Source organism: Echeneis naucrates, chromosome 7 (assembly GCF_900963305.1).
Source record: "Echeneis naucrates chromosome 7, fEcheNa1.1, whole genome shotgun sequence".
In the NCBI taxonomy this organism is placed as follows: domain Eukaryota; kingdom Metazoa; phylum Chordata; class Actinopteri; order Carangiformes; family Echeneidae; genus Echeneis; species Echeneis naucrates.
Window position 1 is genome coordinate 6,974,581 of NC_042517.1, and position 288,358 is coordinate 7,262,938.

The 288,358-nt window shown below is 40.7% G+C and overlaps 12 protein-coding genes and 1 non-coding gene across 21 annotated transcripts; 4 read left to right on the forward strand and 9 right to left on the reverse strand.

Annotated features, from left to right (window-relative positions):
- Positions 1-7,679: 7,679 nt before the first annotated feature.
- epha2b (eph receptor A2 b) lies at positions 7,680-29,332 on the reverse strand. Of its 2 annotated transcripts, none has more exons than XM_029507508.1 (17): positions 29,206-29,332; positions 28,504-28,583; positions 26,279-26,927; positions 16,016-16,171; positions 15,356-15,715; positions 15,021-15,151; positions 14,693-14,864; positions 14,510-14,609; positions 13,741-13,796; positions 13,510-13,635; positions 12,607-12,804; positions 12,432-12,493; positions 12,056-12,265; positions 11,728-11,877; positions 11,446-11,639; positions 10,190-10,345; positions 7,680-8,786 (listed from the first exon to the last, which is right to left on the reverse strand). In XM_029507508.1, the coding sequence occupies exons 1-17, from the start codon at positions 29,288-29,290 to the stop codon at positions 8,678-8,680; spliced, it is 2,994 nt and encodes a 997-aa protein (XP_029363368.1). In that variant the 5' UTR covers positions 29,291-29,332; the 3' UTR covers positions 7,680-8,677. The 2 variants fall into 2 exon arrangements, with proteins under 2 accessions (XP_029363368.1, XP_029363369.1); XM_029507509.1 differs by having other exon boundaries at positions 8,678-8,786; positions 12,619-12,804; positions 29,206-29,290.
- A 15,342-nt stretch (positions 29,333-44,674) lies between these two features.
- spen (spen family transcriptional repressor) lies at positions 44,675-71,525 on the reverse strand. Of its 2 annotated transcripts, none has more exons than XM_029505889.1 (15): positions 71,143-71,525; positions 67,995-68,315; positions 60,810-61,424; positions 57,613-57,770; positions 57,236-57,436; positions 56,986-57,137; positions 56,757-56,882; positions 56,508-56,621; positions 56,306-56,419; positions 56,116-56,216; positions 48,151-55,988; positions 47,633-47,973; positions 47,330-47,524; positions 46,874-47,032; positions 44,675-46,758 (listed from the first exon to the last, which is right to left on the reverse strand). In XM_029505889.1, exons 1-15 carry the CDS (start codon positions 71,223-71,225, stop codon positions 46,627-46,629), a joined length of 10,650 nt encoding a protein of 3,549 aa, XP_029361749.1. In that variant the 5' UTR covers positions 71,226-71,525; the 3' UTR covers positions 44,675-46,626. The 2 variants fall into 2 exon arrangements, with proteins under 2 accessions (XP_029361749.1, XP_029361748.1); XM_029505888.1 differs by having other exon boundaries at positions 47,633-47,968; positions 48,155-55,988; positions 71,143-71,524.
- Positions 71,526-75,674: 4,149 nt separating this feature from the next.
- tmem82 (transmembrane protein 82) lies at positions 75,675-78,154 on the reverse strand. The gene is made up of 6 exons (XM_029506967.1): positions 78,046-78,154; positions 77,872-77,944; positions 77,519-77,717; positions 76,911-77,322; positions 76,467-76,654; positions 75,675-75,942 (listed from the first exon to the last, which is right to left on the reverse strand). The coding sequence occupies exons 1-6, from the start codon at positions 78,137-78,139 to the stop codon at positions 75,862-75,864; spliced, it is 1,047 nt and encodes a 348-aa protein (XP_029362827.1). The 5' UTR covers positions 78,140-78,154; the 3' UTR covers positions 75,675-75,861.
- Positions 78,155-81,819: 3,665 nt separating this feature from the next.
- Positions 81,820-85,200, reverse strand: mad2l2 (mitotic arrest deficient 2 like 2). Its single transcript, XM_029506680.1, has 8 exons — positions 84,890-85,200; positions 84,477-84,595; positions 84,312-84,383; positions 84,131-84,231; positions 83,908-84,002; positions 83,499-83,572; positions 83,250-83,342; positions 81,820-82,365 (listed from the first exon to the last, which is right to left on the reverse strand). The coding sequence occupies exons 1-8, from the start codon at positions 84,927-84,929 to the stop codon at positions 82,327-82,329; spliced, it is 633 nt and encodes a 210-aa protein (XP_029362540.1). The 5' UTR covers positions 84,930-85,200; the 3' UTR covers positions 81,820-82,326.
- Positions 85,201-85,721: 521 nt separating this feature from the next.
- slc25a45 (solute carrier family 25 member 45) lies at positions 85,722-97,274 on the forward strand. 4 transcript variants are annotated; one of them, XM_029506401.1, is made up of 10 exons: positions 85,722-85,763; positions 86,290-86,425; positions 86,844-86,876; positions 87,963-88,058; positions 89,320-89,376; positions 89,495-89,538; positions 89,622-89,693; positions 89,804-89,992; positions 94,531-94,765; positions 95,505-97,274. In XM_029506401.1, the coding sequence occupies exons 5-10, from the start codon at positions 89,340-89,342 to the stop codon at positions 95,783-95,785; spliced, it is 858 nt and encodes a 285-aa protein (XP_029362261.1). In that variant the 5' UTR covers positions 85,722-85,763; positions 86,290-86,425; positions 86,844-86,876; positions 87,963-88,058; positions 89,320-89,339; the 3' UTR covers positions 95,786-97,274. The 4 variants fall into 4 exon arrangements, with proteins under 4 accessions (XP_029362261.1, XP_029362265.1, XP_029362262.1 ...); XM_029506405.1 differs by lacking the exon at positions 87,963-88,058; XM_029506402.1 differs by lacking the exon at positions 85,722-85,763 and having other exon boundaries at positions 86,277-86,425.
- Positions 97,275-97,289: 15 nt separating this feature from the next.
- LOC115046191 (solute carrier family 35 member E2A) lies at positions 97,290-103,741 on the reverse strand. Its single transcript, XM_029506400.1, has 10 exons — positions 103,488-103,741; positions 103,238-103,263; positions 102,658-103,085; positions 101,693-101,828; positions 101,396-101,523; positions 100,693-100,813; positions 100,569-100,622; positions 100,404-100,476; positions 100,003-100,148; positions 97,290-98,621 (listed from the first exon to the last, which is right to left on the reverse strand). Exons 3-10 carry the CDS (start codon positions 102,947-102,949, stop codon positions 98,366-98,368), a joined length of 1,206 nt encoding a protein of 401 aa, XP_029362260.1. The 5' UTR covers positions 102,950-103,085; positions 103,238-103,263; positions 103,488-103,741; the 3' UTR covers positions 97,290-98,365.
- A 1,194-nt stretch (positions 103,742-104,935) lies between these two features.
- LOC115046275 (uncharacterized) lies at positions 104,936-112,581 on the forward strand. The gene is made up of 9 exons (XM_029506545.1): positions 104,936-105,099; positions 107,096-107,192; positions 107,556-107,730; positions 108,965-109,110; positions 110,019-110,195; positions 110,832-110,948; positions 111,082-111,168; positions 111,583-111,730; positions 111,993-112,581. Exons 1-9 carry the CDS (start codon positions 105,086-105,088, stop codon positions 112,010-112,012), a joined length of 981 nt encoding a protein of 326 aa, XP_029362405.1. The 5' UTR covers positions 104,936-105,085; the 3' UTR covers positions 112,013-112,581.
- A 152-nt stretch (positions 112,582-112,733) lies between these two features.
- On the reverse strand, positions 112,734-127,953 carry nadka (NAD kinase a). Of its 3 annotated transcripts, none has more exons than XM_029506711.1 (12): positions 127,817-127,953; positions 127,069-127,237; positions 124,963-125,046; positions 119,092-119,221; positions 118,620-118,728; positions 118,435-118,520; positions 118,221-118,323; positions 117,971-118,113; positions 116,787-116,886; positions 115,952-116,109; positions 115,666-115,748; positions 112,734-115,258 (listed from the first exon to the last, which is right to left on the reverse strand). In XM_029506711.1, exons 2-12 carry the CDS (start codon positions 127,221-127,223, stop codon positions 115,111-115,113), a joined length of 1,299 nt encoding a protein of 432 aa, XP_029362571.1. In that variant the 5' UTR covers positions 127,224-127,237; positions 127,817-127,953; the 3' UTR covers positions 112,734-115,110. The 3 variants fall into 3 exon arrangements, with proteins under 3 accessions (XP_029362571.1, XP_029362572.1, XP_029362573.1); XM_029506712.1 differs by having other exon boundaries at positions 127,919-127,939; XM_029506713.1 differs by lacking the exons at positions 124,963-125,046; positions 127,069-127,237; positions 127,817-127,953 and adding an exon at positions 121,431-121,851.
- Positions 127,954-130,590: 2,637 nt separating this feature from the next.
- On the reverse strand, positions 130,591-163,444 carry LOC115045896 (guanine nucleotide-binding protein G(I)/G(S)/G(T) subunit beta-1). Its single transcript, XM_029505860.1, has 11 exons — positions 163,032-163,444; positions 142,201-142,307; positions 141,336-141,374; positions 141,044-141,150; positions 137,788-137,851; positions 136,884-137,046; positions 135,677-135,743; positions 135,114-135,315; positions 134,333-134,549; positions 132,306-132,421; positions 130,591-131,906 (listed from the first exon to the last, which is right to left on the reverse strand). The coding sequence occupies exons 2-10, from the start codon at positions 142,255-142,257 to the stop codon at positions 132,315-132,317; spliced, it is 1,023 nt and encodes a 340-aa protein (XP_029361720.1). The 5' UTR covers positions 142,258-142,307; positions 163,032-163,444; the 3' UTR covers positions 130,591-131,906; positions 132,306-132,314.
- Positions 163,445-167,908: 4,464 nt separating this feature from the next.
- Positions 167,909-209,443, reverse strand: cfap74 (cilia and flagella associated protein 74). 2 transcript variants are annotated; one of them, XM_029506840.1, is made up of 40 exons: positions 209,375-209,443; positions 209,197-209,277; positions 209,018-209,117; positions 208,805-208,871; positions 208,339-208,491; positions 207,427-207,525; positions 207,231-207,335; positions 206,572-206,745; positions 206,134-206,244; positions 205,642-205,744; positions 205,411-205,568; positions 205,005-205,218; positions 204,747-204,899; positions 202,930-203,085; positions 202,612-202,730; positions 196,737-196,803; positions 195,606-195,695; positions 195,081-195,266; positions 194,793-194,919; positions 193,671-193,786; positions 192,322-192,444; positions 192,058-192,179; positions 185,478-185,606; positions 180,123-180,210; positions 178,461-178,634; positions 177,962-178,095; positions 177,502-177,775; positions 175,903-176,037; positions 175,663-175,793; positions 175,106-175,240; positions 173,035-173,144; positions 172,897-172,952; positions 171,438-171,557; positions 171,060-171,215; positions 170,741-170,879; positions 170,175-170,329; positions 169,814-169,946; positions 168,871-169,007; positions 168,500-168,634; positions 167,909-168,242 (listed from the first exon to the last, which is right to left on the reverse strand). In XM_029506840.1, the coding sequence occupies exons 3-40, from the start codon at positions 209,106-209,108 to the stop codon at positions 168,078-168,080; spliced, it is 5,040 nt and encodes a 1,679-aa protein (XP_029362700.1). In that variant the 5' UTR covers positions 209,109-209,117; positions 209,197-209,277; positions 209,375-209,443; the 3' UTR covers positions 167,909-168,077. The 2 variants fall into 2 exon arrangements, with proteins under 2 accessions (XP_029362700.1, XP_029362699.1); XM_029506839.1 differs by having other exon boundaries at positions 204,747-204,902.
- Positions 171,935-172,005, reverse strand: trnag-gcc (transfer RNA glycine (anticodon GCC)). The gene has a single exon. It is a non-coding gene; the product is annotated as a tRNA-Gly (tRNA).
- Positions 209,444-213,177: 3,734 nt separating the features above from the next.
- Positions 213,178-229,382, forward strand: gabrd (gamma-aminobutyric acid type A receptor subunit delta). Its single transcript, XM_029506293.1, has 9 exons — positions 213,178-213,254; positions 221,749-221,864; positions 223,877-223,944; positions 224,491-224,711; positions 225,616-225,698; positions 225,870-226,007; positions 226,362-226,517; positions 227,321-227,532; positions 228,416-229,382. The coding sequence occupies exons 1-9, from the start codon at positions 213,187-213,189 to the stop codon at positions 228,737-228,739; spliced, it is 1,386 nt and encodes a 461-aa protein (XP_029362153.1). The 5' UTR covers positions 213,178-213,186; the 3' UTR covers positions 228,740-229,382.
- Positions 229,383-233,714: 4,332 nt separating this feature from the next.
- LOC115046857 (transmembrane protein 26) lies at positions 233,715-243,652 on the forward strand. Its single transcript, XM_029507491.1, has 4 exons — positions 233,715-233,908; positions 234,798-234,942; positions 235,549-236,283; positions 243,524-243,652. The coding sequence occupies exons 1-4, from the start codon at positions 233,715-233,717 to the stop codon at positions 243,650-243,652; spliced, it is 1,203 nt and encodes a 400-aa protein (XP_029363351.1).
- Positions 243,653-288,358: the final 44,706 nt, after the last annotated feature.

Consider the following 288,358-nt stretch of genomic DNA (forward strand, 5'->3'; position numbering starts at 1 on the left):
GTCAGCAGAGAAAACCTGCATAGAGCTGCTTGTTCTTCGCTGGCTCTCCCTTTTGCTTTTTTTTGCAGAATCCAAAGACGCACATGCCAAGCACAACATGAAGACTGCTGGGAAACACCAAAAACAGTGGAGGACAGTTTGTTGCCCAACATCACTAACCATGTGAGACTTTTAAAGAGAGTGTGAGGGACTTTCTGTGGCTTGTCTGCACATGTGCAGTTTTGCTACCATTTTTATCAATACATTATATATGTTGTATCTCATGGCTTCATTCTATCAGAACTCCCACCATGCAAGGCACAACAAAACCATAATATTAGCTCTATAGTCACATGATAGACCAGGCATGTTGGAAACCGCTGTCTGCAGATTGACCACTCTTCCCTCCCTTTCCTGCCACTTCTCATTTCTTCTTTTTGCATTTTGCCACAGAGACACCAAAATAGCACCTTTGAGTTCTGAGGAAAACATATTTTGATCACACCACCCTACATGGTTGCTTCATCTGCAAAAAAAAAAAAAAAAAGATGTGAAAATGGGAAAGACTTATACTGGCTAATGGCCCTCGTTACTTGGCCTGCTGCAAAGTTGGCAAGGTCTCTGAAGGCTACACCAACAGGAAATTGTTTTAATCCAGAGCTTGGCTGAAGTAATTCACTCCTCTCTCTTTTTTTTAAAGCTTTGCCAGAGTTTTCAGCAGACCACCTTGACCGTCCTGGAAGAGAAGAAGAGGAGGGGGAGGCTTCAGGGTCTGACTGAAACCTCTCCATGTGCTCCCTAATTGGTTTAATGAGGGTAATTATTTGCTGGGGTGCATGTTGTGCAGGGGACGATTAATGGCCTCTAAAACATTTGCAGACAGGCGGAAATGAAGAGGGGGGGGGGGGGGGGGGGGGGGACAAAGAATTGCTCTATAGAAAAAAAGAGCCATAAGGTTACAGAGATAGACACATCCTGCTGGGTGAGAGAAACAGAATAATGACACAGCGCTTTAGTCTGTTTTTTTCCTCCCATTGTTGGTGTTACATTAATTTCTGGGACTTGGTTGCGCTTTTGAAGAAAATAAAAAAAATCAGGTGTATGGCACACACACATAAATGCTCATATATGCACAACTGCTCCAAAAAGTATTTTTACATCTTTCATTTTCAAATACTTATCCGTCCAGGTGCTGGAGCCAATCCCAGCTGGCATCTCAGGCGAGGGTGGAGTACACCCTGAACCTTGGTCAACACAAAGAAATATACGCAGACAAACACTAAATAACTCATTCGTAACTGTTACTGTGAACTGTGAGGAACAATGAATAATTGTTCACTGAGTTAACCTCAATCTAGGGCTGGAAGTAATCATTTTTAAACACTTTGATTATTGAATATTCTGCTAATTATTTTTCACTAGTTAATCATCATTCATCCATTCATTCATTCATTCATCTTTTACCACTTATCCGTTTCCGGGTCGCAAGATGTGCTGGAGCCAATCCCAGCTCACTCTGGGTGAGGGCGGGGTCACCCTGGACAGGTCAGCAGTCCATCACAGGGCCAACACACAGAGACAGACAGAGACCAACAACCACTCACACTCACACTCAGACCTACGGACAGTTTAGAGTCACCAGTTAACCCAAACATGATGTGTTTGGACGGAGGGAGGAAACCGGAGTACCTGGAGGAAACCCACACAGGCACAGGGAGAACATGTGGCTAAAGCACTAATCACTATGCCACCATGATGCCCTCTACAGTAGTTCGTTATCATTAATTATTAACCGCTTGGTGTATAAAATGACACATAATGGCTACAAATGTCCATCATGATTTTAATTGGTTATTTTTCCCGCCTAGCAGTTCAGAACCAGGTTTGTGAGTTTGTTTGCTTAAAAAATTGTATCTCCAAGGTAAATATAAGACAAAGCAGACAGTGTATGCTGAACATGCTTTACTATTGAATATCTAGTTTTCTCTGCACTGCTTTGTAGAAGTATAGTACAACGATCAGACCACAGTCCTGTTTATACAATATACGTTCCAGACATTTCTTTTTCCTGCCGTTGTTTGGCATTATTGTCACATCTACACTACTATGCTACCACTTTCCCATTAAAATGAATAGGAAAGTGTGTCCAAGTGTGTGGTGTATGTTCCTATAATAGCTCTGTGTTTGTGTTAGCTTATCTGTGTTTACCTGTTTTGTGTGTTTTTGCAGCTTCCTGGATGTTTTCTTTCAGCTCTCTGTATGTTGAGAGCAACTGTTCTGAGACCTCTTTGTATGTCCACATACTTGACTGCAGGCCTATCAGAGTGGGGTTTCCTCCCCTTTAATTGAATGTGGCTTTTGTGGTTGGAGCGGCAGCCAACGATGATACCGAGCAGCACATCCAAAGCCAGGCCTGAATACATCCCTTCAGAAACCTGCGGTTGACATCAGACACTACAGCCACATCTTTGTGAATCTGTCTCCTTGTAGAACAACACAAAATCCACCAACATGCTCTGTGATAGAAGTTGTAAAATAACAGCTTTTATGTTTGATGAGTTGGGGAATTTGATCATTTTTGGCACGTAATTTTGTGACCAATGTTCATTTTCACCAGCCCATCAGTCAGCTATAAGCTAAACCCATAATGATGTATTCAAATATCTACCCGGTTCTCCAAATGGACTCACTTTACGAGCAAAGGAAACCCCAAACGTGTAAACAGTTGAGCAGCTCGGACCAGAGAAACAATCATCAAGCATCTTGTTTTGATCGAATAGTTGATTAAAATCAAACAAATGTTGCAGCTCTCCTTGTTTGGAAATCCTTTTTCTGCTTTTAAGACACCACACAATAGGCTCTTATAAATAGAACAAACTTTGTGCTGGTCCAGAAGTACAGATAGAATCTTTTACTCTTTTAACTGAACGTTTGATATTGATAGGAACAGATAATTATTTGCTACCTGATTTACTTTTACATTTTCTCTTCTGGCTGACATTTTCATTGAAAGCCAGAGAGTGCAGTAGGAGACCTGTGAGTTAGTACGAAGTTCTTTATCGATTTATTAAGTGTAAGGAGATGAGGTAAAGAGATGCTCTGAAAGTGCATAGTTGGCTAAGTGTTTGTTCACTAGCTTATTCCATTATCATTCATACACACAAAGTGGCGTTGCTAACAGTGGCAGTAGCTCCTCTTTATGCACACTCATCGGACATACTGCAAAAACTTTTGCTCTTAGTGCTGAATTATTGGCATGGTGCCACCTCTGCTACTTTGATTCTTCATTTGAAGAATTAAAATTGAAATTCATTACATGTCGCTGAGACTTCATTTAAGGAATTTAACCTGAGAGACAACGACTGAAAGCCTGTAGTCTTGCCACCACAGTTCTGCTCCAGAGGTTTCAAACGAGCAGTCTTTAGAAAATGTCAGGTTAGATGCAGACAAAAATCAGGCACAGATGTTTTGTTTAAACTGTTTGATGGTTCTTCTCTTGTCAAAACCATCTTGAAAACTGCAGAGGCCTGGAAAGCTCCCTCCTAACAGCAGCAGCATGGTGTGTATGGGCTCTTGTAAAGATGGATCTGTGGGAATTTTTATGTGCTGAGGGACATCAGCAGTGTCATTAGCAGAAATATGGAGTGAATTAGGCCGGCGGTGCAAAATATACAAAGAGTCTGCAGAAAGACGTGGCTTATGTCAACAGCAGCTTGTGTTTTTGCTTTCTTCACCCACTCATGTCGTCTCAGGCTGACATCAAGACCTCAGAAACACAGTTTGGGAAATGTAAAAATCCCGGTAATAATGTTTCGCTCCTCGCCATGTAAATTCATTTTATCACCAACATTATAGCCAAGCTATGTTTGCTTGTACATGGAGATAATCTCAAGAGGAGCTCAGGGAGCAGAGTGTAATCTTGGATCAGGACACATGAAATCTGTGAGCTGAGAATGCAGTGAATATAGGAAAATTGAGGGCTTGCAAGAAGAAGAATAATCTGCGACAGCCCTGGACTACTGCTGAGAGAATCAGCAACGGAAAGACGCAGGAAGACCAATATAGACAGAAATTGGAGGATGTGTTTTCTGGTCAGGAACCCATTGCTAAAATTAGCGAGGATGTAAATTCCTGAGCGTGGCCGTTTCGTCAAATCCGTGCATGACACTGAGAGCTGCCAGGAGAACATAAAAAAAATAAAATAAAAGAAATGGAAGGGCGGCGGTATAGGGAGAGGTCATACATAAACAGGGCCATAGTAATGTTTTTTCTTCCTTACTTCTTTTTAAATCGACCTTCGCCCTGAGAACAAAGACATTTAACAAGCCACAAGAGGGAGGGTAAAAGCGCTGGAAGCCACGGCCCCTGTGCACAACAGTCCACGGGGGGAGGCTCGGACGCCAAGCCTTCAACACAATCACCACACATGCTATTGTGGCCTGCAGTAAAGCACTGGTGTGGCTCAAATCTCAAGCTAACCCCCTCCGCCCCCACCCTTGCCACCAGGCCTCCCTCTCCCCCCTGCTCTTTCCCTGTCTCTGTATGCATCCCTGTCATTTACAGTCCTAATGACAAGACACAAACTTCCACACATTCAACCCCCACGGAGCGAGGATAATCACATTACAGCCGACGACATAAACCCGAGCTCCTCCGGCAGTCAGTTTGGATGCATTCAGACGTGGATTTGCATAAATCCAAACAGTACAATCAGCAGCTAAACGCTGTGGCTCCGCTCCTCTTTTTCCATCGTGGAAGAAAGCGAGAGGGCAGAGTATCGTCCACGCTGTAAAACACTGGGGAAATGGATGGATGGACATGGAAAATAGTAGAAGACTTTCTCAGTTCACAGTCGCCAAGCCAGGACTGTTTCTCAGCACACTTTTGGTTTGACAAAGGCAGGAACACACAGTGAGCTGCAAGTCAAGGACAAAGACTCATGAGGGACTTAGTGTCTGATCCAAGTTCCCATGATCTATTTGCACTGGGCTTTTTCTTACTATTTCGATGTTGATCCACAGATTAATTCAATAGCCAAATATTGACATTCCCTTTTTGAGTGTGTGGGTCTTATCTGAGGAATGTGTTTCAGGCTTTGTCACTTGTATCAATCAACCAAAGCTGATAATTTTGGAAACAGAAGGTGCCAGGGACTTCCTCGTCTCCGCAAGGTCGTGGGGGAGATAAGGCAAAGTTGATCAGTCAAGGTGAAGTTCCAAGTGAGCGTGTGGTGCGTTCAGATGAGCTACTCCAGCTCACAGGGTCACATTTTATAAATGTTTTCTTCCCCAGCAGGTGTGGGTTATGAAATGTGAGAAGGTAAACTGATGCAACACGCCAACAGAACATTTGACACGGACATTTACCCCCTCTCCTTCCTGCCCGAGGCTTTTCTGAGATCGCCCTACCCTCAGTCAGGCATACAGGGGCCATGAGTGCCCAGTTTATGCGATATAAGGAAACACATAAAAATAGACAACCCACAAACTAATTTGTAAAATAATATCAATTTGACGATTTGTAAATACACACAGCACAAGCAAACACACAAACAGAGCTGGCTCCAGAGAAAACGAAGTAGTGCTGAATCCAGCTGTGCTCCTTGTTAATTACCATGTTTTCTGAATTTCCTTGTGGTTTGTATGTTTGTATATGTAACATTAAGGGGGGTTACATTGAGTTTACGGGTGTTACAGTGCGTTCATTACGTTTTATTTTATATGACATGAACCATACTTCAGTGAAAAAAACTGGCTTTGAAAGGTAATTCCTGTTTTTTTCAAATTATGTCTGGTTTGCATACTTCGGGCAGCTGGTTCTTTCAATCATGAACACAAACAGAAGTCAGTCATGCAGGTTGTCAATAAGCCAACAGAGATTATCTAACAGCCTTCATTGACAAGTGTTTAATCTCTCATTGTGTGCAAAAAGCTTTGTGGACAATTAGGAGATGACCTGGGAAAAAACTGTGTTGGTTGGATAACTTGGATAAAAACTATTACTGTACCTTGTAGATGAGATCAAAGTTCTTATTACTGATTTGCTTTTTGTTTTTTTTTAATGAAAAAAAATATTTCGGCTAAATTCTGGTGAAATGTCCTTTCAGGGTGTTGTGCGTGTCTGCGTATTGTCAAGCAGGTGTCACCAGTAAAACCTATGATCTTCAAACTACGAGTTATATTGCGTATAATTATGAGCCACACTGTTTTCTGTAAACAAGTAAGTAAACAAGTGCCAGTCTGCAAATCATGTTTAACCAATATTCACCGCATGGATTTGTAGTCATGCGGGAGGTCAGGCATATGACACCATAATGAAGAAATGTCTTTAACAAACTTTATGTTTATTGTCTCCCAGCCCAGTTCAAAGGACAGTCTCAGTCTCCAAAGAGGAAGAGAGAAAGTCTGACCTTCACTTCAGATGAGATCGTGGGAGAAGAACATCTGATATCACACTGGAGGTTATTGCCAAGGCTACGCACCTCAAACAGCAGGCCAAAGTGAGAGCTCTGTTTAATAAATACAAACATCAGAGCTGAATTTCAGACTTTTAAGTTTTCTTTTAAGCCAATGTTTAATGTCAGGTTTAATTATCAAATCTAAATCTAATTATTTAAAACCCCAAATAAATGATAAAAAGTACTTTTTACAATGTCTCTGTGTGTGTGTGTGTGTGTGTCTGTCACATATTTATTACAGGTTCCAACTGAGGAATTAAAGCATTCAGCAGCATTATAAGGATCTCCAGGTGGAAGTATAAACATCCTGGCACCGTCTAAAACAAACAAAAGCATTCCTTTGCTGTTTTGTGTCAATCACACAGAATGCTTTGCCAAAACTTTAAGACTTTATTGCTCCACAAATGCAATGAAGACAATCTCATGTGAACAATTCAGGAATAAAAGAGGAACAGAGAACACATTTTTTTTTTATTATTATTATTATTAAGAATGAGAGAGCAACCTTCAGTTATAATCCCAGCTCAGTGTTTATCAGGATAAATAAATAAAAGTACAAAATAAATAGACTATTAAATACAATATAAAACAACAGGCAAAAGGGAAGGAATTTGCTCTTTGAAGAAACTTCCAAAATGTTTGGAAAGGCAGCAGAAGCAGTAGATATTGCTTTGGAAGAAAGTGGTGGAAACTTAAGAAAATAATCATTGGTGATATGGCAAATAGTGAAATCATACAACAAATACAAAGTGGAATTACAACCAGTAAACCAGAGTAATAACAAAACAAAATCCCTTTTCCAAAGATGGGTCTATCAGCTACATTAGAATTAGAAACACAACACAGGAAAAATTCAAGTAAAGGAAGGTGCACATCAGTAACACAATGATTTGCAGTCATCAATTAAGAGAAGAGCACTGAGGAAAAACTGTCCACTCATCACTTCCCATTAAACCGGAGAGTCGCTTCATTAAAACAAAACCAAAGCGAACTCCCGATCCCGCAAACAGGCACTTCAAGATGTCTTTCAATGTCAAGCGCTGAATTGTCAAAGCTTAGTTTCATGTACAGTTTATTCCCATCAGCATGTTACTCAATCCACCAGCAGTGAATAATTGCATAACTTCTACAAAACATTGAAATTGCAAACCACATGAAATTTCAAACCACAACAAATATGCGTTATTTTTTATTTTTTTTATTTTTAGGGGTTGGGGGCAGTATGTCTAACTTCAACATCTCCCTCTTCATTACTGGCACACAGATGCACTGCACTGTATATGAAACTAGTTTAATTGACTTTTAATTGATTTGACACCTTTCTTTCTTTTCTTTTCTTTTCTTTTTTTTTTCCAATTCAGAAGTTTGCATGTGGAAAATCTGAGACAAACCAAGACCACGTAATTCTTGATCCAAGTGCTACATTATATAAATTCAATATTTTTGGTAATCGTCCAAACACACAAGAAAAAAAAAAAAAAAAAAAAAAAAAAAAAAGACAAGTGAATCTGTACACAAGGAGTACCTCATATATGTTCTAACACCACTTCATGATTATAGCTTAATTTCAGCATGGAGCCAGTAGAAGGCTAAGAACAACACATGAACAGTCTGTGTTTACACACCTTGGCAACACCATCTCTAAAACTTTGGGCCAGCTCAAGCTCTTTCTGCGCTCCATCCTCATTGGTCTGACAGGAAATGGTCCCAAGTGCCAATTAAAGGGAGACGTCGTGACATCAGCACCAACCGCAAACTGAGTTTGGGCTAAATTCCTCTGCTCCCACACTGTCACACTTAACTGTGCTTCCCTTTGGTTGTTTGACAATGGATACAACAAGCAAAGGGTGCACATTTGTAGTCAAGGATCTTTCCAGAACTGGCTTGATTGTTGATTTTTATGAAGCAGGAATGTAATATGAAGAAAAAAAAAATTATAAAAGCATGAGAAATCAATTTTCTCTGTACAGAAGACACGAGTAATAAAAATAGATATCTAAATATACAGAATCTAACTGATATATCTACTGTTGTATATTCATTCCGTTCCCATGTGGATAAGATGAGGAAATCAAAAATGTACAGGAAGTCAGTCTGATTCAGTTGGCCCCAAAGGATGGCACGACGTTTCTCTCGGTTCTGCCAGTCGGACGACGTCCCTGCAGTCTCACTCCAGCTCAGCATTGAGTTCAAAGGGCTGCCTGCTTCAGTGCCCAATTTTAATTCCTTGTGTTGTCAGGATCACACAGCAAACACACTCAGAGTGCTGGTCTGGTCCTTTAAACCCAAGATGCTGTAGGCAATTCTTTTCAAATGACCAGGGAGCCTCACCCCAATGTTCTTAATATCCCTGTAAGAAAAAGAAATGACAGTAAGAAGAGCCGCACATGGATTTACACTTTGGACTCCTTCCAACATTTTTCATGCACATCCTTCCTACCTCTTAAGCCTTGAAGCAATCATCAACTCATCCTATGTGAGCCTGGAGCTTACAGTATATAGCATGAACCAGTTCAACTAGTTGGGGCGTCTTCCAAGTTAGCAATCTGCCAACGTTTCAATTTATCTTCGCCATTTAAGGATAATACTGAGGGTTTTGCTCTTCACAAGCATATCATGCAAACCTGCACAGGGCCTGCAACACAGCAGTCCTAAGTCAAAGCCTTAATTACAGCCTTAATTACTTAACAAGGATTCTCCCTGTTGACCATGAATCACTTGACTGGCAAGCAGAGGGTGGGCTGTAAATAACTGCTGGTTTTCCAAAAGTGCTAACAGATGCCCTGAGATGGAAACATGGGACCATGAAATCACACCATTCTGTGTGACATCTACTTCAAAAGGGGTTTGTTGTTTGCTTTACCATCTGCCCATCTCCCCAAATCATGAGCTAGACCTACAAAGATACATATAAGATGGTGGAGAAGGAAAAGGGGGAGCAGGGTTTCCATTTGGCTGGTCATGCGGTTAGCAAGAGCTCTGGCCCTCATTGCCCGGAAACAACCTGATATGATGTGCTTCACTGAAACCTCTTTTTCCAAAAGGCTGAGTCCATTTTATCAAATTGTCCGCTTCGCACTCTTACATATCGGAGAAGATCAAATCGTCCTAAACTACCCTGTGATATGTTCAAGGTGTGAATTCTGAGTGCACCTCTTCAAGGGTTAGGGTTAGGGTTCCCACTGTCATCCATCCATTCCACTTTCCTTAATCTTCTCTCTTTGCTCAAGCTGCAGAGGCTATTCTCTCCTCGTCTCTTCCTCCTTTAATGTAAAGCCACAATAGGCCTTTGCCCTAAACAGGCAAAACTGGTGGTTTTCAAGGCTCAAGGAAAAGTGCTGCCCGGGGCAGGCAGGCAGTGTGTGTGGGTGAAAGAATAGAGAGGAAAGAAGAATAAGGATTGCAGAGACCACAAGCCACCGCCACCAGCCTCCCACAAATGAGCCCACTCCTTCTCCTTCCCTCCATTACTTTTTCCATCTCAAATATTTCTCAAGTTGTTACTGAGGTTAGGGAGTATATTGTGCACAAACTATTCTACTGGCTGTTAAAAAGAAATAATTTTAGGAAAACAAATATATAAACTACTGGGAGGAGGAGTTCATAAAAGCCAACGTTTCAGCAGGAAAACATTGTTTGAATTAGTTTTAATTCAAGCCTGTTTCGGTCAACAAATGTGTAGCTCCTGGTTGCCAAAACCATACTCCAAAAGTACACTAAACTGAAAATAACCGCCTTAATGTGGACACTTACTCATTCTTCATCTGCAAGACCTGTTCCATAGTGACGATTCCAGCACATGTGAAGTTCTCACTGTACTGGCTCATTTTGATGGACTCGAGCCACTCGGACACCGACCTGAAGGGGGAACCGTCTGAGCCGCTGGTGCTGGGCAGGCGGATAGATACACTGCAAGCAAAGAGAAGTAGATCCAAATGATAATAGTCAACAGGCTTTTCCACAACAAAGGCAGAAGACTCAGGACTGTAATTACTATGCAGGAAACAAGATGGTAATTAAAACCAGTTGGAGCAGTCAGGGCAAGAACCGATTAAGACTTGAGCATGGCAGCCTTTTGTCCTTTCTCACCGGTTTTGGCTTTAATACTCTCTTACAAAAGGGAAATATGCATTCATGCATAAAGTCCCATACAAAGGAGCTTTAGTGCTCCTCCAGGACTGCACACACATTTTTTTCATTAGCCTAAGAGGCAAGGTGTCATTATATGCTTTTAATGGTTTAAGTAGACCTTCTGAAAGCTATTCACCATTTGCTTCAAAACTACCTTAGGTGCAACCTGTTCCTCCTCAAGATGCCAGAGCAACTTTTAAGTCCGTTTCCAAGTCAGTGATAAGTCCAAGTCAAACTTCAAATATATGAAGTCAGAGTCAGGCTGCCCAGTTAGAAGAATAAGTCCACATCAATTTTCCAGTAAATTGAGAAAAGTCCAAGCTAAGTCTGAAGTCAATTCAGACCCTTGGAACTCAAGTCCTGAGTCAATAGAGAAAAAGAATTAAGTTTTGGTTCAAATGAGACGAATTTATCTCATTTGAATCGAAACTTAATGCTTTGTGTGGCTTTTTGTGTAGGCCAAAGAACAACTGAACTTATGTGGTCTTTGGCTTGAACTTAAAAGGGCCAAATGAATCATGTCAGAACAGTCAAGACTGAGGTCTTAATTTGTTTTCGTGACTGAAGTCTGAATTTATTCTACGCTACAGCGCTGGAAGCAGAACTTCGAAATAACTGCTGTTTCTCTTTCAGCTTGATTAGTCCAGTTCCGCCAAAAATTTGGCTTCTTAATAATAGCAGTTTTTTGTTCTGCATGAAAACTCAAGGAGTGCAAAAGGAGAAATGAGACAGGAACTGAAATATATATTAAGTTGTAAAATCTGTGTTTACATGGCAGTATCCAAGAAGTGCTTGGTGATGGTGGCAACAAATATTGGGCTCAGTGCGTTAAAAATATGCAGTTCAAGGCCTCAATTTGGTATGTAAACAAATCTTACCGTGGGTCAAAGTCTGCGATCGTCTTCAGGGAGTCTGGGCTCCGCAGAAGTTTATCCAGCAGACTGACAATGTCTCCAAACCGTGGCCTCTTGGAGCGATCCTGAAGCCAGCACTGCAGCATTAGCTGGTAAACAGCTGATGGGCAGTCCATTGGTGCTGGTAGCCTGAAGGCCTCATTGATAGCCTTCATTACCTGCAAGCATCATATGACTATTAGATCTTTGGTCACTGATAAGTTAATAGGTTTGACTAACGATACAAATGTTAATATTGAAACCTACTTCGTGGTTACTCATGTCCCAGTAAGGTCTTTCACCAAAAGCCATGACCTCCCACATGACGATGCCAAAACTCCACACATCGCTAGCTGAGGTGAACTTCCTGTACGCTATTGCCTCTGGAGCCGTCCAACGAATGGGGATTTTACCTCCCTGTTAAAGAACAAATGCTTTAGGTTAGTTAAAAAAAAAAAACCCAACCAAACAAACAAACAAAAGTAAAACTCAACTGAAGCCACTAAAAGCATTTTTCAGCTTGCCATACTTGCTCTGAGGTCACTGAGGTAAATATGTTTGGTTTAAGCAAACCACGAGCATCATATCTACTTACACTTGTAGTGTATGTCCCCTCAGGATCGTCCTCTAGCACCCGTGAAAGGCCGAAGTCTGAGACTTTACACTCCAGGGTGTTATTGACAAGGATGTTGCGAGCAGCCAGGTCACGGTGGACGTAGCTCATATCGGAGAGGTATTTCATGCCGGCAGCTATGCCACGTAGCATCCCCACCAGTTGGAAGGAGGAAAGCTCACCGTCATGATCCTGATGGGAAAAAACAAAGACAGATTCATTTAAGACCAAAGCCAAAAGAAACATACACATAATATAATATATTGTGATCTGATCAAATTTTCGATTTTGAAAATTGGTTTATCATCACTGTGGAACGGACGTTTCCATGAACAAAAATGGTACGTGGTTAACTTACCCTCAGGTACCTGTCCAGTGCTCCATTCTCCATGTACTCAGTCACGATCATAGCATGTTTAACTGCAGACACACCAAAAGAAACTGAATTGATGCCCTCACTAGCCAAAAGAATTTGGAAAAAAAAAATATATATATATATATATGAAAAAACTAAAAAAAGCAGCAAAACTCACAGAAATCCTTACATTTGGTGACCACCCCCTCCAGCCGTATGATGTTCTGATGAGAGAACTGGCCCATGATGGAGGCTTCGCTCAGAAAGTCTTGCCTCTGTTTCTCTGTGTAGCCGGGTTTCAGTGTCTTGATGGCCACTGCCACCTCTTTCCTGCCCGGCACCCTCAGAATACCTCTGTACACCTCACCAAACTCCCCTGCAGGAAGAAGACATAAAAAGGGGTGACTAATTTAAGAAAAGGATGTTGGGTAAATGGGTGTTTGATTTGTGTTCTTAGATTTCAAAGCTGCAGGGGTTTGCTGTGCAGCAGAGTGAAGATAGAGGTTTTGCCTCAGGCTCGCTCACAGAGGTATGTGGAGGTTGGGTGTTGAGAGACACAGCCGATGTTGTCTAATTGGTGGATGGCCTGTAGTGTGGGAGCATGGGAATCAGCTGTCACTTGAATAGGAAGGGGGTGTAGTGACTACGGTCGTGGGAAAGGGGAAGGGGGGTGCATGCTGAAAAAAAAGGCTGTTGCTTCAAAGGGTAAAGGTGGCCATGCTTGAATAAACGTATCTTTGAATCAAAGATTTGGGCAGGGCTCACAGGGCAACTCTGATATCCTTCCAAAATACTGATTCCGCAACACTTTTGTTTTGTGTTTTGTGTAATTGTTCATGTCAACTTGAGCCAAAACACACGGATTGCACAGCCAAGAGTTGCCACACAACAAATGTCTCAACTTGTCGAGTGAGAGCCCAGCCAGATAGATGTTAATCTCGCTAAAGTAACCACTGTCAGTTGGCTTCTTAAGCTGTGGAAAATGCTCAGTATAAACAGCGAAGTTGGGGATTGGAAGAATCTTTCAACATCTCGTTGTTAAAGCCCCACAACAGATTGCCTCGGCAGGGTTATCACTCACCAGCTCCAATGACTTTCTGTTTGGTTATGTGGCTGGGGTGGATTTCAGTGGCAAACTTCAATACAGCGACGTTGGGGTCCTCATATGTATGTGGATCCACGTAAGTCTTCAGTGGCTTCAATTGCTCTGAGAAAAAAAAGGAAAAAGAAAATTGTTGTATGCATGGAGCAAATAAGAAAAATAGAGGGAAACGTGATAGTGGTTTTGTGTGCGTTGTTTGCTTTTGTCTACCTGGGCTGGAGAAGTAGGTATCCTCTGGTCCTTGCCTAGTGTGAGAATTTCTTTTCCTGAAGAGAGAAAAAAAAAAACCCAACTCATGTAAATTCTTTCATTTGATATTCCACTTTCAAACAGCAAATTGTCTTTTTTCCCCTCTTTGTCACCTGCCTGCTTTAATATCAATAGCACGTAGCAATCTTGTAACTTTTTTTTTTTTTGTCATTTTAAGGCTTTCAAAAAGATCCCAACACTGATGCAATACATCCATTCAGACAGAAGCGGCCCTTTGATAGCTGTGATAGACTTTGTTTGGCAAGCTGATTTATGGCTGAAAGACAGACAAGCTGGCGGGAGGGAGGTGGACAGCCGGGCTGCAGTCTACCATGGTACAAGCTCAGGTCACCTTTACAAAGTGCCTGCAGTCTGGTACAGAATGAACTAAGCGCCTCTTATCACCAACAATGTACCACTCCGGACCAATTTCCTTTCAAAGGCTCCAACACTCACTGGAAAATAACCACTGAGCAATGACAAGGTGCATTCAACGCAAATTCTTCCCTAGTGAGTGCTGGGACACAGATCCAGATAAAGAGAAAGAGAAAGGTGCCTAAAGGATGAGAGAAAGAGAGAGGTGAGGAGAGAGTGAATGCAAGGGCCCGTTTAGAGGCCCCACAAAGGAAAGGCAGAAGAATGAGAGAGGAAGCTGGTGAAGGAGGGTGTAGTCTAACTGATTAACAGGACAGAAGGACAGAGAGAGCAGCAGACGGCGGCGCCTACTGACCGCCTGTGCAGGAACAGGAACACGATCACTGCAAACAACAAGGCTGCTCCTCCAACTGCAGCACCAAGAACGACTGCTGTGTTGTTTTGAGTAAGGTGCCCTGTTAAAAAGAGGATTGACACATATCAGAGGGATCCCATTCTTAAAGAAGGCTAATTTTACTACAGCAGCTGTCTTCCATACCTTCAGAGGAGGTCTCATAATGTTCCTCCATGCTAGCGCCGCCGGTGCTGCCATCGTTTCCAAGGGCCTGCACTCTAAACAGGTACACTGTGCCTGGAAGCAGATCATTGATCTGGGCAGAATTCCTCTCCACTTTGACCACATTGTAGGTAGTGACGCCCTGATCGTTATTCTGGGGGTTGGAAAAGGGGAAGGTGGGGTGAGGGCCGGTTAAAAATTAAAATGCAGCTATTCCAGACAGGGTATACACATTGAATTTTAGCATGGCTTCTCGCAAAAGTTGAATAAAACATGATGCAAAACAGAAGTGTAAACAAGAGTGACGCACCTTCTTACGATAGACAACCTGATAGAGAATGGGCCTGTTTGGGGCCCATGGCTGGGGGGAGATGTCCCAAGAAAGTGACACACTGGTGGGCGTCCTCTCAACCAGTCGCATAGCAGTAATCTTGGGGGGATCTGGGGACAAAGGGGAGTGAATACCTTTATGGGACATGTAAAGGAAAAAAAAAAAAAAACAAAACCCTGAGCAACACAGCAGCAATAATATCTGACAGTTCATCGTCTTCCTGCGGCAGGATTTGACTTGCAGCACTACTGTCGCCTCACACATAGCATCTCTCATTTCTGCAAGACAGATAGAGTCACTCTGCCACCTCATACCTGTGTAGTGCAGAGACGTAGTCAGAAAACTGGTGGAAGGTGGTCTGTTAGCCTGCGGTGTTGCCTGGCTTGCAAACACCGACACACCACTGTGGGCCTCCACGCTGAAGGTGTAGTTGAGGTGAGCGTCCAGCTCACTCACGGAAACTTTGGTGTCAGTCAGGCCCGAGTTAGACGGGTCATAGCGGATTTTCTCTCCGCAGGGTTGGCATATGTTGCCCTCACAGCGCTGGCAGTCAACACTATAGGTGATGTCATCTCGGCCTCCAGTGTCCTCGGGTGGGCTCCAAGACAGGAGCACTTTTCCTGCTGAAAGCTGAGTGGTTGTGGCCACGAGGTCTCGCGGAGCAGAAGGGAGGCCTAATGAGCACAGATGAGGATGTTAAACAGGGAAGAGATAACCCACAGGAAGCAAACGTATCCATAACATAAGAAAGGTTTAAACCACCTGCTATTTGAAATATGTCACATCCTCCATCATTGGATCAAAAACCTTTGACTAATATTTGGTGGGAAAACCGGTGTGACAGGAAAATATTCAAACAAAAAAGTTGACATCTCATCAGGAAACTTGGAAGTGATGTTACTTAAAAGCTTACTGATGGCTACTATTTTTAACTTTTCTTAATGTAGGGTGCTCAAATCGAGCAGATTCGTTACCTGAACAGGGTCTAGTAGGATCATCTGTGGGGGCCCGGTAGAAGCCATCCATGCAGGGACAAAACAAAGCCCCAGAGTCCTGCCTCTGGGTATTGGCAGGGCACGGCATGCACTTGTCACCAGATGCTGCAGCTTTGAAGAAGCCAGGCTGACATTCTGCAAAACAAACAGACATTTGCATAAGCAGGTGAACAGTGACTCCAGGGGGTATCAAACATGACACAGTGTGTAGCCAGTTCCTCCAGATCATTCAAGCCTCTTTGAAAGATCAGCAATGCACTGACCTTTTCACCTTTACTTGTGGAAAAGCAAGGTTGAGAGGACATGTTATTATGTCAAGGCTAAAGGTCAGATGTGGGCAAGCGACATAGATATGAGCGAGAAAATAGAGGGAAGGTTCTGTACTCATTGAAACATTGTCGGTTACAGCCAAGATAGTTCTCGCATGAGCCCAACCCTGAAACAAAAACGCAGACTCCTGCTGAGCCGGCACTCCTGCTCTTTACTTTTTCAAACAACAACCCCCCTACTGCTGTCACTGTCTGACTCTCAGCAAACACAACCAGTCCTCCCACATTCCACTAAAGTCATCACTGTGCTGGGACAAGTGAAATAAAGGCAACAAAACTCAAGATTTAGAAGTGAAGCAGCTTTGTGAAGAGCAACCATTAGCAGTCAACAGCCTATTATGTTTTGGATTTTTTTTTTTTTTTTTTTTTTGGGGGGGGGTTGGTTTTTTTGTCTTCAAAAACCCCTGAATTCAGAAACTATATCACCAAGATAAGATGACGCCTAATTTCACACGTCCAACTCTGAAAAAAGAAATGCAGGTAGAGGTTCCTGCTGCGCTCAGCAGTGCTGAAATGTGAACTTAATATGGTGTGAAATTTCTGAGTGCACACCATAAAGGAGAGTGAAACCAAGACGGTCCTCCTTTAATGCTGCAGAAACGTTCCAAAGGCTGCTGCTCATGTCCTCACACCACGACACATTCATTCATCTATCCGCACACACACGTGCACATGTGTACGCACAACATACACATACATGTATGCAAAGCACGCTCTCACATCAGAAGACGGATTATGTCCACTGCCTGTCACCTGTTCCCATCCTTCCCTCGAGTCAATTCAGCCACATGCAAACATATACAGTGGACACACTTTTCCTCCCTTCCCTCCAAATTGTTTGCTCGGGGGGGTTTAAACAGCTTATGACAGATGTCATAAGATGTTTCCAATGCCAACATGTAGGCCAAAGGACAACGGGAGATAAAAAGATGGGTAAGTGAAAAAACGTGAGTGAAGAAGAAAGAGAGAGCAATCAGACACGGCAAACAGAGGACATGATAGCCATTTGAAATTCAGCAGAACGACAGAAGTTCATGCCACTGACCGTGGGGAAGCAGTCAGACACTAAATCAAAGGCAAATAGAGAATTTCAATGTCAGATTCCTACAGAGGAGACATGTGAGGCAGAGCCAAGGACAAAGATAATATCAGATTCAGTCATAGATACAGTCTGGGCCTGTGGCTGCCTTTCAGTGCGGTTCAGTTGAATGAAGTTCATTTTGGAACCCACAAGTGACCACACACAAAACAGAACTCATGCAGCTCCCGCTCCATTTCAGTCATATCAAGGGGATTTACTCAATTGACCATGAAGTTCACTTCGACTGCATTCTGCTTTTTTCTGGTCATTGTGGTTAGCCAAGTTGCGATTGAGCTAAGAGCTGTGTGTTAACTGAAGAGCATGACAATGATGGCAGAAAAACCATATTCAGCATTAGGAGGACTGCAGGTTTGTTTAATAGGCTTGTGCATTATTCAATTCCCCCCTCAAGGCAAGACTCTGTTGTGGCCAGCTGTTTCACCAACAACCGCTGCTACTCATTAACACGGATGGGGCAGAGGATGGGCAAGGCGGAGGAGAGGTGGTATGAAGGAACAGAAGGTTAAAGAAAGAAAGATGGGAATACTGTATCCTGCTGAAGCTGAAGAGAAAAAAAAAAGGAGAGAAAGAAAAGAGACAGGCCAGGGTGAACTCTTCCATTGAGAGAGGGGAACAGCTGCTGCCTCAAACCCCGATTCATACCCCTACCTCTCCTCCTCATAATCACCAAATTCCTTCCTCCCCTCCTTTCTCTCCTCCCAGCCCTCACTAAAAAGGCTCCCAGCTAACCCATTAACATTGCTATTCACCACTGACCAGCAGGCAAGGAGAATGCCATGCCATTCAAGTCCTGAAAGAAAACACACACACACACAAGAATTGCAGATGGGAATAGCCGAGATGCCACATGGCAACTGAATAGAGTGGGACTAGCCTCTTTTTGGTGCTACAGTGCAGGCTGCAATGGCTCGTGGTAAGGCCTGTGGAGATGATGGCCTTACACTGTAAGCTGCCTCTATAATCAAGATGCATTCCAGTGCACACCACCCAACAGGAGGCCTGAAGTGGAGCAGCTTCACTTAAGCAACTTCAGTTTCAGCTCTGTTACAAAGGGAGAACTGGGCTGAAAATGAACTTGCAGGGAAGCCTGTGGGATGAGCTTGTGTACCTTGAACATGTGCATCACAGTGACAGTAAATGAGACCAGACTGCTGAGGCATTTAACAATAAGATTCTTTGAAAAAAAAAAAAAAAAATGGACCAGTGAAAGGAAACTTCCAGACTCCACGGAGAAGGTGGAGGGGGACTTTGGATTGTTGCTGGACACAACAGGAAGCAGGAAGCGTGAGGCTGACGCAGCCTTCCTTCCTAGAGCAGCCAATCAAAGCATGGAAACACATGGGAGCGTGACCAAGAGAAGAACCAGCACCGAGACTACCAGAGTCCTGAGACAGAATAATAACCGATGAGGAAGCCAAAACGTGTTGATCCAACATGAACACAGGCACTAAAAAGGGGAGGGTGGGCAGGGGGATGAATGCTTTCCCTCTCATAAACAAAAGTCACTAAGGCTCTTCTAAGTTGAAACATCTGACAAAATGAGACCAGCCGCTTTTTTCCTTCGAGTTGCTGCGATGCAAGGAACTGTTTGTCATTCGAGAGGCCCTATGCACCTTGAGTGGCTCCGTATTTGTTTATTGAGAGTGGTGGCAGAGGCCTATTAATTCTGGGAGCCCGAATGGCTCTGGATTGGGAGCACCCTGAGGCCACCCCTTAGTTTGTCGACAAGAGTTAAGATGGATGGCATGGCGACAGTGATGAATGTATGGTCGGATAGATGGATGAATGGGTAACATGGTGGCTTGACAACAGAAATTGCCCTCAGGACTGGAGCGACCGCTGGTAGGGGGGCCCCCAACAATTGAGTCCAGCGCTGGGCTTCTTAAAGACAGAAAGGTCATGTCTGCCTCAGGGTAGTTGTGAGTTAAACTGTGCATAGCTTACAGGGAGTCAATGGCCAAGTAAAACAAACACATGCTCGCAGTGAGGAGGAGGAGGAGGAGGAGGAGGAAGAAAGAGCTGCAGCAGCAGGCCCATGGCTTGTCTCATGAGGAACAGGGTTAAATACAGAAGTATGGCCAGCGAACAAAAAAAACATCTTGGAAAAATAAATTTGTAAGAAATAAATACAAAGTCTTGATCTTTTTCAGTGTGGCTGTCCCAAATATATCTGGAGGCGAGTGACCCCCACCTCAGCCTTTTCATTCCGGAGTTGGTCAAACCCGTAATTGCAATATGTCATGTCATTTTGTTTGTATGCAGGGTGACAACATGTCATTAGCATTTTGGGGGGAGTCGGATGGTGGTAGAACAATGGGGGTCTCTGATGGGGGAGGTGAGCTGGAAACATGAGCCAGGGGTCACTGAGGTAGAGGAGGGGAGGGGTCGAACAGGGGGCAGTAAAGGTGTAAGGGCTGATGAAAGTGTGTGCAAGTGGGAGGGGGGAGAACATTAGTCAAAAGGATTGACTGAGTGTTGGAGCAGCTTTAAGGGCATTACATCTGTTTCACAATTGCTCTTAGGCTTTCATCTGGGGTTGTTAACAAACAATAAATTTCCAGATCCACCGTTCTCTTCTCACTCTCTCTGTCCACTCAGGCCAACAGAGCACAGCTACTGGGAGTGAAAAGTGGGTCAAGGTGGCACAGAGCATGCTCTACACGTTCTGAGGAACAAATCCTTTTCGAAATGAGTCACACACGGTTTCCAGACGCCTCAGCTGGATCACAGTCACAGTCATTTGGCCACATTTCCTAATGTTGCTGGTGAAATCCAGACAGCCAGGTGACAAGTAAAGCTCTACTTTACTGCACCACTCCGAGCCAACAGGTCAGACACGCTGATGGCCGAGAGGATTGTCTACTTCCTGGTTAGGGGAAGGGACCAAAATGGGACCAAATGCACCAATAAATGAAATGACTTATCAGGCAGCACACCAAAAAGGAAAGTGGCTGAGTGAGGCTGCCGAGTGCAGAGCGACAATGGAAAGCCCTGAGCCAACGGGTCGGGGAGTCACTGAGGGATTAGATGACCTCCGGTTTCCGCTGTGGGCTCGTCCTGTTAGCAGTGAAGGGGGTGTGGTGTTTTGTGTTGTGCTGGCAGGAGTCGGGGGGGATGACTGACTGGCATGGTGGAAGGATAGTGCTGACCTCACAAGCCAAAAGTACAATACAATGTGACAAACGCACACACACACACACTGTCTCCGGGCTCAGGAATGTCACCAGGAGGAAATATGTCCCTGCTTCCCCGACAGAACCAACACACACACACACACACACTCAATGGCAAAGAATCACTGAAGTTCAGTGATTTGACATTCTGAATCAACAATCAACTTCCTCTGAACATGCAAAAATGTAACTCCTTTAACTCTACCATCTAGATTATCTATTTCCAGGATAAGGCGGAGGTCAGAGCAGTGCTGGAAAAAAAGTGAATATTTAACTTCAGTACATCTTGGCGAGCTGAAGCAAAAATAATAATTTAGAACAAAAAAAACAAAACACATATGCTGCTTTGGGTCTTTTGGCCGCTAACGTTGCTGGCTCATATCATTCGATAGCAAAAATCTGTCGTGAAAAACAAACAAATAAATAGATCACTTGTATAATTTATGTATAACTTCTGTTTAATTATCTGCAAAAGGACTTAAAGATGATTAATGCTTTTTTTTTTTTTATTTCTTACAATAAGATAGCACGATCTGTCTTTGAGTCTGCATCTAAAAAAAAAAAAAAAAAAAAAGTACACTGAAAGCTAAAGCTATGTTATAAAGTTGACGATAAGTGATTTTAACACATTCTGACACCTTAAAGGTTGTTCACACTTACTGTCCACAACAGTATGATTTGCTCCAATTCACATTTAAGAGCCGCGGGGGCCACTAGATCACCTCTTTGCAACATTTCCTGTCATCTTCTTTGCAGTAATTTAAAGTGTTCTATTCTCTAAAACGTGACCCAACAAGACGGTGAATGATCCCCCCATTATCTATCCATCCAACGCCCCACTTTTTTTTTTTTTTGCCTGCTTGGCAGACACTACCTTGGCATAAGATCTGAGGAATCCACAAATTCAAAGTAATCACAGTGGCTCTCCAAAGCAGCAGAAGGAAAGGAGAAACCATATCCAGGCAGTACATCTAAATGCTCAGCGCTGTCGGATAAGTCGGTGACTTGTGCCTATCTTTTTTTTTCTGAGACCGACAACAAAGATCATGAGCAAAAAGGAATTTAGTGGGGTGGAAACTGTCAACGTGAGTATTACACTGCAGGATGACTCCATTATGTGAAATCTACTGTAAGCCAGTTAAATCAAATTCAACAGATCCTGAGGTGTGGGGCTACGCTCGTGTTTCCTTTTACGCTCATCAGATAAAAAGAAATTGTACAAGCCCTTAGTCTTCAAAAAGGTCTGGGGTGATTATGGTGAACTGTCGAGTAGATTCACAAACTATTCACTACGAAACATCTCTGATCTGCGTAGGATGTAATTCCAGGAGCAATCCAAATCCAAAAATTTGGCAGCATTTATGCATTAACCATTATATAGACAAAGGCAGTTGTTTTTACATCCTCCCCAATAAAAAAAAAAAAAAAAAAAACACTGATTGGCAGCATTGTTCAATTTTAGCCTCTATTTATCTTCACGAGTCAGTTGAGGAGAGATGTATTTATCAGAGCAAGAGGAGAAGTGTATACAGTCTAAATAGTTCCATCAGGGCCGTGTGAAACGGGATGTTTAAACTCTATTGGTGTCATATTCATGACTTGCACCAACAATCTGGCCAAAAATAACAGTCGCTGTGTGATTTCATGACTAACAAGAACGCGACGCATGACGGCCCTTTTTGTTAGTCTGTCGGTACCATACTTGGGAAGCCAGCACAACAGTGTGCGTCTCCTCAGTATGTTACGATGAGCACTGCAGGATAGTCATGGGAGCTGTGTGTTGAGATAATACACTATTAAATAAACATGTAAGAAGACATGGATAATTGAGGCTTAAACAGTAAGGCTCTTCAGGGACCAATATGGGGGGAGAGGTAGATGACGAGAGAGGTAACACAAAGGCAAAAAAGCAAGCAAAACCAGTAGTTACTTCGCTTAAAAAGCACAAACACACCCAAGTCAATTACTACCCATACAAATCACTCACCACAGTGTACAGTCACACAACTACAACTTAGTCACCAACTGTTTGTTACATCAGCTGTGGATGGGTTTAGAGACACAGACAGAAATGGAAGGAGGGGGAAACAAGAAAATGCTTTACTGGAAACGGCTTTGGCAAAAGGAATAATAACTTTACTGGAACTCAGTGGACAGTTGTTCCATCAGGACGCCATTTTCTCCAAGACACCGAAAACTGCCCTCGGCAGTCCAGATATTCTAATTGCGCCTCCCTCTAGAAATATAGCTTTGCAGAAACCATAATGTTGGATTAAGTCTTATTTGTTGAGGCTTTAGAGCAGGCTGATGAGGTATGGAGTTGGACCGTTAAACATAAATCCTGAGGACCAGCCAGGGCAGCCTGTGGTCCTTTGTGGGGTGACACAAGGTATGCCATTCTATTGTACCAGGGAGGATTATGGGTAAGGAAGGGCGGCGGAGGAAAACAGTGTCAGTGTCAACAGTGACTCACATCTGGAAACCCACAGTGATGCTGTCGGGGTTAAAAGCCAACCTCTTAATTACAAAAAGAAAGTTCAGATTTTTTTTTTCTTCCAGAATTCAAAAAAGGAATGTTTACTTTCTCACAGATTTTAAGTCTGGCGTCATTTTTTTTTTTGTTTTTTTTTTTTTAGTGCTGCACTATTAGTAGTATAATTACAAGGTCCTTAGTATTTTTGTGCTCCTTTGTACTGTGTATATTTTTTCAGTAAATACTGCACTTATTATTTATTACATTTCCTATACTTAGTATTGATATTAAATGATGTACACCTCAACCATTAAAATCCTGTTTACTGATTGATTTTCTTCAAAAACAATCTGGTAATATAATATACATGATATCACAATATGGATAGGAGCTATTAAGCACAATGATTAGTTTTACTTTACATTTAAATGAGTATTTAAGCCAAAGATTTTAATGCTTCTTCATTTCAACCATCAAAGTAATAGCACAAAGATCTATCTGGATAAGTTGCTAATGCCTGGGGCTGGAATAAATACGCAAATAAAAAGAGCAGTTGTCAATATGCTTATTCTATTTCTGGTTCATTTTATGAATTATGCTTGTGTGTTTTGACAGCGAAAATAATTCACCTTTATAGTGGTCGGTAATGCTTCGATAAAAAAAAGTCAAGGCCTAATTTGTGCTTTGCTGCAGTTGACTGAAATGATTTACGGCGAGTTCATAAAAGCTTTTACATTTGCTCCTCTAAACGCTCTGGTAGGTCTGGAAGCACAGGAAGGGATGTGTTTTATCTTTAGAGTTTGTTTGTCCAGAAGAAGGAGCCTGTATTTAGTATGAGCAATGGCGGCCACATGCCACCTACAGATACCTCAAAAAGTTTAAAAGGGGAAAATAGAGAGAGACCAGAAACACAGTTTGACGGACAAGTGATCTCAAAAACACCAAAGCAGTAAGTGAGTGCTGATGAAGAGCCGGAGACCAAAACCAGATAAAGTCACAGATTTCTATTTTAACAGGTCTTGTGGGGCCAAGGAGCTGTAAAACTGAATGATCACATCACTGAACATGGAAAGTTTCAAACCGAGTAAGAAAGAAAGAAAAAAAAAAAAAAACACCACCATTGAAGTTTTGTGGGTTTTCCCCCTAACAGCAGGCAGCACAGGAAAGAAGTGGGGCGAATGATTAACTGTGTGTCTGTATAAGAATCCATTTAAAGCCCTTTCAGCCATGCATCTTGAGCCCACACCGCAGCCCTGTGATTCATGTCCATTTCGGACTGCTCTCATGTGTCTTAGACCTCTCCTTTTTTCCTTTTTCTTTTTTTCATTTGGTGGGGGGGAGATTTTCTTTGTTTAGTCATTTTTATTTGAGGGCTTGACCCGGAGCTGCTCTTCCTCCCGTGGGCATTCCACAGGTCTGGAGTAATGTTGGGAGGCTCCTCCTCAGCAAACTGATCAGGAATGTACCAACCAAGCGCCAGAGGAGGTGGAGGTGGAGGTGGATGTGGAGGTGGAGGTGGGCTCCTCCAGCCTTGCAGAGAAACACAGCTCTTCATTGTTCTCCTACCTTTACATTCCAGTCCTCACCTCTCTCTGCGTTTAAAAAAAAAAAAATCACACCCCTCCACTAAACACAACCTCTCTATCATTTTTGGATGGCTTTTCTCTCATTCCTTCCTACCTCTCCTCCTCCACCTTCCTCCCTAATCATCCTGCTTGGCACTTTCCCGCAGCTAAAAATGATGCATTGACAGAAAACTTCATCACTTTTATCAGTCTGTTGCCAACGGGAGGGAAAGCAGAGGCAGCAAAAGAAGACGGCACCTCTGGGCCATAGTGTATGTCCCAGAGTTTTCATACCTGTACATACCTGTGTTTCAGGTCATGAGAAAGTGTGTGTGTGTGTGTGTGTGCGTGTTCAAACACAAATGGCAAAAAAAAAAAAAATGGCGATGGAGGAGGAACACTGTGGGAGTCTCCACGTGTTGAGAAGGAACAGATCTCAACAGGCCCTTGCATGCCAGCTTGTGTTGTATGTTAATATACACTGGTGGAGACACACCTACACACCCCATAGCTAAGGCTCAGCAAATTTGTGAAAACAGATGAGGGGGGGTTTGATGCAGTGACGGACAGGGGAGCATGTCGTCAGCATGCCTGATCACACACAGAGGGCCTCTTCTCTCTGTGATGCTTCAGACGAACAAAGTCTGTGAGGCCCCCCCGACCCCCTCTCCCCAAACCGGCCTTAAAGATGCTAATCCATCACAGTACAGTAGCCTCCCAGCGTCTTTCATCACTTTCAGTCACCCTGACAGCCTTCCCCACAATAATAAAAGCCTTCTTCTTTGCAAGACTTAAAACACAACTACGCCTGAACTACAAAGTCAGAGGACTGAGAGATGATTAGACTGCATAGCACGCCCATATCAAGATAAGAAGAGGGATGATAATGAGAGACCAGGAAATGACCTGATGCAACAGCCTGTAAGTTATGCACTATTCTTGTGATAGGTGAAGTGTTTGAACATGACTTTGACATCTATTAAGCAACTACTTTGATATGTGGTTTTGAAGTGAATTGTGACTGGGACCAAAATAAAACTCCATAAAAAGAGATTGCTGGCATTTTTCTGCAGCAAAATGTAGACCTGAAGAGTATTTTTCGAATAATTTGACTTTTAAACAGAAATGTGTTAGGTTTTTAAAGCAGTAGGTAACACCTGATTGTGAGCTATGAACTTTTTGCCGAAACCCAACTTGAGCCTTTGATGACACAGAGGGTGTGAGCTTTAACAGCACAAGCAATTTGTGCTTGTGAAAGCTTTTCCATGGGCCTGAATATGTTAAAAGTCAAAAGCACATTTCCTAATTTCATGGGTCAGGGACAATGCTGGGACATGTACAAGTAGGCCTAAGCATTCCTTCCATTGCAGAGAGGCCATGTTAGCCATGGGGAGAATTCCACTGAACAATGATGATAACACCTATGATCTGAAAGGACTGCCATACAGGCTTGTTTTACAACCGGCGGGGATTAAAACTGGGGTAAAAGGTGGCCAAAGCCAAACTGTCTCGTCAAAACTCTGTTCAGGGTTTACAGGGTGAAGCATCTGGAGAGAGCAAAAGATTTATGTGCACTCAAAATTCAACATTTTACTCTTACCTTTGCACGCATCTTCCACTTCTTCGTAGCCTGGCTTGCACTGACACTGCCCAACTGGCACCACCCACTTACCATCCACAGTGCAGTGGATGCGAGGCAACTCCTCACTGACAGCGTTATCCACGCATACCCCAGTCACTTCCCTAAGAGCCTGGTTTTCACCTCCGGCCACAGTCTCAGGAAACGATGCAAGGCTCTTCACTGTTGCAAGACAAGTTTTGTAGTAGACCCTGACAGAGAGAAGTGCAACGCATGCTCCAATGTCTTGAAAAGCCAAGTAGAAGCCTTTTCGAGACAGGTTTTCCACCACACGTGTCACTTCATTGATGCGCAGGTCCTTTTTGCTGGTGATCTCATCAGGCGCTATCGTGGCCACCTTCTTAAACTGGCCCTTGCGGAAGGTAGTCCCCACATCTGCATCCGACTCAGACGTGTAGAGGTTGAAAGTTTCTTTGCAGGTCAGCGAGGCGCCATCGAAAGAGTTGCAGTCACGCACGATGAACTGGAGTTCCACAAAAACCCGTGAGGCCGATGGACGTCGCTGGATGAAGGTGGTGCGCAGCCAGTTGTCCTGCTCACGTTCACCAACATTGCAGATGGAGTAGGTGTACAACTGTGAGCCATTCAGAGTCCTCTGGACAACCTCCCACTAAACAAAACCGCACAAGCCAACAAGGTTAGAGGTACAAACACTGACCCTGGAGAGCCCTGAAGCATGCTGGGCTAAACCAGAACTATAGGGGAGGCAAAAATAAAAAAAACATTAAACTTCCATTGAGGGTTAACCCACTGTAATCAAAACCTGGAAACAAAAACAGTGAGTGAAGGGACACCCAGGGCTCTACACGTGATTCATGACTCGCCTTCCATTAATTTGACGACCCCTCACACCCTAACACTTTTCTGCAACATGGGAAAAAAGAACTCAAAGAATTTGTGTGAGAACGCATTTCTGACATTGCAAAGATACCAAATTACTTCCAATACAGCCGTTCGCTTGCTGTTGTTACCACTGGCATCTTCCCCAAATAGTGTTGCAACTCGCATATGAAATGCTGCCACAAGTATTTCTGAAAAAAGTGACAGCATCTTTTAACATAACCTTGGCTCTTGAGGAGCAACTGGCCCCCACAGGGCCAGTGCCTGTGGTTGGCCCTGTATATGCAGCCACTGTGCTATTAATTAAAGGAATGTGCTTTGTCGGCTGAGTGTGTGGCTCTGGATATAAACTTGATGCGGAGCAGAAACGAAACCTCTATTAAACAGCTGGTGAACATTTTTTATGAGGCGCTTTTAAAACTTAAAATAATAATTGTCTTAAGTGCTGGTAGTTACATGAGAAAATGTGCAATAAAACCTATTTCCAACCGACCTGGAAAAAAAAAAAAAAAATATATATATATATATATGTAACGACACATGGTGCTCCTTGGTCCTAAAAGTAAAACTTAAGTGTCAAAGTGATTGTTTAAGCATTGAAATCTCTTTGAGAAAGTTGGGTGAGCCGTTTCGAACAACACATGTGCACATGCCTTTGAGTCATCAGCACATGAAATGAGGCAGTTTACAGCGAATTTGCATGGGCTTGACTGGTCAATTACTTTGAAACCACAATATGGGAGACGGCACATAAAGCTCTTGTGTACTGGCAGAGATAACCACAGTATTTGGGTGTAATGATGTAGATATTCTTCAGAAGCATCCTCGAAAAGAGATGCTTTTCCCCCCAGTTCAAGGAAAAGGTAGCTCTGGCTGATTAGTGCTATTTAAAACCCCTCCCCACTCTAAAAGAGGTACCACATGCTGCAAACTTAAAAACTTAATTGCTCTCTAACATACAATTCTGGAGCTGAAGCCTTAAAACCACAAGAAGCCACAAGTATTCCCAGCACAGAGCTAGCAGCTATTCTGTCTGCCTCGGCTCTGGTGCAGTCCAGACACGCTCTGTAGGCAACTCCTGTTAGGATCCTCCTGCTCCCACTATCCATACCCTTCCTAGCAGCCATTAGGCCCAAACTGCCACTTTTTTTTTTTTTTTTTTTAGAAAACTGACATGCACGCCTATGCGCATGAGGCCCATTGTACAACTAACCACACAAGTCAAATGGTCAAATATTTTTTCACCGAAGGATCTCAGTGGATCCAGGCTCCATGCAGGTTTATCACTAGGCAAATTCCAAGTGAAAAGGTAGGGGAGCTGGAGGACAGGATGGAGAAATACTCACCCCGGGCTTTTCTCCCTGATCCAAAGGCCATGTCAGCCAGCCCAGTTCACCTCCCGTTGCCTTCATATCCAAAAGAACCTCTGTGGAAACATGAGACTGTCAGAAGCTGAGAATAAACCCATCAAAAAGTCAAATATTTAAAAATTAAAAAATAAATAAATAAATAAATCAAGTACAGCGGAGGGGATGGAAATTATTTCACTTTGTTGATCATTTATAAAATTCAGGAAGCATTTCCAAATGAGACTGACTTACAAATTCCATCATGTAGGTTATTATTGTTACTTAATGTGAGGAAATAAAGAAATCAGCGTCTATATACTAAGTTCCTGAAAAATAGAAAATAAAAAAACCTTCCAGTCTGATGCACAACTTTCAGAAACAAGTTCAGTAAAACTAACTTTGTCCAGGATTCACCTGCTGGTGTCACGACGCTGAGAGGAGCTCACATGCAGGCTACACTCTCTAATCCACTGGTCATTAATAATCCAAGACAAAAACTCCGATGACAAAGTTTTCCACACAATTGCATCGATTTCATAAGACAAGACTTGGAGGCACTGTATCGCTCTCAGAGGAATGACAGAGGTTTCCTGCGTTAACAGGCTGAGGACGCTCCCCGCATGGCTAGCGTGTTTCGCTACAGAAAAAGTTTTAAAGTGACTAACTACTGAGGAAATGTTGTGCAAAAAGGGCACTCACCTTCTTTGGTCTGCAGCGTAATTAGTATACCATTAATGAGTACATATGAAAATAATAAAGGTCTGACTCCACCAGAGAAATCCATTTGGCAAACTTTTCCTGGCTGCCTGTCGCTGCTGGGCTTGGCTGTGACTTCTGCGAGCGGAGCGGAGCGCTGCTCTCATTCACAAACGACCCGGCGCGTCACCGACTCCGCCCGCTGGAATCTGTGCGTGCGCGTGCGTGCACGCGGGTGCGTGTGTTTGTTTGTGTGAGTTTGCGTAGTGTGTTATCAAGTGCGGGGGTGGTGCTGGTGGTGCTGCTGGTGGTGGTGGTGGTGGTGGCACACGAGAAACTTTTGCAGCCTCCAGGGACGGTCGGATTTTACGCACGGGCAATTTGGATAAAAAAAAAAAGTCTGTACTCAGCATTTCTTTTCTTTTTTTGCAAAGAAGTTAGTAACAATATCTTCGCCTGATATCAACAACACCGAATTACCCCAACGTGCCGATATATGAATATACGAATAAGCAAATTATAGCTCTATAAATCATCAGCAGTTTCAAGTTCCATGTAATCCATTTTCATTTAGTCATTTTCTTGTAGTTATCTTCTATTGTTTCATTGTAAGCCAAGCATGGAAAAAAACTGAACTCTGTGACTGCCAACTTAACTGATCCCTCCTATACTAGAAGGATGCATTAAAAGAGGACATGAAGGAAATTCTCCCTCCATATATATAGACATTTATAGACTAAAATAATAATTGGGTAAGCTAAAATGTAACTGACACTTTAACTGCCAATAATAATAACCATTCAGTGCATCTCTAATCTACTGTGCTGTCTTCCTAGTAAACGTTAAATACCAGCTCCTCAGATATTCAGATTGCAGTTTACACTGGGCTCCTGAAGGCACCATAGACGTTTTGCCTACCTGGCTAACAAGCAGCCTGCAGGGCACAAGGATAATTTGCATGGGAATATTGATTTAGAATTGTTTGGCTCATTGAATGGGGCTGAGGAGGGAAAAGGGAGCATTTGGCGTGTCTTTGTTCAGAGTATCCCCACACACAGAGGTGGAATCATTGTGACAGGCAGAGAGAGATGTATTCATAAAAGCATAATAGCAACGCTGAATACCAAAATTCACAAGTACAGCTGGCCTTCTGATAGCCAGTTATAATTTATGAGAAATATCCCAAAAATGTTGCACCCTGCCAACCCTGCAGATAGACAGTGGTCAAGTCATGAACAAAAAATGTTTAATCTTGTTTTTCACTCTCAGGAGGGTATGTGGGAGTAGGATTACAGGAGGTCACTGTGAATATGGGGAATTAAGAAAAGTCCTTTACCTAGCAACTGATGCCGACTGGAATTCACTGTCCAGCTTTATCTGACTTACTTTCTTTGTCTAACGTCCAGAGTTACGATGGCAAAACATTGAGCGACAGCCATGGAAACGATAAGGAGGTACTGCACTTTAAATCTTGCTTCCCACCCCCACAACTGCACCACCATCCTGTGTGCCATTGAATGCAGAGGTCTGGCCAGAGGGTTTTACCTGGTTCCTAAAAGTTTATTCCCAGTTGTGTTTACCTTTGAACACTGGCCTTGTCTCCACAATAGATGATTACAATACAGTGTGTCATTGATTTGACACGGGTCTCTCTCTCTCAAACACACACATGCATTGTCGTTCACACACCTGTGGCGCTGACACTGCGGGAAAGGAGTTGGGGCTTGTGCTGGCCAAGGCTGTGTTCCAGACCTCTGTCCCCTCCTTCCTCCCACACCTCTTCAACCCCCCCCCACAGAGCTTTCTAAGGGCTCCAGTTTCACAAAGACCCCCTCAAACCGCAGAAGAACGCCATGGATCCCTGTGAGCTTTTGAACCCCTAAAATCCAACTACTCACCCGCCCACTCTCGCCTGCACAGCTGCCCTAACACCCCCCACACCATCTCACTTCTCTTTCCTTGTCCTTATTTATGAGCGGGAGTTGGAGGGGAGGGCTATCCAGTTATGGGATCAAGTAATGATGGGATGTGTGGAGCTAGGAGGAGGGGGGGGGGGCCGAGCAGGGAACTGAGGAGTCCTTTGATATTGTGCCCTTGCCATGCTGATATGAAACAATAAGACGTGCGTTATCTGAGCTGGTAAGCCTGTTGAATATGCATCGGGCTTTGTGGTGCAGCATTAACGGCTAATGCAGGATGTAAGCTGAGAACTAAAGTGAGTTGGGGGTGCGTGGTTAAGGGCTGGAGGTGGTGGGGTTATGTTTAGGGTAATATGTTGGAAAGTGGCGGGGTGGTGTGTGGGCCGCCGAGCACAGGTGTAAGGCAACTACAGCAGGGTTAGGGTTAGGATGGATGGGCAAACAGCAGTGCCATTGTCTACACACACACTGACATACACCCACAGCAACAAGTGTGGCCCAGGGTCGCATGTGTGAGAACAGGATAAAGGCTCATCTGTTAGTCTGATTATCTGGATAGCCTGACACTTCCATCTCCTGCAAATAACCCCCTGCCCCCACCACCACCACCATGCCAAGACACACACACACACACACACACACACACACACACACAAAACAACACCTGATCTTGTTGATACAGCTATGTTCAGGCTTGAGAAAGTAGTTCCATATGCCTTGTCAGATTTACTACCCAACTGATAAGACTGGTGGCGAGGGAGAATTAAGAAGCAGGTTAAAAGCTGTTTGTGTGGATGAATTACAATTTACCGGAAAGCCACATTCAGCATAGGCAACCCACAATTAAAGGAATGATAATAATCGCTATGAATTTTCATTTATTCTACCTTGAACAACTCTTAGTCTTAAAAGCCTGAAACCACAGAGTGCTAAAAGGCCCCATCAGTCACCCTAGAAGGTGCTCACATGGCAGCTGGATTTCCCCAAATCAACATACAGAAGAGACATCTGCAAGTTGTATATGTTATACATACGAATGTGTATGGGGCAACGAGCAAATGTTGATGGGAACGTGGCCCTGATGTGTGTGTTGAGGTGAGAGGCTTGAAGAACTCGAGGGCATGTGTGACCTACGTGCTGAGTTGTAATGTGAATTAACCATTTGTGGTTGACTTCAGTGCGGTCAATTGCATTTCAAACAACTAAAGAAGCCAGCGCTAAGAGGAAGCTGATGCTGACTTGAGGCTGCCACTTTCCAAGTTTGTCCTGTGATCCCCTTTCATGGTCAACTTTTTACTTGTTGTTTGCCTTTTTTGGGCTGCATATGTTTTGTCAGATGTATTAAAAGAACAATGCGTATTGAGAAGTTTCCAACTAGCGAATGCATAATCCAAACAAACAGGGCGAACCGAATTACCAGAGAACTTGGGTGTCCACCCCCATCATAAGAAACAAGGAAATGTGCCCATTGGTTCCCACCTCCCCCCTCTGCCCAGATTTGCCTTAGTCGGACTGGCCATGAGGAGTAGTGGGATAAACCCCAGTTAGGTCACCCCACTTGGTGGACCAATGGATGATCAAAAGTTTTTTTTCATGGCCGCTCTTTGGACTTGTCGGTCAGCATGCACATGAGAGCTATAAATTGTCACTGAAAGGAGAGCAAGTTTTTCTTTAACCACTGCTCATTGTTAGCAAGGCTCCTGGTGGAAAGTGATTTACTGCATGTAATGGTTAATGGTTAATTGGTTAAGGTCTGATGGAAGGAAGCACAAACCTCCTCTTGACCAAATTATATCCGTTCATTCTAACCAAATCCTTGTTCAACTAACTTACATCAGATCTTTTTTTCTTTTTTTTTTTAAATCTTATTCTGGTCTTGAAAACATAACATTGGAGCCCAACCTTCACACTGTCCTGTCATGGTGTATTGGCATTTTCTCTTTGAGGTTACTCATGGATATCTCCATCAGCCACTGGCCCTGGAGGAGTCTGTCAGGCTGAGCTCTGTATAAGGACATCGGTGTATCGCACACTTCACAGAGGCCTGTCCGCATTGACATGAGTCAAACTGGAGCAGCAGATGTTCCCATTTGCTCACTCAAGTAGAATAACCTGCTCCTCTAGGCGCCTTGCTCCGCTCTTCCTTCCATATCGGGTGACTGCCAGCCCAAAGGTCATTGTGGATGCTTGAGGAAGCGCTGAGGAAGGAGCAAAAGGAAACAGAGCTTAGAATAAAGTTGTGTTGGATTGCTTGAGGGCTGAGGAGAGGCGTCCTCCGGGCTATGACTGGAAACCCCTCTGCTGCTCTGAGCCTCCACTGAAAGCCACCTGCTGATTCAGTTCCAGATGATCAGACAGGACGCACTGGAATCAGATGGATGAGAGAGGGAGAGGAGAGGAGAGGACAAAGACGCTTGTGAACACGAGTGTTGATGTTGTGTGTTCAGAACCTAAGTCATGCTAGCAGGCATGTTTTATAGGTGCAATGATTAATATATTCCTTATATTTGTTTACTCTGCAAACAGAATACAAGTTTGGCCCTTTAGTTTGAAAATAAATCAATTAAGGTTAATGCTAAACTCAAATTTTAGCATTTGATGCAATGGCTCACAAAGTATTATTTATCTTCTATGATCATTAAAGCAAACTCTGTTTTAGGGCCCCTTTCACCCCCCCTTGGTCTCACATCTGTCCCACTGTACTCTGACAGTGTATTCTGGCTTGTCCTTTCTAACTGTGTCTTCCAGCTCTTCCAGTGGGGGATCCCATTGTGTTCCCATTAGAGGGTTTACTGCTCCATCTGGTTCTGGTTTTCTGCAAGATGGACATGGATGGAGTACTTCCAGAAAGAGGTATCCAAGATGCATGTTAATGCCCAAACCACTTCAAATGGCACATCGCAGCCTGACCAAACAGAAAACTCCCTCCAAATGTCTGAGGTCGTTCCCCTACTTTGCCCAGGCCCCCTGTAAAGAAAACTAATGTTGGCCGCCTGTCACTTCAGTGTCACTCTTTCTTTCGGCCGTTATCCAAAGTTCATGACCAGAGATTGGATTGTAATTTGAGAGTCCTGAGTCTAATACTCACCCTGCCTTGAGCACGTCATCAACGAAGTAACATAACTCCAGCTCCAGCTAACAAATACTTAATGTGCCTTCAGTTAAAGAAAAGTTAAATGACTAAATCTAAAATTGCTTTTTTCCTGTCCAGCTGAGAAAGTATAATCTGCAGTCAGGAACCTGCTTTAAATGGCGCCTCAAATGTTAAAGTGGTGGTAAGGTAAGTTTAAAGATCAGCAGTAAGATAAACACTTGCAGTTTCCGTCCTCCTCCTCCCACCGTGCACCCTGCCAGTGGCAATTAGCAACAGGTGATTGACAGCCCAGAACAGAGCTTTCATGTTATGCTGATCCTATTTGTCAGGTGCCCAAATTACAAATTTACTTTTAAAACAAACAGAAAACTGACAGCTATGTCCACATACTGATAATGATTTAATCAAACTTGAGTACAAGAGATGTACTTTTTTGACGACATTAACCAGTAAAACCTTTCAGCATCTAACTTTTGCTAAAGTCACAGGCTGCTTAGATGACTAAAACAGTCGGGTAGCTATGAAGAATTATTAAAACGAACTCAGTCTTCAGTTGATGATTCATGTATCATTCCCTGCAACGCTGTGCCTCCCTCATAAATCTCTGCCATGGCTGCGGTTTATCTCTGCTGCTGTTGAAAGCTTAGCACTCGCATTTTTGGTCACTCTTTTTATTATTATACTGCCATTATCCCACAGTTGTAGCTGTCATCAGTGCTTGGCCCTGGATATGTGAGGCCTTTTCGTGCAGCACTCACCCACAATAGGCACTGATGTCACCTCAGCTGCACCTGTCCCAGCGGCTGAAGCCCACCTCCCCTCTGTGGTTTGTGGTTTGCTGAGGTAAGGCATGTCAGGCATGTCTAACCCTGACTCCAAGTAATGAAGGGCTATTATGCCAATGAAAGTGTTGGGACAGCTGCATGTGTGTGTGTTTCTACCATTAGTAATGGGCGTGCATCGAAGAGACTTGCATGTCTATAGCTAATAAATATAGCTACTGTACAACTTTGAGGTTCTTGTGCTTTATTAAGTATTAACATTTAATGCAAATTACACATCTGAGCTGCTCATTACCATTGTCACCTTTGAGTTCGCTCTTTCCAGTGGTTTTTCAACAGAATTGTCTTAATTAACCAACCAGCTCATTCATAAAGAATGTGTCCAGGGCTGTCAAAATGCCAACGCAATAGACAATGACAGCTATCATTGTCACCCAGCGTGATGGATGTTCTGCAGAAGCACTGACGGAAACCACACAACCAACAAGCAAAGGCCCCAGGTGACCTAACAGTAGGCCTATCCCTTTTTCAGCGTTCTAGGTTAATCACTGCAGTTTATCTTCATTTTTTTCAAGCTGCAGAGGCTGTCTGATTCATCCAGCTCCAGCAGATCAATACAGATACTGTAAGTTACCTTTGGACACTGCTCAAACTCTTACAGCTACAGAACCATTTTAATAAAGGTCAGAGTGGGCATGGAGAGTTAAAGTGGAGCATGACAGAAGAAAAACGATACAAATATACTTGGAGGTGGAATATTGTTCTATTTGATGCAAATACTTGCCTTGAAGTACTTCTCCAATTTGTTGGTTTATGTATTTACTGGATAATAGGTCTGATCATTGTACAGCTATAATCAGACATCACATAGTGTTAAAGAGCAGCAGGAGGAAGAGCAGCTGCACAGTAGTATGTCAGAGTGGTAGTAGTGCTGTTTTTGGTTCCAGTGCTGAGATGTTTTGTCTGGATGTGCTGACTGTTAGGGAGCAGTACTCCATTGGAAGCCCACCAATTACCGCCACTGGCAATTCACTTTGCGAGAACAAAATTCCTACGGTAAAAACACTCAGTGCTTGAGAATTTTTTTCTGTTTTACTTCTGTCGTGAAAATGGTGAGAAACTGAACAATGCCAGCAAATATTTGGAGGTAATATTGGAAAGTACCCACAACTAAACACTCCTTTGCTGTGCTAGGGAGAATGACAATCATCCTAAAACACACACACACACACACAAAAAAGAACTTGTGGTAGCAGATGAAATGATATTGCAAGGCGAGGCATGCATGTGTGTGGGCAGATCTAAAATGCCAGCATGAGCGATGGTATCACTTTTCTTCCTTGTTTATGCAGGAACTCTGGTGGTGCCATGCAACTGCTGGCTTTTCCAGAAAGGTATAAAACATTCAGTCTTTTCACCTTTTGCCACCATAAACACACCTAAAATGACCGTCCAGATGGCAAGTTACTATAAAAACATACACGCTCACTTTTACTCGCTGTGTTGTCCGAGAAGGCTGTTGCATTGCAGTGTTTAGACAGCCCTCCTGCAGCTGTTACACCCATACACGTAAGTGTGGGAATTCAGGGTGTGTGTGTGCAAACTCACAGTGAACACATACAGTACAGACGGATGGGTGCATGCATGTACATGCCTGCCTAGCCTAACCTTCCCTGTTAGAGGGCGACTGGACGTGAGAGGCGAGGTGGCTGGTGACTGTGGTGAAGGCGGCTCAGTGGGGCGTCGAGTATGATGACAGCTGTTTGGGGAATGGACTCCATTTCGGTGCCTGTCTGTCAGGACTGCTCTGCTGAGAGCCTGTTCTTGCTTGTTGATTTCTTTCAGCAAGCAGCAAATAGCGCAGGAAGTCTTTCTCTGCATCTGTGAGGCTGATGAGGTCTGTGTACTCGCATGTGGGCGTGAGACAGGAGTGAAACAGAAAATGAGCTTAATAATGGCTATGATTATTGAGGTGCATTTTTTTGTTCTCTGTACCTGCATCCTTAGGTGATCTCCTCAGTGTTTTCCATCATTTTGTCACCAGGCCAATGGCAGTCAACCAAAGTCAACCCGTAACATGATGAAAAGATAGATCTGATTACCTGCATAAATCGATGACTGTTCTTGAGTGCATCTAAACAGACTCTCCGATCACCATCTTTGGCCCTTAGACTGGAGAGCAGCTGCCGTCCCAATCCTTCCAGCACATGTTGAAATATGTTACCAAATAAATGAAAACTGTGACCGTCAGGAAAATCATTGGGATTCATCCTCCGGTAAATATGAATGGGAATTTCATGTCAGTCAAGCCAACAATTGTTCAATTTTGTATATCAGGAGCAAAGTGTTGGATTGGAGCCACAATGCTAGCAGAGCTAAAAACATGCCGAATCAGAGCAGACAGTAGTTATTTACAGTCACTCAAGTTAAAGTTTTAGGTATCTATAGTTTACATGAGTGTTCAACTTATGCTTCCGCCTTCCACCATGTAATATTGTATTGGTACATTTATTGGAAAAATACAAATAACAAAACATGTCAATGCTTTAGTGGCCTCTTGCCTTTTTTTTTCGAAATTTTAACAATCCATTAATAAGTAAACAAATAAAAATGACCAAAAAGGATAAATAAACTGATTGAAATGGCAGCACGGTGGAATAGTAGTTAGTGCTGTTTCACCACAATAAGAAGGTCGCGGGTTTGGTTCCCAGCCTGGGGCCTTTCTGTGTGTGTGTGTGTGTGTGTGTGTGTGTGTGTGGACATACAAAGAGGTCTCAGAACAGTTGCTCTCAACATACAGAGAGCTTAAAGAAAACATCCAGGAAGCTGCAAAAACACACAAAACAGGTAAACACAGATAAGCTAACACAAACATAGAGCTATTAGTGGAACATAGGTATGACAATAATGCTAAACAACAGCCGGAAAAAGGAACGTCTGGAACATATATTGTATAAACAGGACTTAGATCTTCGATAGTAAAGCAGGTTCAGTATATACTGTCTGCTTTGGCTTATACTTACCTTGGAGATACAATTTTGATCATCTAATTCTTTAAGCAAACAAACTCACAAACCTGGTTCTGAACTGCTAGGTGGGCATTTTTCGCCATTATGTGTCATTTTATACACCAAGCAATGGATACCTTGATATGCATAACTGAGCAGCATCACTCCATTAAAACTAAAGAAATCAGATTCCAATAAATTCAGATTCAGATACATTTATTTTAAAGTTTGATGATTGGATATCTTGTTCAGACAAAAGACATGCCTGTGGGAAATTTTGTGAAATTTTTCACAATCTTTCTACATATCATGAGACAAAAAATAAAAGGAATGAGAATTTAATAACCAATTTAAGCCTTTTATCATGATTATAAAACTGACCTTTAATTAACAATGAAGCACAACTGACTTTTGGTATCGTATTTCTGTTCTGGCATATGCTGATTTGATCACAGAGACTTAGTGGGAGCTACTTTGTACTTTGTTTTATGGACAAGCTGACTAAGGTGAAGCGAGTGAACCACAACAGCTTGCGAATTAACAAAGCAAAACTTAATTCTAAGTTAGCCTATAGCAGGTAAATCTAAGAGTTGGACTACTTACATTACATTATTTGAAGGAAATTTTGGACTTTTGGAACAGCTGTGAGAAACAAGAGCAACGGTGAGAAATGTTTTAGAGGCAGCATCTGCTAACCATTAGTGGTCCTGCACCTTGGGGCAGCTCTGCACTGACTTCAGATCTTAGCCCTGGTGGGGGCTGCTTGATTGGTTCAGATGCAATTCCTGTGTCAGGTATGATCAAGCTCTCCTCTGTCCAGAGGCGGCTCTGTGCACATATTTAGAAATTAGATCTTTAACCTCACTTGTCACTTTGGGTTGTTTTATATTATACATCAGTGTGGCTCTGTAAAAATGGGCATTCGGTTTACTGACGTCATTTCAAAGCAATTTTGAGTTTTTAGAAGTTCTAACTTTAGAAACCGGTTCCATCGTGGTACAGGATTTTTCATCAGGATTCCCAGCATCTGATAAATGGCCTCTTTGTAAAAACTAATGCATGCTTTAATGTGTCTTTGTTTACATAGGAAAAGAAACTGTAAAAGGCTCTTTTATACCTGTTTACGCAAAGTCACAAAAGTACATCTGAAAAATGGGGAGAGAGGTACAGCACGAACTTTCTGAGTGAGTGAGGCTGTTGTCCTGCTCTCTGTTCAAAAATACATACCCTCTGCAAAGATATTTAAAAGCAACGTCGTAAGAGAGAAATAAACTCAGTCTGGAAAAATGAGGAACCTTAACCAACATCCTCTAGGAATGCAAAATGGCCAAATATTACTATTGTCAGAGGAACAGTGTTCCAGCTTACACAACTTAAAAGGCTCTAGAGTCTCTCCCCAAGACATAAATCTATGTGAAACTAGAGTTTGGTAATTGCCTAAAACTCTGGTGAGACCGCAGCTTTCCATAAATCATAAGATGGCTGAAGTTTGAGGGCAGCAGTGATATTCATGTAAACAGCTCCTTTGCTTGTTAGTAGCGTTGATGCTGAGCAGAGGAGATTCAGGGGCCAGAAACGCAGAGAGAACAATTAGCCATTGAGCAAACACACACACCCTGGAAAAGAGGGCAGCAGAGGAATCCTGGCTGTCTTTGTTAAAAGGCTTCCTTGTGTTTTATCTCCTCCTTAATTCCACTTTAGTGTTTTCCAGTATTAAAAAAAATTCCAACCCCATAATTTTCCCCGCAAGTGTGCTCAAAGCTGCACGGGCAGAGCACACTGAACAATCATCACATCCTGAGAGGTATAATCAGTCTTTGTATTCCCCCCATCCCATAGTTGGAAAACTCTTACAGACTTACAGAATGAGTCAACGAACATGCACACGCACCGTTTCCAAACATGTGCCCAGACTCAAGACTCGAGTCACAATCTCACGTCTCTCACACTTGTTCGCACTGGCTGACGGATTGGGTTCTGGAGGCGGAGAGCGGTTAAGCCCAGAATAGACGGTGGATAGAAAAAAAAAAAAAAAAAGACAACACCATGCAGGCCTGTCTTTTATTTTCCCTGAAAAGTGAAAGAACCGCAAATCAACTTTCACATATCCCTGGAGCCAGATCACGACCCAAACCCTCCCGCCCCGGGGAGAAAGGAATGGAACAAGTCACACACAAAGTTCCACAGTAATATATGGACCATAGCACGGTAATTAACTGCAGCTTATTCCAATGCAACAGTGGCCAATGTTGGTTTAACATATTTCATGCCTACTGTACATATGTACTTGGGCTTGTTTCGTTTTAAGATGCATTTAACTACCATGAGAAATATTTGGGTTAAAACCAAAACCTACATTTGTGTGAAACAGAATATGAAAGCTCACGCATGACATGGGAGATATGAGATTGCATCTAGGGACATGGAGCCGTGACGTCACATGAAGGTGTTCTGTTCGCGAAGCTCGAGTACACCAGGGCGAGGCCGTACAGCCGCAGTGTTGCCTGTGACCCCCGTCAGCCACTCCATCTATTTCTGACTGATGCCTATTGTAACCTGCACTGATCACATCATTGTGTTTCATTCAGTGCTGTTTACCTGATGCTGACCTTTCATATTCAGCCCAGAGAGGTATTCTCACTTTACATTGCAGGTATTATAAATCAATACGTATTATAATGTTTGCATGGCTTGCAATGCAATTTTTGCAGGCTCACAAGATGGATTGTAAGTTAAAGTGCAATAAGGAGTGTTTCAGAATTTATACCTCAATGGAAAATTTTCAAAGAGAGCACATTGTAAATATTTTCTAAATGACTTGATACAGCCAGCTGTGCATTTATCCGCCTGACCTTTGCTTCTTGTTCTTCCTGGTTGTAATGCTGTGGATAACCCACTAAAACACTAAAACTGTATCTTATTGGACTTACTACAGCCTTTCTTTAAAGCTTGTGTTCACAGTCAACGCTTTCTTCTCTTCGATTAAAGCACATATCCTCAGGCTCCAGATAGTGTTTATCTCCCTCAAAGTGCCCAGATCATTTATTTTACCATTAGCAAACAGTTCGGTGAGCCAAAAAACAAATACCATATTCTGGATTGCCTTGAACGCAATCCAGATATGAATGCCTTATCACAGTAAAATGGAAATCAGCCACATTCACATCAGGTAAGAGGCTGCTCTATTAGGAAATGCTTTTCTTCCTGGTCCCACAATAGTGCCTGTTCCCCGACACACAGCAACTTTGCTTTGCTTTGTCACGTGGTAAAATAAAATAATAATAATAAAAAAGAAAACATTCAGACTAGGAAATATAATTGAACAACTAATCTGTTTCGCATCACAAACATCATCCTCCACAAGCCCAGGGCTTAAACATGTGAACATGTGTCGATGTAGAGTACAGTGATGGGCAGAGGTGTAGGGGGGAAAGATATCCTGAACAAGGCTGAAACAGTGCACTTCTGTGCTTAAAAACTGTAATTTTACACAGCTGACAAATTAGTGGCTCCTCGCTTTTACTTAAATCATGGAGGGTTCAAATTCTTAGCTGCGAGTAGTTGATTCTAATTTAAGAAAAGTAGTAAAATATACAGAGAAAATGAGGAGGTCAATTGGGTCAACACTTAAAATGATCATGCTGTAATGACAGGGAGTAGAAATGGGAGAGACATATTGTTCTCTCTCCAGTATGTTCTTAGAGAGAGAACACAACCAGAAGAAACTTGTCCCTTTTTATCCTCTTGATCACATTAAGCTATCAGTATTTCATTAGTATGCAAATGTCAGAATCAAATAAATTCAAAACAAAACAGAGTCATAAATAATAATAATAAAAAAAAAGAAGTCTGTCTTCACTGATGAAGAAAAAAATATTTGCACTTAATAATTTTGTTTTTTGTTTTTTATTAAGGGTTAAACCTTCAGAAATCATTTGAATTTGAATTCCAGACCAGAATTTCTACAAAATATTTCCAAAAGCATAACATTACGATGGTTTGCTTCACAATTCAGTGAAAACTGTTTTCATGGTAGAAATGAGACAAAATAAAAAATTTTACTGAAATCTGTTCCTGTTGTTATGATTACAGCTGATGAGCTGACGATGAAATGTCTCCTCTGGGGTTTAATGAAAGGCAAAAAAAGATTGGAAACATATTTCAACATAATTGCTATTGAAGACTTCACAGAAAATACTAAAATTCACTAATGCCTGATTTGATGTCCCTGCAGCAGACATGCGTAATTAACAGCCCAAATCAGAGTATCACATGTGGGCGTCGCTGTCCACAAAAGAGTCTCCACTGATACAAAAGCCTCCAAATGTCTGTGACTTGGAACAAATCACAACACTACTGGATCAAAGCTCTCCCACGCAGCTGCAGGGAGCGAGCAGCCAAACAAGCTTCAGACCCATAACGGCAGAAAATAAGCTGGTGAGGCACCTCAAGACTTCACCTTTTTAAAGTGATTGTTGAGCATGTTATTGTTACAGAGCTACCTTTGTGTTAGTCTCAACAGCTTGTTTTGTGTATATTTACCGACTGACTGGTTGGTAGTTATGCTAGTTTCAAAGTTCTAAACAAAAAAAAAAACTACAGCTGTGTTATTATCATCTTGCATTTATGTCCATTGAGCAGCAATGAAGCATCTAACTGTTGTGATTTGAACACCAGCGACTGGCACAGTTGGATTTAAATCCACCTTTAAAAAATTTTGATTGGACGCAGGTTGAAACAGATATGCACCAAAGTAATAATAGTTGCTCATTTCTTTTATAAAAGCTTCTCGCTTTAGTTGGTTCATTCTGTGCTCACATCTCAGCCCAAATTGCCCCAAAACAAGCATGGAATGCAGGAGGTTCGATGCCAGAGGAGCACAAATAACGAAACAAGCACTTATCAGTGTCTGAAAAACCAACCTCTGAATTTTGAACATTCCTTCCTTTTAGTAGCTAAAATTGGATTTTTCAAAATGTCATTTTGTGGCGAAGAATTTAAGAAGGAGAACAGCTCCGAAATATGAATGAGATCTGATTTAAGGGCACACGACTCCTCCTCGCCCCACGCTTCGTCGCTCAAAGGGCGAGGCTGTAATCTCAGACAAACTGTGAACGTAGAGAGGAACAGGGGAACAATGTGAGGGGAAGTTATCTTAAATTTCTTCTCAAGTATTCCATGTCTTGCCTTTTCACTGCTGCGTCCCAGTCTGATCTTCTTCCCACACTGTGAGAAGCGCATCAATTAACATTCCCGGCCTTTTTCTGCTAGGGCACTATAAATCATTACCTCTTCTTCATGGTCAGACTCCTTTCTTTCTACTGTAGGCATAATGACAGGAGAGGGGAAAAAAAGACCACGGGTGTGACTTTCTTTATCCTCTTTTGGATGCTCAATCACTCACTCATGCTGCTGCAGCTGCTTTTCCTCAGTGTCATCCCATTTTGTTGAACAGTTATCAGCAGTTGTTTTGTTACATAAACGAGATCACATGCTGTGGAGGTTTTCTGTAAAATAAGTTTTGGAGTTGAAGATATAGTGCCAAAAATAAAGAGAGCGGCTGAAGCCATGATGAGCAGACATTCCCAAGCAGAACTGTGATTGCCACTGAATCCCTGTAGGCCTCTCTCTGGGGAATCTGCCGGCGAGTGTACTCTTGAATTTGATGGGTGCAGCCGGAAACCCTAATGTTCAAGCCGCAGTCTTAAAATTCCCAAAACCATGGAGCTGTTCGCCTCAGGGATGAGTGTATAACTGCAGCGTTAACAGCCATGGTGCTCGTTTGTCTTTCCCCTTAGCCATTTAATGCTGCTCTAAAAACTGGGCCACTAAAATAGCTTTGTAATTTGTCCCTGACATTCACGTGTTGTCATTTCATGTGCGCTTCACACAGTTCCAGAGCGTAAGCCCAATTACAATCCGAAACACGCAGATGAATATTTGAATTCTAATGTGTTTCTCAATAATAAGAAAAACTATGATTATTGAATTGACAGTAGAGGAAGGGGACAGTGAGCAGGCCTATGTGTAGTATCTTTCCCGACCAAGATAGAGAATTTCAGAAATAAACGACCTCCCTCACTACCATTCTCTCTGTGGCACACCAGAAGTAAACCAGGTCTTGCTGCTTGCAAGAAAACAATAGAAGTGAATCAAATAAAGGTCTCCATTACTTCAGTGTATTCTTCTAAATCCAAGCAAAGAATGTTTGCTTGCTGAGTTGCATTTTCCATTGACAAATTAAAATTAAAAGAAGAAAAAACAAAAAAACAAAAAGCAAACCATGAACACTGCTTCATACGATAAAGTCAGAGCCAGCATTTCACAGGACAACCACAGCAAACTGAAAATAAAACACCCAACGTCTCAGATGGACTGACTCACTCAGCAGAACTGTGTCCTGGTCGTGTAGTTTAGCCATACACTGACATCTTCTGACTGCAGAATGGACTGCAGCACCGACTGTGATGAGCCACAGAGAAAACGTAGCAGGTAAAGTATTTCCACTATTTGTGGTGTAACCCCTGGAAAGTGTTGTAACATGTTGCAGATGCACAAAACTGACGTTTTCAGATATTGAACAGAAGAGATCACATGTAAATTGCAACAGTCTACATTAAAATAAGATTTAACAGAAAGAAAGAAAGAAAGAAAAAGAAAAACACAAAATCAGAGTGACTGACCATTTAATGATCTTCAGAAGTAAGTTAAACAACAATTTATTTTACAGTTTAAAATGTCCTCATGGAGGAACAGCAAAATACACTCAAAATGAAGATTGATCAAAAGACAGTTTTCATATTAATCACCGTTTTAAGTTTGTTTTTGTTTTTTTCTTCTCATTTGTTTATCAAAAATTATAAGTGCCTTCAACATAACCATGAGAGTATTCAGCTTGCAGTCATAGAAATATTTACACCACAAAACTGACAAACATGGTTTTACTTTCAGCATCGGTTTCACACACCTCATCTCCCGTCTCTTCCAGACTGCTTTGCTTTGTTGCACAAAACAAAAATAAGGACCCTGAAGAAAAACAGTTATAAAGGGGAAAATACACAAGAGCACAGATTAAGGACATTACTATTTACAGCTTGGCTCAAGGACACAGTTAAGGGTAAAGATGGAGACAGATGATCAGCACATCCATTAGCGGCATGATGTCAAGTTCAAGTCACATTCTTTGCCTTTATGATTTTACTTTACCCTTTAAGATTTGAGAATAAAGCATGCTATAGCAAATCGGTCATGAAGTCACAGCTTAAATGACCTCGGGGTGCAGAGAATGAGTTGTAGACAGCAGGGGGCAGCAGAGGACCACATCACGGAGAAGGAAAACGGGAATACAAATGGAAAAGGCAACCCCTACAATACAATACAGTGGTTCCTTCAAAATGAGGATACAATTTTAAAATGTTAAAGCACTGTAAAACAGAGTTGGATTGATGAACAATAAAAAAAAAAAGAAAAAAAAAAAGAATCAAGTCTGCCCTCTGAGTGGCAAAATACAAAGTCACATATGAAAATAGGTTCTGATCAAATTTCGTTTTAGATACATTGTGTGTTGAGCATTTGCAAAAGACATTTTGGCACAGAATCAATTTTAAAAATATTTTTTTGTGAATATCACTCCTGGATCCTGGACAGATCCTTCCCACCATCCCCCTTCATGCCCCTTGCCCAAAGAAAGAAACAAAGAGAAAGAACAAAAGAAACACTGAGATTTGATGATCTGTCTTGTAAAATAATTAACTTGGTCTCTCCACATTGCTTCAGTCTTTAAATATATATAATATTTACAGTTTCACAATTGTCCACAATACCCTTAGGCTTAAAGAAGATGCAAACAAAAATAAACAATGCAAATTAAATATTCTTTATATAGTCCCCTGTTGAGGCATTGAGTGTAAACTGTACAACTCTAAACGTCCCCTCACGAGTTCCTGGGGTAGGGAACACTTCGGGATGGAGAGTTGAGTCCGGAAATGAAGTAGAGGTTGGTTGATGGTGAAGGAGCAAAAGCAGTATGACTGATCAGGCTGAAATGATTCTCGATCATTTTCCAGGCAATGATTTTTTCTTTTATCTTGCGCAAGCATGGCTGATTAAGAGAGTATTTCCATAACATGTATCATATTGTAGTCAAATCTGTACAGAGTTCACAATTTTTTCCTTAACATAGTGCAATGACTTCTCACATCGTTTGTCTTTAAAAAAAAAAAGAAAAAGAAAAACACAATCACTTTTATGAAGGTAAAAAATATCCCATAGGAAGGTCTCAATCCATAGCTTTATGAATGCTATGAATTAGAAAAGGTTATGCACAACACCTCCAAAAAATGGCAAAAATGAAATGAGTAATCGAAAATGATCAAAATCCCAAACTGACCCTTCATATCCTCTTTGTGAAAGGTATAGTTTAAGGAATTCTCTGTCATTGGGCGATTAAGGACTCGGTGAGGTGAAAGAGAAAAGGTGAGTGCATGCTAAATTACTTTTTTTTTTTTTTTTTTTTAGAAAGTCAAACTCATAAAAATATGAGGCAATTCCAGTTTACAAAACTGGATGAGTCCAAAAGGGCTGGTGTTGGCTTTGTTCAGGGACAAAAAAAATGGAGGTAATTAAACAGAGGCTATGACAATCATGAGGTGAGGGGAAATGCTGGAGATGCTGTTGAGAAGATCAGGTGCCAGGCGCGAAAGGTGGCTCTCCGAGAACTCACACGGTGGGAAAATCTGCACCACGTAAGCTGGCTGTGAATCCAAAGATGAAAAATGACAATGATGAGAAAGGGACGAACGTACCCATGATGAAGAACTTCGGTATGACACAAAAAAGGAAAGTAGATCATTTTAAATGACAACAGACCTGATTGGAGCCAGGGTTGGGCACGTTGATGATTCCAGCTGCCTGTTTGGCTTGCAGGTAAGTGATGAAGCCACTTTTCAAGGCTTGGGTTTGACCAAGGACATCTTCTTGGTCTCGACCACAGGGTAGAGCCAGTAGCAAACAGTAGTCATTCTCCACCTGCCATAAACACGTCTTAATCATAAATGTAGCCCAAAATAAAATAATAATAAAAAAACAAACACACACATCCCTAGAGCACAGATTGATACATTGTTTTTCCTGTTTAGCAAATTCGCAGGGAGCATTGAGACATTCTTTATTTGTGTAAAATTTTGGGGGGCTTTTTATTCATTTTACAATTTAATTAGGAAGTGGCAAAGACGGCAACAGGAAACAGGCAGCACAGGTCCCAGAATCAAACCCGGTTCATATTCAGTGGTCTCAATACCAAACAGCAGCTGATGTAAGACTCACAGTCATTCTGCGTGCCACGCTGTCCAACTGAGAAGCCTCAAGCCTCATTCTCTGGACAATACGGAGAAGTGGACCTCCCTCTGGGGGCGGCAGAGAGCGCTGAGCCAGCATGGTGTTGCCAGACACAAAGTGCAACTGAACAGCAGCTTGGTCATTCTTCAGGGCCAACAGGCCTTGCCATACAATAGGATATTTCTACACAAAGAAAACAGAAACTGTTTTTACATTTGCTTTCCTCCTTGGTATGGTCTTAAAAAATGTTTACTTTGTGTATGACACTGCTGATTTATCTGGTCTTCCTACCGTCAAAAGCTGCACCATGTCAATGGAACGGTGTCCTGAATGTTCTAGCTTAGCATCAGGCCGTGGCTGCACTGAGCTCGATGAAGGTACTGCTGGTGGGGGTGTTGGCAGGAAGGCTGGAGGACCCTTCTGTAGTGATAGATCTGGCTTGTGAGTAAGACTCATGGGGGACGTCATGGGAGACTGGTATGAGGGGGAGACCGTATCCCCTGATATTCGGGAAATGTGCGAGAGGTCAGCAGAGGTCGCATGGCGAAGATGGGAACTCTCGGGCTTGGAATCACTTCCTCCCCCATGTGACTGAGATATTTTACCCCTGTGGCCCAGGTCAGATTCCTGAAGGACATGATAAAGAAAAATTGCTAAATGAATAGAGCTGTGCATATTTTGTCTGCATTTGATTTTTACAAACACACACAACTTTAGAAAGTATAACATTCAAACAAAAAAACATAATATACTACTACTACTACTACTACTAATAATAATAATAATAATAATAATAATAGTATATAAAGTGACCTGTGAAGATGCAATCCCTTGGTTAGCCAGGCTGTGTCCAGGCTGAAACTGAGATGGGAAGCCTCGCATATCCCGATATACTGGAAAGGAGCCTCCACCTCCTGGATGCATCAGCTGGACTCCGTGAGAGTGAGGAGACACCATGACAGGACTGGATGCGTGGACGCCCCGGATTCTACTTTCATTGGAGGGTGGATGTATCAGCTTGCCTTCTAGTGGTTTGAGAGACTCTTTTGCAGAAAGTTCAATGGCCTTTCCCACTATAGGACTTTTTGAAGGCCCAGAGATGTTGCTTGAAGTTGTTGTCCCAGTCTCTGTGGTACGTGACTGTCTTGTTTCCACAGCAGTCTGCTCGCCGAGTTGCTGGTGCATGAGCATGCGCTGGTGCAAGTCTCTGTACTGATCCATGCGTATGCTCGGGTGGAGACCTCTGTGATCGCTGTGAATCATCATTACATCCGATTGGAGCTGGGGCACTGATGGTCTACTAAGGGCTTGATTAAAGTGTCTGGGGTCTTCCTCATTTACACTGCTGCTGCCGCCACCACCTGACACAGACCCCTGGGGACTTGAATGAGACTGCAGTACCATATCTCGGATGACATTAGGCTGCGGTGTATTTGACCGTTGTGGAGCCCCTGGATGGGAAGAAGAAAGGGAATCACCTCGCCTTCCGTAGTTTATCCCAGACACCGGTGTCGTATTCATCCTGACTTCATGAGTCATTGCCTGGGTGACACTGTGAGGCTGGATTATGACGGATGACTGCTCTGAGTGCGGGTGATGCATACTGGAATGATATGTGGACATTGGTGGCATGCCATGGCCCAGAACGACAGAAGTTCCAATAGGAGAACTACTCGGAGGGCCGGATTTGACAAAGGGGGAGGGGGAGTGAACAGCTGTCCGTGGAGACTGGGGTTCTTGCTTGAGGTGTAGAGCTGACCGATCAGTTGGTATGCCAGGGCTGGGGCTCATGCGGGTTCCAGATAGCGATGGGTGGTGAGGACTCACGACTGGGCTGAGGTTCGACTGCTGAACAGCTTTGCCAACATCCATCTTTTTTGGTAGAGATTCTGCCCCCAGTCCTCTCTTGCATTGCTGCTGCTGAATCACAGCTTGGTTGTACATCAAGACTTGAGGAGAGCTGACGGGCTGTTGAAACATCTTCACCACTCCACCCTGGGTTGCTGTGTGATATGGAGCATCAGATTTGTCACAGCTAAGACTCTCTTGCTTGGTACTGGAAATGACAGGTTGAGAATTATACGGCTGACTGGTTAAGAGGACCCCTGTGTGCCCATAAACTGCAGGATTTGGAGCCGCTTTTGGGGTAGGCGACTGAGACGATGTGATGAGTGGCTCTTGCTTTATCTGAGATTTGGACACAGACTGCTGAAACTCGATATCACCAGCACTGGCTTGAGGGATCTGACTAATTTTGGCTCGCATTCGGTGAGGCCCTTCAGTTTTCTGTCCCGAATAACTAAGGACAACAACACCCTCGGATGTATTGACCCTAAGACCTGGACTGGAACCTGCACTGTAGGGAGTGGTCTCGACAACTGAACGCCCTCTAGCCCCATCCTCTACTAGATCCATGCCATGATAGCGATTATTCTCATTGGAATTTGATCTAAATTTTTGTTTGGGAATAGATAAGCCAATGTTTCTGTTGCTTAGAGAAATCCGTGGAGTTTCCTCCGTATCATAAGGCATGTGAAGTCGACTTATGACTGAGGTAGCAGGAGAAATAATTGTATGCTGGACCTTCTCTCCACAGTTCTGCTGGGACTCTGTCAGTGGTGATGGTTTGTGGTGTATTGCCTGGATGGGGAAAGGTGGTCTTTCTTCAGGATGTAACTGCCTTGCAGTCATTGTATCAGAGCGATTTTCATGCTCTGACAGCCGTGAAGGATCTGACAATGCAGATGTCACCATGGTGGTAGGTATCGAATTGCTGTTTGACGCCGACACATATTTGGGTTCCATTAAAATTTTCCTTAATGTGCTTGAACTAGGGTCAATATCTGAAGCCTTGGTGTCAGGGGGCATTGGGGGATTTGCTGAAGGGGTTCCAAGGGCAGTTGACGCTGGTACAGACGGAGTTACTACTGTGACGTGACATGAAGGCGCAACATAGATTCTGCTTTCTTCAGATCTCTGAGGCCAGTCAGGTGAAAGTGGCATCTTTGCTGGCCGCAGCAGGGGTACACTGAACTGGGATGGAGCCTGTGGGCGAGCAGGAGCAGGGGCAAGAGTAGGGGTTGATGGCTCTGCTGCTTGGGGATGCTTTTTACAGCTGGAGATGGTGTTTGTGCCTGTATGAAAGGCAGATTCTTTAGGCACTGGCTGCTCAACCTCAGGCTGCTCCGCCTCTTTGGGCGTGTCTACAGTGATGGCGCTAGTAACGTCGCGCCTACAAGTTGCAACAGCAGTGACCACAGAGGTTGCTGCTGTGGCCCCTGCTGCAACGGTGACTGCTTTAGAATTAAGGGTTTCTGGGTCTTCTGGGATGGACTCGGGCAACTTGACTGGAGAGGGTTCTGATTGTGACACCTCTTCAGCAGCATCACCTTTTTTATTAGCTGCACCTTTTCGACTTCTTGACTTCTTCGGGGTTTTCGCTTTAACTTTGCCTGTTTTCTTGGGAGTTTCAGGTAACACGGGTTGATCAGCTTCCTTAGCCTCTGTGACTGGACCCTTTGGACTAGGTGTTCGGGGATCGTCATCTGAGTCTGCTGCAAGAATATTGTTGATCATCATGTGCGTTTCAGGTTCCATGATCTCATTGGAGGAGGGGGATATTACAGAATCAGGGGTAGGAACAAGAGCAGTGTAAGTGGGAGGAGCTGTGAACCCATCTGCATCCCCACATGTTTCTTCAGCTGTAATGGAGTCAATGGCAGCAGCGAGTTCGGTTTCACTTGCAGGATTGGCTCTCTTTTCCTCCTCAACCTCAACTTCTGGCTCCACTACAACAGGTGGCAAAATGGTAGGCTGCCCAGGAGGTGGTTCTTTATATGGCCGAGAAGGTTGGTCAGCTGTAAGTTTGGCAATATTTTCAACTGCCTGCTCTAGTTCCATCTGCCGTGCTAATAGAGCAGCAGCTGGATCCAGTTCAGATTCTGACAGACTGTCTTCTTTTTCCTGTAAGCCTTGCTCTGATGAATCCTTTGGGAAGCCTGTCACCATCACCTTTTTCTCTTCGTCCTCTTGTATTACTGTCTTGGTTTTTGTGATAGAAGGAGCTTCAAATGACTCTGGCTCATCATCCTCTGGACGAAGTAAACCTTTTACGTCATCCACACTTACACGGATCTCAAGATTTTTTAAGCTATGCGATTTATCTTCAATTATCTGCTTGGTATTTCTTTTCAACCTTGGTGTTTTCATTTTAGCACTCTTTTCGGGCTGTCTTCTCTCAGCAGAGGATGCATTTATCTTTTCACCGTCACTAGATTTCTTTCCACCAGAATCTTTTAAGTCCTTGTCTTTTTTATGCACTGGTGAGCTCGTGTTTTCCATTTTTTCTGGTAAATTTGTAAATGGGACTGAATCAGCTTTAGGTTTAAGCTCTGACTCATCATGAGTTGCCAGATCAGCTTGTTCAGCTGATACTGCGGTGTTGCCAGATTGTTTGTCTATCTTACTTCCTTTCTTGTTAACTGGAGCAGCAGTTGGGTGGGTTTGTTGTAGTTTCTGTGTGCGGGGTGATCGCCATCCCTCAGACGCTCTCACAGCTTCTGCAGTACTTGAACTCTCTTTAACTTCTGTGTCTTCTTCCACCATTTTCTGCTGATCCACTTTTACTGGAGATGCATCCTCACTTCTCTTGATGCCTCTCTTAGGTGGACGTCCTCGTCTAGTAATGGTAGTTGGAATTGGAACATCTTGCTGAATCGGTTCTTTGTCAGCACCTCGTTTGCGCATGGACCGTGATGGCTCAACTACCTCTTTGCCAGCTTGGTCGTCTTCGTGTTGCGTGGCATAAACCGACCTTACATTCCTACGACGGGTTCTCCCATGAATCAAACTTGACTCAAGGTTTTGTTCAGAATCTGATGCATGAATCGGTGATTTGGATGTAGTTTTAGACTCAAATGATACTTTTGGTGCTTCTGCTCGAGGAGATGAGGCCCTTTTGAGTTTCTCTCTGTCAATCCGTTCACTCTTTCGTGTTGCAGGTTTCTCAGTGGCAGCATTTTGTGAAGGCTGTAAGGTGCGCATTACTGACAGCGGTTTTGCCCGTTTACTCTTGGGCTGTCTGCGGTTTGGTAATGGTTTTATTTCAGCCTCCAGTTCTGGCATACATGCCTCATTATCTGTCTCAGTCTTCTGAGATTCTTCAAAGTGTTTTGTTTCCTGATCTTCTATTTTAGATTCTGTCTCAATTTCACATTTTTCTTCAACCTTTGGATAGTCAGAATAAGGAAATTCTGTAGTCTCTCTTTCAAAAACACTTAGGGAACCCCCAGGAGTGGGAGGCTTATCTTCTGCAATAAGATTATTTCCCACTGCCAAACTATCACAAATTTTCACTTTGGAGTCGTTTAACTCATTTATTTTTGTTTCCACTTCATTGTCTGGCTGTGGAAGGGCAAGTGGGGGAGCCAAGGTTAGTTTAGGAGCAACTGATTTGAAGTCTTCCATAGGAAGCGAACGGGGTGGAGACACCTCAAGAACTGCCTCCACTTTTTCTTCTTTGACAGTTGATACAGGTTGATCCAAGGATGGAGTTGAAACGTCTTTCTTTTCCGGTGAAATTTCTTTAGGGGAAGGAACAATAGGTGAAACAGACAAGGTCAATGGGGGGCTGGCTGATTTGTCTTCAACCTTCGATACAGCCTCAGTTTCCTTATCAGACAGCACAGTATCACAGTTCTGCAGTTCATCTTTTTTAATCTCCACCACTACTGACTCATTCTCAGTATCAAGTGAGGGGTGATCCTTGTCCTTTTGTTGCTGAAGCTCCAAAAACCGACTATGGAAAAGCACTATGGGCTCTTGTGGAATGTCACCTCCCCCAGAATCAGGCTGTGACTCAGCAGCACCTTGCTTACCAAAAGCCCTTACAATTCCAGTTTCTAGATCTTGGTCTTTACGTTCAAGATGTTGCAAACGTCTGGAATCCTGTTCAAAAATTGAGCTGTGCAGGAAGCGAGATGCAAATAGCTCCTGACGCTCTTGGTCCTGCGGCTTTAGTTCCTCCTTTTTATCGTGTAGCTTATCCTCAGAGTCGGTACGAATCTTCTTCTTTTTCATATACCAAGAAGGAATAGGTCGAGGTGCCAACTCTACCTTGTCTTTGTCTGAACAACTGTGGGAGGCTGGAAATCGTGAGGGAAGGAAGGACCAATTATCTTCTCTGGAGGAATACAGTGTCTTGGCTCTTTCAAGGAGTGCTTTTGTATCAGGAGTTATAGTTTTATCCAGTGCAAAAGAATAAAACTTGTTCTTTTCCAAAGAGCCGGAAAGCTTCAGGTCTGTTATCCTTTCATCACGTTCCCTGAGAATATAAGACAAGGAACTGTTGGACTTGGGAGAGATGTGTTTGTTTTCTATATCATCATCTGAATCAGACTGAACTTCACCAGGCTCTAAATCCTGGCCCAGACGTTTGCAGATACTTTCACGTTTTGCAATATCACTTGGGAAAGTCATTTCCATTCTAAGTGAATCAGACTTGAGCCGTCTTTCCCAACGTTGCATTAAGTCCTCATCACATCCAAGCAAGCTTGTTTTAAGTTTTGGGAGCTCAGCATCAGAAGACTGAAAATGTCTGGCTGTCAAGCCCAGACTGGTTTTCATTGACTCTGTGTGCGCGTATTTATCCTCTGTTAGTGGAGAGGGTTTCCTTTCTTTGCTGATAAGTGGCACAGACAGCAGGGGAGTTTCATCTTCCTCACTTACAGAAAAGTGACCGGTGCCTATGGAGGATGCCATACTCTGATAGATGACCTCATTCAACTTTTGGGAACTTGCAAAGTTGCGCTCACTTTTTGTTGAGGGTATTTCAAAGTCAAAATTCTCAATTTTTTTTCTTTTACAGGAAGATAAGTCATCACTGTTCAAATCTGGAATTTCTTTTCCATCATCATGCATGACATAATCCTTTTCAAAGTCAGGAGTGTCATCATTCGGTGGGTTTTCAAATTTGACCAACTTGTCAGAATTGCCCAGCTTGGGTCGAAGCCATGGACTCTGTTCAATTTGTTTTGTTGAAAGATTGGTCTGATCCATGTGTACAAAGTGCTCATCTCCATCATCAGAGTCTCTGCACTTCCCTCTCCACTGTTCATTTTCAAACAAAACCTGTTTCTGTTCTTTTAATTCATCCAAATCGAGACTCCCATCATCTGACATTTTTGTGAAACTGGAACTGTTTTCACTTTTTGAGCACTCTAAATCCATTTTAAGGTAAGTAGAATCCAATTGATCGGTAGAATCTTCAGGTAGCTCCCCAAACCGTGACTGCCTCTCGAAGGAAAAGCCTAAAGAGTTGCTCTCAGAGTCTTGTCCCTCTTTTGGACTGTTAACCGAGACCATGCGGATACATTTATCCTTGTGTTGCTCCTTTTTATGCATCCCTTTCATCAAAAGGCTCTTATCCAAATCAGCGTCCTTAGCATTGTTCCATAGTTTATGAAGCCCAGATCTGCCAGGGTCATCCTCACTAGTTCTCTTTTGACGGTCAGTTTTACCAGAGTCTTCAAAGCGTCTTTTCCTTGCAGCTAAACGATCAATGTCCACAGAAAGTCCACCATCAAATCCTATTTCTGTTTTTCCATGTTTCTTGGATTTGATTTTAGTATCCTTGTCAATAACCTCCACCAAAGTATGCATATTTTTATCTCTTGGCACCTTTCCATGCTTGGCAATGTCACCTTTCAACGGTTCCGAGCGAAGCGGTGGACTCCTCTGGTCAGCCGAAGGTGATGCCAGCCGAGGACTGTCGCTGCAACTCCTCAGTACTTGTTTTTCGTGGACAGCCTGCCCAATCAATTTTCCTTCTTTTTCTTTCACACGCGTTAACTGCACAACACAAGGGAGAAGGTCTAACCTCCCTTTGCTTAAGCTTTCCTTTGGAATTTTACTGTTTTTGCTTCGCAGGACAGATTCAGGACTACCATCTCTTTCAAGCTCTGGTTCCGTCTCACACGCTTGGATAACTGGTGATGCAACTTTGAGCTTCTTAAGCCGCTGTTTCTCACTTTTGTCCTTGTCCCCTCGATCTTTACATCCAGCCCGTTTCTCCTTTTCAACCAGAGTCCCTCTATCTACATCAAAAAGTCGCTCTTTCTCCAGCTTGTCAGTTTTAACATACCTTTCAGAGCGCGCTTTTTCGAGTTTTTCAAATCTTGGTGGGGATACTGAACTGCAGCTCCCACTCCTGTCAGATGACCGACAACAAATGCGGCGATCTGAATCACTAGGTATCCTCTCAGAGAGTGAAGGTGATGCAGTGGGGCTAGCAGGACGCCGAGAAGGGATGTGAGATGGGCTTTGGCTTCGCTCAATGGTCCTCCTAGCATGATCACGCCCACGATCAGTTTCAAAACGCTCCCTTTCTCTTTCACGCTCCCGTTGCAAGTAGCTGTATTTGCGAATGTCCTGCTCATATGGATCGGCTCTATATTCCCGATACTCCCGGGGATCTTCGAAGTATTGTGGATCATAGTAATCTCCCTGATATGGGTCCCATTCAGTGTAGAACTCCCGACTTCTAGCAGGGTATTTGCGACGTGGGTCTTCTGTGTATGTTCCTGGTGTTCGTACATTTTCATAATATTGTCTTTCTGCTTGAAATTCATATTGAGTTCGTCGATCGTCCCTGGCAAGACAGAAGTCCAAAAGAACAAGTTGTAATTTTATCAGACTTGAGAATGTAACCTAAAAGCATTCATTCCAAAGAGCAATCGACAAAAATTATTAATATTCTTTAAGCAATCTACACAAACCTTCTTTCAGAGAGAATGTCATAAAAATCTCGAATATCCTGGCCAGATGCCTGCATTGAACGATAGAAAGCCATCTGACTTTCCTGATTGGCAAAGTCCACCTAAAAAAATTGAGAATGGTGAGCTGCATTTTTTTGACAGCACATTGACATTGGAACATTGTAATATCACGAAGCTATGTTTCACTTGCCTTGATTTTACTTCCCCCTATCTTCCACCCCTTTGTGTCTTTGACAGCGGCTTGGGCATATTCAATGTTGTTGTACAAGATGAGGGCCATTCCTTTCATTCTGTCAAATACAACCTGCAGTAGGCAAAGCAAAACGTGGTCACAAGGTATCCAAAAGTAAACAATGGGCAACATTTGAGCAGGGAAAAATAAACAGACTTACTTTGACAACATGTCCGTACCGGCAGAAATGACGAGTGAGAAACTGCTCAGTTGTATTTGATGCTAACCCATCCAGCCAAACACACGTCGTAGGCATACTCTTCCCAAAGCCCAGCTGAAAGGATAAAAGGATAAAATGTCAAATAACTTGATCTACCAAGCATGCTCATAAATAATTGTGGTCAAAGACAAGTATGTAGAAATAGCGTAAAGACATGACGTAAAATTAAATTAACATGAATATTCTCACCTTCAGTCTGTTGTTACCAAGGTACTCGCCATCCATCTTCTTTATGGCCTTGCAGACACTGGCAATGTCACAGTACTGCAGGAAGGCATACTGTGGGGCTCCATTCACCTTTTTAATGTCAATATCCTTAATTGAAACAGAAATATGTTGTCAGTAAGAGTGCTAATCTCAAACTGCAGGATGGTATGCAGCGGGGCAGCAATAGTCTGATTCTCCAACACTGACTTACCACTATTTCTCCAAAGCGCTGAAAGATGGTAAGCAGGTCATGGTAGGTGGTGGTTTTCTCCAGATTTCCAATGAATAACGTGCGTGTGGCCTTTGGATGAAACTCGTCTATCCTCTCATCCAAGGGCCGAAACTCGTTCTCACTTTCTGTCTCTGGGGGGAAAAAAAAATAAAAAAAATCTGATTGTAAAATTCTGCCGGCTTGCCATTCATTGTGCTCTGTTTCAGAGCAGTCTAAGATCAGAACGTACCGGGGCCATTCCATGCTGTAACGTCAATTTGCATGCCAAAAAATAGCTTCCCCTTTGATGCAACAAGTGCTTTTTCTTGGTCCTCTTGCTGGCGGAAAAATACAAGCCCATAGCGTTCCTCTGAAGCTCCATGTATTTGTACAGATGTGACCTTTCCATGTTTCTTAAATTCATGGAACAAACCATCCTTCAGGCTTGTATCTGTCGTAAATCAGAAATTAAATTAAGCACATGTTCTTTATAATCCTAAAAATTGAACAGAGATTTTTGACAGAAATGACACATTTCAGCTGTGTTGGGGGATAAATAGAAATACAATGCAGTTCAATTTCTGGATTTCTTTTTTTCAATATCCCAGGAAACACTCTGAAACCTACCTGTGGAGCGCACAGGAAGATTTTGGACCTTGATACCAAAGCTTTTACGTGGCTCATCCTTGTCAAGGGAGGACAAAGGAAGTGCTGAGGGTGCAGGAACAGCAGCAGACTGCACTGAACGTGCCGGGGAGTCATCACTTGAACTACTGCTAGAATCACTATGGCAAAAGACGAACATGAACAACAGTGAAAACCTGTAAAGCTCACAATATTACCTCAATGACTTATCGATAAGAAGCTGATTTATTTGTGTAACTGTATTAATTTTCAAAATAATTATGCATTTTTTTCACAACTATAAGATAGCAAATCAATAGTGTATTGCAAAGAAATATAAACAAACTTAGTGTTCTGCAATGTTTTATATTTTTAAACACAAAAAAACAGCAGTTAAAATAAAAGGTTAAGGAAAATAACAGATATTTCCTTATTCAGCATATTTTAGTTCAAATATATGCCGAAGCATTTGCATACAAGCTTATGAAATGCAGTGCCAATGTGTTTAAAATTTGTAGCATTCAAATCTGAAGAGGAGAAAAACAGCCCCTTTCCTCTCCTCACTTCCTATGTATAACTGCATCTGAATATCAGTAAAGAGATGGATGTGTCAGTGGAAAATTCATGGCTGCTTCATGCACCTTTTTTTCTCTAACCATTCCCATGCCTGTCTCAGCTTTCTAGGCCCTCTGCTGTTTGTTTCCTTCTCACTTTCTCCTCCTGTGCTCAGACACTCCCGGAAGTGCTGCTGACGGAGCCTGGCCTGTGGGAGTGGGCAGACAGCCAGCAGTGGCCAGAAATTTCCAGTTCCAACTGGATCTCACGGAGGGGGGGGAGCCATTACCCAAACAGAGAGGTGGGCAGTGAGAAAAACACGCCAGCCGTCTCCTGAAATTCCCCCCATAGCACTACCTCGTAAAGCCACGTGTGTCGCTGTGTGTCGGTCAAAACTGACCAAAGGGAAGGCAGTTTAACCAAAAAAAATAAATTAATTAAACAACAGGGCAGGCATGAGCAGAGCGGCTCTCATGGGCAGACCTCTCTTGTATTTTATTGTCCTAACAATGTGTTACTTATGTCTTTGTTGCTGCTCAAAGACAACCTGAATCAATCACTAAAAAGAAGTACGTTTCCAGGGATGCACAGAAACAACTAAACTAACATGTCAAATTTCAAAAGGAGCAAACACAAGACTGACTGGCGTAAAAGGGAGGGGTGGGGGGAATGCCACGGTTTCAGTTGACAGACATTTGGTTGCAAGTACAAAACTGAAACAGCATGCCATGAAAGCATCTCAATTACATATATAATATGGTAATAAAAGTAATATTTGTCACCATCGTAGTCACGTGACATATCCAAAGGTTAGTGTTAGGCTGTGTGCTATCTACGACAAGTGCTTTTCCCAAAGCATTTATAACTTCGGAGAACACCACAATAGATGAAATTTCCTGAACAACACACTAAAATGGTTTATTATGGCCAAGGTATTTAAAAACACAATGTGAATTTTTTTGGGGGGAAATCAGTTATTAATAGACTATATAAAGGAAAAGATAAAACAACAAAACGGACAAAGCAAACAGACTGGAGACTGCTTTGGTATTCACACATTCAGTGTTATATAACTGTATATGAACTGATCAAGCTACCGGAACTAATATGACAGTCCTTGTTAGTGAGGTCATCCTCCAAAAAAAAAAAAAAAGAGGGGGGGGGCCTTGTCCTTTTATCAGGCATTTTAAATTCTCAAGTTTCTTTGGGTTAAAATAAGGTTATACTTAAATTTTTCTTCATGAAATTTTACATGCAGACACGGGCACATCATTCGTCCACCTCCAAGATGGATCATCGGGGTGTTAAAAAGTTTAATACAACAAAAGCAAACCCGTCATCAAAGCAGTTCCAATGACGGTGAACCTTTGCAATGTGTAGCACTGTAGCTTCTACTTGTTGAATAATAATAATAAAAAAAAAAAAAAACGAAACATTTATATGTATTTAGTTAATAAGCCTTACTGAGTTGTCGCACTGAAGTGACATGCCCAGGCTGTGTCCACTGTAATGCGTGTCTATTGTAAAGTATTGTCCACCATTGATACTGTTTGTCAAATTGCTACAGTTTAAATCTAGTTCCTACTGCAGAAAGAGACATAATGACACAGCGTTAGGGGGTTCTGATGTCTTTCAATGGTTAATGCTAGAAACCACAGCTTCTGCATATAGGGATGTTTCACAATAAACACAACAAACGTCTTTGCAGCGAGCCTCTACTAAGCAATGATCGACATGCACCCAAGTCTTAGCTTGTGAAACACAATGGCTGCAGTGAAGTCACAGATATATGATAGGAAAACTGCTTGTGTTAATAAATTATTAGTGATAGATTTTAATCCCCAGGTCGACGTTTTACAAAAAGCTACTTTGTACCATTGTGGGTTTTGCTCATTATAAAAAATTTATAGCAGTGAAATTTGTTTAAAAAGGTTTCCTGATTTGCAAAATCTTGAACAATAAAGGCTTCATTAACTTGACCTCATGTTTTCTTTTGGAAATATTACTTGGAATTATGAATAATTCTAAATTATATTTATATAGTTTAATGGGGGCAGCACAGCGGCGTAGTGGTTAGCGCTGTGGCCCCATAATAAGAAGGGGTTCTGTTCCCGGTTCCTTTCTGTGTGGGTTTTCCTCCCACCGCCAAAACACATGCATGTTTAGGTGATTCTAAATTGTCCGTAGGTGTGAATGTGGTGAAACTATTTGTGTGTTGTTAGCCCTGCGATGGACTGGCGACCTGTCCAGGGTGTACCCCTCCCCTTGCCTGATGTGAGCTGGGATTGGCTCCAGCAGCCCCGCGACCCAGAAACGGAAAAAGCAATTGAAGATGAGTGAGTAAGTATAAAAGGGCACTGGAATAGTATCAGAAAGTCAATTTTTATCCTTATTAAATATAAATTTTAGACTACCGCTATGAAATGACTGAAATGTGGCATTATGGACTATGTGAACAGGTGCAGTGAATTAAAAATTTCCTGTTTGATATTGTAAAATATGTTTTTCAGTCAATTAAAGCAGCAGCATCCAGACTTCTGTCTCAAATTACCTACTTTGTCTTGATCTTGATCAAGACTGGCATGCACAAATACAAACAACAGAGAAAACAAAAAAAGATTGACAACGAGATTAAATTGATTTACCTGCCACTTGTACTGCTGCTGGTACTGCTGACCGAGTCTGAACTGGAGGAGCGACTCCGAGAGCCTGATCCACTGTGGGATCGTGGAGGACGGGTAGCCTGACTTGCTAGTCTCTGAGGAGAAGGATTTCGCGAATGTGTTGAGTGTGGAGACCGACTACGACTGTGGCGGTACGACCGCTCTCCACGTCGACCCCTGTCCTCCCGGTAAAGGTCCCTGTGAACCACACTTGCCAAAGTAAAGGGTTCCCTAGTGCGAGACTCATAGCGAGGCTCTGGTGTCTCAAAGTGACAAGGGCTCCTGCTGTGGGAGCGGTAAAAGCCGACGCCACTGGACGTAGATCCCCCACTTCCTCCCGTCGTGGCTCCTGCTGAACCACTTGTTCCTGCGTTGCCAGCAACAGCACTAACGATAGTTCCACCGACTCCTGACGACACAGTTGTACCGCTTCCACTGGAGGTACCAGACCCACTCCCTGCTGTGCTGAGAGTCCTCTCTCTTGCATCACGATAATAGTCTGTCTCATAGTGTCGCTGGCGGTCGAAACTGCTACCAGGGCGTTCATGATGTCCATAGGCAGTATGATCATATGCCCGCTCCCGACTTTCAGCGGTTCTAACAAACATGAAGAGGAAAAAAAACAAAACAAAAACAACAGTAAATTACATTTAAATTTAAACTTTGAAGAAAGCTGCAAACATAACACAACAGACAAACTAAAATGTCATTTGTTGTTGGTGGGGTTGTATTTTTTTTTTTTTAAAGATACACAAATGGGAAGACAGGACGATAAAGTTTTTTGAAGAGTAGTTTTTGAACATCTGAAAAGAATATTCATTATTCATTATTATCAGCAAACTGAACTAAATTGGGATTTAAATGATTTAGTATTTGAGCTGAACTGAGTTTCAAGCCTTGCATGTTTCCTCAACCCAACTATTTACAACCTGTAGATTAAATGTTTCAGTTCCTTGTGTCAACACACTGTTGGCCAACCATCTTTCACGCATTTCTATTTGTCTTTAAACTTACTTTTATTTTAATACTGCTGCATTTTCCTTTAGTTTCAACTTAAAACTCCTATTATAAAGCATAACATATTCATAGCATCAAACACAAACAGGCATCCACCAAGTGTTTAATAACAGAAATCTATATCTTATTTCTAAGCTTAATTGCAGGGTATGACAGACTGAAACACAGATCACCTGTAATAAAAGTGAATTAAATGAGAGATTACAACTTTAAAGACTGTCAATTTCTTTTCTTGGCCTTGCAACATCTGTAACAAAAGCTTCTTTTTGAATCATTCATTCGTTCATCTGAGAATGTGTCTTCAAGGTTTTTCAAGGTGACTTGTTTGTTACACAACCTGACACCAGTTGTTCCAACCATCTTTTATGAAGATGTACATTAGAAAGGGTTCATTTAAGGACAATCTGTTCAGGCCTTTGTACTCTATGTCTGAATAAAGCAATCAGACTTTAATTTGGCAATACAAGCACTGTGCCATTACAACAGTCATATTCCCAAACTCCCTATAATGAGCGGGACAGGACAGCAATTACCACTGTTTGAATTCAGATCAAATTATAATCAGAAAATTAGCCACCATGTTCCCCACTCAGGGTGGGATATGTTTTAACAAAACAACCATTACAAACCCTCATTATACTCAGAATTACAATAAAACGCTGCATTTTATTCTTTTGCCAGTTTAAACCTGGATAGTAAAACTTGGGACAGTGCTGGATTTTCTTGGAAACCAAACAAACCCTAACTAATAAAATTATAAGTATCATTATTTCTGAATTACACTGTAAAATATTAATGAGCACAGAGTACAGTTTTGAGTTTGGGGCAATCCAGTTCAAGAAAAAGCTCTACTATTATATAATATAGATACAAGTTCAGTTTCTGCAGAACCTACAGTCATAATGTTTCTTTGTAACTTTCAACCAAGAATGAATAGGTCAGCAGGTTACCTATACAATTACAGAAGCTAGATGCAAATTGAAACGCTAATGTATTGTTCCAGCCAAATCATGTGACGCGGTTGAGAAAATTAACCAAAGTACATGTTGTTTTGTTGGACTTGTGTTCTGCTGCTCAAACTGTGACACTGTTGGTTTGAGCCTGGACAGGGACAAGGGTCCAAAGTTTCCTGTTCCTCAATTTTTTTTATTCCAGGTCCTCCTCATCGTCTTCTCATCACCCTATAATATATTTTTTCCTAGTACGCATAGTGTCTATTAAGTGTGAAAAAAATACAAATAAATAAGAATCCAAACTTATTCATTGCATGGGATCTGGCTGATAATTGACAGAAGTATGAAATACTTTTGGATCTTTTATTGAATCAGACCACCAGAGATTACGTCTGTGTGAAAATGTGTCCAACTGAATTCTGCTTGTTTGCAGGCTTTCATGTTGCTAAACTGTCTACTCCGTCAAAGATGTGTTGGAACAAATCAAAGACATTTGCAACAAGGAGAAATCTCTCAAGGAGTTTATCTCATTAAGAGAAGCTGGCAGCAGCTTTTGGTAAGTATTTTCTTAATAGTAGTGCAAATGGGGGTGCAATGTGTTGCGTTTTGAATCTCAAGCAAATGTTGGTAATTAGTTCTTTTAACAACAAAGTGTACATTTTTACTCTTTTGTAGTTCTTCCAACATTCTTGCGATTCACAGGTGTGGATATGTAATGAAGTGCTTCCTTTAGAAATGATCCATTCTTATTGTTGTGGACATGCAAATTTGTCAAATGGTTGATAGTGAAAGTGGTCACACTGACTGATTTTAATATGCTTCAGTACATTTGTTAAATCTGGTCTGGGTCAAAGGACCCTTGGAGCTGACAAATGGCTGCTGCCATGTTTTCACAGACTTTCTAGTCAAGCCTGTATCTTTGACATTACTGATGTTTGGTAAAAGCACCCATAAATGGCCATCCTGAACTTTGTGTTTTGTTTTTTAAACATTTATGTATTTATTTTACACTAAGCAAAAATACTAATATTAACAATACATGTAAGGATTTGAAGGACAACTCCAATTTTTTCTTCCCAACTCAAAGTATTAACCAGCCTGAGAGGCTAGAAATACATAATGTGGACTCTACAGATAGGAATTGGAGGTATTTCATTAAGCCTTAACACCTAGCTCTTAAAATGCAGGGCACAAGAACAATAGACTGCATGGTATGTACATACTATTATAGATCCTGAGATAAATTGGTCTGGGGGTACTAGCCTTAGCGCTATGACTGCATTTCGGCATATGTGAAGTGCAGCAGGGCAGGGGAAAATTCTGTTTCAGTTTATTTGATTTAATCATCTGTGTGCAGGATTCATGAATAACAGCTCTGGCATAACGATGTCTGCTGTGAAATTGATGGATTACCTTGACCCCTAAATGCTCTCAAAATATGCTAATTTGGTGGCGCAGGCTCACTCCTCAATAGATAACCTTCAATTTCACTTTACACAAAACTGCTTTTACATTATTCATGGAGCTTAAAAATAATTCAGTTAGACTTTTTTTGCCTGAATTTCCATCAGTGTTTGATTATTAATTTGCTCTGGTGCATGCTAAGCACATCAACTGTGTTGGGATTATGTGAAGAGCATAATTATGAGAATGCATTCCAGCAGCATGCTAAAAAGGCATCTTGTGTTGAAGCTCAGTCATGTGGGAGCAAAACATGTGTTTCAATTTGATTTGAAATTTCTAAAAAGTTATGAGCAGTTTATTGTTAAATATCTTCCTGCCAACCAAACACACAGTTCAACTGCAGCTGTAGTGCATCATATTGTCCTCCCAGGCTCAAACCATTACAACCAATTTACCAATATGCATAAAACCTTCTATTACAGTGATTTACAATTTATATCACATCGTTGAAAGAGATTGTGACGTCCAACCTTTTTCCTAAAAACTCTACAGAAAATGTTCATGGGTCAAAGGTGTGTATTTATTTAATCTGCAGAATCAATGAAATGTCAAATCAAGGTAATCCATCAAACTGATGCTGCAATCCAGCATTTCCATGAATCACTCCTGTTCATTGATTTGCAACATTGCCTGCAGTAGCGTAATACAACCAGAAATTAAAGGGATAGCCACCAAATCAAACGGTTGGTTCAGAAAAATCTGACGAATTTCTACTGCCTCATAGTAATTATCTTACATTGGTCATTCCTAAAAGGACACTGCAGCATGCCGAGGATGAATCTGTAAAGGATTCATACTCAAGATTTTTTTTTTTTTTAAATACATCTCAGATATATTTGCTGCTACTTCTTACGTTACTGCGAGTGAAAAGCACCAAGTGTGTGACAGTCGTCTCACAGTTCATTCCTGAGAGTCAGGTTTTGATTCTGCACCCTGTGGCAGGTTTTATTCATGTTCTGCTATCCACCAATAAAAAAAAAATGTATAAGCTATAAAAATTTAGAAAGAACTGGAAACTCTGGAACAAAAGACACTTGGGCTGGAACTAATCATTACTTTCATTATTTACGACCATACAGATTATCTTTTTAAATTAATCAATCAATAATTTAAGACCAATTTTTTCACTGCTTTTCCAATGGACCTTTTGTCAGATAGTCCAAACCATATTTCACCTGAAATTATATGAAACAGAAAAGCAGAGAACTCTGATGTTTGTCATTTTTGCTTGATAAGACTTGTGCTTCAACATTAACTATTTAATTTTGTCCCTTTCGTTTTTAAAAAACAGTGAGGGAAAATACATATTAAAATATTATAAAAAATACATATTATATATTATACTACCTGTTCCATCTCTAAACATGTATACCTATGTTTGTTTGTTTGTTTGTTTTTTTTTTACATGAACTGCAATCTATTATTTTTATCATTACTGCACGTTGGTCTTTTGGCACATCCTCTCTAGAGTATGCCACCTCCACTTTTTTACTGCACATACTACAATTGCGTATGTGATATGTATTTGAATCTTTATGTGTGTCCCTACAGCCTAACCCTGTTATATTAAGACATTGGTGTATATTAAAATTGACATTTTTATTCTTATTGTGGTAACGTAACAACTACAGTGTGGATCTATTCATCTTAAAGAGTACAGAGGAAAGGAGCTGAAGGTAGGATCAGGTGAGGAAGAAAAATGAAAGCAATACAATGTAAGTTACAGATTTCTGTATTAAGACACACAGGCAGTAATTATAGTTTATGTACCAGCTACGTTGGTTAGTGGGGAAAATGGAGAGAGACAGGGGTTCAAACTAGGGAGTTAGAGAGGACAGCTAAAATACACAGGGCAGGACATACCAACCTTTTGAGAGAGTGGTAACTTGACCTATAATTCCAAATACAAGCTAGGGAGATAGAACTTTGTGAGCAGAAAAAAAAATTTGCAAAAATGTTGAGTGGAGGGCGAAAAAAACTGAAGCAAAACTGTTCACGATAGAAAACATAATCCTCATCTTCAGGGCAGAGGACATTGTGCTTGTCTGTTTGAATTAAAATGATGAATAAAAACTTGGTCTTGTATGGATCCAGATCAGGATATTTTGTAATGCTGGAAAATGTCTGTTTCAGTCCATATATCCACTCCGCTCCAAACGTGCAGTGGGAAAGAGGCTACTTGGTGCTGCACTTCAGTCCAGCAAAATCAACGTATGATATCCAGGAGCCGGTCTTCAGTGATTACGTTGTTTTCCAGACAACCATGGTAGAAGTGATGGAAAAATTAAGTCTTAGATCTTCATTTGTGAAGTCCTGCACGTTCCAGTTTGGCCACACTGTGCACAACAGTGAAGCTGTCGAATTCCTTTGGAAAAACAAGGATGAAAGGAAAAATGTCCAAGGAATAAAAAGGATTTCTCCTAATGGTAATCCAGATATTGATTGTTCATAGCACTCTATTCATTCCCAGGTACAAGTAAGGCTGGTGAATGCTCATGTCTGCTGTCTATCCTTTATCCACTTCTCCTGTAGAAGAGCATACATGCAGTCCAAAACGGGGCTCAGTCAATGAGAAATGCAGTTTATGTACGCAATTCTGTTCTCGGACTCTGTATGGGATTGTATCCAAGGTATAGTTATAGTTCCACATCGAGGGAAGAAGAGATAATCCAGACATGAGATGGGGTTATCTCCAACAGTTAGGATGGCATAACTTTCTAGTCACACTTTCCAGCATTCTTCTTTGAATTGTATGATCCAAACATAGTCCATCTTGGCCCTCTCAAATGTTGAAAAATAAAAATAATTTCCACAAAAATAAGGCAGGAAAAAAAGTCATTTGCTCACTTGTTTTGTGGTCTCTACTGACTTAGATCACCAGCAGAGGTCTCCCAGCACTCAAATTGTAATGCCCTGATCTCAGACATAATCCCAAAAAACAAAACAAAAACAAAAACAAAAAAAAACAAAGCACCAAGAAAGCAACCCATACCTTTAGCATGATAGCATATCCTTTTGGTGTCTGGCCAGTGTTAATCCAACGGTACGGAATACATATCCTGTGTAGGTTATCCACATGACTCCGGCTCACGCGACAGGTGAACACCTCAGTGTGTTGTGCCCAATAATTGAAAATCAAATTACACTAATCCATACAAAGTTGTCTTATACATGTAATGTGTGATCTTGGTTGTTTTGTTATATGAGGAAAAAAGGGTGACATTAATCCATTGGACAGAACATGTTACTCCAGATTAGGGGAATCCCAGGGATGGCCGTTGGACTACTCTTTTTTCCTCTCTCTCTCTCTCTCTCTCTCCCCCCTCTCTCTCTAGCAATCTCCAATAATCCTGGGAAATTTTACGACATCCAATCTTTGCCCCGTATTTTCCGCAAATGATATATCCACCTCACAGAAATGTTTAAACTCACAAAAATAATCCCCAGATAAACAGCTATTTACACTATCGACTATTCATTTAGGTGATAGATACCCATGTGTACAATCATGTACATAATATTTTGGTGTCTACCTGTAAGTATTGATCCAGGAGCACTGGCCACGCTCTGAGGACTTTAGAGGGGATTCCTATAAATTTTAATTCTTGAACTCGTTTGCTCCTCTTTAACCCCCAAACAAGTAAATGAACAGATGGTGGAAAGATGCTTGGACGTAAGGTGATTACCAGAAACCACGGTGCCCCCTGGCTTCAGAGAAACTTTGTCCACTTACCCGTCTAGTCTGCGTTCATAGCGTCCATCTCTGCTGTGGAGCGACGTGGGGGGCCCATACACGGCCCCCCCTGCCGCCCTTGTGAACCCTGATACATCCCGGCCACGAGAGCCTAGGGACAGACTATCGTCCAGACCCCTGGCGGCACTAGGAATTGTGCCTGGTTCATTGTAATCAGTGCGCAGGTCTCTGTCCCCCATCTTGTTGATAGCATTATGAGCCTTCTGAGCACTTTTAATGTCCACAAAATCCACAAAGGCTGCAACTCCACCTTCTGAACCCCGCTTGGGCAGGACCTTGACACTCTCCACGCGTCCATATCTAAAGGGAAAGCGAACAAACAAACAAACAAAAAAAAAGCCCAAAGTGATCATCAGGATTCCAGTTGGATTCTTTTTCATGACTTGTCAAACAGAATGTGTAGTTTGTATTTTTCTGTGAAAATGAGGCAGTGTCCCAAAAGAATTGCAGAGTGCTACTGCCAGTTGTGTCAAAGTTTGTGTGTGTGTGTGTGTGTGTGTGTGTGTAAGAGTGAGAGAGGAGGGATGGGAGGTAAGGTGGCTTTGCTATGCCTATTTTCTGCTCTGTGGTATTTTCTTACAAGGCAACAGTAACCCAGCAACTGGACATGAAACCTTGGCACACTGCATGTTAATAAATGCATATATTTTCCAATATTGGCGTGCTCTGTAGGAGGATAGTGCCATCATATGCTCAGATCTCAACGAAGGCACACACACATATGATGCTGGGGCAGCATTTACAAAACGTGATATCCCCTGATTGGCAGTGTGAAGAACAAATGAGTCTAAAATTTTGCAAGTCTGCATGGCCATTAATATTTTTCTAAAAAGCTCATTTGGGGCAATATTGCAAAAAGGGAAAAAAAATAAATAAAAAATAAAAAAGATTATCCATTCACCAACCACCCTCAACCTAAAATATAAATGATGAAGGTACAGGAAGTTTTGAATAGATGCATGTGCGGGTAAATTCCTGCATTGTTTCCTTAATAAGCCCGTAAAAGACAAAATGCCTCGCTGAGTGATGGCTGAATTTAGTGATGGGAAGCCCATTACACAAAATTTACAAGCCCAGCCAAGGATTACAAAGCCAGCCGTGATCTTTAGGCGCTGACAATTTCCCTCCAAGGACCTTACGGCGGTGTATTTGTCGCTGTCCGACAGAGACAGTAGGGTGCCCAGATATTTATTGGCATGCCACTTCCCAACATTGAACAGCCTCCGACGCCATTTTAGAAAAGCTGTTCACACTGCTTACTCATTCCGCCGTCCCCCATCTTCAATGACTTTTATCACACATTGGGCTGTCATGCACCTGCATACCCGGACTACCTCTGGACTAACGCTAGGGCTGAGGCGGGACACTTAATAAAAAAGGACCGGCCGACAGTTTCCTCTCAGCTAATGCAATACCACGCTGTCATCCCCTAAAAAAAACAAAAAAACAACGTTATGCACATCATAACTGGGGCTGATGTCAATAAAAGAGGGGCACATAGGTAGGCCATTATTGTGCCGAGGCTGCATGAGTCAGACACGAGCCCCGTTTGTGGCTACTTTCCGCATTATTCCGAAATAATAAAACCAGGAGAGATTAAAAAGGACCAAATCATTTTTACCAATTTCATATATTTAACACTGTTTCATCTTGGGTGGTGGTGGTGGTGGAGGGGGGGGGGTGATCTGTGGGATTAAAGTCGCTTTTCAGTTATAGTTCAGACATTTAGCAGCTTTCGCCTGATATGGCGACGCCTACACAGTAAAAAAAAAAAAAAAAAAAAAACGCAACGTCGCTCTTGTAGGTAGGCTATTTGAGCAGTCTGGTCGGAGGAGCGGGCTGCGATTTCCTTGACAGCCGAGAAAGAGGGGCGAGAGCGCGCAGACAAACGTGACGGCCACACGAAATTTCTTTTTTTTTTTTTTTTTTTTTTTTTTTGTGAGGAAGACAACAAAGGGGCTAAATGCCCATTCATGGTGCATGTGTCTGGTCAGCCCTCCGCAGCTCAGGGGCAAAAAAAAACAAACAAAAAAAAATTCATCTTAGATAGAATATCATGAGTAAAATATCAATGTGTCAGTTTTTTCCTGAAATTAGACCAAGCTGTCCAGCTCGGCAGCTGGGAAAGGCGACGCGGTTATAATGTAGCAAACAACCTTTTTTATTTATTTATTTATGTGTGTGTGCGTGCCCATACGCGCACAAAGTAAACACTAACAACCTCCTGCAGCGGCACAATGTAACATCAGTTAACACACGGCAGCCCCGGTTCAATCACAGCCGGCTCGCAACAATGTTGCAGCGTGGATGGCGGCGTGATGTCGCGTCACCTCTGAGGTTTAGCCGACTGGTGCTGGATCGAGAGGAAGGATCCGCCAGCTGCAGCGGCCGCCGTGCGCCCGAGCAGACAGGTACAAGGCGTGCGATTTACCCACGCCTGGTGCGTTTGAGAGAGAGAGAGAGAGAGAGAGAGGAGGGGGGCTGGAGGCTGAACCTGACAGACTCGCAGAGTCAAAGGGGACACGCCGGGAGTGAGGGGGGGGGGGACCTGAAGCGAACGGCCGGACAGACCTGACGGCGACAGCCGGAGATGCAAAGCTGTTTTAAAAATGCACAGGCTTACGCGATGCTAGCAGCTCGCCAGGTTGGCTAAAGTTTTGTTTACACTGGCTGTGCATGTGTTGTCTTTGCAGTCACCGGGTGTAAAGGTGGGCTCCTTAAAAATAAAAAATAAAAAAAGCCGAGCCGTCACCTGGTGGGAAACATACAGCCACCCCTGCAATGAAAGGGCAGGTACAGTTACCACTTAGCCTGCAAGCTGGTAATCGTGTCAACATGGCAAAACCATATGTCCGCTAGCTGGGGTGGCCGAAGCGTGCTGCTCCTTTTCTGATTTATCTCGGCTCAAATGCAGCAGCAGCGTTGGTGCTTACGGAGGGGCTGACAGCACAGTTGCCAAATGGGACTTTGCTACAGGGGGGAACCTCCTGCTTCATCCCGACTTCACTAAAATGTGACACAACAGAGAGAGATGCTGGCCGTGCACTCGTCGTTACTTTACAAAACAGACACACACACACGTACAAAACACAAACACACACGTCGGCTCATTAGTGTTTCCACTCACCGCTTGAAGTGCTCAATGATTTTCTCCTCTCGTACATTTTCGGGTAAATTTCCCACCCATAAATGTCTGGTTTCCCGGACCATACTGTGTGCTCCTGCTCCCCGATCATACAGATGAGTTTGCTATGTCAGTTTCTTCCCGTGCAAAATAGAAAAGGACTGCAAAATAAATGCCGGACAAGGGGGAGGGGAGCAAAAAAAATACGCGGCGAATATCATTGACTGGTCGTTGTGACCCAATGTAAACCATTAGGTTGAATCCCCGCACGCTGTTTGATACTCTTCACTGTTAAAGCGCGGTCTTGCACCTCGTGAACGCGCTCCGGACTGTTCCCGTGACTAGGCGCGTCCCTGACACCATGCGACCTTTGGATGTCGAAAGAAAGCATGTAGCTTCCTAAAAAGATGCAGCAACTTCGCTTGTAATGAGGGGCGCACAGCGCAGGCGTGGCTTTGTGTGTGAACTTCTTTTTTTTTTTTTTTTTTTTTTTTCGCCCTCCCCGATGAGATAGTCACCCGCCACTGCGCATGCGCGAGAAAACCCCTGGTTGACTGTTGGTGCTCTGACATCTGAGAAGGTTTGACTCACAAGAGGATCCCATCAGAGCTCTTTGTGCATGGCGAGCTGAGCACTTTGCTCCTAATAAAATTAGATTATCATAAATTTTAATAAGCCGTTATAGCTGCATTTTATTTATCTTTTTTTAACCATGTGCAGAAGTCAACAAAACATCCTAAAAATGATCAAATGAACCAAAGGTCCACATTTAAAAGAACATACAGAGGAGCATGTCTCATTGTTTGTTAAAGTATTTCAATTATTTATTATTCTGGCTAAGTATGAATACAGTGTGATTGAAATTGGATGGGCTCCAACCTCATGTGAACCTGAATAGAATAACTAGAAATTATAGAAATTGATTAACTTATTATCGATGACTGGAAGTTGCCAATTGCTTTATGTATCTCCAGGACTAAGGCAAACACATAAGTCAGAGATACAAACACACAGGGTGTTGTGACTGTGAAATATACAGCGGAAACTGAAGCCTGCAGTCAACAGGAAACTAAGGGCCTGTTGTAGGTGAGTCTGAGTGTTAATGACGCGAGCATTTGTGCATGTGATGAGCTTCAGAGCAGCAATATGCTGTGACAGTAGTTAGAATGTGTACAGACTCCATTAAATACAACTGTCTCAATTATTTTCACAAGATTAACTGGCTGAAGTTAATAGAGTAGCTTTGTGATGTAAATCCTAATAATATAATAGATCAAAGTCTAGACTCTCCATTTAATTTTTTTTATCCTTAATTTACTTTCTGACCTAGGGAATTAAAGGGAATTATGTATAAATGAATGTTAAATAAAAGAAGTGGTATGGGCCATGAGGTTGTGATGGTTTTATAGTTTTGATGATTATGAAAAAGTGTGAATTTTTTGGTATTACCATGCCAGTCATCAGAGCTCAACCCGTTTGAACATGTGTGCAACATATCTGAAGACAATATATTTTTGAAGAAGGCTGTTCATCACAGTTCAGAGACTTGGAGCATCATTTCATGAAATCTGCTGAACCTGTTGGTGGGACACATTATTCTGGTTTTCTATCTTGCTGTCTGCCTAATAGTAGACAAATTAATGTAGCCTGTAAACTGAAAGACAGACATTTGAGGCATAATTTTGGGGACTGGGTGAAAATAATTTCACTTATTATTTTATATCACTAAGGATGATTCATCAATTAACATTAATAACTTTAGTATTATTGTAATTTTAATTAGTATATATTAGTACAAGTAAAAGTTTGTTAGAGTTTAAAAGAAGATCCTCAAAAGGTGATTAAAAAAAAAAGCCATTCATAAAAAAGCCTGTTGATTTTCTTGAACAAAGCTGTTAGAGGTGGTGAGCAATGAAAGAATTGTGTTGATAGTTTTGCTGGCTATGATGAGATGCCTGTCACAATTCAGCTCCTTGTTGCATCATTATGCAGTAAAATGGAAATATATATGAGGCCCAATCCCAGTGTACTCTTTGTATTAACCGGCTGCAAGATAAAGGTTTGAGTAATTGCAGTAATACAACTACTCATAGGCGACAAAAGGGTAGGGAGGCTGTTAAGTTGAGAACTTTGCCCTGGTCTGAGCTCTCTCTTAAGGTAATAAGTAACCTGAGACAATTGGGCCTATGGCCAAAGGTCCGAAGAGAACCAGTGGTGATAAGGACTGATGGAGGGCAAATAAAAACCTGCCCTTTGTGTGGGTATTTGAAATACCATACCTGTTATCAACAGCTGTGTGATACTGAACTCGTCTGCATATTACTTAAAAATCTAATTTGTGGGTGACTAGCATGATGGATGGAGTTTGAGTGAATGGACATTTTTTCCGCCAACAGAGTATACAGTTTTAGCCTACAGAAAAGGATTACCGTGTGCAGGTTTGGAGTAGAAAGACTCTGTTACTACACTAAAGTGTTATTCTGCTTTTGTTACTATAATAAGCATGCATATTTAAGTCCGATGTGCGCATGCGCTTAAATGCGGTACAAGGGACGCGCGCGCGCGTTTGCTTTCTCTAACTGCTGTGCGCATGCGTCCAGCGTGCCTATCAGATGAGAAGAGAAACGTCTGGAACTCTCCGGAGGAAGAAACAACAACCGATCGGCCATTTCGACGGGCAGTCTCACCTGATCCGGGTGATCGTGGAGAAGGTCCTCCCTGTGTCTACTGAGTCCGTCCTGATGTGGAATTATATTCACCCACAAATCTAATAAACCCATGGGAGTACAAATTTCCTATTTTGGTGGATCGACTAGACACCAAATCTAAATTTCCTCGTCAGTGATTTCCAGATCTGGATTATCTTGGAAAACTGGAGCAGCCAGGCCAATGTGCCCACTGTTAGCTTCACAAGCCTTTTGTTTTCTGTGGGGTTTTTATGTTTTTCTCTTTTTCTTTTCCTGGCCACGGAATGACGGGACTGGTATCACAAAAAAAATCCTCTTGTGGAATATGTTTCTGTCAGTCCTCTGCTCTCAATAAAGACACATTATGGGCACAATACCGGCGTCAGTATGTGGATTTAATTTGACGGGGTGTGTTATAAAACCAATAAAGCACCATGATAATCAGGCTGTAGCATGATGGAGGCAGACTGGCGTGTAAAGGGCGCTAACATACAGCTCACCTCCCCCATAAACGCCACTCGGCTGCTGTAAAGCTAATTTGACGTCAGCCGGCCTGCCTGCTGTCCGCCGATGCGGGTTGTTGACTTTTTACATAATGGTCTTTGTTCGACGGACCAAAGGTCAGAGTGAAGCCGAGAAAAACCTAGCCCTCTCTTTGTCTAACGCCATTTTGTGTGGCGTTGAAGCGCTAACGCCGCCGTCAGCCATTTTGCCTTTTTCTTTTGCATCGAGTAGAGGACGCGAACAAAAAAAAAAAAAAAAGGGTGGACGGCTTTACAGGCCGCAGTCTGTTAGATGGAAATGAGTGCGATTAAAAAAAAAAAAAAAAAAAAAACTAAACACGGCCAGCCGTCTGAACTGGCGGCCGGTCGGCCATGACAGGTGCGGGGTTCTTAGCTGGGGAGGGGGGGGGGGGGACGTGCTGGACCTCCGCGCCGAGCGTGTGCCATTTTCTGCGCTTGTTTTCGCGGTGGAGCGCGGTGCAGACTGAAACTGTCCCATCGATCACAAATGTGGCTCCGCGCTTTCTCACTCAGTAAACCGGGCCTCCCACTGCTGAACACAAAGGTAAACAAAGTGCATCCATCGGCTCAGGAGGGTTTTAAAGTATACGCAGTAATCGGGGGGGGATCGAAACGAGCTAATTTGGCACCGACGGGATTGATCTGATGTGAATGAACCTCATTTGGTCTGACCTTCCTTTGTTGGCCGTGGAAAGGGCAACAGCGCCCCAAGGCCACGGAAACAAATGACACAGTGATTCCTGACAGGAGCAGCTGGACAAAATCACTGAATTCATTCTTTCAAGAGATCATCCAGAAAAACAGGTGTGTCTGCCGATTAAAAGTTAGCTGACAAAAGAATTTAATTTAGAATAGACTGAAAATAAGCAAGGTCACAAGTTCCTTCCCCACATATCAAATAAAAAAAGAAATTAAAAATCTGGCCCACATTTGGGGACCGCAGCATGTTCTCCTTGGCCCAATCTGGTTAATATACAGAATGGATGTAAGATGCTGCTTCCATATGTGGACTAATTCTAGCACACAGAAAATGGTTTGGGCTATCAGTCAATATTGGAGGATTACAGCAGGATGCAGTGCAGATGTATCCCCAGGCTCACACAGAGGACCTACGTATGTGCTGGGCCAGAAGGTTCTGTTTGTTTGGTTTGTTTTTTTTTTTTTTTTTGGGGGGGGGGCTAAAAGTAATATCCCTGGAATAATACGACGTAAACCAGAATATATCCTGAGGATCCTTAATGATCCACAAAGAAACAATGGCTGGTGATAACCTTTTACTGCAAAATGCAAATGGAATGAATGGAATGAATCCAATATCAAATTGTGATACATATTTTCACAAATCACATAAGTCTCAATATGCTATTTGGAGTTTTTAATTAAAAAAACAAAAAAAAAACAAAAACGATATCAGTACAAAAGCATCAATTGTTGATTGTTGCCCAAAGAAGAGCAATTCTAGACAACCCCCTTAAAATGATATGCCACTAGAATTAAAAAACACCGATCTGCTATCTACGACGCTTCTTCCCTTGCGCATGTATTCTTTGTCGATGCTCACTCATGGCATAATGCACATAGTCCTCTTCATCCTAGATGCACACAAGAAACATGACTTATGAAATGCATGACATAGGAGAATAGCAGGGTCTTTTACAACACTACTATCGATGTTAGTAGATCATAGGCCTCAAAGAATATCCACAGAAAATATAGCACTGTGCTTGTTGTTATAATCTTGGATATGAATCATGGTCTGACTGAAGTAATTTTATGCACAGAACAGATTAAACCCATTTTCAAAAACATAAATGCATAGCATGTGTCTTTTTTATTTGTGCTGCATCAACTACATCATCTGAAAACCTCAACTACTAAATCGGGTTGGTTCACTGAGAGGAAAAGTAGGCTCAGTATACTGAATCAGAGAATACTTTGACCTGAATCTGTCTTTAGGGTCTTAAACCTTTTCCACCTGGGATACAACTTTGAGAAGTTCAGTCTCATCTTGGGACTCAGTCTAATGAACACATTGATAACCTGCTCTAGTTTTTGAGTCTCACTGGACAAAAAGTGCTTTTGGCCCTGTGTGCTGCTTCCAGGGAGACTCACTGACCTCGGAGGATGCTGCATCCAGCAGATCCTTATCGGGGATTAGACAGCTGGCCTCACCCAGGAAACACATTAGGATGTGGAGCACGTCGGCCCAGCGTCCAACAGTCAGCATCAGGACCATTAAACCCCCGAGGCGTACCACCACTGTGTTCAGGACAGCTTGGCTGCCAGGCAGACGGTGCTGATCTTCTGCAGAACCAAAATACAGCATAAGAGGAAATAGTCTATCAAAAATATTGGACAGTTTTGTACATTGGTGAACATATCAGGAAGACTGAAGCAACAAACTGGTCAATATGTTACCACTGATAGCTTGCGATAGCTCAATACCACCATGCTGTTAAAAGCTGTGGGTACTATTGGAGGTCCAGTCAGATTCACTAGTGTGATGAGCAGAGCTCCATGATGCTCGGCATGCATTTTCATGATTTTATACGTTTCTCACCCTGCATGTACACCACCAGCAGTGTGTAACAGATAGTCAGTGGGGTCCAGAACCTGAGGGCTTCTGTCGCAGACAAGAAATGTTGATTAATGATTGATACAGCAGCGAACACTGCTACAGAGAAGGTAATGATCAAAGTCCTGCACAGCATGGGCAGCAGGCAGCGGCCTGATGTGAGGAGGCTGATGCAAATGCCGCAGTAGCGCTGTGAGCTGTGGAGTTTATACAGAGTCATGACATGGTGCAGGAGACGTGTGGCCTGTCTAGCCAGGAACCAGCTGAGGGCTACTGCCAAGAGTAGGCATAACCAGCGCTGGGGCGCCTCCTCATGGAGAAAACTCAGGCTGCAGTTTAGAGCACAGCCCAGAGGGAACTGGCTTTGCACTAGCAGCTGCAGTAGAAATTTCCTGGGCTCCTGTGGGAATAAAGGAGCATATGAACAGAAGTGATGGCCTCTTGGTTATAACTGATGATGCCGTAAGTCATCAATGAGCGATTATTTAAAATAAACTCAGAAGAACAGTAGATCCAGTACGCAAATTAAGCAATACAGTAGAAAATTTAGATTTTTTTTTATTTTTTTTTTAATCACATGATCGTTTGCTTACTGGTCCAGCTGTAACATATCCAGAAACAGCCCGGAGACAAAACTCTAGTACCACCAGGGACGCTACACGGGAGCCCACAACTGACAGCATCACAGTCACAAAGAAAAATTGTATCATTCCAGTAAATCCAGTTTTAGTACTCCTTTCAAGACTGGGTGCCTTCTGGCTTGACTTGTCACTATCATTTTCATCACTCCAGCTGTGGGTTAGAGGGGGGGAAAAAGCCATTTAAATAAATAAAACTAACCAACACTGACATAGGAATGAGAATGTTGAAATCTTCTGGTGTGATTATACAGCTGACCACCAGATTCATCTTCAAGCATGGATTTATTGAAAGATCATTTCCTTACCTCTCTTCCTCTAAAAATAAGTGCACCCTCATCAAGGAGCAAAGCACAGAGATCCCACAAGCGCCCACAAGCCCTGCAGGTCACGTAACACTGAATCTTCATTTCAATAATACACTTAACTTATGCAATTTAGAAACAGCCTGTAGCAATGTTGACATCAAAGGAAAGACTTACCTTGAAGTAAACTCTCCAGTGGATTCACATCTAGAGTCAACCATCCTGGTAGGAGGTAGGAAGTGGGAAGAAACGATGTGATGAAGGATAACATTGTGTTACCTTTGCCTTAAAAGAAGAAAATTACATTTAAGGTGTAGCGGTTTTACAGAAAAAGCACTAAGAGAGATCGAAAACACACAGAAACCATAATTTGTGGTTATCCCGGATCAGGATAAAGCTGAGCCGAGTGGAGTATCAGCTCAGCTTTTCTGTTTATTTCGGTTGCCTCAGGGTTGAACTCATGGAGAAGCCTGCTCTGGGTCTGATACCAAAGTTCATCTGACTGTCTGCGTAACAGCAGCCTGACTCATTACAAGATAATAGTGGATATTGCAACATGGGAAAAAAAGGTTACACTCTGAGGTAATGGCAAGCTTTAGTTGTGCTCTCTGGTGGTTCATATTTGCAGTATTTAATATCATGGATTGAAAAAAAAAAGATTTTACAGAGAATATTTTTTTCAAGCCACGTTTATTATTTGTTTATCTAACGCTGCTGCACCGATATTAACAGGAACAAGAGAAGCAGATCACATTTCTCCTGTGCTACCTTCTTTTCACTGGCTCCCAGTGAAATTCAGAGTAGAATTTAAAATCCTTCTCCTAATGTACAAAGGTCTTAATGACCAAGCTCCATTATATGTCAGAGCTGTTACAGCTTTCTTGTCAGACTTAAGCCTTCCTTTATAACAAAGCCTACAGTTAAAAATGTAAGGTCCACTTACTTTCTTTCTTTTAGTTGCGCTGCTATAGGCCAAGAATGCATGTATATTACAACATTACATTATAGCATTGAACATTCAGCAGGAGAATTTTAATCAGATGAAAAAATTGTATTACTTTTGTTTGAGGTGGAGCTTAATGTATAACTTTGGGTGCTATTCTCTATTAGAGAGTTTATTGCCTGCCCATGGGGGGGCAGCACTGAACGATATCCATGCTGTTAATAAATGAACAGCCATTGTCTCCAACAGTCCTTGTAGGGTGATCAAAGGGCAGCGAAAATAAGCTCAGGCTGGAGCTTTCTTCTGGGTAACTTTGGGCCTGTTGGTGCCTTGCAGGGTCTCTTTGCAGCTTTAAACCTTGGAACCATCCTTAATATTGGTCTATTTGGTGATTCTGATATGGATGCATGTTAACTCCATAGGTAAAGTGTACCACACGTCTGTCTTCACATGCAGACAACAGAGTAATTTGCTTGTCCTGTATTTGATGTTTGATGATACACTTGTTTATTTATGATTATGGCGAGCAGAGATCAATGGCTTTCTTCACACAGAAATACTCAGCAGAGCAGTCTTTGAAATGACAAAATGATGTTTTATTGACTGAAGTACCTGTTAATACAAGCATTAGTATCAGGAAATCTCTGACACTAAACATTTTTGCTTTGCAGTCCAGTATGTGCACATGACATGATAAAACTGGAGACTAAGTTTGAATTACCCTTTATCACTGTGTTGGAGTCATATAGGGGGTGAAAGACAGCAGTTGGAATCCAGCCAATGAATTTATGGCAGGCTGACTTCTTTAAACACATGAACTATGGCCGAGGTCTCGTAACTATCAGGAGGAATGGCTCTTTCAGTCTCAGTCTGGCTTTAAAAGTGCTGGAAACCAGTTTCACTGGCAAGTTGTTGATTGTTTCAGCCTCAGGTGAGTTCAAATTTCTTTATTTATTTCAATATGAGGAAACTGTCTGATTCAGCTTTGAGTGTCACTCAACCAATCACTGCCTTTAGAGTCTGATTACTTCAGTCATGTGGTCTGATCAGCCAACAGAAATTTTTGATTGACACAATTTATCTGACAAGCACATTACTTTGTATTAAATGCAGCAATTCATGTTAAACCTTGTCATCACTATATATACATGATAAAATAAAAAACTCTACATCTTTGTTGTCTCTTATCACCAGATTGCTATACTTGTTGCACACAAACAGCTCTTGATCCTCACAGTGTCAGAGCAGAGTCTGCGTCCAGGCTGAGCAGCAGAGCAGCGAGTGAACAGTGATTCCAAGTGACAGACAAACCTCTGAGGAGAGGAAGGACTTCCACATGGACCCCAACACAACTGGCACAGTGCAGTATGACCGCTGGAACGAGGACAACATCAACATGAACGTAGAGACATCGCAGTCAACTATGACGAGGTAAAGCAAACTGACGCCGGACACAAACACTGAATTACTGAGAATTTACTGATGCAGTTTTAGAGCAAACCTATACAGATGAAACTATAGTACAGTATATGTGCCTCTGCAGAGAATGCAATTGAAGATCAAGCTTTTGGACCTGACTGAGCCCTTTTCTTTTCCATCCACAGGCTCCACAACAGAATATGTGTCGGTAACACTGGCATAGTGATGAAGACAGCAGGAGCGCTGGCTGCTCTTGTGTCCATCTATATCATAGGATACGTGACAGGATACTACATCCATAGGTGCGGATAGTGGAGTCTGGGCAGGGACAAAATGACTTTGTTGATTCATTTAGATTCATTCATCATAAAACATTCATCATTCATTTTAATTAAGAAATTATTGGAACATCTATTTGCAATGGAATTGTGTCTCATTCATGAATCTTGTGTCATACTATTTGATACATCCAAATTGAAAGTTATTCCACAGTTTGTGTGACAAATGTAACAAATTGTCCTATAAAAGTTACAAAAATATCTATGCACAGACATTTATTTGAATCCCATTCAGGTGATATGAGGTTCATACAGTGACAGGCAGCTTTCTCAAACCAATGCTCCATCATTGTTACCATTGTTATATCCTGCCTCTGTGCAGGTTGTGAGTGATGGGCATCGTTATGCTGCTGTCATTGGTTTAAGTTGACTAGTGTTCCTCTTCTTTTGTCTTTCTGGAAGGTGAAACGGTGCAGAAATAACTGGTACAGATGACTGAGCATCAAAAATCCTGTCTGGTACAGTCTGGTGTCAGTTTCTGAATCCCAGCTTTGTTTCCTTCTACTACACTGATTTCATTGTTGTTTATTTGGCTTTCTCTCTTTTTTGCTCACTTCACTGTGAAACAAACATACAAAGGACTGTATTTCATACAAACTGGGTAACTTGACATTATGTCCTTTTGGGGCTGACTCATTCTCATGTGCTGATATAGCAGAAATGTGTTGTTTTTCCAACAGTGCCTCTAGATACACTGATAGCGATGATTAACTGGACTGCAGCAGCTGTAGTTTGTCTTGGTTGAGATGTTGGATGTTTCAGTAGGATGTAGGATTGGCTGATTTTGGACCAACTTGTGGCTTAATAGTTGATCTACCTGTTTTCATGTTTGCTGCAGGTTTGACTTCAAGTCCGCAGTGAGATGCATTCTTTTTATGTAGCTTGTTCCTCTTAGGGGTCCACTCAACACACTCCAATACAACCCAGAGCAATGACTGATGAATTGTGAGAGGATCCGTTACAGTAAAGTCAGTGTAGATGCCATTTTTGTTTAAATTTATTGGGGAACTACGACCTCAACCCGAATGAACAGCTTTGGGATGAATTAGAGCGGAGACTGAGAGCCAGGCCTTCGTCCAACATATGTGTGAGCTAACTAACATGCTTCTGGAAGAACGGTCAAAAATTCCCAAAAACACAATCTAAAGCTTGTGGAAAGCCTTCCCAGAAGGGTTGAAGCTGTTACAGCTGTGACCAGCTATGACCAAGTGTTCTACTACTAAGGCTTTAAAAAAGCAAAAATTTTGAGCCATCACAGACAACATTTATTTATTTAAATCAACAATGTCGCTTGGGCTAAAGTGTGACAAGTAGTTTGCAGATTGTAGCTGCTGGTTGTACATATTATATAGCATTATTGCGTTGATCTACTTATTAATGATCCAATTTCATTTGGACATTTACAGTCATTATGCAACAATTTACACATATTCGGTTTTCCTGATCAAGTCACTGTAAAAGTCTGCATTTAATGAGTAATAAACAATACATGACAGTAAAAATAGAACCATATTCATTGTATGTGTGGCATATAGTAAACCAAAGACAGATACCAGTCAAATATGACAATCTCACACAAATGCCAGCATCAGGTACACATCTCATAAACACTTGCATGTGGAACATCTCGTCTTAATAACAGTCTCATACATTCATCTTTCTTTCTTTCTTTTGAGGCTGTAGCAGCTCCAACAGGCTGCATTTTGAACTGAACTTGTGGCTCAGTGTTGTCACAGAAATTGCTCATTCCTGAAGTGCTTATGTTTTCTGAGCTCTCTCCTCCACGTAGAGCTGCATCTGTGAAAGGGGGGAAAAAAGACAACCAAATATCAGTAAGAATGTGCTCCAGAGCTTAAAGTAAGAAAAAATCCTGAGCCTTAAAACTTTATGACAAAGCTATTGGCCGCAAATTTAGAAGAAGTACTCCACAGCTTCAGACACAACAACACACACAAGGACCGGGACATTACTTGTTGTTAATGGTGTTTTTTTTTTGTGTTGGCTACAAGTTAATGCGTGTTCATCTGAATGCAAGAGGTATGTGTGTTCCAGATAATAATACGGCCACGATGTATAACGTAGAATGAGACCAGGTAGGATGAGGTTTATACATTGTGGCCATGTTCTTACCTGTAACATGCACAGAGGTGTGCGTGTTACAAAAACAATAAATGAGTAATGTTAGACTAGCGCAAAAGTAGTGAGTAATGAGAGCATCAATAGAAATGTAAGTGGAGTAAAAAGTACAATATTTGTCCTTGAAATGTAGTGAAGTGAAAGTAAAAGTATCCCCCCAAAATAATACTACAGTAAAGTACAGATACTCAAAAACTGTACTTAAGTACAGTACTGAAGTAAATTTACTTTGTTACTGTCCACCCCTGCTGATTGGCTATTGATGTTAGTTTGGTTGAGAGGGAAAGCTGCGTTACTCTCATTCTGTTGACAGGCGAACTCAATTGACTGCTCAAACCTGACAATATCCTGCATCAACAGGTTTTGTTTTTTTTTATGTTGATTTTTTTTTTAATGGGAGTCCAACGACACAACGCTGGAGATCCAACACAGTGCCAAAGTACTTTCAGCCCTGGTGCTTTAATAGAGAGCTTTGATATTAATGAAAACAGTCAACATAGTGTCAGTTAGAACTAAATTAAATCTGAACAGATGTTTTTGCTCACTTTTACTATGTCAGATGTCATTGTCTTTAGTGGGATGAGTCTGGGCTCCTGCATGTGGACTTCCTGCTCATCAGCAACTATCCATGGGAAGTCCTGAAGAAGGAAAGAGCCCAAATGTGGCAGAACAGGCACATGCAATTACTCTGTGTTGACATATTACTAAAACATCTTACAATGCTGTCAAGAAACAGGAATGCTGCTATAGGTGCATCACATTTTAATTTGTGTGCAGTGTTTTCAAACCCTCACCTTGATGACTTGAACTTTCTCCATGTTGCGTGTGGCAGCATCTCTGGTATGTACTAGTACTGTAAATGAACACCCTGTGACAAAAAGTAATACAAGTGTGAGATTTTTGTATATTCTTTGTGGAATATTACTTGCATGTCCTATTATCTCTTTAACAACATCACTGGCATTACAAGCTTGATTCGCTTTCATTTTCTATTGCCTCTACCTATCTAGAATAGTACTTCAGTAGGCTTTGTGCAATTTTAAGGGCTGTGTCAGAGATATTATCCATTTAGGTACCTTGTCCATCGAATGAGAGGTGATCACATCTAAGACTGTGCTGTACATCACACATTTGTATATGCATGAATATGATGTGACAAATTATGTGAGCTCTGCTGCAGACAGATATAACTAATGATGTTACCTGGTGGGTTATTATTTAAAACAGCATCACACACACTGATCTTCAGGATGAATGCCCTCAGCAGCTGCTCCACATGTGACAATAACGTGTCAGAACTGTGTAGATAAAATCAGTTGGTGAATACAAACATGTTGATAACACAAAACAAGCTTGTTAATTTTTCAGATGTGTGTGAAGGATCTATTACATATTAATTTCTTATATAATGATAAGGGGGAACAACCTGATAGACAGGAGTGGAGGTTGGGAAATCTCAAACACAAATCTCTCTACTGGATGATGCTCTTTGTCCATGATGACCACCACGACCTTCTCTGCATCATTCTGAGTTAAATAAAAGACTTCAGTACAGGTGACATCTATATGAACTTGTATTAATTTGTCATATACAGCTCATGTGTTACCTTCTCAATGAGTGGCTTTACACAATGGAGTGTATCTTGGATATACTGATTTAGCTCGGGGTGACATGACATCTAGAAGTAATCGCACCAAAGGCGTTAGTATTAAAAGATGAAATTACACGATTTTCTACCAACTAATGATGACACAGGATTTTTGATCAGTACCTGCACAGGTACATTGTATTTCTTTCTCTTCTGAAATATTCCTGACGGATACACTTCACGGACATACAGGATGAGATGAATAGCAACCTCCAGGAACTCACACAGGATGTCGGCAACCACTGTAAAGAAACGCATTTCAATCATTTCCCCCTTTGCTCTGAAAAATCACAAAAACTGAAATTTAACTGGTATTTTGGTGTTTCCGTATTGGATCACATACAATGACAAAAAACGCATCGAAACATAAAATAAGGGGTATTTTTTAAAGAAATACATCAATATATGCAATGCGTAGCCAGATTGGCCAGCCGAAGTCTATGAATTGGCAAACGCCAGCGTCCGTGTAAATGGCTTATGTACACGGACATGGTGGGTTAATGTTTGACAGTTTCATGATAGTTTGGCTATCTTACCTTGCCCAAAATTGAGGTCTTGCCTTGTTAGAGTTGTCATGTTTTACTCCTCAGAAACTGTCGAAAAAAAAAATATTTTCCAGCTGGCTGAAGCAGAAATTAGTCAAGTCCTCATTTTCTAATTGTAGCTGTGTTATTTATTCTTGCTTTATTCTTTGTGCCATGATGTCAACCTAAAAGCAATGAGATGCTGTATTTCAGCGATGGATGTGACAAAGACTGCAGATACAATTTTGAAAACAAAGGATTTAATTTAGAAAGTCTCGCAATCCGAAAGGCGCGTTTTCTGCCGTTAGCTAAACTAAACCCGAGCTTCTTCGCGCACCACATAGACGTCACCAGCTGTTTACAAACGAGTCAGTGTCCACTAGTGATGACGTCCATATGCCATGATTTTTGTGTGCCGCACAAGACTGTATGGTATTGTATGGAAATCTATGTCCCGTATAATAATACAATTTTGAAAACAAAGGGTTTAATTTAGAAAGTCTCGCAATCCGAAAGGCGCGTTTTCTGCCGTTAGCTAAACTAAACCCGAGCTTCTTCGCGCACCACATAGACGTCACCAGCTGTTTACAAACGAGTCAGTGTCCACTAGTGATGACGTCCATATGCCATGATTTTTGTGTGCCGCACAAGACTGTATGGTATTGTATGGAAATCTATGTCCCGTATAATAATACAATTTTGAAAACAAAGGGTTTAATTTAGAAAGTCTCGCAATCCGAAAGGCGCGTTTTCTGCCGTTAGCTAAACTAAACCCGAGCTTCTTCGCGCACCACATAGACGTCACCAGCTGTTTACAAACGAGTCAGTGTCCACTAGTGATGACGTCCATATGCCATGATTTTTGTGTGCCGCACAAGACTGTATGGTATTGTATGGAAATCTATGTCCCGTATAATAATAATAATAATAATATAAACATTTTGGCGAGTAAGAAGGAGAACTTTGAATACATTTATTTTACGATCGCGTTGCCACCTTGAGATTCAGTAAAGTTACATAAAATACATCGCGTCTTTAGACCACAATAAAAGGGCAATAATTGTACTGTCAACTTCTACTATTTATTCACCATTGCTTAAAGGGAATGATTGAATGCTGGCTAAATTAAATCAGTTGACAGACTTTTATGGAAAGGTGGTATTGTACATTGTTAGATTTTTTTATTTTTTGTATCTTTGATATAGCGAGAATGATTTACGGAATCTTGCTGATCTTTTCTAGCTATTTAATTGTACTTCTACACCTTCCGGCAGGTGAATTATATTTACATTAATTGTATTTAATTTATAATACAGGATTCACAGTTTTCTTTATGCAATGCAATCAACGACTTCACTCGGGTACCTATACAAAAAGATTTGCATTTCCTCTTATTTGTTTTCATTTCACAGAGCTGCTAGATGGCGTGTTGCGCTCCTCAAAGAGATGTAACATTTATTCAACGTAAACTTCTCCACTTTATCCAGCCTTTTCACCAGAAGTCAGCCCAAACATAAAGAAAGTACCAACGTCGACAGGGAACCGCAGGTGAGGGAGCCATGCTGTTCCACTGGTGGATTATTTGTCTTTGGATTTGTTTGGTCTGATTGCCATGGTGATGTGAAGTGTTTGGGTCACGTGGACACCGGGGATGACAGCCATAGGCTGTATAGGGCATAGACGTAAAAACGTAGCCGCCATATTGGATGAGGCAAGGCTGCGCTGTACAAGCAAATGGACTTAATTTACGTTAATTCTTCTCATTTATTCATTCACACATGCTCTACTTTACTTGTTCGGGACAGAAAACAACGTATTAAATGTTCTCAGATGACTAAAAGAAGAACTTTATTGATCACACACACACATATATAGGCTATATATTGGAATAGAAACCGAGCGTGGCTTAAAAATAAAGAAACACACCTTCTCACTTTTCTTTATTTATTCTTTGTCTATTTTTCAGGCAACAGGATAACACCTTTCCGCCATTTTTCAGGTAAGAAAACACATTTCAGTCATTTTTCCAGGCAAAAGAACATATTTTTGCTAATTTTTGAGACAACAAATTACAAAATGTTACAATTTTTCAGGTAACAAAATTACATGTTTATTTTAGCCACTTTTCAGTTAACAAATTTTCACACACAATACATAGGCTATGTACAACACACACACAACACGCGGTACACTTTTCCTTCGTATGTGCTTCGTTTAATCGGAAAGCCGCCTGCAGTAGCTGTTATTGTTCGTTTTATGAAATACTTAACTGGACTCAGTATGAATCCTGAATCAGCAGCAGCGTGTCACATAAATACACGACACCTATTTTCTACCTCTCACGCGACTTTAAAGGGACCGACAGTTCCTAAAGAACGAGGAGTAATGTCATCCTATTAAAAAAAATATTTTGAAATATCCATTCTGAAATGAGAATCCCGTCCTCGAAACAAGCCAAAAATAAAACGTGACGAGTCACTGAACAGTCCCACAACGTAAATACACAAAATGTTCCACACGTGTTCCCTGGAGCAGAGGACAGGACGTCAACACAAACCCTTTGCTTACACGTTGAGGCTGTTCACTTAAGACATGTTGTGCAAAATGCAATGTTTGGTGTGCAGCTTACTTGCGATTAGAAAATCGGTCGGAGATTTAGGCGACCGCGTTTATTTTGCTACTTTTGACTCTTTCATCGAAAGACAATAAGTACGGAGCAAAAATAGCGGAAATCATCCTTTTTCCTTTCACAATAAAATCAAACTTCAAGGTCTGTTGGAATAAAAAATCTAACGCACTAATGATGCCATGTCACATAACCTAACCTGAAATAAGTCACTGAATATTGCGCCTATAGTGTGTAATATAATGTATGTGTGTGTGTATATACATTGCACATGTTTTCTAGTGGTGAAGTGCAGAAATTACATACGTATTACAAATTACTTTCAATCTGTCGTAATAAATTCGCGTTTTGTCGTTTTACATAAAAAGTACGTTCATGGTGGCTTTTAATCTGAAAAGACAGCCCTTCAAACACGAAGCGTTGCCTTTTGGTGGCCCATTAACTTGAGCGGTTTTGCAGCTCGCCGTAAGCAGAGAGCTGAGGGAGCGGAAGGAGAGGTTTCCACAGAGCAGGACTGCAGGGCCTTCGAAACGATGAGATGACTTTAAGACAAAGGTAAACCAGCAAAAAAGCTTTATTGCATGACACAATACGATTAAGACAACATGTATGTTAATATAATGTATGGAACCGTTTTAATCACAGAACGCCATGGGTGCAGTGAAAAACACCGCGTTTACAGCAGTTTTTGAAGTATCCATACTATTAAAATAAATAAATAAATAAATAAATAAATACATGAAGGAAATCGGGGTGGTCTGGCGGATGTGCATGTTACTTGTTATTCACTTTATGTCCAACTTACTCTCAAAGTCCTGGATTCTTCCAAAAACACCGACAGCCTACTTTATTTGTTGTACCTTCACTGTGAGCAGCAGAAAGGTTAAGTTTATGTGAGGAGGGAGATCAGGTGATGTACCTCCTCCTCCTGCTGCTGCTGCCCAACAGGCTGACTCACAGAGGAATGCCACTTTGTGAGGTTCTGCTTGAGATCAAACAGGACTATACATGCATCCATGAGGCCCCCAGTGCCCTGGAGGCGGACTGACACCTCTCCATCAACCAGTCCACACACATCACACTTTTTACTCAGTCTGGGCTGGGATATGAACCGGCAGCCCTCCCGTCCCAACCCACTGAGCTACTGCCATTTATTCTTTTTCGAGATTTGTTCCTTCCCAGTTTATCTGAGTTCTGTTGTTGGTTGAACTATGGAATTCTTTGGATTTAATCACAGACTGTTCAGTAAATTTAAGCCGTGTTGCTGATTACAGCCTGAAGTGGCCATGAGGTCTGAAAATATTTTGACAAGGTCCTTAAAAAGTCTTTAAGAGGTTAGAAATTAACTGCCAGTCCTAAAGGCACCAGCCCAAAACAAATGGTAGCCTGGGGTTTTATGGCGGAAGCTCTACCAAGATTGTCATTCAAGTAGTGTTCTAACTTTTACTTGAGTCATTTTCCAGTAAGATAACTGTACATTTCCTGGCTCTACTGGTACTTTATACAGGACTGTTGATGACAGTGATTTAAGCCATTGTTCATGATGCAAAATAAAGTGAAAGGAAGCTTTTTGGAAAATGTTCAGAAAATTAAAAGGCACAGAATGTGAAAATCGCTGCAGGAGAGTTGTGCTCAGAATAGAAAATGAGTGCTTGCAAGATTTGGCCATCACCTTGGACTTTGATGTAAACATATACCTTACGCATATCTAACAGTCATGTGTTAGTCATCCAGGCCAATAGCAGCTTTGCTGTGCATCAGCTATAAAGGGTCCGCTTCAGGTTTTATCTTTATGATATGTAACTTTTTTGTGCAGGTTGTGAAATTGTGCAAGTCATGCCTTTTTTGGAATTCATAGCTGGCAGCATTTCAGGTAAGAGCAAAACATATATATATATTTCAGAAAAAAAGCAATAATACATCATGTATACTTTTAGTTAAGTTCTACATGTGCAGAAAAAAACATTTCCTTGCATGTTATTGTATTGTAGGTGCAGTGGGACTGGCAGTAGGACATCCCTTAGACACCGTGAAGGTAACATGAATCACTGGATCCATAAACATGGCTGAAGACATCCGACCAGCTTTATCTGACGCCTCTAGTTTCAATATTTTTAGGTGCGCCTGCAGGCCCAGTCTGTGTATAAAGGCATACTTCACTGCGTCACCAGCACGTACGCACGTGAAGGGGTAGGTGTAATGTCTGCTTCACCAGGTTTTACTGTAGAAATATCCCCGTCCTCCACATGGCAGAAAGATGCATCCTTATCCGTGTTTGTTTGTTTTTTTTATTGTATCAGCTCCATGGATTTTTCAAAGGCATGGCATTTCCAGTGCTGACCACTGGCATCCTCAACTCCATTGTCTTTGGCTCTTACAGTAATGCCTTAGACTACCTCACTCAGTCTCAGCGCAGTAACCGCAGTCAAGGCAAACCAGCCTCTGCTGCACAGATCTTCTCTGCTGGCTGCTTTTCGGGTCTCATGCAGGTAAGAACAGCTGACCGTCACTGGCTGCTTTCACCTGAAGGCACATAGCTCAAGATCTACAAGCAACGATAGAGTGCAAGTGCTATGAAACTGACCACTTTCAGGGTGTGAAAAGTCCTTCTAGTTTCAAATAGCAAGGCACAGTTGTAAGGCACCACTGAAAAATTAGACAGTGTGGAAAAATGTGATTAATGGTGTAAAGTTGTGTTGTCCTGTATCTCTGGAGTAGGCAGTATCCACAACAACCTGGAGAATGAATGTCTAGGCCAGTACAGGAGAGAGAGAAGTAGCGCAAATTAATTGCAATCAAGCAAATAAAGTTTAACAATTATTATGTTCCAGTGGAGAATAAACCTCATGCTTGACAACATAAGATAATAATTCTTTATTAGTCCTTCAGGGGGGAAGTGTTGCATTTTAAATCCTAGAGCAGCATCAGACATAAGAGACAGACAGACACATATACTCCTCCCAAACTTCCAAATAATGAACACTAGCACTGTCACTCTATATCTTTGCATCTACTTTACAACATGCTATCTCCTCAAATGCCTCTTCTTTTTCCATTCTCAAACGTCGTCATGAATTCTTACAATTTCTTAAAATTCTTATATGTTAATGTAATTCAGTTTATTTTTTTTTGTGTATAGTCCTTGACCAAACTATCTATTTGGAATTTTTATTTTCCGTTTTATCTCCTTTTTATATTCAATTATATTTATTTTATTGAGAAAGAAGCAGCACAAAATTGCGTTGTAATGTTGGTATAATGACAATGAAGTTCATTTACTCATTCATAAGAAGAGAGAAAAACAAGAATAAAGTATATAGGGTAGAAATTTTAAATTGACAGAACGAATATATAAATAAATACACCAACCAATATTTGAAATATGTATAAAAAAAATTGGCAGTCGAATTGCACGTGATGTTACTGCAATGAATAAAGCTGAAACTTTGGGATTCTAACAGTAGTTTTCATTTTCTTGTTAAGTGAAAATCTAAGTGGATTTTTTAACTTAATGTTAAAGTAGAAGGAAGCGTTTACAACACACCATCGTAGTATTTGACTTTTGAAATCCATAGACATGCATAAACTGTAAACCCAGATAAATTAAATGTACTGAAACAGTTTTCATCAAGTGATTGCCTTAAACGGTTTAAGTAATTGACAGCAGAGAAAATGTATTTGTTCAAGTATAGTCAACTTAAGTTTGCAATAGTCATAACTTAACCTTTTTAAGTTATATAAACTTAAATGGTTTTAAGTAATCAACAATGGAAAAGAATTGTGGAGACTACTTTAAAGTAGTGTAGTCAAAACTTAATATTTTAAGTTAAATACACATGAAATCCTAGGTTTATTAAAAATATGAATTCAGTGGGATAAGAAAATGCTCTAGTGAGTGCAATGTATTTGGACAACAATCTAGACACGAACATGAAGAATTGTGCCATTTCAGCGCTCACCTCGACCCAAACTGAGCATTACCTGCTGAACGAAGGTAAAAGTGTTTTTCAGGCTCTCTGGGTACTGCAGGTGCAGTGCATGTGTTAAGCCAAACAAGAAGCACATTGCTTGAGGTAGGTTGGTGAGTGTTTCCATTACAACGCTGCCCTCTAAGATGATCCCCACTCTTGTGGGGTTTAGTTGTGGCAGTGCTGGTGTTCTCATAGCAAAGGATTCCCAGGGCAGTGTCCAGCGAGTCTCCCTCATTAAGAGCCTACAGTGAGAGAAAAGACAAAAAGGGAATATACAGGTTAACAGCAAGTTGTCTACATTCAGCTGTATGGCTTTCACAAACGTTATTATTTTTAGAATTCACAGTGGTTTTATTCGAGATAATGTTGTATAAACAAACTGTTAGAAGCATTTTGTGTGTTCAAATGTTGTAGTGTAGGTCCCATGTTGTGACAGTAGGTGGTGTATTGGACAATTTGATATGTGAATGGTAAAGATAGAGAAAGGGTTAAAGGGTTAATTACTCTTCAGCAGTGCTGTTGACTGGGGTGAAGCACGCAGTTTGTTTTGAGATTTTTAGTGGTCCGAGGATGCCAGTTGCTCTAGCTCACCTTGACTTTCACGGGCTGCTTCATCACAAGCATCATTGGTTATACTGACAATTATTTCAGACTTGGAATTAGCTCTCTATGTGTTTTACTTTTGTGTGCATTGAAAGTGGAGTATACACTGCTCTGAAAATTACAGTCTTTATAAGGACAATCAACTTTGTGATTTACTTTGTACTAGTGAGTACTCCGCAGATGGACAAAGTAGTCAGTTTCAGTGCAGGGTTGAAAAATTTTGCATGACAAACAGCGAAACTTAATTTGAGGAACAACAGTTTGTGACTGATCCACAGTTCTGGGGTGAAAACAGGATAAATGGCTATGGAGTGCATTGAGAGACCTGAATGTACACATACATCCCTGATGCAAGCAAGGTCATGGCATAAGTCCCATGCTTTAAAAAACCTGTGCCCTCTTCTCACAGATGGCAGGGCAGTACTTGCATTTCCAAGGCATTTTAATATTGCTTTAAACAAAAATATTAGGGCAAATGAGGCTTAAAAGTGGGCATTTTTTCAAAAGAATTTACTGTATAAACACACAAGGAGAGAGAACTACTCTAAAAATACAATGCTGCAAATGTCCAATGTTCAAAATTTACCTCAGTCAACCTCAAATTTACACACATTGAAATGTACAGTAAACAATTCGAACTAGAAAGTTTCAGTTTCTAATTTTGAGCGTAGAATACTCACCTCATTCAGGAAACAGGCAAATGTTCTGTTCAAACTGCTGCTGCTGAAGAAAGCAGGCAGAACTCGTGTTGTCAGAGGAGCATGCAGAGTGCAAAGACCTTAAATTGTTCAGAAAATTTGAAAGTGGCAGTTTGGACAAGTGCAGACTTGTTTTGAGCTTTGGGCCAATCACAAACGGGCAGCACTGTGGCCTGAGGTAATACTTGATAGTTTAAGTTTGTTAAAAAATAAGTGCACTCAATGAGCATCTCAAACTCTCTTCACATGCTCATACTGTTTAAGTAATGCAATAAAACTCATTTTTAAAAGTGGTATTAACGTAACTTTTGGGTTAACAGTGTGCACACACTTCCACGTTGTTGACCAATTTATTGGGGTCAAACTTGAATGGTGCTGGAGCGAAGGTCAGCGGCTCACCAGCGTGATAAGGAATCAACTTTGTCAATCAATCAATTAGATTTATTTACAACATGGACAGTGAGTTGATGATTCAGGTGTGCTTGATATTGGTTGACTATAGACATGAAGCAGTTGATACAAGACTGTTACAGATAACATTAGTAACCACAAACAGCAGTCTGAGCCATCAAATATGAACCAGGAGTTTTGCTGGGACACTTGCTGAAAATATTAACCAAGGTGTACTGCAGCTTCCGTCAACTGCGGTGTGTATGCGTTGACTGAAGTTGATATATTTATCTAAATTAAAAATCCCTTCATGTTTGGGTTGTATTCAGTGTTACACCGCCGTCCTGCCTTATTTCTTGATTTAATGATGGCGGCCGCTCCACCATCATTAGAGATTGTGTGCTTTATTTATATGGTTTGCTGTCATCACAACACTTGCTTTTCCAACATGGCATCATTCTGTATTTGTCCAAAACAATATATTGGTTCATCTTTCAGTATTTTTAATTCTTTTTCTTTCCTACTGAAGGAGCACATCTTTATGCTTCTCTGTCTCAACCCATTCTGAGTCTGGTTATGCTTTAAAGGCATAAACGAATAACCTGATCTAACCCTGGGCAAGATGTTGGACACCAATTTGGTCCCTGACGAGCTAGCTTGCTTGAAAATGCTGTTAGTAACCTGTAATTGATGTTGTGCTTCTGCAATTTTTAATACTATTCTACTATTTTTCTACTAATACTACTGTTCTATTTCACATTTTTATCTCTGTCAGGGGATGGAAGTGGGCTGCAATCAACCATGGACCTAGGTGAAACTACTATTACAGAAATGATAGAAATCCAAATTAGAAACATTATTTCATCATTATTCAAAGGCTTAGGACTATATGCAACTGTTGTTATTTTGCTGTGTTTTTTTTTTTTTTTTTTTGAGTGGTGTTATCATAAAAGAGTATCTGCCACCCGAGCTTTCACCTAATCTGTCGGGGAAGCACACGGGTATGACAGAAGGGCTGTTGAAGACCAGCGCCATTTGGAAAGTGGCTGTGGATAACTTGTGCACAATACAAATGAAAATTCACTTGACTTAAAAACAGACCACAAATATATAAACAATGGAGTTTTATTTAATATGGATTAAAAAAAAGTAGTGATGAGTATTTACAGCAGTCATGGTGAAATCTACGAAACAGCCAAATTAGCTATACACAAACATAACTTGTTGCTCATATCCGTACCATATCCGTTTAGTGATGTGAGTTTAAAAGCTTGGCATCATAAAACTTTTCAAAACCTGATCAGAAAATCATCATGGAGCAAAACATTTCGGATGAACTGAACCTTTTACATGATGTGCTTTCAGGTTTTTGTTTTAGCGCCTATTGACCTGGTGAAGGTGCGTCTGCAGGGTCAAACAACCGCCGACCGATACCGTGGACCAGTCCACTGTCTCTCCCTTATCCTGAAGGGGGAAGGACTGAGGGGTCTGTACAGAGGAGGGCTGGCCCTCGCTCTCAGAGATGTTCCCTGCTATGGACTCTACTTTTTGCCATATGAGGTCACTCGAAAAGCTCTGACAGAGAGTGGCACACAATCAGGTCAGTCAAAAAGCGTATAACTCTTCCACCGTGCCGAGTTAGGAACCCACAGGCAATACACAGACACTCAGTGATTTACAATTACAATTAGTTATTGTTATTTTTACTGTCACTATCTACACTACAACTGATCCCTTCCGTTTTTTTTTTTTTTTTTTTGGTAAGATTACTGCAGATACTAAGAGATGGTTTAAATCAGTGCTTCTCAAAGAGTGGTGGTACGCACGCTCCCTCTATTGGCACACAAAAGAATCACTGCACTAAATGTAAATAAAATAAAGTACATTTAAATCAAATACTCTCAAAAATATGAGAATGGACGAAAATATATCATCAACTGATGGCAAGAAAATGAAAGGCAATACAAACTAAGACTTGAAAAAAAGTAGCTGTTCTCCTTTGTAGTTTGTTTATTTATTTATATATGTATATACTATATTACTGTTCAAACTGTGTAAAATGTTACAGGGGCTGACAATATTACATATACAGTACTTCTTAGGAATAAAATCTCTGCGTTGTTTCTGATGAATACTTAGACCTACCACACTACTGTATTTTAGTGTTCTTTTCTGAGGTGGTACCTGATGTGAAGTTTGAGAAGCACTGCTTTAAATAACACTGTAAAGCGTTTGGTGTTGACCTGCTCTATATGAAAGTACCTTGAAGAAACCCTTAATGACTTGGTGCCATACATTTGATTTGACTAAAGATTTGCATTTACCGTCTCTGTCACCAGGTACATTTGCTATATTGATGGCAGGTGGTATTGCGGGCGTGGTGACCTGGGCATTTGCCACGCCAATGGATGTGGTGAAAGCGCGGCTTCAGATGTCAGGAGCCGGCGGCAGGGAATACACCGGGGTCCTCCACTGCGTGAGAGTGAGCGTGAGAGAGGAAGGGTTGAGGGTCTTTTTCAAAGGGCTTTTACTGAACAGCCTGAGGGCCTTCCCCGTCAATGCCGTAACCTTCCTTAGCTATGAGAGTCTGATGAAGATTTTCTGTCCACCGGTAAGATGACCTCATTCCTTACAGTGAATGGCAGATTTAAAGGTTGGTTATCAGTTGAAATTGTCTCAGTTTTCTAACATTATAACTCATACAATACCGTTTTTGAGCTCTTTAAATTTAGATAGGTCAAACATGAACTGTCTAAGGAAAACAAATTCTTTGTTGAGCTTTGAAGGATGACATCAGGCTTACATAGTTCATTTTATTGGAAGTAAATCCAAATTCATTTTACTTGGCAGTGGAGTAAGTGATGCATGTAAGAAAGCCACTGTATTTTTTTATTCCAAAGTGTTATATTCCTGTGTGTTTGATAGAAACCACTAAATTTCCTTATAAATAAACTATACAAAGATTGCAGTTAACTGCATTATTGATAAATGGTCCAACAGGCTGCATATAAAGAAAGGACAACGAAGGGCATGTGATGAGACTGAAAGTAGTCCAGTACAGACACTTTGAGTTAAAGTAGCTACAATATAAAAAGGACATAGTTTCATTTACCACCTTCTTTTTAGCCCTATGGAAGTTTCTGTTTCTCACCATTTCAAGATAAACCCAGTGAACACTACACGCCTCCTGCCAAAATTAGAAACAGGTGGCATTGTGTTGCCCCACAATAAGAAAGTCTTGGGTTTGGTTCCCGGCCTGGGGCCTTTCTGTGTGGAGTTCACATGTTCTCCCTGTGCCTGTGTGGGTGTCTTCCCACCGTCCAAAGACATCATGTTTGGGTTAACTGGTGACTCTACATAGTCCGTAGGTGTGCTGGCCCTGTGATGGACTGATAAACCTTTATACCCAACAAAAATGTGTAGTTCAGTTAGTCGTAGGACATTAATAACTGGTTCATTCGGATACTGAAAAAACATTTTCACAATGTGCTCAAAAGAAAACGCTTTTATTTTCTGCAGTCTTTAACATCTTAACATGACTGAATATTTTTACATTGGATTTGAACATTCCCAAAGACAGTATATAATTACACTGTCCTATCTCAACACTTTCCACTTTTGAACCTTTAGTGATACTCAAAGCAGCAATTCAAAGACTGAATATGGAAGATTGCAAAAAAGCCCAAAAAATTTTGGTTAAATTATGATAATTAATGATTGAATGATGATTAAATTGTGGTTTTACCTGGTTTTCATAAAAGAAAAACATCTTCAGTATAAGTGTAGCCTTCACTATGAAAACGGAAGTCAGAAACGTAAGCACTGGCAGCCCTTTGTGAAAGTTAACTTGAATTAGTTGTTGTTGTTGTAATCTAAAATGTATTAATGAACAACAGCTGAGCATTACTTGTCATTTTAAAGCAGCTAAAAGATAGCCTGCGTGTTTTACATGAAATTTTGCCAGTAGAACTTGAGAGGGCTGTTAACTGTTTTCCTAACTGTATCCTGAACAAACATTATTCGTCACTTTATTAATGTTGCTAAGATTCTCTCTTCGCACAGGAAGCAAATGTAAACAGATTTATTTATTACAGTACAACAAATTTAACTGAAAAGGTGTTAAGTGGTTTTTGTTTTTTTTTTTTTTTGTTAAAAATTCCTGGATCACCTTTTTTTTTTGATCCACCTTCACCCTAATTTAATAACATGGGGTCTGATTGTCTGGCTGTCTCAACATAAATGGCCAAAGCCAATGAGCCAAGCTGCAAAAACAGAACACAACTAATGTTTATAACTGTGTTCTAAACAGCATGTTCATGCATCTGTTCACTGAGTCCCTTTTCCTAATCATTTCCCAGGGCTGCTATCCCAGCATGCAGCAGGATGGTTACAAAGAGCAAAAAATGGAATTACAAGTACATAGATTTCTACATACGCGTCAACAGTTTGTGATAGCTATGAGCATTCGTAGAATGCATTAAGTGGCTTTCAAACGTTCCACACATTGCTCATAAGTGCCAAACTGGCAGTCAAAGCTTTGGCTGGAAAAGCCTCCAAACAGCATGACATCTTAGGCACTTGTACCCTATTCACATGTGCCCTATTCACATCTTGATATCAGATGTATTCGAGAGAACTGTTTACATTGTATGGTCCATTTTTAGTCATTCTTTCACAATTTAAAATCTTATAATGGTCTACCAATATTCACAGTAACATTCAGCAGCTGCTGCTCTACCACAAATGTGACATAAACCAGCACACTCTGGAATGAACATGTAAAACAAACAAACCAAAAAAAAAAAAAAAAAAAACTTACTGAAGTAATTTCCTTCAAAAAGCTGAAGGACACCCTGAGCTTCCCCCCTTTAACTGAGCAATATTCGACAAAACCAAAGAGTACGGACAGGGTAATGTGATAAGGTGAGATTAAGGTTGTTAGAGAGGGAGCACCGTTCCACAGGACACTTAATGGCTTGGCCAGATAGATACTGGCTGTTACCGAACCACTCACTGTTTGCTTCAAGCTATGCGGACATTACAGTGACAACAAACAAACCCAAGAAAACGTGTGTGAATCCTCCTTACCTGGATTGTGCACATTCCTCTCCGAGCAGATTTTATCCTTTTCAGTTGAGGAGTAAAGAGGAAACAAATATTGAGCCTTGTGTCTGGACAGCCACAGGTAGGCAACCAAATTTCAAGCAGCATGTGAGTCATCACAGCCCTCACTGGGCTGACAAGCCTGGAATTTCTGGTCCTGAAGTAGGAGCTTGTAGTTCTGCTCAGCAGCCATGGCCTGTAGGGTTTTCCTTTGGAACTGTCTGGCCTTGTTGTAGAGGAAAACCCCGATGAACACGAGCACAGTGCCAGTGGCGCTGAGAATGGTGATCTGGTTGCTGAACACAATGATGCTCAGCCACACTGACAGGGCATGCTTGACTGTACTGGCGACACTGAGGAAGGGATAAGTGTTGTCAGTGTTAGCGTTGACATACAATAAATCCACTTTGTGCGCTGGCTGAGATGAATATCATACAATGTATTAGGGATGCACAGATACCACTTTTTTCCAGCACCCAGCACTTGCATTTGAGCACTCACCGATAACACTTATGCTATTACTTTTTTTTCCCCCATTGATATCGTCTGTTATTTGAACAATATTCCTCGGTATGATTTTTTTTTTTTTTACGTGGGTGACTATTGCAGTGAAACTTGTGACAAACACAAATTTAACAAAATTGTCATATACTTACATTCTCCATTAGTGTTTATATAAACCTGGTACTGCCACACATATTGTAAGATTTCAGTAAAACTTTGGTATATGCTGAACAAAAGTCCTTGCAGTCAAGTGCTGTAAACCGCACACTGCCATAAATCGGCGTTGTGGTATTGGTGGCAATTTAATGAGTGCGAGTGCAAGTGCCTGTTATCAGCATCGGTGCATCCCTACTATGTATGAAGAGAAAGATTGTTTAGGGGTCACACCCACTCACATAAACTTATCAGTCTAACCACTTTCACACAACAAGTTCCCTATTATATAAAAAATACGTTTACAATAGTGAAGCAACCTGACAAAAATTAGAAAAAAAACAAAAAGAGAAAAAAAAAAAACAAAACCCAAACCTACTTTTCTTTGGCAATTTTCAAGTAGATTCACTGACATTTGTTTTGTTCCTTGTGGGCTTCGGAGGTAATGATGGCCATCAGAAGTTCATCTGTAAAAACTGAATCATCTCTGTGTATTCATCCTTGCATCTCTTGCTTCAACTCTACCAGCCCTCTCTGAGGACGGAACCCCCCCCAAACGTTTACATCAGAATGAGTGTGATGTATTTAATCAGTCGATCTGGACATGAAATGACCGATAAAACACAGAGAGCGTTCACAAGAGTTAACCAAGAACAGAAAGGTGCAATCAGTCACTGGCCTTTATGCCAAAGTCTAGCACATCATTTTGAGAGTGTATTAATATAAATGTATATCCAAAGCAGCAGAGCAGACTTGCTTGTGAAAAATCAGGGCCGTCCCCCTTTATGATATGAGGAAGTGTACAGAAAAACCCGCATGGCCTAAAAATTTGGAGGCACCATGTGAGAAACATTTCTTTCCTTCTTTTTTTTTTTTTTTTTTAACATACTTTACCCAAAACTTTACTTGAGGTGATAGAACCATATTAGTTTTGGCTTTGTATACTTAATGAAGTGTCCTGGAAAAATACCTCCGATGTCAGCTTTATCAGAAACAGCCTGACACAATTAAGTAGTGTGTCACAGGTAACATCTATCCAACAACCTGTTGCAGATGTGTTTGATGGCTATTTCCTACCTGAATGTGACTGGTGAGATACGCCCCATGAGAGCATAGGCAGTGACACTCTGCAGGTGGAACAGGCCGCCATCGAAGAGCAGCAACAGGATCATGTCCTGACTGAAGATGAAGCTCTGTCCACTCTTCCCAATTATTGGAATATCCTGCCCCATGGACACAAAATGGGCCAATTATCACCATTAAACCTGGTGAGCCAACCCTGAACTTTGTCCTGCCATATTCTCTGCTTGCAAATAACACTGACAAATGTGTCGCTGGTAAAAATCAGATGAAAGTTGTCTGAGTTATACTGCTGATCTTTTTAAAACTAATTAAGTCAAAAAGAATGTAACTAAACTGGTCTAGGTCTGACAATAATTTAAATACAACATTAAGTGTAGCAATGTATGTTGACCTACCAAAAGGAAGACCCAGGCAGGTATAAGCATGATGACTGCTGCTGCACTGGTGTAGAACTGCAGCTCAGGGGGGCTGAAATAAGTCAATTCGATAATGAATGAGTTTTTATAGCGCTGTGGGGCACACTGTTACAGTTATAAATAGAAGGTATCACAGTCTTTTACCTGAACCTGTATGTGTCTCCACTTAGCAATTTTTTGGAGAATACGTTCTGCAAACTGAGCAGAGAAAAAGGGTTAAATCAAGCATCAAGCAGGTGTGGAATGGCTGCATTGACTGCTACAGTACCAGTCCATGATGTTAGTGGACAGAGCTGCAGAGAAGCCGAGCATGTTGAAGCTGATCTCTGTGGCTGTGCAAAGGGCCAGGCCGGCCATGACAGGGAACAGGGACAGGTTCACCCACAGTCCTGCAGGTCGACAAACAAACAACATGCACAATGAAATGACTCACTGCAGTAATACAAAGTTACATTCATTCTTCCATAAAGACAAATGTTAACACAGCTCAATGCACTTAACAAAATTAAGAGTGATACTTATTCAAGTGAATTCGGGCAGCCAATGCTATCAGTTAAGATAAATGCACTCTACATTACAAAGATACCTACAGTTGATTAGGAGAAATAAACAACATATTATGAAACAGGTAATATGGTTCCATCTTCAATTTTTTTTGCTATTGTTTAATGAATTTATATTGCACCTACAATCTAGTGAAAGGAATTAAGGCATATAAAGGTCTAAGCAAAGCAGTGTGAACTCTACCCTGCCCCGAGACCTCAGCTGAGATTGGCTTCAGCACCTCCCTGATACTGACAACAAGCAGTACACATAGATAAAATGAGAAGTTCAATAGGACAACAACAGATAGCTGCTGACCACATTTATGGTATGACATATTGTGACATAGAAAACAAGTAGTTATTTGGTTTTAGATGTTTTATTACAGAAAATGCACAAGCTCCACGGTGAACATAATGTAAATCTACCTGTATACTCCCCAAGAATCAACCTGGACATGATGACGGTGAAGATGGGTGCTGAGCTCTTCACGGTCTCTGCAAACGACACTGCCACATTCTTCAGGCTCACCAAGCCCAAAACCACTGTTGTAAACCTGACAAAAAGTGTCAATGTGTTAATGCGGGTTGCACCAGGGAAAAAACACAAGGAATACATCAGTAGTTGGTATTTAGACGTGCATATGTAAGGCGACAAATGTTTAACAACAATTATTTGTAATATGTAATAAGTAATTTTGCAATTCGGAAAAAAAGGGAACCCACCTCATGAGCCCAACAAATAACATAATCATGACAAAGTTGGGGGGGTACTCGGCTCTGGACTTGTGCTGATAGAGGCAACAGGGGACAAACATCTTTAGGCAGCCAATGACTGTTGTGGACAACATCTGAACAGCACCTAGGGAGCATGTGAGAGATGACAAAGTAGACCTATAGAAATGAAGCTTCACAGCATGAATGTCAAACTAATTTCTTGAGCTCCTTCAACTGCATTGCAGTTAATTTTTCTCTTTGCCATGTTTTGCCATCACTGAATTACCACTGACAGACAAAGACAAACTAGATTATCCCAATTATCTGCAGCTACCACGGACAAGAATCAACCTGTTGCAACACTGAGGAAATTGCACTGTAAACAAGGACACATTTGAATACAGACACAATAAGAAGGTCACGAGTTTTGTTTCCAGCCTGGGGACTTTCTGTGCAGAGTTTGCATGTTGTCCCCATGCCTATGTGGGTTTCCTCTAGGTACTCAGGTTTTCTCCCACCGTGTTAAGACATGCATGTTTAGTTTGAGTGGTGACTCTAAATTGTCCGTTGGTCTGAGTGTGAGTGTGCGTGGTTGTGTGTTGGCCCTGCGATAAACTGGCAACCTGTCCAGGGTGTACCGCGCCCTCGCCCAGAGTGAGCTGGGAATGGCTCCAGCAGCCCCGCTACCGGTAAACGGAGAAGCAGTAGAAGATGGATGGATGGACACAAATTTACAAGAAAAACTCTTAAATGTCAACATGAAACAGATTCTACAGAGTAATGTACATGACATTTCCTTGTATTTTGACAATTTGTCCTGAGTGGGTCTCATGTCTTTGCTAGTCGTTCCTGTCAGAACATCAACTCATGATGCGTGGCACACTCAGCAGACTCCGAAGAGGTGCATAGCAAGATGTTTCACTCCTTATTCAGTCTGGTTAATGTTAGCAGCAGATGTATATCGATCTCCTTACCCAGCATGCTGGGCTCCCCCTGTAACAGTGACAGGATGTACTTGTTGAGGAAGAGGGTGCAGAAGCTGAAGAAGTACCACAGGCCGAGGTAGGCCAGGGAGCGCCAGTTCCACACCCCGGACTCCGCCTCGATCACTGTGGTCTCTGTGACTGTGATCTTCAGCACCTGCTCCCCTGGCAGGCTCTCGCTGCGGGCCAGCACCACCCGTTCCTGCCGGGTGGTAAATGGTGACAGGATGCGCCACAGTGGGTGCCTGGCAGTCGGTCTGCTCCCAGGCATCGCGCCTGCCATTTGAGGACCCTCAGGTCAGGAGATGATGAAGCTTTTGAGTGTTAGTCCATCTTCTGAGCAGTCTGGCCCTTGATCAGGCTCTCCAATGTGCAGTGTGCTGATGGTAATATTCTGAGAGCCGATCCTGTACCAACAGCTGAAAAGGAGAGTGAAAAATTTTACTTTCAATTTTCCCAATATGGTGTGCTTATTCATGGTGGTCAAACCCACAATGTCCTCTTATGACATTCACTATAATGTAACTCTTGGTCCATATCGATGCATATTGCCTGCTTTTCATCGCATTACCTGTATAGATGCTTCCTGAGAACAACCTGAAAGAGAGAGAGAGAGCACTGATTGACCTGCCAAACTGTGAGACAGAAGTGAACCTCTGGACCTGTTCACTCCGATCCTTCACACACACACACACACACACACACAGATGTGGGGGTGAGTTTGGTGCAGCTAGCCTCTTCTAGCAGACACACAAGAACCAATTAGACGGGATTAGACGCAAAGTTGAGTCTATTCTGGAGGCAGAAGAAGAAAATCTTACCTCTCCGTGCAGACAAAATAAACTCAGCGGACCACCGAGGCTGCGACGAGCGCCGCAAACGAAGGAAGCAGCACATTGACCTTTAGCTAAACGCCGTTTTCTGCTCAGAAATCTGATGAATGCAGCAAGAAAGAAACACTTGGCCGCAAGGTGAGGGAATGTTGAATGGGACCGCATCCAAAGCACACAGTCACATACCTGGCCGGCGTACACACTGCTCCACACCTGACCCGGAGACGTGGCTGCTAGCGATCACTGAGCAGCGTCAAGCTAACCGGCAACTCACGGCGGCGTCAAGTGAGGACCTTCACAATAAAATCTCACTTCGCAGATTAGCTTCAATGCAAAGCGGATGGTCGGCGAGTTTCAGTTTATATCATTTCCACCAACTTATATTGCATGAACGTTTTGTAATTACATGAACATTTACATTTTGTAACCCAAACGCATTTTGCCCTAAAAAAAAAAAAGAAAAAAAGATGCTTTTATTTTTAAGATTCAATCGCAGCATTTCCGGTCGAACTCTTTCTTTCCCCCTGCTGCCACGGGACAAAAGAGATAATACAAAAATTATACTATTTTTATAATATATAATGTCTTCAGTATATTTTAATTATACTGAAGACATGTCTTTAAAATCTTCTTTAGATTTTTATGTCGAGAATGTAGCTTGTTTAATGTTAGTCTCAACTTTATGGGCAAACTCTTGGAAAAAAAAAAAATTGGGCTATAGTTCTCAGAGTAGAAGGGGGCAGAGAGGTCAATCAAAATCAGCATCAGGTCACAAAAATTAACACAACCCCCCTCCATCCTGCACAAACTGGAGCTAACATACACTGATCCCCCATAAGACCTCCAGCATCAAGACTGGAGGGACCAGGCCTGGACCGCAGGGGTCCCTGTGGGGAGAGCCAGTCCAAAACTAGGAATGTAAAAGCCCTTTCAGTCATACACTGTGTCTGGAAATGTCCACACAATGAACACAAAGAGGCGAAAAACAAAACAAAACAGACAAACAAAAAAAACAAGCAAACAAAACTGCACACCAAATGAGGAACAAGGGGCCCCTTCTCAGTCTGGGGGTCCGCCAGTGGCAGGGGCACACATAGGATTTTTGAACTGGGGGGGCACCAAGCTGTCAGCAAATTATTTCAACTCAGTGAGTTAGGCTTTAACTAGTGCTCAAGTACTTACTTTGCTAATAATGGTTTGTAAATATTGTACTTTCTACTCCACTGCGTTTATTTCGCTTCAATGACCATCTACACAACTCTTTACTGCTAAAGATTAGACCAACGGGCCCCAAACTGTTTGACTTGTTGTGCAGTTAAAAGCGGTGGCCTCTGGTCCTCCAGGGGGCAGCAGCTCTGTGGAGCAGCCACTGTTAAACGGGGGAAAACAGCAGAAGAAGAAACAGAAGCAGGCGTAGAAGAAGAAGGAGGAGGAGAAGGAGGAAGAGGAGGAGGCCGTCTGTGTCTGTCCCTGTTTATGTTGACAATGTGGAAGTGAAGTTTGTCCAGCTGGTGCCGGGCAGAGATGGACAGCAGGAGGTCGCAGTAATGTGAGCTCCGGCTCCGACGGATCGGCCCCCGCAGGAAATGGACGAGATAAGGTCAGCAGCTCCGTGTAAAGAGGCAGTCTGTTTCCATCACTTTTGCTTGTGTGACTGAAAAGAAAACGCTTGTAATTGTGATACAACACCTCACAGCGAATAATGTATTAAATAACACGTCGGAGTGGCTTCACAGGACTAAGGAGATGGGCCCATTATAAAGCAGCACATGTTGGCTGTGGAGGACTGAACATCACATTAAGCACTCATACAGAAATGTAATAGATACATTAGAAAACATTAAATGCTTAAAGGTGCAGAGACTCAAATGTAAATGACTTCTAAATAGTGTTTTCTTAAGCCCTTATATTACAGAACAAGGCTTGCCTCATGGGCATGTCCTAATATGTATTCAGTACACAGACAAGGCATATTTTCCTTTCTAAAAGGAGACTCTGGGGAAGTACAGGATTTATGTTTCCTAACTGACCGACCTGCTTCATTTTGTTTTGCTCCAGCATGTTTGTACTTGTATATGAAGGCCATAAAAGCAGATGTAATATAAGTTTCAACATCACTGACTGTTCTTTGATTTTGTAGATTTTTATAGGCGAAGTAAAGAACCTTTGTTCAGATGCTAATTCACTGTTACAGCCTGGGAAAACGGCACACACCGCAACAACATATGTGCAAACCTATTTGTCGTCATGTGGGTGTGATCTTGTAGTGACTTGTACAATTCCCCATAACCAACTGCCATTTCTTCACATTTGGGACAGAAGTTTCAAGGAGGAAGGACTTTGGTATCCCCCTGCTTTGTAGGCACTAGTTTCAGATCCTCAGTCAGCTGCTTAGAGGAACCATGCCTCTCAGCTCAGCCTGGTTTGCCTGTGGTTTATTATTTCATTGCCTAAACTAACTGCCATAGGAAAAACTGACTGTAAATCCAACCCTAACATAACCCAACCTGTTTTTGAAACCAGGCCACCTGACAAGGCTCTGTTAACATCTAACCATCTTTCTAGGTTGATAAGGAAACTGTAAGGGTCGAGTTTGTCACATACAAAGGAGGCAATCTCATCCCTCGAGATTTTCTTAAATATTTTCCCAACAAGTGATCTAAGATCTAAACACATCTAGTACAATAGTGTTGTTGGTTTTGGGAATTTGAGTTATTATAGAAGTCTTTGAAATTAAGGGAAGCCTACAGTGATTGGCTCAGACCTAAAACAGCACAGAAAGCACTTCACTGAACTGGCACAGAACTTCAGTGTACATCCACAGACAGCATCAAGGCCAACAACCTTTCTTGTAAATATTTTCTTTAACAAGGCTGTTACCTGATTTTTTTTTACCTTTTACAAAATTGTTTTTAGGTAGGAAAGAACCCCAGAATACAAACACCTTGTGAATAAAATCACACCTTTGAAAAAGAGAGAATGAATGATGAAAAGCCTGAAGTAAATCCAACATGTTGTTGTTGCTGATATGTTGCTTTGGACACCCAGCTGCCCACTAATAGAGGCCATTGCTATAAGTCCCTGCCAAAGTGCATTTAAATTTTATTCTTGTGGTCCCTTTTAGCTTTTACCATTTCATTTCTCACTTCTATGGAGACGCTGGCCTTTTTTCAGGAGGATCACGTGTGTAGAAAGTTTTTTTCTTTGTGCTGATACATTTTGAGCTCCTTAGTTACCCACAGTTTGTTGTGAGGCCAAACCACAGAAAGAGATATAGGAGGAACAAGTGCCACAGACTTCATCTGTTATCACATCTCTTAGCAATATGTCTGAAGGAAGACATATACTCCGGCTCTAGAGGCACAGAATTGTGATCTGAATCACTAAGAGAAGTCATGACCAGCGCTTTTCTGCTGTTTGCAGAACTGTGACATAGCTCACAGGAGAACCAGTTTCAGGATTCTCCTCTCTAAGTTGATGTTGTGGCCTCCAGACTCAGTAGGCTCCCTCCTGAGGATCTTCTCCCACACATTACATAAAAAGAAACTGTATCTGTGTATAATTTATTTGTTACGTAATTATTTTATTTACTGCAGGCCTTTGTTGGGCAACCAACCACAAGATAGCCCTGATCTTGTGTCTCCGAACCTGAGGCCAAGACACCAACAACTAATCCCAACACCATGCGGACCGGTAAGATGCTCTACCCAGCAGCAAACCAGCATTGTGATGTTAAAATATTAGGAACTATGCAAACAGAGTTTAAGTTCAGTTTTTACTTTCATATTGTAATGAAACAGAAACCAAATGTGGGTGCAACTGAGAAACAAAGCAGTGGTTCTCAAAGTAGAACAAATAACACAATGACAGAGTATGTGACTGTTTGGTTCATGAGTTGGCCTGTTATAACAGATCCAAACACAAACATTTTACTAAGACAAATCTGCTGATCTAAATGATCATTTATGTCACGTCAAGCCTCTTAAAAATAAGTTTGTAAAACTCCAGTTTACTGTCGATCACTTGTTGTATGTTCACAATTGAACTTCTTTGCAGATAAAGCCGTGGTCGGAGTTGTCATGTCTGCTGAAGCTCTATTTCTGCCTCACGATAGCGTCTCTGCTGGCGCTGCTTGGCCTCACCGTGAACAGCATCTACAAGCAGCACATGCAAACAGATGTATTTGATGAGGACAATTTCACAGTGTCTCTCATCCTGCTGGTGGGAATCTGTGAGTACCACAGTGTTTATTGCTTGTTGATTTCACACCTCCTCTGTAAAACGGCTCGCCAAAAGTTTTCTTGTGTAATCATGTGATGAAAACTGCAGAAGAGATGAATGCAATGACTTCTTCATGCAGCACTGTGTGATCTGATCAAGTGATCCCTCAATAGTGTATACAGTGAGTCATTTCCCTTCAGCTTCACTGTATCATTGTCTACAATATAACAGGCTTCTTATTGTTGACTTATTCTTACTGCTATTCTAATCTTTTTTCTTTTTTCTTCTTTCCTTTCTTAATTTTCAAAATCATAAGAATTGATTAGTATTGTCTTCTAGTGTTATTGAGATGAAATAGTCATAAAGAAACAAAAACTACTGCTTCTTCCACCAGGCCCTCAAATCTCCTGTTTTGCTCAGCCCCCAGTCCAAATCACATTTACATTTTAACATCTTGGAAAACAGAAAAAATAAGAAATAATAATAAGCTTGTCATATTTAATTGAGTTCATTGTAAATAAATTGCAGCCAATTATAAAAATTTGACACATTTTACGGCAGATCTACTAATCTACTCAACAGCTGTTTGTTCAAAAAGTTACCTTCCAGTTAGTTGGTTAGGCCATTTCTGAATTTCCCTATAGAATTTATTTCTGTGGCTGATATGTGCTCAGGAGTAATAAGTGATCCAGTGGTGCCGTTTGGTTGGAAGTGTCATCCCCTGTAGCCTCAGCAGCAGAGAACAGGATGTGTTTGCACAAGTTAATTAGTCCTTTCTTCTGCTGCTGTCCTCCCCGTTCATGGTGCTCCACTGAGAGGAGTGAATCAGGCAGGATTCAAGCGGCCACATTCCTAACTGAGTTCTCCGAAGGCTGTTCAGTCAGTCAAGAAGTTGCATTTAAGTCATGCATTCATAATATAGTAATAAAAATTACAAAAAATCAGGACTTAGGACTCAGCAAATTGACAATTCGCCGTCAGCCTACTTGACTTATTGAACATTTAAATAGAGTAATTAGTCATGGAGCCGGTACGTACAGACGCATGCAAACTGCCATCTAGTTATAGTTGTAGGAACAGCCAAACTAATAATTTGTTTAAGAATAACACTTTTTTTTACTGCAGAGAAAGTTTAGAAATCAGTATTACTGTAACTTCCATCCATTTGATGTTATGTTACGGGCAGGAATGGCTCATTGGTTGTTTGAGTGGCAGGATAAGTGTATGTGCTCTATCTCTTGCAGTGTTCTGCCTCTACTACATCAGTCGTGGCGTGCTGCAGGAGAACAGACAGGAACTGGTGGCGTTTGTGCTCACTGTGTTGGGGCTCATGGTGCGATCGGTGGTCAACTTTTCTGTGCTGGATTCAAAAGGCAAGCGGGAGCTGCTGGTAGGTCGCCTTCTGAGGAAATAAATATCCATAGTTAGAATTAAACAGACACCTGCAAAACCTCCTCTCAAGATATTTTTATGACCTTTTCTCTCATTTGTGTGACCAATTTATTGATTGTATTTGAACTTCAGGCAGCTTCTTGCTATTTATTTGTTTTCCTGGATTCAAGAGCCAAACCAGCTGAAATCTGTGCTAACAATAAAATAACACGATGGGAAGATTGGCACAAACACCAACCTGACTCTCTCTGAGTGAGTCATACGAGCCACACGCCGCTGCCAGTAATCTCTACTGTACCAATGACAACAGCTTCCTTCCTGTTAATGAGCTCAAAGCTCTGCCACTTGATGTCACTGCTGTTGTAGCTATCAGTCACAGGCAGACTGAGGAACAAATGCATTTGAAGCCTTTCCAAAAACGTGAATAAAATATATTCTAAGAATATATATATCTATATATATCTAATAAATATATATATATTAGATGCTGTAACACACCATAACGTACGTCAGTGCAAGTCTGGCTCACTGTGAGGAAAATGTAGAAATGTCCACTGAAGTCCAAAAGCTTAACTCTGAATATATGTTTGATTTATCATTTACAGAATCATATACACATAATAAGAATATACAGACAACCAATTTTTTTAAAAGTTTCTTTATTCTTAGTTGGCTAATGTCCCGGGGAGGCAGCCCAGTGGTGGAGCTGCATGCAGAGGCCCTGAGTTCAATCCCCAGCCACAATGCAAACCAGTGGACCCGCTTGTGCCGGTCCCAAGCCCAGATAAATGGGGAGGGTTGCGGCAGGAAGGGCATCCGGTGTAGAAAACCGTAGCCAAATCAGTCATGCAGGTCACAGAGCTGACTTGCTTTGGTTTTTAAATCTGTGACCTGTTTGTGTTGCAGATTCGCTTTGTGTGCATCATGAGTCTGGGTGCTGTGCACGTTATCTGCACGTCGCTGCTCATCCAAAGGCCCAACATGATGGCTTTCCGTGTGGGCGGGGCTTTGGAGAGCATCCAGGAGCAGTATTTCCTGCTCAATCTTTGTTTCTCCATGGTGACCTTCGACCTGCAGGCTCAGGTGATTTCATAGTCTACATTTTTCTTTGGAAGTATGCAATATTGGAATATTGATAATGAATTAGCCTGTAACCAGTTTGCTTTGAGATTTGGGTTCCAACAATTTATTGGGACTGAAAGTTGACATAGTTGCAGTGAGTAAAATAAAATAAAGAAATTAGGACAAATAAACAAATAACTACACAGTTCATACCAGAGTTTTTGTGAAATGACATACAATGTCAGGAAATCACAGAAAAAAAAAAAAATTAAAATAAATTGTAAATCTCAGATTTACCTTTTCATGTGACTGTTTTACCTCGGTGTGTTTTCCCGTCAGGGATTTCCAGTTAGTCCTGGATTTGTTCTCATCATGGACAGAACACAAACTTTGACAACAGTCTGAGCAGCAAGAGGGCAGGTTTTTCCGGTCAAGTCAGGTTTTTCTAATTGAAAGCATCTGTTCTGGTTTTATTCTTGTTAGACCTGTTGACACTGCTGTTGCAGTTGAAAAGAAGGAGGGCTGCTCTCTGGCTGGTCTGCAGCGCCGTCCTCCTGTGGTTGTACAAAAACGACCGCATCATGTGAAAAGAGAAACAAAGCATCTGTTTCAGAAACCAGCTGACCGATGCCATCAATGATGTGTTGTGTGTTTCAGTTGTGTCTGTGCATCCTGATCACAACGTCAGACTCAGCCATGTCTGCTCTCAACAGCATCATCCTGGGTGTGGGCGTGGCCTGGGCCTTCCTGACCGCCGCTGTAGGCGCTGTTGCAGTGAGTGTTCTCCATCCCCCGTCTGCTCTGACAACGGGAGAATAAACCAACTCATGACATAAATATTTTGCAGGGGTGCAACAGTAAAGAACAATCCAAAGCAACCAATGGTTGTAAACGCTTGTTTTTACAGGTTTTGAAGGAAGCCAAGGCTTTAGTTTGGGTCTTCATGGTGCAGAACATTCCTCAAGTCGCCTTCTTTGTTTACTTGATGTATTTGGTGAGTACATTATTTCTCTTCTCAGCATCATACCGATATTTTTCAGCTGTGCATTTATACACATTTGAGGCCAACGGCTGAGTGCTGCAGAGGAATAAATAGGGAATAAGGCTCTAGATGCCCGGACTCTGCTGAGTGATTTGTGTTACCAGTTCATTGTTGGTTTATCATTCTTTGATTATTTCCAGTCCTTGTTTTAAGCTAGCCACAGTTAGTGTAGAGTGCCATCAGTTGCTTCATATCTTTTTGTTGTTTCTGAGAACCACAAGTGAGGAACACAGAAAAGCCACAGCGTCAGACCCGCTTGACTAAAGCAGAAGCTTCTGTCATATGCAGACAAATTTAATGTCGATCCTTTGTGTGTGCATTTGAATGATCCATATGTCCGGATATGATGGCCTGCTTTAATTCCAGGTGGTAGGGAAGTGGTTTCAGGATCACTCGTACACCCTGGAAGCAGCTGCTGTCACCGGAGCTTTGATTTCACTCGCCATTAAAGTGGTTTTATTCTGGGGCCTCATCAAACTGGTGCACAACTTTGGGCAAGGCCTGAGGGAGAGAAGTGAGTACAGGGTGACATCACCACTTTTCCTGGTTTCAGCATTTCAGAAATCACTCGACAGAACACGACATCGAACACGGACTGATCAGCATCACAGATTTCAAAATATCCTGAACGTCTTCCCTCTTTGTTTCCCTATCGCGCATCTTATTCTGAGAAACCGGAGCTCTTCAGGTGTCACCTTGAAGGGCTTGCTGATACATTGGCCAGAAAGCAGCACAACACAAATGTTGCTGTTAATTTTCCATTTCTTTTTTTGCAGTGTTTGCACCCAGTAAGTGATGACACTGGTACGGTTGGGGACCGAGGACACAGCTGTGTCCTGATGGGCCTCCATGGAGCGCGGATATTTAGCAAGAAGCCCACAATGATCAATCAGCTGAGATCTTTAAAGACTTTCTGTTAGGCGGAATGAGCCGTTTCTTTTGTACATCACATCTTATTTAGCTTAACATTTTTTTTTGTCACTGTGCCTGTTGGAGCCACAAATCAACTCTTACAACAACATTCAAACTTTTTACCCTTGCGGCTCGGATTCATACCGAATGATGTTACTTGATGTGTAAACACCAAAGTCTGTTTTTCAAGTGACCAACAAATTGCATTTGAAAAATTGTTATCTAAAAAGGCCTTCTGTTTTTATTCGAAGTTGACACATATTTGCTTATTGAAATCTTAAATGGTGGTGGTTTAAATGGTGTAATCTTGATTGACTACTTCTGTGCAACACTGGAGTATTTTAATAACATTTTTTAACAATTTTTCTTCTGCACTTTACTGCACCTCTGTCTGACAAGTGTCTTTTCATGCCAAGGTTCTTAATAAATTATCAAAAATAACTGCAAACAAGATCACTGCTTGTATTTGTTGAAAAGGAGGTTAATTGTATGTGATATCAATTGTATGACATACGCATGCTCTCCTAGAAATGGATTTACATCCAGGTAATGTCTTTTTTTTCCCCATTTACTTTAACTTTGTGAAGAATGACAAGATGCAAACAGCCTGGTTAAATTATCTCTCTTTATTAAAGTGCACTGGAAAAAAACAAAAAAAACAGGATTCATATTAGAAACATTAACAAACTTACTGATACAAAAATCAGAGTTAGAGGCATTCAGAGTTACAAAAGTGAAAAGCACTTTGAGAGAGGAAGTGACAAGAGAAGCCATAATTTGCGCTTCTTATGGAACTGATGTTTACTGGGACTAAGAAGTTGAGACCGCCATCTGGATCAGTTGGCAGCGTCTGTTGTGACAAACTTTCATCTGAAAACTTGATCTGGTTACTGAGATTGTGAGTTGAAATATCAGTACAGATAAAATAACTTAAGAGCTTCTTCATGTAAAAAAGTAGCAAATAGATTTATTTTCAGCAATGATACACTGTAAACTGGTTAATAAACATAGACATTACAAAATACATCTTATTCAAACATCTCACGTATGTACATACTCAGTTAAAGGAATGATTGCCTTTCAGAGCACAGTTGGTCCACTGGAGAGTTACAACCTGACACGCTTTGTTGAGCCAATTTACAATGTGTATACATTCATTCTCTCTCTCTCTCTCTCTATGTGTATGTGTATGTATATATATATATATATATATATATATATATACATACATACATACATATATTTATATTTATTTATATATATATATCTATATATCTATATAGATATTACATCTCGACATTAAGTCTGAACAGATATGTAAGGTAGTATTCTGACAAGACTGCACAGAGCCAGACTTGTAGGAAATTGATAAGAAAGGACACACCAAGCCTCTAATAATTCAACCCATCAACGCACACACGCACTATTCGATCACCCGGAGCCTGCAGAAAATGAGGAGTTCCGCAGAGTTCAGCTATGGCTTAAGGGGCATTTTCAAAAACAGATGTTTAAAAGACTAGGAAGACAACTGAGCTGCTGTCTTTTTGTCTGGAATGAATATCACTTTTCATCTTTTCTAACACATTCGCTACGTCAATGAACAGAGACTATGATTCCATTAGTCAGATTAGTGTGCATGTGAAAGTGATTAAAAAAAGAATGTGATTTCCAAACAATGGGTAAACCTTGAAAAAAATAACATATTGTACATTAATGATAACAGTGTTTAAGGCACAGTCTGTATAGTTGGACCACTATTGCCAAGAAGATAAAGTGAAAATCTGGGTTAAGTAATCTAACTTTTGTCATTCAGTGATGGCATTACATCAGTTTTTCCTGATTTGATCAACAGTTTTGGCCTTCCGCTCATCTGAGAAAATGAGCTTTCGTTGTGTTAGGTAGATGTCCCAACGATTTAAAAAAAGTGCTACACAACACACTTCATAACACCCATCCAGAGTATTCCAGCAACTGCCATCCACAACTACACTTTTGCATTTTAAGTCCAAGAGCATCCCGACCATGCCATTTACTTTTGACTAGTCGCACAACTTTGTCTAATAACTGCATTGGATGAAATGCCGGTTTTCAGAGGTTCACAGGCAGAAAACACACAGGGACAATTCTGGACCACACGTAGGGTCAGAATCTGCCATTTTAACTTACACTTACAAGCACGGTACTTTGAGGAACTTTCCAGGCTTTGCATGTCTGCTGCATATCTGTAATGTGTAAACTTTAGCAGTAACTTGGTTATCTTGGTTCTCTGAGTAGCATGAGCTTGAGATGCTTACTGCAGACTCCCAAAGTATATTTTAGAGTTTTTAAATGAATGCCATTTCAGAAGTTGGTCTGTATGTCATATTTGCACACTTCTTAATGTCACTTACTTCAAAAGGTCCCTTTTATACGACAGTTGGAGTGTCAGCCAATCACAAAGTTCCAACATTGTGGTAGAATTAACAATCATTAATAGCCAGGGGCTATCTAATTAGCTCTTCTGTCAGACATGAAAAAGACTATAGTAGGTAGTTTTTAACTTCACTCTTCATATGTGTTTGTTTGGGGTAACAAAACCCAGCAAAGATCACCGAATCAACCAGTTAGCTGCTTTTAGCGCTGACTAGTTAGTTGGGCAGGATTTGAAGTTTACAGATTTTTTTTTTTATATATATACATATGAGATAAAATTTGAAAAATCAAAACGAATGCTGAATCCACTTTTTTTTGCTATAGAAATGTGAATTTCTGTAAGTATTTGCAATTTATAATGCTGACTTTATTTAATTGATCTAATTTATAAAATGCCATTTGGGGTTTCATGGTCTTCTCTTTTTCTTAGTTCTGAATTCTGCCAGTCTGGAATAAGACGGAGCCCAGTAAACATACCGCTTTAACCGTAAAACAGCACAGTCCTGCTAAAACCAAACCTTGGGAGTCCTAGAGACCTTCGAGAAGACATTGGATATCATGGAATTGGCCTCAGAACTCATCTTCCTCTGAGCTGAGGTAATTCTGCTTCTTCCTCACATTCCAGTGCAAACACTGGGCCAAGCTCTCGAACCAGTCGTTGACGGGATCGCGGAAACAGATGGAGGGCACAGGGAAGCAGGAAGTAGTGATCGTAATACTGGAAAACAGACACAAGAAAAGAGCAAATGTGAAAAGAAGCCTTGTCTCATTACCTGTGGGCTGAACCAGGAAAATGAAGAACGAGAACAAAAGAGGAGGTGTTGACATCCGAGCCTTTAACACAACTTCCTCCTGAAGCAACACTGGGTTTCTCTTGAAAATGTTTTCATAATTCAACATGGCTGTCAGCTCATTTTAAAAAGCAGACAGGTGATTTAATTTAGATGAGTTAGATAAATGAAGAAGTGGGATCTGCCCCAGCAGACACACAGTTGATAAGGTTGCATAAGAAAGCTGCCAAAGGAGTTAAACTCGTTAGCCATCACCTAATCTGGGCTTGTTTTTGTTTTTTTTTTGCTTTATTTAGCTCACCCATATGGGTGTGATGGGCTGCTGTGGACTAACCTGTCGCCGTGGCAGATCTCTTGTCTCTTTCTTCCATCAAATGAAACCCAGGCTGTGTTTCTGGCGTCACGTGAGAGCATTATCTGGCAAACAGGACAAAGAAAGAGTGTGGGTTGTTTTGTTCACAGAGAACATGTTTACACCACTCCTGCTCACTTATAGTATTTACTCATGCTTATATGACAAGACTGAACCAGTCAGACAGATGTACTATGGGTGTTAAAACAGAAGAAAATGGAAGGCCTAAACAATCCCCTTCACTGACAGCCTCAGTCAGTGTAAGTACCTTGAGCTCCACCCCAGCAGGCACCACAATGGGTCTGAAGGAGAGCGAGTGTGGGCAGATGGGGGTGATCATGATGGCTGGGACGTTGGGATGGATCATGGAGGCTCCTGCTGCCACGGCATACGCTGTACTTCCTGTGGGTGTCGACACTATCACACCTGAGGACACACACAGACATACACACAAACGCTATTAGCTAAAAGCTGGCAACAAGCAACTAAACACTGCCATTGGCAATTCGTTTTGAATTTTATATATTTATTTATTTTTTTGTCCTTTGGATGACTGATATGTGAGAAAACGTGACTGATGCCTTCGAGTTTGTGCAATATACACCAGCTTTAAATGGTCCATTGTTGTTTTTTATAAGCATTACTCTTAATATGTAGTTATTACTCCATGGCTGATGAGATGAAAACTTCCCTTTTTGGTCAGCACGATGATGACATGGCCTTTTTATGGTGTAAGGTATAAAACTTTTTTGAAAGTGAGCAAATTAATTAATTGTTAACCAGCAGTTTCTCACGTATTACGACTACTAACATAGATGTGAATCTTTTGGATTCTTTAAATATTTTCGATGAGATATCAGGGCAAATTTTTTTTTTATTTAATGAATGCCCTCTAAAAGTGTGCAGAGAGCAGTGTTTCCTCTGCCCACATGCATCCCTATCTTGTCAGGGCTGAAAACACCTGACTCCTGCAAAGGAAAGTGTATTTGTGGCATCTTGAACGACAACACGAGTCCTATCTGATGGTCGTGTCACCACTCTCTGACTCTAGACAGTAGCACAGTGCAGCGCTGAACAGAAATAAAGATCCTCATCCCACTCACCGTCTCCCTGCACGGTGGTAATGAGGTGTCCGTCGAGGAAGAGGTCGACATTGGAGAGATATGACGAGGGTCCTCTGTCCACCACCACTTCGTTCAGTACCTGAAAACAGACACATCCTGTGTTAACTTCTTCAGTCAGGCCTCCCCTAAACTCGGTCTGCCGCACCAGTTACATGCTGTGTGACACCAGAATGTTTTAATGACACACATGCACGGAAGAAAAGAGAAAAAAAAAAAAAGACGTTTCACGTCACAGCCAGAGGGGCTTAAATCACAAGTCGAAGCATTCATCACCCCTTTAAAAAGATTTTTCACAAAGACAATTAAGCTCATACCTGCAGTCAAGCCTACGTGGGGCAGATTTAATGACTTTGTTTTGCTCATGTGGGTGTTGAAAAACAGAATGAGTCTCCCCACAATCATGTCAGTCAGTGTGAAGACAGCTGAGTCATTGTGACACTGAATGGGTGTTGACATATGTGGCCGAGACCAAGGAGGCGGCGGTTGACTTCAGAAGGAACAAGTTGGCCTGGAAAGCCAAGACCAATGCAGTGTACAAGGTGATGGTCAAACTCTTCTTCCTGAGAAAGCTGCGATTGTTCAATATCTGCAGCAAGATGTCGGAGATCTTTTATCAGTTTTATCACTTGTTGTGGCAAGTGCGATGTTCTCCGCTGTGGTGTGCTGGGGAAACAGCGTTGGAGTCGGCGATAGGAACACTGATCATGACATGGTGGTGGAGAGGAGGACAAAACTCTTATCTGATTAATCGTATGGTCGCTGTGGATTTGTCACCATTATGAAACGGCTCAAATCAAGCAATCTGATTGGCTCATAAGTGTCAATGAGCACAATTAACTATGATGTGAAGTGACTTTCACAGACCTGTATCTCTGCTGAAAGCTAGGTGGCAAGCTAAGGGTGTGGCAGAGGGACAAAATAGCAGCATGCAAGTCATACATTTAAAAAAAAAATGCAGACAGCATTAATTTTTACTGTTGTTAATGGCGTGCTACCCAGAGTGTTGAAAATATCCGATCACTTATCAAAGAATTAGTTTGTCTTGACCGTCCTCACACAGAGCTGTCAAAGAGAGAGACATGCATTCATGCGCATGCAGGCAGGGAGAGTGAAAATGCATTTCCTTGTGAGCAAGACATACTGGTTTAAGTTGCAGACATTACCTGATACTGCACGGTTTTGCGGCTACTTTCAATGTCCCCGTTGGTCAGGATGATGCCCTTTTCATCCACTCTGGCCATCTTCTCCCAGTTCTCTTTGAGCACCCGCACTTTCAAGCGACTTCGCAGGACAATAGCAGCATTTCCTAAAAACAATGCAGTTTGTCTTGTGAAGAAAAACTCCTGCACATGTGAGAGTGTTTTTGCCTTAGAACACCCGAGGCTGAGAAACAAGTTCCAGAACATTGAGTACCTTCGATGATTTGGGTGACCTGAGACTTGTATGTGTCGAATTTGAAAGGTGTCAGGAAGCCCAGGGAGCCAAGGTGGAAGGCCATAACAGGTGGAACGCTTCCCTAGATGTAAACAGGGAAGTGAGGCTTATGAATTCACCAGTAATACACTGGAACATACATATTTATACAACATATCACATGGACTGTTCATGTGACTGCGTTGTTGATTACCTGGAAGAGCGAAGACGCATATAGCAAAGTCCCATCTCCGCCAAGACAGATGATGAAGTCAACACAATTTGAGATGTCATCAAGATCTAGAAAAACACCCAGACAAATAACCATTTAAATACCTTGCAGAATAAACACAAATGATTTTCCCATATATAGTTGTCACATCAGAGATCATTTCAAACCTTCTCTGAACGTGCAGAATTTCTTCGTAATGGCGCCAAAGTTTTCATCCCCTGAAATGGCCGGGTCTTCCAGAACCTTTTTTTCCACGTAAACAATCAAGTTTTTGGCCTACAACAGCAGCATAAAAGAAATAAAAGTCAATAACAGCACCTGCCTGCATCTAAACAGACCATATCCATGCCAGTACTGACTGTTGTTTAATTCTCTACTGGATCCATTGTTTTCATTGTTAGATGACGAGACTAGAATATGAATGTGTAACAACAGCCAAAGAGTGGCCTGCTACTGACATGCACAGTCCTGGTCACTGTAACAAGAATAAACAGATCAATAAGACGGACAGACTGACAGACAGTTTGAACGGATTACATCATTAGCCTGACCCCTCAGCAGCTTCCCCTCCACAAACACTGGGGTCAAGCCAGGTGTGTTGTTGTGGCCAACCCTCAGAGGCGTCAGCATATGTCGTACCTCTGTGAGAAATGTGCACAGTTCTTTGAAAGGCTGAAGCAGACTGGCATCCCGGATCTTCTTGATGACAAGGACACTTTTTGGCGGCTTATTCCACGTCAGTCTCTGGCTGGCGGGGTCCTGAATGTGCCTGAACACACAAACACCACTTTCACCTCAGGAATGAAAAACAGACTCAGCAGCACCCCTGCAAAGGGTTCCTCTGGAAAAAAAAAATCGAAAGCAAAATAAGATCTGGCAGCAGTTGCGACCTGAGAGCGGAGACTCAGATCTTAGCTGATGTAAGACATGTTAACTAACTGTATCGTAGCATTTATCATAACCAGAACTGCTTAGTACTGATCCACTTAGCGATAGCAGCTTAAAGTCTAGCTCTGTTACTGCTCAGTGTCCTTTACTGTACTGTTAACCCCCAGTGTGTTGCCTGCAGGGAAATCACCTCAGCTCAACCCTCCACACACAGATATTTTTAACACACTGTGACATCTAGAGGAAACATCCATGTAAGAGGCAAAATCGTGTTTGTAGTGTGCTCCACAGGTCAGCTCGTGAAGTTTTTGTGCATTCTGGGATGGTGAACAGGCCAAAATGCGTCAAAGTTCAAAATTAAAATTGCACAGAGTCCAACAACAATGTCTGTTGACTTGGGTTAGTTCCAGCTCTGTCATACACGGGGTGTTAGGTTAGCCCGATTGCACAACAGGCTGCAGTCTGATTCTCGTTCAAGAGTTTGTTTGTGTGATATGATCACAGCCATGAAGCTGCCATTTTCTAAATAAAAAGAAGTGAGCATTCATACATTTTTGTATTGGCTCGATGTGAGCTGCCGCATGCGTTGCAGAGTAGTAGTTATGAAAGGATGAGTCAAGAGTTGAAGCAGTAAAGTCATTGGAGTCTGAAGAAATAAAAAAAAATGAAAATCCACATACACAGCTTTGTCTTTTTCTCTCAAATAAATGTCATGGATTTGAAAAGGGCCGTGTTGCTACTGGCAACGCATTTACAGAACATTCTAGTCCAACTCATCCCATAATTCCCTAGGCAGCAACTTCATAAAATATCTCATGAGTCAAAGGATCTATGCATAATCTATATGTGCAAGCAGGCCGATAGCAGCACAGGCTGCCTCCAGCTGTTTCCTCTGCTTTAAATAAAAGTGACAACTTAATATTGTAAAGCTTAAGAGTCTCATAGCCGTGAGTCCCTCAGTGTTCTCTGCCGTAAATCACATCTTTTCACTTTTCTTTCCACTGTGAGCTCCTGCTCAACAGGATGATTGGGTCTTCCGTTCATGATAGATCACCCACTCGATGAATAAATATTACATTTATCACACAAACTTAAGATCAACCATAGAAATGTGAAAGCCGCAGAAAATAAAATAATCCTGCCCTTCCACTTCTTCACTCTTCTGACATGCAGCATAATATAACAAGACTCAAGGCTGAACATAAATAACTGTGCGACCAGTAATTCAAATACACACCACGCACACACCTCTTAATGAAATGCTTCACAAACCCTAACCACACCAAACATTATATTAAGATGCATACTAAGAACACATCTTGTTCCTGTACACTGAAAAACATAAAACCACCTGAAAATGTTTTGCAATCAAAAAGAAAACCAGCACAAACTAAAACTTACAAATTGCCACATGCTTTCCAAAAGAGGTAAAGACCAGTGTCAGACTGTGTTGCATGTATAGGCTGTTATCTTTTCCCATTTTCTAAATTAAATTAACCTGAATGAACCTGGATAAACGGACAAGCAAAAATGGAAAATGAAACCGTGTGAGGCGGAACAGAAAGCAAGACTTCATTAGCATCTGAAACAGAGTGGCGCTGTGATCTATTCATCAACGTTTTCTCCTCTGACCACCTCAAAGCATCCACACCCTGACCTTCTGCTTTCATTCATGCAGCTCGGTCCACATCACAGGTCCATGCTCTTCCTGAACCAGAATGTAACAAAATGCAAAAAAAAAAACAAACAAACAAACAAAACACTTCAGTGTTACAACCACCAATTGATGTGACACAACTGAACCTTGAAATACAATAGATAAAAACAAAAACATCTCACATCCCCCGAAGGCTCACAATGGATACATGTTTGGGTACTTGTCCTTTAAAAGGACAACATAATTTCTACTGATCTGCTTTGTTCAAACATTTGAAGCAGAGCTCTGGTTAATATTACAAAAGCTCACAGCAGTGACGCCCCTGCGCGACATCTGCGCGAACAGTCTGCTGATGCCAGTTAATATTTCACCAACTAAACCATGTTCTTTCTGTTTACAAAGACACAGGGCAGATGTTAGAAAAGCCTCTCACCATTTCCACACTTTGTTCCCTGTGTGGTTCCCTGGGGTGTCCTGCACTACGCACTGGTTGAACTTCATGACTGTACACATGTAACAAAGAATGCTGCCTCAGGTTGACTCAGGTGGAGAACGGATCTCTGCTCAGTCAGCCCGCTCTGAAAAAAAGTTCCTGCTCATTCTGCCTCTAACAACTTCCTCGAATGCAACACATTGTGGAGCAGCTGAAGAAAGGAGAGTCTCTTTGCGTCTTGTGGTTGGGCTGTGAGTCAGCTGCCGGCTGTCTGAGAGGCAGAGCGAGGCAGAGAGTCTGTCCATGCACCGACGTCCGGCTCTGCTGTCAGCTTCAAACCGCTCGAGCTGGATTCACACCGGCTATATTTGTTCCAGTCAGGACTTAACGCTAAAGCTTCCCTCTGCATTCTGCTGCTGAGTTAAAGCTCTCACTTATCTTAAAGTTGATTCGTCTCAGGCCCGCCCACCTGACCGGGCTGAACACACCCATTTAAGGGGAAGGCCTTTCCTTATTGGACAGGTGTGTTTTACAGAAACATCACCACTGCTCCTAAACTAGAAATTCCACTGTGACGACATCTATTATAGCTCTGAGAGCTGAGCATTGTTCCACACTGACTTGAAACCATTGGGGATTGAATATCTTTCAGTCAGATAAGAATATAAAACTTCATCTTTTGCGACTGATTAACTGATCACTACTTGCTGTATTATGACCGGTTTCCAGGAAGAAATTGAAAGGTCTGGTGACCTGCAGAAAGGGGAAGTCCAGGTTATAACATATGAGCAGGGTTCTGTGAGTAAATGATGCAAGAATGTATTATGGGAAAATAACAGGATGTCCTTGAGTTTCCCAATCGTGCCAATGCAGTCATTAGAATTAATCAAACACAAACATGTTAATTCAGACATTTGAACATGCATGCATCCAAACGGGTAAACTTAGTGATGGCATCCACGGACGTAGTACCGTGCAGGGTAACTTCATCCATTAGAGTAAATTCTGTTTAAAAAAAAAAAACAACACTACTGTCCCCTTTACAAAACTCTACCAACGACTCTACCAGCTTAAGAACACATTCAGAAATAGAAAGTCACTCCTGTCCATGTCTATTTATTCATATTTGTATTTATTATGTAATTCAGATTTTCAATTTTCTGAAATTATTGTATATTAAATGAAAATGATTTTTAAAATTGGAATTTGATGCATCTACCTGTCAAGTATCCCGGTGATGTGCATACATCACACTGTCTTCTTGTACACTGAAAAGTTTGAAATGTAACCGAAGTTTTAACACCTTTAACCTTACAGTGTTTACTTTCACAGAGCAGTCTCTTCCAACACTGTTACATACTGCCATAGCAGGAAGCTGCTACTGGAAAATACAAACTTACCAGGTCAGAGTACAAAGACAAAACTGTGCTTTTGATTTGATTTCTATTTACAATTAAATATGAGTAACTATAGCAGTGATGTTTTGTTGTTTTTAAAGACACTATAATGATGTTTGTTCATCCATATGGGCCAAGTGCAATGAGAACAGTCATTAGATGATGTAATGCATAGCTCTTGTGATATGTTACCGTGTTGACTTGACAATGGTTGACAGATAAGACTGAGTTAAAAAAAAAAAAAAAAGTAAGACAACGTAGCTGGAAATCTAGTGACTGCTTGGCTCATTGTGATGGATCTTTCAGGGTGTGGTTAAGATGTCAGGTGGAAGAAACGATTGGAATTTCTGTTTAAATGGCAAATTCTTCCAACCATTAATGCCCAAAGCAACCAAAAAAAAAGAGAAATACACAAACTGGCTGGCTGTGCCTCCTGTCTGCACTGAGCAGTATCACAACCACACCCATCCACAGATACTGAACGAGCAGTCCAGTGTCAGTTTCCAGTCTGCAAAGTTTTACTTTAATTTGAAACGTTCTTCTTTCTTTTCTTTTTTTTTGCGTTGTGCAATAACATATAACCCATACTGCCTCCAATCAAGCAACATAAATACCTTTGGTATTTCTGAAGCAGCTCTGCCTGAAGCTAGGAACCTTTAATTTGCTGTCGAGGCGGCCTGGTTTTGCTGCTTTTAACCTGTCTAGCAGCTTTGAGCAAGTTAATCCATCAATTACTACCATCTAAATACAAGCTGTGCTGGGAGCCACTTATGTGACTGTGAGGGTGAAAAGGTTGGCAGCCTGACAGCCTGACAAGAGTTTAACGCAGTCTGTCATGTCTGCACTCGTGTATTTATTCTGAAAATCTATGCAACAGTGTAATGCAAGACAGTAACTTGTATGGCTCTCATCTATAACACAATCCATCAACGATTCAAAATACATGGCAGCACGGGTGGTCGAGTGGTTAGCGTGGATACCATGCTACTGCAGTGCCCTGGGTTCGATTCCAGACAGGTCACTTCCCTCTCTCTCTCCCTGTTTCCTCTTGTCCTCTCTACCACATATTAATTATATTAAAAGCCCCTAATTTAAAAAATGTTTACATTTTAAAAATAAAAAATTTCATATATATGCCGTTGTGAAGAGGCCAGTAGATAAGATGCATGATTGGTGCTGATAAAATCATCTTGTAATTTCATACTCATGATGGATTGGATTATATCTTCAAACTGTAATGTGTGGGACTACACCTGTAGGCTGATAAAGGTATTAAATGAACCTGCTCAAATGAAACATGCTCAGTATTGATTACTTCGGTGTGTATTACAGGGCTGTTGTGCTGATCACTGTGTTTCAGATCTGAAAGCACACAATAATGCCAGCTTCTTTTGTTTGTCCTGTGTGTTATTTCATTGTCATCGCAGTTCTGTAAGTGAATTAACAGATCTTTTGGACAATTTTCAGCCCTGATGCCAATTAGATATTTTATTATTCATATAACTTAGCAGAACAGAACAGAGTACATTTTATCAAAATGTGTATAATATAAATCTGAGTACGGACATCATGAGCATTAACTGGAAACTCAATTCTGGAGAGGAACAAGTCACAGAGCAAACACTTCCGCAATCACAGTCATGCACAATCAAAAATATGATGTTGTGCCATTCAACTTAAGAGAAAAATAGAAATGAAAATCTGATGTGAATGTGATCTCAGATCATCATGGAAGGTGCATCACTGAAATTTACCAATCACTGTTTAAACCTACAGACTTGGACGCTTGGAAATTGACCAGATCTATGATTCTACTCCTACCAACAGCGCGTAATGCATGCTGTGTTAACACATCTGTGGTTTCAATATTTCCGTTCAAGAAACGAAACAAGATCATAAAGAGAAGAAGATGTGTGACATTGTCTGCGGCGAAAACATATTTTCCAAACTTTTACTTTGCATAATAGGATATTAGGAAATACCTTAACCAACGAGATCTAAAGCCAGACTTCATGTGGTGCATTTGGTGTTACATGGGCTACTATACAAATTTCAGTCAAGACTAACAAACACACAAAAAATAACAATGCAAACAATCCTTTTACTGTACAAATGACTGACTTTAAGCAACTTACATTACTGCATGTGGATTCTGAAGCATGCATGCCTTTGGGCCAAATGTGGTCACAGGGCTTGGTCCATGAAGTGACTGAGTCCTCCTAAAATAAAAGAGAGGCCAACATTCAGATTTAAATCACGGAAGCTGCTGGACAAGTATCGAAATGAAGACTTCAACAATTTGTTTTGAAAAAAAAAAAAAAAAAACAGTTTTCATGGGAAAAAGAGAAATGAAGAGAAATGTAAGCAATTACCATACTACTAGTTCTTCTGATGTTTTATGTCGCTCTCAGTGACCTCTCATGCTGAACAATAGGTCTAGCACCACATACTGAATTTCACAACTCTTGAAAATGATAATAATGCATTGGGAAACGGGAAACAAACAGCTCTATCTGTCCTCCCTGCAGTGCAAACACTGTGTCAGCAAATGATCAAATAGAGCCTGACAGTTTTAATAACCATTAACATGAACCCGTCAGATCAGGTCTTAATCTACACAGGAGTTCCTGTCCACAGAGCGGCTGCTTTCTGATTAGTGCTATCCAGCTGTGGGGCTACAACAAGATGGTCACCTCGGCTAAAGAAGCTTTTTTGTGCTGCGCCACATCACTCAGCCAACAAATCCTCTTAGCAATCTGATTCTGCAAAGTCACCATCTGTTGTTTTCCCCGGCCCTTAAAGCTGCATTAATTAATGTTTGAATATTAACACTGAGCAAACTGAACGTGTAAGAGATAATTTTCTGTTTTTCAGGCTGTTCAAGTTCATAGTTTTGATTTTAGTCAAGATGCTTCAATACTAACACTTAAGTTATGGCCCAAGAAAAGTCTGCAGTGTGTGTCTTTCAGCTTGTTTTACTGTTCTGCCCTTGGGTGGACAGAAGTTAAAATATGGTTTTAAGATTGAAATGGTCACCAACTTAGCAAAATAATAAGCTCAATGTTTGCATTGGTTCAGAAATGTTAATTTTCTTCCAAAGGGGCATATTGGTGGAAATAAGGATGACCATTTTCATTATAAATTAATCTTTTCAAAATTTCAACAAATCACCAGACAACCATTAAATATCATGCTTGGTATTTTGGGGAAAAGCAAATGGCAGCCTACAGTAATATTACTCAATCAGCTTGCTGATCTCTTAGTTTATTTTAGCCTTTTAACCAATCTGACTAACGAATGCAGACTGAAGCACCTTCCAGTGGGGGAACTCCCTTTCTGTCTGCTTTTTATTGGTCACTGCACTTAATCACAAGGTAACTCCCAAAGAAATCCTCCTTTTGAATTTCCTACACAGTGATTTGTTGACATATACTCACCAAAACACTTCTTTCAAATGTCACAAAAATGAGAAGTGCTCTGAAAACTTAATTTGTGGGTGTAGGTTTCAACATCGTGGGCAAGTTTAATCTCCAAGTGACTGTGCATTTCCTCATTTGTGGATCAATAATAGTCCAGATTGGTGCTTGAAGGACATTAAGACGGCCCCCGCCGTTCACTTCTCTTTGTCAGAATATTCATCACTGTTGCTAACACATGCAAACATTTTAGTAACACTTAGGGCGCACAAACATGTGAGGCCTGAAATCATTCTGTTTCCTTAGAGTATTTTCGGTGCAACCTGAGGAGAAATGTACATTTCACAAATGTCTGAGGTGGCGTAACACAAAGCATGTCACAACACCGTTTCAAACATTTCTGCAAAAACCTAGGGCAATATTAGACAAAAAACACTTATCCATTACGACTAGGTGCAAATATGCTTAAAGACACGCCGGGGTCAGGCCACTCAAACCTCACTCTAATCTCAGTTCTTGTCAGAATTCCTAAGTCAAACAATTTTATGAAATGGCCAGGACAAACTGGAAAATGTAAATGTTTGCTTTGATATTAGTCCACACAAATGTCGCAAGTCTGATAAGAATCCATTAGGGAGATTTCAAATCTACCAGCGAGACCAGGTGGGGTTCTGTTTCATACTGCTTTGGCCCGAATTTAAGCGAAGTGTGGTCTATGGGAGCACGGAACTATTCACATGCAGTTTGGCAGCTTGGAAACTCTTCTGACCTTTAACCCCGACATAATAACGACAGCTTTGTCAGCAGTCCCTGATCAACATCTACCTGTACTCGGAGGAGCTGCTGGCCGAGGAGGTGCTCAGGCTGCGGGTCTTTTTGCTGCGTCGAGCCAGTTTGCGTGCAGCCACCTCTCCTCCATCACAGGTGGAGCAGCAGTACGGGGCCGCCTCCACTTGCATCGCCTCTCCTCCTCCATCCATCTCAGACAGCCAGGCTGCAAGGTAATGAGGGGGCACATTAATCATTCATGAAGCTGGAGTTAAAAGTAACCATGAAACAATCTGGTTGAACAAACAGACAGCGCTGATCCACTGCTCCCAACTCTGCTGAAAAAAGAAGAGCCCACACCACAAAGAACTGTACTTCACATAAAATAAATGTCAGTGCAGGGCAATCAGTCTGCAATGAAGTGGGTCACATAAAATTTATGCCAATTTTAGGTTTAACTAGCCATCCCTGAAAAAAAAAAAGCAGTATGCTATTTCAACAATTCAACAAGTATTTCTCAATTTGAAATGAAAAGCTGGGGGAGCTCTCGCCACACTGTTTTAGCAAACTGGTGGAGGCTAAGCTAGGCTGGATAGCTTTGTTAAAATTTGTCGACAAGTCTGATTTCGACCAAACGTTTGGCGACAGCAAGGCGAGCGGCCGATGAGGGATGAATGGCGCCGGACTCAGATGGCCAACATGCCACACTGAGCTAACTACCGCCGTTTAGCTATTTAGCAAGCTGAGCTAATAATCAGTCGTGTTTGGCACAGAAGCGTTCACATCGTTCAACACTGGCTGTTACCCGCAACGTTACAGGGGACGACGCGGATCTGAAGCGGAGCAAACTGCCGGAGGATCAGTGTCTGGCCACCGATTCACGGATAACGCCGTTTCACCATCTTACTTTCCGAGAGAGCTGTCAACAGTCAGCTCATCACTTCCTGATCCTGGCCGACCAATCACAAGGGCTCCTGCTCGCTGACGTCATGTTGGACGACTCCACCGAACTGACTCAAACAAAGAAAACTTTGGAGAGAAATCGAAAACCTGTGCAAAAGTTTAAAACAAGGTTAGGATCAGATTACATAGCTGGAGTTAGAGTGTATATATACATGCCATTAATAGTAATACATAACCCTGCGTCCATAATACACGGTATTTATAGTGCTAATTTTAGAAAAGCAAATTACATCTTCCTTTATAGTTTATGGGTGTTTTTTATTCTACATTCTGTGGCGAATCGAAAATGTCCCAGTCTAAAAGGACAGTGATACTCTGACGGCCTCCAACTCAAATCTACCATTTCATAGCTGTGCATCTCTTCATGACATTATTTAACTAATTTTCCGGGAGTCGAGATCTGCAATTTTACAAAACAGCGCCTCCATCACACCTGAGACGTCCAGATGAGACTTGATCTGAGGTATTTTATCATCTGATCTTACTTATCTTACCCCCTCTCCCCTTAGTAATTCATCACTTTACCTCCCATGTATCCTCTTTGTTTTGTTGTTGTTGTTGTTGTTGTTTTTTAATCAATTACTCACGAACACAAATAACTCAACATATTTCCCCTGCCAACAAAATGAATAAATAAACAATATGTGGGAACCCTAGTGTTCACCAAACCCTTCTTCCTTATATCTTGTGAATACGATGTGTTTGTATATCCCCCTTCTCTTAAAAAAAAAAAAAAAAACAAGACAAGCAAACAGTTTTTGAATATTTCCTGTGAGTATGTTGCTTTTTGCTCTGTACATGATTTGTGCCATTTGAAAATGAACCAGATCAGCAGTTTCGATGTTTTTGATTGTAAGAATTCAGGATTTGTGTGCTCTCTGTAAGCAGCTTTATGAATTATCATTATGGCTCTTTTTTGTAGCATTGTAGTGATATCCCCGAAACGCTGTAGTTTCATAACTCAGTAATTTCATATATGTATCCTGCAAACATGACTTACCTTATTCAGTTGCTGTCAAATTTAAAATCTGGCTTCAGAACTCGGCTGCTGCATTGAACATTACTGTCCAGTAGGAGGCGATAACAACAGGCAGCACGATGAAAATGAACAGGGGCAACATTGTGCCCACAACAAGCAGGTCGAGGTTTCAGTTCCTGTCCTGGGGCCTTTCTGTGCAGAGTTTGCATGTTCTCCCCGTGCCTGTGTGGGTTTCCTCCCTCCGTCCAAAGACATCATGTTTGGGTTAACTGCTGACTCTAAATTGTCCGTATGTCTGAGTGTGAGTGGTTGTTGGTCTCTGTCTGTCTCTGTGTGTTGTCCCTGTGATGGACTGCTGACCTGTCCAGGGTGACCCCGCCCTCACCCAGAGTGAGCTGGGGTTGGCTGCAGCACCACCTGAGACCTGGAAATGGACCAGCAGTACAAGGTGAATGAATGAATGAATCTCTGGCCTGGCAGAGTTTCAGACAGCAGAGGGAAGCGTAGCTCTCTGTAGCCGTCCCCAGTAAACGGGGGTATGAAAGCAACTTGGCCACAGACGTGTTGAAAGCTGACACGTCTGTGGTGACAGGCCTCTCAGTAGATACACAACACCCCCCCACCGTGACACGCATATTCTGTGTGGCCACCACACAGTCAGCTACGTGGAAATGAATGTACAGAGGAGCCAGGCTGATTCACCAGTGGATAAGAAATTGTTTATTTGACTTGAACATAATTACAAGGAAACCAAGAAGTCTGCAACATTCTAGCTTCAGTGGGAACCACTCTAAGTGAATCACACCCAACACAGTAGGTCATCTCAAACTGCTTTTTATTACATCTTAAATAACAGTACATTTTAATATAGTTTCTATCTTGCATCCAGCTTTCGGTTGTACACTGACTGACTTTAAAATTAAATAAAAAAGGTGAAAAGGGAACAGTGGGGGTGCAGAGCTCTACAGTTATTTGATGGAGAAAGAGAAAAGGAAAGGGAATTTAATTAATTTTTAATATTTTTTATTTCATTTTATTTTTTGCCAACTCCAGGCCTAACGCACAATTACAGCACATTTTTTTTTGTACAGAATGTCGCAGAGAAAAAACAGAATGGAAAAAATGTCACTACTGCTAAAGAAAGAGCGTCTGTTTACAAGGAAAAGGGAACAACAGAAAACTTCTGCCATTCAGATGCTGCAAGATTTTTTTTTTTATTTTTTATTAAAGGACAGAAAAAAACCTGTTATAAAATGTTTCTTTGTAGGTGGAATTTTGTTTGCTACAGTAGGAATGAAAATTTATTTGTTCCATTTCAGATCATGTATGTTTAGGTGAATAAATGTACGTATGCATGTGTGTACAATTTTAACATTTATGTTACTTCTCAATTTGTGGAATCCCTCCCAAGTATGGACCGAGTAACCGTTTATGTTGCAGGGTTTGCTTCTCAAGTGCATAGCTTCGACATTTTCGTTGAATCATGTATGCACCGAGTAGCCAAAAACAAAAAGGAAAAAAAAAAAAAAAGGAAAGAAAAAGAAAAATATAAATACCATTGTATTGATATATTCAACAGGTTATTTTCTTAAAGAAAAACATCAAAGGACTTAATTCCATATGCACCTTTTTAAGCAATTCTACAGCATGCGATTCTAAGAGATAACCCACCCATGGCAGACAACCAAAATCTTTTTTTTTTTTCGTTTTTAACTTAAAAAGTTTCAATATCATTATTTTCAAACATTGATTTATACAACATGTCATTCACAGAGAAGTAACTGCATTTCCAAGCACGGAATGGGCACCTCTGTTAAAAGAGAAACGCCCGGATTGCAACCGGGCTAAAGTGGAGGTACTCCCTGCCCGACCAAATCACATCACCGGTCCCAACCACGGGCAACAGAAACCAGGGAAACCAAAACTAAATTAAAGAAAAACAAAAGAATAAAAAAGGGGGCCAGGAGGATTATGATCCAATGGGTTAATCTTCATTTAATTATTCTACAATGTCGCCAGACAAAAAGGTGTAAGAATGGTTAAAATGGTTTGTTTTTTTTTTTTTTTGTTTTTTTTTTTTGTTGTTTTTCGTTTTAAAAACGAGCATTCAGTATCATAAACAGCATGTGCTTGGTTAGTTAACTTTTTTCTTTAGACATTATTCTATATATGCAAAGTTTAATTTTTGTGCAAACAAAGATTTGTGGACTACACTGGGGAAAAAAGAAACAGTAAAAGTATCATGAGACTAAATATACAGAAGGGCCAGAAGTGGCTTGAGGACTCCTTGTTGAAGCTCAGTTCTCTCACTTTGTTCTCCAGTGGGATAAAGCTGGATTTAAAATGACATGATCTGGAGGTTCTTTTAGTTGTCAACTTAAAAACATTCTCTAAAATGTGTAAAGACTAGGACATAAAACAAAGCTTTGATCCTCATTTTAAACATTAACTGACAGTTCACTGATCTACTTCTCTTTAACAAAAAAATAAGAATGAAAACAACAAAATAAAAATGAACATGGCCAAAAAGCTATTAAGAGTTAGATCACTGTCATGTAATAACCTTCACTCAGACCTGTGTATAGTAAGGACGCAGGACATATTTGCTTGGTGGCGGCGGCAGCAGTGGTGGGAGTTTGTATTTTCACTTACTACAATACCAGACCATGGTCATGGGAGGAATGCACAATTTTCCCTCCATTCCATTTAGAAACCACTAAATTCTTCAAGCTTTTTTTTTTCCTTTCTTTTTTTTTCATAGCGGAATGAGTGACAGACAATTGTGCTCTTTTAAATGAGAAGGAGAGAGAGAAAGAGAATTTTTGCCCTTGATAGTTTTTTGGGGTGTTTGGAGTCAGTATCATGGTGTTTTTGAAAATATTGGATATGCAATAAAATCGAACATTGTTATGTTGGAATGGTCTTCCACGCAACTTTGGAGTCCAAATGCCATCTGTAAAAAAACAATTAACAATATAAGAATTAATGGTGTGCATTAGCAGTTACAAACATTCATATACTTGAACAAAAAGCTAATATATAATATTCAATGCCTGATATTAGGTTATACTTGAGATCAGAGCAGAGAGAAATTGTCATTTGTCAAAAATAAATAGTTTCAGTGAATAAAAACACTTTAAATACAGTAAAAGGCTTCCAGGTAAGGTAACTCCCACTATATTTAGCTAGGATTACACTCTGCTTGATGTTTGCTCTCACTGTTTTATGTGCTGCACTTTCATTCCCAACCAACAGATGGCAATACACACAAATGCTAGGGAAGGCGCCATACTGTTACCAAACATGTACCCTGTCAGCCATCACTGCTGAAGCTTCCTCTCACTTTATTTACCTTCAGACTCTAGTTCCAGATCTTGAGGAAGCTGTCCCAGGACCCTGTTGCCACTGCCATGCCATCGTCAGTCACACCCAAGCAACTCACCCGGTTGTCATGACCAGCCAGGACACCTGCAGAGACAGCACAGACTGAGACACTGCAACAAGCCTGCCTACTGTCTGACAGCCAACATTCTCAGTTATACGTGGCTACCAAGACCAAATTACATTGATTCATCTCCATATTAACGTGATGTCTGTGGAAACCTGTGCTGCTTTCTGTGGAGTGAAAAACAGATAAGGGGAAGCAGGTTTCAAAGCTTTTGGGTTCTGACACCCACCTGCCTCATATGTTTTACTTTGTTTAAAACCGTCAGATTAGAAATGATACTGACCAAGCTTTAGAGTTTATGTCTCTATGCGTGTGTGATATTTGAAATATCCTGCTCAGATGTAGGCCTCCTCTGATCCCTTTCCCACAACGCAGTCAATAGCTGTAAAGTATTCATAGCTCTACAGAGGACCCTGTCTCCCAGAGCAGGTGACTACTGGTATATTAACAGCAGAAAAAAATCTCTAGAGAAGTTACTTCCTGATCAACACTTATATAACATTACTTGGACAAAACTGCACAACAATCAGCTGAATAAATAATTATATATAGACTAGACCAATACTGCTTCTCTGGTAAATGGCAATGCAAGGGGTGTCTGTCGTCGTGTTGCAAAATTTGAGGCCATAAGCCCTGTAGAGTACACATGCAATTGCTGCTTAAACCACAAAGACCAACAAAGACGCTCCATCATATATAAATTAAGTGGAAATCCTAACAAATCTTTATCTCGCATTTGCAACCAACTTTAAATAAAGGTTGCCACTGGCCAATATACCCTTTAAATACATGCAGTGTGTTCAGTGGTACCTGCCAACACGCAACAAATAAAATACAACCTTAACTTTATTTGGACAAAGCTGCTTAAATACTGTCAGGTTTCATGCCTAAAAAACAGTAATATGTTTAACTCCACTTTGCACTTCGCGAACCAGCTTTGCTGGCTTTGACGCCGAGAAGAACTCAGCATGCTGGTGGAGTTTGATGTCCAATGTTTGATTTGCACCAAATACAGTTTCTAGTATGATGGCCAAAATTCTATTTTTGTCTGATCACAACATCAGTTCTCTTCCAGTTTTGCCTTCAAGCAAGCTCTAGTCCACGTCATGTGAGTTTTTTAAACAAGCATAAAGCTGCAACTTGTAAAGCAGTCAGGCAGGAGCTGTTGTATGACTGTCTCCCATCGCAGCCATTGATCCCTGCAGCTCTTTCAGAGTACCCACAGACCTCATGGTGGTTGGCTGTATTCAATTCAGTGCCTTGTATCCTTAACCTGATTGCTATTGCTCAGTTAAAGTTTCATAACTTTATTCAAAAATACTCAGATGTGACTAAACTTTTTCCACTGTCCAAACAGTCAATCAAAACCTACAGAAATGTGCAGCATTGGTCTGTCTTGTCATCCATCTCTGACATGACTGAGGTTTGGTGCCTGACAAGGACCCATTCATAACCCATCATACTTGTTGGCCTTTTGATATTCATGAGATTGGCATGGCCAACCAATTTCAATGCTTTCTTCCTTTAGTGCTTTACTTTATAGAAAAGAGACTGTGGTGGAAGGCGTGTGAAACCTGGACACAGTTGTGTACCATGGCCAGGACACGAACACTATACTTCTTTACACACCTTGAACCCAACATTTTGGACTGTGCTGGCACAGAACCTTGACATTTATGACTGGCTCATCTGAACACTGACCACCACTGTAATGGCCAGACCTGTTGATACTGATTTCATGACACACATGACACATCAGTTATAGTACTTATAAGTGAAAAAACACATCATCTCTTTTTTTTTTACATTTTCAGCGGTACAGTGTGGATTTTTGTTTAAGACATTGCTATTTCAATTAAAACTGTTGAAAAGGCATATATTTATGATGCTGCATCTTTTGGGAAGTGTTTCAGGGCTGTGTGGTGGCTTACCAGCACGGTCAGCCTTCAAAGTGTCCCAGACATTGCAGTTGAAATCATCATAACCGGCCAGAAGTAGACGGCCACTCTTGGAAAATGCCACAGAGGTGATACCGCAGATGATGTTGTCATGTGAGTAAACCATCAGCTCCTGGTCAGCACGCAGATCAAACAGCCGGCAGGTAGCGTCATCTGAGCCTGTGGCAAAAGCGTTGCCATTGGGGAAGAACTGCAACAGAGATAAAAGGGAATTTAGTTTAAAATCAGTACTTCTCTCCTTGAATTCTGTGCTTTAAAATTGATGTAGGAAATGTAACTTAAACATCATGATTTACTTTGTGACTGTCTGAAGTTATCTAGAATACTTCATTCGCTATATTGTCACTTCAAAGTGTAAATATTTGGCACCTAATCATCGTTTTCCTTTTTCTTTTTATAGAAATTGTCATGTGCTTAAGAATATAGTATCTGGGTTACTATTTAAGAAACAATTATCTGGTATCACAACTATGAACTCCTTTAAAACGTCTGCAGAAGGTCATAAGCTCCCCATTCATATCCCGTCAAAAGATCTCTTCGTTGAGAAGGTAGGCTGTAGAGGGTAGGAAGAAAAATTTTTAAATGCTGTGTTATCGTAATGGCCACCATCCCCAAATCAATCTGCTTCATGATTTGGAGTTTGGGCTCTGACAGACTTGATATGGGGATGTCTTGAATGTCTAGGACCTTGGTATGATTTGTATATAACATGTAAGACCTGGGCATGTGTATGTGTCTGTCTGTTTGGCCTTACACAGATGGCGTTGATGTCTGACTCATGGCCAGTGAAGGTCTGTCGGCACATTCCTTCTCTGATGTCCCAGAGTTTGGCCGAGGCATCACAGGCTCCAGACACAAACAGCCTTGTGTCGGGTGCCAGAGAGAGACTCATGACATCACCAGTGTGACCAGCAAATGTAGTTGTCTGCTGACCAGTCTCAATATCCCACAGAGCACTGGAAGAAAGCAGGACGAGCACCGTCAAATATCGACTGCAATACATGAAACTAGATCTAGAGTCAATAAAGAGGGAAACTGATGAGCCCTGACATGAAGCTATGTTAAGCTAGTCTCTTTTAAACCACTGGGCTAAAAGGTGGCTCACAAGTAGACAGTGTTGGTTAGAAATTCAAACATTGATGCTGAAAACTTAGATGGTATAAATATATACATAAAATTACACAGATGTTGTCACTAAGGATAAATACCCACAGACAGTGGACAAAATAATATGTTTTACAACCAACAGCACAACTGAACTAGAGCCAACACACAAGTGGTGTGTCAAATGAGATTGGGTGCAATTTCAAAAATTACCAGGTGGTGTCTCCAGAGCTGGTGACAATCTGGTTGTCATCCAGGAAGCGACAGCAGGACAGGTAGCCTGTAAGGAATCAAACACTGACTGAATACCTTTATGATGGAATCATTTTGGCTGATTAGAAGAAGGATATGCTTCATATTTTAACTGCTTGCACAGAAAAAGAAATTCCACTGCAATGTGCTCTGTTTTCTGCCCCGTGTTTCTTGGAGAGCTGGATAGATGAATTTGACTAACCAAGAGAGAAAGGGGAAAAAAGGCTGCAGGGGATGTAACGGGTCATGCCTTGCTTCCATGGCACATCCTTTACTAGATGGAGGAGTGCATGTACCCCTCCCTATAGCAAGGGAACTAGAACTAAAATGCTGACACACTTCCTGCATCATGTGACACTGATCAGATGAATGCTCCTTGCCTAAGAGCTCAACACTTTCATTAGTTTGAGCTGGGATATGGCTCAACCAGGTCCTGTTTTTATAGAGACAGACACAGCATGTGACTGGCATCTTTTCGATGTGAGAATAATCAAGGTTACAAAAGTACATGGGGTTCACAGTGTAAAAAAAAAAAAAAACATTCTGTGCATCAACATATACTAGAATGATTACATTTAACTGGTTTATAAGATTTAAGGAAATGCATGTAAAATGCACCAATTTGTCTAAAGTTACATTGTTTAATGGTTTTGAGCTTTTCTCTCAAAGGAAGAAGCACATTAAAACTTAGGTGTCAAATTCAAGCTAGTTCAAACAATGGAGAGAACACCAAGTGTTCAATCTCTTTATACCTCCCTCGTACTTTGTGTATCCTTTTGTTAGCTTTGTTGTTTTTTTTTTTTTTTTTTGCTTGTTTCCTTACTGGACAGTCTTATTCTTCTTAATCCCCCCCCCACCCCCAAAATAAAATGTTCCTTTAGATGCTCTACCTGAGTCATTGTACACTATAATGACACAGCATTAACGTAGTTTAGCATTAATTTACACAGAAAAGTGACAGGCATTCATTAAACTAAACCATGTTAAACTGGGTTAATGCACAAAATGAATAGTCCCATTGTCTACAAAACCGTGGATTAATTCTGAGGATAACATTATCAGTACAAATATAGTATATCAGTTCACAATGCACTACTGACATATCAAACTGACTTAAAAAAAAAAAAAAAAAAAAAAAGATCTGTCTGCTTCTGTGTGTCCAGCCTACCTGTGTGCCCAGCCAGCTCACGGCTGACACGCACATTTCCTTCACGGGTCTTCAGGTTGTAGATGGAGCAGATGTTGTCCAAGCCTCCACAGGCAACATAGTTCCCAGAAGGGGCATAGGCGCACGTCATCACCCAGGAGGAACGCAACGGGATGGCGTGAACCTGGAAAAGAGGAGGAAGATTTAATATTAGATAGTATGCAGTGACAGATGGAAGAGAGAGAGGGGAGGGCATGAGACAATGTCTGTCCGTGATATTAACTTCACCTTCCAAGGGCACAATGCCAAGTATAAATAGCTTTACTTAGCACCTTAAAACACTTGTGAATTGTTTTATAATTAACTCACGAACATTTTATAAGTCTAAATGAAACCAACTAAGAGAAATGGGTGTATCGGGGGTTAATTCTGACAAAGTCATCAGAAAAAACACTTAAAGAAATCTTGTGAAAACAAATATCTTTTCCCATTTAGAATACCTCAATATCAAGCCACTTAAGAGATGGTTCCAGATTTTTTTTTTATTTATTATTATTATTTAGCACCCTCATCTTCTGTCTGCACAGGTTAAAAAGCAATTTAAACATTGAAGTGTGGCAAGGAAACAAAGGATAACAGACATTTACTTCAGGAGATAAAAGTGGCCATTGGCTTTTTGTTTTCAAATAAACAGTTTATATTCTGTGGTGACATTTTTAATTTAACCTTTTTTTGGTTGTAATATTAGTATAGATATAAAACAGCAGAGTTGTTTAGAAATTTAGTAGCGCGAGGGTTAACGCCAGCAATACTTTTGTGAATTCAATACACACGCAAACTGCATATGTTTGAAAAGTCCTGCATGAAACAAACTGCCTGCAAATTATTTCTTTGCATTAGTATATACTAAGTTTGGTGTTTTTACCTTGTTTGTGGTGTAGCTGTCCCAAATAATGAGTTTGCCGTCTTGGGAGGCGCTGACCAAAAGCCTGATGAAAAATAAATAAATTAATAGAACTGCTCAAACTACAGATCGATTTAAAAATGATCACTCCCAAGGAGAGGAATAACAACATACACATTCAACATTCTGTGTCTGGTAAATGCCCATTTAGAGGTACTCTTGTAATTTGTATGAAACTCTGACCCGCCCTTTGCCCTGTTGTAATAAGACCACAGTCGCAGGAAATGTGTCTCTCTGAGTGTGTCTCTGACTTAAAGACTGCATTATATATTGTATGAGGTTTTAAGTCCCTTCATGTCCTTAATTTTATAAATGGTGGACATTATATGCAATCATAATCAATAAATCAATCATAGTGTATTTTTCTAAGAAGGAGAAGCAATCAGGGTTGCATGTCCAATATGCAGTCTATGTGGACACAGTGATAAGGGGTTTGCTGAAGTTGAGTCATGGAAGCCAAATATTGTGATGTTCAATATGGTTATATGCTTCAGACAAATTGGCCTTCATTCTAAATAAAATCTGCAAAAGCCAGAAGGTGAAGAAAAAAAAAAAAAAAAACAACCAAACAAACAAAATAACAAAAAAACTTGACTATGGCTTGACTAATGAACAAAACTATGTTGTGAGGTACATACACAGCCAAATGATTTTAATTTGTAAACAAGATAAACATTTAAAGCTGCTGCTGCTGCACCAACATCAGCAGGGTACAGAGAACTGACAATGCTAATCCAAAAAAGGGACTGATCCAGACAGGTGAAGCATAGTCTTTAATTTCTATGTAATTATAAAACAGCATAAATTACTTTAAAAACACAGCCACAGCCATCCCTGCATGATAAGGGCAGTTGTTTTTTTTTTTGTTTGTTTGGGTTTTTTTTTTTTAACAGGAATGATTACAAATCCAGATTCTGCCTTTGAGAGAGGGCTCCTATGCACCTCTGTGGCTGCGCTATGTGGGTGAATCCAAGAAGAGTAACCACAGTGATGGTCCCAATGCACATAGGAAAAGGAAATGGAGTGAACACACCAAGGCCTGCTGGGACTATGTAAATCTTAACTACTGGACTGGCATGAACACGCTCACATTTGCACAATCCAACGGATAATGAGTGAGGGACAGAATGGTTTGTGCTGGGAATTCTTGTCTAGAGGAAGATAGAAGTATGATCTTACCAGCCTTAAAATGAATACACTAAAATCTAGGATTGACAAACTTCAGATTAGATTGTCAATTTATGATGCCACGCAAAAGAGGATGATGCATTGCTTTGAAAGGCTCACTTTATATAGGCCAAAATCCGTTCCAATCAGTTGAATGAAGAATGAACAAGTCAAATCATGTCATTGCACTTCCCCGTCATGATTTTTAAGAATGAACAAAAATCCAGTTTTGAATTCATAATAAAATAGTGTTACTCATTCATCAGGTCTGAGTAATTTTGTTACTGTCAAGTGAAATAGCTGAGGGCAGGGAGCAGGGTGTGCGTGCAGCAGTTCTGCTATGCTGAAAAAGGAAAACAGAAGATGCAGCCCCATTTCTCATTTTAGCCTAATGTTTGTCATTGTCATCATGAACCTTAGCCGATATAAACAGCCTCAGTGATAAATGAAATGCATTTAGGTTCTTGGTTTTCATTTTTGTGTATAATTTGTGTAATGACTTAAGTTTCAAAACAAAGGTACAACCTGAGTGTCAATAATGAACAGTCTAAAAAAGAAGTTGCCATTGTGTGATCACAAACTTAGTGAAATAAATCATTGTTGTGGTATTTTAGCTGCTCAGTAATGTTATATAAAATAAAATGAGAAAGAAATTAAAACTGGTTTCAAAAATCAACTTAATTCCAAACTCTGTAACCATAATGCAAGTGTAAAAAGATCAATATCAGTATAAGATCAGTGTATCAAAAGAGCCATAAAACAACAAAGGCAACAAAAAACACAACTGCTAGGTGCACTGCGGCTGGGAAGAAATATTTTTATGTGGAACATGATTTATGACTGACTAATTTCATGAGGATTGAGGTTATTTAGTTCTACAGAAGCTTTTCCCTCTAAAGATTTGGGCAATGATTTGATTTCATTATTGACTTAGGCACTGAATCAATGATTGCAGGCTAGTCAGGAAAATTGCTACAGTTGTGAATCCAAACACCAGCTTTTGTTTCGTCGTCTTGCTTTACATTTTGACCTTGAAAAGGTAAGGTTTGGTTATTAAAATGATAGCTAATTTATTTACTATCAAACATTGCTAAAATATGTGCTTCCTTCAGGCATTCAGCTTTGTAAGATATGTATATGCAGGGTCGAAAACCTCTCTGAAGATTGTTCTTTATATACGAGTGGCTACTGTAGGGAAGTGGAACTAACCAATGGCTCCTTTATTCAATTCTTGAAAACCCAGCATAGTTAGACTTAAGCAGTGTCTCCGTCATGGCTAAAAATAGTAGACCATGGGTAAAAACATCTTTGTGTAACCTTCTTTCTGGGTGGCTGAATCTCAGCAGGTAGTCTAATAAATACCCCAACCCATATGTGAGGTGAAATATTAACAGATGAAACAAACAAACAGGAAGACCTGACAGTGGGTAAACACAGTGGCAGGCCTTTTCTTGGCTATAACACTAGGAGGATGATGAAGTGACATGGCAGTTTGCAATGGTCTCTGTGGACTGACACACACCAGCACCACAGTGATTAGGTTGTTGGTTACTAAGGTGAGAGGTGTGTGCAACTCAAGGGAAAAGGCTTCATGTGAAGAGAGAGGCGTTCCTTCATCTGCATTGGCTATCAGCCTCAGTCTGGCTCTGACAAAGGCTGACTCCATTTTGAGTATTTTCCCTACCCACATACTCCAACCCCAACGCACACAAACACTCAGGCATGGACTCACAACAAAGATAGAGTGACTGATGAATACCTGATGTGCTTTTGACAATGCATACATTACTCATTGTGCATGTGCACAAATGTCTTGCTATTGAATTGTAGGAACAGAGTATGTGCTGGTCTGACAGACCAGATGCACACAGATAAAGCTTTTTGATGTAAAAGTGAGCTTTTGTGGAGGGTCATGATTTTACAAGGACCCTCAGGAGAAGTAGCTCCTACAAAGTAAGTATTGATACCAATAACCTGTATTTAGGGCAAGAGGGCTGGGCTGGGGGATGAAATATTTAGTTAATTGACAGAGTATGTTGAATGAGATTACCTCGAGTCAGTGCCCCAGTGCATGGCATAGATTTTGGCCAGATGCCCCCTCAGTGTCCGTCTAGTGCGCATCTGAATTCGGCCAACAGGGTCGATGTTAGCTGTGATCTAAACAGAGTTAAGATCAAAGAAAGAGTCATTTTGGGGTGGCTAGAAATTCTTCTTCTATTAGTTTAGTATAAGGTTTTAAGGTCCATAGCCAAAGATCAAAGCTGTTTATTTTATAACATAGCTTATGATGGTGAGGAGAAGGAAAGGGAGAGCCAACATCATGGAATAAACATATTTCTTACCTGAGACAGGGTAGCATCCGCACACGCTTTCCTGGCATCCTGAAACATCATAACAGAGAGATTTCTGTTTTTGGCCTGGATGTACCCATTTCTTTATCATTAGTGAATGAACAGGGCTTCCTCTCCAACTTGATAGCTGCCAACCGTATTACGTTGGTTTTACGTTGGAAACTGAGTTTTAAAAGTGTGGCGTTTTTGTACAACAGTTTCACCTCAATGACAGTATTTTTACGTCTTGGCTTTCGTTCACTATTAAATCCAAGTATTCCATCAAAGTATTCACCAAAATACCATACCATTTTAATAAGAAAATTTGTAAAAGTTATTTGTAAAATTTTAATTTGTAAAAGAGTGGAAAAATCTACAGCATTATTCAACACAACCTTACTAATGAAGCTACATTCTCACTTGTTGCATATTATTATAAGAACATTAATTTGAACCCTGAACACATTTGATGTTGCATAAATCGGTGACTTGTGGGAGTGTGGCTCATGATGCAATCTGTTTTTGGTGGCTGATTGCTGCATTCCTACAGTGTTGTAGGAATCAGTTTCAGTGAATGTGATCATCAGCATTACGTCACTGGATATGAAATCTTTCTGATCTCCAAATGGCTTGCTACAGAATAATTTTCACCCAGCAGGCTAAGCCTGACAAAATGGCATAACTTGCGCTCTATCTTTTATGATGGTCAACATTATTGGAGAAGTATTAGACAGGGAAGCTTGTGAACGAAATCTAATATCAGTCTCTGGGGCAAAAAGCTTTAATTGACAAAATGTCAATCTGGCTTTGAGAACCCCCCCCCCCACACACCCCAAAAAAAAAAAAAAAAGGGACCTGAGGGCCATGAAGAACTTACTCTGATCTGGTTCTTGAGCTGCTCAGCCTCCTGGCGTAGCTGATCCAGTTCACTCATTTTCCTCTGCTAATGGTGTGCTGCGCTCCGCCGCCTAGATTCTTGCTGATCTGGAGGAGGCAAGAAATGACAGGCTCAACATACATACCACATGTGGCTAGTTTCCTGTCTGTAGTGCAACACACAAAATTTATAATGCTGCTGTCTTTTTACTCAGAATTTCAGTGTGCCAAATGACATTTGAGATGATTACTAGAGTGTGAGGATGTGCTTTGTCTTAAATAATCATCGTCTGGACACGGGTAGTTCAACAAAATGCAGCTGCGGATCACAGTCTCTTTTCAATCCAATATGCAAGGCCCAGACAAAGTCAAAGTGAATCACAACGGCCCAACACTTTCTAGACAGCTCAAGACTTGTCCTTGCCAGCTTGAAACTGTTACCTAGCAACAAGCACTAGGCTGCTACTTAAGGCTTAAGATAACAATTTTGAGGATGATGTTGAATTTTCTCTCACTTTCAAACAACAGCATACCCCTGGGCAAACATCTGGCTGCACTAAACTGATGATAATCATTCCTTAAAATCAAAGCAAAAAATAAATAAAATGCTTTTTAAAAATCCACTTTACTGGAGGGGACAAAAAAAACAAAAACACATACCCTCCGAATGCCCGTCAAAACTAAGCAAGAATTAAGAGTTCAGATATCAAGAAAGTGGAGAGATAGACCAGAAGACCAGGTGAGTTTCGTTGCACTTCTGGAACGCCAAGTTGATGGGAAAGGTCTACTGAAGCTGTCAATGCTCTGGCCTCTGGACTCTGGACTCTAAACTCTCCTCCAATGTCATCCCTGTAATCCTGGGACACAGTTGATTCAGCTCCTCCAGCCAAATCCGGTTAAGACAAAACCTGCTGATGATCCTAAAAGCAGTGGCTATCCCGCTGACCCCAATCCTCTGGTTCACACTCTTAGCCCTGACACTTTCACTATCCACAGAAAGAAGAAAAATTCTACAGAAAAAAAAGTATTACTGTAACAATTTAAAAAAATCTGGTTTACAGAGAGTCTTGACATTAATGGATGAAAATTGTAGGTTGTACAATTAGTACTACTACACAAGTCCCAGCAAGTCAGCGCACGCGCGCACACACACACACAAAAAAAAAAAAAAAAACTTTCCATTGGAACAACTAACTCCAGAATGATTCATAATTTCAGTGACCACTTCCAGGGAAGAAAATTGGTGAATTATCTTGTTTTTACGCACTCTCCCCTCAACATTAGTCATTACTTTGCAATTATTTTACACATTTTTTAAAAACTATGGATTGTCTCACAAAACAATGAAAGTAAAATTGCTGCCTACCTGTCAAATAACAGCAAATACAATAACATTTCTAATGCAAACAAAGGTTACCTCCTTGTTCCTTTGGGTTTCAATATAGGTCCTTTGTCCTAGGGAGTGTTGATACCTTCTGAAAGAGTACCTTATCCTTCAAGCACCTGACATCACCACAGCTGCCCGTCACCTGATTGGCCAGCATTGATAAATGGGTCTGCATCTAGGCAAGGCGTCTTAACCCCTTAATCTTGGTGATAAAATTGTCTCATGGTAATATCATCGGCTAATTCTTGTGTTCTATGCAATAGCCCTCCATGTGACAGGTAACTCATGGGAGGATGCATCAGAAAAAGCTACAAGTGGATAAGCAGGTTTTATCAAACACATGCAAAAGTGCACTTTATGAACATTTGAAAAGGTTGAATTAGGCCAATGGTATCATCTGCTTGATATTGTCTAAGTTAAAGTGATTCCAAGTCAGCACTATATGCAAAAAAAAAAGCTCTTCTGCTGCTGACAGTCATGTCCCCCGATATATAATTATATTGGGGGGGCATGACTGGGATATATCGGGATATATATAATATTTCCAACCATAAAGTTAAAGTGACCTCGCCCCTCTTTATATTTGCCTCATTCTGCTTTTACCTAATTCTAATTATTTAGTAATAGGTCACTGAAAGGGATGCTTATGTTGCTTGCTCTGTTAAGCTCAGCAGAGGAATGGCTATTAAATGCATTTTTGGCAGATTTCGCATTCGATACCTAACCACTGCTGTTGAATGTTTTTTGGGAACCTAAAAAAAAAAAAAAAAAAAAAAAACCCTGTCTCTGGCTGGCCCATCTTAAGTGTTAACATCTGCCCAACTCTGCACAGGGCCAGTGATCCTGCAGAGGACCTGGGGGGTGGGGGGGTGGAGTCCGCAGCTCTAAACATTGCTGACTGGTCACACGAGCCTTGTGGCTGCTACAACATGTGAGCAGCATCCATTCTGTCTGCAAGCAAGCACGGGTTGTCCCTTCTTTAAATGGGTATAAGACAGAGGACACCACTGGTACATCTTTTAGAGACCGTTGTGGGTTACTAACTAATTTTATTTAATTTCAGTTAATCCTGGCCTATTGATGTGTACGTATGTAATCATTACTGGTAGTCAAAGTCCCCTCCAAAAACAAAAACAAAAAACATACACTACTCTTGGCTATTGTTTTGGCTCAAAAGTGAATGGATCATAGAGACATTAGACCAAGAGTTAGTAAGTAACTGGGCAGATTTATAATCAGAATGAATTATTGTCAGTGACTTGGATAGAAATTTGACTGATCATTTCGTTCATTCATTTTCACAAGAAAATACATGTGTGGAGGTACTTACTTATTTAAAATTACATTCCTCTTCATGAGAAAGTAGCTACTGATTCTTTAATATGTTGAAAGACAAAGGAGGTTTTGTGAAAATATAACAAAATTTTTGTCAAAATTTAAAATTTCAATGTATATTCATTCCAAATATATCCCTTTGTCTTCTTGATTACAAATAATTGTGATATGCATTAGTACTACTAAAGTAACTTAAGCAATTTAAATTGCAGTCTGTTAGCATTTGAACATGTGGCATGTTCGGCATGTGCCGGACTGCAGCCCAGCACGTGTGTCAGAAGTGGCAACAATGTTTTAATACATAGTCTGGAAAATCCATTTTGGGTAATTTAAAAATTTACCCATGTGGTTTTAGTCAATGTAATTTAATAATTTGGCTGTAAACAAAAAATGGAGGAGCAATCAAAACCAAACATTTATAATCTATTAACATGTGGCAGGCTTTACATCTTTCCATGCCTGCACTGCAACAATCTTAACTTTTGTTTTTGGCTTGGACGAAGGTCAGGTGATCAGTGCTGCCTGTCAGGAACATTCCACTGTTTGAGCCTTAAAAAAACACTTTCTCAAAATTGTCTCAATTTAAATCTGCTTTGTACAAAGGAAAAACTCTATATTTAACTCATTGGCCTCAGAGCTGAATCAGCTTCTAACCAGCTTCTGAAATGCGAAGAGAAAACAAAAATTCATTCCAAAATGTACTTTAAAAAAAAAAAAAAAAAAAAGACTACTGACAAAAACATGAAATAAGGTAGTGCTCTATACTGGTGATTTGAATTAGAGGTGTGATTCAGAGATCTCTTTTCCCTTGTGTTGGTAGTGGGAGTGTTGAAAGCACTGGCAGCCCAACAGATAGAGCTTCGCCTTCACTGCCTTCTCTTTCTCCTAGCTATTTTTAGAGAGGTGGTGGGGGAGGAGGAGGAGAAAGAGGAGGAGGGAAGCAGACTTCACATTTTCCAGCCACTCCTATCTGCTCCGACATCTCGAGCACAACACAGTGAGAAGGATAGAGGAAGTGTAATTTGACTCTACACACAAACGCACTTCATTGCTCTTTCTCCTTCCCATACACCTCTGATAGTGCATATACCAATCATTTTCACATCATACACATTTATAAATGGTCTAGATGCATTTTTTCATTAGGAAAAGGTGTCTGTGCTTGCTTATTTCACACAAGGTATTGATGCATTGAAGTGCATGTACAGTACAAAGAAAGCTAACGTTTTATTACATGTGCAGCTTAAAACATGTTTTCATGGTTCTTCACCACCAGTGTGCAGTTTTACAGAAAAGGAAAATAAACCTGCACTGATTATGAAACTTACAGAAAAACTGTGATCAGACAGAAATAATACACAGATTGGAATTCGGTCTTAAATACAAAAGGACTTGAGGATATCTTCTTTAAATAACAATATTAGAATTCGTTTCCACATATGTTTTTACTGGTAAAAAAGCCTCTGCTATTTTTTCTTTTCACATGGTTTTCCCAAATGAAATAAATCAATCAATCAGAAACCACATCTTCCTTTAGTTCCTCACTGAAAAATCTGCATCAGGATTATTCCCCTGCACTGCTGCTGCTGCTTGGTATGATGGGGAAAACAGCAGAGCGTATCAATATGAGCTGGGGAGAAAAAAGAAGGTATCAAAGGAAACGAACCTTAGCCACAGGTTTCAGCTTTGTCGTTAGCTAACAGTTAGCAGTGGCTGACAGATCTATGGGTTGTACTGTTGCACTCTGTTACTCTGATTCACTGTGGTGACGTTTTGGATTTAGTTGAAACCCTTCAAATCATATGGACATGCTAAGGTAACAAGCTGAAGACGGCCTTGAGATAAAGGCTAAAGAAAAGCTGTAGGCCACCGGGGGCGAAGGGATATAAATCAGGGTACGGCCTAGTGAGGTTTGGGAGTAGATTTCTGGGGTAGAGGATTGACTCCACCATGATGACATAAGGGGGTAGGTAGTGAGATGTTCTGGTGCACAAGAGGATAGAGGCAACAGAGGCAAGCTGGAGGACAGAGCCAGATTAAACTAATGAGAGTGAACAAGCAGAGGACAATTGGGAGGGGAGCCGCTAATTAACCCCTTGGTGAAGGGGAGCAAGGCTCTGTAAGCTTCCCAGCATTAAACACTGAGCAGAAGAGACATACATGCACTTTTTCTAGGGCTCGTCGGTCTCAAAATATAATTTCATCTGGTTTTCAAACAAACCAACACACATTTTCAGTTCAAAGTATTGTAGGTTACGCAGAGCCCAATCAGGAAAAGGCTCACAACATAACACAATACCACCATAGTGATTTACCACCTTGCTGAAAGAGGCACAGTTCATTTTCTGTTTGTGTAATGTACTGATCAACCCTGATGTCATGTTGTCATTACACCACACCATCAGGTCTATTTGTCATTTTCATTCAAAATGCACAAGGCACGATAACAAATGCGTCACTACTGGGGCAACGTTTAGATGATTATCTATTCAACGTGACTGATGAGTTGCGCGAACAACCGAATAATAACATATTTCTCAGCAATGTGACTTTCACTAATATTTTTCTCCTGGGACACCATGTTATTTCACTGCTTCAAGGCCGTGCTATGTTTTTTAAGCAAATGCTTAAAGCCAACTGACTGAACTACCAAAGAGCATGCCAGACAATATTACAAGTGTAAAATCACTTTCATAATTAAAGAAACTATTTTGCATCTTGCACAGCACAACAGTGTCCAGACTGCGACAACCTCCTTCAGATCTTTAGGTTTCTACTGCAAACCCTTCAAAAAGTGAGAAAATCGAAAACTGAAACATAGCAGATGAAGGACTGGTATTGCCGGTATCAATCCATTAATAATTCCTGCCTCCCTTATTGTTCCATTTTGAGTACATCAGGCGATACAGGCGATAAAAGACACCAGTTTTCAAACAACTTCTGGCATTGAGTGATTTAACACAAAGTTGACATAAATTTTTGACCACAGTAAATAACTGGTGTCATCACATCGTATGGACAATACATACCTATTAGTACAGCCCACCCCCCCCAAAAAAGCTGTATTCAATCGCATTTTTGGTGCTACTGAACATAGTGGACACGGAGATAAGTGTGTTGCCTCTCTCTGTCACAGGCATTAGCATCAACTCTCTTAGGACCTGGTTTCCACATATGAGCCCATTATACTTTCACTTAGTGGTGGCAGAAGACTATAATACATTACAGGGTAGATTCAAGATGACCAACACCACAACCGAAAGTTCAGATGGCAACTCCCAATCTTAACGTCGCTCAGGTAAAAAACTTCAATCAAATTTCATTGCTGTATGCATAAAAGTGTTCAATGATTGTTATGTAAGTCAAATTTTATAAAAGTTAGTAACTGTAATGATTTACCATGCCGCTAAACATGATGCCCTATTATGGGGACATAATTTTTCTCGGAAACTACATCATGCAAAAAGATAATTCTTCGTTTTTACACTCATCAGGTCCCAATCAACCCAAATAGTAAAGAGAAATTAAAAATGTTTGGGTCTTAAGAGGCTATAAAGAGCAGCTAAGGTTTCCCCAAATAGTCACTAAATTCATTGATACATGCTTTTTGGGAAAGAAAATACTAAAGGGGTCTGAAAGGTCAGTAAATCTGGTGGCAGATGCGCCAAGTCAGCAACACTGTGGATTATCGTTGCTGTTGTTGCCAACCCTGAGATAGAAAAAGGATATGGATAGGGGAAATGGTGTACATTGGGAGTTTGCACAGTATTGTTGCATGACAGGTCCGCAAAGCAGCACAGTGGTTAGCAGGTTCGGTTCCCAGCTTGGGGCCTTTCTGTGGAGCTTGCATGTTCCCCCTGTGCCTGTGTGGGTTGACTCTAAATTGTCCATAGGTCTAAGTGTGAGTGGTTGGTTGTCTGTCTGTCTCTGTATGTTGGCCTTGTGATGGACTGGCGACCTGTCCAGGATGCACCCTGCTTTTGCCCAGTGTGAGCAGGGATTGACTTCAACCAGTTTAACAGATAAGCAGCTAAAGATGAATGAATGAATGTTGCATGAGAGGGGAAAATGTGTAGTCCAACGTAATTATCTAGAACTGTGTTTTCAGGCTCAACAATCTAAGACACAGACAGCCTTGTATTAGGCGCAAGTTAGCATTGGAAAGGTGGAGTGGAGATGGTGGGATTAATAATTCATGGCCTCCTGCTTGGGTACGAGCTGCCACACCCTTAGAGTTCATGAGTGTTGCATCCCATTGCCTTCATCTGATTGTTTCTTCGAACCCACATCTCTGAGGGACTGTTCTAGTGCTTCAGAGTGTCATTAAGGTTGTGGCTGATTTCCTGCTTGTGTAAACATACAGTGTGAAGGGTAGAGCAGGATATGGATGGAGCCGGTGTTTGTTGCAAGTTAGTCAGCAGCCGGCTATGGCACTCTCTCGGGCACTCATCTGTGTCAGCATGCTGCCTCCGCCTTTATACAAGCGCAGAGCCTCTCTAAGCAGGCGTTTCCTTTTTAAGGGTGTTTCCCTTGCTGTGCTCGTCTTTCTCTCTTCCCTTTCTCAAAACATTCAGCGGATGTGGCGACAGTACACACACTTTACAAATACACTTGCTCTGTGGTTTATGATACTACCATTCCACTTGCCAATGTCCACCAGGCTTAGAGCCTGCTATGTAATCAGCTACATTACAGTAACAAGGTACACCCTACATCATGACAGAACAGCTTATATTAGCAGATGTCAAGAATGAAAAGGAAGAGGTAGAGATGGAGTTAGAATTTCATGCAAAAATCAGGTCAGTCCAACTTACATCAGGCCAAACCCATGCGGTTAAACAAAGTATCTAGAAAGGAGAATCCAAAAAGTAAAAAGATTAGTTGCCATTAATCCAAAACCTGTAATAGTTCAATTTAAATTTAGGAATGACTTTTTTTATTTTAGGAAAGGCATTAAAATGCCAGCTAGACCGGCTGATCTCATCAGACATAACCTCTGGAGTTAACTCAGGGTGCTACAAAAAGACAAAAACATCCTGTGGGGATCAGTTCTCAGCGGGAGACACACCTTGTTGATGTGAGAGATCAGTAGAGAATGGAGCTGACGGAAAGGCTACAGTAACTCACATAACCACTCTTTACTGTGGTGAACAGAAAAGTACCTCAACAGGCACAACACATTAAAGCTTCAAGAGAACATGCTTCATGATGCTTCACACAACATCAGGAAAACATGTTGGGTTCAAAAGCAATCCAATGGTGCAGTAGACAAAATCTCAACAATACTGAGCGATGAACAATGTCTGAGGGGGGGGTCTGAATTTGTCTACAGCAGCGTAGATCTATGCATTTATGCCAGCTAGGGGGGGGGGGGGGGTGGCAGTTTTTGATAAAAATAATTGTTGAAATGCAATTTGTGAAGTCATTGTCAATCAATTTCTTACAGGTTTTTACAAATGAGACAATGAGTTCAGTCTAAATGCCTCAGAAAACCTGTGTGATGCTGTTTTAATGATGCAATAATGTCAACATGGACTAGAATTTCAAAGGAAATCTTAATTGGGATTTTTGAGGGGTTTTAGTAGAATGTCTTTCATTTTAATTATGACTATAACTTGTGTTATCAACCAGAAGAATGAGCAGGATTTACATGCTTATAAATATATCAGGGGTCTTCCATAACGTTTTATCTCATACTGTCTTCTGCTTATATTAACAAGTACATGCAGGTGAAGTCATCTAAAGATGCAGTTGACTCATTTTACACTGCAAGGCGAGTTCACTTTTCTGTTGAAAGCATTATCATCACATGCACGTGCACAGCCAGGGGTTAGGGTTAGGGTTAGGGCGTGAGATGCTTTGGTGGTGACTGTGTGTTTTTTTTTTTTTTTTATGTATTTCTGTGCTGCAGCTAGTTTTGTGTGCTGGGCAGGTGATACTCTCAAAGACGAAAGATAATGACAATAATAATATATTATAATCAATATCTTGACCAAAAAGAGTGGCCATGAATCAGATGACGACATATTTTCATACAGTTTGATAGTAGTATGCTGTTTCTGATGCTCTTGAAATGTATGGTCTGTACTTGATATGATGATAATTTAGTCAATGACCATCGGACACATCGCACAAAAATGTTAAATATTCTATTCATTCATTGCTTTGGACCTGTAGTTTCTGGTCAACTTGGTGTCACATTTCAATTTGTTGTGATGTAGTGCAAGAACAGAAGATGATTTTCTTTTTTAATTGTAACACTTAAGTAGACTATTAAGTTTAGTTGATTGCAATCAAATTGTCACAATCAGCTTCATGACAGCCATTTACTTTGCATCACTGTGTATGTAGCCAGTTTTATTTAGAGATAAAGATTGTAATAGGTTTGAATGAGCAGACTGTATTAAAAGAGTGTTGTCACAGCGCAAGATGCATATGGAACTAATCAAACTCTGAATGAAAAAAAAGAAAAATTGTCTGAAATCACAAATCTTCAGCTTTGGGAAGAAACCCTGAGTGGGGGAAATTAATGGACCCATTCTGACTTCATCCAACCATGAAAAGCTGTTTACAAGAAGCTATTTTGTTTGTCGTTTATCATCTTTTATTTAAATGCTTGTAGGCATTGCACCTAGGTCACTGCCAAAATGGAAATATGGTGGATGGCTATAAAATCCCTATTCCTGTCTTACAACAGGGCTACACTTCACTGTCTTGATGCATCTATAACAACTTTTAGAAAAGCACTCTGTCTGGAAAGAAACCACCTTATTTTTTTCTTCTCTGTCCATCTATCCAGTAGAAGACGCTCTTTGCGATATTTACAGCTCTTCTCCCACCTCTGTTCTCTCCAACTTTGAGTTAAGCAAATGTTTTTTTGGACACTCAGTACCTCAGTCATTATGTTATGTGATCATCAGTCAAAGCAATCAGCTAACACTTCAGCTATAACAGTAAGCTGGCCTGATCCAAATCTCTGGGGTTTTTTCTGATGGATTGCGTAGCTGTATTGATGTCCTTTCTATCTTTTTCTGAAGTTGACAACAAAATCTGTTCTTCCAAAATGTCAACTTTTAAAACTCATACAGGGGATAGTGATCCTGTACAGACCTTACTGACACTAGCCCTTCTTTAACTGAATGTGAGGTATAAAGCTTGATAATGTAGAAATGTCTAACAATCAGATCTTCTTTAGCATTGGTAGTTATTCAATATGACATGGGTCAGGTCAGAATACACCTGATAAAAACACAATCTTTTCTGTTTTAATCGAAATCCAATTTCGATATTTTAGTGCAACACACAGGCAAAGTTGTAGTGTAACTGCACCCCCCCCCCCCTTTTTTTTTTTTGGTCTCGTTCGTGGGTGAGGGTCCATCTAAGTGCTGTGGAGAAGTGATGCATGGTAAATGTAGCTGAAACACAACCAGACCACAAAGAAGGCAGGAACAAGGGGGCTGATGGACCAGTAAGAGACCAAGGGGGATTGCTCCTGGACATTTCTTAAAAGCCCCATCCAATCTCACTCAGTCAGTCAGTCATTCTTTCCAACACATATATCCTCTCTCTCTCTCTCTCTCTCTCTCTCTCACACTGGTATTTTCGTACCAAACAGAGGGCTGTAGCAGAACTGTACAAAAGAAGGTGAATCATTCTCCTTGTCTGGCTTGCATCAACATGAAAGGATATGTTGTAAAATTTACTGTACCCCAAACTCAATTGCTCAGATGTATCATACAGTATGGGTTTAAAATATATCTTCAAGTGCCAAATAGACACTGACATTCTGGATCATGTTATACAGTTTGGCTTCGGACCACCTTAGACATCCATAACCAAGTAAACATAAAATCAACTCCAAAATTACTGCAACTAAAACTGTTAAAACTATGCAAAGCTGCAACTTTTAATTATTTTCATTACTAATATTTAGATTTTTTTCTCTGAAAATGTACCATTATTTTGATATTCTTTGTCCGACCATCAAGATTTATTACAATAGTTGCAAGAACTCAGCCACAAGGGTAAGTTACAGCAATAACATGGAGGCTTGGTAGAGGAGATGCTGTAACATTTGAAGTAGGGTGCATACCCGCACCAAAGCCAAACACTTTCTTCCACTACATCTAGACTATTAACTGCACCTACACCAAATTGTCAATGAAATAAAATAAATCTGAGTTTGTGCTTCTACACCCTTAAACACTTTTATATTATTGATGACTTCTGATGGACTATTATCCATCTTGCAATATTAAGGGAAGTCATAAAAAAGGGCCTTGGCCCTTCATGATGTCACATGCCTTACTCTTCACCAGGAGTGGTACAAGCAGAAACCATTGAAAACCAGACCTCCTTGGTGTAGGTAAAAATAGTTACGTGACAGGAATAACAAACTGGCTACAGTCTGAATGACTACTGACACAAACATCCCGTGTAAGGACAGGATGATAGTATTTCTTTATGTCTAAACAAATTTGGCATTGATTTGAGACATTTTTGAATGGTTTTCCTGGCAGTTATGTGACGATTGGCATCACTTATTTAATGAAATACTCTGGACAATCACAAGCAATGGGTGACAAACAATTTTTTTTTACATTTCTAAGGAGTGGGTGAATTTCAGACTCACTGAAGAAGAACTGCTGAAGTGAAAATGAACAGCCTGAGGCTCCATAACCCATTTTGCTCCACTGAAAATGGGGCAAAATCCCGGGGCTACATGTGAGTAGGCATAAGCTGACACAGTTCTGATGATATTCTGCTCGGTTTATGTGCACAATTCATTTGACAGAAAGGTTTAAAAGTACTGCACAGCAATTTCCTAACTTAAAAAGGCAACTTTTACTTCTCCCTGAAATGCTTTGTATGAAGTCAGAAAGGCGGTTACATTATTCGGTTTTAAAAGGCTGGCTTAAGAAAAACACAAGCTCCTTTTTCTCTTTTCTATTGAGAGGACACACTGGAGCTGTTTGCATGACACAAAAACCTTTCCACATCAGCAGACTTGAAGCCTGGGGTGATGCGTGTATGGCGAAACCTATGCATTTCCTGGACAACAGTAACGCTATCTAGAGCTTAAGAAAAACAACACACTCTCAGTGGCACAATGAATTGTTACTAGGGATTCCATGGTATAGAAAATTTTCAGGTAATAAACTTGTGACAACACCAGTGTTACAAATTATGGTAAACAAAATGACCTCCCAGGTCATTATCTATAGGTTAGAGGTGTTGACCCTAGATGCCGCCTTCATCACAAAGTTTGTGAATTACTTCAGTGTTATTACTTGTCTCAAAATACATCTTGTACGATTTATTATTCTAAAAACGTAGGTTACTTCAAAAACTCAAGTCCTGTTCTTAGATCATCCAATGCTAAGCTTTGATGCAAACCAAAAGTCTTTATAACTGAGAATGCTAAACCTGACTACCTATTGTTGCTTTCCTCAGATCGTTGAGACAAAAACATGCCAAAGAAATTATTTGCGAGATGTAATCCATGCCATTTAAGATGATTTCTACAGATGTGGCCGATTCACTTTTTGTTGACTTATTTTATTCTATTAAAGGAAGGAATCAAATCTGGTTTTAGTAGCAAACACAAAAACATCACTCCTCTGCTATGACTTCAATTAGATTTACGTCTACCAACACATGTAACTAAAGGGAGTTGGGGATTAGTTGGATTGTCCCTTTAACTGGGCCCAATTTTTTCCCTTCAGTGTGACTGTCTGCTGTGGCTAATGTCTGGTGATAGGGGACACAACATCAATGGGATTGACAGTAGAGTTTAATTGATTGATAAGTAAAAACATTCCATGATGCAGTGTGCTCTCACTAGACATTGTGCAGTTGGTGGTAAAAGTAGACACTCAATATTTTAAAATAAGCGACTAAAACCAGGCGAAGAAAACTGAAAGAAAACATATCTGTATATACAATCCTTTGACCATCACATACAGAAAAAAACTAAACAAAAACAAACACCTTAAACTGAGGCTCAAGCAAAACAGATCCCAAAAGTCTAGCAGTCCTGCTGGCTGACAAAAAATTAAAATCAAAATATAAAATGTGCACAACAAAGAAACAAACAAAAGTGACATACATTAAAAAAGGTATGTTTTGCGCTTTGGACAGCTGCACAAGCAGCTTTTCATTTTGGGGAATGAATGAGTTGGAATAAAAAAGGAAAAGTGGGGAAATAGCAAAGAAGGTCAGGCTAGCCCAAAGCCAAAAGCATGACTTTATTTAAAACATAAAATACACTCCTTTGATTGCATTAATAATCATACCCCTCCCCCATGCTTTCTCTCCAAGCTTCCAAGAGAGAGGCAAGTGTGTGTGAAGAGTCACATGACAGCTAGCCCACTCTTTTGCTCAAGTGACTATGGCCTTTCTTGGCTTAAAGAGGAAGAAATCTCACTAATACTGGCAATCTTTCCTTTTCATCTTGGGATTCAGGTTTTGTCACATTTTCCCCGTGGCAGTCAAATGTAAGGGCTAGAATGTAAATAGGCACAGAAGCACTCCCTATGAAAAGCAGAGCAGATGTCGGCATGTAACTTGCTCGCTGGGCCTGTGATGGGCTTTCAGCAGGGTTATGCCATGTCTGAGTGGTGACAGGCTTGTGTGTGGGTCATTTAGCAGACCTGGTGCCACTTACTTTGACTATTCAAAACATTGACTAAGACCTTTTGGCCTGTGGTGACAAACTATGGATATATAACAGCACCCATAGTCAAACAACACACAAGTCTACACACCATGCAAACATCAGGTAGAACTTCCTTTGTACTGTTGACCCTGGGGATGGCACGGGGAACATAAAAAGCAAGTCATAATGAAAAAGACAAACATTCAAGTGTGCTCTGCAAAACAGAGATTCAGGAACACAGATGTTGAGTGTTTCAGTACAAAAGCCTTTTATGACAACAGGTGGGACTAAAGATAACTTGTTATAAGATATATTTGACATATCTTGTTGCCACCATGTTACAGGATAGTTGTCAAATATGAATATATATCAAATATTGTTTACATTTTGAGTGCTTTAGCAATGAAAGAAAATTGGGAAGCTTTTGATGTTACATCAAGTGAGGAGACAATACCTTTTAAGGCAGCAGATATGGTTAACGTCAAGCAGCTTAATGTCTGTTTATTGGCTGAAACTCCAACCCGTGGAGCAGCCATACAAACTTACAGAATTACCAAATAAAAGTTAGTTTTGCAATTTCACTTCTGTGCTTTTGACCATTTATGCACATCTGTTCTCCTTCACTTGTCCACAACTATCTAATTTTTGTTTCTTTCTTTTCACAATCTCATCAGCACTCATTACCATACTTGATAGAGAAAATTGCAAAAGGCTGAGCTGAATCACGTCTTAAACTCCAGGCTTGAGGGCAGATGTAAAAGAGGCTTGTACTCCCTAATTCAGATGCAGACGTTTGACCTGCATCTGAATGGAGTCAAGATAGGGGGAAAAAAAAACAAAACAAAACAACAAGACAGCTAAACCAAAACCACCAATGTATTTAATATTTGAAGCGTGCACATTAGCCAACTATGAGTAATATGAAATAATGCCTCTCAGAGTTCTTTAACTATCCTCAAATGATCCCTCTGTTAATGAGTCATGGTGAAGGAACTGACTGCCTGCGTTTTTGCCTTACAGCTTAAACATGGAATGGGTACACATGTGTGTGGCTGGTCACACATGGTCGTTGCAAAAAAAAATCATTTTTGTTGAAGACAATGATTATTGGTGGGCTTGCACAACAAGAGGGTAGCATTTCTTCACATTAATGAGTGAAATATACCAAACTGAAAGAGATTTGTTTTCAACAGTAAATATATGAGTACTTAATAACTTTTACAGTCATTGATTGGCCAAAGAAAACAATTGTGTAATGCGAAAAGTTGCACATTCATAGGCTTCCATAATAACTTCTAAAGTTTTCATTAATGCCAACACTTAAAAAGTTGGAGATAATTCTCAGACTGACCTCCCAGAATGCCCGAGATTATTACTTAATGGGATTTGTCAGTCGCAGTTTCCAGTGCATATTAAAATCCCAGTTGGATAATCTTTAATATCCAGCATCTTGAGAAGGTGGGTTGGCCTGTACTGTGTGTGTGTGTGTATATATATATATATATATATATATATATATATATATATATGTTAGATTTATCAAACCTGTATGTTCACATTCAGATTCACTAAAAATGAATTTTTGTTAATAACTGGCATGCACAGAACTCTCTGACTGTCATCTATGAAATACAGAAAACACCAATATGTCATGAGATAAAATATATTACTTTGCCCAGTTCAAACTTACCATGTGAATGAAAGCTGTACACAAGTTGTAATGGCTCTGGGTTGTGTTTGACCATCATCATTACTCAAAATAACATTAGGGCCATTAGGAAATACTACCTCTGCTGTAGGGACTTGTTAGTTGCTCAGACACTAAGAACTAGTCTCTTCTAGTTAGTCTGCAGATAAAGCTCCATGTTCCATAGTAAATTTCCATGGATCCTGAAGGAGTTCTTTTCATTGGAAGGATGGTAGGATTTCCTTTCTGTCATCTATATTATTAAAGGTCCCTTTCAAGGAAGTGAATTCTTTATGCTATTATTCTCGTGTCCTATCAGTAATGATATTGAAATGATAAATGTTTGACATGGATCAGGAGTTTTGTGAGAAAAGCAGGATGGTGGCAGTAACGGTATGCTAAATATGACAGACCATTTCCTTTTAGTCCCATTCAAACCTATTGTACAAATAAAAATATTTCTAACTGGGGGGCATCAAGGGCGTTTACCATTAGAACTATTTCCATCATCCTTTCACTGTAATAAACAAACTCCACCTTGTTCTGTCATACATGGAAAAGTTCTAATTACGAGCATTGTAGCATTTGCACTCAGAGCCAAATTCAAAAAACCTTTAATGAGGATAGTAAATTACACAATCCTTAGCTTTACATTTTCCTATGGGCGCGCTAGCCTTGAGAGTGAGAAGGAAAAAGGAATGCAGGCCACCACTAACTACTTAAATGAAGATTCAAAAGAAGGCTAGCTGATGAAGATAACGTGCAAGAATATATGCATTAAAGAGCAGAGCAACTGATAAGGATATGTTTTTTGGTTACATTTTTTGTCCAGTGTTTTGAAACATGCAAAACAAACAAACAACCAACCCCTCAACACAATGGAAACAGTTCCTCAACAATAAATGATACTGTTGAAAAGTTATTTTTCTGGACAATGTATGAACCGATCACATCAAACAGGGGAAGTTATTTTTCACCAATTATATGGCAGTCTTTTGGGAATTGAGAGCTCACTTCCCCGAATTGGCACAATGAGTTTTGTTGAGTTAGCTAAATATTAGCTGTTGTTTAGTTACTAAAAGTGGGATAGAAAGGTAAGAGTGTTGCCTCTGAGTTAATTACTCTTGTGGTACCTTGGTTGCTTAAGGCATGTTGGCACTCACTGATAAGTAAAACTTCATTAGTAATATAGTAATTCAAGGCCTGATGATGTAAATGATCAACTGTGCTAAAAAAACACTGTTCCAATACAGATGGGAGAGCTGACCACCTGAAGCTGTGTTATCTGCTTTTGCCAATATCAATAGGCACATCACACTTGTTCTTTTCTTGCTCTTTGCTTATCACTAAAATGTCTCTTTCCATGTGCACATTTAAAAATAGAGAATTTTTAACAATGTACTGTGTGACTTCTGCATTCAAAATCCCAAACTTTGCCGTTTGTTTTCTATTTTGCTTAATATAATTCTGCCAAGGATGGTTTAGTATTGATTGATAAGATGCACAGGGTGTCTTTATTCGGACAAGCTACACTTCAGTGCCATCAATGCTAGCCAAATAGTCACTTCAACAACTGCTATTTGCTTAGGTTCATTTAAATTCAATGAACTTATTTTAAAAAAAACCTAGACACCATGCAATATACATTACTCATGCTAAATAAATGTGCTGTTCTTTTCCCACTGTTAAATGAATAGACACATGATAAGGCAGCTATTTTTACACTAACCTTTCTATGTTTATTGTGTATAGTTCATTGGACAAGATAATGCTTGTTATTGAAAAACTGTAGTTCTATGTGCGTAATTTTTTTAACTTCATTGTTTTACTTTGTATCACTTATTTTTTGTGTTTCTATTTTCTTTGCTGCTGTACCATGCAAATTCATCCATCTGAGGGAGGGCATAAAAATATAAATGCATCTGAAATAACACTGTGCTGTAGACTAAATAGGATTCTTTACAGATCATGTGTTCATATATTTGTTTACAAAGCTACTCATGTAATTCTGCCTTTTCAAGACCTCTAGTAGATGCATAGTTAAAAACAGGATCATATCTGAAGTTAGGAAAAATCAGCACTATCACTGTTCAAAGCCATATAATCCCAAAGAGTGAAATCCATGGACTAGGAATGTAATCCCATTCACATCCTGCACTTGCAGATTATAAAATGCACAAGCAGGATAAAAATCCTCATTCAAAAACAAAAGCCCCCCCCCCGACACACACTTGAATGTGTAATGACACACGGTCATTATATGGTAGTGACACTCATCCTGACAAGCTCTGCTGTACACAAACCAAGGGACAAATATCCTTTAGACTCACTTTATAGTCAGATAAGCTTGTCCTATACCACTTGCATCATCCCTTAATAGGGATGCGAGTTTCCAGCAAAAATGGTACTCAATCATCATCGGGAACTATTAGACTTGTAATTGATGATCGCCTGCTTCAAATGTGGCACAACATACAGAGAAAGTGGGAAGTTGGGATTTAGGGATTTAGGGAAACATTCCAAGAGGCATCTCTATCCAAAAAACAACACTGAATAGATACAGGTTATTTCTCTTCAACTAAACAACTAAACAATTTCAGGGAAACAACAATGGCCCCTTTGTAAAGACAAAACAATGGCCACATGAAATATTCAGATTTTTGTTGAATCATTGAAAATCATTGCCCATCTCTCTCCATTAGCATTTATATATATACATTTTTGGAAACGCCTGCAGATGATGCCATCGCTGTCCACCAGGACTGTTGTATTTGCAGACTGCCAAATACACTGCAAGCGTTCGTAACGTGTGGGGAGCATCTAGAACAAACAATATTGCTAACATGAAACGGAATAATGTTTTATGCTTAGTCGAATAACTGGATACATTTGGAGGCCATCAAAAAAGAAATAAGAAATCATGCTCTGTCCGATATAATAAATGGACTTTGTGTACTTTATCTACAGAAGATAAAATAAAATGGTTTGGCTAAAACCCTAACATACTGAACTAGTTCATTCAGAAAGACATCATGTGATAAATCCCTGCATAACCTTACATTTCAGCCAAATTGCTATCCTGAGACACTGATTACTACATTATCTTAAGAAGGCATATATATATATATATATATATATATATATATATAAAATTACTTGAACTCAACTATATATGAACTCTTATTTTAGCAAACTCCAGCACGCATGCAATGCTTAAGGAAAGGTAAAGCTATAAAGTTCACTATTATCTTAAAAAAAGGCAGCATCTGATTTTTAATTCAAATTTATTGACCTGTTTTAATCTAAACAGTAACATTTAATTGTGACTTCCAGTCATAACTAAGAAAAATACGCCCCATTTCTTTTAGGTGTGGTTATAGATGCACTGAATATGAAAGAGAAATGCTTATTATAAATCACAAACGTTCATCATAAATGACATGTTCCCTGCTATTCAGGTTTATAGTCAAGATGCACAACACCCCTTCCCCTCCATGTTGTCCAGGATCTATGCTTCACATATTACATTCATCTGACAGGGAATAACATCACCTTTGAAACGTTTATAATACAAATACATTCTGTACATTTTTTTCCCCCGATGGTGGGGAGGTGGGCGGGATGGGTCAGAGAAATCTTTCCTGCCAAGCCTGAACCCATCCGATGCTCGGCAGCTGTCTCTCTCAGTCTGAGAAAAAGCGGTGATGAAAAAGGCTTTGAACGCCATCTTGTTCATTGCAGCTGCTTGGGCCCTGAATACAGGAACCCATTCATTCGAGGAGGCGGAGGGAGGGGGCATACTGGCGAAAATGAATTCATCTTTGTGAAACCAGCAAATACAAATTGCTCTTTTACCAAACGAGGAAAAAATTCCCGACACTGATAGATGTTGACTATTTTCAGAAATGAATTCTTTAGATTGCTGTATCTTCACACGGCTGGTCCGCAACTTCGTCAAAGCTCGGTGCTACATTCATCCGGCTTCGCTGCTGGAGGAGGCGCTCGGCTCGGCTTCCTGCGGCAGTACGTCTGGCTGGTTGCTAAACCATCTTTCGAAATGTCTTTCTCGACAGAAAAAAAAAAAAAAAAAAATCTCCGGATCTCTCGCCTCTACTTTGACACCTTATGTCGGTGTGCTGACTAAGATTTTACGCTTCATCGCGGATTAAAACGCGCCCGTTTTTCCGGCCCAGATCATTCAGCGCGGCCCGGTGGGGCACGGTGGCTGTAGCTGCTAACGACTCGCCCCGCAACACACCCGTGATCGAGATAAACAGATTGTCAAAATCCAATTAGACAATCTCAGTTTAACGTCATTAAAAGAAGAAGTTCAAATTAAGGCCGAACCGTGAGTTTGCAAACTGTCGCTGGTTTGGCACTCCTCAAACTAAAATGGCTATTGCCAAAGCGGCGCTTATTGTCATTTCCCCGAGCGACTTCTCAGCTTTGTCCCCACTTCGTAATACCTACAATTGTATTATTTGGTGATTTCGACGAACCTCGCAAACGAATTTCCCATTTCCTTTTTAGCATAATAGCATTAAGGCTGACTCTGCAGACTAAACGCGGGGATGTGAACATACAACATTAGCTGTGACTTACAGTAGCTTTAATCCGAGATGGTTTGGTTTCGATTCGTTGAATTAAACACAATCAGTTAAACCAGCTCGTTTGAAAGCGGTCAGCAAAACAGGTGTCCACGGCTTAAGATATTCGGCATTACTTCAAATATATATATATATATATATATTATTTTTTTATTTTATTTTTGCAAAGCAAATATTAACGCTTCAGTGCGCGATTTTTACATAATAGCGGTAATCAACAACAGCCTTCACATTCACAACAGATACAGGCAAATTGTTCTGGCTGCCATGTTCTGGATAAACACACCCAGATCAGCCATACCAGGCTGGAAACGTAGGCTGTGGCCACTGCTGGCTAACTTGCATGGACTGGCTACGGAGTGGTGGGGGTGGAGGTGGTGGTGGGGGTGATCCTGTTGGTGAAGTAGCCATTTTTAGACTCCTTCCTTGACAATTGCATGATGCTACAAATTTTCAAACCCGAGTGGAAGAAAATCGGAGCTCTCCCCGCGTTTGCCCGACTCAGAACAAGCGAAACAAGTTGCAACCGTGTAATCATCTTTAAGAAACTCCCCTACGGTTGGTCAACAATAAACCGAGGATGGAAAATGTACGTTCAATTAGCCTTGGCAATCATTTGCCATCCAGAGAGCAAAGGTGTGGGGGGGGGGGAGAACCGTGAGCCGTCATAAAGAGCCAAATTGTTGGTTAATACTGGGAGAAATATGGCGCATTTGAATGAGTCTTGTGTTTAAATGGGCCACTAAATCACACCCGGACCGGTTTAACCCAAAACAGCTTCTTTCTTGAGAGAGAAAGAAAGACACCCGGACGTCGGAGAGGGGTGCTGGATAACCTACAGGACCGTCACCACCTAACCTGGGTTTTAACATTTAAGGGTCACCGGATTGAAAACAAAAACAAAAACAACAACATTGGGCACCGATGCAGGTCAACACTGCTGTGGTTTAATGGACACCTGGGGTAACGCAGTGCGTTAAGTTTCTCCAACAGTGGCCCACACCCACTCTCTTGGCAAGCAGCGCCTAGCTAGCAGCAGGCTAACAGCGGCTAACTCAAACGGAGTTAACCCCTTTCTGCTCATCTGCCCCGCTCCGACAGAGCCAGCCAGCCAGCCGCACACACGGCCAATGCAATGAGTCGAGCACATTATCCTTACCCGCTTTCAGTCGAGGGCGTCCGTCGTTTATAATCACATTGACTGGAAACAGGAAAAAAAAAATAAAAATAAAAAATAAAAAAAAAAAAGGGAAAAATCCCGTCTCTCCTCTCCGACCAGGCGCTTCAGATTTTAGCTAGTTTAGCTACCGAGGAGCGGCACTCCCCGAACCCAGCGTTTCTTTTTTTTTTTTTCTTCTGACCCGCCGAGGGGGGAGACACACCGGCACAGAGGCGCAGAGACGAGGCGGCGTTTCACCCAGATATGTCGCGTCAAGAGTCCCGTTCGAGGCTTCTTCCGTTTCAACGCAAAACTCCAAACTTCGAGGCAAAAAAAAAAAACACCCCAAAAACAATCCCTTCCTGTCTTTCCCACCGTCGCTGTCTCCCTCTCTCTCTCTCTCTCCTTTTTTTTTCTTTCCTCTCTCTCTCTCTCCCTTCACGCCGGGATCTCACTCGCTTCTTCCTCCAGCCATCAAACGGCAGAGATGGGCGCGGTAACCCTGCACTCAGGTCCGGGAAACCCCACGTTGACGCGGCGTCACAACGCACGGCCGCCACTCCGACAGAGCAGGAAATGCTGCCATCTTTGGTGACGGCAGCACACCTAGATCACCCCTACCTGACCAAACGCCGCTGTTAGCCGCCAAACTTTGCTCTTCTTCTTCTTCTTCTTCTTCTTCTTCTTCAGAAGAAGAAGCCGGCGTGTGAGGATTAATGCGCCAAAATGTGTTAACACAGTGTTTCCTCATAGCAGGCGACGCTTATGGTAGTTACCGTGAAACTGGCCTGCACAGTCCCACTGCTGACTTTTCACTCATTATTTACAAGGAATAAATTCGTAAGAGTCTAATTTTTTAACATTGTTACCGCCTTAAAGATACTACATGCTCCAAATGAACGGGCTTTTTTTTTTTTTTAATGGCCATAAGCCAAATTCATGACCATGTTGGACAGTTACAGGAAAATGTGACATTCATTTTAATAGAACTCCGTCTTCAAGCAAACAGCTGTCTCATTTGCAAGTCAAACCAGACTGCACTGCAAATTTAACTAGAAAATCGGCTGTACTTCCCTTTCCATGTGCATCCAAAACACCTCTTTAGTACAAGTACATGCAGAACAATACACGTTTTTTGGAGGTTAAATTCTCTGCTGTTTCACTGTTTACTCAAATTTTCAGGAAAAAAAGTCCATCATTTATTCTGAAGGACTGTTTAGTATTACACTGATCCATTCCTAATTCCTTGATTGTATTCATAGTTTCACTGTTTGATCCAAATAGAATATAAAAACAATGTACTTTCAGGATATACACTTTGCCATAATTTATGGTTTATGAAATAAAGTCCCAGTATTCCTGCGCTGACTGTTTGTGGATCACGACAGCACTTAGATAACATTATCTCCAGTAGTCTAGGTAGAGTGCTCAGAGGAGGTGTTAATGCTCAGCGGGTTGAGGCGTTACTTGGAGACATGGAACACTTTGACGTCTTCAGGGACAACAAACTGGGCAAGATCTTGGTCCAATGGGGGAACACGACGGCAGCGTTGGCTCTGGTTTGAGTGAAGTATGCTCCTAAGAGAGCACTGCTCTGCTTACTGTAGTCCAGCATTTGGGGATGTACTGTTTGTGTCAGAATTGTTTGTGCGGTTCACACTGGCTGTCACTGCTGTGGCTTAGTTGAAATGGAGTGTGATATTGCCAGCAATCGTTTTATAGAACTCTGAATTTGAAACATTATTGTGTATCTTTACACGCAATCACTTAGTGAGAATGCTGTGATGAACAAGAAATTTCAAGTTGAAATGATGGTGTGTTGAGGTCAGACATGAAGGAGGAAGCTGGTTTATTCTCCTCTGCTGTGCCATGACCAGCTCTGTAATCACACATTAATGCCCCTAAAAGATACCCCAATTGTAGGGGTGTGTGCACATATGCAGTATAATCCCACCTAAGGGCATTGATTTGGGTGCTCATGTTAGAGTAGTTCGTATTGGTTGTGGTTTCGCTTGATATGTTCACGAATTACATTAACCATAATTTAGCTATCTATAATCTAATTTGTTGAAAAACTGAGGTAGATAAACGTGGGACGAGCTGTAACACTGTTTCCGAGCATGTGTGTGTGCCTGTGTATCAGACAGTGTTCTAGGTGTGGGTTTCCACTGGGACTCATCTGCCCAGGTTAATGCTGTTGAGATTTAGTTGCCCCTGGATACACCCCAGCCTGTCTGCATACATGTGTTGTGAAGCTTCTTTAGCAGAGCTTCAGACCGCCCAGGGGAAAAAGCTTATTGTCTGCATCCAGCCTTTTGATGAGGAGAGCAGAAAGAGATGAGTCCACACCTTGACGTTCCTTTTGTATCAAAGAAAGCTCAAAATTAGGTATTAAATATAAACTGAAGCTGCTTTGAAAATTTTTTTTATCTGCCATGCAATTCTATCATATCTCTAATTTGTTTATAATCTGCACATAAAATGGCTATAAAATAGTTTTTTCTCAAGTTGAATGTTCACCACTCTTTACTCACATTAATAACTTAAATATTTTCCCTAAAAGTTTGAGTGGATCACGTAAGTATCTGTTTATACAGGTGAATCCAACTTGTCTTGTATGATATAATGCAGTTAAGTCAAATCCCCAGGCATGACCTGCAAGAAAGATGACTATTATGAGCCTTTTCACTGTCTAGAATTGATTTAGTTAAGTCATATTCACTGACTGCTCATGGAGCAACAGATAGACAGGCAGAAGGGATGGACACACACACACGCATACACATCATGCACTGGTCAGTAAAGCAGAGACCATAAGTAGCACTATCTCACAGTATTAGTGAGAGATCAGAGGAGAAATCAGATTAGAAAAAGAGGCAAAATAGCAGTGCAAACATTGCCTAATATGATCTCATTCATTTCATAAAACGAATGACATTACATGAGGCTAAGCTCATAATGACCTTGCTTTTTATAGGCAGGTTGGGGTACAGTAATCTGATTTAGCATAATCTCCTACAATCTCTGATAAATGCTTACGGCATGTATCTCTGAGAGAGGTCAGACCCCATTGGTCCATTTTGAGGCACGACTGACATCTGCTGTCGTGCATCTACACAGAGCCGACTTCACAGGCGGTAGGTAGCACAGCGATAAGAGAGCTCTTATCATCAGAAGAATTTAATGGCTAAAATGTTAAGGGTGTAATTCTGAAAAAGATTAATGCTTCAATCAAAGAACATTTTGGAAAATTGTCATCAGGGGGAAAATATCTATATATATAATAGATACTGTAGTAGTAGTAGTTGCAGTTGTTATTTAGATAATCCTAATAACCATCCACTTTTATTGCTATTATTGATACTATTGCAATTTCAATCCCATCTATTAAGACTACAGCTGGAGATCCTGATACTGACAGGTCAGTGTGTCCGTCTATGCCGGAACGGTAGTCTTTACCCTCAGTTTTATCAAAGCAGCGTTTTTTGGCATTCATCATCTGCTTTCATCACGTAATATTCTGGGTCATATTTCACAGACTATACCGTGTTTGACCTCGTCGTGAACTCTGTTGCCTTTCACTTCATGTGTACAGTACTAGCAGTGATACAGTATGTACTTTATACATCAGCTGACACATCATTAACCAGGGACTTACTTGGCATTACATATGCCCTCTGGTGGTTGAAGTAGGCTTATATAGTCTAGTGTTTTCATGAAGTTACAAATGTGCAAACAGACAGTTGACAGGGGTGCTCTGGGTGCAGTACGTCGGTAATTCACAGAAAGATTGAGTTAATGGTGAAAAGTCCTTGTGGAAGCATCTCTGTCTAGACTTTTGGAAGGGAATGCTTCAATTTCAGTGAAATCTCATGTTCTGTTTAGCAGCTAAGCGGTATTCTGCTGCTCTGATGGAAATATTTCTTTGATATATTGTTTGTTTTCATAGATATCTTATAATTTTTAGAGAGATGACAGTTTCATTCTACCTGTATAAAGACAACAAAGATTTTGTGATTCTCATTGTGAAATGTCACAAAATGTAGTTTTGTCCTTGAATGAAGGGTCAGTGAGGTTATCAGAACTTTACAGTCTTGTCATAGTCACAGCTATAACAGAGCTATAGAAGTACTATATTACGTTTGACAATGGAAAACGCTTGATCCAAAGAACCAAACCGATTCCACAAATTCTTACTTTTGTAATGAAACGCTGTGACTTAAAGTTAACCAAATACACAGCCACCTCATTTTAAGATTGTGAAAAACATATTGCTGTGCAACATATCGTTACAATATCAATACAACATTTTCTTCCCTAAAACATTCCATTGGTAGCAACTGCTGCAATAATTTTTTTCCATTTTTGTTTACAGTTGCGTTTATATTACAGGGCTATTGTTAAATTTAGTGTCAGTAGTATCATTAATGTCATTGTTCTGAATGGTTTATGCTGTTCAGCGTAATTTTTGTAGTTTATGAATACTATGTAAATTCATACTCTTAAACACAATTTCTATAATGACATTTTCGGCAAATAAATGTTTGCAAAGATACTTGAATAAGAAATGTGCATTCTAAGTACTAAATATGTTATGTTCTCTGATAATGACCAGCACATATTGTAGTGCATCAGGCTTTGATGGGAAGGAGTTACTGTTTCACAACATAATCTCATAATTGCATTTTGATATGTTTTAATGATGCAGTTCAGTGATGAACTTACTGTACATGTATAATGCTGAAATTCTGATGCTGGTTTTGTGTTGCATTCAGGCTAAACTAATAAAAGGATGGTGTCTGTTGGGTAGCTGCTGGTTCTTGAAAGCATGGTATAAAAATATAAACATCTCATGTAAACATCATTAATATTTTAATTTGTAACACAAGTCCAAAATTAATTGAAATTTTACTTATGGTTGCTGCATAGATACATTACAAAAGATTTTCAGACAGTCCTAAATAATAAGTAATTCTTTGTTGCTGGTTGAATGTTGAATTTACTGAAAATACAGTAAATCAGGTCTTTATAAGTATTGTGTCGATGTTAGTGTATGTGTGTGTGTGAGCAGATTTGCCACTGGTTGTCGTCCAGCTGATGTTGAGGTTGGTCAGTACTTGTGGAGACCAAAGCCATCAAGGTGACTTTGTAAACAGTCCTCTCATCCCCCTTCAGTGTAAGAGGCACACATGTCTGCACCACCTCATAGGGCTGAAACACACACATGAATACGCATTCAACAAATCAGTGAGTGCAATGTGTTAAGAGATAAATACATAAAGAGAAGTTCAAACATCTTCATACAGGATTTAGAAAGTTAATGGTGGTTAGATTGGCCATATTCACACTATTTACAGCACTGGATTTACATAGGTTATTAAGTCATCACAACCCAACTGAGACCACTTTGAGTTATCACAGAATTCATGCAAAAATTTCTGTATTTTCACGGATCATGTCATCCTCACCTTGTATTCCCTCTGAGGTGTCCATGTGACACTGATTGTACATTTGTGGCCTGCCTCCACAACACCCTTAGTGGGCTCCACGCTGAAGCCCTGCTGCTGAAGGGACGCCACACTATCCCAGTGAAACTCACCACTCTGGGGGAAATATAGAAACAGTGACCAAACAGACACATCAATGCTGTACAGGGGAATCAGGACTGCACAGGAAGACTTGATAAAATTAGATTTAATTGCATTGTAAAGTTTGTATGATTTGTGCCCCTCTTACAATTAATTTCAGTGTACTTGATGAGACATGCAGAAGCTCTTAGTTTAATATCTGCGTAAACCTATTGCCCCTGGTGTCCCTGCTGACATCACAGTACATGTACCTTCTTACTGGGCTGCTTGGAGCAAATGCAGCCCACATGCAGCTCCCTCACAGCAGGGGTAAGGCAACCCCTGCTGTAGCTAGCCCGCAGGATCACTAGCACAGGGATGCTGGGCTTCTCCATCACCTCTGACTCTCCTAGACAGAGAGAAGATCGCATGAGCAACTCTTTAAAGTTTTATCCTTGTTGAAACAGAACTTCTCTTTAAAGCAAACTTGGGCAACGGGTCATTTGTATCCCAGCTAACCATTTCACAGAAAGAATGTACTTAAGAGAATGCAGAGAATGTGGAGTGATTTAAAAATATACAATTACAATTTTAGCAGTGCAAATGGAATGGGGAATGGCAGCATATAACCGTCAATCTGCTGGACGGTCAGTTTACTGCTTTGGTCTAGAATTAAGTATGTCAAAAACTCCTGGGTGGAATTTGACTATTTGACTATTTCAGCATGACTGAAGTGATGCTTTGATGCTTTTCAGATGGAGCATTTTGAAAGTTTGGTACAGACTTTCCAGATCATAGTACTTTTACCTACTTTACCTAATTATATAGATTCTTTCAATCATTGTATTTAAAATTTAAAACAGAATTTTTAGCTCTCAAATAATTCTGCAAACTTTCCTACAACCTTCCTACGTTTGTTGAACAAATTCAGGCCTTGTGAACAGAACTTTTCAGCTGCATGCAGACATGCTGTCACACAGGTCCTTGCAACAATGTTCATAAGTTGGGATGGGAATCACAGGGTACTTCACAATATGATATGATATGATATGATATATAAGATATATAGCCCACAATAACAACATCATGATGCAGCAATCCTGTGGTTATCGATATACTGCTAGAAAATCCTACAATGATACATCACAAAATCTGTCTAATTTCCATAATACCAGCTGTAAAGGGAGAAGAGAGAGACATGGGGACTTTTTTTACCTGTTAGTTGAGTTTGACTGGTTATTAGTGAAGGGAGGAGGGATTCAATCGGCACTGTCAGCATGTCTCCTCCATGTAGATACATGTTATGTGAGGAGGCAGCACCCTTCAGATCCATCGCACACACTTTTCTCTGAGCGACAGACATGACACAGTGTTAAGTTTTGTTGTGGGGTTGTTTTTTTTTTCTTTTAAATCAGTAAGTGCGTTTGAACAACAGGATTCTATCCGTAGGACAGCACTCTTCACCTGGAGCATGTAATAACTTTCACAGCCAGTGACAGAGTCGAGTGAGTTTGAGTTGAGAAATGATATTTGATTTATACTTAAAGTATGTGCGTGTGTGTGTTGTTGAACTGACCTTATTCATGAGTTCTATGGTGAGTTTGCCAGAATAGTTGACAGATGGGTGGTCAGGCTGAAAGGTGACAGTGATCTCCTGGCTGTGTCCTGGGGCAATGCTGCCCTCTACTGGCACCACACTGAACACACTCAGCCCACTGTAGTTTTGTGTTCCTGTACAGGATACAATGTACTGTGGTACTTGGTGTGTATCACGGATTTATCAAATCACAGTATCTGCTTATCTACAGCTTATTTTTTCATGTGATATGGGTAAAATTAGAAAACTCAATTAGGTCAATTCAATGTACTTGAAAGAATAAAACATGGCATAGCACCATTTATTATTAATAATTAGTAATAATATGTTAAAGGCAAGATAATAACTATATTCACAAAAGACACAACCTGTACAAAATGAAATTCTTGATGTAAACCAGGCCAAAATGTAGGTAAACAAATCCAGGTCTACATAAGTTAATGCATGGACTCAGTGTTGAATGAACATGATCTGTGTCCTTTTTCTGTGAGGAACAGTCAATGTAATTGAGGTGCCCAGGTTAATTGGTGTAAATGACATCTTACCCACAGTGGGCTGCGGCTGACAGTCTGTATAGATGCCCAGCAAAGAGGGCACCCTGTCAGCTCCAGCCTGAGGCCAGAACGGAGAGAGACCGGCCAGCAGCACCCTGAAACCCACTGCCACTGTCGAGCTGTTCTGCAGCTATAGACAAAACAGGCCTTAATGCCATTTTACAACATTACCACCTTCCAAAAAGTATAACTAAATTACTCCATATTGACAGTCAGCACAACGGGTTCTTCAAAATCAGCGAGATGTAATCTTGATCTGGGAATTCTCCTCATTGTTTTTCAGTCATGCTAACACACACTCTTAACTGACCGTTAAGACTTCTGAGGTGCTCTCCTTCTCCAACACATAGCCAAAGTCAAGGAGACCTCCAGGGTGGGATGAGGTGACGGCTGGGACAACACCCTTCCCACACAGGGTCACTTCCAGGGTCATTTGCTGGGTAAGGATGTGCAGAGTCTCACAATACTAGAGAAAAGGGGAGGTCAGCTATTCTCAATATTCATTATGTTGTGTCTCAAATACTCTAAATAATCTTTGATGTTGCTTCTCGTTAAAAACATGCATAAAGCAGTCATTCAGTGCTGGACCATTCTAAGTGGTAACAGTGGTACACACTGATTGATAAAGAGTTATTAAGCTCTAACAATAAGGCAGGGCTGCAAGATAAATGTTGCACTCTACACGCACCGTTTTCTCCTGCTTTGGACTGAAGGCCAGAACCACAGTGTGTTTTTCTCCAGGGCTTATGCATCTGAGAGCATTAATAAGATGGAAGGGACCGTGGATATCCAACACAGATGACCTCAACTTGCAAATGGTCAAAGAAAAGGGAACTAACCGTTTATGATGAAAAAAACAATGCCTGGAATAAAATGTGTAAACATGTAAAGCGTGTGGACAATTCTGACCTTTAACTAGAGTAACCTTATAGTTATATATATATTTCTCTTTCAGCTGATCCCTGGATGTCACTCCTCCCATTTATCCTGCCTGGACCGGCACAAGAGCACCACTAGTAGGCGCCTTGTGGCTGGAGCTCCTTGTCCGAGAACTAAACCCCGGTGTCCTGCACACTAAGCGCACAAACTCGCCACTATACTAAAGAGGCCTTAAAATCAGGTTTAAATAGGATAATACAACCATTTATTAGTCGATCGGCTCTGAAATTTGCAAAACAGGAATGCTGCATTGGCCGGGAATCGAACCCGGGCCTCCCGCGTGGCAGGCGAGAATTCTACCACTGAACCACCAATGCTGCGCTGTAAGTGCTCCCCCCAGCTCCGTATTGGGACCACTTCAGGTCCCATACTTTTCACAGTAAGGCCACTATGCACAAAGTAATGTGATGACCACGAACTGCAACGTCCCGGTTAAAAATACTGCTTCTCCACTGCTGCAGCACCAACAACTGAATTTCATTTCATTTGTATTGAGCAAAATACTTCCACTACACTTTTTGATATATGGGTGAACAAACTCTTTTATATTAAAGAGACTCCACAGACTTTAAACCACAGAAAATCCTTTCATCTTTTCAATAAAGCCATTTAAAAAGATTGACTTGACCTGAATTTACCACACTTGGAACTCCACTGCACTAATAAGCCTGTATTAAATTATTAATGGATTAAAGATGCCAAATGTATCTTTTATACAGTTTCACTGTATTTCCATGCATAACTTCAGACTTAAAGTTTGATTTAGCAAAAAAACGTATGATTATTTAAAATGTTGATGATGTCAAAATCTGATAACTAAAATATAGATTTTTGTAGGGTTTTGGAGATGAAGTTGAGAATATATTTCTGCAATTATTAATATTAATTCAATTTACTACTAAACTACACTAAACTACTAAAGTTGTCACTATCACACCTATATATATTTTTATAATATTTTTGTGATTTGTATTAAAGTGTATCAGCGTGACCCTAGATTTAAAACCCAAAATCTCAAAACCCCTAAGAATTGAAAATAAATGCGGAAAAGAAGCGTTAAAAAGGAACTGAGAAGTCCGCTACGTCCCCTGCCATAATCTGAGCCTTTTTTAAGTGCACAGTGCACTTGACATGCCCTGTCACTTTAAATCTGATCCTCAGCTGTTAAATCTGCATGTTTGTATCTTTATGTATTAGGGAAAGGATACATCTAAAGAGTCCTTTGAAATGTTCTGAACTGTGAACCTCTCAATCACCTTCTCCCCTAGAATAGAAACATAAAAATGCACAGAACGATGTTTAAGCTGAATGCACCAGAGAACATTTACAATATGTGAAAAACTCACCCACTGCCACCTGATTGAACTCTATCATACTGTTTCCATTGTTGGATATAATTACTAGAGCAGGCTGGACAGCAGCACAGTGCAGCTTCAAGTAGAGCGTATTGAAGGGACTGAGAAAACATTGCAAATGACATGTTATGAAACAACAATGACAACTGGTAACAAGTTAGTAGCATGCTAAACAAGACAGATTGATACAAAAATTTGTTTTGTGATTACATTTAACCACAAGTTATTAGTTTACATACTAATTATTATTAGTTATTAGTTTACATACTAATAACTTGTGGAGTTCAAGCAAAACAGGAAACAACATAATAAACAACATAATAAAAGCATAATGATAAGTCTATCTTAAAAACAAACAATTAAAATACAAAAGAGAATAAAAATGAAAGATCTCCTGGGATTCATTTTATCAATGAAGAGCCAATATTAATATTTACTGAATTTTCATGAAGCTGAACTTTGAATACTGAAAAAGAAGATGGGAGCTAGTGAACAACCATTTTGGATGCAGCCTTGATTGGTTTAATGATATAGGGAGAGAAGTAATATTAAACATTACAAGAGAAACTCAACTACTTGTCTGAAGCCTTAAACAAGACCAACCAAATTTCTTGCAGTGATGGGAAGTTCAGATCTTTTTATTAGCTCAGTTCTTTTAATCTCGTCCAGTAAAATGAACAAATTTTTCTTCAAGTCATTCCTTCATTTCCTTCATTGGAACCAGTGTGGCGCTGTAGCTGTCATTTGAGTAATGACTTAAAAAGCACGGCTTTCAAACACTGAAGTGCAACATGGTTTGCTTCACTTGGCACATAATACACAAGTTTGCTTTTGTTAAACTATAGAGCACCCTTTTGGACCACAGCCTACTGAAGTTGAAATGACTGATTAGGAGAGTTCGCCACCTATGGCTTATTCGAATCAGCCATTCCTACGCAGAGAATATGTGGCAGAAACAACCATTCGTGAATGAATCTGAGCCTGTGGCGTGCATTGGCAGACCAGGGAAAAAAGAATGAATCACTTACTGAGATACTTTTTACTCCCAAGTCATACAAAAGATCAGTTCAAAATGAACATCACCACTAATTTCTTGATCTTCCTCAGGACTGATGAGCCAGAAATCAGTTCCAAGAAATGAACTTCCACAAGACTGAAGTCCATGAATAAATCTGTGGTTTCTGCTCATTCATCTGCTGCAGTCAAGACCCAACCAGAAATATCATAAATCAGTTAGAGATGTCAAAGGATTGCCATGGGTTAAGTACTGAGTTGTGAGTTCCCACTTTTCTCCTCAGATGTTGTAGATATTATGTATGCTAATTATGTAGTTCTTCCATTTCCTGATTACACACACACACACACACCGTGATTTATTATGAATTATCAATGTTGCATAACTGGATTACAGACATTCAGAGACAAAGAAGCATTTCACTCACGGACACCTAATGTGCATGTCTTTGGACTATGGGAGGAGGCTAGAATAACCAGAGGGAATGTGCAAACTCCACACAAAAAGGCTCCAGGGTTTGAATCCCAAAACCTCTTGCTGTGAGCCAACAATTCGAGTCCCTTGACTGCCCTGCTGGCTTCTACTTAATTAGTGAATTGCAAATTTTTTGTTGAAAATTAGGAAAACAGCTAGCAACCTGTCCAGGGTGTACCCTGGAATGTTGGCTGGGATTTCCTCCAGCACCCCCCCGCAACCCGGAAACAAAAAAGCGGTATAAGATGGATGGATGGAAATTAGGAAAATACTAAATTAATGAAAAACCTGAGGCCCATGACAAAAATGGTGAGCGATTTAACACTTAATACTGTTCTCATATCTGTATCACACACAGGTTAGCTTAGCACAAAGAGCAGAAATGGGGAAATAAATAACGCCTGTTTGAAATTCACTCCTGGCAACTGTAAAACTCATTCATTTACAGGGTTATGTGCCAGACAATCTCTTGGTTAAGTTCAGTAACTTTACTGAGGTGATATATTTCTTGTGTCAACCACAACTACCTGAAATAAGTACATGGAGAAATGTATGAGGCCGACTCAGAGTTACCTCCATGTTGGCTGAGCTTGTCGGTCGTCTTCAGGGGGGTCTCCATCTGAAATAAAGCAGGGAATTGTGTACTCCTTATTGCACTGAGTGAAAGAGTAGAGCAGAGATGCCCGCGCTTCCTCATACTGCTCCGACCTAAAAGTGAAATACCACACACACACACTTAAATTAATCTACAAACATAATTTTGATGTAACACATTAAAATCGTTTTTGCCAAAGTTTCCTGCTTGTGTTGAGACACTGCAGTTTGTGTGATGTGGTCACTGCACAATAGAAGAAGGAATTGCAGATGAAATCACTCTGCCCTGCCAAGCTAACGTACAAGAAAAAACTTTGGTTGTTATTTATATTTCAGTGTTATTGGATTTCAGACTGCAGACCAGGTCAATAGTTGGGTCTAGCCACGTTTCTTCCACAGACAGGGAGGATGTGAAAAATGTTTTTCCAAGAATACATTTATTCTCTTTTTGCAGTTTTAATCTTTGAGTTTTAACTACAGTCGAGTGATGAATGTGTTTTTACTTCAATGTGTGGAATGAGACTAAAGCCTCCTACCCTGGCTGTATGCTGGCAGGCTGTGGTGATTCTTGTTTGTCTGTCGTTGGGTCATCTGATACCCTGTTGTTGCTTGGGTTCTGGCTGTTTCTTTTTCCTTTGCTGGGTTCTACTGGGATTTCCTTTTTAATCTTATGACAGATAAAAACATCACTTTTGGGTTCATACTTAGACAAATGTACAGCAAATACTGTATAATACTGTATAAATGTAGAGTGAGTAGAGTAGTCGTAGTTATACCTCATGTTTGGCTTGTTGATTGAGCTGAAACTCCTTTTCATGAAGCATCTTGGATTGGTGGAGGAGACGCAAAGCTTCCTCTTGGATCTCCTGCTCTGTCAGTCTGGGTCTGTGCATCACCTGAACCAGGCATCTCTAGGGAGAAGATGTCAACATGTCAGGAGATTCTTTTTGAACATAGGGTAAATATTACTGTGTATTCTGTTTTCAGAAAACTTTTGAATGGCATTTGGATTGTACAATTCTTCCACGAGGGTGATTTTTGAATTAAGCCTCTAAGCCTTCAAGTTTTAAATCAGTTTTGGGCAGTTTCCTGCTCTGGGGGTTCTCTAGCATGGACCAATTCAAGCAGCTTAAAATCCCCCTGGTTCACAGTTGTGGTTATTTACTGGAGTCCTCCCAGTGGGGATACAGCTGAGAAAAATGAACACAATAGATCTGTCTGTTCTATAAACAACGTGACACCGCTGTCAAACTGACTTCAATTCAAAAGCATCCCAATCCACAGCCACAAACTGCAAAGATGTTCTGATCAGCTGAATTTTGATATGATCCCACACCACCAAAATGTGACATTAACAGTAATACTGACTTTTATGCAAGCTCTGTACAGGAGTAAAAAAAAAAACAAAAAACAAACTTGTTCACTTCCATCAGGTGTCCACTAGAATGCACTGTAACACTGCAAAGTTTTCTAACGTGACTGGCTGTTTGTCTCACCGTAATTATTTGCGCCTTTGTTAAATTGAACTTGGGTAGCTCAGATTTTTCAAAGAGATTTTGCAATGTAAGCTCTGTAATTAAATTACAGTTTTGATTCAAACTGTCATTATAATTAAAAATGCATTTCCTTGTCCCAAGTGTGCTTTGCTTACATGGGAAAAAAAATCAAATTTTATATCAACACCCTCAACTCAAGCAATTTCAATTCAGACTAGAGTTACAAAAAACAGTCAGTTAGGCAGATGTTAAAGTACAAATTATAGTTTTGCAACTAATGTCAGGGAAATGTTTTGTGCAAGCGTAAAATGAGAAACATAACCTGGGGAGATTGAGCTCTGAAGGATTACTTAGATTGTGGGTGGTAAGGAGAGGGTGGAATTAATATTTCAACCAAAGATTCTCCAGGTTCATCTGTCAGTGCTAAAACATGATTCTTGATCAGCTTGTCATCGTTCATATTAAAAAAGCACAACATTTTATGTTACTCCTTTAAAAATAAATTACACTGAAAATAAAGATTGGTCAAAATTGATGGATCCTTTCTCATTACACAATTTCCAGTGTAAATGTGATAGTTAATTTTTGTTTTCCTCAGCTGACTGAGCTAAATAATGGTTACACTTTTTTGTTTAATAGCTGGTGGTATCTTATTGTGAGATAAATGATCAAAACAAATGCTGCCTTTTATACATTTGCTATTTCCAACCCAAAAGAATTCTGATGACTACAATTGTCAGAGATGTTTTTTAAATGAGGCCATCAAGTTTGTTTGTTCACTGGAGTCACAGAGGAAGTAACACTGCTGTTTCAACTCCTCCAGACTGAAAAGCTGTTAAAATTAATCTAACATGTAATAAAACATGTGCTCTACTCCACCTCTCCAGCGAGCAGGCGTCCTGCAGAGGGTGTGATACTGATGTCTGAATCCTTTGGTAGGGTGAAGGAGAACAGCCTGGGCGCAGGAGCCATGGCATCCTTGGTCACTGGGGTGACTGGTTGTTTGGACTGGTTTCGGTTGGTGTGATGGTAGTGCAGGTACAGTATAGCAGTGGAGTTGTCACCTATTGCTGTTGCTCCAAAGTGGATGAAAGAATGAGAGAGTTCCAGTGGAGGGCGGACACCCACTGCTCGACAAAACAGCAGGAAATCTCTGCCGCCACAAAATAACAAATCATTTTAGTGATTAATTTAGAATGTAATCAGATAAACTGAATTATATCAGTCATGTCAGACCTGATGACACCAATCAAAAAGATTTAATCATTCAATAAGTCAAGGTCCAATAAACAAAAGCCAATCCATTTCAGTTTCACACATTATAGGATTTTAAATCAACCTGTTAATTCCAGACTTGCAGCTGAGCTGAAAATTGAACTCTTTAGCCTTGTTGGCACTGAAAATCAGATCAATCTCCAGAGTCTCTTGAGGGAGCAGAGTACCAAAGCCATCATTAGGCTGGACCTCGATGAACTGCAGTGTGGGAGAGCACAGCACATATTAGAGTGGTTATCCTAAAGACTTTTCTGAAATCGAAGTCCAATTCTGACACTAATTGTGGGGATTTTTTCCTCAATATATATTCAGTAACTATCGCTCATATATTTATTTGGTTTATACTATTATAGTACACAGGATGATCTTAATAACTACATTTCTGATGTTTTTTAGTTAATATTGAAAACTGGATTTGTCAGTGACTGGTTTGTGCATATATCTTTTTCACATTTTACTATAATTAATATATAACAAATATTAGTTCAACTGTTGATAGCACCACAAATTAAAATCACAGTTAAGACATCAAAGTTAGAAAGTTCTTTTAGGCCATGAAGCACCTCTGGAACATCCACAAAGCCAAAATCCTGAGGCAGCAGGGACGAGTTGGTAAGACGAACGCTTTTCTTGACCAATTGGTATATGGAACAGTATCCAAAGTCCACCTCAGTGCAGTCAAACTGCAGGTCTGAGGAGGTCACCACTGCTTGGACAGTGAAATGAACAGGAGACACCTGAAAACACAAACACATTTTCATCATCATCATCAATAAGGAAAAACCCTTCAAGAAGAACATATCCCCAATATGCACTTCATGGATCCACTTTAGTGGTCGGCACTGAAATGGAAGCTCTTTCAATCTCAGAACTGAACCAACTTTTTACTAGATTTCTTGACAATAGAAAGTAAAATGTGCGGTATCTTATCTTGTAACACTACTTTAGGTAAATTTATAGTAACTAGTTGAAAACTTAATTATCTTGTGATTTCTCTGAAATCAAAATGTGGTCTCCTTGAGTCACACCAATGCTCTGCAAATGACCTTGTTTTCTGGGGTTTGCACTATTGCTTTACTGGCTGCTGTGTGTGTGTGTGTGTGTGTGTGTGTGTGTATGTGAGTGCAGAAGCAATTGGTTTATTGCCAGGAGCGCAGAGCCTGGGGCTGGGGGCAACAGCTTTGGTGCTCCATGGGAGCATCCTGGCCCTGTCTTTGGCTCCTGATCAGAGCTCTGCCCTGCAAGAGGGAAGAGGTGCTGGATGTTGTGCGGGTGGGGCGGTGGGTGCAAAATACAGCAAGAAGGGAGACCAGATTTAGATTTACTGAGAAGGAGTACTGATATCGATGCAACACGAATGTGTAAACAGCTGCTGTTGACAAGTTCAAGGAACTCAGCTGGTTAAAGCACTTTATTTTTAATTTCATGGGCTTCTGAACTGATTGTACCCTGAGAGTATATTTAGAATTGCACCTTTTAAGAGCAATGATACATTAGCCACAGTTTCCAAAATCTGAGAGACAACGTAAATGACCAACTTCAAACGTAACCTTTACCATCCATTTGTCCATGGCAGGTCATCACTCCCGTCATACCAAAATGCACCTTCACCAAAGAGCCATGTGCCTTTTACTAAAAATATTTTCTAAAGCAGTTGCTGATTATTTTTACTGGTGATTTAATCAGGAGTGTTTCCAGTTTTCAGTTACCAGGGTGCCCATGATGTAATAACTATTCTAGTCATTACATAAAGTCACATCTTCTATATGTGAATGTATCCTTGTAAGCCATGGATACATGGTGACACAAGATATTACTTCTTCATTCAATAGGCAAGAAGTCATGGAGTCATGAAATTTAATACAAATTCTTACCCAAATAGAACAATAAAAATTCATGTTATTCGTGATGCATAATGTCTATGTAAGAAAAAGATAAGAAAATCTGTATTTTAATTCCTGTCTACCCAGTTTGAGCTGGGTATGTGGAATAACCTTTTCGCTTGGCTTATTAATGCCCATGGAGTAACTGGGCCTTGGAGGTGGGTGATAATTTTAGCTTTTTACCAGAAAAATGGGTTACAACCTTCAGTAGCTCTGTATCTGTTTGGGACAAAGTAGGACATAAGCCTTGTATTGCAGGATAAGTATGTACTGTTTTCAGGACCGCTGGGATTTTTGCTGTAAAATACACAGAATGTTCACAGTGCATAGTATGATACAGACCTGGCCTGCTACTTGTACTGTCATTGGAACCTCCAATACTCCAGTATCGTTGTCAAAAAACTTCTTGGCATCTTTGGATAAGGAGTGTCTGTATGGGAGCCATAAAGAGGAGGGAGATGTTAGAAATATTATGCAGAATGGCAACCTCTCATCTGAAAATCAAGGAGAGTCGCACAGTGCACCAATTATAGGTTGAAAACAAAGATAATTGCAACAGTTTACAGATTGTTCATTCTTTTTTTGGTATAACAGATATCAACAGTCAAAAGAAACAAGCCCCTGTCAAGCTTCTCGAAAAAAGATGAAGATGCTGAAGACCCATTAGTTGACTTTAACCCACGACTGGAGGATTGGCTCGCCAGGGAAAGCAAGAGAGAGATGCAAAATGTGCCTCCACACTACTGTAGGTTGTAGCCATGGTGATGGGAGACGTAAGTATGATTCAAAGAGGCCCAGTAGTCATGCACAGGCTTATGTAAAACTGTCCCTCCGTATTCTCAAGTGTTAAGAGCTGCTCTTATAAAAACATCCATACACACGATGTATATGTGCTGTATGCATGTGTAGTTCATTGTCATGTAAACAGCGGTCGAATGTCAGATACAGTTTGTGGCTTAGATCCAACTCCATTTCTCACTTCCCGTCTCTCCTTCCTTTCTCTGCTTTTTCCTGCTGCTCTGCACTTTTCCTTCTACTGTGTCTCTCCTATCAACTGTCTCCTCTGTCTTTCCTACTTTACGCTATTAATGCTGGTTGAAGGCTCAAGAGCTAAGACTGTAAATGTCAGTGGTTTTAAGGCTCTCCAGATATCAGTGTGTTCTCTCAAAACGCTTCAACCGAGCCTTGCCTTCAACAAATCTGTCAGCTTCAGGTTGGAAGACAGTTTAGGCTCAGTATTTGCCAGACCTCGTCACCGCACACAGCTGCTGTAAACATGCAGTCCTGCGACAACGCCATCAATAAACCAAAGCTACATAGACCACTTGTCAAACCACATGTCAAATTTTAATCTGTGCATTTCCAAAGAGGAGCCATTAAAAAAAATATTTGTTTCCCTCTGTGGCTGAACCAATACACAGAGGGTATATTTAAGGAAGCACTCTTGTTCTGCCTGCTAATAGAATCGCTGCTGGAGAGTCACTCTTGAATTAGCTTGGCAGGGCAGAGTGGAAAAGCCTGGTGGGATGTCGCCAGGCCATATGCTTAGGAGAATTTTGCGGATGGATGGGGTTTCATATTTGTCACTGTCCTGCACAGATTTACTTGTGTGCGTCTCTTCTCCTTTGCCAGATTATCCCCAGTCTCTCCAAAAAGTAATTTTCCTCCATAGTCTTTAATGATTTTTCTGAGATAAGTGGAGGACAGTAAAAGTGAAATTACATTGTCCTAACTTTCCATTACTGAGAGAGCTGTTGTGCATATTGTCAAAGAGGTTTACGAGGAAGTACTGAAATATCTTGGATGATCGACATTATCTCCATGTCCATCCGTAATAATTAGAAAAAGTGAAAGAGACCTATTTCTAAATTTATTAGGACATAGAGCTATACAAGTCAATATTAATATTGACTTGTATAGCTCTATGTATGTATCTGCACATGTATACATATAGATACGTAATATACATATTTATATCTATCCTCTTCAATATGAACTCCAGTCTGAATTTCATGATTTCACTTCACCATTAAAAAAGTGATTATGAAAAGGATTAAAAACTGGATTAAGAGGTTTAGGGATTTGTCAGTAATGGGAAATGGATGGGTAAAAAAAAAAAAAACTGTTGAGGATCACAAAAGAAATCTAAAAAAATGTTATTCAACGGTAAAACAGTTTTTGGTTTTTTTTGATTGCGGCGTGCAACTCACAAGATCATTCAAATTTCTGATACTCGTGTAAGCAATGCAATAGTTGTGACTGTACTAGTGGAGCTGTTCAATGTAATCTGGAGTAAATTATCCTTGTAATCTCCCTTTTTTCAGATGGAACTGCTTGGCTCGGACATGCTGCTCGCTCTTCAGAGATTACACCTAAAACCACCCATTCAAGCAATCATATTCTAATGATCTTGTCATTGGGTTTACACAGCAAAAAATTGTAAAACAAATGTTCCTCCAGTCCTTCAAAAATAGACACACAGAATGTTTTACTCAGTCTGAGATATAGTTTTTGAAGCTAGCACATTTTAGAAATAGAGCCTGTTCATAGGGCTAGGTTAGAAATTAGCATGTAGCTCACGTGTGAATTTCAATACCTCGTTTTCAGTCCAATGCAGTGAAACCTCTCCTGCTTGTTGAATGATTCATATAGGTCTGGTGTGACTTACAGACATAGCAGCTTTACACTGACATAGTTCAAGTATCATGCATTTAACCACTAGAAACCATATCTTAGATGTCCACCACTTTAGCTGATGCATCAGCTGAAACAGAAACAAAAATTGGCTGACGTAAGCAACACCAATAAAAACGGGTGAAGTGAAACACAAGGTATTAAGCTTCTGTCTGAATTTAACCAAGCAGCTTCAATCATACCCAAATAAGATCACATATCTGTGAACCACTGGCCTTGACACTGAAGAGGGATTATGCTGTGTATGGAACAGTGCTGTGGATGTGTAAGAGAAATGTGTGGGCTGGATGGTGACAAATAAAAGTGGAGGAAGAGAGGCAGAGAGGGATGAAGCAAAGGAAAGACGGTGAAGGATGTGGGCAGGTTGAGCTCCTCCAGAGCAGGAAGCAAGAAAGTGCTCATCTCCCGAAAGCCTGCAGAGAGAAGGCTAGAACAAACACCTGTGTAAAGAATGAAAGCTCTGAGTCATTTTTAGAATGAAGATTTTACAGTGTATGAGTGTGTGGATGACACAATGAGTGATAGCAGTGCTACTAATGAGGATTTGGAAATTCATTCATAGGCTCTAACTAGAAAGCCTTGGCAGTGCCATTTTAAATGACACACTGCTACTGCGACTGAGATGATACACAAAGAAACACATCTTCTTGACATGTGTGATTTGTGTATGAATTGTGTGAATCTCTGGTGCAGATGGAGGACACTCTTTCGGCGCACTGCCTCTAAAAACAATTTCAGTCTTATTTTCGCAGATTTGCATTACTTCTATTAGTTTTCTAACATTGTACTGAACTGGTCCTGGTTTGTGCCCAGGCATTATGCCTTTATAACCTATGGAAAGTTGGTTAACAAAACATAACTGTTTTGAATACTGTATTAATATCAAATATGTCGTGACGGATGACGTGATATTCCAACTCCTGGACAACAAAAATGACAGAAATGGCATCGTGTTCCTTTGCTTGACTTGCAATACGTGACCTAAAATGAATAAGTTTTAGTTTATTGTATTAATTACTTTAACATTGCAACTAGTTGAATAATTCTATCATCCAAACTCATGCAGATGTTTGTTCAAGCCAGTAAAATGATTGGATGAAACAATTGCAGTGACTCTTCTTTTCATGTGTTAAACAAATAATTATTATTTATAATTAAGAATTATTGCTAGGCTTCTTTTTTTTACTGACATCACTCATTGCAATTTCCCAGTCTGGGATAAATAAAGTATCTATCTATCTATCTATCATCACTTGTTCATCCATGTACCAGCAAATAAGTAACTCATTCACTGTGAACATAATTGACTGAACTGATGGCTAAACCTTTATGAGATCTGAGTGGAAATCTCCTTTAAGAACAACAGTGTTGTAAATAGGAGCACATGAAAAGGGGCCTGGAGTTTTAGATTATGTAATCAGGATCAGGGCCAGCACATAAACAGTGGTGGATAGTGGATGCACAGGGCTGTGAGAGGAGTTTGAGAATAACAGAGAGAGGCAGGAATATAAGTAGTTAGAGGAGAAATGAAGGAGCACCAGGATAGAGGACTGTAGAGACCGAGGAAAGCAAAGAAGCATAGTTAAGCAAAGAGGTGAGAGGCCAAGAAAAAGATATGTGTGAGAGAGTGGGAGAAGACAGCACACAAGTGAAAGAGAGAGAGAGAGAGGCAGAGAGAAAAAGTGTGATGCAGAGGGAGTAGGGAGGGGGTGGTAGCTGTAGCTGTGTCAGTGCTCGTGAACGATGCTCCATCTTAGCAGCGGGAGAGTAAAGCTGTACTCTAATCCTCGTATTAAAATCTCTTCTGATTCACTAAGGCAGATTACTGACATTTTCCCACTTTCCCCTCCTGCCTCCTTGCTGAACGATGACCAGTGCATGCTGCTCCCTTTTCCTGTGTGCTCAAGAAAGGGTTCTTGTATTTGCATCATTTTCTGTCAATATCTTCTTAGCTATCAATATGCAAAGCTGCTGAACAGGTAAGGGGGAAAAAAAAAAACAAAAAACAGGGTGGGTATAAAAATAAAAGTTTTTACATGCTGCGGGCCTCTCATATGTGCCCTCCGCTCTCCTGGCATTAAAACCACAGTTCAACTCCTGCCTCTCCATCTATATATGATGTCATGGTAGAAAGAATTACCAGGTCCTTCCGAGTCATTTGAAACCATTATCAGCAGCCGCTGTGCCCCTTGGGCCAACTCTTTTATACATGCTAGCTGTAGGTTTCTGCCATTAGTACCATTGTAAGACTCCATACCTAGCTTTCATCTAAAAGGTTTCATGTGAGCACTGTGCAATTCATTACTGGTGCTCTCTTTTTATTCCAGTAAAACAAAATTCAACTCTAATGCAGCTAGCTAGTAAGTTACCCAGCTGGCTAATATGAAGGTTGAAAATTTTATAGTTTGGGTCGTATTAGCTGTGCACACAGTTGTTTGCAGACTTTGGTGGGTGTTAAAATTGGGATAGATCTTTGAAACCGACTGAGTAACAATTTTACATATCGCAGTTTTGACTGATTATCTGACTGCCTGTGTTTTGTCATTTAGCTACGTTTTGGTGATGTTGGCTGTCATAACAATGTTATTAACACACAGAAAGCAAAAAACCAGAATTACTATATAAAGCTGGAGTTTGTGCAATACTTAATTGTTTCCTGCCAACATCTCCGATAAGCTCCTGAAGAGCCATATTTTTCATGCGTGGAATGAATTCAGAATCAGAAATGCTTTATCAATCCCCGGAGTGACATTCTGCAGGTTGCTCGTTTATCTTATTTACTATGACAGTTTTCAAGCACTGGAAAACTCCAGTGCTTGAAAGGGTGGAGGACAGGAAGTCATAACACTGCCTCTCTATGTAACGCACAAGTCTCCTCTGGCATGACACAGTTTGTACTTTCATGAAGGTTGATAAAATCTTAACAAGCTTAAAGTCCAAAATAAGATTATCAATGCTCCAGTGATTCCACGATAATTGCATCCTCTGCGTGTCCTTCCTTACCTCGGCAGGAACTTCAGTTGGGCATTAAACCTTGATTGAGCCTGGATGAAGCCGGTCTTTGGTAGGATTTCTATGTGTTTCCTCAATTCTGGGCCCACCTCAAAAGTCACCTTCAAGGCTGTACTGGCTCTGTCATACAAAGGATGATAATGGATGAGAAGCAATCATCAGAGATATTTTTGTTCCTCAATAAAATATAACATAACCTGTTTTCTGTTGGAAGGCATATAGACGAATTGCTAGATTGATAAAACAACTACTGTATTTGCTGCTGCAGGTTCCTCTTAATTTATATATTATATATGACTTTAATGGAGTGATTGATAAAACAAATAAGTGTTTGTGTTAAAGTCCCCTCTCTGTTTCCAATTCTGATTTATTTGTCGCGCCATACTTCATTATGCTCAACAACATATTTTCAAAATCCCAAAAAATGTTAATTAATTAATTCCTGCAATTCATGTGCATAGAAACTACAGCATTGTTAATGTTACGGAAAGATAACCGTAAAATGGTGTCCGGCTCTCTAAATAAAGGTGTAGAGAGAAACTGTTGTGTACTAGCTGGACCAACCAGATTCAAGATTCTTCTCCTCCTCTAATTTGCTCCTTGAAAGGGCGTCTTGTAGGCCTGCAGTTTTTGGGCTCCTCAAGCAAAATATTTCCCCTTTTAGCTTGGTAGCACAAGAGAATAACTACAAGTGGAATACATCATTGGGTGTGGCCATCAACAGAGAGGCATTTTTTCATTGGACACGTAATTCATTTCAACCACTTTGCCCATGACACATTACAGGGCACTCAGTAGTGACAGCAATGACACCTCCAGGAACTGTCTCAGCCCAAGTCCATATCATTCAAGTGACCCATTTTTCAGGAGCTCCAACAGATGGTTGTGCCTGTGGCTACAAGACTGTTATAGCTGTGGTATGTGATATAAATGGCTACTCACCTTGGGAATTCTCCCAACATCAACCCACATTTATACACTTTTACAAGACAATGACAATCCAAACACGAAAAAAATAAAAAATAAAAAAATAAAAAAGTAAAATCCCTGTTTCCTGGAGTTGGTGTGTGTATACAGCGGTAAGATTTACATTTATCCTATTGTAGTCAAAGACACAAAGCTGACTGATGAGGAAGTTGCGGCCAAATGGACTTCAGAGGGACCGTTAGTTTTTTGGTTCCCCTGTCAAATGAAGTGACCCACTCTGAGTGAGGTCAAACAGATGGTTGTTTCCCTGAGGCAAGGACACCCAGGGACACTTGCGAGATGAGCGCCATCTTTATTCCAGCCAAATGATACCCTTCAAATCACTCTTGGAGGACTATTCATGGATACATTATTATTTACAATAATTAGACATTTTGTTTTTTTTCCAGCTTCATGTGACTAGTTTATTTTTAACAATTTTTTTTTAATAATTTATGTGAAAGTTTATGACAATTTACATAGATGAAGAACACTGTGATAGTCATTATGAAACTATAAGATGTTATAATGTAAAAGAAAAAAAAATCTAGGGAAACCAAGGTTGGATAATAATACCAGAGTCAGGTGTTATTGGCCAACTTTTGTGGTGGACCTTTCTAACCCATTTGGCCACTGTTAAAAGACAGTATAAACTATGTGAAAGACATGGGCATGGCAGTATACCTGGAGTTCTTTTTGGGTGGGTTTGATTTAATCTGAGTGTTACTGCCTACAGGTTACACTCATGTTTCTCATCCATTCGTGTGCTGCTGGTAAAGCCAACTGCTGCACAGTGACTGAACAGACTTTATAAATCTGTCATTCTTTTCCAGTAAAACAAGACTCTGGAACTTGTGATTCCCTTCCTGGGCTAGTTTGATACAGTTTACAGACATTCATCGAGCAGCAGGAAATTTACTGCTTTTCATAGTCTCTTTTGTATTTCTACACTATTGATTATCCCATAAAGTTAAAAGGTTGGAGAAAAACTTCTGCTACTATTTTTCAAACTTCAGGGAAACGGTACAATAACATCATCATTCACTGAAAGAGGCAGCATACACAACATTGTTGTTTCTTTAATATTAATAAAAAGCTGACACTGATGATGACACGTAATAATCAGAGTTTTAGTGCCAACTGTTCCAGGTCATGTTTGTGAGAAATTCCTCATGTTGAGCCTACATGCAGAGCTCAATAACTGACTGCCTACAGCTACAGCAGTGCCTCTGCCCTTTCTTCAAAGAGGAAGAAAGGGCAGGTGGCTGTGCTTGCTTACTCCACATGTACTCCAAGGCCTCGTGGGATACCAAGCCGTCATGGCAACTATCCCCACAATGCAGCATTGTCAGCTTCAGACTAAGTAAAATATTTCAAAATAGCCAGCTGGAAGACCAGTTTTTTGCTTCTTAAGATCTATGATTCTATTTATTTCGCCAAAGAACACCGGTCTCAAGCTGGACTGTCAGGGTACAGTGGAAATATAAGAAATGCAGAAAACAAGGAACTCAAGGACAGAATGCTTTGTAAAGCCACCTGGTTGTGGCCTAAGTTTGGGCAGGAATGCTCATCTACCCAGCAGGTGCCAGCGGAGGAGGGTTTGAAATGAAAAAAGAAAAAACAAAACAAAACAAAACAAAACACTATTTCCAGAAAGGAAAACCCTGCCAACTGAGCTCAGAATATTTCAATCACTGGCTCTGAAGTCAAACACTGCCCATTTAAAACCTTTTCAAAATTCTTTCACTTAGTAGGAGTAATATTTAAATCACTGGCTCACAGATGAGTGAGACATTCAATTAATGTGCTGTTCTCTTTAAAAACTTGTCACAAACTACGGAGGACTTGTGGGATATCTTCTCATCTACTCAAAGAGAAGAGTGACAAACTGTGAGATGAAAGCAGCCACTCTTTTATTGTTTTCCCCCAAAAGCCTGCCAAGTTATTTTGTGTTCAAATTACTGTCTTGGAGGCAGAGTGACATATTGCATAGTTCGCTGGTGCGAGCTTCAGTGTTTTATTTTTTTTACCTAAACTTCAAAGCTGCTGTTCGCACTGATGCTGCCATCGTCATGTTGTCACATGTGGCGGTTTGCCAGTGCACCAGATGGCAGTTGTTGCAAATACCCCACCCCCACATATGCACTCCCTCCCCCGTATAATGTGACACAATAACTGGCAAGGTGGTGGACCACACGTCAGTAAATGTTACAGCCCTCGGTGGATGCTTAATCTTCTGTGCCTTAGGTTTTGTTCCACATCCATAATGAAGGAGGATTTCCTTTGGTCCCGTGCTATTGTGTTGGACAAAGAGAATAGTGAGGATGTGAGCTTACCACTTGGTATTTTACATCATCCTCTGTTTAGGATCATTTATCAGCTAATACATTCAAACATTTGTTAAACATCTCAACACAGCTCTCAGTTCTGAATATAGTTAGGTGGAGAATTTTACGTTGGGCTGGCTGAAAAGTAAGCTGGCCTTGACAATTTCAAGGGATTTCCATGAGCCGTTTTTCTGTGAAAATGCCTGCTTTGGCGGACACTGAGTATGTAAGGGGGTTTTAGTATTACATTCAGCAGATAAACCAGCACGCCACGTCAGCATTCCATGCTACTTTTCCAACTCCATTCCAAGGGCATTTCCAAATATAACAACGAATAAAACGGAAATATGACATGCATTTCTGCCAGGGTTTTATACAGCATCTAAAATAATTACACATCAACATGCAGCTCATTATGAAAAATAACAGAACTAAATGAATGCACCAATACTGAAGTAATGTAAGTAATGTAGACCATTGTAAAACTTTTATATACTCTTTAGAAATTCAGGCTCTTGAGTAGAATTTCATTTCTTATTTTATGTATGCATGTTACTTCATTGTGTATATATTTTAGTGTATTATTCTTGAATTGACTGTGAAGAGGGCAATGGCCAAAACACTGTTTTGTCAAGAAACCTTTAATGCTGACACTAAGAGCAAATTCACCACCTTTTTTTCTGCACGATTTCAGACTCCTACTCATTTGTCTACCAGGCAAGTAGGAGAGATGAGACACAACTCAAAATGACTTTGGTGGCATCTTCTTGTTGTAGCTATAACGGCAAAAGAACTGCTGGTGCTCTCAGGACTGGCTTCCCTGCCAGCTGCGACAAAGGCAGTAGCTATCTCATCACCAGATTGCGTGCATAAAAAAAGATGCAGATATTTTCTCCTGACTTTCTGATGTTGTTTTGGATTTTTTGTTGTTTTTTTCTGATGTTTGGGGTCAACATCTGTGCTTCTATGGTTTTAGAGGTTTCATAGCAGTTGTAGTAAACTTGTATGTAACGTGATGTTAACCTATCTCTGCTCTGCGTGTATGGGAAGGACCTAAGACACATAAATGAGAGAAACACCACTGTCAATGATCGAAAAATGGAGTAGAGAGTCTGATATTGGCCGACATATGATTTCAAACTAATTAGATGAAACAAAAGAGTAGCAGGAAAGATGAAATGACCTCACTCGTAAGGAAGGAGAAGTGAAATTCCCTGAGAACTCAAACAATGGGACTGAAAGGAATTTAAAGGAAAGGAGGAAAAGAAAAAAAAAAAACAAAACCCACAAGTGGAATTAAAGTGAACTCTAACTTAAGAAACTGAAAAGCAAGTGTGTGAAAGCAGGACCCCTAAAAGAAAGAAGTGAAAAGAATGAGAAACTTTGCAGAGTTTGCATGTTCTCCTCAAGCATTTGTGTGGGTTTCCTCCAGGTACTCCGGTTTCCTCCCACCATTCAAAGACATCATGTTTGGGTTAACTGGTCACTCTAAATTGCCCGTATGTCTGAGTGTGAGTGGTTGTTGGTCTCTGTGTGTCTCTGTGTGTCTCTGTGTGTTGGCCCTGTGATGGACTGGTGACCTGTCCAGGGTGGCCCCCGTCCTCACCCAGAGTGAGCTGGGAATGGCTCCAGCATCCCTTATGACCCAGAAATGGATCAGAGGTAGAAGACGAATGAATGAATGAAGGGAGAAGAGCCTTCTACGCTACAAGAGGAATAAAATTTGATGTGTAAGTTCAAGACTTGATAGCTGTTACTCCAGAGCAATTTGCCTGTCTATGTCTTTTGCTGAGCTTTGATTGATGACTGCTGGTCCCTTTTGCGAAGGCATTTAATTTTTTTTGCACATGAATTGCAGTCTGCTTTCAGGGCAGTTCTGTTTTCCACTTTTTTGTCATGTGCAATATTTATTATATAATCATATTGGTAACTGGCATATAAATAAATCTTACTTTACTTACTTTGCATTTGGAACATGAAATATTAATTTTATTTACAGTACTACACTGTAATACCGTTTTTAGCATTGCCAGCTGACCAACTGTCAGTGGGCTGCAACTGTTTTTACCTGGAGACTTAGAGGTCTGAATGTGTCATATCTGTCAAATGCATACACAACATGTGTACTTGTGGTGGCAACAAATGTAGCCTTTTTTAACCAAAAACTACAACCAATCTTAAAGTGGAACGCTGGTGAATGGTGTGCATTTCTCTTTGGGAAATGATTATATGTCTGCATTGTTGTGCATCATCTGCTCAAACTATAATTGATGACAAAGATAAAACTTAATTTTTTATGCTTCTTATTTTCCAAATAATAATTATCCTTAAAATTAATATAACTGTTTCCATACAACTGAAAATGAAAAATATAAAGTTTTGCTTGTGAATAGCCACTTAAAATAAAAAAAAAACCAAAACAAAACAAAAACATGGATAATTTAAAAAAAAAAAAAAAAAGGAAACCAAGGGGATAATAAAAAATGGGATATGTAGCAAGCTAATGCTCCTTTCCAAGTGGCCTTTCACGTGGCAGGTATCAATTGTATTAAATGACCTTTAGCACACATATCAAGTTCAAACATGGCTGTGTCCTTGCCCTCTAGCAGATAATTTCATTGGGTGTTAAATCACGCCTTCGTTAATTTCACACTTTCGTGTTAAGACATAAGTTATTGAGTTATTGAATTCATATTTTTAAGGGAATCTAAGGAGGATCTGTCCTCTAATTTTGAGCAATATTAGCCTCAGTCTTTGAGTGTCAAATTTTAGCTTTCAGATTTATTTTTATTCCTTGTGTTTATTTCATCATATTGTGTTTTACTGATATTTTTTTGTTGTTTTTTTCAGCTACATGAAGCTCTTTGTGCTGAGTGTTTGGATGAAAGGTTTTTTCTTGATAAATTTGAGTAAACAAATATAGATCAGCAAGGGATGGAAAAAATTATATATTATATATATAATTATATATTTTTCCCAAAGTGTCTCTCTCCCTGTTCCTCCTTTGCCTGCTGCTCCCATATCTCCATTAACTCCTTGTGTGTCTCTCTCCCTCTCTCAACCCAATCAGTCGAGGCAGATGCCCCTCCCCCCCAGCCTGGTTCTGCCCGAGGTCTTAAAGGAGGTTTTCCCTATTCATGGGGTGATCTGTTGGGTATCTTTAAATAATCTAGACCTGCTCTAAATGTGAAGTGTCTTGACGTAAATTTGCTATGATTTGGCGCTATATAAATAAATCTGATTAGATTTTTTTTTTTTTTTGAGGCTATAGAACCTACCTGCTTTGGACCATGATACTGTTTTGATAGAGGCAATCAAACATGCAGATCTTCAGATCAATGTTGGGCTGAACTACCCATACAGGGATGCAGACAGCGATACCCCTTGCCTGGATAGGTATCTGTTTGAACCAATACATTTTCAATCACATGATGGTAATTGCCATACAATAACATTGAAGTGAACAAAACCAAAAAATAATTATGGTTCTGCAAATTTATAGAGCCATCACGTTTCATGATGCTACACATGGTGTGTCTTACTGGTTTGATTGACTTGTTGGAAAACTCAATGTGGAAGTCTAGTATGGCCTCTCCTGGAACAGTTGGAGTGAATACAACTTCCAGTTTGATGCTCTCAAAGGGTCCAATCTCACCTTCTCTGACCTGAGGGGGGAGATACAACGGACAAATTGAGCAAACATTTGATTGTTAAATATTTTATTTCATAGTTCGCTAACTCCAAGATATATTCCCCAAGCACTCAACAAGACAATATTAAACAACCAGTTGACCTTAGTAATGATCAGTAGACGGTCCCACAGTTAATATGAAGACTTTGAGTTTTGTGAACTTCCTCTGTTTGGAATTCAGTGACTTAGTGCATACAGAGATTACTGATTCACTTCATGGTACAAAAACATTTCTATTATGTACACGGGAAGCTGAATTTACTCTAATGAGAAAATCTGAATGGCCTGGAGTAATCTACTCTGCTACAGAGCATCAAGGTGGTTAAATCAATGACAAATAGAGGAGATGAGAAAGTCATTCATGCAACATCTGCCACTACTGTGGAGCCATGAGCCATGATAGCTTGAAGGATAATCCAACTTTTAAGACACTTAAGACTACAACTATACAATGTGAAAGTATCAGTCAAAATGCCAATGATCAAGCCGTGGGGATGCAATACACACATGCATAAGAAGCACAAGGGGGTAGGTGATGCACCATTACCCCCCTGCCAGGGAGACAGAATGTACCCTGAACAGCTCCAGAACTTCACAGAGAGTCTTCAACAGAGCACTGTCTCATCAGTCACAGAGCACATCGTAGAACAGCCAAAGCACTGCTATAAGCTAAATGATAACTCCAGAAAGCTCAAATGTTGTTAAGGTAGTATAATTACTGTGTTCCCCATCTAAGCTTATCATGCTAATTAGCACTAAAAAAACAAACTAGAGCAGAGGTTGACGGTCATCAGTTGTACAGGTATCTAGTGATATATCAAAGCATTGGACAATATTAATTGATCTGAATGATGATCTAATTATCTAACTCAAATAGGATTCATCATCTGAGGAGTATTAATGTGTGGTAGGTAACCAGGGGTGGTTGTTCATCTATCTATACCCATCTAATGCTTATCGTGGTTTGGGCAAAAGTGGTGAAACAACCATTGGAAAGATTAGCTAGCAGACTAAGCATGAGACTATTCATTCATTCATCTTCAAACACTTATCGATTTCTCGGTCGCGGACCACGAGACTAATACTGCCAATACTATCCCTAGATCAAAAAAACTGTTGTTATCATGACATCGTTGCATCATTAGCAACAGTGTTACTATAAGATACACCAGAGTAAACACAGAACAATGCAGTACTTACATTTCCTAAACTTATGTCACTGTCGTCTGAGCAGCTCTTGTCTACCTCGACTTCTGCTTTGGTGGATCCAAAAGCCTCTGGAGTAGCTTCTGGGGTCGCATCCGAGGTCTCTGAGGCTGCAACAAATAAACAAAATTCAACTTGCAATGTTGATGAAGGATAATAATCAATGGCATCACAAAGAAAAAACTTGTTTATTGGAAAATATATTGTAAATATGGGACCGATGAGAGCACAGTTCATCAGAAAGTTTGAACAACTAAAAAAAAAAAAACAACAACAACAACAACAAAAAACAGGTGCTTGAATCAGACTATTAAATGAAGTGTCCATTAGTTGAAAGTTTGAACAAAATGAAAAAACTACGAACATTTCACTTCAAAAAGTAACAACAGCAGCCTGCTGGCTGTCTTCTTCACAAAGGAAGAGTAAAAAAAAAAAGACAGCCACTTAAACACAGTCTTCCCAAAGCCAGCAGAGCAGAAGTAAAAGACTGAACAGCTTATCAAAGCATCAGTGGAGGAAAGTGCTGAGTACAGTGATGAAGACTACAGATCTGAGAGAACGTAAAAGAGAAGAAGCCTCCTTCTCACCTGCTGTGAGAGCAAGGTGAACCCTCTGCTTTCTCTTTGTGTGTGTGTCTGTTTCTTGTTCCTTTGATTTTTTTTTAATCACAAGAACCAAATGTCTTAGCAAGAAGAGAGAGATGATAAGAATCATACACAGGAAATTGATTTTGTTCTTTCTGTGCCTCTGTTTATAAAACCATGTTACCGATAAATAATTTTCAGACAGACTTCTGCAGTGGTTAACTTTTTTAAAGTAGCCCTGACATTTTGCATTATCTGAAAATCATTACAAAATTATACTTTAATATGATGGTAGTGGCTTTGTCAGGCTGAATTTAGAGACATGACTGCTGACTGAGCTTCATACTAACATCAGCATGCTGATATAGTCGTACTGACAGTTGTTAAGCCTTTTTGTTTGGGATTGTTGTTGGATTGTTTGGGACTTGAACTAGGGGTCTGCCTAGGCAGTGCTAGTCAGGTTCAAATAGACCCCGCCTTAAATATGCAAGTTCAATTTCAGGTTTTAGTATGCTGTTCATATGTATAATACCGTGGACTGGTATCTTGGGCTGCAATGCCTCAGAGAGCTCCTGACTGTCTTGCTTTGGTTTGATTTCTTTGGTGCCCGTGGATGCAGAGCTCTTCTGACTGTCAGATGCATTCTGAGCGGTTGTTTCCTGTCAGCCAAAAACACATGCCAATTATTTAGATTTCAGGATAGTTTGCTTTTGTTCTTGTCTTGAGATGTTATCATGAATTAAATTCAAGTTGTAATGAAATTTCTGTATTACGTCATCAAAGAACCAGATGTCCTTGAGGTTCATATCGACAGTCTGACCTGGTATGTGTGGATAGAGTTTTGAGATGGCATCTGGAGATGGTTAGTATCTTGACTGAGAACTGTGGCAAGGTCCAGGCTGAAGAGGGTGCCCAGAGCCCCTTTGTTGGTCAAGGTGATAGTTCGTGAAACAGTCTGGCCCACCACATGTGCTCCAAAGTCAATTAACTGGCTGTCAACCTCCAGCTAGATAGGGTTAGGGTTAGAAAGATTAAACTAAGTAATTATCAGCAGTTAAAACTGTGAGTACATTGTTTTACATATGTTAATAGTTACGAGAATAAATTAAATTGGATACATAGTATAGGTATACAGTACTGGGGTAAATCAACAGTCAGTGATGTTCTTCAATCATTGTCCAAATTAATACTATATTATGAGATACTTATTTTTATTATATCACTGTATCATAAATCAAGAGACAGAGCAGACACAGAATACCAAGGAATGAAATTGGCACAGAGAGGCATTAGCCTTGTGTTTGCATAGTATTTTTATCTAGATTGGTTACAGCACTCTACTCACATCACATTTCTTTGTGGTGCATTTTACAGGGACGGAGAAGAAACCTACTGCTGATGCAAACTGGACCTCTCCTTCCAGGTCGTCATTGTTCTGCAGGGATCAGATAATGGCATAATGTTCACATTACACATTACAATGCTCACATTGCATATAGTCCAAAATAAAGGTTGTTGACTGTAAAATAAATGTTAGACATCTGATTCTAAAACAAAATAACAGAACAAAAGAGGTTGCTGGAACAAATGCACAGTAATTTAGGTAATAAAAATCACTTGAAGCTCTTTGCACAAGTTCCTGCATTTAACTTTGGAGGGTAATTTAATTTAAGCATTTTATATAGCAGAGTTCGACATTGTTATTTTTAAATTAAACCATATACACTCAGTTTTATTCCAATCTGACAAAAGCCTGACAAGCAGATGAAAAAGGCAGATCCTATTTGCACCTCAATAGGCTTATAATGGATATAAATGTGGCTATTTACACCAAGGTTCTTCTGAACCATTTAAATTAGTCACACTGGAGAAGTCTGGACTAAGGGATTTCCAACAAATTTCACCACAGCCAGACTCCATTTGTTTGTGCTGGTCACATTCATCCATTCAGACTTTTTTGCTCTTTATACTATATAATCTGACGTCAAAGTTTTTCTGCTATACGTGGAAAAAATAAGCCTCCCGAGGACCAAATGGGGGCAGCACAGCGGCATAGTGGTTAGAACTGTTGCCCCACAATAAGAAGGTCTTGCGCCTTTCTGAGTTTGCATGTTCTCCCCTTTGTGGGTTTCCTCCCACCGTCCAAAGACATCATGTTCTGGTTAACTGGTGACTCTAAATTGTCTGTAGGTCTGAGTGCGAGTTGTTGGTCTCCGTGTGTTGGCCTTGTGATGGACTGGCGACCTGTACCGGGTGTATCCTGCTCTCACCCAGTGTGAGCTGGGATTGGCTCCGGCAAGGAAACAGATTATTGACTGAAGCTGTTTGGTGATGAATGAATGAAGGACAAAACAGGCATTACCTATGGGTGTAAATTAATTCATACCACAAGACTATTTTCACCTGAGATCAGATGGAAACATAAAAAACCTCTGAGAATAACTGTAGATGTAGGAGGAGCAATAATGCAACTTACCATTGGTTGAAAAATGACCTGCATGTCACAGGACATCCCAGCAGATAAAGAACCAGGAGGCTGAAAACTGAAACACAAATTACAAGTAACTGTGGATATGACGAGGATATGATAAATAGTTCTGGCTTCCAAATACAAAAGCAGTTTGGTTGTATGTTGGTACATCAAATGTGATTGTTTGCAAGGCCTGACATGTATAGCAGCAACACAAAACTCAAAGGAAACGTGATTTTAAATCATACAGAATGCAGTCGAAAAAAAGGTCAGCAGATTCAAATGAAAATCTGAAGTATGATGAATTTCTTGAGAGTGCAGTGGAAAAGCGCAAGTCAGGTCAAGAGTCATCCTGATACTCAGTCAGAGAAAACAAAGAAGAAAAATGTATGTTACATGTGAGAACAGTGTAGTGTGAGAATAGTAACAGCAAAATCTTATTATAATATATTGCATACTGTACCAGGAACCTTAGAAAATATGAAGACTTTCATGTATTTCAATGAAACGTGTATCTCATAGCACATGTTTATGGCAACTCTCACACTGCCCTGAGGAGCCTGACAAGTTGACGCCCTTCCAGAAGCCAAAGAAGAGCCTGATCGATATGAATATGGCTGGCAGCCAGCCAGAGAAGCAGAGGATTTTCAAAACTCAATATGTAAACACAAAGTTGAAAAAATTTAAACGTGCATGAATCGGAGGGCACATTAACTACAGAATATAATGAATGTCAAACAACATTCATTAAATTAAATTAAATTTATTACATTTTGGAATGACTGGTATCTTCATCAAGTTAGAAAATCTTTAATCAGACAAAGCTGCTTTTCATACATTGATAATGCGATATCATCTGTGCCAAGTTGATGTTTTGTCCTGAAGGCGGATCAAGATGAAAGCTGAGTGTCCAGAATGGAAAGGGTTCATATACTTTGTCTTACAACTTTTAAACTCTGTGAAGAAGGAGATGAGATATTGTTTGTTTTCCATTGTCTTCCTTCTCTGGTTATGAGTTGCACCAGTTGGTTCCACACTACATTGACAGTGTGTCTCCTAGCAACGGCAGATCTCCAATATCAATCAAACGCCGGCATGTGAGAAAGCCCACAAGAAGCGTGAAGCTGTTTCAAATGTTCAAATGTTTTTTTTTCCCCTGTTGAAAGTTCAAATGAAATGATCTTGTTTGATGTTAAATGAGTGTAAGTACAGCTTCATGGTTTTTAAAATCTGATAATATATTTGTCTTCACTTTCCTACACTTCAATGCTTAGCAGTAGCCTATATTTTACATAAATGTATAGATATTCATTATTTACATTTCTTATTCACTTTAATGTAGTTTTTTGTAATTTGTTACATTTTTTGATGAAAAAATACTTTGACAAACAGTAAAAGCACAAAATAATGAGCAAGCTGCGGATGTTGTCATCAACACTAGCAGGCAATGGAGCATTAGGTCTGGTTTAAGCCAGTTGTCGAGTTGCTGGCCCAGCTGTCGGGTGAAGAACTTGGATCAGGCTGACTGAAGCTGGTGCCCAGCTCACCACTGTGGCCTGGAGTCTATGAAATGATTCCACCTGGCTGAGTAAGTCTGGTGGTAATTATGAATGTCATATTGTACTTTTAGCAGTTTTTTTTCCCTTTTTGGGAGCTAATTTCCTTCCTTATTAGTACCATTCTTCTTTCTTAAGTTCATCACAGGTAGTATGAGAAGACGTAGAAAAATGGAGCAGTTCACTTGGGATTAAATGCATGTGAGTCAGAGTTTGAAAGAGGCTGCTAGAGCCCTATATAACTGCAAATGAGGCCATACTGCACAATACAGTATATCCCTCGCAGTGCATTGTGGTGATACTGAGTGCGATTGTGTTGTGTTTTATTATGCATTCTGGTTGTTCCCCAGTGGCCTCCCCTATAGAAAATCAATAAACATTCACAGTTCATTATTCAGCTCAACTGAGCTAAAACAAATAAGGGCATCAAAACTCTGACAGTGTATTGTTTAATATAAGAAATAAGTTACACATTTATCAGGGAAATGTTGGCTACAACATATTGCAAATTTTGGTTAAAGGAATTATTTGAAAGCGATTACAAAAATGTTTCTCTGGGCAGCTTTTTAGGTAGATTTATCCAAACCTTTTGTTCAGCTGTTTGGGGCAGGAGAGAATGACGATATGTGTATATAAATATGTGGAGTTTTTAATTAGTGATAAATTCAGATCTACCATGGGCTATAAATTCCAAAAGCATTTTTGACTGATGGTCATACAGGATTACATAATTGTTATGGAGTATTCGACAAACTCCCAGAGAGAGTTTGTCACTGTCACTATCACTAGTTGGCTGGTTTCAACAGGACACAATACTGGTATCTTGGTGCGAGAGTTTTTTTCAGAGGCACAAAGTCAAATGAGAAGGCTGCTTTATCTTTTTCACCCAAGTAAGTTTGAACAAGATGAAATTTGGCCTGCAGCTAAAATCCAGTTGCAGTTTATACGCAGGGGTCAAACAAGCCCAGGATGGTCTATTTACATTTAGAGACTTATTCGTTTTGTGGAATTACAGTAGCAGTTCTGTAATTGCTTGCTCTCAAAATGCGAGCCATCCTTGAAACATCTGTCCTTTCCAGTTTCTGTGTGAAATGCCTTGGCAAGTGTTCACTGCTGTGAAATTTGGTACAGGCATTCATCCTCCCACAGATGAAATGACCTTGGAGATTCCCTGAGTATTCATCTACAGCCATCATGAGTTTAAAGTCTCTTTTACATACCACTACTCTTACCAACCTTTTCTCCTAGATATTTATTTTGTAAAACTCTCAACATTTTTTGTTAGTTTAGCTATTTGGCTAGTATGATGTGTACTGCTAAAATAATTTACTGAATGGACTTAAACAGTTAGTTTTCTGTCATAACATTTGAACTGATAGCAGCAGAGTATCCATCCAGCATTATGAATTAGTTATTTTCGTTAGCCTCACTCTACTAAGAACTGCTAGCATGGCTGTAGTACAATGCTGTATCATAATCCCTGCACAAGAATTTAAACCATCAAGCGCAGGAAATTTGAGCAGCTCTTTAGGTGGTGGAGTGACATCCCTCTGCTAATTTTCTAGTTCATGATTAAAATTTTTGTATGTGAAAGCAGGAAAAATATTTTACGATATCTGTAAAATGCATTTAATGTAATATAATTTGGGTGTGAATGTCCCTTTTTATGGTGACCCAGTTTTGTAATTAATCAACTTCAACAGGCAGAATGCAGACTGAAACACTTTGTTTTACCACTAATATGGTTTGGAACAAATGAAACAAATGTTAGGTGTAACTGCACCCTTGGATTTTGGAGAGTACCACCCTTTCTACTGCAGTCTCAGACTTTATCTCACCACTTATCTCAGGAACATGCAGATCACAGAGGGGTGTCTTCCTTTCAGCCAGTCATTTCCAGTACTTGCTAGGAAGTGACACTAATTGCAGTAACTGCAAAAACACAGCTTCCATACAATGGCTCTTCCCCAGGTCTAGCAAGCCTGGGCTGTTGTGGATTTTGTCCCAGTGGTGAATAGATACAGCAGAGCCCATTCTGGCACGTATGCACCTACATAGAAGGCGGGGGGTAGAGGGATGGGAAGCCATTTTTAGAAATTAAGGGGGCGTACAGGGAACTATGGGCTGGTGTGAAAAAGCCCAGTGTGTTTCTAGCTCACATTTCTCTCTCCTGCTGTGTTTGATGTTTAGCTGGGTGAGCCATGAAGGCTTTGGAGTTGTCACGACTGATCTCATTATTATAGGCTTTAATGTGTGAATAAGCAAACACTGAACAGTAAAGGGAATCTGGGTGAAAGGTACAGTGGCAGAGACAGGTGAATGTGTCAGAACGTGTAGGCATTGTTTCAAAAATTTCATTTCCTCACACCAGGTGATATCATTCCCACACCATTTTGGCAACAATGCTGTTGCACTTATGTTGGTAGTTACAGCTACAGTAATTGCTGGAGAAATATACTGTTCATATGCACAACTGTAACTGAGTGACAACATTAATGTAACATTGTGTAACATGAACAATGGCCACTGCAGTTGTAAACACTTAGGAGGACAACAATACATCAAATTTCCCTTCACTTTCACATGTCAGTTGTTTTAAGGATATCCTCATCAGATGACCTGACCTCATGCCTGCTGGTGTGGTCTTGCATAAGTGACAACTCAGTAATGTCACTTATATGGCAATATCTAACTATGACACGCTCTTAATCCACAGTCCCCCAAAACATCAATGTTGAAGTCACTCAGTGCACTTTTTTCAATGAAAATAAACAAAAATAATTTACAGCAAGAAAACTCTGGGCTTGAACCCTGGCCTGGGCCCTTTGTATGGAGATTACCTCAGGGTACTTTGACTTTTTCCCAACAGTCCAAGGACATGCACTGTAGAATAATGGTCAGTCTTAATTGGCTTTAGGAGTGAGCGTGTGCACGAGTGCTTGTAAATCTCTGTGTGCAGTAGGCTGGCAACCTGTCCAGGTTGTTCATCTGTGATTGGTTCAATGGATAAGCAGGGTAAATAATGGATATGGATGGATGATTTAAAGGTGTGGTAGGATGAACAAACAAAAAAAGGAACCCACCAATTTTGTCCTCTTTTTATACTCTGGCTGGTCACAAAGGGCAAAGCTGAGCAAGCTGCTGCCCTCCAGTTGTGGATCTTTTCAACATTCCACAATGCAGAGTTACATTTTAGGAGATCGGCATCCATAAGCATGAGTGGCATCGTGGTGGGTGATCAAGACTTGCCACCATAAGATACTGGTCATACCAGATGATGTAAAGATGTCAACAACACTACAACTACAGGGACTATATTGAATTTACTAAGGGTGTTTTATAGCTTATGACTTTAACTTTAAGGCCCAAGGAATAGATTGTATTACTTTTTAAAGTTCCAAATACACATATGATGAATCTGAGGAGGAATTAAAAGTGCTATGTTTCGGCGACAGGGAAGGGTGATACAAGAGAGTGGATGATAATAATAAACAATTTACAGTATATGTGTATTCACTCGCTGATATGAAAGTGTTTCCTGCATGTGAGTTTAGAATAGAGGACTAGAGGGTGATATGTTCAGACAAGTGGTCCAGCATGAAGGCTCAAGAGCACCATCCATAGTTTCCAATTGACCCTGCTGTAGCCTGAGAGACTCAGTCAGGCAGAAAGAAGAAAGATGAAGAAACCACATCAAGTCATGGGGGAGTTGATGGGAAAGTGATACACAGTGAGTGACCTGGAGAATAATACATCTCTGCTTGGCCTGTAGGCTGCTGGCAGCCTGAGAGAGAGGAGCTAGCAGAGACTCAGACTGACTCATAAAGCTGAGTCTCAGAAGAGGAGCTGTTAGCGTGGTGATCTAAGCTGGCGTCCATATGTGGGTGGACAAGCTTTACTTTCACATACATTCCAGTTTTTTTAAATGACAAGAAGAGATTACATTCCATTCCTAAATGTTGATGTTTCCATGTGCTAATTGAAGCAGTCTCATGGAGCAACACTCTTGAAGTCAAATTTTGATACTTAGATTTGTTAACCTAACCTATAAGAATACATCTTTATTTTATTATTTCATCCTTTTGAGTCTCTTGAAGTCTCTTGAGTATGATACAAATTTGATTCAGATTTGTTCAAGCTCTAATCTGTGAATGTGAACTATTAAGAGCCAATACTGAGAGGGTATTCAATGAAGGTTGGAGATTTACAGGGGCACTTTCGCCAAGTGAATCTCTATGTGTTGTTACAGGGCCCTGCATACGCTGCATGTTACTTCATGTATGTTAATTGGCTGTGTACAGATGGTGACAATGTAAAAATCTTACCTGATACAGATAAAATTCTTCAGTTGAGCAGAGACCCCAAGAAGTTTGCAGTGGTTTGTGGTGTAGCTGCTGTTAGTCAGGACAATTTTCTTTTTATACAGTTTTCCAACTTCAAAGTCCTAGAACAGAACATTCAAAAAATTTTAAATTCCTTCTGTTGCTTTAAAATTCATTAACAATAGTTGAATGATCAAAACTCTAGTGATAATTAAACATCTATAGCTTTAATATTGGGCACATACTCTTTCCATTTCATAACAATTCCTGTGAGCAAATCTTTTCAAAAGGGATGTTTTTGCAAATCCATTAGCGTCATACCTTGAAAAGGACAACCTCTGGTTTACTGATGAACGGAGACCCTCTACACTCTTTTCCATTAACATTTTTAGCTGGCAGGATAGGCTTCCTGATGCCTGCAAGTTCTTTCTGCTTTACTTGTGTCTGCACCAATGAAGCCGAATCATCCAGGAGCATCTGCAATCACAAAGAGTAACAACAGTAACTCTAATGGTAAAATTATAACTCTTGAACAGAAATTCCAAACTCACACTGTGCTGGATACAAAAAAGTGCAGGAGTTATTGAAAATGCGAATTGAAAGTAGTTTGTTTGTTTGTTTTTTTTTTGTATTTTGAAAAAAGAAAAAAGCCATGCAATATTATGCAACAAACTGAAGAACCACAAGAGTGTGTCATTTGTGTAAAGGGATTTAAAAATGTTACATCTGCATATGCTGCTCATTTTACTTGTTATAGGTTTGTTGTTTTATCTCTGCTCATTTTTTTTTTCATTTTTAGCACTTAAAGTGAATGAATCACCTCATTAACTTTGATGGCATTGCTCATCTTTTGCACTAGCCACTAGCCTGTTGAGAAGTAGCCTTTTATGAGAGCATCAGTCTGATTTGTATCTTTGGAGGAAAGATCACTTCCACTCGACTTGTCACTTGGGCCGAGCTCTGAGCTGTTACACTGCACTCGCTCTCAGGCCTCAAAGGCACCAGCACAATGAAAAGTGATGCCTGTCGTCCCACATTTCAAGTGTGAAAGGGGCTGGAAGAGACAGGAAGTCAACTCACTTCCATGGCAGTGAACTACACACAAACCATGAGGGAGCCCTGATATGTTTTGTTAAATGATCAAATGTTTAAAAGACAAAAATATATATATATAAAAAAAATGTTTTCCTTTTCCTAAAAAAAAAAACAACAAAAAGAGACAAACAAGATGACAAGAAAAAGTGAAAGTATTTATGGAAGTAAACAGGCTGATACAATAAAAGTAAATAAATAAAGAGGCAGCAGCAATATAAGTCCAGTTCTGTTCTATATTAAACCTGGAGCGTCTTTATATGGCACATTTCAGTCTGTAATTGATTGTACAAATCGACCAACTGATGTTCCAACCAACAGTTGGATTCATGTGGAGGTCTAACAGTGTTCTCTATAGAGTATATAGAGCAAAAATATTAGATTAGTATCATAGAAGCTGCAATATATCAAAATTTGCAGATTCCCCCATTGTCTTATTTAGATGAAACTGGGGAAAAAAGGGGGGACAAGCCCATACATTTGGATTTCTCTTTTCAACTTGATGCCCTCCACACTGGTTGCTGACGTTTTGGAAAGGCCTGTGCTACCTTTGTGACACACAATGTCATAGTGTCCCTTTCCATGTAGCAGCAACAAGGGCCCACCAACTAGTGAAAGATTCTCATGCAGAACAATAACACCATCCGTCACCTGCTTACGATATGCATTCTCTGACAGTTGTGTTTACTGGAACACGCTAACAAGTTGGAAAAGGAGCTAGTAGGAGGTTTTATCCTTGTCCCTAGCCAACTAACCTTAAACCCGAACTTTCACTCTGCTGATTAAATAAGTTAACAGTTGACAGCTCGTGGAATATAGCCATGTGAAATTCAAGAAATGTTGGATTTCAGTTGTTACTCATAAGTAGTGGTTTTTCGATGGACAAACTCATCTGCTGAAAAAGATGGACTAAGCACATCTCTACCAAAAACATATGCTGCTATGAATGGGGCATAATTTATGTCTGTTTAATTTTTTAAAGGCATTTGCTTTCACTTGGCAGTGGCCATTGAAAGCAAATGCAGCCAGCAGTTATTGTGGGGCACCTTGTAGTTCTGGTTCCACAGTCCACAGAATTCAGGCTCAGCCAAGCTGTCAGCAGGACTGAGGTGGTCTGCTTCCTGTTCCATGGATCCCTCCAAGTCCTCACCATCTGATGAAACGGATGATGAGCTACTCATGTCACAGAACTCTCGTAACTGCTGAAAAAGGCACAAACACATCGGGGTCTAACTGTTCAGAATGTTTGATCTCTTAATACCATTGCTTTATAAATGGCATCTCAGACGTTAAGAACCACCCACAGTTGTGGCTCTCTCCTCTTTGGCTGATGGAGGGCTGGGTTCCAGGTAGTACATGAGATTCTCTCTTGCCCTCACCAGAGATGGGAAGCTGTCAGTGCTTGAGAGTTTAGGGAGCTTTGCCTGGTGCATCTTTCTGCTCTTCACCAGCTGTTCCTCCTGAAGGATTTTTGCCACAATTGCCACCTTCTTTGACTTCCGCCTCTCTTCAAATTCCCTGAGAAGGGCAAAGCAACAGCACTCCATTATGCTGAAATGGGGTCATATATTCCTCTGCTCACAGCAAGAGAAAACACCCACACACTGCTGCATGGAGTGGGAGTGGAGGACATGCATGTGGGAGAGGAAAGGAAAGGAAAGAAATGAAGAGAAAGGTAGAGGAGTGGAAAGAAGAGAGGAAAGGACGCACTCTTGTTTTCGTTTTATCTCCTCTAGTTGTTTCTGTTGGTACATATGCTTGATACTGTTGATGCCTTGGGCCTGCAGGGATTCTCTTTGTTGTCTTTTTTGCTGTTCTTTCTTCTGGGCACTTGCTTTGGCTCTGCTTTGTTGGGCCCTTAAACTCTCCTAAAGAAACAACACCAGATTAATGATATCAGCATTATTTTACAGAGTTAGTATTTGTGCCACTATGTTTTACTTGTGTGGCTGTTATGTTAGATTTCAGTGACATGACAGCTTGTAGCCTCTTTTCCAGTGTCTCCTTGTTCTGTTGCTCTTTCTCCGCCTCTTGCTGATGCAACCTGAATGAAATGGGGAAAATCACAAACGATGTCAATGGTCTAATATAGCACGAGAGAAAAACACACTGTTAATGCTTGTTAAATAAGACTGAGATTAATTAAGACGAGGTGAGCTCATGGCTCTGATGGTTTAATAGCAATATGTATATAAGGTTGTGTCATGTGTATGCAGATAATCGCTGCACGAAATGCACAATCTGTCCAGTTTCACCTGGACCATTACTGTGTGAATTTGAATTCTGAAGCATCTTTTCAGCACTGCTTATTACATATTTTCCCAGTATAAGTGAATGATCAATAGCCTGTGTCAACTCCCCAATGGCTCTGCTGAGATTCTTCATATTTTTGTTCCACTCTGAGCCATATTTATTAGCTTAAAACCTCATTACCTTTTAATAGTCTCTTTCAAGTACTTGGCAGCTATCTTGCGGCTTGCCCAGTGCTCTTCTGTTCTCTTCTGGCATTCCCGCTCCTGTTTTTTCAGTGCAGCTGTCTGTTTACTAACAGAAAACAAAACATAGACAAAATGCATATCACTCTTTACATTACTGTTCACAGTTCACATAGCGGGTTCTCCATACAGACTATACAGACTTAAACCCTTCTATTCGATTTCACAGGACAATAAACCTAACTATTTGAACACACATTCAAACTAAATGTCATGTTTTATCTCACTTTTGTACACAAATTGGTGATTATGAATCCTTTATAACTATTTCACTTATTTATGCGATAATCAGATTTTCATAACTTGTTCCTGTACTCGCATCAATGTTTGGTTTTCTATGTACAAAAGAGCAGCACTTGAAGAACACTTTTCATACTCTCTGAGTTGCTTCATCTTGAGCAGTTGGTTCTGGCTGGCTTGCTTCTCCTGCTGAAGCCTTGTTGCTGCCTTCTGGGCCTTAAGGACCTGGAAGACCTCCTCCTCCTCCTGCACCTTCTGCCGGAGCAGGGAGTACCTGCCAAGCTCTACTTCCACTTCACTCACTTCCAGTCTAAGTGGCCAAGACATAGAATGAAATGAATGTAGACAGAACAAAAAGCTAAAGCTGCAAACTGATGGTAGGACTAAGCTAGGACTGGTATACATATAGTATATCACATAGTATAAATTGACCAACACCCATACATAATTGATTTTTGGAAAAGCCAAACATGCAAAAGCCAACATTTTTGCTGCAGACCACATCCTTACACTGACTGACTTGGTATTTTCCTTAATCACAAATAACAGCATTTTGAGGATTTATCATTCTATTAATGCTAACTCAACTCTGACATCAAACAAAATGCATTGTTGGAGCATTGCAAGCATTGCATTGCAATGTGGCAAAAGACTGTTTTGCCAGGCTAGCCTGCAATTTTATAAATTCCTGAATTTCCTGTCTGCTATGTCTCTTTTATTTTAGAGGGTTATGGGTCTCACTCAGTACCAACGCCTGTTAAGACAAGGCCTTAGTAATCAAACCCTTTTCCTCACTCTAGTTGCTTCAGCTCGGTCTTAATGTGGCCTTCCAGCTCCTCTTCACTCTGCAGTACTTGACACAGATTCTTATGCTGGGCTCGTAAACGAAACACCGCCACACTGAAGAATACAATCAACAAATAGATAAATGAAGATCTCATACAGGAATATAAAGTAGAGACCTGTAAGTGTTTTTCAGTTTTAAACTCACCTGTTTTCTGCCAATTTCTGTTCCTCTATCTCTTTCTCTAAGTTAGCTCTCCGCTCCAACAAACTTTCAATATTCTGATGACAGAGTGTCAGCGCCTCTCTAGAAAAATCAGAAATCAGAAAGAATATTTTAAGCCTGTTAAGAGCAACATGGTCTGACACTACAGCTAATGGATTTTCTTGTGGCCACTTCAACAAAAGGATGGTGATTCTGTCTAATTATGAAAAGAGGACACACACACACACACACACACACACACACACACACACACACACACACACACACACACACATACACATCAGCAGCTTTGTTGTACCCAGTGTTCTTTTTGCAGTCTAATGGGTGCAACATAACAATCAGTGACTGATGGGGAAACTGTTAGGAAGAGTAAATCATTGCACATTGTACATTAAAAACTGCAAATTGGTTAAAAGCCAGGTGTGCTTAGTTTTCATTAAACCCATGTATGATCAGAGCAGTACAGCTCCACACTGACCTTTGTTGCCTTGTGCTAAAAGGAAAATGACAGCCATATTTGCTGGTGGCTGCATCACAGTTCATCAAGTGCTTAATGGCATGCATTGCAGACAAATAAAAAGAGGGAAGAAAAGTGGGGAGAATGGGAAATGTTCACTTTTCAGCTAAAATGATTTCTTGCAAATTGCTGAATCAGTTGGTACATAAATGAGTGGCTCTGTATGAGGGGGGCAAGAAAAAACCTGGGAGAGTGGAATAACATTGAAAGAAAGGTACTTCAAAAAACTGAAAATATTAGGAGAGGTTTATGATTTTTCTTGGCAATGCAATAGCTTGCAACAAAAAGACACTTGCATGTGTATAGACTTCAGTCAAATCTATCTGACTTAAGCAGCTACTGTGACTCTAGAAGTCTGTTGTTTGCCATGTCCAGACCTGGATTTCAGCACGTCATGCTCCTTCTGTTGGTGAAAGCAGTCCAGCTGGTCCAGGCTTCGTCTCAGCTTGAACATCCGTGCTGTCTCGGCATAACTCCCCTTCTTACCATAATCGGCTACAGACACAAGGTCACCATCACCATCATCCTCTCTTGGGACAGATGCACAGCAATATTCATAAAAATCTTTATGCTTAATATGAAGTCTGAATTTTGTACATGCCAAAAAGTGTCCCACAATTATACCTGGAGGGGTTTGTAGCGGGGCTTTACAGAGTAAAAAACATAATCAGTACGTGAGAAAAAGTACATCATTGTCATGAGCTCAACTATTTTAGTGAGAATTGCAATGAGCCAGAGTGATATGATGTTCCACAGAAAATACTGAGAGGAAAATCACAAGATCGGTACATACACATTTATATTTCACCCTCTCAAAGACATGGCTCACAGCAAAATACCTACTCAGACAGTTCCTCTAACCACTCCAAATCAGGAAGAAGCGCTGGCTCCTGGTCTGAACCTGAAATATCTGAAATATACACCTTTATGTTAAATAAAGACACCCTGCTGTTGAGGCCCGTGTGTGTGTGTGATTTCAGAGAATCAGGTACCTCAGTGACCACAAGTATCAGTTGTATTTTTCAAGGCAATCCAGCAACAGGTGCTGTCACTCACCCTCTGTGTCCTCATCAGCGCTGAGGACACCAGGCAGTCCACAACTGGCTGATGCCACACCGGACGGACTGTCCCTGTCTTCTTCGTCCATTTCACCTTCCTACGAATAAGGCAGCCACTTGTGATGAGACAGTGCTGAATGGAATTAACAAAAACTGGGCTGGGTGGTGACAACAAACCTCTGTATCGACGTTGCTGACTGAAGCTGCTTTAAAGCAACGTCGTCGTCAAGGTTAGCTACTCAACAGGAGTTAGCGAAACTTTGGAAAAGCCAGGAAGAAAGAAATACGAAACTAACGCTGCGTTTACTCTGTCATCTTCCAAATGGGAGACTTTTTAACTCGACAAAACTGTTACCTCGCTTGGCTGGGCTTCTTTTCCTCTTGGCAGAAAATCGTCCCCAGTCAATTCAGTCTGCCATGTTTGTTAGCGTTTCCAAGGAGACGGGGAGCAGGGGGCGTGGCATTGACCCGAGCGAACAGGAAGCAGCGACCTTACTGTGATATGATCATAATCTGGAAGGACCTGCTCCATAAGGTCTGCAGAAATCACACAGAAAGAAGGGAGAAACCAGTAGAAATCACGTTGCTGATGTGTGTATGGTGCTGCTGTACTAATAATTGTCTTTACAAGTTGTTTTTTTATTTTTTAATTTTTTTATGTGGAATTACAAGACAATTAATTTTTCTTCCTTTACACAATAACAATGTCTGTGCTGTGGTTTCCTTTTCAACAATGCTCATCTAATTCCCCTTCACCGTCACTGATTTGTTTCTTTGGACTGATTTCAGTCCAGCCATACACAGCAGAAAATATCTCAGCTGGTTCATAAAGAGTGACAGCCTAAATGTGTGTGTTATGCGGAATCTTTTGTTGAGCATGCAAGAGTGTGCATCCATATCTGATGTACACTGGAAAGAGACAGTTTCTAGTTTATCTGCATTGCACTGGCATAGTGGGGACTTGTACTGGAAAGCTTCTCTTTTTATTTGACATACTAAAGCTTTCTCATCCAATTCATCATGATGTTGAAGAGGAATTCAGAAGAGGAGATAGAAGAGTGTGTGTTCTACTGTATAACACATCAAAATCTTGTGTTGCAGAAGCATTTCCTATCACCATGGGAGACTGAATAAATAAACTGTGAGTACGCATGTGTGTGTGTGAGTGCATGTGATGTAGAGGAGCAGGCAGGTTTTTGTTGGAGAGATAAAGGCAAAGCAAAGTAACTGCAAGGGAAACACAGACTCCTGCTGACACAAAGAAAATATCAACAGGAGGCAAACAGAGTGAGCAGAGAGAGAGAACACATGAGAGATAAATAAAGAGAATAAAAAATGTGTTTGAGTGACATAGTCCTGTACAGTTCTCTGCAAAATGTGGCTTACTGTACTTCATATCAAAAGTAAACTTCCAGTATAAATCCATGTGGAGGATCCAGTGGGAGGGGAGGGGGGGGGGGGGCAGTGGACTGGGACTCTGGGTTTATCTCTTCTACCCAGGGTGAGGCATCAGGAACCGAGGCATGTGCACTGCTGCAACTGTGCGCTCAAGCTACTCTCCTCGTGGCTCATAAAAGAGGTTACTTTTAATGAGGAGAGAGTAAAAGTCCCGCTCTAACTCATATATAATGTATTGGTTCAATTGCTCTGTGTGGAGATTATAATGCTTCCTGAGATTATGTCTCAGAGATCTACATAATACTTACATAATATAAATCCCTTTTTATAGAGCAAATTCCTCCTCATGAGATTTTAGTATTCTAACTTGTTTTGTTTTTGCCTGATAATTACTTTTTTTTTTTAAATAGCTTTCTCAGTGGTTTAACATTATAAAAATTTACATTATTTATGGGGTAGAAAATTGGTATCTAGTTTCTTGCACGTGATAAACTGAACTTTTTGTTATTTTTCTATATTCTAGATGATAATGATTTTGTTTCGAACACATTTGCGGGAGAAAGAAGGTAAAATAGTGTGCTCTAAATTGCCTTATGGGAACTGTGGCATATAGTATTTGTGAAGCTTGAGCCATTAATAAATAATATTGACAATTTTTTGTCCTCTTGCAGATTTTGGAAAAATTTAATTTTTAATGAAATACCACTATTCATTTATTGTGTGCATCATCATCTAAATTTACTGTCTGCTAATGCTTATTATCCTGAAAATCTTTTTACTACTCCTACAACACATGGATTTATCGTCTGTCTGTTGCGCTAATTTCATATGGTTTATGTCCAATTGACTGCTATGGTTACTGTGTCTAGTGCTCACTGGTGACTGTATTCAGTTAGCACTTCACTTAAAGCAATTATATTCATCTGGTGTGCTATAGATTTCTGCACTTTTGTACCTTTATTTGGTGGTAGAAAACAGAGCTATAAAATGTCATGGCTCTGACTGGACACAAAGACACCAGGACAGCTCCATGATGCGCTTGCATTTGGTGCTTGATGTGAAAAGGTGTTCGATGACCTTTTGTGCCACACTAATGGGACCATGGTGCTAGAAACAGCCTGACATGATGTGCAGTTGAACTGAATTAAATGATATAAGAGTCTTGGGAGTAGGAGTGGAGCTAACAGTGCAACCTCACATTTCCCACATCAGTCTGCTGATCAAAAGCCCAGGGCAGTCAGAGATTCCACAAATGGTTCAATTTTAGCTCACTACAAATGATATCCATTCGTGAATAAATACGAGAGTATGTACTTTAATGGCACTAATCTGTGCCATTAAAGTACTACCTGCCTCTCTTTATTAATGTGGGAAAATCCGCACAGCCAACACACGGCCCTTTGGATTCCTCTAAACCGACTGGGTCACTGGGTGTGACAGCCTCTGCAGTTTGCTCTTGTTCCGCTAGAGAGAGAAACAAACTTTGTTTGAGACACTAATTATCTAATGGAGATTATTCAGATGTCCTGAACATTACATAATGTGATGAAGTCTTATGTTCGTGACAGCCCCCCCTCCCTTCCACGTCCAGATTGAATCTGATGTTTGGAGGCCAAGCAACAGAGCGATCGACAGATTAGTGAGGCTCTTTCCTTTTCTGACTCTCTCTCCATCCCTCCCTCTTCATTTCCCCCACTCTCTATCCTCCCTAACTCTATCTCTCTCCCTCCCTCCCTCCATCTCTCTTTCCCCCTCCTTCCCTAACTCTCTCTCTCTCCATCTCCCTACTCTCCCCCTCCCCCTCTCTGTCTTTCTATCTTGCCCCCTCCCTCGCTAACTCTCTCTCTCTGTCCCTCTCTCCATCTCTCCCCCTCCCTCCCTAACTCTCTCTCTCTCCCTCTCTCTCTGTCCCTCTCTCTCTCTCTCCCTCTCTCCCCCTCCCTCCCTAACTCTCTCTCTCTCCCTCTCTCTCTGTCCCTCTCTCTCTGTCCCTCTCTCCATCTTTCCCCCTCCCTCCCTAACTCTCTCTCTCTCTTCAGCTCTCTCCATCTCTCCCCCTCCCTCCCTAACTCTCTCTCTCTCTCTCTCTCTTCAGCTCTCTCCCTCTCTCTCCATCTCTCCCCCTCCCTCCCTAACTCTCTCTCTCCCTCTCTCTCCATCTCTCCCCCTCCCTCCCTAACTCTCTCTCTCTCCCTCTCTCTCTGTCCCTCTCTCCATCTCTCCCCCCCCCTCCCTAACTCTCTCTCTCTCTCTCTTCAGCTCTCTCCCTCTCTCTCCATCTCTCCCCCTCCCTCCCTAACTCTCTCTCTCTCTCTCTCTCTCTCTCTCTTCAGCTCTCTCCCTCTCTCTCCATCTCTCCCCCTCCCTCCCTCTCTCTCCTCTGTTGCTGGGGGACAAGCGGCGGTAGCGGCAGGAGCGGCGGCGGTGGTAGCGGCGGATCGGTGCGCTGTAGCGGTCGGACCGGGACTTTTGCCGCCCTTTCTTTTTCCCGAGGTGCGCTCTCTCCTCTTTTGCGCGCTCCTCCTGGACGCGGACCTGGAACTAATCATGGGGCCATCATCACCCTCATCATTTTCTTCTTCTTCATCATCACCATCATCTTCAGCGGTGTCAGCCTTACTCTTTACTTTATTCCTCGCGGGGCCGGATCACGAGAAAAGCGCACTAAAATAGCAATCATAAAAAAACAACAACAACAACAACAAAATAAACTACAATCCGGGAAAGTTTTTCTTGAATAAAACTGTATTTTGTCGGAAAGCGTGTGGAATGGAGATGCCAACTTTCTTGCTGTCGGGCCTTGCCCTGCTGTTTGTCGGAGGGGACGTCTTCACCAGGTGAGCTCTGCCTCGCTCTTTACTTCCTGCAGGTGTCTTTCCTCGGCCGTCGCTCGATGCTGCGGAGCGCTCCCAGATTCAGCAGGGAGAGGAAAAGTTGGAAGTCTGTTACACACACACACACACACACACACACACACACACACAAAAGGCAAAAAAGCTGCTGGGATTCAGGGTTGTGTCATGAAAGCGTTAAAGTAGCCCATTCACACCTCCATTTGTAACCAATTTTCCAATTTTAAATGTCATACTTATTGTTGACCCAACACTTAATACTGATGTGCATGAGTAGAATAGCATTCCTTTAACCCTCTACATGCTCCCATAAACATACTTCCACACACACAACCTAAAGCTTGCTCTCTGCTCTGCTCTCCCTTCGGGCAACAGGGACATGGTGACCCCATTTACATAATGCATATGCATATGCATAGAAAGAAGTGATTGTTATTTCTATGGAGATACCCGCGAGGTGAGCAGGTGCTCTTTCATGTGACAGATAATGTCACCTACCTCCAGGCCTGTTAGATAGAGGGGGGGGGGGTCAAATATCAGATGGTACCTGGCAAAACATGGACGAGAGGAGGCCTCTGTATCTGTGCATTTACAGGAACAAATGCATTTAAACAGAACTGCTTGACTGTAATGTGGAGATTGGAGGATAGTAGATGCTGCTACAGTCAGATGGGCAGCTTCCATCTCAAACATGTGACTGATTTAGGCTTAGAACACCTCCTGCTCAGAGCACATGTTACTAAAATTGGAGATGATAAAATAGTGAGGACAGTGATGTGTGTGAGATAGGAACCCCCCCACAATCAGGGCCCTTTAAGTGCATCGACTGCCAAGCCAACCCCAAACCTCACAGCACAGGTATATTGAATATGAATCTGTCAGCTGACTGAACCTGGTTTATCAAATCCAGATGGTGATTTAAAACTTTGCAGTACTTCAATACAGGCCCATAGAGCAGCTGAAATGCCCTCACAGGCTTGTCCATGCGCTTGCACAAGCATGCAATTCTGAGTATAGCCAGCATCAAGTACTGAGCTCCAATTTCCCCAAAGTCCATATGCCTCTGTCTAAAAGGGCAAAGGGTGAAGCTGTTAAAGCTCTGCATGGAATTTGGGCAAATCACTTCTATTGTCACTCTTGGCTGTTCACCAGTAGAGGGAGTAATAGCTATTGTAATTGGATTTTTGTGCCTCGAGTCATTGCTGTTATTATTTTGTTCTCAGTACAATGCAGAGTGTAGGCTTTTTCTTGCTGCTCATTATGTGTCAGCTCTTTATCTCTCTCTTCGCCGCACTCTCTCTCTGTGTCTCTCTTGCTCACGCACAATCATGCACACTGCTGTTTTGCCTTTGGTGGCTGAAAGTTGAAAACTGGCTCCTTTCCTCACCCCCTCACCCCTCCTCTCAGAACAGAATTACACTGATACTCTTTTTAGCTCCTCATTTATCCATTTCATAGAAGTTGGTCAGCTTTAGCTCTGCCTTGCCACCTTTGGTGTTGTGTGAATTTCACAGCTTTTTCATTCCTGCTGAAGTGTCACTTACCCTTCACTTCACTAACACAATCTGCATCTAATTCATAGTGTAATACCTGCAACAGAGGCAACGAGGAATACATTTACAGAGAGAGCAGAATCATGACTTCTACTGTTACTGAACACGCCAACACACTGCATAGATTGATTTGTTATGGCTACAGATCACATGGGTTGATTTAAACGAAGCAGATTTGATGCAAAAGCGATGTATTTATTTGATTCACATTTGCAAGACTACAATGGGATTTTGTTTCATGAAGTGGTGTGTTGTACATTTGTGACTATTTCTAAGTCTTCAGTAGAAACAAAATGATTTTGGGTGTAGATTTAGGGAAGAGAGGAAATAGTGAGAACAATGTCTTTGGTCACTTTTTGAAATGTTGTGAAATAACTATCATTCTGCATTCCTTTACTTATCAAGAGCTGACTCAAATGTTAACTCTCATCATTGGATTTCATGAAGTTAGCATGCCAACTAATGTCTGCTAATTCCTGCTAGCTAACATAGTCTGCTTCCTTTACAGTCAATTCCCAAAGCAGCAATGAGTCATAGATGTACACCTGTATTTTTCTCGCTGTGAATTGTCTGCTTTGATAAAAGGATGCTATTCATGTTCCCATGGTTACAGCTCAATTGAGTTTGATACTAACCTTATTTGGGACATAATAAGACAAAGCCACCACAGAAAAATGTATTTGAGTTTATGCACAATTTATTCTGTCAAAATGTCTGTGTGACCAAGTTAAACATCACTTCACTATGCACTGACTAATCTCTCTTGATGATAGGGACTCTCAGGGCTTGACCCTAAATCAGGCCTTTTATTGTGGGTCATGTTGGTTATCACCAGCTGGCAGGAAGCATAAAGAAGATATCATAGTTTATGACAGTAAGCAACCACACTAGTGTCACAAAGGTCAGGGAAGAAGGATGTCTAGCATAGTTAATTGTAAATTGCTAGTTGATACATTTGTTTGTGAATAAGCAGGGGGATGTTGCTGCATACCAAAACTGCGTGCTAGTTTCCATGACAAGAGTGCCGTTGGACTCTCGATCTCTCTGCAGAATCCAGAATTATACACAGTTTATAAATCTATCATATGCACAGAGAGTGGGTGGAATAGGAAGAGCAACATCGTCCTCTTACAGCTCATCCTTACCCCTGGATACTGGCAGGTTAATAAGACCGTGCATGACAGCTGCAATTGCTGGGTGAATTTCATTATATTTACCAGTCACATGAAGAATATGAAGAAAGTTTGCCTGACAAGGTTGGTACAGACGCTGTCAGGAACCCAGGCCAAGGAGTGGGGACCAACACTTATGTGGACGCATGAGAGATCTCCATGTTATAGTTAAGAAAATTGTGGTGGCAAGATATATGGCAGGAGGATTTAATCCTACCATTTCAAGATCTTTCTGGTCTGCTATACTTGTCTTTCCACCTGCACTCAGGTGACACAGTGTCTCTGACTAATCCACATAAGAGGCTGAGTCAGCAGATAAATCCCTCCCACTGTCCAAGAAGTACATTTCCCAAGAACACGGTGATTTGATCATGTTCCACTGGCTGCAGGAACTGGCTCTGAAGCCTGACTTTGCTCTTGCTGCAGGGTGAGGTGGTGCAGGGACACTTCAGTGCTTCCACTAAAAGCCTCCCACTCAGTGGAATGGGATGTACCACATGCAAACAGCGAAAAGAAAACTCATATTAGAGTCGGTCGTATTTATCTATTGACTATGTTCGCAAATATTTGAGTTCTGGTGACCTAAAACATATTAATTACTTTGTTTAAATTAGGATTTCCTATAAATATCCTCAGTAAACATGTAATCTGACATTAAGAAGTAGAAAACAGCGATGTGGCTCAAGCTATTTTTACGAAACCTTAATAGAATCAGTAGCTCTACACATAATATTTTTTATCAAGTTATTTTTATCAAGCCTTTCATTAAAGACAATGAGGTCCTTGCCCTTATTTTTTCGTGTTTGTAGCAATTATTTGGAGTTTACATTCTTCAGTTGAACATTTTAACACAATGGATATCCTGATTCCTTTATGCATACTCAATTTATATTTTTTCAAATTAAATTTCGGTTAATTATTAAATAAAATAATTATGGCTTTCATTCTGAATTTAAAAATATTGAGAAAAAAATTTGACGATTTATATATACCAAAGATTTCTGGTGTTCAGACCCAGACAATTAGGTTTTGGGTGCATTTAAGTGATCTTCATGCACAGTTTGGATCCTCCTCCAATTTTATTTAAATTCATCAAGTGTTTGCAAGTGATGACAAATAATTAATTGCTGGTGAAGAAAATAAGAATAAAAGCATAAAAGAAAAAAGACCTTAAACCATAAAATAGTACATTTGGCATGAGGATCAAAGTAATAATCTTTCTTGACAGAAAACTAAAACTAATTTATTGCAGGAAAAAACAAGTCATACCCTTGATTAACATGAACATAACAGCTAGTGGATATTTCATCTTCTGTGGTACTATGTAAGAAAAAAAAAATAAATACATATCACCTACAAATTTAAAACTGTAATTGCTGTGAAAACCAACATGTGAGAACGTATTCTGTTTGGTCAGTTTCTCCTACAATAACAAGACTGTATCAAATTATTTTTTTTCATGAAGCAGTATAATGTGAGTAGACACTAATAAGGTCAAGACACTGTACCTCGCGGATTTTCTTTAGACGACATCTTTGCCAGAGACAAGAAGACAAGGACATTGGCAATAGATTTGCATTGAGATAAAAATAATCGATTATCTATTTTTAGCAGTTTTTTTTTTTTTTTTTTTTTTTAACATTAGACAAGTTACCAGAGAACAGCCACTAACTCAAATCAACCAATTATTGTTGGTTAGGTCAGCAAAATTAATCCTAGATTTGAAGTCTGACAAAACAAATGTGACTTGTTTTTTTGTGTCCTGAGGCTAGGCCACATCTACAGTACACTCCACAAATACATTATTGAGCATGAAAAGCATTTTGGAAGTCTAAAACTGTGAATTAGTTGGCAGTTTGTTAATAATCAGTTTCCTCAAGCATAGCCGAAGCAGACTTTTGGGCTGGACTGCTGGGACTCCCTGCTCCCTGCATGGGGATCAACCCAGCAGCAAAAGGCAGGTTGTGAAACTGCAAAATATTGGCCGACTGTTTTCTAAAGCAAGATTAATGTTGTTATCCTTAAATTTTGACACTCACTAGACAGGATATGTTAACTATTTCATTTATGAACCAAAGCCTTAAAAGTGCCCTGGGTAACCACAAGCATGATGGAGTAATGTATTGCATCCAATGCATGCACTCACGTCCTTCATTCATGTATGTGGGCGACTCAGAACATGCTTCTGCTGATGGTTTCAGACGATTCCACTGATTGACATTGGCAGCGATAACGTGAAAGTCACCTTTGCAAATGTTTTACGGGTACTTTACGCATTCGAAAAGAAGACACATAATGGGTTTTAGTGAGAAACAGTGATCTGAGAAGAAAATAAACATTTCTAAATAAAAGAAATGAATTTTACAGAAGCATAATTTCCCACAGGCAGGCTTGTTTAGTCACAAAACTGACGCTCATTCAAAACTAAAATAAATTCCATTAATATATTTTACTTTTAATTGCAATAATGTTTTTTCTTTTTTACCAAAAGACAGAAAATGATAGCTCTGAAAATGAAATGGAATTAATTCAGCTGTTTGTGAATTGTTCCTGCAAAGACTCCATATTCATATTTAAAACTAAAAGTGTATAATATAGTGTCTAAAAAGATCTTTTTTTTCTTTCCACAAATACACACAAACACACAGCACATGTAGAATTATATATAGCTATATGCTGTGTTGTTATGGTTTACACAGTGGGATTTGGATGTGACTATTCTACAATGATGCCAATAAAATGCATGAAACAGTGAATCGTAGAGAAATGATCATGAACATGATCAGTTAACTGGCAGTGTCAGCCCGTAAAACTAATTAGGCTTGTTAGTGAATGCGGCAAATTACAATCACCAAAAGATGCTGTGAGTTTGAGCGAGGCTGCCTCTATTTGTCTTTCTTCTCTTTATTCTTATCTCCCCATCTGTTAAATGTTAGGTCATAAACAGAAGGGAGCAAGATCCAGGCCTCCGGAGAGGCATTTAATGAAAATGAAATATAGAGAGAAGAGCAGTGTCAGGAAAAACACACTCTCAACTGTTTAATATGCATAGAAGGGTGAGAAATCAGAGGTGAAACCGTCCTCAGAGAGTAATGACATGTTCAACCCTGAGAACAGAGCATGGTGTAATAGTAAGAAGGTTGTGAGTTTGAGTCCCGGACCTGGGGCCTGTCTGTGTGGGTTTCCCCCCACAGTCTAAAAACATGCTTGTCTAAGTTAACTAGTGACTCTAAAGTGTCCTGAGATGTGAGTGTGAATGGTCTGTGTATGTCTTGAGATGCCAGTTATATATATATATATATATATATATATATATATATATATATATATATCTATAACTGGCATAGGTTTCCTGCTATTGCCCTGAAAAAGGAAGGAAGAAAATGATAACTGCAGCTCGTACCAGATTAATTCTTCACATTCACACAGAATGGCACACTGAAAGGCTTTGAAGCAGCAGGAAAGGTTGGGGATCGCACTACTAAGTATGAAACATAGAATGAACTCAGATTAAACCCACTAATCTAATCATCATGGACAGGATACAGTCAGGTCCTGTGAAATTTCTATTAAATGACATTAACCATACTAATATAGTAGGATTTGTCTCCGAGAGACACACACTTTCACACGCTGTCCCTCCATGTGAGGAAGCCTGTTTGACCTTGGTGTATTCATGGAATTCGTGAAGGAAACGCTCTTCATTTCCAAATTTAGAAACTGCCAATTAGTGAAGAAATCCAGGAGTCACAGAGTGATTAATGAATTCACTCAGTGCTCCCATTTATTTCAGACAAGACAGTGATTGCCAGACTAAAAATACATCTGCCACGACAAAATGGATCCACTCAGGCAATGTTCATGACATGGGAGAAATGTGTTTTTTTGTTTTTTTTGTTTTCACTATTTACATAAAAAGGCAGAATTTTGGTGGCATTTTATTTTGCTGTGGAGGTCAGTTTTTTGTGTAGCTGGCAGTGTAATTATTTGCTTTCCAGGAGGTCGACAATTCCTGAAATGCCAGCCTTATTTCAAAGGTCACTGAATGGCTTCTCATTGTTGGTCAATAATAACACCTTCGGTCAAGCCTTCTGCATGGTTCAGCTCCCTGGCAATGCCAACACAGGCACTTTATGACTAAGAGTGACAGTTAAACCACTTGTTTCGTTCAATTTTCTCACTGCACATCAGTCAATTCTTTCAGAATTGAGTGTTGACCAGAGTGTTGACTGCTGGTTTTTTTCTGTGTATGCATTCTGAAATTATTGTTTGTAAAGCGCTGCCTGTATTAAATGATAACATATTAATGAAGTATTGCCACTCAAGACAAAGTGACACGGACTCAAATGCACAAAAGTCCGCACTGGTGTTGTTTATCTGCATGCTGTGTTTTTACAGTAACACTGTTTTAGAAGGCAAACCTGCCACCTGGTGGTATCTGAGCTGTCCTGCTTGTCAAACCTCACAGGCTGCGGCTGTCTGTGTGGGCTCTGCAGCCCTCTGGAAGGCCTCACAGCTCCGAGGGGGTCCACAGCGGATTCCCTGGCTTTATACCAGAAATAGTTTTTATGTCACTATTATTCTCCTCCTGACAGGTTAGCAAAATGAATCAAGGTGTTATGCTCACTACAAACTACAAACAGCAATGTGAAAATGTGCAAACCATTATGGTTAAGCCATCATGAAGCTTTGTAGTGAACTGAAATAAAATGCAGAGATTTTGAAGCCCACAGTATGATATTCAGTCAGAAGCTTCATTGGTATATTTAGATCAACTGTCAGCTTTGATGAAGAAAAATATCTCCACCAGGCTTCAACTGATGTGACTTTTGCATAAGAAACTGCAAATGATAAAACATGTAACTATTCTTAATGAAATTTCTATATTTTGTGACAAAACATTCTTATCATTCATTTCTATTAGTTGGTTAAAAACAAGCAGAGAATCAAAACAGAATGAGAATACCTTGATTTACCCTACTGAAATCTCAACTAACGAGTCATAAGTGTTCTTATCATTGGAAATCTGTCATTTCTAAATATTACAAAAGTAGTAATATTAGTAATTCCAAAATATGCCACAGATTGAGAAAATGTGGGTTCATGCCAAAAGAACTAGAGTACCAAAGTTTGGCTGTACGATAACAGATTTTCAATTTCATTGTAAGGAATTTTATTATATCATATAATTATATTGACTATATATGTTATATTGTTATTATTTCATATACTTTTATTATATGGTTTTATATTGCGTATGGAAATGTCAATAATACAATAAATATTTTACATTAACAATGAATCAAATGGATCAGGTGTGATTTACAGGTGATTAGTGTCATGTTTAGGTCTCTGGGGTCAGCAGTGTATTGCTTGCTGACACCACTAAATGGTGGCATTTGCCAGCTCTTCTCCAGCAGGTGGACAACAAAACGGAGCTAATATCAGAGCAAATATTGGACTCTGAATTATTGCTAATATTGCTCTTAATAAATAGGCAAACATATTTCACACATTGCTGTCCTCCGCCTTTTCCATTAATAAATACATTTATAATACAGTGTCTTTCTCTTCCATTGTTAACAGGGAACCGGCGTCATTCTTGCGCCAGCAGCTAATATTTGTATATCAAGATGTTTTATTATGTTTGTATGTTCCTGACTTTATCTGAGGCTCTACCAGGTTTACCTGTGGACCCATGCTGTGGCTGGACAGCTGCTGAAGACTGCTGTGTTTGCTGTTTGTCTCCTTTAGGGCCATGCTGAGTGACATTGGCGACTATGTAGGTTCAGACATAGAAATATCCTGGTTACCTAATCTGGATGATTTAATGAAGGGCTATGCCAGAAATTTTCGCCCTGGGATAGGAGGTGAGTATGAGATCTACGGCTCGTGGCGTTGGGTTGCATTTCACCCCCTCACATTTACAGCCATCCTTAGCATAACCTGACCCAACATGAATGCTTACATTTCATTTTCCAGCTCCATTATCCTGGCAGGTGTCTGTATTTTTGTTTTTCCTGTCCAAAATTAGAACATTTAAGTGATAGAAAGACCTGCTTTGACTCTTTATTAAGGTGAATGGTTTGTTAAGGACACAAAAACCAACTGTACGTAGGCGAGGTGAAGCCATGCTGAAGGGATTATTCAGAATAATGCCCTTCAAGAACAAGAGGTAGCCGGGCGGTGTAAACAATGTGCACTGCTCTGGAGACTTTGCTAAGAATGGCTGCAAGATGTGAAACATCCAATGACCACAGTGGTAGATTTCTCAATCTCACAGCTTAACTCAGCTGAGCAAGGTGAAAATGTGGAACAGGGCCGCAGCTATAAACACACATACTGCCCTGCGCACTACATGCCGACATCGATCATCATAATGCAGCATCATGTGGTCACTACATTCCTATTGATGTAACATTATAATGTGAAAATGAAAGGGCTGTTATGATCATTGGGGAATCATGTCTGCAGTTTGGGGTAATTCCCTTCATTCAACTCACATCTCATAGACTTTTGTGTGCAGTTATATTTGTGTCATGAACCATCAAAGAAATATGAAAATTACACAAATTTAAAAAAGCAGATTCATAAATATGTTTTGTAAATGAAATGCCACTCCCAATTATGACTTTGGACTTACGAATGTCACTGCTAATTACATTATGGAGCAGCGCAGCGAAGAGGAGACATAATGTATGAATCCCATTGTATTTTGGAAAGCATCCGTACATTATGTTAATTTATATTACATCCATTACAATACATTTACAAATTGGCTGATGTTTTTCCCAGACACTTACACCAAACATGTTTAACCTCAGAAAAACAAACAAACAAACTGGAAATGCATCTTCCAAATGACCAAACGTTTGCAATAGACTGGGAATGTTTACTTTTTTTTTTTTTTTTTTCAAATAAAGAAATTGTACAACTATAGTGGCCCAATGGTAAGTGTATGTTCCTCAGTGTAATGCAGATGGGGAAACTATATGAAAATGCAATGCTAACACATCTGCATGGCACACAACACATTTGTGAATCTGTCTTTCTTTGTGTGATGTGTTTCATTTCAGCTTATGAACCGACACGAGCATTTAGATGCAATGGATTAATGATAAGACTATGCAATGCAAACGTTTCCCTTTCATAACTGGTCAAGACATACAAATACATTAGTAATATGTCCATCCCCACTGGGCGGTACTATGTAAATACTATGGATACTAAGTACTTATTATGACTTCAGGGGAATGACAATGCTTATCTTAACTCATTTCTATTGCTGCCTTGATATACAGCAAACCTACCACTGTAAATCACCTCACACGATACATGCACTGCATGGTCAATAGAATATCATTTACCTCAAGTGGTTATGGGATGGTGTTGACTTGTGGGGAATTGTTATGTGTGATTCCTTAATGTTCAGTATAAAAAGCCTTTCTGCTCTGCATCAGGGTGCTCCCTTGCAGTCTCTGCCCTCAAGCATCCGATCACCGAGGCACACTCTATGCTAATCATATGGCAAACTATTAAGTTAAAATGATACAACGTGTGTGTGTGTGTGTGTGTGTGAATGTTGGCAGACGCTAACTCTGTGCGAGTCCATGAAAGCCCAGTGCTGTTTATGAATGCCCACAGTGTGATGTGCCACTTAGCATGGTTAAACTGGATAATGCCTAATCTCTATGCGCTGTCGGAGTGCTTGAGACGTGGGAGGAAACAGATGGGCAATAGAGTGCGAATGGGAGGGAGTTATGGATCCAAAGAAAGCAGAGAAGGTGTGTGTATGTCTATATGTCTGACACAGGGTGAGTGAGGTGGGCTGGGGGGTGGGAGGGGGCAGGTTTGCCTTCTTTTCTCACTTCTCCCCCTGCAGGTCCACCAGTGAACGTGGCCATGGCTATTGAAGTGGCCAGCATCGACCACATTTCTGAAGCCAACATGGTAAAGTAAACAGTCACGTTCCCCTTCCTTTTTCAGGGAGCCTCTTTATCATCCCTCAACTCCACTGCTGCAGCAAAGATCAAATGTTTCCCATTTGCATAATCCTGATTCATCCCACTTGAGGGTTGAAAGTACTCAGTGTTAACGTGTGACACATTGGCTGAGTTGTTAGATAATTTGATATTTTCATGGATGTTGCAAAGTAAGAACCAAAGCTTCTGGGATGTTTCATGTTATATGTGTGGCTTTGATTTCATTTGACAGACATAAAAGCAGAAATTTTCATACTCAAACTTGAAATAAAGTCCAGCCAAAGCTGAAAACTATAATAAGTTTTTTTTATGAGGAAGCAAAAGTTTTAATACAAAAGTAAAGTAAAGTTAAGTAAAAGCAAAGTAAAAGGTTTTTAAGAGCAAAGCAATTTAGTTTCACAGCTTAAATACACACACACGCAAACATATATATATATGTATATATAAAAAAACTCTAAAACAATCCATTTCCATGACTCAGGCGTTATATTTGTGTGTATGCTGTTCCTGGCAGGAATACACCATGACTGTCTTCCTGCGGCAGAGCTGGCATGATGACCGCCTGTCCTACAATCACACCAACAAGACACTCGGTTTGGACAGTCGCTTTGTGGACAAGCTGTGGCTTCCTGACACTTTCATCGTCAATGCCAAATCTGCTTGGTTCCACGACGTGACTGTGGAGAACAAGCTGATCCGCCTGCAGCCCAATGGAGTCATTCTATATAGCAGCCGGTACAGCAAACGCATCATTTCAACCAGTCAGACAACACAAACAATGAGGCTCTTCTCTCGTGTGGTGTATCTTTTATTTTTGTTCATTTTTAACAACTATTTTTTTTAGACTAATGTCCGCAGTAATCTCAAACATTTGAGAGCATAGGTGTCTCTTACTTGCTGCGTCAAAGTCCATCATGATCGATAAGAAAATCTGAGAGTAGGCTCTGCACTGTTAAAGTTCTTTAACACGAAGAGCAAAAATGTAAGCACAAGTCAAAGCAGGCTCAAACAACCTGCTTTCAATTCTTCCATATTTGTGGTTAGAATTTCTTCTAAGTAATTAAGTGTAGTTTTTAGACTACAGCATTACACAAAATGCAAATCAGACTGCCTGACAGAGCTGATGATTTATCAGCTGAGAGGACTGATAAAAGTTGGTACATGTCGGTACATGGTAATGTACATGATGGTAATGTCAGCATTAACAACTAAACAAGCAGCATCGAAATGTGCTCCTTCACCAATTCAATGCTAATTCTTCTCTCTATTAGGTATTTTTTTATACTTTGAGTAACTGACTGCAGCCTTGAACCTGTCCTGAAGACGAAGCACTGTTCACAGGGTGTATTACATGTCATGAAAATGCTCCATTGTTTGATGAAGCCCGCGTCCCAAAATCGTGTTCAGGGGCAGCGAAAACTCAGATCCCCAAGCTGTGATTCATCATCAGCTGGCACAGCTTCAGCCAATAATACAGGATTCTTGTTAGATGCCAGATCGAAATGGATTCAATTGTGAATATGAGCTTAAAGGTTAATAATAGCTCTTCTTCGAAAACAGTCAGGTGAGTTCCCAGCCAGTTTGCTAGGGGACTACCAGAGTAACGTGGTTTTTGATAAGTGATCTCTTTTCCTCCTAGAATCACTTCAACTGTGGCGTGTGACATGGACCTGACCAAGTATCCCATGGATGAGCAGGAGTGTATGCTGGACCTGGAGAGTTGTAAGCTGGGATTTACCTGTTACTCATCTCCACAGATCCTTTAAGACAAAAGATTTATTTTCTTGATTTAACGCTGTCTGCTGCCAAAGTACTGTGGCATTCATAAAGTCTTACAAGCCGCTATCGTTTCTCAGTGCAAAGTAATGATATTCATCTGTCATTTCACTGTAGATGGTTACTCCTCAGAAGACATTGTGTATCACTGGTCAGAGAGTCAGACACACATCCATGGCCTGGACAAACTGGAACTCTCCCAGTTCACCATCACAGACTATCGGTTTGTCACTGAGATGATGAACTTCAAATCTGGTGAGAATTCATCCAGCTGTCAGGATTAGCTCCAGAACAAGCATTACAATAAGCTCTTGTGCATGTATATGTACTTTTTAGTTGTTTTGTTTTACATGCAGGCTCTGTGTTTATGTTTGATGGGTAAAGGGAATTTATCAATCCAGACTTGTTGTTCAGCCAGCCAGGAGGTTTAGGAGATGAGAGGAGTTGCAGCAGAAAAAAATACTGTCTGCAGCAGGACTTTATGCCTTCCATCTTCAGTTTTTGCCACTAGGAGCACAAACAAGCAAACTTGTATTGTTCAGCATTATTAGCTCAGATATTTTCCTAATAGCTAATTAGCAAAATGTTTTTTTGTTTTTTTTTTCCCAGCGGGAAGATTTCCAAGGCTCAGTCTTCGCTTTCAGCTGAGACGTAATCGAGGCGTCTACATCATCCAATCATACATGCCTTCAATTTTACTGGTTGCCATGTCTTGGGTGTCCTTTTGGATCAGTCAGTCAGCAGTCCCTGCTCGTGTATCGTTAGGTAGGTATGGCCTTCATAAGGTCTCTTAAAGTTTCAAAAACATTTTGAAGCAAAGCCATTCTGTTGAAAGGTTAAACCATGTGAGTGTTGTTCTTTTTTGTTGGTGAGATTATGTTTCAGAAGGAGGATAACATGTCGCTCACAGTCAGTAGCGAGGCTTAAAAATGGCATGATCATCCTGGTGGTGTCAAAGCCAGACAATGTTTATCAAACTTATGCTGAATTATTAGAAAACAATATGCTTCGTTAATAATGAGCTGCTAAAATAGAAATCTGAGATTTAGTAAAACTGTAGATAAATGCTTTCTCATTGGCCTGCTGCTATTCGCTAGCTGCAGCCAATAATGTTTTGTAACACATGAACATTTGTTCATAAACCAAACTGTCACTCTATAATCGTACTCATTTATACCTCCTGCATATAAGATAATAATGTATATAGCTCTCACTCACCTTTAGCACAATCAGATTCATTACCATTCATTTCACTGCCAGTGTACTTGAACATTTGCATGAATACCCAAAATAATGATATTTCCTAGCTGTACAAAATTTGATGGCATATTATTCAACAGTTAAAACATTTCACTTTAAACCACAAATGTTAAATGTCAAAAGGTTCAGAGGATCACTAAAGTTACAGAGGGAGCACAAAATTTCAAGCCAATCCTTCCTACAGGCTAAATGACAATGCCAAGATGCTGGTGGTTCTAATCCTAACAGTCCACCTCATAGATGTCAGGACACTGCCATCGGCAGACCCACACGGCTCATCCGTCCTTTGTGGCCTGTTCTTTTCACAGGTATCACGACCGTTCTCACTATGACCACATTGATGGTGAGCGCCCGGTCCTCCCTGCCACGAGCGTCGGCCATCAAGGCTTTAGACGTCTACTTCTGGATCTGTTATGTCTTTGTGTTCGCAGCCCTCATTGAGTATGCATTCGCACACTACAATGCTGACTACCGACTCAAAGAGAAGGCCAAGGTGAAGGCCAACAAGCTCAGCTCTGAGGTGAGGAAATCATTCCCATCTTGTACTCCCATCAGCAAGCAGCAATGCTTGACTGCAGGGGGGCTGTTGTGAGTAATGAGCATGAGCTTTCAAACATAGATGTGGTCGAAACTTTCAAGCCCTGCTCTTGACACTAACCTTCAACAAGACAACGAATCTCTGTAGCGAATAATGGGAAAACAGAAGCTGGCCCCACAGGGAGTAACAGCGATTGTCATCATGCCTCTTTTTCCTTGGCTATGGATGCTTATTTCACTGAAAGATAAATGTCAAATAAGGTCTGTTACCATTCTAGCTCCCCCCAAAATAACTTTCTTTTCAATAAAGTAATATTTAAAAACAGGAGAAATGTGTGACAAAGTGATATGAGTTAAACCACTGTGATGGAAAAAAACATACTAATGCCACTACGGCATCCCGATCCATAATTAACCAAAATTTCTTTGAAATTTGAAAATTGAATCAATAGTCTGCGGTGCTTTACTCATGGCTCTTTGACGCTCTGGACTGTCATACTTCTAAAAATGAAACGTTTGTGTTCAGACACATATTGAAAAACATATATATATATATATATAAAAAGGCTTACCACTGTGGTGAATAAATTATCAAAAAAACAGGGCAAAGGTATGAGATCCTTCAGTAAAAATAATGTTTTTAATTAAAAAAATGAAACAAGATGTATTATTCACACTGTCAAGTTCTAGCAGTGTTTTGGAGGAGGCATTCAAAAAAAGTCTTTCTCAGGTTCTGAGAGTGTAGAGAAGATAGGATAACTATTATATTCTCATTTTGTCTTTTGATCAAATTTCTAAACACTAAACTCCGCCAGGTAGTTTCAGAAAAAGAAAACTAACGTGCTCGTCTCTCTATCTCCCCACAGTCCATTGTAAAGAATGGCAAACAGGCTATGGTTCTGTTTTCCCTCTCCGTCACGGGCATGAACCAAGGTGTCATGATCTCTAGCCGTCCCAGCCGGAGTCAGCGCTCCAACACCGAGATCCCCGGGGAGGTTGGCACCGAGGAGGTCGAGCCCAGACGGAGAAGGTCCAAGCAGGTGGAAGAGAGCGAGGAGGAGAGGAAGTGCTGTTCCAAGTGCGTCTGCAAGCCCATCGATGCCGACACCATCGATATCTATGCCAGGGCTGTGTTTCCTTTCACTTTCGCTGTGGTGAACGTGATCTACTGGGTGGCATACACCATGTGAGAAGTAGGCAGCAAGTCTGTGAATGGCTGCTATCCAGGCTGTATATAAGAAACTGCTGGAGCTGTGCCACTTCAACGCTGGCAGACTGATGGAGCTGAAATATAGGCAACTGCAGCCCTTAGTGGAGGAAAAACAAACAAACAAAACTTCAGAGGGAATGAGGTGTTATGACCTATGATTATGGAAATATGGTAATTATTGGAAGTAGTTATGAGTTTCAAAAGTGTTAACGGGACTTTGCATCTTAAATGCTGAAATGTGTTTCTTGAAGGCAAAGGAGTGGGCTGCCTGCTGCAGACTCACCCACTCAGCGAATACAGCTTAACCAACAATTCAGATCTCCGTGTCATCCAGCTACATGAACTAACTCAACACAAGACACAACAACCTGCTTTACTGTCAGCAACACTGACCAGCAGCTCATGTCTGTCGAGCACAAATAAGCATAGTTATCAACACAAAGCCAAGATCCGGACCAAACCGTCTGTTATCCTGAAGATCAAACGTGCCGCCCAAACAAGAGGATAACATGAGGAGGTGTGTCACTACTCTGCATGGCTGATAACTCATTCACCCCTGTCCACAGTCATCGCCACCCCCTCTTCACCTCGTTCTTCTTTGGTCCTCCTCCACCACCCCCCCGCCCCTCTTTTTGTTTTGTTTTTATTTTGTTAATGTTTTTGTTTCGGAGTGTCACATCTCCTTCTGCCAGTTCTGCCTGTTTCCTCTCCATTAAAGATCTTCTTCCTCTACCTCTGTGTTTTTGTCTCTCCTGTTTCAAATGGTCACTTTGACCTATAATCCAAAAGGTTGTTGGGTGTGAATAGTTTGGAAAACATGCTGGAATTCCACCTGACAGATGCTTTTTGAATGCATGACATCCTAAAAAAAGGGGCCATTCAGTGACACTGAAGACTCAAAAAAAGGCTCTAATTTACAGCATTGTGCTTTATTAATAATTTAGATTTTTTGTCTGTTCTTCGTCTGAACTAGGAAAATAATTTTTGAAAATATTTGGAATGAAAAATCACCAACACCTCCAAGTCAGTGTGATAGTTTACCTTTGAGATTAAACAGCTGTACTGTCTCTGTGATAAAAACTACATTATTTAAAATATTTAAGTTTGATCTTATTTTGATTTGATTTTAAATTTAGAACTTGATTTGAATCAAAGGATATTACATGTAACATGCTGACCGAGCTGTGTTATGAAAATACATAGAGAAAACCTTAGAGCTAATGTTTTTGTTTCTGGAAAAAATCTAACAGGTTTATTTACCATGGCGGTACATTTCCCAGCACTCTGCCCATTGCAGTGCATTTCCTGTGTATGAGGGATATTGATGGCTCAAAAGGAAATGTCAGTAGGTCATGTACTTTACAATAAACTGATGTCTGAATTAACATCCACGATAAATCAAGACAGCTCAGATGTCAGCATATCTATCTAAAAAAAGATTAGCAGCTCCCTTTATTTATCATTAAATAATAACTATCATTATTTAACTGTAATTACTTGGGGAAATTTGTTAACTGCAAACTGTTATTTATCATAATGAGAAAGGACAAATGCCAAAGAGAAGATAAGAAGTTTCTTTTTGAACTTCATACAATTTCATTCAGTACATGAATAATAATGAATAATTACCAATATATAGTGTGTTGTCTTAAAAGTTTAAAATCTCCAGGATCAACTTCAGTGTAGGCATCAAAAACCCAGAATCTTCATATTCAATAACGCAACCTGCCCAATCATACTTTCCACAATGCCTCAAAATAGATATTCATTCATTGGCAGAAAATAATGGCAATGGATGAGTTATGTCAATCCTAATAAAACAGAGCCACGCAAAACGTATGTAAGTGTTTCATTTTATACAACACTTTTTGTGTTGATTATTGTTGCAGTGACAATGAAAGTTCAGCACAGCTGGCAAGCTTGTTTGTGCCATATCTGAGGACATGGACATGAGCTATTTGACCTTGAATTTCAGAGTATATTACTGTGGCAACTAAACATTGCTAGTTATAGCTAATACACGTCCTCCCGCATACAACCATGAATGCTTTCTGTGTGTTGTGTGTGTTTGAGTGAGAGCGCAGATACTCACTGAATAAAAACTGACCACGAACTCTTCACTGTACGTAACTGTTGTGTCTGCTTCCTTTCTGCACTTTCAGCTCCGGTTGTATTACAGCACTGGTTTTTTATGTGATCACATTGCTCTAACAATTAGCCGTGCATTCAGTCTACTCACACCTCCAATCTCCTTCAGCCGATATTTTAGTTTTAACGATGGACGCAGTGAAGATGATGAAGCCATGGACAATCGTCACACATTGTCACATCGTCACATGATTGTCTGGACAGCGTATTTACGTGTTTGGTCCGTTGCGCTTACCAACAGAAAAATATAATAGAGTAAACCGAAGAGGACAGGCTATTTTCTACTGTGCAGACAATGTTGATAAGCAGCTGGTGGACCATTTAATGGTTTAAAAAAAAAAAGCAGTTGGTGGACACAGAAAGAGAGACTAACACAGAGCCAAGGGGAGAGTGGATATGTTGTCTTAAATTCACCAGCCAGACGGAAAATGAATGCTAATGTTGCGCTTTGTCTGCTGGATGTGCAAATTGCTCATTGATTTGTGTATTTACAGCTTTGTACTACTGCCCCCAAGAGGTAAAAAAACCCCAGCACTAAGCAAACAAACAAAAAAATACAACACAAGGTGAAGGCCTCGCTGGCAGGGAGCTAAAAATGGCATCAGAAGGGCGTGCAGAAGCAATGTCACCCCAACACTGATCACTTCCAGACCGATATTTAGGATTCACACGTTGACCAAACAATAAGACAACCTCGTTTGTCTGTGATTCATTTTGGCAGCTCAGTGGGTCGACAGGATTGACATTCCTGGAGAGCATCGACTAACAAGGAATCCTCATTCTGATACAATAGCAGGAACGCACCCACACACTGCAGCGACTGCTTGGGGGCAGGGGGGGGTGACAGCATCTCCTTTCCGTGTTTTCGTGCACGCGGAGGACGGGGAGCGAGACTGTTATCAGGGCCAGCAGTGCAGTGGTGGAGCAGACATGGGTGGGAGCAGGGCAGGACTGGGTGCTCTCTGAACAGGGAGCACGGCAGACTGGCTTCTCCCAGGGAGATAACTTTGTTCTGGGCCAGGAGAGATGACATCATGACGGATGGCAATGAAGATGTGGGCGAAAGGGGCAGGAAACGTTATCTCCTACAGCGGCACCAAGGAGACGGAGACACATATATACACTTGTGGAACGCACTACATCTTACTGATACTCTACTCCAGTGGACTTGAACAGTATCCACTGTACATTGAACACACACACAAAATCACACATACACACACACACACCTACTTCAGACATGCCTACTCATCCAGCAGCATCCTGGAGGTGGCTGTCATTTAAAAGGACAAACGCTGACCAGCCCACTGTGTGTGTCTGTTCTACTGTTTGGCAGCAGAGGTTTGGGGAAACACTGAGGACACAACGAAGAGCCCATCTTACACTGGAGGTCTGTACTGCATGCAGTCATACATATTGCATAAATTCTTTTCGTGATGTATTGGTATTCACGACATCACAACACAAGACACAACCTGACTTTGACGCAGATGGTAACACATTTCAGCACTCACTCTACAGCGGTTAAATATTGTTGTAACTAATTGGGTCTATGTATGTTTAATGAATCATTTACTAATGATTTGAAGATGAGTTATAGGTTTTTAATATTAACTCATTGAAAACCTCTTTGGCTTGTGATCAAGCTCTTCTGTTTGCTCCTATATCTGCTTATAATTGTGGCCCAAATACATTTTACAACTGCAGATGACTAATTCTCACATGCCTGACAGTGAGAATATGTCACACTTTTTGAATGCCTTCCTCACATCTGGTAGCAGTTTGATGGAAACTCTGTGCTTTCAATATGTGTTAGATGAAGGAAAAAAAAAAAAGTTTCTGGCAAAAGTGAGACATCAAAGTAGAACTGTGTTTCATAGAGTGCACCTCAGCCACTAAGCAACAAGGATCCCCCAGTTTAGCATCACAATAATCCACATAGATCCAGTGACCCCATTTCAGTAAATACATGCAAAGCCTCCTGAAGTCCTTTAATATTGACTGAAGATAGGTTTGTCTGACTCTGGCTTACAAATAACTGCTTGCTTTGACTTGCCCCAAAGATCAGAAGCTTTTGTACCGCTGGCTAATTTAGCGGAAGGACTGTTTTCACACTTTCATCATGTAATAGTTATTGATCATAAAGGAGGAAAGCAGGGATATGATCTGCAATGATGCGCTTGCCTAAGTTTTCACAAATTTTTCATGGGCCGTCTGACAATGATGGTCTGTGTGACTTTATTTCTTAAATTTAGTGCAAAAAGCAATCAAATTGAAGTGGCCTTGGGCAGCTTTCCATTCTTTGCAATAGCCTCTAGTGAGTTTATTACAGTAATAGTCTGGAAAAACTATAGAACATAAACCGCTTTATTGTTGTAACCTTTGAGACACTTTTAAAACTTTGGAGTGTAAAGTACTTCTCGTTTATATATTTTTCTCTCTCTACAATTTCTGTTATCACTTTCATCTTTAAAATTGTTGGTGTAAAGCTTTGCGTTTATTGACTGTCGCATTGCAAATTGCATGGGCCTTTTTGGAAAAATGCTGAATTAGCTCCAACTTCCATCAGTTTTGCATGAACGAGTTGATGAAAAGTAAAGTAGCTATAGCAGCAAAAAGGATTTTTCACTTAGTTGGCATTATGTCCCTCCATTTAGCATGAATCAGTAAATGAGGGGAAGAAGATGAACTGGCTTTTATTTTGTTTCAAATTAAAACATTTCTGTCATTCACTATGAGTTACAATGAGCTTGATAACACACAACGATACACGATCTATCTTCTCTACAGGGTCTCCATAGTACAGGATGTGTCATCTGTTGAACATCCTACTGGCTTTGCTGAGCCGCTTCCTGTTTGCAGCCCATGGGGTGGCGACAGTGTGGCGTGTGGTGGCCGTCAAAGGGGAGCCGCTCTATTGGCTGCTGCTGACGGGCGTGGCTCTTCTGGGCTTGGAGATGGCAGTCACTCTGAAATGCACCCGTAACGCAGAGTGGAAATGGTAACGGTTGGATTACGAACCATGAAAGCCATGAAAACCATGGAACATCATTTTTTTTGTGGGCTAAATTGGCATGTATCAGCCAGAAGCTCACCCACTGCGTTTTCGCTGTTTAAGGCGCTGACTTGAGGATTCAGGTGTTGTAGCCACACCATTTGGTGTTGGGGGTGAAAGCACTAACCCTAACCCTAACCCATCTGCCCAGGGTGGAGGGAGGGAGTTAGTTTGTTGAAGGCCTGTAATATTCTCTGAGTCTTAGTTATCCCCTGAAACACTTCCTGTCTTTCCCTGCCTATCAAAAACAAACAAATCCCTCTGCTGTGTTATTGCTCTGTCTTTCAGTGAGCTGACGTCCTGAGCCTGCTATCACCTCACTGTCGCAGCCATGCTCATGCAGTCATGGAAAAGTAGTCTCCTGCTGTTAGAGTCATTTCTGACCAGAAAGCTTCTTTTTCTTTTTTTAAAGTAAAAAAAAAAATATATATATATAAATAAAAATAAAAATAAAGTCTTGAGCGAGCATAAACTGACGTCAACCTCTTTTTTTGCGAGCCTCAAAAGGACATGAGCATTTAGTTTCACACCTCAGTCAACACCAAAGCTTCTCATTCAAAAACTGTTGCTTTCTTCAGGCCTCTCTCTTTCTCACTGAGTCTTACTTTGAAGTCCTCTCCTCATGGAGAAGGTTTTGCACTGTCAAGTGGGATTTGCATATATGATGAGAATAATTGCCTGTCTGAAATTCGATGCTCCTTTAATAAAAAAAAAAAAAAGGGGGGGACACTTTCTGCTTTAGTAGGCAGCAACAAATAAATAGATAAATAAATAAAAACCATGCCACTAAAAATAACTCACCCCTGCTTTGTCTTTTGGCTGCCCCCCTTTTCAGGTTCTCCCCCATGGTTTTCCTCTACCTCAGTACTGTCATCCCGTCCATTTGGTTTCTGGAGCTGAGCTTGCTGCAGTCCAAGCTGCCGGTCAACAACTCCTCTGTACCTGAGCTTCATTTGCTGGCTCACATCCCGATCTCAGCGGTAGGCACCCCAGCAGAAAACTGGCCTCACCACCTCAGCCTCCATACAGCCACATTAAGGAAACACCTGATATCAGATAAGATTTAAATCCAGCAAGGGGGTGGATAAACTATTAGTTGCAGGAAATGTGTAATAGACACATTGAGATTAAGTCCTGATAGGCTCCTGCTTGAAAAACTCTCAGATCTCTCCCCTTCTGGGATGGTTTTAGTGCTGTTTCTTTCATGCAGGATTTGGGAGGTTTTTTGGCCCCTGGCTGTGCTCGAGGCTGGGTGACAGCTTTTGAAGATGCAGTGTTTCAGTAATGTTGTGAAACGTTAAGGGGTGCTGTCAGGATAAACTTAGCGAACCCTGATACAGTGAAGATCTGACTCACACATCTTCACACATTTTGGTGATTACACATTTATTTTTTCTTTCACACAACTTGAGATAAAACATTGTTATATATTCATACAAATGACTGATCAAAAATATTTTTGAAAGAGCGAAGAAACCCACTGAGAAACCAAAGGCACTGCTCTGCTCTGTGACACAAAATATTAGAAATTAATTTGTTTCATTTTATAAAAATCTGTAATGTAACCTGCAGTTTCCTAAACCCAGGGCGTGGAGCTGGACCCAGAGAACTGGGTGGCAGGCCTGGAGCAAACCATGCTCATTGTGTTAGTTGTGGGTCGGTGGCTGATGCCCAAGGGAGACATGTCCCGGGACCAGTTATCACAGCTCCTCATGGTCTACGTGGGACTGGGTGCTGACATTCTGGATATCTTCGACACTTTCAGGGAGCCTGAAGTGAAAACCAACCGGACGGTAGTCATCATCGGCCTGTCCCTTTTCTCATGGGCACTCATGCAGTTTCCTCTGGTACTCACTCAGACACAGCCCCCCAAAGGTGAGTCTCCTGCTCAGAGGACGGGCGGTCTCTTCTGCTGTTCCCGTGCCCCATCCTCATTATCCTCCTGCTGCTCCAGCGAAGTGTGGAGCTTGCTGCTCACAGTGGGGCTCCAAGATGGTCCATTTCTGCTTTACAGGCTCTACCTCATGTTTGAAGAGCAGGTGCTCAACCAGCTTATGATTTTCTTCACCTGCAAGAACATTCTCATTGTCCTGCTGGAGCTGTACCGAATCGTTGTGGTTCAGTGCGAGCAGCAGGTTGGGGCATATGGTTTGGAGAAGTGTGCTGCTCTGGTGATCTGGTCTCGAACTCAGAGGGGTGGGGAGACGGAGGAGCAGGAAGAACAGGGGGACACAGCGAGAGAAGAGTGTTGCAGAGAGCAGGGCAGCCCTACCAACACAGAGAAGGGGACAGAGAGGGAGGAAGATCAGAGAGGCATCCAGGTAAAGAAAAGCTCAAAATGCCATGAGGGCTGACTTTGGCCCTCAGCAGGGTGTGGGGACAAAGGTTTTGGTCTTCACACACAAAGAGAAAAGGCCAATCCATCTGCCATCTCTTGCTTCGAAACCCAATCACAGACACAGTCTCTGCTGTCATGAGGTTCAGAAAGTAAAAATAGAGCAGAAGTGAAGAGAATAAGCCCTAAGTGAAAAAAAAAAGAGATTTATGCAACTCCCTTTGATAAAACCCTTCACAAAAACTGTAGTCAGCGGAGGTTCCTCCTCCAGTCCAACAGGTTTACCATGAACTGTCAGCTCCTTTGAAATATGAATGCATTTAAATGCTGTTATTGAAACCAGATCCTCATGATTTATGCTTTACAGTCCTACTAATTTGTGTTAATCAGCGGCAGCTTGGAATAATGTGACTTCATTATGTTGTGCATACTCATTTCTACTAGAATGATGATGATGATAGGAAACAATATCATATCAGGAGCAGAATGGATGTTTAAGATGATGAGATGTCTGGCTCTAATGAATAAACTTTTTTTTTTTTTTCTTAAATAAAGACATTCCAGAAAAGCGCAGTGCAGACCTTTTTCCCTCTCACCACCATGAGATGGCAGTGTTGCCAAGTCAACCAAAGCATCTCAGAACTACAATGTTTACTTGACAGGAACATGCCAGTTACATGGAAAGAAAAAAAAAAGAGAGTATCAGAGTAACAGAGTGATGGTGTTAAAAGTTGGCACAATAATCTGTTTGGTGAGTTTTTGTTGGACATCCTAACATCATGTGGTAAATTTATCAGCTATAGGCAAGATCTGTATAGCCCAATTAACTGTCTAGTCGATGTACAGACACCTCATACAGTGTAACAAGCAGGAGGAGACTGGAGAGGTTTGCCTCACTTGTCAAGGTTCATTTTCCTCTTGAGCACAATCAGCCTGTGGAAGCCTCTTTGAGAGATCAGTGCATTTTTATTATGTCTGCAAAAGCACACTCGTGATTATGTGGGAGTTGTTCAAGTTCAGCGTGATTTGCTCATACTTTCTCTCTTTTGCTTTCGAAATATTCTTCCACAGCCCATAAAAGTGCGAGACTCTTTTCAGAGCCTGTATAGACAGAGAAAGGTTTGATCTGGAGCTTGGGGCCTAAAGGTTTTCAGCCACTTCACGATGGGAACAATACCCTCCCCAGCACAAGCAACCCCCTCCCCTTACCCCAGACAATACCTCCTCTGACAAATTGTGGCTGGGATTCAGCCTTTCTGCGTTTAAGGATGACCATCTCACTGTTAGCATCAAACAGTAGCAGTGAGAGAACATTTAATGCCCGTCAAATGGCTGTACTTCACCCCTCCTGCAAGATGATGAAGCTCTGAACAAGTTAGCTGTGTTTTCGATAAGCCCTCGATGAGGCAGATGGAGATGGAGGGATATCTGAAAACGAGAGTACTTCCATCTTTTCCTCCTTTTGTTGTAGGCTGTGGCTTTGAATATATGACGTCTAAAGCATGGGCAAGTTTTCTCAAATCGATGACTGTAGGCTACTTCCAGAGAATCTGAGAAACAGAAAGAACTTCTGTATTTTCTCAGTTTCATCTTTGCCTAAATTATTGATGGTGGAGCTAACTATTAGGAGGCGGATGAGGAAAAGTACAGACTCCCCACAGAGATAAACCAATTCCTCAAGTGATATAATGCCGCCTGCGCTCTGTGGAGTAGGCCACGCCCTGGGACATGACATCACACAGCGACGGTCGGCAGGGGACAGCTTTTTCTGAGCACCTGAGATTTGGGAGAATCTGATATCCCAGCAAAAACATAATGTGGGCAACACAATAGGGTGATGAAAGAGCCACTTGCTTGTGAAAAGAGTGCTTTTCCTCTTCAGATTAACTGCATGCTTTAACAAGATTGTGTGGGCATGTGGGAGGATGGGGATGTCAGCTGATCCATGGGCTGCCCTACATAGATAGAGAGAGCGAGAAAGAGAGCATGGAAACTCAAAGCCTTCAACTCCACTGTACATAGTTATTCACACATGTATAAAAAATAAACCCTCACAAGCCCTCAGCTGCAATATATCTGCTCACACAGAAGAGAGTGACGCTGCCTTCAGGTGCTCTTTAAAAGCGCCTGTGTACATTAGATTGAATCATTGAGCAGCACAAAAAAGTCCAGTCTTTCCACGCAACATTATTTCCCAAACTTCAAAAAGAAGAATGGCTGCTCACTGAGAAGACATCAGAGTTGAAGTGAGCCGGCTATTAGTCATACTGAAGGTGCTCAACCAGTGACTCAGAGTTTTTTATTTCCCCCCACAGTGAGTCTTTGAACGGATTTTCCTTAATTGCTTCTGTCCAAATCTTTGATAAAACGGCAAGATTGCTGAAACTCTTGAAAGTCACGGAGGAAACATGCTGCACATTCAAGTTGGTTGTTTTATTTGAAAATACATAATCGTTAAATAAAAACAAATCTACCCTCTTCATTATTTATTTTAGTGGCTGGTCTGGGTTAAGCCGGACTAAACTGAGAAGCTGCCCTCCCTTCCTTCCTCTCCTGTGGAAGCAGGCCTTATCGTTTGGTAGAATCAGATGTACAGTGGTTGCAGTGAGTGAGTTTCTGTGGGATAATTTGATGGAATGAAATATTTAGAATATATGCGCCACGTAGACACCAAAAAGTGGAATACATTTAACTAAATGTGAAAATCACACGGTGCCATCGCAGCTCCCACACGTGTGTATACACACTAACTGCATGACAACTTTGCCATCGCCTTGGATCATGTCCATGAGTAAGCTAATTGTTGGTTAGATTAATTTTTTGCTCAACTATCAACTAGTTGCTGATTTATCTTTGACAGAAAATGCCACTAAAAGGCCATCATCTCCATGTAATGCTGCTAAAATGGTTAAAAAATGTTTTCCTGCCTGTGACATTCACATTCGGTCTGGACCTGAAACTACACCAGAAGGTGTTTTATGTGAGGTTAATGATATGATGTCAGCATTACTATCAATAGATCTTTTCCCAGTTTGGTGGCAATTCTGTTGGGGCCCACCAATCAGCCTTCATCACATTATATATAATAAATAATCTGACTTCAATGAAGAATGCTTGGAATTGAAACAGTAATTTTTTAAAACATGACCAAAATGAGGGGGGTCTCCAAGCATTTGCCTGCCTCGCCTGTTCTCAAGTCCTGCTCGATATTTAGGTCAAATAGTGCAGCTGTGAGGTGTGACACGTGCGTGTAAACCGAGGAATTTCTTTTCTCTGCCATGCACACACCGTGCAGCCAGAGAGTTCCCAGCCAAAAATGAACGATTTCATAAGACAAATGCTAAAGTCATGGTCACACAAAGACAAGTGATGAACTGTCTCTGTGACAACCATGCAAACTCTTTTCCTCCCCGGAAAAAACCTGACATGTAATCAAAACTCCATATCAGACTTGTCCCCCCAAGCAACTGCTTCCCAAGGTCAAGGATAAATGCTCACTCTGAAAAAAAAAAAAAGAATTGCTGAAATTGCCACGCCCAAATGATCACACAATGAAGTTCCTCTGGGGCTCCTGGGGGCCCTTGGGGCCCTGCAGGCTGTTGCTACTTTAAATCTAGCCGTGTGCTGTGTCTGCTACTTTTGTCTACAGAGGATTATGCGCATAAATGTTCTGAGTTATTCAAAATAAATAGCAATATAAAAATTGCTATAAATAGCAAATACAATAAAAACTGAGAGTGAGAAGAGTTCAAGATCTGAGTCTTCCCAGGCCGTTAAATAGTCCTGTCCCTGAAATGCCAGTAGCTTCGACTGACGCAATAATAATAGCAGGAAAAAAAAAGTCTCACCCCTCAATTAGATAACAGAAGGTGACTAGCTGTTAAAAAGCGCACATATTCAGAGGTGATGTAAACGTGGTATTGATTTCTCAAGACAGCGGGAGAGACAGAGAGGAGCAAAAAAGAGGTATCGAAGTAGACAGATTCACTCAACCTGCGCAGGCAGCATGGAGTCTTTTCAACACGTCCCACAATTTCCCTGTTTTGTGTCAACTAATCAGGAAGTCCAAACAGGCCACGGTGGTGCTCATCAGCCTCCAGTCCTCCAGACAAACCCGTCAACGTAGCAGTGAAATGTTACAGCAAGAGAGTAAGAAAACAAAAGCAAACTTCAAAAATAAACCCCACAACTTTCTGACAGGCATTTGAGGATCCACCTAAAAAAGGCTCATGTAACACCGGAGATGGCAAAATAACGAGCTCGACTTCACTGGTAGATCGGAGACACTACAGAAAAAGTCTGTACGTTACACTGCCTGCGGGTCATTTACAGCAAATTACCGCGAAGAGTTTTACATTTCTGAAAGTCTCTGGACAAAATGTGGTCTTCTGTCTGTGGTTCCCAGTGCACATCTGGGAATCTCCGTGGCCAGATTGCTGTCTTTATGAGGAGCTTAAGTATTTCTCACAGCTTTCCAGCTTCCTGATAAAGTGAACGGCCACGTTCCTGTGCTGTAGCACACCTTTCCTGATCTGCAGTGTAACACACAGCATATACACACATAGGGCAGTCTAAACGAAAAGGCACTACATTTAAAAGGAGCTTATTTTAGTGCAAAAATTTGAAATCCCAGCTTTGAAAAAAAAAAAAAAAGAAAGAAAGAGAAAATGAAATTCTTATGGTATAAGAAACTAGACAAAAGATCAGCAGATCACTGAAGCCATTAAAATTCATCCTCTGGGTGTCAGGGATATCTGTACTAAATTTCACAGCAATCTTTTTTTTTTTTTTTTTAAACCTACTTTGGCATACACCTCCTGACCTGGGCACAAGTTTTATTTCATGCAAACATGCAAATGCCACTTAATCGATCTTGAACCTTGAACCTTGAAAAAAAAGGGTCAGACCCTTGTTGAGAAATCAGTCCAATAGGAATGTCTGAAGGATGGACACTAACCTGCATCGATCTGGTTGATAGCATGACTAAAAATATCCATGATTTACAAAAATCTTCATCATTTACATAACCTGTTTTTTTTTTTTTTTTTTTCAAGAAGATGAAGCGCTGGCTGAAGATTTCCTCCAGAATACACAACTTTTTGCTTATCTGAACTTACCAAGTGAGCTTTTATTTAAAATTTCCTGCCATATCACCTCCTCAGTTGATAACGCCTTCTCAATGTTCATGCTTTGCGCTGAGTTTATAACTATAGTTAGAGTTTGTAACTTTCCCTCTCAAAAAACTTGAGTAATAACTGGAATTCAGGCCATCACCACAGTTCTGAGTTAGTTTGCTCCATTTAACTTTCAGCTAATTCCTCATCCAAAGACAAACCAAACATCCATTAGTTTTTCAGGTGGCAGATAACTTTGGCTTGTTGTCTCTCAGCCTTATTTATATTCATTTCCTTTTACTCCAGTGTTAATTGCTTCTGTAACTATTTTTATGGAGAATGCAAAAGTGAGCAATGAATATGAAATCCATTTCTGAACGGAGCATTCAGAAGTCTTACCCACATGACAATATTGGAGATTACTGCTACGACAGCTCGCAGTTTTGTCAGTCAATCTCAGGTCACAGGGGAAGTATTGTTGAAATATTAATTGCCCGCCTCCTTTGCCATCCCCCAGTTCGTCTGTGCTGGGAAAGCTGCCACTTTTCCCATTTCCAATCAGCGACATGGCCTACGGTAATAGAGGGCCACGTCGGGACGACAGTTCTTATGAGGAAATATAGTCAAGCTTCTGACTGGACAACATAATTAGAAGACTTGACAGTGCTGGACAAACAAAAACTAATTCTTGAATTTAGCTCACGTTTTGTTTGAACCATATGCTTTGTGATATCTCCACATTGTTTTGCTGATGTCCTAATTCTGTCCTTGTGTAACAGATTGGCTACTGTGAGGGAAATATGAACTGTGTGACCCCAAATGCCTTGTTCTGCCAAGAGATATACAGCTCCTGACTGATTCTTTCAACTGATTAATTGAAGATACAATTTTTTGAAGATCCTGTGGAGAGAGTCAGGAAATAGCAGTTGTCACAGGAGTTCATAAACATGACCACAGGACAGGAAGGGCCCATCTGACCCCCAGAGAAACAACAGCAAACAACCAGCAGCCTTTGATCTCTCCAGACACTTCATGTGTAAAACTAAACTCAAACCGCAGACTTCTCTAACCCACCTGGGACAAACAGCTCTGTCCTTACTTTGCTGACTAGTTAGATACGGCTCTGAGCTGTTGCTTGCTTGTGACTGTTTTGTTTGCAGTCTGTGTTGTGTTTTGTGTAAGGTTTTGTATTACATCGTTCAAGTTTGGCTGTTCTCTCACCTGGGAAATAAGAAAATATCCTCCACAGCTACTTCCGACTCCTACACTACATTTTACCTGTGCAGCCACCAAGTTCTTGTTGGTTAAGAGGCTGGTACATCACATGGCACATAAAAATCACTGAGGGACACTAATCAGAGTGCCAAATGCAACATAGTCAAAATAAAGGAATGTTTTTCATTTGGGTTGAAATGACATGGAGAAGAACTAGATCACTGTCAGCTACTTGGAAAGGCAGGACTAAACTTTACAAGTGAAACTCAATATAACCTACCAAGAAAAATATGGCAAGCTGAGCTACGGCAGTTTACTCCACCAGAGGATGTGGCTTTCTCATAAATCTCTAAGTATTCTGTTTCAATCTGTGGCCTTTTAAATAAAATTTAATGACTTCTTCAAGGTGCTCCTTGTAAGTTCTGTTCACCGTGATATTCCTTTATGCCTGAGATACATCACTGGATGTGACAGCTTTGGAACATCAGGTAAGCCCGGACACATAATGACTGTTTTGACTGCGTTACATGATGTAGAGATTTGTGGGGCTTATTTTAAATCATGACATGACGTGACATGTGTGTTTAGCAGCAAAAATACACAGAGAAAAGACATTTTTGATTTCATACCAGCAATATTACACCAAACTGACACCTTGCAGCATAATCTTTTTTGAAGCTGACTCTGATATATGGAAAGATATATGTAAAAAAACTTTACATGTTTAATCATTATTTTAGCAGCTGAATGCAGTGACTGAGCCATTTTCTGTCAGAAATGAATCAAATTATTTTAACAGGGAGCAGATCCTGCAAACTAAATATTGAGAGACAGACCTGGCAGTGGCATTGACAGAGCAGACACTCAGCTGGTGTGAAAACATGTGTTTTTCCACAGGAAATCAGGAAGGGCAAACTAAAACACATGCCTCAGATCCACGGTGTTTCCAGGTTTACTCACCAACAGCTGTTGTCAGCGATGGGATGCGACGCCAACGTTTACACAATTTATCACATCTTCGACTGAACTTTGTCCCCCTACCAGCTAACTCCAGCCCATCTTGTCACTTTGTCATAGCAACATGATGCAGCCAGTTACCCCTAAAGACATACTGCTGCGCAGAGAGCGGATTATTAACTCTTGTCTTGTAAACGCAATGATAACCCCAGCTCCTTTTACAATCAGTGCCAGCCTCTCTGTGGGAGAAACTATGTTTGGTGGCGGAGAAAACTTAGAAATAACCATTTTGGATGTCTTATTTTCAATCAAAAAAATTGTCTTTTAAGATTCCCAGCCATGCCAGGTGTTGTTATCGAAGAAAAGCGGGACTTAACTGTAAATTGACTACTACTGCAGCTATGACTGTCTTAGGGAGAGATCCAGATATTGAACCTTGTTATCAAGATGACTGAATGAGATACTGTCCCTTGATTTTTAATCAGATCAAAGAGGCACGTTGTACAGACAACTGCAATACAGAACAATGTCATTCTGCACATAGTGTCACTTCCGTGGACAAAATTAGATCGACGATGGTAAATATTTTTCCGCACTGAAAATCTTTTAGATTGCAACTGAAAACAACGTCGCATGAATTTGAAGTGAGGAGTGTTTGCTACCTGAGGTCATCATCTCATTAATATGATCGAAGAAGAATTTATCCAACACTAACAGGGGCTCCAAGGCCAAACAGAGACTCTGGGTCTATGTCAATCAATTGATCTCCGAGAGAAAGTCTTTCCTGCCTGAATAAACGAAATCCCCCCATGTGGGCGTACCTTAGACATGGAGGGCCTTTCACGGCATCTTGTATTTAAAAATTTTAATTTAGTGGATTTAAACCGGATTGACTGCTTTGGCACAGTGGAATTAGAGCTGTGAAAAGAGTTCTCACTTTGCTTCTGACTGAAATGAGCGACATAATGTTGCAACATGCCAGTTTATTTCCTCGCATCATGATAGCTGATCTCTGTTCGCGAATGCTGCTCCTTCCAGTCAGGAATGAATTTCTGCCCTGTCAAAAGTACATTTGGTTGCGATCTGTGAAATATACTGATTTAAAATGTATTATTTCTGAAAATCAACATACACCAGCCCATTGACTAGTGCCGGTCCATGTGCCAGGTTCAAAAAAGCCTCGAATCCTCTGAAGCTCCTAACTGCTGGAAAACAACTGTGAATGAGCGTGACACCAATCCTGTTTGATTTGCTGGGAAAAAAAAACACAGGCATTGGAATCTGTCAAATTATTGTGACTGATGTGAATTTTGTTCGTAAAAAATTAAACATTCCCCTTAAATAGGCCAAGTCAACACATTGAAAATTTTATGTATTCTAAGCCAAGCTAAGCTATGCGTTCTCTGTGGCTTATATAAAGTCTGTTTTCTTAGAACAAGATCAACTGGCCACCGGAGGAACTGTGGAGAATGCCTGAGGGACTAATTCAGCTTTATATATCATGATGACTGAATTGTTAAGAATTGTGGGTGCAGTGTATGCACAGTAGATTATCACGAACCCTTCCTATGAGTTAAGACGCTGAGTGAAAGAAATCTCCCCCAAAACTGGCATGGTGCATCCGTACAGGAGCTGAGGCTCAGATATGATTTGTTATGTGAACATGCAATGTGTCAAAAAAGGGTTCAATAGTGACGAAATAATTTCACTTCACTTTGTGTGTGTCTCCACTGACCTGACAGGCTTAGCCGAGGAAAATGCCCCTGGCTGGAATGGCGCTGTAGTTTTTGGTGTGTATGCACGTCCAACTGTGTGATCTAGCGTTTATTTATTTAAAAAAAGAAGGAGAAGAAAAAAAAAAAAAGAAAGTGTGGCAAATTGCTGCTCCCGTTTGCAGTTCTTTCACTCTCTAATGGAACATGTATTCCCCAAGTGACTCAGTATAATCAATGGAGGCATCACAGATGTGGAAGAGGAAAGCCTTTTTCTTTTAATGGCAGGACCAATGAGCTGTGTTACAGACATGCTGCAATATAGATGAGACATGCAAAGCTGTTCTTTCAAACTCCTATTATGTGTTTCCTCTTCAAATCCCAAGCTCTGTTCCTCTCAGCTCGACTCATCATCTGCACCCATTAAGCTCTTCATTCACTTTTATGAAACATATATGTGACAAGTTTAATTCTTGTCTGGCGATATAAAGAATATCAGTGGGATACATGCGATACCTTTGAGTACGCATATTACCCAGAATGTGCCTACCTCGAGATGATGAGCAAGGCTTTCGATGGGCATTTCATGAAGAGCCAAGCACCAAATGGTTTTGTTGAACGGACAGCAAATGGCAGTATAGTTATTTAGGTCTTTAGAAAGCCATCTGCTCTCAGAGAAGAAGGACATCAGACATCAGAAGGACTTTTACGCAATCTTAAGGAGTATTGGAGTGGTTTTCAAAAATACAAACAAATAAATAAATAAAAATTACATTTGGATCAATATTGAAATATTCTTAAAGCACTGACTCAGACCCTCAAAATAGCCCCAGGATAAAAGCCACACCAGATTCAACCATAACTGTAGTATGCTTCAGTACGTTCAGAGAATTTATAGCTCTCTCAGTGATTGTCTTTGCCATTGATTGCGTGGTAGATTGTGTGGTGTGCGGGTTCTTTCTCTTAGTTTGGTTTACATAATTAAATTATGTAGGACATGGGCAGCCAGAAGCGCTTTTTCTCTTTGGAACACTTCAGAGAGTGAATGGAGCTGATCTATTTCAGGAAGTGGGTTAGTGGTGAGGGGAAGAGGCTTGATTCAGAGAATAAACACATATTTTACACATTAGGATATTTGTTATTGTTCCATGCAGCCCCTGGTGTCGACTGCCGCTGTAGAAGGTCTACAAAAGATATCAGACTCCGTTTGGATTGCGGTGTTACGCTGTATGGAAGGTATATGTCGAACCGCGTATTCAGTCTGAGGCAGAACGTTGTTTAGTAAAATGCAGCAATGCAGTTATGTCATTAACTGGAACACGACACCATCTCTTTAACTTGATGAAGTAATATTGTGAAATACAGAGGGCTGATTGACAGATTTAACAAATTTACAGTAGCAAGGAATAGTTCATCATGATAAACGTTATTTAACTGAAAAAGTGGCCTGGCTCTGACCAACAATGTCAAATGTATTGATATTGTATACATATATGTTTAAAAATATGTATTGACGTGAGATGGGTTGTAGTTCATTTGTTTAAAATAAGCACACAGAAATGTAAAACCAGCGTTGAAGCTGATAATTGTTTTCCTTCCAATTTGAAGTCTTCTGTCAGAAAAATGACTATACAGCACAACTGTAAAAAAGATGCACAGTGGAAAATAGAATAATCCCTTCTGAAGGATAGTTACTCCTTAATGAGTTACAGTAAATGAGTTGATGCACGTTCCTCTTTTCCACCTCTGTGTAAAGGCTTTTATTTTGTGGTACACGCGCTGGTGATTTATTGGTGAACAGCAGCTTTGCCAAGTGACTGCAGGCAGTTTCCCAATGTCTTGTCACATGGTTGCCAAACCACAACCTGTGCTCACCGAGAACTAGATCCAACAGGAAATGGGTCCTCAAATCACAAACTGTGTTTTTGTTCCTTTCTGTTGATAAAGAAGAAAATACACAGTGTATGCCTTCATTGATCTTCATAGGCTCTGGTTGGTTTGTCAGGTTTAAGATGCTGAGAAAGGATAACCACATCCATACTCCAGCTGCATACACAGAAATGATATTGATGGTGGTTTTCTTATCCCACTCTGGAGAAAAAGAACACAATGTTTTCCTAAAGAAAATGTATTTTTGTCAAAAAGAGAAATGGTAGTACAGTTTAATGAAGCCAAATAACCATTCAAATTTACTAAAATAATGTTGGAACTATAGTCCTTGAGATGTAAAACCCAAATAATCAATGTGCATTAATTCAGCTGTAGCATTCTTAATGTGCCACTGAAGTATTATTGGATTTGTCCTTGAAACCCACTTACTGTGGTTTGATAAAAAGCGTATTCTTTTTTATGCCTCACTCAAAGAGCCTCCCATGCAATTGTGCTGTGGTGCTAAGACCTGATTTCCATTTCCATCACACGATAACAGCCTTGCCTCAGTCTTACCGAGCAACAGACAAGGATAAAAGCTAAATCAAAGCCAGTCAAAAATAATTTGACAAGCTAATGGAGTTGAGAGGCCCATGTCCTATGCCCGGATTTCTTTAACATGACATCACGTGCTGATGTACACAAATCCCACAGTAAGCCATTTGCGCGACGGTGTAAAGTTTTGCTTTGGTTAATGCTTATTAATGCATGATACTTAAATTATAATTGAAAGACTGGCTTTGATGTGCAAAAGTGCAGGTACATGTAAAAAAAAAAAAAAAAAAAAATCCTTTGAAGGCAGATTCTCCAACATTCCCCGCGTGAGCTTGCCAGCAATGGAGATGAGAATCACAGAAAGAAGGACTGATGTAGCTGCAGTGCAGACTCGCTAATGTGGCCCACCTCTCATCTGTCCCTACTGTGGCTCTCCACAAAATAAAAATAATAATAATAAAAAAAAAAAAACCCACAACAAAACACCAGGACTCATATATCATTGCTGCTACTGGCCCACGTGAATCCAATATGCACAGCAATGAGGGGCTTTGTCCAAAAAGATTATTTGGCATTGGATAACAAGAAACATGGATATGAGTGTCACTGTGCTGCTACACAGAGAACAAACCTGACAGCACAATTTATTCATAAAACGCAAGCCCCAGTGGAAGAGGCAGTAAAGCACTATGTAAGCTTTACTTACAAAAGTGAATTGTTTCTTTAACGGATATTTTGTTATATACGCCCCACAGTGAACTAGAGAATTGCTTAATCCCGAGCAGAATCCTTTGTGCTGATCCTTTTTGAACAAATGATTGTGTTTGCCTACCTAACGCCTTAGGGATGAAAGGAAGAGAGGAAGACGGAGAAGAGGGGGAGACACATCAATATCAATGGGACCGTAACAGAAAAAACAAAAACAACAACAAAAAATTTTAGCATTGCCAGTTTTTTCCCAATAAGGTATTCATTCAGCAGTTACAGACATGTAAGCATAGACAGGCAAAAGCAAACAAACAGGATTAGCATTAACATTTTCATTAATTCAATCTTGCTCCAACTTAATCAGGAACCCTACTGAAACTCAAGACATATGAATCTCCACTCACAAACTAAATTCAATATCTACAACGTGATATGCAAGTATTACATCAGTGATGCAACATGTTAGAGGGTTAATTTGATTTGAAGCAAAACAATCACCATAGGGTTTAAAGTACTGACCTTTATCTTTAACAGAACTCAAATATATAATGAGAGAGATTCACATATGAAGGGCTGCAATTTTTACAAAGTTCATGACGAAGTAAACATCCACATGGAAGTCAGCACCTTAAACTAAGTTACCACACAAAAAACTCTCTAACCTTATAGGCATACTTCATGGTATAGTACCCAAAATTTAGGAATGCAGGGGTTCAAGCAAAATGTGGATATTCGGAAGAAAAAGCCCCTTCAGGCCTTTTGTTTTGAAGCTATATGGCTATATACAATAAACCTAACCCTAATCTGGTTGACTATTTTCATATCATTTATAAACTGCATATATTTTAAAATTTTAAGCTAAAAACACTTGAACTGAGTTGTTTTCTGTCCATGAGGTTAAATCAAATCAAATCAAATCAGATTTATTTTTATAGCGCCAAATCATAACAAAGTTACATCAAGGCACTTTACATATAGAGCAGGTCTAGACCAAACTCTTTATAAATTTATTTAAAGAGACCCAACAGATCCCCCGATGAGCAAGCACTTGGCAACAGTGGCAAGGAAAAACCTCCTTTAAGATCTCGACCCGGGATTGACGTCCCATTGGTGGAGAAACAGCAGATTTTTATTAACAGTGGTTCTTTCAGAGCAGAGCATGTCCAGAACATATGTTTCGCAGCGACCCAACAGGTGTGATTGTATTGTGCAGGACCCACCCTTGTGAGCTACGCCCATCAGAGGACCAGGCCTCCGCGCTGAGGTTCAGCTGGATTCGACTGTTTGACTAGCACAGCACACAAGGAACAGCTGCTGACCATACTTTTTAAACTCTGTGACAAACCAAGCTTGGTGTAATAACTGCCTGGTGGCATTTTTTTCTGGCTTCTTTAATTTTGTGTTCTTTCCCAATTGGACTCTGTTGCACCTGCTGCTGATGGCGGGACCAGGTGCTACAGATCCCTGTAATTCTGTCTGAAAAACCCTCTGAGACTGAAACAGGACAGAATGAGTAAATTTCACCAATTTTTCTGGAGTTGTATTTTTCTCTTAAAAGAGAGCAATTGACATATCAATCAAAAAAAAAATAATTTGTGCTTCATTCAGCACAGTTAATGTGAATGTTATGTACCCGCCCCGTAAAGTCACCATAACTCACAAAATTGAGATTGTGAACAGCTATTAATCCTCATTCAAGCTATGTGTATATAAAAAAAAATCTGTTACTGAAATATCTCCTTTAAAACTTAAAACTATTGTTGCTGAAGTTTTTTTTTTCCAGAGTCAGCAGCTTTCACCTCCCCTACTATTTGTTAGCCTATTTGCATTTCTCAGATACAAAGCATTAATTTTGGAGGACAGGCACAATCAAACAATGCAAGATATGCAAGATAACCATTACCACCACCCAGAAGCCCACAGAAGAATATAAATAAGGTCGTTGTTTTTTTTGCTGATTTATTTCTGCTTTGAAATGTGGTTCCTTGCTGGGAGCGGCAGGTGGTGATGTGCGTGGCGTCTTGTCGCATGCCAAGAGCTTCAGCCATTGTTGCATTTCCAAAATTGTGTGAGAGTGCAGAGAGTGCAGGTGAGACATTAGCAGTGTTTGCTCACCTGAAACATGAAAGACAGGCAGTAGAAAACAAGTAACTGGTACGTAACAAGTCACAGCCATCAATGCTAACCTTGAAAACATGTACAAAGCACCCTTAATTAAAAGAAAAACTATAACTCAACAAAACAAACCAAATGCTTCAAAATCAAAAGTGAGCGAAGTCAAGGAAGAGACAAAGATTGGCTGCCTGCCGCAAGCTTATATAGAGGGATCAGTCCAGAAGAAGTGAATCTCCCTTACCAGCTGACACCAGCCTCCGGTCTCTTGCAGGAAGAGCCCGAGGAAGCTGCCTCGACAGGGTCATTACACCATCGTGCGTACAAGGCTAAAAACAATAATAGATGCAGTCTACCAGAACATCCGTCTACTCTGACCATCACCACAGGAGACAATTGACCGTCCTTGATCATTGACAGTCCTATCCCTAACCCTAACCCACACACACAAATACATTTGTGTCATGGAGCAGTAAAGTTCTTCTTTATTACATCTTTTAAGTGAAAATGTCTATGAAACTTTTAATATAAAACCAGAAGCAGATCATTCTCAATGTACAACTGTCAGCAAATATTACTTCAGCAGCATGACACTTTAGAGGCAATCAGGATTTCCAAAGGCAGGTCAGACAACAAAGGATGTTTTTACTTTGTTTTCTGGAGCAAAGTTTGATGACTGACTTGGTTCTGATGTACTTCTTAAAGCTCCCGGTTTCGTGTCGCTCCAGTGCACATGGTTGTGCTCCCTCGGGAGATGATCTACAGTAACACTTAAAAGTCGGCCAACTGGTTTTATAACCACATTAATCATTGCTACTCTTGTACGCTCAGTGAGCAGCCTCAGCCACTTGTGGAAAGGAAAGGGCTCAGCAGAGCTTTTCATGAATTAAGACCCAAGCAGACCAGAGACCAGTCAATAGCTCGTTCCACTGATTCGCATGAATTCCCATCGCCACTTTGCTATAAAGTTTTGCCTTGCAGGCTGATGCGACATTGTCTCACCATTTCTCATTCAAGTGGAGAAAGGTGTATGAATGTTGGTGGGATTAGAGCTGGACCACACAATACATGACCTGTGCCAGTCAGTGCGTGTCCTCAAAGGGATTTCTTCATAGTCAGTAAGTCTTTGCCATGTCAGTTCTGTTTTCTGAGGAAGGACGAAAGCATAATGAGTAGACGGGCAAAGAAAACGGGAACACAGCGGCAGCACAGCAGTAAAGAGGCTAATTGGTATTGGAATTCACATTTCTGAAACTCTCTTATCATGTGAGAGTTTTCAATTTGCACATGAAAAAAACGGGAAAATACTGGGGAGGGGTGAGGGGGACCTCTAAAAATATCAGAAAAGGATACAAACTTGGGATGGAACAGTTGACTGGAAAAACAAAATTCATCAATATTTAGTGAGAGAGACCAAAGAAATACGCTAAAAATTCTCTAAGTGTCTTATTTATCCCTGAAGCTTCTGCTAAACTGACAACTTCTCCATAGACCCAACTCTAAAGCAAAAACATGTTCAGCGCATAAAAAACCCTTGATCTCTACAGCTAATATATCTCTTTATGCCATCTGCAAAGGGGTTTATTTTTACACAACTCATCTATTTGAATGTCAATAAGCCGTAAAGTTCTGCCTAATGGAGGGGGCGGCCTCTTTGAGTGACAGGCCAACGGGTCCTCACTACAAACTGGTATGCACCAAACTCCTCGTTCCACATGTGCCCTATACCTTTGCCCGTTTTTTGGATTGGATGGGAGTTTGATGCACACAATAGCTGGCAAAATGCTGACAGTGGAGCAGCTCAGTCTGAGCTTCAAAATCACTCTGCCAAAAACTATTGGCTTTACTTGTTTACAGGGAATGTTTGACACACATCAGCTCTCAAAAACATGAGCAATGTTACCACACTCACCTGGAATAGGACGCGACCATCCTCTGACTCCTGCTTCCGTCGGGACGACTAACGGTGTGTTTCTATGCTGTGGATGTCAGCCAACGCTCATCAAATGCCAAGTGAGGTAGCTGCTGTTTGTTGCGCTGTACCCTGCTCATCGCCATCAGTATGCCAGACACACTGAAGCAACATTTGAGTGAACGGATGCAATATTCCGTCTTCCAGTGAGGCAAATGAGGGCCCTTACGTACAACAGCTATATGTATCACTTGCCATTTCTCCTTTTCTTTTCCTCACTCACTTTCGCAGCCTTCTCACTCTGAAAGTAAGTGGAGACCTGCAACAACTGTGAGTGCATCTATTTGTTACTCCCCCAATGCGTTTAGTGCAAAGTGAATCCCCCTGCCGCCTTTCAACGAGATTTCACCATAACCATCGAGCAGACAGCGGCACTTATTGTGCTCTGCGCGAAGTCGCAACCTCATCACCCTGATTGGCACCTCATTTATTCAACCTAATGGAAGGAGGTGGGCCCTTGGGTGAGGGAACCATGCAGATATGTACAGTGAGTGACGGGCCTGCTACATTGTTAGTGACAGGCTGTTGGCTTTGACTTTGTTCTACAGCAGATGCCTGGCCCAAGAAGGCACAATTTAAGAAGTATCAGAACTAACGGCTTCCTATTTGGGTGGAGTTACTTTATATGTGGCGTCACGCTGGCCTTCTTTTGTTGCCAGCGTGAAGCTCTTTGAAAGTGGGTTAAAGAGTAGGTTAAATTGAATAAATCTACTGGGAGTTGTTAAGATGTGATCTGAAATATTAAAAAGTGTGTAGCAACCAACCTAGCATCTATCTGGAGGACAGGGAAGTTTGAAACTTAAAGTATCACAGGAGAAAAATATGAGCTAGATACTTTTGGGCCTCAGCATCACCTACATTGTTTACCATGTTGGAAAGATTATAGTCGCATCCATTGCTCGGCTCAAATAGCAGCAGCCAGTTTAGGGACAATTCCAGTATATGACAAACGCACACTTTAGTAGGATAACACTGTTCTTGCAAAGTCAGCTCGCACCAGCGAGCGAAGCGATGCCATCGGAAAGAGAGAGGCGAACAGTGAGCTGGCCATCAGGTTTTAACCCTCAGGTCAGGGTTGCCTTCACGTTAAGAAAGGCATTAATGTCTTATCCAACCCATGGAACTGGTGTTAACGGTTTGTTGAAATCGAGTAGAATTTTCAAGTCATTCAAGAACAGCCGTGTTTCCTGCACATGCATCTCTTCAAAGATAACTAATTTGTCTTTGGAGCCATTTGCGATTATGTAATAGTTAACAAGGAATGGAGCAATTCAAATGGTACAAGTAAATCACATAATTATACCTAGTACATGACCTTAACATTGAAAATTGTTTCATTTATTGGCTGCTCCATGCAAAGGATGTGATGCCAAGGAGGCCAATTCCAGCCTCTTATTTTATATTGCAACAACTATTTGTACAAATAGCTTAACTTTGGTGCAGACTTTTCCTCCGCTGCCATCATAACCCTCATATCTCAACAGCTCTTGGAGCAGCATGATCTCTCTCGTGATGCCGGTCAGTATTACCATTGTGTATATGTTAGCATGGTGCTGTTAGCATCAAACTTAAAGCACCACTGTGCCAAATTGTTGCCTCTCTTGGCTTATGCTTTGGTCAAGGTAATTCTTGATTGATCACAGGTTTAATAAATCCCACATTTAGGGACTGTTGATGGATTCATTTAAGAGGACCTTCCTGACAATATACAGACGATAGGCAACCACACACAGGTAGGAGGAATGGATGTTCAAAGTGGAGCAGAAAAAGAGCAAACACACAAAGATATTAGCTGATAATACAAGAAGACTTTGGGGGAAAAGAAAGGCTAATGACATTGGGGAACAGATGAGGGAATTGAGGAACGGCTGTGTGGATAGGTGGGAAAGTTTTAGCGACAGCAGGTGAGCGGAACAGTTAGTGTTTATTAGTTCATGTTGTTTCTTCGTAAAAAAAGTCTAAGTGGTTGTGTTCCACGTACAGAAGATTTTAAATTCAATTTACATAGATAATATATACATAAATCCCTGACTGCTACTGGCTGCTCACTTTGCCCATGCAATGTCTTTGTTTTATTTATAAAAGGAGCATTTTATGAACATATTAACAAGATTGAATCGTTGATATCCACCATGTCTAATTTAAGGATGCTGTTAGAGGTGAAGTAAATGGCTCCTTTTGTGCTTAGATCATTGATTCCAGACAAACTCCCTAACATCCATCCATGTTCTACTGCTTATCCACTTCCAGGTCTCAGGGGGTTGCTGGAGCCAATCCCAGCTCACTCTGGGTGAGGGCGGGGTTCACCCTGGACAGGTCAGCAGTCCATCACAGGGTCAACACACAGAGACAGACAGAGACCAACAACCACAACACAAATTTAGCGCTAACCACTATGCCACCGTGCTGCCAACTCGTAAACACAAAATCAATTTGTATAGGATCTATGCCTGTATTCAAAGAAGTCAGTGTAATTTGTTCCCTTAAAGAAAATCCTGAACTTTTCAGTTTGTTTTTCTAGAGAAAACTTGAACCTGAAGACAGACAGAACAGACTGTCTTCCACAACAAAGCTGAACTGTGACCAATTAGAGGGAAGAGAGGGAAAGCTGCTTTGGAGCAGTAAACATAGAGATGCTGTTGAGCAAAATGACTGCAACAAAACACATCCATGCACACACACTGAAGCAAACATGAGTGTACATTTACACACACACACGCTGTTTCCTTGTTGGATGTGTAAGACAGCAACTCTTGTTACTTTGATCTTCGTCAGTGTTTACGTCTGACAGCAGAAGTGTTATTTAGTTAAACTCCTCCTTTTTTTGTGAGGAGTTTCTTAATTTCTTAAAGATGCGATCTAAAATATGCAACATGAACAGTCAGAATTTTAAATGCTCTCACCGCTGACATTAAACAAACTCATCTTCTTGTTGGCGCTAAAGGATTATTCAGAGGCAGAGCTTTAAAACTCTCTAAAAGCTTTCACTTTGAATTTTGTGCCTGTTTATTTATTTATTTATTTATTTTTAAACCTTGTGTTTGTGTCTTGATAGAGTAATCTGCAATTTAACATATTACCGTGCTTTTCAAATGCAATTTGTGAAGTTTTCAAAGCAACCCGCCAAATTTAAGAGTTTGTTTGTGGTGCTTCCTGTAACAATAACAGGTTGGACGTGTCATTTCACATACTCTGCCTAAACAGCCTTCACTGTTGGAGAGTTAAAACGCTTTCTGACAGGTCGTGCTTTATGTTAAAATAACTCTTGCTTTCATCCCCCCTTGTAATTTCAATTCTGTGGCTTCCTTCTTGTGTACTTCAAATACACGCACACACAAACGCATGGACACAATTTATGTATTTATTCATTTCCTCTGCAGCTTGTTCAAAGCCATGTACACATCACCCTTCCTTGACGCATGAAGCTTCAGGTTTTTAATTATTCATTCGGTTATATCTAAAGCAGATATATTCTAGCACTTCTCTGTTGACAACCTGGGCTTAAAAACCTGGGAGTGAAACGGAGGACAATTTGAGTGAGCAAACTACTACTAGGTTGTTATATGATTTCAGCGGCTTGGTCTCTACTCTCATCATCATGGTTTTGAATTCCTTTTGACATGTTAGAATAAATCGCTATCTGCTCCAAGGTAAAACTGGCTTTGACTTACAGAGGGTCCTAAGTTCAGGAATCTTATCATGAGTTTGGAGATTATAGGATTGTTTTGTTGTTTTTTTTTAATTTTCATATGACATGGTTTAGATTTTCCTCTACAACCGTCTGTGCATGTTGACATCCATTCAGGCTGCAGTGCACTTTAATGCCTCTTGGGTCACTAATGATGTAGAACCTTTTAGTTCGCAGCGCTGACTGATTATATGAGATTGAACCACAAAGCGGCTGAAATCTAAAAAGAAAGAGCAGGACTTCATTGTGTTATGTGATTGACACATGGGCAGGTAGTGTTTCATCATTCTAGCAGAGCATTTTTTGCAGAAATCATTTGAATCATCTCTTGAAAGCTCAGGGTAACTGGTTTGGACTCCGGTGACATTTCTTTAGCGGGCTGTCGGTCTGACTGACACCTTTGATAAATGTAGCTTTAATAGCAGAAAAGTTTTAAGGTATCTTCAGAGACTGAATATACTCAGTGGTAGAACGTGTGCTTTGCATGCAGAGGCCCCGGGTTTAAACCTCAGCCACGAGGCAAATAAGTGGCAGGCTTGTGGTAGTCCCAAGCCATGAAAAACAGGCCGGGTTGGGACAGGAAGGGCATCTGGCCAAAAAAAAAGCAGCCAAATCAAACATGCAATAATGAAAAGCTGAAAGTGAGAAAAAAAAAAAGTAATGTCAGAGAGGACAGGCCTTATGGGAAACAGTTCATCCTCTGGAGAGCATGAATGTGCCCTTGGACATGAAAAAACAACCAGAGAAAAGGTCGCAGTTTGCTTATTTGAAGGATTACTTAAATCCAACCAATAAGTTTTTGACTGTCAAGAAACATAATCTGATGGAAAAATTAATGTTCAAGTTCATTGCATCTAATTCAACCCTCCTATCGAGCTTCACTGATTATCATTCAAAAAACTGTAGCTTTTTTGACAGTTTTTTTAGGTTCATATTTCATTAATTTTCCTAATTTGAAAGAGACAACAGATTACGCATAAAATTATGATAATGATGCTTTTTCAATTTGCTGTACACATTTTGCATGCATCGGTGTTGACCCCAAGTTGTTTGAGCTGTGTAAAACATGTCTGTCCGTGCGTGTGACCTCAGGCAGGGAAAACATATTCTCATTAGAACTTTGCATGGTGACTTTTGCGTTTCGTGGGCACCGTCCATTCTGACAATATATGCTGATCAGACCTTTCAAAGACAGCATCGTTTGGGCAGCATGTGATGCACACTCCAGCTATGCCTGGATTATGCAGGTCTACACAGGAGGAAGCAGCTGAAAAACATCAGGGCACAAAGGTTGTGCTTGATGTGGCTGAAGGACCGCATGGCAATAACATTACACATTTTATGGCCCGCTGAGGAACCAAAACCTCTCGAATGGTACAAAGCACAGGCAAGTAATGTGGCAGGTGCGAGGTTTGTCCCACCTAATGTGATCCAAAGACAAGTACGACCAGTGCTCAATGCAAGAAATATGTCTGCAAGGCAGCGTGCTGGCATAATGGATTTCTGTGGGTTCGGTTCCCGGCCTGGGGCCTTTCTGTGCAGAGTGTACATGTTCTCCCCGTGCCGACTCTAAACTGTCTGTAGGTCTGAGTGCGAGTGGTTGGTGGTCTCTGTCTGTCTCTGTGTGTTGTCCCTGTGATGGACTGGCGACCTGTCCAGGGTGAGCTGGGATTGGCTGCAGCAAGGCTCCTTGACTGTGGGCCATACTGACCCCAAGATCAAATGGGTTGTTATATTTGAGGATGATAGAAGGGCTGATGTCAATTGGATCAAAAGGTCTAAAAGTGGCTTCACACTTGCTAGAAGCATTACGTTTTTTTAGAACAACAATACAAGATTTGTTGTTTATAGCTTCATATTATTTTTGTTGATGATGATGTTAATGATGATGATCGCAACAGCTCATTTCCTGATGATTGTAATGGAGACAAAATACGCTCACTCCAGTCCACTCTGCATTTTGAGTAAGGAATATTGAATGTAAAAAAGATGAACATCTCCAGCAATGGGGGTCATTGTCAGTGGAATTAGCTCTTGCTCTGTTATCTTGATAGAGAGGGTTTATTTTCATGAGATAAAACAGAGATTGTTGCAGCTCTCCAGAGTGGCTGAGCTCCAGCCTTTGAATGAATGCAGGTTTGATCGGTAAAGTTAAGCTGGTGGTAGATGCTGCTGGCGGTGCTGTGTCTTGCATCACTCCGCTTCAGTCACCTTGAATTTTTGGAAGGGAGCTTCAAGCACCTCAAGCACCCCGAACTGAGACAATTCGCCTCCACATTTTTTATTTTGTTTGTTTTTTTTCTTTTCCTATGTTCACCAGTCATATTAATGCAGATATGGACCCTCCGGGTGAAGTACAGCAGCTCGGAAGCTCCTTTTCTACACAATACTTGGATAGCTGGATCACACCAAGGCAGCACTGTAAATAACAGCTGGCTGTGTGACTGACAGCAGACTGTCAGTTATTCTGCAGTCGCCTGGCAACAGTGAAACAAAAACACAGCACGATGCTCCGTCTTGTATGTGCAGGTTCCTTACAAAAAAAAAAAAAAAATGAAACTGTGATTTTTTTTTTATTTTTATTTTTTACTAAGTTTGTCTAACGAAAAGGAAACTCACTGTTAAACCTCCAGCCTGTGCTGTGTGTGTCTGAGTGTCTGAGCACATGATCTGTGAGATGATGGTGCTCTATTTACACTTGAACGTCACAGTGAGAGGTGGCAACGTCATGAACGATTAATTACAATGAAATTTACAAGACACTTTGATTACTTTTATGAGTAATAAGCTTTAATCTCTCTAATACCATCATTATTAAATTGAGACCTTATTAGTTAATCATGAATACATTAAATGTTACTATTAATTTCATCTGTTGGAGTCCATTGCTAATTGTTTAATTCATCAATATTTTTTTTTAAAGACAGTTTAGAGTCATACTCAGCGTCTGGTGATGGTATTGTTGTCTCATTTGAGCAGTCATTCTTTTTATAATTAAGATTATCAATAAAGTTGTGGTATGAGTCATTGTAGGCAGCTCAGATCTGATTACAGTCTAAACCCATGATGTCTAAAGGTTTTTCATAATAAAACAGTTAAGTAGAAATAAATATGTTCAGAAAAAAAGAGGCAAAACTACCAAAACGTATGTCTTGAGCCAGATTCAGATTGTTTTTATTCTTCTAAGGGAATTGGAAGATTTTAACACTGCCTGTTTTGGTCAGCGATTTTCATCCCGTTTGGGTTCATGGAATTTTTTCCCCTCAGTACTAACATGCCATATTTATGTAAACTCACTGATCCCCCTGTAATTTAAACCCCATTCAAAGCGATACGTTTCTCCTTTTAAGTGGAGTAAAGTCTAGCCTGCATGAAGAGCGGCTTGTCCTTTCATAAAAAAAATCAAAGTGCGGGATCAGTGAGAGATTTTGACTTTAGAGTAAAAGTGCAGTCAATCAGAAGTGTTCTTATTAACGAGACAAGTGGAAGCATTCTGGTAACAGAAAGTATTAACCCCTCATTAGGTCAATGTGACAGCAAGAAAAACGCCATGAGAATTCATCACTGTGCTGTTATGAAGTCAGCTACAGGTAAGTGTTGGTGTTATCCTGACATCCCGGTGTTTTTACCTGAACGCCAGATGAGTGTCAGACAGCTTTTTTTTGTGATCACTGTGTGGATATATGGGCGTGGCTTTTTACAGTGCACGTCTGGGATAGTATTAGCTGTAATGAACTTAAGTTGTTGGTGTCAGTATGCGTTTAATGTGAAATGAGATTTGACTGCATTGCCTGATCCTCTGTGACAGCCTCCTCCAACTCTCCTGTGCTCTCTCGGGCAGAGTTGTTGCTTTCTCCTTCGGCTTTGTCCAGTGACCCCGTTACAGACAATGTCCTGATCTGGCGTAATGAGTAAAACCACTGAGTAGCAAACATTTTGTTCTCTTCCTCCCAACGTAACATTAATCCTGCCTAAATGGAGCTTTAGTCAGTCAAACTGTTCATCAATATGAATGCTGTTGTATTATAGAGTAAATTATTTATAGAGTTGCCTCTTTTATAACTTTAAAATAACTCTCTGGACAGATGACTCAGCAAACTCATCCAATAAACTGTGCGGACTCAACTGTTCACATAAAAAAAAGTGGGGGTTGGGGGGGTGCTGAAGTCAGATTCAACATATCACAGTAAGAGACTGAAACTGTGAAGACCAGATCTGTAGATGACCAGATCAGAGCGACAAAAGCTTCAGATTTTAAGACACACAATGACTTCACATCTGAAGATCCAGTTATTTCTCTCAGCAGTAGGTAGAGACCAACCAAAAACTGTACGTGGACAGCAAATGACGCCGATGGATGCTGTTGTTGCTCCTTCTCTGCTGGGTGGTGAGGCAGCCAAAACAATCATACTTCTGTTATTTATGATCATGTTCAAGCCTTGGGGCATGGTGGTGACCTCGTTTCTGTCAGCTTGTTTTGATCATTTTCTTTTTGAGATTAGCTTCAAGCACAGCTTCAAGGGATGAACCTATCAAAGTCTTTAAAGGTTTGTTAAGATAAAACAAGTTGCAGTACCTCAAGAGGTGCTGTTGTTTTTCTGTATTCAAACAGTATTACAGTGGCCTAGCATTGTGCTGCTATAACACCATTACACTCATGATCAACTTGTCTCAGTTCACACAACAGTACACATTTGGAAGTGATATGCCTGTAGTGACTATTGTAGCCTCGAGAACATCTCATTTCCCTTTTTCATCTTACCTTCAGTCCCAACTGACACTTTCAACTGGCCAAGTGACCAAGATCTGTATTAAAAGCTGCGAAAAAACTAGCAGTAACGCTTTTCATAAAAACAACCAACATTTCTTAGTATGTACAGTCATAGTATTAAAGCGAATGAACTTAAATGAGCAAATTATTCATAGACACCATGCACAAGTTGATTAATTGGATCTCAGTATTCCCTTTTGGCCTCCTCTATGTCATATTCCCATGTAATAATGACCTTTAATGACTTTTCATATTCTGCAAAACCCAGTGATACTTTTATGTTGTTTTGTAACACAGGCAACAGATGTTGAGAAATTATGGAGCTGCTGTGATTGCTCTGAGGATGTTCTAGGAAGTCAGCAGTTCTCCAGCATATTGTGCCCTTGAGCAAAAGTAATAGAGCAACACAGAAATTGTACGTTGCATCTATTATTTTCTGTGACACAAACACATTTAGAGGTACGTAGTGAGTCATTCAACACTGAGAGGATTATGTTGTCCCTCGCCGCTGCAGTGAGCCCTAAAGCAATCAGTTCAGGATGCTTTAGTATTACACCCCTTGGACTCTGCTGGTGTCACACAGCGAAGACACATCAGACCTATCTGGGCTATTCACAATCCTTGACGGATTTACTTTACATGCGTCACAGCGGTCTGAAATGTCCCGTGGCTTCCATCTACGTCCAGTGACTGAGATTGTAATAGATCTTGGGATAGATTTGAGGAGGAGCTGCTGGACATAGGCTGCTGATATTGGAACTCAGCAACTAAACAAATACACCTCTCATTGCCAGACTCCATCCGAAGCCGTTTGAAACTCTGCCTTTGTGGACATACTAGTGCTAAAGCACCATCACAGAGTTGGAAAAACTCAGGCAATAACAGAAAAGAAAACTTCAAACAAATGACACCCACAAAAACACCATTAAAAGTGGAGTTAAAAGTAAAGGGTTAGTTGGTTTTTATTGAGAATGCACTGACTAAAGAGAGGATTATAGGTTAAGCTTAGCTAACAAAGAAGGTAACAGTACCTGGCATAGCATGTCATTTCTGCTTTCAAACATTAATCAAGAAAACTGGTATCTGATGGTCTTTGTGGCTGTTAAAACTGCTTGTAGAGTAACCAGTTTGGGTTTGCATTCACAAACTTTAGCAAACAATACTGACCTATTGGCAGAGCTAATGTTGGCCACCCATCAAATGGAAATAAAGCCATTGCCTTCACCTCTGCTCTCTGCATGGGTCTCTCATCTGCAATCTCCCAGTCAACCACTTTCATAAGTCAACACAGTGTGGCAGCCACGGAAAGGGAAAGTGGACCTTCACCCTCCCTCGGTAATCCTTAAATTTGCAATATCCATGCGTGCCAAATTTATGATCCCTCAGTCCCCTCTTCTTTGTTGCCTTCGCTGTGCAAACACCAATGTCACCAATGCCCCCCGGTTGCTGACGGACTCTAATGGTTGTGCGCAAGCCGCTTTATGTATTTCCCATTGACAGAGCAAAGAGTATTGCACCACACATGCCTTGGTTTCGCCGCACACACAGAACAGAGAACCAGCAGACCGTGACAAGACATAAAATTAAATTTGATAAATAATGCATTCAAATGCAATAGCTTACTCCATTAAGTCTATGCGGTTACATTTTCTTATGTGTCTCTTGTGATAACTTGAATAACATTGTTTCTTTCTTTTGCAAAATAATTAATTGTGACATAGAGACAATTTACTCGTGTTGGAGAACTAATTGATAACACACTAAACAACTGGGAACATGCTGGTGCGAGTCAGCCACACAACTTTCTGTTTCCCCAGAACTCTCATACTCCCTCTAGCAAATCTGAATCTAAATCAAAAATCTAAATCAATCAAAATCTGATTCAAAAATCAGTTGAAACAAACTTTCATATTAAATACATATGCACATTGAATTTAACATAGAAACACACACACACATACACACAGTGTTTGTACTTTGGATCTTCCTCTACAAACCATTTCTCTTCTGTGGGGCAGTTTATAATCAGGGAGGTTAAATAAGACCGTGTGATGAAACACAGCTAACAGCCTACGACAGCTTTCCTCAATTTGCACTCTCTCTCTGTGTTCGCTCAAAGGTCAACACTGCCATGATAACTTGTGATTGGTGCAATGGTGCAAACAGCTATTTCATTGGACTTAATTGATTTTGCCATGGACTTTTGCTGTTTTAATTGATTTTGTGACCAAGACCTTAGGGGGTGTTGAAGTGCATAGTTGGGGTACAAATTGTTAGACTCTGAAATGGGAGACTGGTCTTCTAACAGCCAGGCAGCTGCTTTCTTTCAACCATAACCACAGTCTTTCCTTTACCATAATCAAGCTTTCAGTGGCCTTTACTTGGCCAAAGATCAATTTTATGCTAAACTGATAATACTTTGGACGATATCATCTTAATGTAATGACTGAAATTCATTAACTGTATTTTTGTGCCAAACAAGGAATGTGGCTTGTGGTCATTTGGTTCTGTTTCTATGTCGTCCTCATGTAAAATGAAACTCTCCGCAATATGTGGAAAATTCACTCTCTTTTATTCTTAAGCACTGTTCTTGCTTAGAAGATTTTATATATTTTCCTAGTAAAATGCCCGATGTGCTGGAAATACAATGCAGTTCAACGAATATTTTTGCATGACATACATATCCAAGTTGGATACAAGCTGTGAGAACAACCAATAAGAGGCTCGTGGTTCTATCCGTCCATTAGCTCCACCACTTAACCTCTGAAGGTCTGAGAGGTTGACAGGTGGGCTGGAGCCAATCCCATCTTAGGTGAGGCGTGCGGTTTGTCTTGACCGGTCAGCATTCTCGTACAGGTCTGCCATATAGAGACAGACAAATAAAGTATACTAAATACTTTTCCATATTAATACAAAGACAGTAAAAGTTTGAGAATTCTGGGGAGTGCTATTAAGAGCACTCTCCTGCTATTCATGCATTCAAAGATCCCCCACCAGTCTGAATCCAGCAGCCAAGCACTTTCAAACGAAAAGCAAAAATCAAACTCATTGCTGTATAGCAGCTGGATGTAAGAGTAGACTCTAAATAGAAATCCATTCAAATGATGACCGGTGAACACAGTGTGATATTGACAGAAAGGTAACTCTAGCTTTTCAGCTTTTTAGGGTCTGAGTGTCGATCCTCGTAATTGAATTGACGCAGCAAACAGTGATAGCCTGCAGTGGGCTTTTTTAACAGTCACTGTAGCGCAGGTTTATTTGGATGCACGCTGGTAAAAGACATTGCCATTAAAAGTGGATGCGGTATCAGTGGCATGAACTTTAAAAGTACAGCAGACTACGCCATACCTGTAGGGGCAGGTTAATTATTAATCCATTTCAACTATGTGAAGAAAAGAACGGTGATTGTGCTGGAATGGTTTTGTTTTTATTATTATTATTCTGGCTTTCACCGTTCCTTTGTATGTGGTATGACATTACTGTCTGAGGAAATGCACGACTGTGAGTCCCTGTTTTAGCTTGTGACAAGGCTGCTCTTAATGAGCCAGATGTATTGGCTGATTCCCATCAGCTTGGGCAAATGCCTTTGGTCTGATGAATCTTGATCAGCTGTGCTCCGTAATGGTCAAATTCATCTCAGGTAATGAAGACCACTTAACAATGTTTTTCTGATGTTGAAGCTCCCCAGAAACACTTGGAAAAAATACTGCTTGTCTGGTAACTTATCTAATTGCCACAGGGTATCAGCTCTGCATTAGATTTCCTTTATTAGTTTTCTAACCCAAACGAGGCTCGTTAGCTGGCTCGCTCTAATTAGGGGACATATATCAGAACACTCTGGGGTTTCCTACATGGCATGCCGGAAAAAAATGAAATGTCATTAATCAATATGGTCTCCTGTTTAATGTTCTGGACAGCTGAAACAAACAAAATGCTGATTGAGTCAGTGATGTGGAATTTGAATTTTTGCGATGCGTAGAAAAAAATGTATCAAAAGCCACTGCAGAAATGCATATGTTGAAAACTTCTCTAAGGTCTACTGAAGTGACACAAATATTAATTTGTTGTATCGAAACTTAATTAGCAAGCCAAATGCAACCTAATTCTTTTTTTTTTTTTTTTTTTTTTAATTTTTCAGGCAGTTCAGTGGGCGCGCTCATGTGTCCTCTTAATTGCTCCACGTTGTAATAGCTCGAGAAGAGCCGCTCGTCAAGGTAGCAGGAACCTGGCCAGATTCCAGTTCAATAAAGAGTGTAAGACCAAATATATAGAGTGTCCATAAAGTCTCTTTGCAACTTAAAAAATGAGCCTCATCAGTGGTGGCAATGGCATCAGGGATCTTCTGCTTTAGGTCACTGATGCCCCGTAGCTTTGTCTTTGGGTTAGGGTGAGGGCATTTACCACTACGGTACCTGTTTCATCAACAGGGTACCTGAAATACAACGTGATTAAAAAACTTTTATAACATACACACAATAAATCACATTACGATATCTCATCAATTACTTTTGTAATAATTCTTTCAAATCGTAAAGAGACTTTATGGACACCCTGTATCGTGACAACGTGCATTATCCTCAGCTCCACGTGCCAGTTCTGTTTCCAGAACGACACTGCTTTAGTCTAACACTGTTTGAGACATTAATGAATTTCAACAGCTTTCATGTCATTTTCTAAAGTGATCCTGTTACCCTGAGGAGTATTCTGTGATTTCCTTTATATGTGGTAAAAAAAAAAAAAAGATTGTTTTTAAACCAACCGGAGTAAAAATGATCCTTATATGCATTAACAATCTTAATTTCTTTGTAGATTTGTAGTAAGTATTTCTTACCTTTGAATGATTCATTTAGATTTTTACATCAAATGTTATATTTTACCATAGAGAGGTGATATTTATTCTAGACCAGCTTGGTGGCATTTTAAGCATCAAATTAAATTTAAAATGGGGTTAGTTAGGGTTAAGGCTTAATTGGGCACTACCTTATTTTTATCACCAGGAAATCTCTCTACTGGGATTTTTATCATCTATCCAGTTTAGACATTTTTAGGCACTCAGAAAATCACAGTGTATTCAATAAAAATGTTCTTTTTGCAGTTGGCTGATTTCGACAGCTGCAGGTGGCAAATGGAATCAAAAGAAAAGGAAACAGATGTAAGATAAATTCAGGCTCCAGGAGGGATTGCAGCAGATCCAATCTTCCAGGTATGTTCATGCAGATATTTTTTTTTACCATGATCATCTTTTGGTACAAAAGACATCATGTTTGGGTGAACTGGTGACTCTAAATTGTCAGTAAGTGTGAGTATGAGTGGTTGTTGGTCTCTGTCTGTCTCTGTGTGTTGGCCCTGCGGTGGACTGCTGACCCGTCCAGGGTGAGCCCGCCCTCACACACTGTGAGCTGGGATTGGCTGCAGCAGCCATCGCAACCGCAATTGAAGATGAATGAATGAATGAATGAATGTTTATCTTTAAATTATCTTTATTTGTGATCTAATCGCTTATTCCAAAAGTAAAATAGTATGAGGTTCAAGGAATCACCTTTGTTGTTGTAATTTGGTTGTAGAGAACATATTTGTCACCTCCATTCCCTCCCATCACTCTTGACAGGATAGTGTTTGTTGCTGGCTTTCAAAAAGTGTTTCATATCATTGGAGGTGAGATTTAATCATTTCTGACTCCCCGATGATTGAGGTTTGTCTCACTGGAGGCACAAAACTACAACGTTAAGGTTCGAGAAAGATCATGATTTGGTTTAAGGTTAGGCATCTTTCATCATCATGGTTAGATCGGTGGAGCTCAGGATTAGATTGTGGTTGTGGTTTTAAATAAATTAAAAAACAACAAAACAAACTTGCTTGAAATGATCAATGATAATTTGTGTTAAACATTGAGTTTTTGTATGCGTTGGTGTATGAGTGTATGTGTGGGTCTTGTGTGTTGCTTCTCTGGGGAATACTGTGTCACTGTCTCACTCTTTCACAGGCAAATTCAAGAGTAAAACACACTGAATGAAATTGGAAAACGTATTAGCTGTGTTCTGTTTTTGTTCTTGATTCTTTCAATTTTAGCAAGAAAAAAAAAAAAAACAACCCTTGTGTATATAAGGTGTGCTCTCCCTCCCTTCCACAGCGTGTCATCTTTACCGCAGTGCGATCTCACCAGTCTTTGTCCTTGTGTGTGTTTCTTGATTGAGTGTTTTTTGGTCATGTGCCGAATGATTCTGACACCGTTGCTTAATTGTTTGCCCATCTGTGTACCAAAAACTTTGATTGTATTAAAGGACATTGAAAATCTGACCCGAGTTAGATTTGTGAGTCCATTCTGTCTGTGATCCTGACGGATACTTTTGCTACTGTTTATATTCATTCAGAAGAAGCTCACCTTGATTTCCTTCCGTTCCTATAAAATGATGTCCACAAAGTGTGGACTAACTATTGTTGCACTTCAGTAGTTTTAGGATGCAGCCAGTGAAAGGATGGTGTTGTTAGCTTCGACTGACAGTCAAATTGTCATTCTCTCCTGAACAACAATCTTGGTAAAGGAAAGTAGCGGAAAAAACAACCTCAGCTAATTCTGGCATTTTCTTCTGGCAATGAAAAAACAGCCCATAAGGGAAGTAAATCCCCTCTGAATCCCTCTCTGTTTGATAAGTAAGGTGGACCACATGTGGCAACTTTGATCCAAGACAATCTTAAAAGACATTGCATGAAGAATCTCAGTTAGTTTTATGACATTATTATCTCAAAGTGGATGGTTTCGAAAGATTTTCATGTTCGATGAATCTTGTGTGCATATTTTTTGTGGACAGCCATCTGCCACGATCCATCACCAAATCTATTTTCATAGATACACAGGATCCCTTCATCGCAATGTTCCTGGTCACTCAATGGAGTTGGAAAGTGGAGAAAAAACCTCTAAGCCCCCTCGCAAACTCTAATGCACTGAAGCCACAGAACAGGCGAGAGGGGCTGTATTGACTTTGATCTGAATTGAGCGACTTTCATGGTCAATTTTACACGGGCGGCGAGCTCTGTGCATCAACTCACCCCAAGCCTTCTGGCCGAGAGGAAATGAGAATCTTTCTCCACTTGAAGATCTACTGCACTGTGAAGACCAGGAACACGCTCCTACGCGCTCACGTGTCCAGTAATGTCTCTTTAAGGCATGGCACACACACACACACACACAAATAACATGGAGTTGACCTTGTACTTGGTAATTCAGAAGCTCTTCAACTGAAATGTCTTTTCTAAACCCAGTTTTCAAGGTTCAGGGTTCAAGGTTGATTTATTTTCATTTGCCTCTGTCTGCCGAGACTGTGAGACAGTCAGTGATTTTTGAAGGATGCGTGAACCGTGGAATCATTTTCCGGAAATATGAATGGTATTGTACACAAACTTGTCAGCTGTTCCTTTTCTCCGAGGTCAACAATAATCTGAGGTGAGCAGATTAATCTTGCTTTGAACCCGCAATCGGAACAAAAGCTAATGCTCACTCACGGTCAGTCCCGACCTCGTCACTGTAAGAAGAACAGCCTTTCTGCAGCTTCTGTACATTTACGTTCTGTGCTAAAAGTATTGTGGAACCGCATTAGTTGCCTGGAAAGTCTGCGGCGTCAGCACTCCTCTCCGTGATCCTTTGCAGCGGTGCATTTGAAAGTTTGTTTTTAACTGAGTCAGGTCTTCAAGAAATGTAATCTCTGCTAAGATGACAAAGTTTCTCATTGGTTGAAATACACTTTCAAATCTAACATAAACACAGACTGTGTTAAGTTTAATGTCAGGTATGGTGCAGTGGAGCTGGATCTATGTTTCAGAATACTTTAAGAGAAAACTCAAACTGTGCACCAGCTGTGAAAATATTGGATTTGGATTGGATACATTTCGTTCAACACAGGTAAACATTTTGCCATTCCAGCTGGATTACATGAACATAGCTTTGAAGATGAGACCCCTGCTGCTGGAAAAAAGGTATTAAAAAAAAAAATAATAATACAATTTTGATATTTTTGCCCCTCCGAGGTTAGAAGAGGAAGTGCTACCAAATCACAGTAATACGAAGTGCTGAGGGTTTATAAAGGTCTACCTGGAGGTAGGAAATCAATTAAAAAACTGAGTCTAATTTGGAAGATTAACGAATAAAAGAAGAAGAGGAGGCAGGATTTTGCTCCCAAAAAATGCCTCCTTCTCTTAAATAGCTATATTTTTTCCAAAGGGCTAATAATGTGTTTCTAAGTGCTTTGGAAAATGGTCAGCACTAATGGAACATATTCACATTTTCTACTTAATAGGCTAGAATATACAATAGCCTAATGTAATAGCTGCTAAAGGATTTTGTCATGGTTACATTTAAAACCAGATACAGTCAACACCAGACATAGTTGTTCTTCATGCGCTGTGCTCCAGCACATGAAACCTGAAATGAATTAATGGACACTCCATTAAAGTCTCATCTATAATGTGAGAAGGTGTATACCAATGAAAAAGATTGTACATAAGATATAGCCCTTTTAATACATAGCACCTGTAACTACCAAGGTTCAAAAGTAATTTGAACTCGAGTATGGTGAATGAAAATCTATTGTATGGCAAAGAAAAGCCCCTTTATAACTGTGCAGGAAGTCAACAAAGCTCTCATGTGGAATGTGGATGTGGACATGTTTGCTTGTTAAAGGTGAAGAAAAGAATCCTTGGCCATAACCTTGGAGGATTGTACATAAGATTCAAATCTTCAGTAAGCCTTAAAGATACAAAGGTCTGGATGTGGGCCATATAAGCATACAGAAGGAAAACTGTACAAAAAATTTACTGAAGTCTTCATGCACTGATGACTGCAAAATGATTCTCTACAAAATATTAAATATCTTGAATTTGTTTAAGTTCATGATTGTCTGTTCAAGGTTCGAAGTTGATTTGTTGTCATTTTTCACGTTTGCACGCGAATCAAAATTTGTATTCTGGTCAGGAAAGTAGCTGATATAATAGGTCAAACAATTATCCAGTTGTAATAATTTGTCGTATACTAAGTGAGAGCGCTCAAAGTGAAAATGTTCAATTACTTTTGAGGCTCAACCTTCGGGCACCATGTGCTGAAAGGGCTGTATGTCTAACATGGTATCCATTAATTCACCTCAAACTGAATGTGCTGAAGCACAGAGCCTGAGGAGCGTTGAGTCTAGGTCACAGCTCCAGCTGACTGGCCAGAACATGTGTGGTTGATGCACACATAGGCAAAGGTAACAGAGATGTTCTTCTAAAATGACTTACAGGCTTGGACCGGGGAATTCTTTTCTCCTCAGTTCTGCATCATTTGTACTCCCAAAATCTAAACATGAATTATGAGTGCGTACGAACACTGAATCTTTCGTGGTGAATGTAATTATCCACCTCAATTTACACACACTCACGCAAAAAGACAGACACACACACACATCACGTTCTGATGCAGAGTGTCTGATTGGCTGTCAAGTGCAGTATACAGCTTAGTACACAGTTAAATACCAATAACACACAGTGATGAGTATAAACCTGAGACTGAAACACAGTCCAATAAGATTACATGTTGATGTTGAACAGGAAATCCTGCCACTGGAGTCTATTTCCCTTCTTAATACCTGGATATATGGGTTGAGCCATCTTGCAGCGTTTTCAGACTGTCTCTCCTGGTCGTTCTCATTCTAAAGAGCTTCGGCAGCATGGAGATGCAGCAGGGGTGAAGTATAGAGGATGAATTTAATTAAAAATGCAGGCGAACATCAGCAGACTCTTTTCAGAGCAGGCACTCTCACACTCTTTTCTAGTATGTGTTATATGAGCTGGCCACACATGCTCTCATCTGCTTTTGCCGAAAGTGGAGCGAGGAGGTGAAGAGGAGGAACATCTTAAAAAGTTTGGGGTTTTGTGGATTTTAACTTATTCCCCTGGTGAGCTCTGAGCTCCGTTGAGTGAGTTACTCACTAATCGTCCAAAGGAACGGCAAATTCAAAAGATACAACAGTGCTTTTAATATCAGTGCAAGCTTTTATCTATTTTCCTCTTAAATTGAGCTTTTGAAAAATAACCTCTCTCGACTCTCTTGACTCATGATCTGGACATTTTCCTCTCACGCTTGTAGTCTTTTTTGTCAGTTGTAGGAAAACCTGCCAGATCCAAAAATAACCTTATTGATTCACAAATGAATGCTCACAGTGTTAAAGACACAGTGAAATAAAGACAAAGGCTAACTGTTCTCCTTACATCAAATACATGGCAAATTTAACAAAATCCCTCCTTAAAACTAAAAAAGATATTTTTGATAACTGAACTTATTCACCTGGACGAATAGAGAAATGTATCCAATAAGTGATTTATGACAATAGACGTCAAAACAAAAGCCCTCTCATCATATTACACTGGTTTTCATTTGCTGTGTGCTAAATATGATCATTCTGCCAGTCTGGGGGAAAAAGATTTATCTGCAGTCCTTGCAGCAAATGTTGTCAAACGATTAACTATATACACATCAGCAAAAAAAGAGAACAATAAGAATTCTTTTTAAAGTAATGTTTGTGCCCACTCAATGAATATGACTTCAGCATCTTTTGTATTGAAACGAGCAATCCTTCCTCCTTCAGCAACTAGTCACCAATCCCTGGAAAGTGCAGGGGTTGGTGCTTTGGTTTCTAAAAGCTTTCTGGCTTAACAGCTCCCTGCTGCTGCTGAAAATATGGGTGATGAGAACGGTGAGCCTGAATCGGAATAGTAAATACACATTAAAGGCAAAACAATTTGCTACATGAGGTCAAAATACTCTCAAGAGTAAGAGTTGGCTGAAATATCCTTATTGGTTTGCCACTGTGAGCTGCCACGTATCCATTTAACAGTGTCATGTGGGCCATTGTTCATGTTTGACTGGTGACTCATTACTGTTGCACAAGAGGCGAAAGGGCCGTCCGCTTTGCAGCATCATAGTCCTTCTAAGTGTCATTTTCATAGTCCTCGAAAGTGTAACACAAGGCAGAAAGAAGAAATTCCTACTATTTTGTCACGCACAACATTTTGTAATGCATGCACAAAAATATTCTCTGTCAGCATGTCTGCCTGATGTATGATCAGACAGACTTATTTTTCAGTATTTGGAAATATAACTGAACAGAACTGTGAATATGGGGTATTTCTTCCATCCTAGACTTAGGGCTTCTCTGGGAGTGTGACCTGTAAGCCTGCATCAGTGAGTTCTCAGCGTTGGAAACGTTATAACCCATCCCCACTTAAGATGAAATGGTCTGGAATGTGAACAAGCAAATGGAGTGGTGGTGGAGATGGGGTGATTTGAGAGGCTGGATTGAATGTGTGCTGTGTTGTGCCCACAGACACTCTTTAAGGTTTGTTTAAGTTCAGGGCCAAAAAAAAAAAAACAACTGCATTGCTAAATCCACAAACCCATCATAGTTAAAAGAAGAAGCAATTGTAACATCAAGCTGATTCTGTCTTTGCTACCAAGAAAGAAAATAAATTACCAGAAACTGTTTGCTAGAGAGTGCTTTGTTGAAGGCTCTTTACTTTTAATGTAGTATAAACAGTGAAAGCCAACCTGGATAAAGCGAAATATAAACATCATTTAGAATGGCACTGAAATGGATGTGACATCGCTCATTGCATTTTTGAACAGTGTTCTGTCACATACAGGATAAAGGATCATGATTTTATCCGTTTTCCTTCATTAGGTAATTCACTGGTCACGTCGGATGGCAGTAGACGCTTCTTCGAATTCCAGCTGTGTATCTATTACTTCAGTCATCCTATCACAGGCTGGAGTTTGTCAGGACAGGAGCATTTTCTTAAGCTTTGAACACAGGATAATCCTCAAGTTGGGTTAGGGTTAGGGTAGGGTTAAGATTCCTCAAAACTGAAATTCCCAAGTTTGTGCTTCCCAATAGTCTAGATAACAAACACGGAAACAGCAGTTAGACTGGTAAATAAAAGATTTCCATAAAGGTGGGAAGTGGGCTGTTTCTTGCATATTGACAGTAACGCGAAAATCAACCGTTGAATAAATCACACGCTCAGACCTATTGTGGAAAAATACCACTAGAAGAATCTTTCACTAAGACTGTGGAGGCATTGACATCCTGGCTGTGAATTAATAGATCTAGCGGTGACATTCATCGCTGAAATTGGTCCGAAGTGGATCGATACCAAACCCCGTGTTGCCCATGGAGATTAGGTTTTGCTTAATATTTCATCAACTCTGTCAAAAGATGATGAGAGCAGCATCACCCGTGGAGCTGGATCAGTGAGTGATGTGTCACTTACTGAGGATTAAGCCTCCACACACAGCATTGTTTGCTGTCAATATCCAAAAACCAAAGGCCTGATGTTGTCCACATGAGCATACAAAAACAGAATAAGAGTCTGGCTGTTACAGTACTTAAAATCTAATCTTGATGGATTTTGTTCCTTTTCTTTCGTATGTAAGCCTCACAGACCATAAAATCAGACACTTCATTGCTAGGCAACTAGTCTTTGCACTGAGATAGGGAGGGTATTCTGTGTTCACTTTCAGAGATCTGCTGCTAGTGGGAGTGCAGGCTCTCCCGAAGAGAATAGATAAAAAATAGATAAAAAAAAGATACCATTCGATTGTGCAGACTTAAAACAATTCCAAGTAATTGCCGAACCCCACAGGAACATGTATGACTTGTTCATATTAGAGGTCTGTCCTAGCTTGTATTGCTCAGTGCTCGCTCCTTACGCGGTGTATTAAAGTCTCATGGCGAGAGACGCTCTCTGGATTATTGTGCTGTAAATTTACCAGGCAGAGTACAGAGGGAGAGGGAGCTCTCTGGAGAACGGGGAATGATGAGGTAATCATTCACCCTGATCTGAATTAATAAGGCCTCATTAGGCAGTCAGAGAAACACTGCAGTGCTGAAACGAACCACAGTGTGGATTCGCCCCTTCATCCCCTCTGGTCGCGTTCAGATTCTGCAGCCAGTCGGCGGGCACAGTTTGTAAGAGAGCTCCATGTCTGGTTTGTAGTTGAGCAGAACTATACACCACATTTCCACGGCAGGAACAAGCCCGTGCTTTGTCACAGTAAAGCATGAATAAATAATATTAGAGAAAAACAGATCTCGTTTCAAGGGGAAGTGATCATTAGATTCAATTTACTGTGCCGTTCGATATTCATGCATATTTCTCAGTGTTTGAATGCTCTATTCTGTGAGCAACTCTGCATTTTCAGTCTGCCAGTGCAAGTGGTGTATTCTGGGTCAATGTGAGAAGGCCTAGAGCCCCTAAATGGCCTAAAAGGCAACTTGTGCCGCCTTTAATTCCCTTCAACTGTCAGCAACCTTTGTGGGCTTGCACCCCTGTGAATTGAGCCTAAATGTGCAGACAGAGCCATAGAAAATCACTCAGGGGATTGATTAAGTGGCCAAAGACCTCGTCTCAATCTAGATTTCATTACCACAAATAAACACATTGCATCATGCCCTGAGCTTTTGTCTCCCTGCCAATGTGTTTTGAAATTCAATAGATTATAGAGGCAGATCTCTGAGGAGAGGCAGGCAGAATTGTTTCATGGAGTGGAAGCCTGTGGTTTTGGTTTTATTCCCAGGGAGAACTCGCCTGAGCACACTGAAGGGCACTTTGGTTCAGAAAGCACCCCACCTCGTCTCAGTCTAAATGAATGTGACAGGTAGCCACGAAAAAAGAAAAGAAAGAAATGCAACAAAGAGACAAGAGTGAAATTACTGACATAAAAACTTCTGCCTGTCAAGCTATTTCTCCCCTGGTCTCTGCCGCACACGATGTCGTACACCCGGCGAGGAAGAATCGTCATGGAAACACCGCTTGTTTGTTTCCATTTACTTTAACCTTAAAAATGAAATTGAACTCACGGCGCTAAAGATGAAGTGGAATGTGTTTCATCAATGGAGGTGTGAGAGACAAGCTGAGGGAAACTTGGGGGCAAATTATTGACGACTTCATTCACTCATTAACCTACTTCTGCTTTTTAGACAAAATTAGGCTCAACTAAGAATAAAGTGAAAAATCAGGGCCAGACACTTGGAGACATGACTGAGTTCACATTGTGTTCATATTTTAACTTTTCAATTGTTTTGCTACCAAACGCAGGTGGTGAAAAGCGGACAGAAGGAAATGCCTGCACACCGAAGGGTAATATGTTCCCAACACACCAGAACATCAGAGGGGGCTTTTGGGAACATAACACAGTGATGGGCCTGTATATGTAGGTTTCTTACTGGGGCAGATGTACTGCTGTGAAAGGAAGACAGAATTCCCATATGAGAGGTCATTTATAGGACAGAAACACTGTCTGTCAGAGCAAGGTTTGAATTTGCTAGACAGAGACAGAGGCGGATAAAAGGAGGGCCACAGAGTTGAAAAAAAAAAAAAGAATCTCTCAGTGGCAACAATGGCTGTGTAGCGGTTAGTGCGGTCGCCCAAGATGAAAGGTTGTGGGTTCGGTTCCCGGCCTGGGGCCTTTCTGTGCAGAGTTTGCATGTTCTCCCCGTGTCTGCGTGGGTTTCCTCCCACCGTCCAAAGACATCATGTTTGGGTTAACTGCTGACTCTAAACTGTCTGTAGGTCTGCATGTGAGTGGTGAGTCTGTCTCTGTGTGTTGGCCCTGTGATGGACTGCTGATCTGTCCAGGGTGACCCCGCCCTCACCCAGAGTGAGCTGGGGTTGGCTCCAGCACCGCCCGCGACCTGGAAACGGAAAAGCGGTAGAAGATGGATGGATAGACGAATCTCTAAGATCCAACAAAGAGCGTTAAAGATGTCAAAACACTGGCTTCAGCATCAGCCTGCAGGAAGAGAGAAAGGCCACTCCAATCAATACAGACTGCCGTCATTGTGTTTTTCTGTATTGGAATGAAGATATTAATGGTCCGATGTATTGATCCATGTTTAGCCTCTGTCACTTCTTCCTTGGTGCACTATCCAAAGACGGATTTCAAATTGTGTCATGGAGCCTTCAGGTCATAGATAGAATTATCTAATTTGACCCCAATTACACATGAATGACCAACAAAGTGAGTGTGTATGTGCTTATTTTCACATTTCATAAAAAGCCTTAAAGATCCGGTTGCTAAGATTAGCTGAGATGGAGTAGAAAGAAAGCCAGCAGTCTAGCCTAGCTGTGACAAATGTTCATCCTACCAGCAACTTAAAATCTCTCTTATTAACTCATTATATGTTGCTCACTTGATCTATCATGTCACTACGTCATAGGAGGCTGTTCTGAAATCAAATATAATTCAGTGGATCTGAGATGATCACACACACTTAAGTATCTTAATTACTTTGATTTGACTTTAGAATTACTGATGAGAGTAGAAAAAACAAAAACAAAGATGTAAAAAGTTTCCCGCTAAATATACTCACAAGAGAAGCTTCCTGCAGTTTTTTGCCTTCTGCTTGTGGCACAAAACTTGACTGGTGGTAATACTGGATGTGTTGGAAGCTGCACTGGAAGCTGTAGTCCTGTTTCTGCTGCTAGATCCACAACTAATTCTCTGGAATGACATTTCTCTAAGATTTTCAGCCAATTTCTTTCTTTTCTTTTTTTTGTTCTTCCCTAACTTTGTTATTCATGTAAGGTGAGTCAGCAACGGTCCACCCCTGGACACTGCCTCAGTGTTTAAAGATAAAAATGATATCAACTCATAAATGGTAAGTGGCAGCTGGTGACTCAGTAAATTGGGGAGGACAGGAGGAAAGCCAGCCCACGGCAGCATCATGTTATTTTTCATTAGTTGGCTACTTATCTGTACTTCCTTGTGTTCAATGAAAAACTACTAAGCACTAAAATAAAGAATTGATTTATTTTTGATGAAATTGGGGATGAAATTGAACCTTGTGTGTGTGTGTGTGTAACATGTTACAAGAAGCCTGTCAGTGCAAAGAAGCGCGACACAGCTCACATTGCAGTGCATTTTACACAGCACACTCAGATTTAAAAAGGAAAAGCCAAATCCATGATCATCTGGAATGATTAAAATCTAGAATTAAAGCCCGTTGTTGAAGACCTCCACCACCCAGTGAAGTTAAAGGATATATGGTGATAATCCCCCCTTCCTGAGTTACAGTATTCAATAATAGCCTGAGGTCTGCAGAACAGTATGATCAGTGAAGCTGACCTTTGACCGTTTGGATAATACTTTGGCCGTTTCAGTTAAATTGTGGCAAAGGTCTATGAACCTTCGATCAGTTCATCCTCACGTCTAAAAGAATGTGGCCTCAAGGCATTTTGGACATATCAAAATCATAAAAATGTTATGTATGGACCGACTCGATGACCAAAGGCTCTTCTGGAGGGTCCATTCACTTTACATGATGGAGAGGGTTAGGGTTAGAGTTATCTTCATTGCTGCCGTGACGTTTGTTGTTGCATCCAACTTGGCAGCTGAAGCAGCGAGGTATCCTTTCACATTTTGGCTAATAGTGGTTGAATTGGATTCTGCCACCTTTAATTGTCCTGCAGGTGTCACTCTTTGAGCATATATATATATATATATATATATATAGCTCACTGTTACACACAAAATCACGTTATCACGTCCGGTAATTACCGATTTAAACCTTGACCCAACCAATTGTAGCAAATTCACCTCAGTCCCCAAATTTGTGTGAACCTGCATGTTGCCTTGTTTTGAGTAAACCTGTACGAGAGGAATCACAGGTTACATGCGTCGTGTGATGTGGATTCTGTTTCATGCACTGACCTGCATAAAAATAGAATAAACCAACACGCTTGCATTCAGAATGGAGCCGAGATAGCTTATTTATTTCCTTAATCCCGCTTTGTGGGTAGTCGATACCTACCTAGGAACCCTTTGCAAGCACCTGTTTCCCATGGGACCAGTCAGTATTGCCTGTTGTTGCTAATTTGCATCCTATCTAAATTTATATTCAGTGCATGTGCTATAGTCAAACTGACAAATTCCAGTTAATTTAGCATCTGTTTGGAAGCAAAAACAAAAATAATCCATCTCTTATACGATTGGAAATAAATTCATGCATCAAGGGGTTAACAGCCTTTTCAGTGCGTGTCCTGTCCTGTGTCTGTCCTCAAGCACGGTCCGAAAATGTCGTCGTCTGTCTTCTCTCAGAGCTCTTTGCTTTTGGGAGGACCTTGCCCAGTGATTGAAAGCAGAGCAGCAAAGCTGAGCCTGGTCTGGCTGAGAGCAGTGATGGAGTGTCAGATGAGAGCCATCGAAGAAGTCGGGTCGATTGAATCTTTTGTTTATCTGTTGAAGGCGTTGCGCAGAAAAAGCAGTGTCAGACAAAGCTTGGGTCACTAGCAAGGATGATTGTTTCCTCCAAACCTGCCAGCCAGAGAACCGTCTGCACGGCTCTTTGGATATCCACAGCTAAGCATGTGTGGCGCTCTAGCACACGGTGTGCGGGATTAATGATGAAAGGTCACGGACAGACAGGCCGTGGGGACGTGCATCGATATGGAGCCATTAGCTGGGTGTCGCTTGAGAATTCTCACCTAAACATAAAGGCTCTGATGTGACAAGCGCCATCAACGGCATGAACTCCCCTTTCAAAGCTGATGCGTCTCCTGTGATACACAACGCCCACAGCCTCTCAGCAGAGTGTGGGGAAGCAGCAGGCCCTACTGGTTACTGCAATTTGCCCTAATGGTTTTACATACTTCATTCAGTGAAACAGTCACTTTGATTTACCTGAGTGGAACAGGCAGCTGGGAGGACATTGAGATGCCAGCGGATGGGTGCCGCGTACAGCGGCGATAAATATTCCAGAGGGTGTGTTTAACAGATAGATGGCTTTTTGCTTGAGTGCCGTCCCTCCTGTGCAGACTGCGTGGGACTAAAGGGGCTGCCGTGATGCTGTCCTACTCCGTACACTGTTTATCCTCACTGCCTGCAGCTTGAATGCTCAGCTGCTCTGCTTTCTTATTCCACTCCAGAGACCGTTCAAGTACAAACCAAGAAACAGTCTGACCTACCAATATGACACACACACACAGTCAATAAAAGTTTCTCCTTTTGGTGTTCTAAACATTTGATGCCTGATAGCTGTTTTGCAGTGTTTTGACAAAAATTTGTTTTGCCGAAAAATGATTCTCCCCTGGGTCGTCTGCTCAATTTCCCACCAGCGAGAGATGACATCAATTAATTCCTTTATTTATTTGACAGTTTTTGAAACTGCATTTCCAGAATGAAAAAAAAAAAAAAGAAATTCTATTGAATCCCTCCAGTTGCTTTTTCATGATCAGAACTGGCTCTTTTTGGTAGTGACTGCTTCTAAACCAACTTCGATATACATTTGGCATTTATTAACTGCCCTATATATTCACATCCACACTAAATATATACTATTTTAAGGATAAAGTCAAAGGAAGTCTGTCACTTTAAAATGTTGCACAGCTTAATGACATGGGAGCACAGCTGGAGCCTGGAGCTACAACTAAGGACACCAAAGGCATGTCCTCTGTATTATTCAGGGGATATTTTCCACAATGGACAGTTGCATAACAACACAACATATAAATAATACTGATGATGTTTGAGTTGGCCTGTGTTCACCAGTATGATGTTTGTTCACTTGCATACCTCTGCTTCCTTTCGTGGGTCCAATGACTAAAGAGTGTAGGTACAGTATGCACATAGTTATTTTAAGTATGGGCTTTGGTCCAAAATGTTTGCTTCCCAAACAAGTAAAGAGAGGAGGCCAAAATGTGTTGCTATATTTCTGCTCTCCTCCTCTCCGAGGTGCAATACGTGGTTCAATTCCACCGGACAGCTGGCAGATAACAGCTTCTACTTGTATTTTACTTCAAAATCCTGTCACTAAATGGTCTACCATCACTCTGCACTGCTGAAGTGCCGACAGCAGCTATGGACAGTCAGTGAGGTGTGTTTGATGGACAGCCTGTTTGAATTCCCCCAATTCATAGTACTCAGTATCACAGTGACTGAGGATTTGTGGGGTTTTTGAAGATGTGGCACCAATAGTGGGCTGTGCTTTAGTCAGCAACAACCGCAAAGACTGTGCCACAAAACTGCAACCAGAGGCAGATGGTGTGTTTTCTTTTTTTAATTATTACAATAATAATATTTGCCAAGTACTGTTATCATTTGCTCGTAGTTGGCAGAAGTTCATATTTCTTTTAAAGCGTCGAGCAAATGTGGACACCATCTGCCTTTTGAGGGGAAATCTGAGATTAAACACCTGTTTAATCTTAACTCTAATAAACCAAACTGCTGGTAAAAATAACAGAATATTTATTTTTAAGTGCTTTGCAAAATTGCACCAAGGTGTCCAGTGTATTCACATATGTGGGCTTGTACTATCAAAATAGAAGTTATCTGCAATCTTGATCCAGATAGCCACAGTTAAATGAAACCAAGGGGGCCTCCTGTGCAACTCCCTTTTTCGGCCCAGCTTCAGGATTCTATTCATGGTGGTCAATGATGGTCAGTAAACCTGCACAATAAAAATCTCCCAGTCGTTAATTGCTATGCAAGGGGGATCAATACAAACTACAATCACAGATTAATGAGCGACTGTTGATTAGGCTTGTAAAAACAAATTTATTCTGCGATGGCCTCAACAGCCACTTATTCATGAGAGCTTGTTGTTTCCGCACAGGAATGGCTGACCTTGTTAAGTGCTCAGGGAGACGTGAGGAGGAAGGAGGGCAACGGCTTTTTAATCGCTGAAATTATGCATTCACCTGTACGTTCAGCAGCCATCCGCCTGTTTACATGGAAGGTCCGTTGTATTCCGGCAGTGGGGTCTCAGTGGCTGAACGTAGCCCGAAATAGCCTTGAGAGCTGCAGATACAAAATCACTGATACAGCGAAAGTTGGCCAACTGATCAAACGAAGCTCTGATGCCACCGTGTGTGTCAGAGGTCAATTTGATATCACAGCAGCGATCTTCTCCCATCTACTGAATCCACAGGAGTAGATCAGAGTTACTCACAGCTCCGCTGCATTTTATTCGCCCAGTTTGATCATTTTTTCCAACCGCCACACACTGCCTTGTTTACTTTGGCAAGAAGTTACTCCCTTCCTTTTCAGTTAGTATGAGTCTTGCAGTGCTGATCCACCACTATTTTTGCAATAAAATCCCAGCATTTGGAGTGAAAAACAACACCGCCCCGTCCCTGGCCACAAAAACCCCCCAAAACAACCAAAAGACTGAAGTAAAAGTCCAATAAATCAACATAGCTGAGTCATTGTCAGTGATGTAGTTCCAGGTTCTGCGGCTCAAACAACACAAGATAAAGCCTTTGTGTGATTTAGAACATTGTGTTTGATTGTTGTTCCATTTCATTTTCGCGGCAGCTATCGAAGCAGATAAGATGAACCCAATTTCTCACATTTGCTCACTACTCTTTCCAAGCAATAAACTGGGTTGAAGGAAAACAATCACCCGATGAAGCCTTGTGACGAGAACAAACACGCTGATGGAGAAGGTGTGCTCTTCTCCAGAGCGGCTTTATTGATATGTAAAGCTCATGTAAATTCACGGTCTGTCACCTGTCACTTAATGGGGAACAAGAACACTGTAACCGTTGGAGCTCCTCCTGCTCTGTTTGGATTTTAACTGGAGGAAGTGGAGACAGACAGACTTCTTTTTTTCTGTTACCAGCTGGTAGGGATGTTATTTATTCCCCTCATTTAATTCCCTCCCACTCACTCGGTGTGAAAAGGATAGACCCACACATATCAAGCACAAATGGCTACATACCAACCTTAAACTGAAATTAAACAATTTGTGGTGAAAGTGTTGGGAGCTATAATTGATTTTGAACCAAATTGTTTTTGAATGTGTACTAAGGTACTGTATTCATCCCTCTGGCAATGCAGCAGATGAACACACACATCTTGAAGCCTCCAGTTGCAGATTAGGGTTTCGCAAAGTGCGAGTGAAATCTAAGCCCCTATTGTAGAGAACAGTGACACTCAATATCAACATTTTTTTTCCAGCTTTTTTAATTTTTTTTTTTTTTTTACCAGAACAGCACCTGGTGTTACATAATGCTTAGCTGGAGGGAGAGAGATATTACAGTTTCCCTTAGTTCCCTTAGTTTCTTCTTCCCATGAGTGGTGGAGTGCATTTTTATCTGAAGTGGAGCACAATTTAGTCAACACAATTATCCAAACACAGTTTGGACACACTTTTCTATTCATTTGAATGTCCAAGCTTTTGAGTGGTCCTGTATGATCCTCAAAAAGTTCTTGTCAACTTCAACTATGTGGAGCTATAAAATGAAGTTCAAATTTTATTACTAAATGCTTATTCAATCACAACTACCATCTGGCTTTCTTAGCTGGACATAAATTTGGTATACATAAAAGAAGTACAGAAGCTTCATCCATTATTTATACCTCTTATACGTCAGGGTCATGGGAGGTTGGAGCCAATCCCAGGTGGTATCGGGGGGAAAGGTGGGGTGCAGCCCAGACAGGACATCATTCTCTTGCAGGGCCAACATGCAGAGCACGAACACCTTTGGACCATTTAGAGCCACAAATGAACCTTAACACACACGTCTGTGGGAGGAAGCACGAGAACCGGCAGGAAGAACATGTAAATTCTACCCAGAACCTGCTGCTTGCTGTGTGGTGAAAGGACTAACCACTGTCCCACCGTGCCGCCTGAGTACACAAGCTGATCTGCCAAAACTGCTAGCTGTTATTATCCGTCCGATAGGGGCTAATTTTTTTTTTTTTTAAAGGTCCCATCCTGAAATTTAACTTTTGGAAAAAAAATGTTAGCGTTACAAATACAACCAAATATTGATTCAACAGACCTGTCCAGGGTGTACCCTGTGAGCTGGGATTGGATCGAGCTCCCCCACGACCCAAAAGTGTTTGAAGATGAATGAATGAGTGGATTCAACAGATAGGACCTTATCCTAAGCTACGGGGAAAAAAAGATGTTTAGAAAATGAAAACTAGCTAAATAGATATAAAATAGCAACGACTCTTTCCTTCTTTTCACAGGCATAGTTGAGCTGCTATAAGCATTTACCTCCCCCCCAAGAGGTTTTAAATTTGAATACACCCACGATTTCCGATGTTCACTGTGCATGATAATTAATGTTTTGTGTGTTTTTTTTTTTGTTTGTTTTTTTTTTGTTGACACGTACTAGTGAACAAGAATTTCTCGCAGGGAATTTGACAGATTGGCAGAGTTAAAGTGAAAGCCCGGTGTTGAGACTTTTCAAATACATAATTTCTGCTACATTCAGAGACACATAATTAAATGTCCCTGAGAAATATTTGGAAATGGACTTAAAACCTGACTATCAATCACTTAATGATTTGGAAGACTTCAAATCTAAGATGAAAATCGGTCTCTTGAGAAGTCTTGGTACTATTAAAAGATGCACAAAATCATGGCCGATTGCCTCCACCCTTTAATAATGTCAGAGTTTCTTCCTTGTGAGCGCGTTTGCACAGTCATTCTCTGAACTTAATGCCATAATGGTCGCGGTGAAAAATGGATGGCTAAATACAAATTCTAGTGGTTGTGTGATAAATCCTGGCCCCCAGTTCAGCAGGGAAACTTTCACCTCTATGTAACCTGCACCTAAGTGGGGAACATTGATTCGCTATAAAAAGGATGACTTATGCTTTCCAGGTCTTTTCCCCACTGGCCAGACAGACGCATGAAGAGAATTTTTTCAGGTTCACTTGACCCATTCAGAGACGTTTAAAAGATGTGTCTTTTACTCTTCCGCCTCTGCTAATGACAGGGTCTGCCCGATCACATCTCTGATCACATTTGACGGTTAGTCATGATCACTACAGGAAAACTCTCGTAGTGCTCAGGATATGAATGTGAATTTTGCCGTCATCCTTTGACACTCTTCCATCACTTGTTTCATATCATAATATACCACTGTATATTATGATACATGACATGACAAAAATCATGAAACTCTAAGGTTTGTCTTGTAAGAGAAATTCATATGCATACTGTAGTCTCAATCCGTGCTGATGAAACTCAATTACGGACTTTCTTCAACCATCAGGCTAAAGCCCATAAACTAAAACTAAATTTGATGGCTACATTTCCTGTTCTACATTTTTACGAGCCCCTTATCGTGTGCTGCATCAAGATTTCCTGCAATTGAGAATCCATTTTGTTGGGCTTTAAAATATTGTGGCAAAACCAGAGTGGTTTGGAGTTGTGGACGTTTTAAGGAATAAGGAACAACTGGTAGATTTGAAGAAGTGGCTGTTCCTTTATGTGCAAACAAGCATTGGAAGCTCCTCAGACTGGTTTGTTGTTGAGTTGTACTTCCTTTCTGCTCGTCTGCTGTACTGCATCATACAATAGGCAGATGGTCCATCCAATCACCTGCCAAGTATTGTTTTATAAGTTTCGACCCTTTTTCCAAATGAAGTCTTACCAGATGGTTCTGAGTAGTAAACCATCTGGCATGTCAGGTTACGTGGCCCATCATGCCAAACTTTTGACTATGCAGCAAATTTTATAATATAGTTATAAGAATAGAAAAGGGAAAATGCTGAGCGTGAACTTTGATTTCAATAACTGCATGTGGCTCAATCGAGGGCCACCTGGAGGTCATGCTCCAGATGACAGATGATTTTACAGATGGTCCAGACAGATGTGTTTCATCTATGTATCTGGGTGGGCTAACATAACAGATACTGCTACATCAGCACAGCTGTCTGCGTTGCCCATGCAACAATTTGTGCTTTCCTTGTAACCCAAACAACACTTAGTCACCTGACTACTCCACCAGGACGCTGACATTTGTGATTCGACCGATGTCTCAATGAATAATACGTGCATTAACAGTGACATTTCCCCCCATCGTCAGGACAGATCTTAATTTGCCTCACACTTGAAATCACAACATAATGATGTGGCCCAGCAGGTAGAGCAGGTTGTCCACTAAGCCAGTGGTATCATTCCTGGCTTTAAAGGAAGACACCGAACCAGATGCACCAGCCTACCAGTGAAGCCAGGCTAAGACTGTGTGTCTGTGGTTTGAAAAACACTAAAATATATGTAAAAGAGCTGTATGGCTGGGTGTGAATGGGTGAATGTGACTTGAAATGGAAAGCACAAACAATAGCGAGTACAAGCATAATATATATATATATAGTACACACAGTGCACTTTTGGACCATTGTTCAGCCAACATTGAAATGGCTGGTGTTATATTGCATGTTGGCAGCAGCAAACACAGCAAATGGTAATATTTGAATCTTAGTGACTTCAGCTTGTAGAAGTCATAGAAAAATTAAATAAGTAAAACTGCACTTCTCCGATATTGAATGTCTTCATTGGCTGATGTAGTGGAACCGGTGATAAGACCAACTTCTGAAAGTCATTTTTTGGATTCCTCACTGAAGTTTATACTTGTGGCTTACTCAAAGCCAGGAAAAATCCCCGCCAGGAACCCTATCTGATACCAACATAATAATAATGAAGAAAAATCTACATCTATTTTGGGAGAATGGGACTGTCTTAGTTTCATTACACTTCTGTTGCAGCCTTAAGGGCCTCCGTGATAAAATTGGCATTGGTGGAAGAAATGAATATCCAACAAAGAAGTGTTTAGTTGAAATATTCACAGTAAATTATGAAAAGTTTAGCATTTCCCCAAAAGGAGCTGTTTGAATATTTAACAGATGAAAAAGCTGCACTGCAAAATTATTAGCTGAGCGGTCTTAGCCGTCATAGCATGCATGTACCCACTTCTGCAAACCTTGTGTTCATTAAAAACATCGGACCCCTGGATTTAAATCGAAGCATGGCGGATCCTTATGACAAAGCATAAACAGGTGAAAACACAGACTGTGGACTCCCTGTGGATTCTGATCTGTGCCAGTTTAGAGAGGCCTCTTAAAATGGCAATCACGGCAGGTAATACACCGGCTATGAATAAGTAATAAACTCACTCATCCCCACGCCAAATAACCTGAACTATCACTTTAAGGGAAACAGAAATGCCGCAAGTATGAGACCAGATCAGAGTTAAACTGACCACTCACCACTTTGTCTGAAAAGTTATTAAAACTTAATACAAGTTTTACTGAGGTACAAAAATCCTTTGTAACGTTGTTCCTTATCCAAATTCAGTCCCTGTGATTTGGAGCACACCCGTTTTAGGAATCCTTACTGGATCTGTTTGTTTTTGTATTTGCCCCATTTTTGGATTTTGGGGTTCAGAGTATCACCAAATTTGTACGTGTGTGGCCTTTGCTTGATCTAATTGTGTCTTAAATAATGCAGTTAAATTAAAAACCAAGTCCTGTGCCAGCAACCACAACCTTTCACTGTGGATAAAATGATTTGTTCAATTCTTTATGAGCGACAGGAGGAGCTGCAGAGATTCCCCCAAGACTATAGGCTTATAATAAATGAAATAAACAGAAAGCATTTCCATTTAGAGAAGACAGATTTAAAAAGACAATTCAATAAAACTAACCCTGGGAGACTGCCCTCAGTGATAATGGAGTCGACGTAACTAGAGAAGGTTACAATTCTTCAAGCAATTAAAGCGAAAATGAATGCGATTTTCATAACTAAGCATCATAACAAGATAAAAAGATGTGGAATATGCTTATATGATGGAAAATACATTTTCAAGGTTACAAGACGACGTGCAGTAAAAACCTGACGAGAGAGTCAAAGGAGAATATACTTTATATGTGGACATCATAGGAAAGGAACATTATCAAAGTACAGTATGTCTCTGTGAATGGAGTGCAGTATAGGTGCTCGTCATTAAAGCTCACATTACAGCAAAAACATAAAAAATAAAAAATAAGCAAGCTGGGTTCACCATTGAACTGCATTGTATGGCCCTGTCAGGCCCTGTTAAATGGATCTTGTGGCGCTGATAGAAATGTGCGGTGTTCATGAGGAAATAATTACCACCCACAACTGAGGAGGACTCGTTGGGGGACAAAAACAGATAGCATTGGATGGAGTGTTTATGAGACTGTGCGACTTTTAGCAGTAGCTGCCCATCTACACTCTTCCGCGTGAATACCAGCCAGTTTGTACATAGCAAAAGGAAGGTGCCTCAAGGATTCTTTCGTTATGGCACTGGAATATAATCAGTAGCTATAATTCAAGTAAGTAGCCTCACAGTTTAAAGGAATAAGCGTTTCCAAAACTTGCTCACAGTAAAAAGCACTTTCTGCCGGTGAGTCTGCAGCTTGCTCCATGGAACCTGCCATCGGCTTGAATCAGCCATCATAACAGTGACTCATAATAGTGTCAAAATGGATCAATATGTCCATAGTGGCTTCTCAAAAAAACTCCCATTGCAAAGTCCACATCTGTTAATCCATTCATTTGAGACTGTCCCTCAAGGAGTAAAACTTTGAATCAGTAATTTCGTACGCTGCTATATTTACACTGTGGGTGTTTACAGCTCTTGTTGTGTCCAATTCTTTGGCTTGTTTATTCTTGTTTTGTTCTTGCTTTATTTTAATTGTATTTTTCTATTGTATTTTTTGTGTGAATTTCTTCACACTTGTGATGTTCACTTGCTGCTTCCTGGCGTTCCTGGAGTGAACCTCCCAAAAGGACTAATAAAGTTTGTCTGTCTGTCTCTCTGTTTTAAAAAGAAAATGCCACATTTACATTCGGACCACACAGCAGTCATAGACATTATGATTCAAATGGAATGACAGAGTAAAGACAGGGGAAGGTTCTATCTCCTACGCTGTCTCTGATCAGTTTCTCTCTGTTTCCTATAGTCTGGAAGCTCAAAGCCGGCTTGTTTTAACTAGGACCATGATAGTTCCTCAACTTCAACCACACAGACCGCACAACCACACCAAAATAATGTTGCTGACAAAGGCGTCACAAACTAGAACGATGCCCGAACCTTAACCGAAGTGGATAATAAAGGTTGCAGCAAGTCTCATTCATTCATCCATTCGTCTTCTACCTCTTATCCGTTTTCAGGTCACGGAGGGTGGTGGAGCCAATCCCAGCTCACACTGGGGTGAGGGCGGGGTCACCCAGGACAGGTCACCGGTCCATCACAGGACCAACACACAGAGACTAACAACCACTCACGCTCACACTCACACTGCGATGCCGCTGTACTGCCACAGCAAGTCTCAAAGGTGTTAAATTAGATTGAAGTAAGGGACCAGCCACGTTCATGAACACCAAACTGAAATTTCTCCAGCGATTTTGGACACACACTTTCTAAGACAGGGGTCGACAACCTTCAGCTTTGAAAGAGGCGGTTGGGCACGATTCCCACCAAATAAAACCCACCTGGAGCTACAAAACCTATTTGACTGCGATAACGAAGGTAACACCACACATATAGTTTCATTACACTGGTGCTGTGTACGTAAGGGCTTTGGTTTGTTGCATTTATG

What these genes read in the sequence shown, in the direction of transcription:
- epha2b (XM_029507508.1), bottom strand. Translation starts at nt 29,290, where the DNA reads ATGGATTTCTCTGGTGGAGTCAGACCTTTATTATTTTCATATGTACTC. An exon ending in ATCAGGGAGAAAAGCCCGGG is followed by an intron (nt 26,928 to 28,503) that starts GTGAGTATTTCT and finishes GGTTTTGTTTAG; the next exon opens with TGGGAGGTTGTCCAGAGGAC. An exon ending in TCCTACTAGACCCTGTTCAG is followed by an intron (nt 15,716 to 16,015) that starts GTAACGAATCTG and finishes TGTGCTCATTAG; the next exon opens with GCCTCCCTTCTGCTCCGCGA.
- spen (XM_029505889.1), bottom strand. Translation starts at nt 71,225, where the DNA reads ATGGTCCGGGAAACCAGACATTTATGGGTGGGAAATTTACCCGAAAAT. An exon ending in ATCATTGAGCACTTCAAGCG is followed by an intron (nt 68,316 to 71,142) that starts GTGAGTGGAAAC and finishes CTTTCCCTTTAG; the next exon opens with ATATGGACGCGTGGAGAGTG. An exon ending in AGCAGCAGTACAAGTGGCAG is followed by an intron (nt 57,771 to 60,809) that starts GTAAATCAATTT and finishes CTTTTGCCATAG; the next exon opens with TGATTCTAGCAGTAGTTCAA.
- tmem82 (XM_029506967.1), bottom strand. Translation starts at nt 78,139, where the DNA reads ATGTTATCCTTCATCACATCGTTTCTTCCCACTTCCTACCTCCTACCA. An exon ending in GCTGGTGGTGTACATGCAGG is followed by an intron (nt 76,655 to 76,910) that starts GTGAGAAACGTA and finishes TTGGTTCTGCAG; the next exon opens with AAGATCAGCACCGTCTGCCT. An exon ending in TGGATGCAGCATCCTCCGAG is followed by an intron (nt 75,943 to 76,466) that starts GTCAGTGAGTCT and finishes GTGTGCATCTAG; the next exon opens with GATGAAGAGGACTATGTGCA.
- mad2l2 (XM_029506680.1), bottom strand. Translation starts at nt 84,929, where the DNA reads ATGACAACTCTAACAAGGCAAGACCTCAATTTTGGGCAAG. An exon ending in CCTCCACTCCTGTCTATCAG is followed by an intron (nt 84,003 to 84,130) that starts GTTGTTCCCCCT and finishes TTATCTACACAG; the next exon opens with TTCTGACACGTTATTGTCAC. An exon ending in TTTAAATAATAACCCACCAG is followed by an intron (nt 83,573 to 83,907) that starts GTAACATCATTA and finishes TTTTTGTCACAG; the next exon opens with GGTGTTCATTTACAGTACTA.
- slc25a45 (XM_029506401.1), top strand. Translation starts at nt 89,340, where the DNA reads ATGCCTTTTTTGGAATTCATAGCTGGCAGCATTTCAG. An exon ending in CATAGCTGGCAGCATTTCAG is followed by an intron (nt 89,377 to 89,494) that starts GTAAGAGCAAAA and finishes ATTGTATTGTAG; the next exon opens with GTGCAGTGGGACTGGCAGTA. An exon ending in AGAGAGTGGCACACAATCAG is followed by an intron (nt 94,766 to 95,504) that starts GTCAGTCAAAAA and finishes CTCTGTCACCAG; the next exon opens with GTACATTTGCTATATTGATG.
- LOC115046191 (XM_029506400.1), bottom strand. Translation starts at nt 102,949, where the DNA reads ATGGCAGGCGCGATGCCTGGGAGCAGACCGACTGCCAGGCACCCACTG. An exon ending in GGGGGAGCCCAGCATGCTGG is followed by an intron (nt 101,829 to 102,657) that starts GTAAGGAGATCG and finishes CATGCTCCCTAG; the next exon opens with GTGCTGTTCAGATGTTGTCC. An exon ending in CTGCCTGGGTCTTCCTTTTG is followed by an intron (nt 100,149 to 100,403) that starts GTAGGTCAACAT and finishes TCCATGGGGCAG; the next exon opens with GATATTCCAATAATTGGGAA.
- LOC115046275 (XM_029506545.1), top strand. An exon ending in CATCCTGCTGGTGGGAATCT is followed by an intron (nt 107,731 to 108,964) that starts GTGAGTACCACA and finishes TATCTCTTGCAG; the next exon opens with TGTTCTGCCTCTACTACATC. An exon ending in GCAAGGCCTGAGGGAGAGAA is followed by an intron (nt 111,731 to 111,992) that starts GTGAGTACAGGG and finishes CTTTTTTTGCAG; the next exon opens with TGTTTGCACCCAGTAAGTGA.
- nadka (XM_029506711.1), bottom strand. Translation starts at nt 127,223, where the DNA reads ATGGATGGAGGAGGAGAGGCGATGCAAGTGGAGGCGGCCCCGTACTGC. An exon ending in ATTCTGCACGTTCAGAGAAG is followed by an intron (nt 118,521 to 118,619) that starts GTTTGAAATGAT and finishes GTGTTTTTCTAG; the next exon opens with ATCTTGATGACATCTCAAAT. An exon ending in TACCACCGTGCAGGGAGACG is followed by an intron (nt 116,110 to 116,786) that starts GTGAGTGGGATG and finishes GTGTGTCCTCAG; the next exon opens with GTGTGATAGTGTCGACACCC.
- LOC115045896 (XM_029505860.1), bottom strand. Translation starts at nt 142,257, where the DNA reads ATGAGTGAACTGGATCAGCTACGCCAGGAGGCTGAGCAGCTCAAGAAC. An exon ending in CACTGGGGCACTGACTCGAG is followed by an intron (nt 137,852 to 141,043) that starts GTAATCTCATTC and finishes ATTTTTCATCAG; the next exon opens with GCTTTTGGTCAGCGCCTCCC. An exon ending in CAGACATCAACGCCATCTGT is followed by an intron (nt 134,550 to 135,113) that starts GTAAGGCCAAAC and finishes TCTCTGTTGCAG; the next exon opens with TTCTTCCCCAATGGCAACGC.
- cfap74 (XM_029506839.1), bottom strand. Translation starts at nt 209,108, where the DNA reads ATGGACGAAGAAGACAGGGACAGTCCGTCCGGTGTGGCATCAGCCAGT. An exon ending in GAGATAAAACGAAAACAAGA is followed by an intron (nt 205,219 to 205,410) that starts GTGCGTCCTTTC and finishes TGCCCTTCTCAG; the next exon opens with GGAATTTGAAGAGAGGCGGA. An exon ending in GTTCAATCAGGTGGCAGTGG is followed by an intron (nt 172,953 to 173,034) that starts GTGAGTTTTTCA and finishes TTTCTATTCTAG; the next exon opens with GGGAGAAGGTGATTGAGAGG.
- gabrd (XM_029506293.1), top strand. Translation starts at nt 213,187, where the DNA reads ATGGAGATGCCAACTTTCTTGCTGTCGGGCCTTGCCCTGCTGTTTGTC. An exon ending in TTTTCGCCCTGGGATAGGAG is followed by an intron (nt 221,865 to 223,876) that starts GTGAGTATGAGA and finishes CTCCCCCTGCAG; the next exon opens with GTCCACCAGTGAACGTGGCC. An exon ending in ACATTTCTGAAGCCAACATG is followed by an intron (nt 223,945 to 224,490) that starts GTAAAGTAAACA and finishes TGTTCCTGGCAG; the next exon opens with GAATACACCATGACTGTCTT.
- LOC115046857 (XM_029507491.1), top strand. Translation starts at nt 233,715, where the DNA reads ATGTGTCATCTGTTGAACATCCTACTGGCTTTGCTGAGCCGCTTCCTG. An exon ending in CGTAACGCAGAGTGGAAATG is followed by an intron (nt 233,909 to 234,797) that starts GTAACGGTTGGA and finishes CCCCCTTTTCAG; the next exon opens with GTTCTCCCCCATGGTTTTCC. An exon ending in CTCACATCCCGATCTCAGCG is followed by an intron (nt 234,943 to 235,548) that starts GTAGGCACCCCA and finishes TCCTAAACCCAG; the next exon opens with GGCGTGGAGCTGGACCCAGA.